The sequence below is a fragment of the Meles meles genome, chromosome 19 (assembly GCF_922984935.1).
Source record: "Meles meles chromosome 19, mMelMel3.1 paternal haplotype, whole genome shotgun sequence".
NCBI lineage: Eukaryota > Metazoa > Chordata > Mammalia > Carnivora > Mustelidae > Meles > Meles meles.
In genome coordinates, this window is record NC_060084.1 from 18547444 (window position 1) to 18827511 (window position 280068).

Here is a 280068-nt window from a genome sequence, read left to right on the forward strand (position 1 = left end):
CCTGGCACAGCAGAGTTCCAGGTTTTGGGAGTAGCAAATTGATGGTGGTGTTCCCAGCAGATGTGGGCAACAGAGCCAGAGGTTCAGAGTCTTGGGTCTGGGGTCTCTGGAAGGATCTGGAGGCTATAGTCCTTCCTCCAGGCCAGAAGAGTTGTTCCTTAGTCAAGAGACATAAATCAGCCATAGGAGCCTCCATCAGCTTTTTATGAATTTTTCTGCCACTGCTGCTAATTTCCTGAAAGTCTTTTCTTCCACCTCCAGGCTCCCCCTCGAAAGGGTTCTTGCTCCTTAGCAGTAGGTCCATAATGAAGTGACTCCTTGGGGAGGTCCCTGGCATGTTTTTCCACCAGCACTTGTGGTCGAAAGCTGGGAATGGATGAGTCCTGGGCCACAGCTGGAGGGGACTGGGGCTGGAGTACGGTCCTCCTGCGATTGTTCCCAGATGTACGGATGAGGAGAACCGGGCCCAGAGAGGCAAGTGGCTTGCCTGAGGACACACATAGAAGAATAGGCAAAGACAGGAATATTCCGTTCCAAAATTCATCCAAAAAGAGGTATGTTGAACTCTGCACTGTGACACCATCTGATCTTGAGTTCTTTCAGGCTTCAAGTGAGTCTTTCTTCTCTTCCCATTTCTCCCACAGACCAATGGGCCCAAACCCATCTCCTTGTGGCCATGGAGTTATCAATGTGATTTTAGAGAGTAAGTAGTAGGAGGCTAGAGTGAGGCTATAGTCCTGTCCTGATCAGCTTTCCATGGAGGAGGTGGGGAGAGAAGAGGTTTCCCCAGCAACAGTGGGCCCTGCTTATGTACCCAGTATGGACAGCACATACCCTTGGGGTTTTCATGGATCTGGTGGGTAGGGGCTGAGGTCTCCCAGGCCCTGGGGGTGGGGGGAAGCTGGCCCCAGGCTGGGCTGGGTGGGAGACCTCTCAGCCAGAGTGCCCTAGGAGCCCTCCAATGAATAGGGGAGAGGGAGTCGTCAGACCTGACCCCTGCTTTTGTCTAAAACTCCTTAGAACAACAGGACATCTAGGAGTCTCTCCCAACTTCTACCTCCCCTTCCCTCATCTGTCACCTAGTCCTGGGCAACTGTTTTACCAACTTGCTTGCTGTCTCCCACGAAGGACTCCTTGTTTGGTTCTGCATTGCCCTCCCTATGCCACTGCATCCAGCACTGGTCAGGAGCCTCAGCACCTTTAGCCCAGCCCCCTGTGGCACTGATGGCGGAAACAGAAGAATTGTGAACCTTCCTCCTGAACCTTCCCTGCCGCATCTTCTCTTCTAGAAACTTCAGCCTCATCTAGCATGTCTTGGGCATAAGCTTACTTTTTTCCTCACTGCAGGACCCCAGCGTGGCCAGCTTGGGCTGGAAAGGGCTCAGTTGGGGAAGACGAAGCCTTGAAGTGGTGGCACCTGACTGTACTGCTCCTCTTCCAGGCCGTCTTTCCTTCACCTGATGCCTCCCTGGACCTCAGAGCTTCTATAAACTTGGGATCCCGGCCAGGCCCTTGGAGCACCTCCCCTGGCAGCCTGTGGGCTCTTGGAAGGCAGGATTGATCCCTTTTGGGTCTTCTAGAGCCCACAGGTGGCCAGTCACGGCACGGGACCCAGGATCTTTCATCACCGATGAAAGATGATGAATGCCTGTGGCCCTGTGCTGCCCACTCAAATTCCTGCCCACCTCCCGGCCGCGGGGACACGTGCCAGCATGGGACCTGCTCTGCGCGCAGGCAGCCCTAGCGGGGCCTTGGAAAGCCCGAAGACAGGAGAACCACGAGATCGCAAGGGGCTTGGGCAGAACTCACCCGTTCCACGGCTGCCAGAGACCGGGGGCCGCTCCGCTCCTCCGCGCCGCCTGCCGCCCGCCCGCTGGCCTGGAGACTGCTGGCTGGCGCCTGGGCTAGGGCCGTCACAGGCGCAGGAGCCCTTCGGGGGAGGGAGACCCCCCTCCGCTGCCGTCCCAGACGCCCGACCCCGTCCTCACGCCGCCACCGCGGCGAGTTCCAGCTCCTGGCGTCCTCGCGTCCCGGGCTCTGGCCCGGAGCCAGGCGACTGGATCTATCACTGCCGCTAGCGGGAGGCGACGGCGGGTCCCACGGGGCTCCCAGGCCGCCGGCGCTGTCTGCCGGGCGGGGAGAGCGGCGGCGGCCGCGGCGCTGCGGGGGCTGCGGTCAGCGGGGGCTGCGGTCAGCGGGGGCACCGCGGATCCGCCGCGTCTCCCGCACTAATTGGCCCTCCGTCCGCCCCTTTGCGGGTAATTGCTGCTTGGCCGGGTGGAGGTGGCAGGCGGGGTGTCGGAGAGGAGGAAGGGGCGCCTCATCCGGAGCCGGGCGTGAGGCTCAGCCCGAGCGGGGCGGGCGGGAGCCGCGTGTGCGCGCTGTTCCGACGCGGGGTTTGCGCCGCTGTGCCTTCGTCCTCGAGGTCGCCCTGACACGCCGCGGTAAACCCGGGGAAAAGCCACCCAACTGTCCTGGGGCCTTCACCAAGATCTGTGCACCGTTCCCTGCGGGATGGGGCCTGGCAGAGACTTTAGGGACAACTCTGGGTGGCCGTCGGAGACTCGGGTGCAGCCGGGAAGCCGAGGTGGACACAGGCCGGGAGGCAGCCTTCCCTGCCTCCCTCATCCAGTGGTGCCACCCCAGGAGGAGCAGACAAGAAGAGGGGTGGCTTCCTGAGAGGACAGGGTGGGTGTGGGGCAGGGACTCCGGGAGGCAGGGGGCCAGCTCACCATCCTGGCTGCCCACGGGAATTCCTCCAGGCTCCAAATCTGAGAGAAGGTCCTAGGGTATCCCTGGGAGTCCTTTATGAGCCTGGCATCAGCTGCAGCCTGTCTGAGCCCAGACTGAACCCTAGTTCCTCCTCAGCGGCACACCCTCCGATTTGGGAGATAATAGCCTCTGAGCAAGTGGCTCTCTGGAGCACCTTTCTTCCCCAGACATGCAAGAGAGCCCAAGGAGGGAACCGAGGGACCCTCAGGAGCAGGCCTGGATTAACCTGCAGTCAGACCTTTGGACCTCCAGGTCAGGGTATCCTGTAGGCACTGAAGTGAATCAAGCTCAGCTAGTCCCTGCTGAGTTGTGCACAGGACCACCTTCCAGGGGGCTGAGCTCCTAGCTCTCACTCAGGGTCCCAATGAATGGCTGTTTGGTTGACTGTCCCCTGGTTAGAGGTGGGCGGGGATGTTCTGCTGCCTATGTGTCCCCTGAGAGTAGGGCTGCCACACCTCCTCTGGGGGCCATCCTCCCTCAGGGATTGCTCCAGGTCTGGATGGAAGCGGCAGGGTGGGTCAGACAGGCCTGTATCAAATTCCCACTCGGCCACTACTAGGTCATGACCTTGAGCGAGGCCTTTTATGTCTTGTGTCTCAGTTTCCTTATCTGTAAAATAGGGGTAATAAAATGTCACCCTTGTAAAATAGGGGTAATAAAATCTGTGACAGAGTTGTTGTGAAGATAAATATTTGCTTGAAAGGGGTGTTGTCTCCCTCTTCCAACCGTTCCTTTGCTTTGCTGGGCATGGAAGATTGGGGGCCCCTGCCCCCCACCACTCTCTGCAGCTTCTAGTTGTCTCAGGAACTCCAGAAGCCCTAGGAATAGAGACTAAGCAACACTGTAGTTTGGGGCATAAAACCTGTGGGACACTACATTGCGGCATTTTTCATAGCAGCATTACTCACAAGGGCCAAAACGTGGAGACAAAGCAAAGGTCCATTAACAGATAAATGGATAGACAAAATATGGTATGTACATAGCATGGAATATTATTCAGTCTTAAAAAGGTATGAAATTCTGATGCACACTACCACTTGGATGCATTCTGAAGACAGTTTGCTCAGCACAATAAGCCAGACACAAAAGGACCGATATTGTATGATTCGGCTTCTATGAGGTACCTGGATAGTCACATTCACAGGATAGAAAGTAAAATAGTGGGTACCAAGGTTTGGGAATGAGAGGAAATAGGGAGTCAGTGTTTAATAGATGTAGGGTTTCAGTTTGGGATGATGAAAAAATTCTGGAGCTGGATGGTGGCAGTGGTTACATAACGACATGAATGTACTTAATACCGTCGAACTGGGCATTTAAATATGACTAAAAGGGCAAATTTTATGTTATATATATTTTACCACCAAAAATCAACAAAAAACTAAACTAAACCAATAAAACTTGTGGTACAGGTTGGGGTATGCCCAGATCCAATTGTAGGAGAGGCCAGAGTAAGGAGTCTGGATGCAGCACAAAAATCTAAACCCACGGGCAAGTGAGCATGGAGTATGGATGTCCTTGAGGGCAAGAGCAGAGAGCCTGATGCGAGACTTGATTCCAGGACCCTGGGATCATGACCTGAGCTTGAAAGCAGAGGCTTAACCCACTAAGCCACCCAGGTGCCCCAAGTCAACAGGTTTTTATTGAGGACCAATCCTGTGTCCAGGGTTTTTGGGGGGGGGGGGCTTTGGAGGGGAGGAGAGTAGGGGAGGGAGAGAAGATCCTAAGCTGTCAAAACTTCACTCCACGTAATAAGAAAGCTGCCCAAGGCCTCAGACTGATGTGATATGAACAGGCACAAGGCTGAGCAGGAAGAATGATAAATGACAAGCTGGGTTCAATGCTAGGGGCAGTGGCAGTCTGGGTGGCTTTCCCAAAAGAAGTGGCTTCAGGTCGACCTCGAAGGGTGGGGAGAATTTGGAGAAGGGAGAGTAGGGTTTGCCCTGAGGCTGGGTAGCGGGGCACAGCATAGCAGTAAAAGGATCTGGCCCAACCTGATGGCATCAGTGAGACCTGGGGCATCATGGGATGTCAGACTGAATAGGAGAGTGCAGGGCCCCAAACAACAGGTTAAGGCTCTAGCTCTGGCCTGGAGGTAGGAGGGAGCCTCTGTAGGGCTTACGTTGGGGAAGGAAGGTTGCTTGTTTCAGATGAGTCCATGGCCAGTCTCCCCAAGCCTTGGGTGGTGGGACAATCCCTCAGACTCCCTCCCTGCAAAACCACCCTCAGAAATGCCTCTGTTGGGGCGCCTGGGTGGCTCAGTGAGTTAAAGCCTCTGCCTTTGGCTCAGGTCATGATCCCAGGGTCCTGGGATCGAGCCCCCCCCCCCCCCGCCCCATCGGGCTCTCTGCTCCGCAGGGAGCCTGCTTCCTCCTCTCTCTCTGCCTGCCTCTCTGCCTGCTTGTGATTTCTGTCTGTCAAATCAATAAAAAAAAAAAAAAAAAGAAATGCCTCTGTTTCTCAGGTCTGCAATGCTGGTGCAGTCTCACTTGTCTTCACCATGCCTCCTTCTCTTACCCTTCCCTGATTCACCTTCCCTTTGGAAGTTGGGGTCCAGGAAGTCTTTACAGAGATGATATTTAGACCTTTAAGGAAAAAAAAAAGTATGTGGTGGTAAAGGGCTTCCAGGCAGAGGGAACAGTATGTGCAAAGGGTTGGAGGTACGAAAGACCAGGTCTTTTGGAGGAAGCACAATTGTAAGGTTACAGAGAAACATGGGGGTGTGTGAAGGGGATGGATGTGGAGAGATGTCATAGTAAAGATTTTGAAGATTTTCATGCCAAGAAGCTAATGGATTGGGACTTTAGTCTGGGGGCAGAGGGAAGCCATAAGAAGTTTTAAGCAGGTGAGTGACTTGGTCTGATGGTATTTCAGAAAGATCCCTTGAGTGTCATGGAGACATGGATAGGAAGGAGAGAGAATGTGGAGATAGTCACAAGACTAGCCAAAGCTCAGCCCACATGTCACCTCTGCCAGGAAGCTGCTTCTGCCCATCCAGGCTTAGTCAGACACCTCCTCTGTGCTCTCAAAGCACCTTCTGCTCCCCCCAGTACAGCAACTTACTGTTTTTGTTATAACATTAACAAGCAGCTGGAAGATGTGTGTCATGTCTGCAAGATTCTTGAACTCCAGCTCCCGGTATAGGGCTGGGCAAAACCCAGAGCATTATGAATACATGAGCGAATGAAGAGTATGGTCATACGACAGAGAAAAACACATTCTAGGGACATTTAAGACCTGGTGACTGGGGAAGAAGGGGCGGTCTGCTTGGGTTGATCATGCATTTCCTTTGGGACACACAGGGGCAAATACCTGAGCAGCTGGTCAGTGGGTCCAGCACTGAGCAGGAGGACTGCCCAGACATGTCAGGGGACCAGACTCAAACTGTATGGGCAAACTTGGCCCAGTATTTCATCATTTGGCGACTCAGCACTTTGTCCTCATCTGTGGAATGTCTGGGGGCCAGAAAAGGATGTGACATTTGGAAGAGAATGAGGGATGCTAACATCCCACCCTGCTCCTTCCACTATTGCTTCCATACCAAAAGGCTTTCATTTCGGGGAACATTCTAGATTAGGAACTACCTTACGGTCGGTCAATGGAGAGGTGGTGTCCCTCACCCCACACTATCCACCCAGTCCTAGCGGCCTTTCCTATCAGCTCTGCCCACCCATCTACCCAGCTGCCCCATCCTGCCCATCTGGCCTCCTGCATCCCTCTGCAGCGACCTTCCACATTCCATTCTTCCTGCCTCTGTTTCATCTCGTCATCTCCTCTGGGATAATCAGGGTCCGGAGCCCCCACAGTCTGGTTGCTCAGGCGATCCTGCCTGGTTCTGCCTGGCCCCACCTCGCCTCGCCTCGCCGCGTCCCTGAGACACCCGGTCTTGGGACCATACCTCTTTCCCTAGAGTTAGGTCCCTCTCCATTGGAGCATCCTGTGAAGTTAGGCGCCGCCCCAGCACGCACCCTTCTCAGCCACGCCCCCACAGCCCCCTCCCCTATCCTTCCATCCGGCCCGCACCTCCTCCTCTCTGAGCCCGAGTTCGGAGGAGGCCGGGTCCCTGGTTCCTCGGGCTGGTCCCTGGCCCCGCCTACCTCAGGAAGCCCAGGAGGTCGAGCCTCGGCTGCAGCAGCAGCAGCACCACCACCACCACTTTCTCGAGGGCGCCCTGTTCAGAGGCACCGTATGCGGAAGCGGAGCCCACGAGGAAGGCGCCTCCTAGGCACTGGACCATCACCTGGGCACCGGGTCATCACCTGGGCACCGGACCATCACCTGGGCGGGGAGAGCCGAGGCCTGAGAGGGGCGGCACGCCTGGAGATGAACACTCGCCGGCAGCAGAGCGTTCCCCGCGCGCGTGCACCTGCGCGTCCACGTTCAGGTACAGACCGTCCTCCCGGAGGCTCAGCCACGTGTACTGTTTGCGAGCGGACACCGAATGAGTTTGGGCCCGATGGGATGGCCATAGAGGGGAGAATGATTGCAAATCCAGGTTCCGCAGTTGAGGGAACAGAGCCAAACGCAAAATTTAGGCTGTGTGTGTGTGTGTGTGTGTGTGTGTGTGTGTGTGCGTTTCTGCGTATCTGCCTGTGTTCGAGTGGCTTTCACTAGCGTTACGGTTTCGGGGGTGGGAGGCGGTTTGGCCTCCCCAAGATCTACCCTCTGCCTGGAGCCTACCCCCATGAGTCTGTGTGGGGAGAGGCTCCCTGGTCCTATTGGAGACCCTGTTGGTGTTGTCAGGCCAGAAACCTGGGTACCCTGAGCACCTCCCTGTCTTTCATGTCCCCTTCCTCCCCTCAGTCTCTGCTCTGCCTCCCAAACAGCTCTTAAATAGCCCTCTTCCTCTCTTCCAGAGCTGGTGCCCTGCAAAGGCCATTACCACCTCTGGCCAGGACACTGCCCCAGCCTCTTTACATCCTTTCCAACTCATCCTCCACACACGATTGAGAGAAAACAGAAACCTGACCATTTCCCTCTCCTCCTTAAACCCTTCCTGGGCCCCGCTGTGCTCAGGGTAAGGTCCAGATTCACCTGCACTGCCCCAGACCCTCTCCCTCTAGTCCTCTTCTGGCCACCCTTTTCTCCAGATACACACAGACCCTTGCCTCCCACCTCTAAGCGCCTTTGCTTCTGTCCCCTCTGCCAAGTGTTTTTTCCTCTGCCTAGCAAAATCCTATTCATGCTTAAGGCTCCGCTCAAGTGGTGCCCCTCTGCTGGACACTTCCCCTCTGTGCTTCCCCAAAGCTCTGTCCACGTTGACTATAGTACTGGGTTGGAGTTGTTTCATTTGGTTGTTTTTCTCCCCAAGCAACTATGCACTTCGCAGGGGCAGGGATGGCACCCATGTGGATATTTGTGGAGCTTGGCTCTTGGGCCACCTCACCTTTCTCTCTGCTAGGCCAGCCTGAGAGTGGCTGTTCTCGGTAGTTGGGGCTGGGCCCATCTGACTGGCTATAAGAGACCCTGTCTGCTTATTCTGCTCCATTCTCTGCTGGTTTCCTTGTTGTTCTGGCCCCAAACTAGTCATTATCCAAACTAGTTACTGGTCTTTTTCTCTTCTTAACTACTACCCTGTAGTCTGTTCTAAGCCATCCACAAATTCTTATACCTGACACTCTGTGTTTCAAACAGCTATTGTCTGACAGCTCATGCCAGTGTTCCAACAACTGACACCCGAACTTTGGTGTAATGGATACTCCAAACTCTAAACCCCTGATCCTTAGGGCCCTAGTAAAGGCTCTCCCATGTTCTGTCACTTGATCCATGGGATTCCCAGAGTGTTCAGAATGTCTGGGCTTCTCTCAGTGGTGGACATTGTTCTAATGACTAACACCCCAGCATTCTAGTAACAGCCATTCGTGTTCTTTCTTTCTTTTTTTTTTTTTTTTAAAGATTTTATTTATTTATTTGACAGAGAGAGATCACAAGCAGACAGAGAGGCAGGCAGAGAGAGAGAGAGGGAAGCAGGCTCGCCGCCGAGCAGAGAGCCCGATGCGGGACTCGATCCCAGGACCCTGAGATCATGACCTGAGATGAAGGCAGCGGCTTAACCCACTGAGCCACCCCAGGTTCCCCCAGCCATTTGTGTTCTAACAGTGGATGCCCCGTTCTCAACAATTAGACACCCAGGGTGGTGGTTGTCTTTTTTTAACATTCCTTTTTTTAAAAGATTTTTTATTAATTTATTTGTCAGAGAGAGAGAGAGAGAGATTACAAGTAGGCAGAGAGGGAGGGGGAAGCAGGCTCCCTGCTGAGCAGAGAGCCTGATGCGGGCCTTGATCCCAGGACCCTGAGATCACAACCTGAGCCAAAGGCAGAGGCCCAAACCACTGAGCCACCCAGGCTCCCTTTTCTTTTTCTTTCTTTTTTTTTTTTTGAGATTTATTTATTAGAGAGAGAGAGCATGCACATGAGCAGGGGAAAGGGCAGAGGGAGAGAGAGAGAATCTCAAGGCAGACTCCACACTGAGTACAGAGCCCTTGGAGGCTCTGAGATCATGACTTGACCTGAAACCAAAACCAAGAGTTGGTCACTCAACTGACTAAGCCACCCCCCCCCCCCCCCCCGCTACCTTTCTTCTAGAGAGAGTGAGAGAGGGAGCACCTGTGCATATGTGGGATGGGGGAGGGGCAGAGGTAGCCAGAGAGAGAAAATGTCAAACACACCCAGCACAGAGTTCAGCATGGAGTGTAGTGCAGGGCTTGATCTCACAACCCCGAGATCTTGACCTGAGCGGAAATGGGCTCCGGTTGTTGTAGTTTTTTCATATCCACTGACATTCAGGTTCTTACAATAGATGTTTTTCTAAACCCAGTGCTTTATCTAACTGATTGTTAATGATTGCCATGAAAAGATCTGGATGGTGGGTTACTCAGTAATCTGAGTAAATAATAAATACATTTTGTTCTGGGTAAATTTCCAAGCCAGGGCTTCAAGGGGCAGCCATTCTCTATCTCAACATGCTCATGTGACTCAGGGTTTGGGCCTTGCCAGAGGTTGCATTAAGATTCTGGAACATTAGGGGCGCCTGGGTGGCTCAGTGGGTTAAAGCCTTTCGCTCAGGTCATAATCCCAGGGTCCTGGGATCGAGCCCCGCATCGGGCTCTCTGCTTGGAAGGGAGCCTGCTTCCTCCTCTCTCTCTCTCTCTGCCTGCCTCTCTCCCTACTTGTGATCTCTATCTGTCAAATAAATAAATAAAATCTTAAAAAAAAAAAAAGATTCTGGAACATTAAAACTGAACCTGAGCCTGTGAACTCCCCGTCTTGGAGGTCCTCCCGCAGCGAAGGGCTGGATGTGCCATGTGGGCTTGTCCTTGGGCTAAAGCCCCAAGTGAGAGGGAAGAGTACAGGGTTCACTGAGTAGTATGTGTGTGAGAGAGAGAGAGAAAGAGAAATATATGTGCTGCCGAAGCGAGCACGAGAGAAAGAGAAATAGAGAGAGAGAAAAAAAAGAAAACAAGAAAACGGAAAGAAAGCAAGAACAAATGAATTGCTTGTCAGGAACTCAGCACCCCAGAAGGTCCTGGGGGCAGATCTGTGAGCACCTCCTCCTCACCTGGAGCTCTCCCATAAGAGAGACAAGAACAAAATTATCAGTGCCTTAAACACCATCTAGGCCAATTACTTCATTATACAGGTTTGGAAACTGAGGCCCAGGACAGGCCCCTGGTCTGCTTATGGCCGCAGAGTGTACTCTTTTTGGTGAGTTGTTCAAACCCTGACTCAGAGGCATACCTAGGTCCACCAACCTCCTTAAGGTTTGCCCACCTCCCAGGCAGTAGTCCTTCGGCTCTTACACAGGGGCATCGGTGGTGGCATTTCTGATTTCTTGCCAGGATTCTGGGGGCCCTGGGGCAGCAAACCTGCAGGCACCCACAGGCGCTCTGGAGAAGGTGACTTCTAAGAAGACACTGACGGGTGTCTTCCCATGTGCATCTGTTTTCCTTGGAGGGTCCCATATTTGGTAATCACTTCATGGTTACCTTGGTGTGCAGGGTACCTAGGAAGAGAGGAGAAGGGTCACTCTGGTCCATGAAAAAACACTGGCCCATCTCCCATGGCCCAGCTGCAGCTTAAAGCTTTTCACAATTGTATATTTGTACCTTTTCTGTGTTTCTTTTTTTTTTTTTAAAGATTTTATTTATTTATTTGTCAGAGAGAGAGATCACAAGTAGGCAGAGAGGCAAGCAGAGGCAGAGGGAGAAGCAGGCTCCCTGCCGAGCAAGGAGCCCGATATGGAACTCGATCCCAGGACGCTGGGATCATGACCTGAGCTGAAGGCAGCCGCTTAACCAACTGAGCCACCCAGGCGTCCCTTTTCTGTGTTTCTCTCAGTATTTCTCTCTCTTATTATTTGATTTATGATTTCAACACTATGTTGGTAGATGCATAAAGGTCCATATCTATTATAGAAATTATTTTTGTCGGGGCGCCTGGGTGGCTCGGTGGGTTAAAGCCTCTGCCTTCGGCTCGGGTCGTGGTCCCAGGGTCCTGGGATCAAGCCCTGCGTCGGGCTCTCTGCTCCACGGGGGGCCTGCTTCCTCCTCTCTCTCTCTGCCTACTTGTGATCTCTGTCTGTCAAATAAATAAATAAATAAAATCTTTTAAAAAAGTTATTTTTGTCATTCAACATATCATTTAATGTCAATAACATTGTATCATTTTGATTCTGCTTACCTGATATTGATATTACCATACCGCTTTCTTATTGCTAACATAACATACTTCTGGGAAGAAATCACACACAAATAGGCATTCTTGTTTGTATATCTATTCGCATTAATACTCATATGTACATACAAATCTATTTATGGGCAGGTACATACGAGCTCAGTTCATTTACAATGAGACATGTGGAAATACAAGAGCTCTATGCATATGCATATATCCATATGCATGTAAGAACAGTTATATAAAGGTTCCAGTGTATCTGTTTGTAGCATACATTCACATATTACACACAGGCACATGGACATGGATGGACACGCTACAAGTAGATCTACATCTTAGCCAGCTCTTGGAATAAATATGAACTAGACCAAGTTGAATTGGCAAGTTTAAACTCTGCCAATGAGCACTTTCTGGGCTCTCATCCTACCCCCCCATTTTGTTGCCACACGTCACTTAGGCCTCGAATCTGTTGCCCTTTCCTGAAGCACCCCTGTCCTTTCTTCCTCTCCTTTATCAAGACTGAATTGTTCTGTGCTCTGATTCCCTGGGGCTCACTCTGCAAATGACAGAAAGCAAATATGATCCAAGTATTACTGAACTTGGCTGTGTATCAGAATCATGTGGGGAAATCATGTTAAAACCCAGGTTCCTGGGGCGCCTGGGTGGCTCAGTGGATTAAAGCCTCTGCCTTCAGCTCAGGTCATGATCCCAGGGTCCTGGGATTAAGCCCCATATTGGGCTCTTTGCTCCGCAGGGAGCCTTCATCGTCCTCTCTCTCTGCCTGTCTCTCTGCCTAGTTGTGATTTCTCTCTGTCAAATAAATAAAATATTAAAAAAAAAAAACAACCCAGGTTACTGGGGCACCTGGGTGGCTCAGATGTTAAGCGTTTGCCTTCAGCTCAGATCCTGATCCCAGGGTCCTGGGATTGAGCCCCACATCAGGCTCCCTGCTTGGCAGGAAGCCTGCTTTTCCTGCTCCCGCTCCCCCTGCTTGTGTTCCCTCCCTTGCTCTGTCTCTTTCTGTCAAATAAATAAATAAAATCTTAAAAAAGAAAAAACAAACCACCCAGGTTCCTAGGACCACTCTCTGAGTGAAAATCTCAGGATTGCTCGAGGAAAGTAGATTTACAAACACCTAGCTTCAGTAATAGCTTTTGGAGTTGGTAAGATAGAGCGCACCCTCGTCCCTCCAGCTGCAGCTGGCCAAAAGTACTTCTCTGTGCCCATCTCCAGGTCTCCGCAGGGCGGGCAGAAGCAATATCTGGACACAACGGTGTGGTTTAACTGTGAGCCTGCAGGCACATAGGCAGGTCAGTGGGGGCAAAGGGCCATCTCAAACCTCCCATGTGGTTTTCTCCCAGCCTTTTCATGTGGTCCTGCCATGTGAGCTTCTCATTGGCCCTGGGGAGAGCTGGGGGAAGTCTAAGGGTCCAGAGTGGGGCAATGACCAGCCTGAGGTCTCATAAGACTGAAAAAGGAGGCGGAGGTCATCCACGTAATCTGGATTTGCCCCAAAGCTTGGGTCTGCTCACGATTAACTACCCAACAACCATGAGTTTCTGATGCTTTGCACTGTGCCAAACACTTTACATGGACTATCTCACCTCATCCTCCTAAAATATGTAGAGGGATGGGGCACCTGGGTGGCTCAGTGGGTTAAAGCCTCTGCCTTCAGCTCAGGTCCTGATCCTGGGGTCCTGGGATCCAGTCCCGCATCGGGCTCTCTGCTCAGCGGGGAGCCTGCTTCCTCTTCTTTCTCTGCCTGCCTCTCTGCCTACTTGTGACCTCTGTCTGTGAAATAAATAAATAAAATCTTAAAAAAAAAAAAAAAAAAGAAGGCAGATAAGACTGTGTGTCTACCTGCCAGGCGCGGGGGTCTGTCACATACACACTACTCCACTCAGCTGTGCAGCAACTTGGCCAGTTCTTTTCTCTTTTTAAAATATTTAATTAGGGGCGCCTGGGTGGCTCAGTGGGTTAAAACCTCTGTCTTTGGCTGGGGTCATGATCCCAGCGTCCTGGGATCGAGCCCCACGTTGGGCTCTCTGCTCAGCAGGGAGCCTGCTTCCTCCTCTCTCTCTGCCTGCCTCTCTGCCTACTTGTGATCTCTGTCTGTCAAATGAATAAATAAAATCTTTTTAAAAAATAAAATAAAATATTTAATTTATTTATTTGAGAGAGAGAGCACAAGTGGGGTGGGAGGGGGAGGGAGAGAAGGAGACGGAGAAGCTGACTTCCTGTTCAGCATGGTCAAACTGGACCCTTGATTCCCAGCCTGGGTTTGCTCGCCTCCAGGCACCCCCTGGGGAGTCTTCCTTCCTCGCACCTCTGTGTCCTTCAGTCAGCAAGTCTATCTGTCTGCTCTAAATCTAGAGCCAGCCAGTGCCTTTCCACCTAGCTGGAAGCCTACACTGGTCCCCTCCCTCTTCTCCCTATGCCCACTTTCACCACCACCCCCAACCAGTTCCCATCACCTTCTGCTTAAAGCCTTTCCAAGGTCCTTCACTCCCCTCAAGCACACACCCTCACTGCAGCCCACAAGGCCCCTCAGAGACTGGCCTTTGCTGACCTCTCCAGCCTTTAGAACTGTTTCCTTAGTACATTTCAGCCTCCAGGCCTTTGTGCCTGCTGTTCCCTCTGCCAGGAACACCCTTTCCCGCTGCTGTCCATCCCTCGAGGCCATGCTGCTGCCTGCACCCTGGAGAAATCTCTGCTTGTCCTCCGGGTCTCGGCTTAGATGTCCTTCTTCCTTCCCAGGTCCCCCAAATCAGGGCTGGCCTATGCCTCGTTCCTGCTACAGTCCTCTGGGTCCCCAGTGGCACGTGGTGACTGGGGCTTGTTTATTTGTCAGGCTCTCTACTGGCTTGTGGGGACAAACTTCCCAGGGGGAGAGAAGGGGATGGGAACGGGAGGCCTTTGATGCCAGGTGAAGAACTTGGACTTGTCCTAAGGGTGGCAAGGAACCACAGGAGGCTTTTGAGCAGGGGAGTGGCATGACTCAGGGCCCATCTGGCTTTGTGTCTTTCCTTCCTGCCCGAAATGGACTTCTCTGAACAGCATTGGTCCCAACTGCAAGTGCTTTTCATGTAACTGTCAGCAGACAGGAACTTTTTTTTTTTTTTTTAAAGATTTTATTTATTCACTTGACAGAGAGAGAGATCACAAGCAGGCAGAGAGGCAGGCAGAGAGAGAGGAGGAAGCAGGCTCCCCGCGGAGCAGAGAGCCCGATGCGGGGCTCGATCCCAGGACCCCGAGATCATGTCCTGAGCCGAAGGCAGCGGCTTAATCCACTGAGCCACCCAGGCGCCCCAGGAACTTTTTTTTTCTTATTTATTTATTTGACAGACAGAGATCACAAGTAGGCAGAGAGGCAGGCAGAGAGAGAGAGTAGGAGAAGCCAGGTTCTCAGCTCTCTCCCAGCAGAGAGCCCGACTTGGGGCTCTATTCCAGGACTCTGAGATCATGACCTGAGCTGAAGGCAGAGGCCTAACCCAGTGAGCCATCCAGGCACCCCAAGCAGTCAGGAATTTTGACTGAGGAAGTGTATATGTAGGCTTGGACCTGCAGGATGAGCTAGTGGAGACAGGGAAAGTTTTTGTGCTTTGTATTAAAATCCAGATGTTTCAAGGGAATGGGGCATTGGTCCTCAAAAAAAGAAATGTTTGTCCCCACTCGAAAACCTCTGGTTCCCTTTTACCTGTTATAGCCTGAGTGAGTAGGTCTTTTCTTTTCGCTGTGACAACAGCCTGACCGATGCACTAGTCCAGGCACCCTCCCCCAACCTGTTCTCCTGTGTCCTTGTAGGTACTGTGGGGACTGTGCTGAGCTCCCCGAGAAGTTGGTCTCCCCCATCTGGGAGGGGAGGGAGGAGCCCAGCCAAGGGTCGAAGTGTTAGGGCTGGGAAACTCACATCTCATATCCTAAGAGTCAGGCTCTGGCCTAGCTGGATCCTGTTTTATCTTGTGCAGGAGACAGGTATGCACAGCACAGTGAAAGTGACTTTCCTCAACCTGAGTCAGGCTTTGGGGGTGATTGCTGCTTGCAGGGGGCGGGGGTAAGATCTGTTCTAGACTGGATCCCCTGAGGTCTCAGGACTCCCCTATACCCCAGGACTGCCTTGTCCATCCACCCTCCTGTCCAAGGAGGACATCTGTGCAGGACTGAGCATAGCTTTTTTTTTTTTTTTTTTTTTAAAGATTTTATTTATTTATTTGACACAGAGAGAGAGATCATGAGTAGGCAGAGAGGCAGGCAGAGAGAGAGGGGGAAGCAGGCTCCCGCTGAGCAGGGAGCACAATGAGGGGCTCGATCCCAGGACCCTGAGATCATGACCTGAGCCGAAGGCAGAGCCTTAACCGACGGAGCCACCCAGGTGCCCCTGAGCATAGCTTCGGTGGCTGAAGAGCCTGGTTTCATGTCCAGCAGCCGCCATTCCCATATTCTCTTTTACTCGTTCATCAAACATCCCTGACTCCAGGTCCTGCCCGACCCTTGTGTGGGAGCCACAGAGCAGGGTCAGGCTGACTGCCACCCTCAGAGAGGTGAAAGAGACACAGACAGTGCTAGTCTGGGTGGGCTATACTGTGATGGACATAGACTTGGGCCCAGAGAAGGCAGGGAAGGCTTCTTCGAGGAGGGGGAATCCCCGGCTTGAAGACTAAGCTGCGACTGACCATGAAGTAAGGGGGAAAGTCACTTCAGGAAGACGGAGGAGTTTGTACAAAGGCCCTTGCAGAAGGCAGCAGGTGACATTTCAACAGAGAACAATGCCCCGTGGAGGGGCTGATTCTTCCAGGGACATGTCTGAACATCAGCTTGCTTTAAGTTAAAGTTTCTTAGCAGAGGGAAGAAGAAGCTGCTTTGCTGGGACTGGGCCACCCCTCAGAGCTCCCCCTGGGCCTTTCTGCTCTTCTGTGTCTGCTGCCACTGCTGGATCTTGGCAGGAAGCGTCTCCGTCCAGAAATGCACTCGGGCTTCTTTCAGCTTGCGGCCAACTCGTGGTGTCAGGCTGATTGCCAGGTATTGCCCCAGCTGGTTGTAGGAGGGCCAGAGAGGCAGCCCCTCACCATTGGGGTCCCTGGGAGGGAGGAATGAGTGAAGGCTAAGGCCTCCCGCACTATCCACTGGGGGAAGATTCGAGTCATCTAGGCCCAGAGTCAGGTGTGCCTGCCCATCACTCACCCTGTCCTGGCAAACTGAGTCCACTGAGCCATCATGGTGAGGCTCAGCTGCTTCTCCTCCTCTGTAGCTTCTGGAAAGGCTATGGGAGGAACAGACCTGGATCAGGCTCAGGTGGGTCCTGGAAAGAACCCAAGGGTCCCCAGTGCGGACTGGAGACATGTGTGCCTACAAGCCCCAGCCTAGCCCGTTGGAGCCTGTAGCCCAAGGATCGCCTGTCTCTGTGTCCTCACCCAGCAGGGAGCTCTCATCCATGAGGAAAGGACCCCCGAACATGAAGGCTATCTCAGCCCCATGGTCAGCCCTCACCCACTCCGGCTTGATCTTCGCGAAACAACTGGGTCGATGCTGGAACTCATAGAAAAAGATGGGGACTCCGGAACCTGTGGAGAGAGGGCTGCCTCAAGGTTCGGTACCCTCAGCCGGATGGCGTCCTGCCTTTGGCAGGCCCGGCTCGTAGTAACACCAATCCAGTAATGGTTCTGATGGTGACAACTTCACTGTCAGCAAGCACGTGCTGAGTACTTGCTGGTTGTCGCTCACCACGCCGCGCGCTTTCTGTGTCATCATTCATTTCACCCTCCTGGCAATAGACAAATTAGATGGTTACTGTCGCCGTTTTACAGATGAGGAAGCTAAGGCACAGACCGGCCAGGCATCTTGCTCAAGGTCACGAAGATAGGAGCTTGGAGCTGTTCTAGTGCTGTGTCAGGGACTAGCCACCAGGCTTGGAGGAAGCAAGGCTTCTCTCCCAGGAGAAGTGCTGAATGTGGGAAGAAATCACTCATGAGTCAGGTGAATCCCTGAGCGTTGGTGATGAGCCCTGCTGGGTGACCTTTGACGAGTCACTGAACCTCTCTGAGCCTTGGTTTACTCGCCTGCAGGGTGACCTGCCAGAGTCATGTCTGTGTCCTGGAGAGGAAGTGGGGTATGGGGGCAGCAGCAGGGTGTGGGCCATGTAGCCTGTGATACCCCAGCTCCTGGGCCAAAACGGGAAGGGTGGGGCAGGTGAACAGGGATAGGCTCACCTTGGAGGCTTCTAGAGAAATTCAGGATAGGTAAGATGATGATCATGTCAGCCAGAAACTCCTGGAAAGCATTGCGTTTGGCTTCTCTGTCGGAAATGTTGCCTAGGTATTCATCTATGACGCTGGGCATCACCTCAGGGGGCACATCCTGGGACAGAAGTCCAGGCTCAGGCTTGCTCTGGTCCCCCGGCCCCAGCAGACCCTCCCAAGAAGCCCCAAACCCTCCAGCATGGCCTCTTTCATATCCCAGGACTCATGTGCTTGGTGCCCCTGCCTCCCTTGGGGGTTCCAGATAGTGTCTGGGCAGGATCAGGTCAGATCTGGAGCCAAAGTGCCAGCTTGGCTGTGTGATCTCCAATAGGTTGAAAGTCGGTTCCTGTCTGGCAGAGCTGCCTGGCAGCTCATGTGAAGTTCCTGGCTAAGGGTTCTGGTGTTCAGGGACTGCCCGGTTGAACTTAACCAGGAAGTTAGTGAAAGAGCAAATCATGGGGGCTCCCCCAGAGCTCCAGAGAACAGGGATGAGGTGGTATGAATGGGGAGGACTCTGAGGGTTCCGAAGAAGGGAGGGAAATATGCATAGATTGAGCACCTTCTGAATACTAGCTTCCTGGTAGACTTTTCAAATACGGCATCCAGTTTCCTTAGGTGAGAAGTTTATCCTTGTTTACAGATGAAGAAATGGGCTCAAAGGCTAACTGCAGATAAGTAGCCAGGGTTGTGACTGGACTTCAGGTCCAAGTGGCTCCACATCTGACAGGATGGTCTTAACAGCGGAAGCTCTGGGATCAGACAGAGCTGGCAGAAGCTCTGCCTCTGCCCTTTACTTATTGTGAGACCTGGAGCCTCAGTTTCCTCATCTGCAAAGGGGGAATAGTGAAAACTTCTATTTCACAGGGTTATAATGAGGATTGAAGGAGATGAATGCGTGTCCTAGGGCGCAGCACAGGACAGTCTCCGGCACACAGTATGGGCTCATTAGGGGGTGGTCTATGAAGACAATGATGATGATCATCTTTCTTTGAGAAACACATTGACTCATGTCCAAGGGGATTTCTAGGTGGAACTAAAATTCAGCAGCTGAACCAAGGGGTTTGGCAGTGTGAGGGTAGCTGTGGGGGATGGAGGGAAGGAGGAAGAGGAGGGTGACCTATTATTCTGGATAGGATACCACTGGACTACCTCTTTCTCCCTTTTGACTCACCAAATCGGCCAAGTAGGGTCTCACTAGGGCCAATACTTCTTCTTTGCTCAACTGTTCCATCTTATCCAGGAAACCCCATGCCTGTGGGGACATCAAGGTCCTCTCATCACAGTCTTATCACCACCCACCCCCCACTCGCAACCAGGAGCAGACAGGTGTTCACGGCCCTGCGAACAGAGCCAAGTGTGACCAGGTGTCGTACGAGGGCCCACAGGGGAAGTTAAAATGCTGTTTTTAAAGTGCAATGTTGGGGGCGCCTGGGTGGCTCAGTGGGTTAAAGCCTCTGCCTTCGGCTCAGGTCATGATCCCAGGGTCCTGGGATCGAGCCCCACATCGGGCTCTCTGCTCAGCAGGAAGCCTGCTTCCTCCCTCTCTCTCTGCCTGCCTCTCTGCCTGCTTGTGATCTCTGTCTGTCAAATAAATAAATAAAAATAAAATATTAAAGAGCAATGTTGTCTTTATATGTTACAGTTTTAAGGGCATAGTCTCTGGGTTCAAATCCCAGCTCTGCTACTTTCTAGGTGCATGACCTAGGCCTATTACTTAAACTCTCTGTCTCAGTTTCTTAATCTGTGAAAAAGAAATGACAATAACCAACTTCATAGGATTATGAAAACCGAGGTTGCAAATATAAGGACCTGAATTACAGTAAACACTATGGAAACATTAGTTATTGAAGTTAGTTTCATGGCTACAAGGCTGTTTGCTAATCTTTGTGGAAATAGGAACAGAAAACCCACAGATGAGTAAACACAATGACTGTATACCCAAAAGGGGATATTAATTGCACTAAAAAGTAAAGGACTAAACTAAAGGCCACAGTAGCTAAAGGTGCAAATACCTTAAAAATGATGGTCTACAAGAACAACAGACAAATCAGTTGTGTTTCCACATACCAGCAATGAACAATCTGAAGATGATGTGTAGAAAACTATTTCATTTACGATAGCATCAAAAATAAAATAGTTGGAAATCCACTTCATTAATAAAGTGCAAGACTTGTACGTTAAAAACTCAAAAATATAATTGAGGAGAATTAAAGAGGACCTATGTAAATGGGAAGACAGCCTATGTTCACGGGTTGGAAGACATCATCTTGTTACGATGGCAATTCTTCCTAAATTTAACTATAGATTCAGCGTGATCCCTATCAAAATCTCAGCCACTTTTGGGGGGGGGGCAGAAATTGACAAGCTGGTCAGAATTCATATGGAAATGCAAGCAACCCAGAATAACCAGAACAATTGTTAGGGGTTTATTTGTGTCTCCACAAAGAGATATGTGCAATCGTAACCCCCAGTATTGCAGAATGTAACCTTATTTAGAGATGGGGACGTTAGAGAGGTAGTCAAGTTAAGATGATTACAAAGGTAATCGTTAGGCTGGGTCCTAGTCCAATATGACTAGTGTCCTCGTAAAAAGGGGCAATTCGGACACAGAGACGGATGGTACAAAGGGAGGACTATGTGAAGACAGAGGGAGAATGCCATCCATAAGCCAAGAGCTGTGGATGCCTGAAGCTACCAGAAACTAGTGAAGAGGCATGGATTCTCTTACAGTACTCTGGAGGAACCAATCCTGCTAACGCCTTGATTTCAGACTTCTAGCCTCTCAAATTGTGAGACAATTAATTTCTGTTCTCTAAGTGCCGCCCCCCCCCCGCCCCACACTGTAGTCCTTTGTTGTAACTCTAGCAAAGTAATGCAGCCATCTGAACAAGAAGAAGAAAATTGGAGGGCTCACACTTCCCCATTTCAAAACTTAGTACAAAACTGTAGTAATCAGGATAGTGCCGTATTGGCATAAGGATAGACATATAAATTAATGAAATAGAACTGAGAGTCCAGAAGTAAGCCTTTACATTTACGGTCAATGATTTTCCGTAAGGGCACCAAGACATTTCAATAAGGAAAGAAAAGTTTTTTTAAACAAATGATTCAGGAACAGTTGGATAACTACATGCAAAAGAATCCCTACCTTAAACCATATACAGAATTAACTTTAGATGAATCACAGACCTAAATATAAGAGCTAAGACTATAAAATTCTTTGAGAAAAACATAGAGGTAAATCTCGATGACTTTGGATTAAGCAATCACTTCTTAGATATTACTCCAAAAGCACAGGCACAAAAGAAAATAAATCAGATGTAATCGAAATGAAAGTTTTTTGTGTTGTAAATGATACCATAACAAAGTGAAAAGACAACCCATGGAATGGAAAAAAAAGGACTTGCAAATCACATATCTGATAAGGGACTTGTATCTAGAATACATGAAAAACTCTTTGGTTCAACAATAAAAAGGCCATGCAATTTTAAAACCGGCAAAAGATTTTAAAAGACATTTCTTCAAAGAAGATATAAAAATGGCCAATAAGCACATAAAAAGACGCTCAACATCCTAAGTAATCAGGGAAATGCAAATCAAAACCACAATGAGATACCACTTCACACCCACTAGGATGACTATAATGAGAGCTAACGAGTATTGAAATGGGAAATGGAGCAGCCACTTTGGAAAACAGACAGGTCCTCAAAGAATTGAACAGAGTTCCTGTAGGACCCAGCAATTCCCCTCCTAGGTAAATAACCAAGAGAAATTAAAACATAAACATGTACATGAATGTTCAGGGTAGCATTACCCATAATAGCCAAAAGGGTGGAAACCACCCAAATGCCTATGAACTGATGAATGGCTAAACAAATCGTACTATATCCATACTAGGCACTGATCAGTCGTAAAAAAGTAGGACGTGCTGATACATGCTACGACATGGAAGAACTTGGAAACATCCTATGAGATGAAAGAGGTCAGACCAAAAAACCCATATTGTAGATTGTATATTGTAGAATTCTATTTATTTGAAATGTCTAGGGGATGCCTGGCTGGCTCAGTTGGTGGAGCACTTGACTCTTGATGTCAGGTCTGTGAGTCTGAGCCCCACTTCGGGTGTAGACATTGCTGGGAATGTCTAGAATAGGCAAATCCACAGATTTGACAGAAAGTGCATTAGTGGTTGCCAGGGGCTGGGGGAGGTGGGATGGGAAGTGACAGCCAACAGGTAAGGGCTGCATTTTAGGGTGATGTAAAGGTTCTGGAATAAGATAGTGGTGATGGTGGCACAATTTTGTGGATATACGAAAGCCCACTGAATGATATACTTTTTAAAAGGGTACGTTTTATGGTATGGAAATTACATCTCAATAAAGTTGGTATTTTAAAAATTACAGTCTGCAAATGCTGGTAAAGTTGCAACAAAACCTGGGAACTCAAGTTGCCGGCCGTGCCATTGAAACTGGCGTAGCAACTTCGCCAAGTGCTATGCCAGTGGTAATGCCTAAGAGATGGAGAGGGCTCCATAAGGGGTCTGGACTACTTTCCACGGCTAAAGCTTCCACCATGGACATCCAGTAAATGTCTAGTCGGCTGAGAAATATACAGTTGCCCATAGGGATAACAAGGAGAGTAAAGAGAATGCCTGCACCGTGAGAAGGTGAGCAGTACCCTGAGCCACCCAATTCCTGAGAAGCATCTGTGGCCACAAAGTCCCAGGCACAGGGTTCTGTACCAGGGAGGCTTGCCTGGGGCCTTGGGAGCCAGCCAGCTTGGCTCTTTCTCACCATTCAATTCATGGCTCTAAGTTGATGATGTGGGGCCAAGGCTGCCTGCCAGGGTCCAGGGCACTGCTTCCCCCAAACACTCTTCTGCCATTACACACACACACACACACACACACTGCACACACATACCTGGCCTAGATACTTCTATAAGTTTTGTCCTTGAGTGTCAAGATTGTATGAGCCTGTTATCCAGCAAATACCCTCATGTCTTTCTTGGAGAGGAATTCCAAAGGAAGAAATCAAAGGACAAGAGCTACAGATGTGCAGATGTTCACTGCCTTATTCACTTCGGTCATAAAAACTACAAAGTGCCCAAATGTGGAAATTAAGGAATATTACGATGAGACCCCCCCCCCTTTGTAAGTTTTGCAGGCATTAAAGTCCATCACCGTAAAGATGGGTAGAAGAAAGAGAATGATAGGAAAGAAGCTCAGAAGGAAAGCATCATCTTAACACTTTGTGTGGGGAGTTCTGTGCACCTGGAAGGGACGGTAAGGCACTTGGGCCATGATGTCCCCCACTGGTTTATTGTTGTCTGGAACCTGAAAGTCTCAGGTAATTAGCCTCCCAGGTACAGAGACATACTAACCAGTCTCATAGAGCTTGATGTATAAACCAGACACCAAGGCAAGAATATGCTGCGAATCAGTGTTGCCCAGAAGGCTACTTTGTGCAAGAGCCTGGTCCCCAAGCATTTGCTTTTGGAAAATTAATCTGGGTAACCTCAAGCAAGTCCCATAAACCTCCCTGAACTTTACTTTCTCACCTATCAAATGGGAGTGTCAGCTCACAGGCTGCCGTGATGGTGTTGGGGCGGCAGAGGACTGACTGGGGCGGGGCCTTCAAAGCACAAGAGCCAGATGATACTCACCCTGGGGATGAGCCAGGCAAACTCATGATTGTTGAACCCTATGAGGAAGGGCACAGAGTGGAAGTGTCTTTCCCTCAAGAGTTCCATGGGGCTCTTGGGAAAGAAGGTTCCATCAACGGTGTAGAAAGCTGTCATGTTCTGCAGGAGAAAGCAAGGCACAGGTCTTCCCAATCAGGCCCATGCCCTAAAAAGATGGCATCTGGGGCTCAACCGGCTGCATGTCTGGGTGGCTGAGCCTTAGAGGAGATAGAGATCACCAGGGTTGGAGGACCAGGAGGAATAGGGAGCCCAAGCAAAGGATGCTTCCAAGCAGACCTCTTTCCTAGAAGAGGTGGCCCTCCATTCATGCGCCCAGGCCTGGCTGGGCCCTCCACCCCTTTCCCTCAGGGGAGGCTGCCCTGAGCCTCACCCCAGACTGCTGACAGTTTCTCGGCTCCCACAAGAGCAGGACGGACCCCTCTGTCCCATTCCTGCCACCGCCCCCTGAGAGGTAGGCATACCGTCTTTATGTTAAGGATCTGCTCTTTGTTTGGCCTCTGCCGAAGACACTGCAACATCTCAGCCGAGGAGGCGGAGCGGCAGCCCAGGAAGTCTGCGAAGCCCTTGGGGACAGACAAGAGCCTTGCCTCTCCCTCCCCCATCAACCCCCACCTTCCAGCCCTCTGCCTCTTGTACACACAGGGTGTATCGGTAGGAAAGATGGGCAGTGATGTCAGAGATGGGGCCTTGGGACTGGCCAGAGACCTGCCACTAACCCGAGGAACCCAAGGCTTCCTTGCCCACCACCTTGGGTTGTCCCCAGGCACCCTATGTGTCTCCCACTGCATCATACTGTCATTATTTGTGTGGGTAGTGGAGTCCCCTTACCCCTCTGAGAACAATATCATTATCTAGTTAACTCTATTCCCAGAGCCAGTGGGCTCAGTCAAGCTGTGCAGAGTGAACAAGGAAATGAGACAGGGTTCAGAGAGAAGGGATTCCAGCAGGGCTAGTGTAACAGGGAGGGGACAACAGGGGTGCCGGGCTGGGGGGGTATCAGCAGGAAGGGAGGCACTGGTGATTTTCTGAGCCTCCATGGACATTGTGCTTCTTTCATCCCAGTGGGGCCCTCTCCGCCAACAGAGGTAGGGAGCTCCCTACCAATGACACCCTCTGGGACTTCAGGGCAAGCACAGGGCAGGCTGGGGCTGGCCCATGTTGGGTGAGAGAGAATGAAAGAAATGCAGACCTGAGCCAGGACACTTGGGTTAGAATCCAGTAACTTCGGGGTGGTGATGACTCCACTTTGTGCGATGGCTCTGTGGAACAGTCCTGCAGCCAGCGGGGACAGGACCTGGGTGCCGTGTGGAGGACAGGGGGCTGTCAGGGGTGGGCAGAGACCCTGGGAGGTCTGGGGCCACGGGAGATATGGCTGCTAGACTCCTGTGGAGACTCACCAGGGCAGAGACGATGCAGGAGCCAGCAGAGGTGCCTGAGATGGTGACAGAGTTGGGGTCACCTCCAAAAGGGGAGATGTTCCCCTGCACCCACTGCAGAGCAGCCACGACATCTAGGAAGCCCCAGTTGCCAGGCGCATGCTCGTCCCCAGTGCTAGGGAGCCGGGGGTGGGGTGGGGTGGGGGGCAGTCATTAGCGTAGGCTGGCTGGCTTGTCCTCAACCTTTAACCAACTCCCAGGATGGCAGACCTTCCCCTTTCCCCAAGTCTGGCCTGGCGAGGAGGCAGGCTTAGGAGCCCCCTGCCCCGCCTGTAGTGTGGATGTGCCCAGCTGGGGACTGCCAGAGCTCAGTGCTCCTTGTCCCCAACCCTTGCTGGGATGCTGTCGCCAGGCCAGGAGTCAACACTTCTGTCCAAAGGACCAAGTTCTCTGTATAACTCTGGGCATGGGGGAGGGGCCCTTGGTCTCCAGCCACCCCGCTTGCATGAGAAATCTGCATTCAAGCTCTGCACCCCTATCCCAGTTCTCCAACGGGTCTCCCAACTGGCCTCGGCCCACTGCCAGCAAGGCCCTCCCCCAGGCTGGCCACCTCACCTGAGGAAGCCAAGGTAGCCCAGACGGTACTGGACAGTGACCACTACCACATCCCCGTAGGCAGCTAGGGCTGACCCGTCTTGGGAGGTGGCAGTGCCGGTCACCAGAGAGCCACCATGGAACCACACCATGACCTGGAGAGAGGCCATGGGGCAGTGACCCCCAGCTCCTGGGACACCAGCTGCCCTCCCATCAACCCACGGTGTTCTTGGGACCTCTGTGACAGTATGGGAACAGGGCTGGGGAGAGGACAGGCCAGGCGGAGCTGCAGGTGTAGACAGGGCCCTCGGGATTGCACACCGGCCGTCCGGCCCCTGCAGTGGCCTCAGCTGGGCTGTAGATGTTGAGGATGAGGCAGTCCTCTGAAACAGGGAAGAGCTGGTGCTTTCCATTCAAACCAAATCTGTTATTTTCCGCTCTCTCCAGATTCTGCAGGCACCTGAAGCCATGGATGAGCCCGAGGGCCAGAGGGTCAGCCCACCAGCCCCGACATCTAGACCCCTGCCGCCCACCAGCTCGTCCACCTGCAAGGGGCTACTCACATGGCAGGGGCAGTGTTGGCGTCCCGCACACCCTGCCAGGGCTGTGCGGGGCGTGGGGCTGAGAACCGGCCTTGCCCCAGCGGTGCCTGGGCGAACGGGATGCCCAGGAAGACATTCACCAGGCGGTCTGTGCCCTTCACGGCCACCTGCCGGCCTCGCACGCGGCCCAGGGTGGTGTCCACTTCAGGCTGTGTGACCTTAGGCCCTGCGGGCAGGACAGAGGGCCAGCGAATGAGTTTGCAGCCTCCACAGGTTGATGGTGGGAGGGAGGCGAATGGACTCACTAAACATCGGTTCTTGGAGTACCTGCTCTGTGAGCTGTGTTCGGAGCACTCAGCACCCAGCGCAGTGACTAGCCTTCCCAGCAAGCCTGGGGGATGGGCCTTAGGATGACTCCCCACTTTCTCCTCCCCCCTCATAGGTCTGCCAGTCTCCTCTAGGCCAACCAATCCCCGGAGGGCGAACTAGGCTCTCCTGGGACCCACAGACCTGCCATGGGGCTTTGGGCCATTGAGCTAGCCGTTCACCCTCGGATTTCTCATCTGCTAAATTAAGTGTAATAACCACATCATTTTGTTTTCTTTATTTTGATGCCCTGCAGACTCTGGAGGGACTACGCACGTTCCAGGGCTGGCCAGTTCTTAGAGCTAATAAACAATCCCCGGAAAGGTGTCTTTCAGATGCAAACCAACCAATCCGGAGCCTGAGCCCCCAGCCACCTCCTCTGGGCTTCTCAGATTTCCCACCAATAACCCCTTCCCTAATCACACCGGGGGCCAGATACCAGATAAGGAAGGACAGCCCATGCCCCAGAGCCTACCGAGAATATTTGAATTAGCCTCTCCAGAAGCTGCTTAGCCACCTGGCCGTTTCCTTCTGCGAAAAATAAAGGCTCTTGCCCACGTTTTCCCTTCCCCTCTTCTGCCTCTTTTTTTTTTTAAATAAAGATTTTAATTCATTTTTTTGAAAGACAGAGATCACAAGTAGACAGAAAGGCAGGCAGAGAAAAAGGAAGGGAAGCACGCTACCTGCTGAGCAGAGAGCCAGATGCGGGGCTCAATCCCAGGACCCTGGGATTATGACCTGAGCCGAAGGTAGAGGCTTTAACCCACTGAGCCACTCAGGCTCCCCGCTCTTCTGCCTCTTGACTGACCCGGTGCTTCCCTGCATGCTGCTTGTTTCTAGAGCTGTGAGGAAATCTTTCCTGACCCTCACTCCTATGGCTGTGTCTTGCTGATTAATCAAATCCTGGGTGCCCTGAAAACATAAGGACGAACAGGTCCTTTGGAGGCTTGCTCTGGAGAGCACACACGACTGCAAGGGCAGTGGCTCTGCCCAGAGATGATGCACACCACCCCAGCCATTTCTCAGAACTGAGGGCTTCTTCCCCGAGCAGGCTGCCCACCCCTCCCTGTCCCTACCTCCCTTTTGTCCCCTCCACCCAAGTCCTCCCAGCAACCCCGAAGCCCCCACCTGGGTAGGCTCTGCCTGCATATCTTACCAGTGGCTGTGACAGGGAACACGAGGAGCAGCCAGGCCACCCAGGGTAGGACCCTGGACCCACTTTGTACCACTGTCCCCATGCTCCTCACAACTAACTGGGATCAGAAGTGGTGGAAGGTATGGTAAAGCCCTATCTTTGGCACAACCAATCTCTGAAGGGTTATGTTATAAAAAACCTCAGTGGACCTCCCCATCTGGCTGGTGACCAGCTCTAGGACCCAGTACCTCTACCCAAGTTGGGGAGGGAGGGTTCAGAGATCCACTGCAGGGGCATGGATGACGTGATATTTCCCCGGGGGGGGGGGTGCGCGGTGGGGGGGGGTGGCTGGCGGGCGGGCATGGGGGAAGGGAAAGAGCCTGAACTTTGGAGCTCCGAAGCCCTGGGCTCAAATTCCAGCTCTCCTGACTCAGTGAACTCCACCAGGTCCTGTGTGCTCACTGCAAGAGACACACAGCACCCATCCAAGGGAATGGTGGCCAGGAACTGTGCTGCAGTTCCAAGGGAGCCCATGGCTTGGGGCAGGGGCTGGTGTCCAGTCCTACTAGTCAAGGGGGTGCCTGAGCCTCCTGATGTTGGATACAGGGAATTGAAGGTGATATTATTTGTTTTCTTTTGTTTTGTTTTAAATTGAGGTTAAATTTATATAACATACAATTAACCATTTTAAAGTATATAATTCAGTGGCACTTAGTGTATTTGCAATTTTGTGCAAATACCACATCTCTCTAGTTACAAAACTCTTTCATTACTTCTGCAAAATATCCCATACCTGTTCAATAATCACTCCCATTGCTACACGCTCCCCCATCTCCTGATAACCTGATAACCATTCATCTGCTTGCTGCTTCCCTGGATTTCCCTGTCCAGGATCTAGCCCATAATAACCATGCAATAGGTGACCCTTTGTGTCCAGGTTCCTTCACTTAGCGTAATGTTTCCGAGGCTCATTCATATTATGGCACATATTAGTACTTCGGTCCATTTTATGGCTGAATAATAATATTTCACTCTATGGCTCTATCACAATTTGTTTTTCCGTTCATTCAATGATGGGCATTTGGGTGGTTTGTACCTTTTGACTATTCTGAGTAATGCTGCCGCAGACACTGGTATACCAGTTTTTCTGAGTTCCTGGGTTTTCATTTCTCTTGGCTGTATACACTTAGGAATGGCATTGTCATCCCCTGGTAATTCTGTGTTTAATGTCTCAAAGGACTGGCAAGCTCTCTTCCATTGTGGCTGGCTGATACTCTTGTAAAGCCTCAGTGCCTTGGGCCTAGGTGGCCCTGCCATGGGGCTCCAGGTCCAAGGATGCCCTGGGTGTATTTGGGGTGTGATTTTCTCCTGTCAGCCCCCCCTCTCTTGAGGCTCCTCAAGTAACAGGGAAGAAGCCGGGCACTGCCCTCAAGGGGCCCCCGGACTCCTGGCAGGAGGTGTAGGACCTATTTTATATTTCTATTTTAGCCAGAGGCTTCCACCGAGGTTAAACAATAACTTTGTTGTTTAACCCTTAAACTGTCCCTGCTCCTCTTCCCCCAGGGGACTTAAAAACAAGTCCTGGAAACCAGCTCCAGGTGTGGAGGCCACAAAAAACAAGGCTGTACCCACCTGAGTCTAGCCCTGACATAAGTACAGCCATCTTGGCAAAGCAAAAGCTGGCACCTTGCACTGTAAGAGTGGGTTAGCATAAGAATGGCCATCCTGAAGGCCAGGAAGCCATTTTACTGAGCATCCCTAACAGGCCGATACTGGGTACGTGACTTGAGATAAGAGAAACTAGCTAAAACCTGGGAAAACAACTTAATCATATACCACCAGGGCGGTTAGGTGGTGGCTCCACAGGGACCAGATGTTAATAAAAAACAAATAGTTAACTTGCAGAGATCACAAACCTGCAAGACAGGAGTCTCCCTCGGTTTACAAATGTCCTAGTGATTTACAACAAAGAAGCCATCTTCTCAATAGCCCAATTTCCAGAGACAAATAGCTCAGTTCCTTGAGGCCTAAGGTCACCCTCCCCACCATAAAACTGAAGGAGACTGAGGCAGAGGGAAAGGTAAATAAAGTTAAATTTCTTCTAAACCTAAATCTCACTTAACCACCAGGGTGATGCCGGGGTGGCAAAAAGTTAAACAAAGTTAAACTGTCAAAGTGAGGCACAAGATATGTATGTAGCTATGAAAAAGTGCCTTGAAAATGCTATGTAAACCATTGGCTTTGAGTGCTCGGGGTCCTTGTTGAAACCCACTGCGCCGGGCAGATACTTGGACCCCAGCTAGCTGGAAATAAACCTCGCTGTGTGACTTACATTATCGAGAGTGTTCTCTGTCTCATTGAGGGGTGGTCCACTCCGTACCCTAACAGAGGCTCTGAGGTCTGCAGAGAGAATGGAAAAAGAGGAGCTGGAAGCTTCTTATTCACAACTCAAATCCTCCTCCGAATCCCGGGATGACGTAGTTGAAGGGCCAGACCTCCTGTGTTCAAATCCGGGCCCCGCCGAGCGCTGGCTGTGCCACGTTGTACCCAGAGCCCTGGGTCTGGTTTTGCCGTCTGTGAAACAGTGACGATCCTAGGAAGCACCTCACAGGGTCTGAGATTACATGTGTGAAAACACAAGACACAGAACCAGAGTCCCTGGAAGCCTGTTCTTGCCACAGGCTGGGCAGTCTGTCGGGGCGGGGTGGGGGGTGTCTGTCTCTCTGGGACAGCCTCTAGCCCACGTAAAGGCAGGACTCACCTCTGGGCCTTAGTGTCAGGAGCATGGCTGGCTGGGAGTCGGCCTGGTGTGGGGGATGTGTGGGAGTGTGAGGCTCTGGCAAATATTTACTGATTCAAACAGAAGTGCTGACTCAGTGAGGAGCTGGGTGAGGGTCATGCCTAGACAACATGGCAGATTCTCTCCTGGGGTTCCAGCTGGCACTCAGAGCTGGAGAGGCCCAGGGTCAAACTTCCCTCTGTGAAAAATAACCAGTGCACCTCCCTGGACTGTCTTAGGCAGCCTCTCAGGTGGGGCCCATTCCTCTCCCTGCACCTTCATCCATTGGTACATGCAGCAGAGCAGGAGCAAGGAGGGGAGAGAGACAGAGACAGGGACAGAGACAGAGAAAGACACTGAAACAGGGAACAAGCACAGCAAGATACCACTACACACCCGCTACAATTAATCAACGGCGGAAGACGGGTAAGACCGAGCATGGACAAGGCTAGGGAGCAATTAAAATCCCCATAGATGGCTGGTGGGGCATAAACATGTCACTTTGGAAGACAGCTTGGCATTTTCTTTAAAAGTTAAACATGCGGGGGTGGGGGGCGCCTGGATGGCTCAGTGGGTTAAAGCCACTGCCTTCGGCTCAGGTCATGATCTCAGGGTCCTGGGATTGAGCCCCACATCGGGCTCTCTGCTCAGCAGGGAGCCTGCTTCCTCCTCTCTCTCTGCCTGCCTCTCTGCCTACTTGTGATCTCTCTCTCTGTCAAATAAATAAAATCTTAAAAAAAAAAAAAAGTTAAACATGAGGGGCTCCTGGGTGGCTCAGTGGGTTAAAGCCTCTGTCTTCCACTCAGATCATGATCTCAGGGTCCTGGGATGGAGCCCTGCATCTGCATGGGTGCTCTGCTCAGCGGGGAGCCTGCCTCCCTCTCACTCTCTGCCTGCCTCTCTGCCACCTTGTGGTCTCTGTCAAATAAATAAATAAAATCTTAAAAAAAAAAAAAAAAAGTTAAACACGCACTTGCCCTATAACCCAGCAATTCCACTCAGCTATTTTCCCCAAAGAAATGAAAACATTGGGCACCCGGTGGTTCAGTCACTAAAGTGTCTGCCTTCAGCTCAGGTCATGATCCCAGGGTCCTGTGATCCAGCCCCACATTGGCTCCTTGCTCAGCAGGGAGTCTGCTTCTCCTTCTCCCTCTGCCCCTTCTCACCCGCTTTTGTGCTCTCTCCCTCTCAAACAAATTAAATAAAATCTTAGAAAAAAAAAAAAAAAGAAAACATGTCCACACAAAGACCTGTCTGAAAATGTTCACAGCAACTTTAATAAAAATAGCCAAAAAATAGAAATCACTTAAACATCCATTTAATTGGTGGATAGAAAAAATGTAGCACGGCACATATGGAATACTACTTTGCAATAAAAAGGAAATCACTGGTTGAATCTCAGAAACATTATGTTAAGTGACAGAAACCGGTAATAAATGATTCCACTTCTATGACATTCTAGAGAAGGCAAACTATTGCAATAGAAAGTAATTTGGTGGCTATGTTGGACCAGGGTCAGGGCAGTGACTGACTGCAAAAGGGCACGAAGAAACTCTTTGGAGCAACAGAAACATTCTAAAACTTGAGGGATGCCTGGGAGACTCAGTTGGCTGAGTATCTGCCTTTAACTCAGATCATGATCCCAGGGTGCTGGGATCGAGTCCTGCGTAAGGCTCCTTTCTCAGCGGGGAGCCTGCTTCTCCCTCTGCCTGCTTTGCCAGCCACTCCCCCTGCTTGTGCTCTTTCTGAAAAATAAAAAAAATGTTAAAAAAAAGAAATATTCTAAAACTTGATGTGATGGTGGTTGTATGTCTCCTATATGCAGCCAGCTTTGTGAAACCATACACCTAAAGTGGGCGAATTTAATTATATGTAAATTATTCCACAATAAAACTGTTTAAAAAATAAGACTCAGAAACGAATACTGGGAACCCACTTTTGGAAAGTGTATCGTGCATCTGCAGGACTGAAAAACATACAGAGGCGTGCGCTCAGTAAATGCTTCCAGGAGGCAGGAGCTGCGTTATGCACCAGTGGCCGCTAACAGGAAAGCCCCGCCCCTCTCCCTAGTTTTAAGTTTATCCTTGTCTGCCATCTCCACCCTTCAGGGCCAGTCTTCCGGAGTCTCTATGGTTGGGCTCACAGGCAGTGGAGGGAAAGAAGGGGACTTTCCTCCTGGAAAATCTAGTGCCTGGAGAGGGCAAGTTGGTCAGAGGCAGGGGCTTAGCAGGACTCCTTGGTCTATGAGAAGAAGGATATAGCCTCTGAGAGACAGAGTAAAAGTGCTTTGGTGGAACAAAGAGGCAGAGTGAACATAATCAGTATCTTTGTGAGCTGAGATCAAATGCTGCAGAAGAGAGGGTTTCCTTCGTGGGGAGGGTGCACAAGGTGAGGGAAGGAAAAGTTTAGGGAAAGCAATGGGGTAAGCAGGAAAACTAATCATGTGGATGCCCATGGGGAGTTGGGGGAAGCTCAGCAAGGTGGGGGGCATGGCTGACAAGGAGAATTCCAAAAGGCAAGAGGAGAGACCTCCTTGGATGGAGAGACCTTTGGAAACAAAAGAGTCCCTTCTTCTGGACTTTCTGGTCTCCCAATCCCACTTCCAGGAACCATCTCACAGATATGATCATGATCTCAATGGATGTGCTATAATTATGTAAGGTTTGTGCTGCCTCCCCCCGCACCCCTTCCCCAACCCTGTGGTAGGCTGAGGGACCCACCTGAATCTCCTGGCCCCCAAACAGCTCATCCAGCCTCCAGGGGCCCATGGACAAGCTCAGTCTTCTTACAAAAATGGAGTCAGTCACCTCTGGGACACAGATAAGTGACTGGTTGGGAGTTGAAATGTCGGTGGTAGATGATATTTACTCCAAGGGACAATGGGTGGGGATGGGGACTTTGTCCTCAGTACTTGGTGGCCTCAGTCGCCAAGATCTTGGAACTCCTAGGTTCCTGGAATCCAGACTTTCTACTGGCTCCTTACAGATATGACAGCCCGTGGAGCTCACTGAGAGCCAGATGTGGGTAACATTTCCCAAAGCACCCTCCTTCAAAGGGAGAGGAGAGGGAGGGTAGGTGTGGGTTAGAGGGGAGGAAAAGGGGATGGGACCTGAGGCTCAGCGCGGGGTGAATTTCCATTGAGGTTTGCTCGTCCACAGCTTCATGTGGGGGATTCACTGAGTGTGTCTGAACAAGAGGACCTATGGGGGGCTTGGTAACTAACATGATGCACTAGGTTCTTTTTTTTTTTTTAAAGATTTTATTTATTCATTTGACAGACAGAGATCACAACTAGGCAGAGAGGCAGGCAGAGAGAGAGGAAGGGAAGCAGGCTCCCTGCTGAGCAGAGAGCCCGATGCAGGACTTGATCCCAGGATCCTGGGATCATGACCTGAGCTGAAGGCAGATGCTTAACAACTAAGCCACCCAGGCACCCCAATGCACTAGGTTCTTAATAAATGTTTGCTGGCTGGCTGGCTGGCTGGCTGGTCGGCAGAACAAATGAATGACTGTATGAAGGAAGGAAAATCTCCTCAGTGGGCATGCGTGGGTATATCCGGCAGACCCCCACCTGCACTCAAGCCCCTCCTCCCCGGCCCTTCACCCCCAGACACAGGGAGTTACAACTCTGTGTGCTTCTCCTCCGCCTCCATCAGCTCCTGTATCTTCTGGGGTAGGGTCTTCGTCCAGAACTGAAGTCTGTGGGCCTTCAGGGCCCGGCCCACCGCAGGCTGTGTGCTCAGCTGCAGGAACTGCTCTTCCTGGTCCAACATGGGCCAGTGGGGCAGACCCTCGCCATTAGGGTTCCTGTAGACATGCCCTCCCGGCAGGGCAGGAGGTAGTCACTCGGAGCCCCGCTGAGCCCAGACCTGGCACCCCAACTGGGGTCAGGTAAGGCATCCAACAGGCCAGGTGGGGTTGGGGAATGACAGGGGAATGTTTCTAAATCTAGGAAAGAAATTACCTCCCACTAGAGTATCACCAGGGGCCAGGGTGACCTGGACTGTTTTTTTGCTTCCCGTCAGAGAGGGTCTGTGGGTAACATGGCACTGTCCCCCTCTTCCAGGTCACCTGGAGATGGACGGAGCGTCCAGCACCCACAAAGCCCCAGATCTATGTGAGATCTGGAACTGGGGAAGGAGCCACCTTGCAATTAAGGATACATGTATGCTAATGAGATCACAACAGAAAAGGGGGGTCCCCAAATGGGTTCAAGACCCACCCCCCGAAGCTGAGGTGGGGTGTGACATCTTACCCGTTTCGAGCAAAGTTGGCCCAGTACTTCATCATCCTCCTGCTCAACAGCTTTTCTTCCTCTGTGACTTCAACTACAGAAAGCAAGAGGACAAGGGTCCGGGTGGGGGCCAACCCCCGTCCAGCACACGGCTCAGCCCCCACCACACTCACCAGCCCACATGCAGCTTTTCCTTGGGTCCTCTTCTGCCCTCCCCGGCCTGGCTCTCGGCCCACTCCCCCCACAGCCCTGGGGTGCCAGGCCCTCTCCTCATCCCAACTAGGCCCATTCCTGACCAAAAAGGGTGCCTTCTTCCTTCTGACACCAGGAAGTCACTTAAGAAACAAATATGCCTCCAAAATACCCTCCTCTGCACCCCTGCCAGCATCCACGGCTGGGGTGGGGAGGGGGGGAGGGGACCAAGTTCCAGCTCAGCCTCTCTAGCTGTAAGATCTTGGGCACCTGATTCCACCCTCTCTCTGAGCCTCGGTTTGCTCATCTGTACAGTGAGGACAATCACCCTCATGCAGGGACCCAGCAAGGTCCCATCCCACGTTCTGGGAACAAGGAGTCTCTTAGGGACCACCCCCCCCCCCAGAACACTCACTGTGGCCTTTCCAAGACATGGTTCCGAAGACAAAAAGTAACTCATCACCGTGGTCTGCCTTTACATGGGGCGGCCTGATGTCCTTGAGGAAGCTGGGCCGATGCTGGAACTCGTAGAAGTAGACCGGGGCGTGTGAGCCTAGAGGGTGGAGAGCACAGGCTGTGACATGGTGGTCCCTTACCTGGGGCTCTCCTGCATCACCCATGACAAGATAGCTAGGTCCAAAGCTGGTCGAAATCTGAACAGTGGGGTGAGGGAGCCCCTGACTGGAGCAAGAGCAGTGGAAAGGACAAGGGTTCAAATCATGACCTTGGAACTTCCTAGCTATGTGGTTTTGGGCAAGTCACTGAGGGTCCTCATTGTAAAGTGGGGGAAATGCCCATCTCTTAGACTAGCTTCGAGGATTTACTGAGATGAGGGACATTAAGTGCCTGGCACCTAGGGACCTAATACAAAGGCATGGGTTGGGACCTGGACACCAACAGACCTCACATGGGACCCACAGAGCTGCCCCCTCACTGCTGTGGCCTTAGGTATAGATGTACTCACGCTGAAAATTGGCTACTTGGAGTGCAGGGATCACGAAGATGGAATCCCCCATCATCTCATGGAACTGAGCTCGGAGGGTCTGGGGGTCCCCACTGTTCCCCATGTATTCCTCCATCAACAGGTCAACAGACTCAAGAGGCAACTTCTAGCTCAGGTGGATCAGAAATAGGCAGGTCAGGCAGCGGGCAGCAGCAGGGAGGCTGCAGGGTCAGGTTTGGGAAGACGGATCCTGGGATGGTACAGGGAATGGGAGGAAGAGGCCGAGCTCTGGGGTGACCCCAGGATTTGCTCATGGGGGACAATGCATGGACAAGCTATCTTGGGGATGGGTTTTCCCTTGCTTCTGGACAGGAGAGGAGTCCCGTCCACTTGGGTAGGACCCCAGAAGCCTCACCAACATTGTCGACATTTGCTGCAGAATGGCCTTCACCGTCTCTCTGTCCATTTCCTTCCAGGTATCAGAGCTGTTCATGGCCTGGGTAGTGGGGGAATCTCCAGTTGAGAGTAGGATGGGCCTACAGCTATGATGCCCCGAGCCCTGCCAGAACCCCTTCTCCCGCCCTGTGCCCTCCGGCACCTGGGAGCTTGGGGCTGGGCCTCACCGAGGGGATGATCCAGCCATACTCATCGTTGTTGACACCAATGATGCTGGGGACAGGTTGAAAGTCAGCGGAGGCCAGCAGCTCCTGGGGGTGCCTGGGCAGGAAGGTCCCATCCACTACACCAGGGATGATGATGGGCTGAGAGGGCCCACAAAGTGAGGTCCCAGACATTTTCTAATGGGCTCTGAGTCCCATTCACCCCCTCCTAGCTCATCCAGGATGCTCACACCCCCTCCCCCAAGAGATCCTGCCATTGGCTTTGCACGGCCTGGCCTCAACTTCCCACCCAGGTCTGTGAGGACATCAAGCTGTGGAGATGGAGTAACTTGCCCAGAGAATGTAAAGGACCTGCTCCCCACCCCCACCAGTCCCCTTCTGCCACACGCACGTCCATTCGGCCCAACCTGGTGGATGGCCAGAATCTCCTCTTCAGTTTTGCCCCGCAGACAGTCCACCAGGGCTTCTGAGTCAACCTGGCCACAGGCAGACAGGTTGGCCACCATCTGTAAAGAGACCAGGCAGGGGCTGCCTCATCCTTCCAGACAGCAGAGAGGGATTTGCCCGGGGTCGCAGCTGGGGGGCAGGTGCACCCCAAATCTCACAAGGTATTAGGTGTGGATTCAGAGGTCTCAGCCAGAGGGGCTGCCCAGACAGTCCTGCCCACGAAGGGGTCCCTCGTCATCCTCATTTAGCAGAGTGAGGGAGGCTGAGAGGTCTGAGATGAGGCAGTGGTCTGGTTTCCCACAGCTGGGGGCACTCACCGCGGACATCCCTTCAGCTGACTTGGCAATGAGGCTGGGCAACAGGGCCACACCGCTCTCCATGATAGCACGATGGAAGAGTCCTTGGGACAAGGGGGACACAACATGGGAGGACACACTTGTGCCACCCGCGGACTCGCCGAAAATGGTGACACGGCCAGGGTCTCCTCCAAAAGAGGCAATGTTTTGCTGGACCCAGCGTAGCGCAGCCACCTGATCCAGGTAACCCCAGTTGCCGGGGGCATGCTTGTCTCCAGTGCTGAGAGGTGGCAAGAACAGGGGTCACGGGGCGGTCCTGGCTTCTCTCCACCAGCGCTGCCCTGCCCAGCCCCAGTCTCACCTGAAGAAGCCCAGCATACCCAGGCGGTACTGGATAGTGACCACCACCACGTCCTCAAAGGCCGCCAGCACCGAGCCGTCATACATGGAAGCCATGCCCATCACAAGCCCGCCACCATGGATCCACACCAATACCTGGGGAAATCGAGGCACAGACACCATGTGGATCCCACCCTGCCCAGACCCCAATGAGGCTGCTAGCCCGATTCTCCACCACTTTGGCTCTAAGTGCCGAGCCGCATAAACAGAACTCGGGCAGGATAGGGTGACCTTCTTCATGATCTAGACTGAAAGGGACCTAATTTCTATCAGGAAAACTAGATCTCCCATACTTTGGGTCCCACCCTATGTACCGAAGTCTGGCTCTATTTCTCCTGGAACTCTCTGAGCTGGAAAGAAAGGGGCATCTTCCTGATCATCCCACAGGTACATCACTGAAGTTTCTCCATTCTCATTGCTTCCACAGATCCAGCCCCTGAGTGGGTCTCCTGGGCAGTTGGTTGGGTGATTCTTGGGTCCATCCAGCTTCTGACCTCTGGGAGCAGCCAGGGTTCTATGACCCCAGGCCTAAGGGTCAGCAACACTCTTAGACCCTATGGTGAGGGGCTTCTCAACAGGGTCACACTGCAGGGGGGTCCGGGCTGATGCTGTCCCTTCTCATCTTTTTGCAGAAGCAACATGCTCTCACCCCCCAGGTGGCAGGGGCCTGGCACTCACCGGCAGACTGGAGCCTTCATGGGTGTGGGCAGGCGTATAGATGTTAAGGTACAAGCAGTCTTCCGACACAGAGGTAAAGGGCAAGCTCAAGTTCATCAGCTTCAGAACCGTCGTGTTCAAGACTGTGATGTTCTGCAGACACCTAGTGGGGCCATGCCATGGTCAAAACCAGATCCTGGGCCCAGATTTGCTCCCCACTGCCCTCAGTCCTACAGGGGATGGAGCCCAGTCTTCCAGGGAGGCCTCAAGGGCATGAAGGCCTTGGATACCAATCCCCCTGAGGCTGGGAAATCTCGACTCTTGGGGGTCTCTGCGAGAGCCACGGGCTGCACGTGTTAACATTCACCACTGTATTCCTGTACCTGGACCAGTACGGAACCAGGGAGTAGCCCACATCTGTGTGCTGCCTGAACGAATGGAGATTAATTCCTCATAAGAAGGGCAATGGGGGTGGGGGGCACCTGGGTGGCTCAGTGGGTTAAGCCTCTGCTTTTGGCTCAGGTCATGATCTCAGGGTCCTGGGATCAAGTCCCATATCAGGCTCTCTGCTCAGCAGGGAGCCTGCTTCCCCACACGCCCCGCCCCCCCCCACCTCTCTGCCTACTTGTGATCTCTGTCAAATAAATAAATAAAATCTTTAAAAACAAAAAGAAGAAGGGCAATGGGACAGCCTTCATCTCAAGCCAGGCTCTCAGGGAACCGTATCTCTTCTACTGTTTCCAGTTGCAAGAACACACATGTGCCCTTTGGCCCGGGGCAGCTGGCCCAGGCCCTGGCCCAGTAACTGTACACTGTGGGGGTCGTCCACCCCTCAGGGATCACAGCATATGCTGCTGGAGTCAAGGGCTCCTACAGGGTTCATGGAGCCAACCCAAGCCTCCGCTGGTGGCAGAGAATGCCTGACATGACTAGAAGTGAGGTAGGTGTGTATTTCTGCTTTAAGTGCCAAGGCCAGAGTCTGGGCAAGTTACTTTACCCTTCCAAGCATCTGCATGCTCATGGGAAAAATGCATGTGGGGAGCCACCAAACTCAGAGGGGAGACTGGCCGTGGGGGTTTAGATGAAATGATAACTGCAGCCTGGCCCCGGGTTTGGGGTACCCTCCACCCCAGGGACTGGAGTTCCGTGGACTCCCCACTTACATGGCTGGGTGGGAGGTCCCATCCTTTACACCACTCCAAGGTTCAGGAGGCTCAGGGGGTGCAAATCGCAGGGGTCCTAGAGGCGGCTTGGCAAAGGGAATTCCCAGGAAGGTGTAGACCCCCACATCAGTGTTTTTCACGTGGACGAGGCTCCCTCGCACCTGCCCTGTGTGTGTGGTCCGGATGGGGCTGGCAGAATCCTGGCCTGTGAGCATAGAAACAGACACCAGGGTTGAGTCTATCCATCAGCAGCCTTCCCAGGCTACTGATGTTGCCTGCCGCTTCCTGTCCTCAACTCAAGGGACTCTGATCTACAAACACTTGCTTTACAAATTTCCTGCCTTTAACCCTGTGTGTGCACTGTCCCCCCCCAACTCCCGCCCACTCCCCCCACTCTCTTCCCTGGGTCTGGTCCCAGCCTTTCCCATCACATTCAGTGAGGCTTCTGGGGACCTGGCACCACGGTTTAGCCCCGGGAGCTTCAAACAAATGGGTCACATAAGCTTGAAGGGGTGGGAGTATCCTTTCTGTCAACTGTGTAGGTCACATGAGGCAGTAGAACTGTGGGAACTGGACACTCAAGGCTCCTGTCCTTAGGGTTCTCATGCTCTAGGTGGCAAGAAATGACATAAAGGGAGCATCTTTCAGGGGTGCCTGGGTGGCTCAGTGGGTTAAAGCCTCTGCCTTCGGCTCAGATCATGATCCCATAGTCCTGGGATCGAGCCCCACACCGGGCTCTCTTTCAGCGGGGAGCCTGCTTCCTCCTCTCTCTCTCTGCCGTCTCCCTGCCTACTTGTGATCTCTGTCAAATAAATAAATAAAATCTTAAAAAAATAAAGAGAGAGCATCTTTCAAACCAAGAGTGATGATATGGTGAGGAGAACTACAAAAGCGAGGCACCACTGTAACTAGAAGGTAAGAAGCACCCCCTGCCTTACTAGGGGAATCAGGGAGGGAGGAAGGGACTGAAAGTTGCCTGACACAAGGAGCCCTGGCGATATTCTTAACACACAAAGAATTTCTACAAAAGATGAAGAAATGTGCCAGCTATACATACTGGGTTAAAGAATATGAAATAATGAGGGACAGAGTCAGGAATACTAATAAATGGCTCATACGCTAAGGAAGAAAAGTTCGCCTCATTCATGCTAAGGGAAACATTTGCTGAAATCTGACTGTGACGTCAAACAACTTACTTTGCCACAAAAAGCAAGACAAGCAGACAATGTATGTTTTCTGATGGAAGTCCATAGCCCTACACAAAGTAGTCTTGCCCCAAAACATAACAAAGCAGAACCTGAAACCAAAATCCGATCAAGCCTGTAGAATACAAATAAATGAGTACAAGTTTACAGGAATGCCAGGGGCAGAGAAATAGTTAAAAGACGCCATATGGACGTAATAAGCAAAGCCCAAACTCTGGGATCCTCTCCAGAACTGAACTGGTTTCTTCCACGGAAAAACAAAATTACAAGGAAAATAGATTCAAAGAGATTCACATAAGAGATTCTGATAACAACATACGTTGGTAAGGACATAGAAAAACTGGAACCCTCACATCTCGCTAGTGAGAAGGTGAAGTGCTGCAGGTGTTCTGGAAAGCAATCTGGCAGTTTTTCAAAAAGTTAAACATAGAGATACCAGATGAGCCAGCAATTCTACTTCTAGGTATAAACCCCGTGAGAACTGAAAACATACAACCACACAAAACCTTGTATGTGAATGCTCATAGCAGGATTATCTATAATTTACAATCCAAACACCCATCAAATGATACATGGAGCAATAAAATGTATTGCCTCTGGGGGCACCTGGGTGACTCAGTGGGTTAAAGCCTCTGCCTTCGGCTCAGGTCATGATCCCAGGGTCCTGGGATCGAGCCCCACATCGGGCTCTCTGCTCAGCAGGGAGCCTGCTTTCTCCTCTCTCTCTGCCTGCCCCTCTGCCTACTTGTGATCTCTTTCTGTCAAATAAATAAATAAAATCTTTTAAAAAAATATCCTTTAAAAAAAATGTATTGCCTCTGTACAGTGGAATATCATCCAGCGATACAGAGAAAAAAGTACTGAACATGTCGACATGGGTGAACCTTAAAAAGCTTATGTGTTGGGGCGCCTGGTGGCTCAGAGGGTTAAAGCCTCTGCCTTCGGCTCAGGTCATGATCCCAGGGTCCTGGGATCGAGCCCCACATCGGGCTCTCTGCTAAGTGGGGAGCCTGCTTCCTCCTCTCTCTCTGCCTGCCTCTCTGCCTACTTGTGATCTCTGTCTGTCACAAGACAGACATTTTTTTATGTCACAAGACATTTATTTATTTATTTATTTATTTTTAATTTATTATATAAATTATAAATAAATATATAAATAAATTATAATTAATTTATAGATTATTAATTATTATTTATTTATAAATATTTATTTATTATTTATTTATAATTTATTTATTATATATTTTATATATTATTTATTATATATATTATTATTTATATATTATTTATTAAATTTATTTATTTATTATTTATTTATAATAAATAAATAAAATCTTTAAAAAAAAAGCTTATGTGTTATACTGTTCTACCAGACTGGAAACCCTTTGGTGCTGTGTGGCTGCGGGCAGCCTCAACCCTCTCCATCCCTCGGGGTACAGGGAGGTGAGCAGCAGGCTCCCAGTTCCTCTGGTGTCCTCCACTGGCTCCTGCCTGCCTGAAGCTTTCCTTCTGCAGGTTTAGGTCCTGCTTCTGCAGCATTTGGCCAATCTGAGCCTGGTTCCATAATAAAAAGTAAAAAACCAAACCAGACAAACAAACAAATAAAAAAACCCAGCTTCAGGGATCTATACTACCCACAGACCAGAGAAAACAGAAGATGAGGGACCTTGAAGGTAGATCCAGAAACTGAGTCCTGAAAGGAAGGAGGAGCTCTCAGGATGGGCAGTCACACCTCCCTGCCTTTCCTCATGCAGTTCCCTTCACCCTGAACAAAGGTCGTTCCCATTTCTACATCTGTGGAAATCCTGATGGCACACCTCCTCACGGAAGCTCTCGCGGGTTCCCCAATCACAGCTTATTGCTCCTGCTCTTCAGCCCTGAACACCCTTATCAGGCCAGTGACCATGAGGATGGCAAATGCAGTGACTCCAGATTTGAGGAAAGGGTTTGGGTATTGTGGAGGAGCTGCAGAAGCCTCACAGCCCCTTCTGAGGCAGCCCAAGCCCCCCCACCCCCGGCAGAGGGGAAGTGGCCATGCCAGTGCCCGCCTGTCACTGGGTTTTGCCTGTTCAGTCCCACTCTCCTGCCTGACCCACCTTTCCCTTCCCAGCTCGCCTGCCCATTCCCTGCTCAGATCACCTATTGGGTCAACACTGATGCACACGGATGCACATCAGGCCATGCCTGATGCCATAGCGGGTGGATATGGTCAGAGTCAGCAGCCACTCACAGGTTCCACAGAGGGCAACCGAACAATATCTTTCCAAGTCAAAGGCCCACCCCTCTCCCCAGTAACATCTGTCTACATACAGTTCCTTGCCAGGTGGGATATCTGTCCATGTAACTCACTGTGGCCACTGGCTTCCAATGCCTGAAGGTTGTTATGGCAAAGGACACAAACTGATGTCCCTGATCAGAGGCCAGTTACATCAAGGATCCTTCCTCCTTGAAGAGAAACCCTTGCATGAAACAGTACAAAGAAGCTCTAGTACATACAGCTGTGGGAAAGTTGCCCCCTGTGTCAGGAAGTGGAAAAGTTGTGTGCCAGAAAGGGAGGGAGTTTGTGATCATTTAGGTGAAAACCAAGGATGTGTGCACACACTCATTCTTGAGGAAACTCTTGAGTGGTGTGTAGAAGGCCCTGGGGATCCTAATGGTCCCTGTGAAGGAGCCAGGATAGGATGGGACAGGAGAGGGTCAGACATATCACCTGTGCCCTCTAAAGCCTTGTCCATTTTTCCTTTTTGAATGTGGGTCCAATCTGAAATATTAAACATTTTTCAAAGGGAAGTATCAGCAAGGCCTAGCAAATTGTCCTGCTGGAGGGTCTTGGTGATCTCTAAGAGCCTGGTGAGTGGCTACTAAGGGCCAGGGCTCCTGGGGGTGGGCCATGCAGAATGGATTAATGCGGATGTCTCCCAAGCAAATTGGCCTGGGAAGGGGAAGGACAGTTGGGGCTCATGGTTGGGCCATTTGGGGTGAGAGGATCACACTGGCAAGAGGGTACACAGTTGCTGTGGAGGCCTCAGGCATGGTGCCGGGAAAAGCCTAAGCTACTGGTGACAGCCAGGGGGAGCCAGGAAGTTGACACAAGTGCCGTCACCTTTGCTCTGAAGGCCAAAGAGTGCCCTCACCCCAGATGGGTGCATGGGGTGAACAGAAGGATATGACGGTCCTTCCTACAGATGGGCTGTAGGATGCAAGGGTAGGGGCTTATGCAGCCTGATTCCCAAGAGCCAGTAATCTTGACTGGGGCCCCTATGGAAGAGCACTCAGTGAGTGCCAGGACATCCCTCTAGCCAAGGGCACAACACTCAGTGCCAAACCGGAGCAGGAAGATACTTATTGTTACTTTTCACAGGCAGCGCTAGCTCTACCACAAACGCTAAGGAGGAAATGCTCTGAATTACGACTCCCACTTCCACCTACCAAGCCAGGCTGTGCTCAGAGTTCCTGGCCTCCCTTGCCCTTCCGTACTACGTGACCTATGTGACCTCGGTCAGCCACCATTCTCTCTGCACCTCAGGGGGCCCACCCAGGGCTTTCAAAGCATTGGGTCAGGTGCAAGTTTCCCCACACTATAGTTCTCCACCCTCACCCACCTCCCTGGGGTCTTCCCTCCTGCAGCTTCACGTCCTGCCTCTGCAGAATCTGGCAAAATCACCCCCAGTCCTTGCCGCCCCGTGAAAGAGCCTCACCCTGGCCCAGGACGAGGAAAAGCAGGAGCCCACAGACCACAGCATTCAGCCGCAGGCAAAGTCGGTCCACCAGCATGGTCTACACGGAGCAGCACACCGCTGTTCTTCACCCAAAGACTGCCCAGGGGCCCTTCCTGCCGACGTTCAGGGAGTGTCCTGACTAGGTCTAAGTTTAGGCTCAGCTGGGAGTAGGCGGGGCAAGCTGGGAATGTAAAAGGGGTTGAGACTGAACAGGCAAAGGGGGTTGAGACTGAACAGGCAAAAACTAGTGCCTCTGGGCACAAAAACCAAGCCTCTGGGGCTTCCTCAGAAGGGGCTGGAGGCTTCTGCAGCCCCTCCACAATCCCCATAACCCTCTCCTCAAATCTGGAGTCATTGGGTTCGCTGTCCTCATGGTCACTGGACTGATAAGGGTGTTCAGGGCTGAAGAGCAGGAGCAATAAGCTGTGATTGGGGAACCCGCGAGAGCTTCCGTGAGGAGGTGTCCAATCAGGATTCCCACAGATGTAGAAATGGGAATGATCTTCGTTCAGGGTGAAGGGAACTGCGTGAGGAAGGCAAGGAGGTGTGACTGCCCATCCTGAGAGCTCCTCCTTGCTTTCAGGACTCAAGTTTCTGGGCCCACCTTCAAGGTCCCTCATGCCTTATTTTCCCTGATCTGCGGGTCTCCGTGGGCCTTCTCCCTCCTCAGCCACAGCCTGCCAATGCACCCATGACTGTGACAACAGCAACCCAATCCTATGGCTTTCCCTCTCCCCATCTTCCGCGAAGATCGAGCTCAAACTCATTTACTGACAAATAGATTGACAACGTTTAAAGAGTGCTTGCGGGTCCGTGTGCTAGGGACTCCGCAGGGCACTCTGGGGAACGGGCGATGCAGGAACGTCACCTAGAGGCTCCGAAACGCAGTAAACGGTACCAGGACAGAGGACACTTTGCCCGCGGCGACCCGCCCAGTCTGAGGGCCGACTTCCTGGAGGAAGTGGTGCCCGAAGGTACGCCTGGCCGGTCTTTACTGTCCCCGAAAGCCAGCCGTGACCTCCGCCGTCCAGCACCTACGCGCTCGAACGCCCCGTACCTTTCGAGTGGCTTCTCTGTGTATTCGTCGGGGAGGTCTGCACTTTCCCTGATTAACATACAAAGGGCGCCGAGGCCACCTCTCGCGCGTAAACCCCAGGCTGAGGGTGGGCGGGGCAGCATGTCCCTCTAGAGACCCCGTCCCCACGCCACGCCCCCTGCCCGTTCCCCGGAAGTGCTCCTGCCGGAGCGGAAATGCACGCCTACGGCGGCCGGCAGCGGTTTCGCGATGGTGGGCGGCGGTGGGGTTGGGGGTGGCCTCCTGGAAAACGCTAACCCGCTCATCTACGAGCGCTCTGGGGAGCGACCGGTGACCGCGGGCGAGGAGGACGAGCAGGTTCCAGACAGCATCGACGCGCGCGAGATCTTCGATATCCGCCGCTGCCGCGCGGGGGCGGGTTCGCTGGGGCCTGGGAGGGGGCTGAAGTGATGATGTCCGGTAGTTAGTGGAGCTGTATCAGGGCTGGGCATTCCCCGCTGAGGGTTCGGAGTGGGCCAACGCACACAGTCCCTTTTCCTTCACTTGCCACATCTGATTCGTTCCATCAATGACCCGGAGCATCCACTGACCCTGGAAGAATTGAACGTAGTGGAGCAAGTCCGGGTTCAGGTGAGTCACCGCCTGCGTCCGAGGGGGCAGGTGGTTCGGAAGAGTCAGAAAAGTTTATCTGCATCAGGAGCTTACTGACTCGTCAGGATATCTTCGGAAGTTGGGGGGGGGGGTTGCTGTGCCCATTTTAGAGATACGGAAACAGGCCTATAGAGGCTAGACGATTAGCCTGAAGCAGAATACTAAGGCGAAGGAGAAGGCAGTCCTTTTGAGATCTCATTCTTCCAACCAGGTGAGCGACCCCGAGAGTACGGTGGCTGTGGCCTTCACACCCACCATTCCACACTGCAGCATGGCCACTCTTATCGGCCTGTCCATCAAAGTCAAGCTTCTTCGATCCCTTCCCCAGCGTTTCAAGGTAAATTGGAACTGATCCCAGGGGTAGGGCAGGGGTGAGCTTGTGCTACTGAAGAAGCTGTGGAGATCGTGAACACGGACATCAGAGTGAGGCCTGCAAGGATCCCAACTAACAATGGTGAAACTGGGAGGAGCCTTTCCAGTTGAATGGGACAACAAGGATAAAGGCCTGAGGTGGAAAGTGCAGAAAAGTAGTGTGGCAGGAAGGGGAGCGGAAGCTGTAGCTAGATTTGGAGCAGGGATAGGGCACAGGTAGGCCTCTAAGTCAACAGGAGCAGCCAGTTCTTTGGGTCGAGATGGAGTGGCTTTGGGTGGGTTTGGGGCATAATGGAAGGTCCAGAGTCCACAGTCACCATTAGGAGGTAGGATCAGTGGAAGGTGGTGAGTGGGGGGAAGGGTCAAGGGGGTAGACAGGTGATAAATGCTCAGGCCCCACCTGTCTCCCTCCCAGATGGATGTGCACATTACACCAGGAACTCATGCCTCGGAGCATGCAGGTAAATGTGGGCTGATGCTAAGGCATTGGCCCTGAGGCTTCCCCCTTGCCTTGGTGGTTTGTAGGGCAAGATGGAAGGAGGGGTCCTGGGTGGGTGACTCCTTGGGGGGGGGGGGGGGCGGCAGCTTAGAGTGAAGCTGGCTTAAGTCTCCTGTGCTTACCATGTTTCTCCATTCCTGCTCTCTACCTCTCCTAAGGACACAGCACCAGGGTGTGTCAGACTTGATAGTACAGGAGGTAGCAGACACGAGCAGCCAGGTGGGAGGGATCCTAATAGGGTGGGGGTAGGTGTTGGCTCAGGTGGTTTGGGTGTCTTGGTCAAGGCTTGGGGTCACGGGAAGGAGGTGACAGGAGGTTGGTGCAAGTGTGTATGTATATATGCAAAGGTTAGAAGTGGGGTTGGCTGGCAGGGTGGCCAGAGCCTGGCTTTGATCCTCCTTCCCCATTTCTTCTTTTTTTTCCATCCAGTGAACAAGCAGCTTGCAGATAAGGAACGGGTAGCAGCTGCTCTAGAGAATACCCACCTGCTGGAGGTTGTGAACCAGTGCCTGTCAGCCCGCTCCTGAGCCTGCCTTTTTGCCCCCAGTCACACCCAGGGCTCATGGCCTTGTTTTTTTGAATCACTGACAACGAGTCATTAAACTAGCATTTTACATTTTGTAATAAACCCTTAATTTATATTCATTTCCAGTGTGTCTCAGAATCTTTCATCTTGGGTCATTCCAGGTTTGAGAAGAGATGGTGATCATGAGTGCAGGTTCCTCTACAGGCTGGGTGGATGAGATGCAGTGCATTTAAAAAATTTCTTCCAATTGAAAAGTTGCAAGTATACAAGAATTTTGAAAGACTAGTGTAGTGATCACACCTGTATACCCATCATCTATATTTAATAGTTGTTAATATGTTACATCACTGGTCTCATACTATAAATGTATTTGAGAGTAAACTGCAGATAAATGACCCTTCACTTCTAAGTACTTCAACCCGGTCTCCTAAGAGGAAGCCTCTATAACCATAGTACTGTTATCTGGCCAAAAAATGAAAAATTCTGGGGCGCTTGGGTGGCTCAGTGGGTTAAAAAGCCTCTGCCTTTGGCTCAGGTCATGATCTCGGGGTCCTGGGATCAAGCCCCGCATCGGCCTCTCTTCTTAGCAGGGAGCCTGCTTCCCCTTCTCTCTCTGCCTGCCTCTCTGCCTATTTGTGATCTCTCTCTGTGTGTCAAATAAATAAAATCTTAAAAAAAAAAAAAGAAAAATTCCCTAACACTAATATCCAGTTGTTTATGAATTTCCCCAAAATGTCATTCATAGTTGGTAATTTTTTTTTTTTAATCAGGCTTTGGGGCACCTGAGTGGCTTAGTTGGTTAAGCGTGTCTGACTCTTAATCTCAGCTCAGGTCTGGATCTCAGGGTCATAAGCTTGAGCCCCGCATTGGGCTCCATACTCAGTGTGGAGCCTATTTTTTTTTTTAAATCACGCTCCAGTGAAACTTTATGTGCATTGGTATCTCTCTTTAGCCTCTTCTAAAACTGTCTCCCCACTCCAACTGGAAGTTGATTGAGTTCAGGTTTGAGTTTATTAACTCAAGAATTTTCTGTGTATCCTTTAGCATCCACCAGTAGCTGTGTGATGCCCGCTTGTCTCACTGTTGGTGATGCTCAGTCTGGTCCCCTGGTCAGGGCAGTAACAGCTAATTTCTCTATTGAAAGGACACTGAAGCACCCGCTCCACCAGCATCCCCAGAGATGTGTGTCACTTCAGGTGCTGGGGTCTGGGCCCTCTGCCTCCCCCAACCCTGTGCTCAAAGCACAATCTGTCACCAGCATGGTCCATGGGACTTGGATCTAGGATCAGCCAGTTAGGAACTATAATGGCATGATTCCCTGCCTCAGTTTCTTTCTCTGAGGATACAAAGGATATTTAGAAGCCTTGCCTTGGCCACTTCATCCCTGTGAAGGCTCCAGTGTAATTGTGGGCAGAGACTTCCAGAGGCTCTTTGCAGATCTCTTGAGGGTCTGCTGACAGCATTGAGCCTGTCTTGAGAGTGGGCACTAGCTGAGAGCTTTGCATATACTACCTAGTCGGTCAGTCCTGCACCCAGCCCTGTGTGGCCATTTCTACCCTTTATTATCCCTATTTCACAGATGAGGAAACAAGCTTCTGAAATAATTCACTTCCCAAGACCTCCAGTTGGGGTAAAGAGGAACACGTAAGCAGTTTGGCTCATACTCCTCAGCTGGCAGGGGGCGCTGTTGCCTGTATGGAAGGGCCTACGCTCCCACCCTCCCCCCACAGCTGCCAACCCCCAATTCCAGGAAGGAGGGGCTTTGCCACCTAGTGACCAAGATCTGGCTGCCCACGCCTAGATGAAATCATCAGTCCATACTCCCTAGTTTCTTCATGTGTAATGTGGGCATAGTTCTGACAATCACCAGGGATGGCTCTGTGGAGATTTAAAATGGATCTGCGCCCATTTCATGTGATCTGCCAGACACTGTACCCCCTTTCTGTAGATGAAGAACCCATGCTCCAGAAAGGCAAGGTGACCAACCAGGGCCCCTTGGGCCCAGGGAACATTCCCAACCACCTATATCCAGCTGTGGGCTTCACCATGTGTGTACCTCTGCACTGCTTACCCCTTCTGTCTAAGGTGTCTGCTGGGGGTGGGAGGTCATGGGGGACGTAGGTGTCACTGAGTGATTCAGCTGGCCCTCCTGGCAGCCAGGCCATGGTGGGCAAGGGATATCAAGCTGTTCACGTCACAGCTGGCATATCAGATAGTCCCCTTGTCAGTCTTGACTCATCTGTGCGTGGCCCCTGGCTGCCTGCAAGGACACCATCTGTGAATCTTGGGCTAGGGCCCAGGGAACTTTCTGGAACTCCAGCTGTTGTATATGGGTATGAGATGGGGTGAGCTTTGAGGTCTCTGAAGCCCTCTGTCAGGTGTGTCTGGCTCTGCTATTTCTGGCCCGTGGCTTCTCAGGCTTTGGTTACCATGTCTACAAAATGGGAACAACAAATCATAGCTGGAGAGATTGGCCCAGGGATTAGATGACATGTATGAACATGCCTAGCTATGTCCATTTGTGCTTATTATCATGCTCACAGCACAGGGGCCTGACACAGTAGGTACTAAGTACAGGTCAGTGAGATGAATGAATGAATGAATGAATGAATGGAGCCTTATTTATTTATTTATATTTTTATTTTTTACTTTTTTTGTTAAGTAGCCTCCATGTCCAGTGTGGAGTTCAAACTCACGACTCAAGAGTCACATGCTTTACTGACTGAGGCAGCCAGGTACCCCTGAATGAAATGAGTTTTAGAACAAAGGAACTTGGGCGAAGAAGCTGTGTGAGGAGGGCTGGGGATACTGAAATCCAGCCAAGTTCCCTTTGCAAATTTTTGCTACTAGAGGGAGGGGGAAAGGTGTGGGATCCCACAGAGGGAAGATGGGTATGGAGGGGCGGGGAAAGGTATCTGCATTGCCCCTCTCCTAGGCAGACCACTGTTTTGGAGAGAATGGAACAGAAGCAAGAAAGAAGCAGGAGGAGGGGGACACAGATTCATGCAACCTGTCCCATCCAAACAAGGATGGTAAAAGTGTTCGTGTTGAGATACGACTATATGCCAAGCATTTTACCTCTGCATTTCGTATTGTTATTTACATCTTACAACAACCCCCATACATATGTTATCTCTGTTCTACACAGGAGGAAGCTGAGGCTCACCCAAGATAAATGGACAGAAACAGCTAGTAAGTGGTAGAGCTGGGATTTGAAGGCTGGGCTGTCCTAGGTGTGTTACTAGGACAGATTCAGTTGCTCCAGGACAGCCAAGCTCAGCCCACAGAGCTGGGAGGACCAGGAGGTGGGAATGGGGATGTCTCAGGGTCATGTTCTGGTCTTGGTTCCTGGGGCCCCTGGCCATACCTAGGCTTGTGGTGTGTCTGGCCTGTTGGGGAATGCCTGGGGCCTGACTGGCCCAGTGTGGATGCAGTTCCCTTGGCAATGAAGAAACACTGCTGAAGTCAAGGGTTCAGGTTACTGGAGGGGAAATCCAGCCCTAATTCCTTGCACGGCTCCCTACTGGGAAGTATCAGAGCTATGCCACATACGTACCTTCTGCTGGACACTTGGGGGTTATTTTCAGGGGTAGGAGGGGTCAAAAACGGCCCAGGCCAGGGTTCCTGATGGGAAGTGGTGTGCTGGCTTTTGAGGCTTGTGTCCTGGCAGGAGGCTCCACCCTCCAAGATGAGATTCTTGCCACTGGATCTCATCCAGGAAGCTAGGGCCAGTAGGGGGTTGCCTAGGCCCCTAAGAACACAGGACCGTGGGAGGGACACAAGTGGCCAGGCCACCCCTCAGTCTAGCCCCTGCCTACTTTGAGGATCTCAAGACCAGAGAGTCCTGTGTGAACCGCCTCCTACTTACCTAGCCAGGCCCTCTTCATCTCTAGGCCCTCTCAGATGTTGCCAAGGAAACTGATAGAGCCGCCAGAGAACCCCACCCAGGTCTCCATAGCAACCTACCACAACCCACCAGGCTCTCCATCAGTGATGTCACCTGAGCCTGAATGGGCAACCCCACCCCCGCCACACTCATCGCAATTAAACGTCAGAGTCTGATAACAGATCCCTGTCACAAAGCACCTCATAGCCTCCCTCGTCCCCCATTCTCACACACCCAGACATGAGTCAGGGAGGGAACAGGTCATTTTATAGCTGGGCACCCTGACACAGGGAGAGGAGGCAAGACCCAGAAGCCTGGAGGCAGAGACAGGTCTAGAAACCAAGCTCCGTCATTAAATCTCCTCCCCTCTATGCCCTGGCACCCACCCTAGTTCTAAGGAGTAGGTGAGCTCTGGGCAATGGGAACTCCACATGGTGGCTCATCCCACCCACCAGCTCCAGCCCTGCCCCAGCTGCACTCTACATCTATGCTCCTAGATGGGAGTCTGAACTTCCAGGCCCTGCATATGCCCTGAACTACAGGCCCATCTGGGGCCAGAGGGAAGGAAACAGACGTTGAAGACTTACAGCAGCTGGATCCGGCCCTGGTCCAGTCCCACCCCTAATCACTCCTACTGCCATCTGACACCTGTCTGCCAGGATTTCCCCAACTTTGGGCAACCTCCAGCCCAGGAGCAGAACGACCAGGAGCAGAAAGGCCAGGAAGGGCCAGGACCAGGTATTTTTAGCAGAGTTGCTGGCAGCTGTCTGGAGGGTGCTGGGAGGTGAGGTGGTGCTGAGTTCATCGTTTCCCTTCTCTGAACCTCTATTCCCTCCCCCCAAATCAAGCATGCATCTCTACCTGCAATACGCTGCCAGAGCACCTCCCTTCCTTCACCCCCCACCCCAGAGTTCTCCACGGGCTCCCAGAGGCTCACATGGTGACTCTAACCCTCACCCTGAAGGGCAGGCTCATCAGGTAGAACCTTCAACTCCCCAGGGCAGGGAGGGGAGTAGGCAGGACTTGACGCCAAGACTTGAAGCTCAGATTTAGGACCCTTCAGTTCTAGCTCATATAGGGGCCCCTTCGGGAGTGGGTGTCCTGAACAGAGAAGGGTGAAGTCTGTCCAGCCTGTATTGGTCAGCTTATTTGGGCTGCAGGCCAGGGCTGGGGGAGAGCAAAGGAAGAATTCACTGTTAAAGGGCCAGAACCAATTCTTTCCCAGAGGGGAGCTGGCACAGTTGGCTTGTCCCGCTTTCCCCCTTGACCCAGCCATGTTGATACCCCCGACTCCAAGCCCCTCCCACATACCACTCAACCTAGTCCCCCTCCTGATTCCTCCTTCCCAGCCTTCCACCGCAGACACGCGCTCTGACCCGGCTTTGTCTGTCCAGTCGATTGGGGCGGGGTCTCGGTGGGTGCAAGGTCCTAGGAGGGGGGCGGGGGATTCCCCCGAGGGGGAGGAGGACCGACACGTCAGCCCCCGCAGTAGCCGGGACGTGGGTGAGCGCGGGGGTGGGGGCGGGGGCGGGCAGACACTTAAATAGGCAGCTCTGGAGCGGGGACCCAGAGCGGACCGAGGAGGCGGCGGCTGCGGCAGCGTCGGGTGTCCGAGCCAGGGTCTGCGAGGGGACTGTGTCGGGGCCTGGAACCTACCTCTCTTGACCGTGTCCGTGTGCGGTTGGGTGAGTGTCCTGGGGGAGCGGGGTGCAGGTGGTCGCACCGTCCGGGGTATGGATGGACGAGTCGGGAGGGTGGCAGGACCTCCACGGCCGGGAGGGGACCGCTGTGTCCTCGACGCAGGTCCTCGGCCCGAGCGTGGAGCCTGAGCCCGGCGTCAGGCAGGCGCGCCCGGGGTCCAGCCTCCCATACCGACGGTCCAGCCTCCCATACCGTCTGTCCCACGGCTGACCCTGCCGTCCCCACTCCCGTTCCTTAGACGGCGTCGGGCGCCATGACTCTGAATGGTGGCGGCAGCGGAGCCGGCGGGAGCCGCGGCGGGGGCCGGGAGCGCGAGCGCCGTCGAGGCAGCACACCCTGGTGCCCGGCGCCCCCGCTGCACCGTCGAAGCATGCCGGTGGACGAGCGCGACCTGCAGGCGGCGCTGGCTCCGAGCGCTCTGGCATCGGCCGCGGCGGGGACCGGGGCCCAGGGTGCGACGCTCGACTGGCCCGAGGGTTCCTCCGAGTCGCTCAGCTCAGGGGGCAGCGACTCAGACGAGAGCGTTTACAAGGTGCTGCTGCTGGGGGCGCCTGGCGTGGGCAAGAGCGCTCTGGCGCGCATCTTCGGTGGTGTAGAGGATGGGCCTGAAGCAGAGGCCGCAGGTGAGGGGCTGGGACTATTTAAGGGAGGGGAGATGCCAGGGGAGGACTGAGGGCACGGGGCTGGGGACCTGAATTAAAAGCAGCGCATACCATGGCACTTTCAGAGTCATGCCTCTACCTACCCATTTCACAGATGAGGAAACTAAGGGAGAAGGGACCTCCAGCCCTTGGTAGGGGAAGAAATGCCCAGAGTAGCAGTCCCAGGCTGTACCTGATAGGTACAGGGGATGGGGATAGGACATCCCTCCTCGCTAGGGGTGGCAGGAACACAGCCAGAGGGAGTTTCTAGGATAAGAGCCCTAGGTGACCAAGGCTCCCAAAGAATGTGACAGTCACTATTCTAACTTAGGCTACCATGGTCAGAGCTACCCTGGGGCCCATGCAACAGGAGGGCAGGGAACACAGGAGGGGCAACCCAGGACATTGCCAGCTTGGGGAAGAGTTGTCTAGGTGAGGTCAGGCACACCATGTCCTCTACATCCTGCTTCTCAGCCCTGTTATCTCTTTGTTGCATAGCGACCATCAGTGGAGGGAAAGGTTGGGGGGGGGGGAGGGAGCCCTGTATGGTGCAGTTGGAGGGTGTGGCCAAAATAGGAAACCTGGCACGTGGTGTGGGAGGGTGGTTTTTGGCAACCAGCAGGTAACCTGACTGCTAGTCTCCTGCCTAGGGCACACATATGATCGGTCCATCATGGTGGATGGAGAAGAGGCATCACTCATGGTCTATGACATTTGGGAGCAGGTAGGCTGCAGGCTGAAACCCAGGCCTGGGTGGGAGGGCTGACTTGGGGTTAGGGGCCTGCTTAGAGGGACAGCCTTGTAGCCTGGGCATGAGACCAATTGGTAAATACGCATGTGTATGTGTTCCCTAGGATAGCAGCCGCTGGCTACCTGGTCACTGCATGGCTATGGGGGATGCATACGTCATCGTGTACTCAGTGACAGATAAGGGAAGCTTCGAGAAAGCCTCAGAGCTGCGGGTCCAGCTGCGGCGGGCACGGCAGATGGATGACGTGCCCATTATCCTAGTGGGCAACAAGAGCGACCTGGTGCGCTCTCGAGAGGTCTCCTTGGATGGTGAGCAGGGAGTGGGTCGGAAAGGGAGGGACATCCTGGCTGGCCTGTGGTCCATTAAGTCTTGGCTCAGCTCAAGTCCCTGGGGATCATAAGTGGCTAAAAATGTTCAGGAAGAAAACTCGAGGGGGAGAGGGGGAAAGCTGCTCCCTCCCATAGGACTCCCAGAGGGCTGAGAGGCCTGGGGGAAGGACCAGATGCACTGGGGGTGGGGGGAGGAAGTTGCAGGGCACTGAGCTGGGCCACCTCAGGGCCCTCCTCTCCTGTATCCTTTGGCCCTGGCCTGACAGATGAGGAGTGAGGAGAGTGGGAGAGAGCCCAGGGAACTGGGCTAGGAGGTCAGAGCATGGATTCAGGGCTGGGGCTGGTCTCGGCATGGTCTTCACACTGGGGAGGATCTGCCCCTCTTGGGCTCAGTATTCTCCTCTGTGACCCCCAGAACTGAGTCCCTCAGAGGAATCTAGCAGTGACTTGGTGACATCCTCCTCCCAATTTCACTGGTTACTCATCATAATATAACATCAAACCGTGAAATATTAAGGTGCTCATCAAAGCTCTCCTTGTCTTGTGTTGACTGCTATGGCATTTCCATTTGAATATCAGGCTTCAAATTATTTTCATAAATGAGTTTCCTCTTGTGAGCCTTTGTGAGCTCCTTAAAGGTGGACACATTCTGCCAGTAGGGTGACCCAGCAATGCCTTGGATCCTCTGTAGGGGAGCTGGGGTCTGAGTTTCTGGGGACCACCAGGGCTCCATCTCTGACCCCTGGATTCCTGAGTGGTAGCTGCTATGGAGTGGCTAGAGTTTAACCAGCACATCCCTGTCCCCACCAGAGGGCCGGGCCTGTGCCGTGGTCTTCGACTGCAAGTTTATTGAGACATCAGCGGCGCTGCACCACAACGTCCAGGCCTTGTTCGAGGGTGTCGTGCGCCAGATACGCCTGCGCAGGGACAGCAAAGAGGCCAATGCACGTCGACAAGCAGGTACCCGGCGGCGAGAGAGTCTTGGCAAGAAGGCAAAGCGTTTCTTGGGCCGCATCGTAGCACGCAACAGCCGCAAGATGGCCTTTCGTGCCAAGTCCAAGTCCTGCCATGATCTCTCGGTGCTCTAGACTCCACAGACCCATACCGCGTTGTGCGTACAAGTGGACAGATTGGTGGGCTGGCCCACCCAACTGCCCTAGGTGCCTCAGGGCTGGCTCAGACTCTGGGCATACTCCACCTCATGGTTATGGACAGACAGACAGATGGTGCTGCCCAGGCAGCTCCCGCGGGCCACCAAGGGCTGGGCCCACAGTGATACGTGTACAGGCCAGTGTGTATGTGTCCCAAGCAGCAGCCTGAGCCCAGCCCATGGGGCAGGCCTGTGTGTGGGGATGGGACTCCAGCTTTCTCCACACTTGGGGTGTGCATGCTCTGAAGAGAGGCTGTTCAGTGCAGTGTTTATTTGTTTACATGCAAATTTTTGTAATAAAGACTATTTCCTGATAGATCAGGGCTGCTGACTCTGTGTTTCCTCCCAAAGGGGACTGTAAGAGTAGGGGGCGGGTTCCTGGGGTTGAGGGACAGGGCCTTGCTGCCCTACCCTAGCGTGTGGCCTTGACTCTCCTAATATTTGGGCTCCGATCTAGCCAGATGGACCAAAGGGGCAGGTGTGACTTGTGACCTGACGGGAGATCCAAGCAGCAGGAAGAGTCAAAAGCCCCTCCCAGCCTGCTATCCAGATTTTTCTCTTGCCCTGGGGCCTGGCATTGCCTAGCTAATTAAGGGTTCAGTCACCGCACTATATATAAGGAAAACTTAGGCTGTCTGAGGGACCATGCCCTGCCCCAGTCTCAAGGCCAAACAAAAACCCTGGGTCTGACTTCTGGGCTGGTGTCCGCATTTTGCCTCCTCCCGAGGGGCTGGAAATTTGCTGAGGTAGGGTAGCTGTGGAAGACTTCTGAGACTCCCCAGCTGGGAATGGAAGAGGTGAGTGGCTGGGGCTGGGCTACTGAGCAAGGTCGTCACTGTTCTCTCCTCTGGGAGGGGCCGGGAGAGAGCATCCCATGCTCAGTGTTGGGTAATGTAGTCTTGGCGGAGCCCCTCTCCGGAGCCCTCCTAGAATGAGAGGCCTTGCATTTGTGTGGGAATGTGTGTATGTTCGCTGATAGCTGGAGGTGTGCCTGTCTCCCTGCCACCCACACCCACCACAGGTGACTGCTGGGTCTTTCCCCATGTTGTTTCGGGAGGGAATATCTCCATTTAGCAATGGCACATGGGAAACTGAAGCGATTGCCTGCGGGCACACAGGTGGAAGTGGCTGAGTAGGGACTGGTATATGTGTCTGCTGGTCTCCAGAACCGAAGGCAGCCTGTGGTGAGGCATGGGACAGTTTCTGAGAAGGTTCTGGGCAAGGGTCCATACATTTCCTTCATTGGTTCAACATATTTACTCCGCAGACCCCTAGGAGCTCTTGCAACCTGGTTAGAACACTGATGGCAGTTGTTCAATGGCAGAAGGTGTCAAAGCCACTTCTCAAGGTGCAGGACCTCTCTTGACTCACCCACACCCCCTCCAGGGCAATGTTAACTGCTCCAAGCTGCTGCGGCTCTCCATTCCCAGCCTGCAACATACTTAGAGGCATGTGGAAGGCATGGTTTTCTCAGAGCAGGTGAATGTCCTGAGGCCTGAAGAAGAATCCAGGCCTTCTCGGCCCTGCTATTTATTGGCTGTGTGACCCTGGGCAAACCACTCAGCATCTCTGTGCCCTAGGGTGTGACATAGGGACAGTGCCCCTTCAGAATGGAGGTGGGGGGAATAATGAAGGCATATGCTTAGAGCAGTACCAGGTGCATAGTAGGAGCTCAACCCATATGAGACCCCTTCAACAACCCCACAGTGCCCTGCTCCAGGCTGAGGTGCCTGGGGTGCCTGAGTGGCCCTGAAGCAGGTGCGCTGGGCTTGTGGCAGACAAGGCTGGAGGCAGCTGAGGGGTCCCCGCCCATCCTCCAGATATGAGGTGGGAAGGACTCAGGGAAGACCATGGGAAACTCCAATGACAAGGATGGACTGACAACGGGATCCCTGACCCTTCCACACACACCCCTCCCCTTGTCGGACTCCCAGGCCCCAGAAGCTTCTACTGGCTCCACTTGACTGCCCTTGTGGGGGAGGGGGCCTCTGGCAAGCCCTGCGATTCTCTCAAGGTCACCTGAGCTGGCTCAATCTGCTCTTCCTTCTCAGAGGCACGAGACAGGCTGTTGTCCCTGCCTCTCTGTGTCAGCAGCCGGTGCCAGCCCTCAGGGAGCCTCAGGAGATCTCACAGGCTGCTGTGCCTTCCACCCACTGGTCGCACTGGTGGGTGGTCCAGAGCCCCAAATACCCAGTTCAGCCCATGCTCATTTATCCTTTATGTGGAACCTCCAGCTTCTTGTTTATGATCCAGTTAGAAGCTGGCAAGGCCAAGGGAGGGCAAGGTCATTACCAGGTTCCTGAGACCTGCCCTGGAGGGGTTCCAGTCTGATGAAAGAGATAGACAATGACAATCTGGTGTCCTTTCTGCTTTGATGGCGGTAGCACAAGGCATGGAGTAGAGGGTATTCCCAAAAAAAGAATCCTGAACCAGCCTGGGAGCCCAGGGAAGGTGTCTTGGAGAAAGGAACATTTGAGCTGAGTACCGAAGCCTGAGTAGGTGCTCACTAGACAGATGAAGGGAGGGAAGGGCATTCCAGACAAAAGGAACAGAGTGGGCCAAGGTAGAGCTGCATATGCTGATCCACAGGGGAGAAGTGCCATTGAGTCTGGAACCACAGAAAAAGAAGTAATGTCCAAGCCCAGAGAGCCAAGAAGTTCCCACTGGGCTGTATAGGAACAGGAGCAGTGCCAGGCCAGTGATCTCCCCACCTCCTGGGGCTGGCAGTCACGGATGCTGAGCAGCCCCCAGCTTTCCAAAGTCAATGAGTAACTTGGGGGGCTGGGCAGGGCCAGGCCTGCTGCCCTGGGCCCAGTGGTGTTTTCCATTCCTGAGCAAGCATGGCTGGACCGCCTACCTGCTCAAGTGTCCGCCCTGCCCTACCCCACCCATCCCGGCCTGGCCAGCACTCCCTGGAGAAAGAACCCTCTCACCTGGCAGCTGGACCAAGAGAGCCCGCCTTAGGCACCGGAGGGTGCCCTGGAGTGGAGGGGTGAGCAGGGCTGAGGCTGGGGTCGGTGGTAGGTGAAGGAATAACAATGTCCTATTCAGCCTTCGTTCAGGGGAAGGATTGCCAGGAATGGCTGGAGTCGTTGTCCATTGCTCTGCAGGCCCCGCTCCATGCTGTGTGCTGGCAAACACGAAGATGAGGGCAGGACTCCCTCCCTGAGCGGACTCCGTGTCTGAAGGATGGCAGTGGGTGGGAAAACAGGGCGCAAGACCCTGAACTGTGGGTCCTCTGTTCCAGGAGGAATTGTCCTGTGGTAAAGTCCTGTGTGACCTTGGTCAGATCTTGCCCTTCCAGCTTCGCCTCCAGCATGAGGTGGCTGCACGAAGTGACCCTCAGCGTCGTCAGGGTCTTTCCAGCTTCAGACTTTTGTGATATTTGGGGCAGCTGGGCAGTTACCACTTTGGGATCTCTGTACAGAGTCAGGAAGGAGCCAAAAGTGTGGAGATGAAACTCCAATGGAGATTCTTGGGGGGCAAGAACCAAGAGACAGGATGGTTGGGCCTGGGGGCCTGGGTGGGCCTGCTTGAGGAGCTGGATGGCCCTCAACCCTGCAGGTGATGGGGACCCGTGGACTCCTCTAAGGGGAGGAAGAGGAGGCTAGTCTGTCTTGAGGTCCCTCTGGCTATTGGTATGGAATGGGCTGAGATAGGGGACAAGGATGACAGTGGGTAGGGGGCAATGTCCAAGTGGGTGGGATGGGGAGGGGCAGCTCTGAGAGTATAGAAGGACAGGGGCAGGAGGAGGCCTGGATGCCTTTCCCGTAGTGACAGGTAGCAGGAGGTCCAGCTTCTGGAGAAGGCTGGAAGAAGGAACAGTTGCACCCTGTGGGGCCTGTGGAAGCCATGGCTTGGGCTGAGTGGGAGTGAAGGGAGGGACACTCTCTAGGAGGAGAGTATTAGGAGGGAATCCTTGCCCACCGATCCTGGTTGCATCCTTACTGCCCTGTCCCTCAGGCCCATCCTGACCATGGTCCCTGCCTGGCTGTTGCCGCTTTGCCTCTCCATAACCCAGGTGAGCTGGGTCCCACTCGTCTCCTTCAGACCCCGGCCTTGGGAGTTGGCACCCTTCTCTCCCATTCCGCCTGGACCAGTTGCACGGACCATGGAAGGGACTAGTTGTGGGAGGGTGTGCAGAGCTGGCTATAGACCTTGTTGTGGGATCAGGAGTTCAAAGGCCAGAAGGTGGTTGGGCTAAGGTATGGCCAGGCCCCTAGAAGGGGCAGAAATTCCACTTCCTTGTCGGGCACCCACAATAGAAGGTAAAGCCTGGAGACAAGGAGAGAACCCTCCCCCAGGTTTTCCCCGAGGACCGGTATGCAGAACTGAATGTGGAAGTCCCTGAAAACTATGGCGGAAATTTCCCTTTGTACCTGATCAAGGTGAGCCTAAGAACTGGGTGGGCTGCCCTCCCCGCAGGTCACGCTTCCCCTGCCTCCAGCATTTCTCTCTCCTTCTTGCTCTGCCTTTCTTTCAATCCTGGTTCCCAAACAAAATGTGATATAGTGTGAGAGACTAACAAAATTTCGATTCCAGTAGAAAGTAGAGTTTTAATAAACTATTGGTGGTGGGGTTTCAAGCTTTAGAAAGGAGGGTGGGGAGTCCTGGGGCACATCAAGTGCAGGAGAAAGGGCTCTGGCTTTGAGTGTTGGTCCTGTGACTTACTGGCTGTGTGACTTCAGGCAAGTGCTAGCCCTCTCTGAGCCTCAGTTTTCCCACATATAAAATAGGGCCATTGGGTGGAGGGGCATCCCCCAGGCCTGGTTCCCACTGCCTTTACCTCTGCTCTCCTCCATAGCTGCCACTGCCCCCTGAGGAAACAGAGGGCAAGATTGTGCTGTCAGGGACCCCAGGCATGGTAGCTGAGGGCCTCTTTGCTGTGGATCCAGAGTCTGGCTTCTTGCTGGTGACCAGGGCCCTGGACCGAGAGGAACAGTCGGAGTACCGGCTGCAGGTATGACCGGGCCAGTGTCGGGGAGAACGGTGTAGGCGGGCCGGGGTGCTGACGAACCTTCCCTTCCAGGTCACCCTGGAGACTGAGGATGGACATGTCTTCTGGGGCCCACAGCCTGTGCTTGTGGATGTGAAGGATGAGAATGACCAGGTGCCCCACTTCTCTCAGTTCGTCTACAAATTTCAGCTGAGCCTGGGCACCAAGCCTGGTGAGTGCCCAGGGCCACCAGCGAACCAGAGGTGGGCCCTGAGGAGAGAACAGAGAGTAAAGAGATGACCGGCCATCGGCATAAGGACAGGGCAGCTAGGGGCCAAGCTGCCCCCTCCCATTTCTGCCCCATCCTGCTCCACACCCCACTGAGAGTCCTCCAGTCCCATCCACTCTTGGCCTCAGTTTGCTCCCCTGCAGAGTGGGCTGAAAATCTGTGGCTCACCTCCAGCTTCCTGACACAAATGATAGATATGGAAAGAAGCACCAGGGAGAGATGGGGGAGGCAGGAGAAACTCTCCTCACCCCCCTGCACCCCTTACGGCTTGCCCTCTCCACACACACCAGGCATCCCCTTCCTCTTCCTTGAGGCTTTGGACGAGGATGAGCCAGGCACAGCCAACTCAGATCTCCGATTCTACATCCTGAACCAGGCCCCAGGCCAGCCTTCCCCGCACATGTTCCAGCTGGAGCCTCGGCTGGGGGCTCTGGCCCTCAGCCCTGAAGGTGAGCCTGAGCTGGGTGTGATGGAGGGGAGAGGGTCAGGGAAAGCTGAGGAAGGTGGCATGTGAGCTGCCATGGTAGTGGGGGTCGGAGCTGGAGAGAGGAAGAAGAAAGAGCGTTCTAGGTGGAGAGTGGCAAGGCAAAATGTTTGAACCATGCATGGAGAGAAAAAAATAGTGTGAACGAAGTAGCCTCAGCCCTACGCTCTGGACCCCCAAGCCTAAGGGGCAAGGATAGGAGAGACCTGGGGGGTTGTAGCCTAGGATGTTGCCGGGAGAACTGTGGACTGATTATAAGGGAGTTCAGGCCAGAGACACAGGCTGGGGATGGAAAGAAAAAACCATAAACCCACCCAGCCAGTCCCCCATTCACCCACCTGCCACCCAAACACATACATCGCCCATTTGCTCAAACAGCTATCCAAATGAACGCATCCACACACCCAGCTCCCCATCCATTTACCTAGCCAGCCATCTACTCATCCAGCCGGTCATCTATGCATCTCCCCATCCCGCCATGGACCCTCACCCTCCTCCTAGTCATCCAGTCCATCAGCCATTCACTGTGTGCCTAGATATGGAAATGACTTTGCAAACTTCCAAGCCCTGCTTGGGTGCTCAGTCCGGTGCTCAAAGTCCCTCTTGCCCTTGGGCCCAGAGGGCACCTGAACACCTGCCATATGCTTGGCTTTGTGTTTGTTACTCACTGAGAAGGAAGCCCTGGTCTTCTGCTCAGCTGGCCACTCTGCCCCTTCTAGGAAGCACCAGCCTAAGCCAGGCTGCGGAAGGGCCCTACCAACTGTTGGTACAGGTCAAGGACATGGGTGACCAGGCTTCGGGCCACCAGGCCACTGCCACCGTAGATGTCTTCATAGTAGAGAACACCTGGGTGCCCCTAGATCCTGTCCACGTGCCAGAGAATCTCAAAGTTCCATACCCACACCCCATAGCCCAGGTGAGTGTGGCTTCCAGGGGCTGAAGTCGCCCCATGGCTGGTACAGCTGGGCCCGAGTCTCAAGATTTGGGGGGGTGGGTCTGAGGCCCAGCTTGACCCCTGTTCCTCCCCTACCTATATTCCTCCCTCTACTGTCCCCATTGGTTCCCATCATGGAGTTGGGTCTCCAGGGCCCTGGGACCAGGGCCACAGCCCCTCACCCATTATCCTCTAGCCAGTGTGGCTCTGGGCCCTGACCTGACCTTGCCCCAGGCTTCCTTAGGGAGAATAGCTGCCACCTCCCTGCTGCCATGGGGATTGTCACCCAGGCTTGGAATGTCTCAGACTTCCTCGAGGAATGCCCTGGGGTCAGGCCTGGCCTAGGAGGGCAGAGAATAATACAGCCTGGTCCTTAAGGCACTTTGGGCGGGGACCAGGGTTGGACTAGGGCCACCAGGGACTTGCTACAAGTGTCGCAAACAAGAGGACCCTACCTGGGCTCCAGGGAGGAGAGCAACTCGCGTGAGGTCCCCCAGCAGCAGGGCCCCAAGCTCCCCACCCAGGAAGAGCTGTGGCATAAGAGCTGACAGCCCCTGTCCCTCATCCCGGGGTGCCCTCCTTCCGTGTCCCCCTGCCAGGTACACTGGAATGGGGGAGGTGTACACTATCACCTGGAGAGCCAGCCCCCTGGCCCCTTTGATGTGGATACAGAAGGGAAAGTCTACGTGACCGAGGAGCTGGACCGAGAAGCCCAGGCTGAGGTGAGGTGAGGGGGAAGCCAGGAAGGCAGGCTGAGGGGTGCCCGGTCACTGTCTGGTTGGCCTCTGGGGGTGTCACATCCCCCACAGGCACTGAGGCAGTGAAAGGGCACCCAGAAAGCTGGAGTTGGCCATCAGAAGGGAACGCAGACCCCGGCTGGGCTGGAACTGCCCTTGGACTTCACCTGAAGCCCCCCACTGCCTATTTTAGTACCTGCTCCAGGTGCGGGCTCAGAACACCCACCGTGAGGACTACACAGAACCTCTGGGGCTGCACGTGGTGGTGATGGATGTCAATGACAATGCACCTGTCTGCTCTCCACGGGACTCCCCAGTCAGCATTCCTGAGCTCAGCCCCCCAGGTGAGCTATATGCCTTGGCAGGGAATGGGGAGGGTTGAGTCCTTGGGAGCTGTCCCATTCTGCTCTTCTCTGGGATGGGGCCAGCCTCGGGCCCTTCCATCCATGCCCCTACCTTCCCACGAGCTCAGGTTCAGTCCAGCACTACACTACAGAGGAGTGGGTGGAATGGGGCTTCCAGATTGGGCTGTGGTCCCACCTAGGTGGGTGCTGTCTTCACAGGCACCAAGGTGACTAGGCTGTTGGCAGAGGACATGGATGCCCCCGGTTCCCCCAATTCCCACATTGTGTATCAGCTGCTGAACCCTGAGCCTGAGGAGGGAGCAGACGGAAGATCCTTTGAGCTGGACTTCACCTCAGGCAGTGTGACTCTGGGGGATGCCCCCCTCCGTGCTGGCCAGAACATCCTGCTTCGGGTGAAGGCCGTTGACCGAGGTGGAGCTGAGGGTGGTAAGTGCCTGATGGTGACCCAGGCTCCCTCCCTCTCTGTTCCTTTCCTGGTCTCTCCAACATGCCCTCTCCTGCCTCAGGCCTCAGCAGCACGTGTGAGGTCGCTGTCATAATCACAGATATCAATGACCATGCCCCCGAGTTCACTGTTTCCCAGGTAAGCAGGAACAGGGGAGGAGACCTTGGGAAGGCACCGATGAGGGGCTCACGGCCCCTCTGCATCTCTCCAGATTGAGCCTGTGAGCCTTCCTGAGGACGCAGAGCCAGGGACTCTAGTGGCCACACTCATGGCCACTGATGCTGACCTTGAGCCTGCCTTCCGCCTCATGGACTTTGCCATTGAGGCAGGGGATATGGAGGGGACCTTCGGCCTAGAATGGGAGCCAGACTCCAGTCATGTCCAACTCCGACTCCTCAAGGTAAGGGGCTGGGGCCGGGGAAGGGACACACGTGGGTATACCCACGTGAATGCACAAGTGTGCCCTGGCCCAAACAGTGACCTGGACTCCATTGGTTCTAGAACCTCAGCTATGAGGCAGCTTCCAGTCACAGGTTGGTGGTAGTGGTCCGGAGTGTGGCAGAATTGGTGGGGCCAGGCCCAGGCCCTGGAGCCACAGCCACAGTGACTGTGCTGGTAGAAAAGCCGGTGCCGCTCCCCAGGCTGGACCAGAGCTACGAGGCCAGTGTCCCAGTCAGCACCCCAGCTGGCTCCCTCCTGCTGACCATCCAACCCTCAGAACCTGTAAGCAGTCCCCTCAGGTGAGCCAGAAGCCCACCCCCTAGCTGGGCCGGACCTCCCCTGCTCCCCAGGGATGACCCCCAGGGCCTCAGAGGGTACCCACATTACCTATGGCCTGGAATGTTCCTCTAACCAATGCTAATGGTGAGGTTGAGTCCTGAGGGTGGGTCAGAGCTGGAAGAATTGGGTGGGGCATGGAACGGAGAGTAAGACTCCACGCAAGCTCAGAGGCTGCCTCCCGCACTGTCCTGGATGCCAACCACCCCATCCCTCACCCAGACTGCAGCGCAGACAAGGTCTGTTCCCCGGCCCCATCCTGTCCCTTTAGGGGGTGACCTGAGACTAGTGGAGTTGCAGTAGTCTCTGATAGTTCCCCTCCCCGACCCCCCACAGTATCCAAGATTCAAGCCCTGTCCCTCCACAAGTCCCTAAAGCTGGGGAGAGAAACTGGGCACCCTGGGCGCTTCTGCCACCCCCGAGTCACAGAGAGGATGTGGAACTTGAACAGGTCACATGGCCCTAGGGGGTGTCTCTGAGTAAAACCCCATATATGGTTCCAGTGCCTCCCTGCCCCCCACCCCCGTCTTCTCTGGGCCTCAGGTTCTCCCTGCTCAATGACTCAGAGGGCTGGCTCTGCATCAAGGAGGTCTCTGGGGAGGTGCGCACAGCCCGGCCCCTGCAGGGCGCCCAGCCTGGGGACATGTACACTGTGCTCGTGGAGGCCCAATACGAAGGTATGGCTGGGCATTCGTGGGGCCTCTGCGAGGGACAGTAAGCCTTGGGGAGATAGAGAGATGGACAGGGCTGAACTTCCTTCCTAGCGTCCTTCCCGGCATCCACTCTGCCCCAGGCAGGAAAGAGGAATGAGGGCCGGGGCCAACGTCGGTCTCTGAGATGCCTGGTATCCACATCCCCTCTCAGATCATGCTCCTCACTGGACACTTACAATCCTCCAAGCCTGCCCCTCGGCCCTGGAGGGCCTCTCCGGTGTTGGCTTCAGATGTAGGCTAGGAGCAGAGGCTGTGGGGCCAGGCAGGTGGAAGGCGTGCCGGGGGGCCGTGTCGCTGCAGGCCAGGACGTAAGCCACTGAAGCCAGGTATGGAGGACTCTGGATGCCACACTGACTGGATGAAAGCTGGCCCTGGCATGGGTATATCAGGGAGGCAGCTCTGCTCTGGGCTGGACTGTCCCGTGGTGCATGATAGACCCAGCAGAGCGAGTGCCCCTATGGTCAGGGCATCTCCACGTTGTTGGGCCCTGACACCGGTGGCTGGGGTGGTGCGGGGGGTGGTGAGGGCAAGCGGGGCATCCAGGAAGGCACAGAAAGGCCTGGCAGCCACTTGGATAGCGAAGGGGACAAGGTGCACGGTGAGGAAGAGACAGGAGCGAGGATGAGGCGGGGGGGGGGGGGGTGGCGGGTTGGGGTGGAGGGGCTGTAGAGCTGGTGGGGCCTAGATGCTGTGAGATCTCCGGGCCTGGGGCTAGCTCGCACGGCCTCCTCTGCAGACCAGCCGACACTGAGCACCTCTGCAACCCTTGTGATCCACTTCCTGAAGGCCCCTTCCGCCTGGGCCCCAACCCTGAACCCTGTTCCCACCCGCCACCTCTGCACGCCTCGCCAGGACCATGGTGTGGTTATCAGTGGACCCAGAGAGGACCCTGACCCGGCTGGTGGGCACGGTCCCTACAGCTTTGCCCTTGGCTCCAACCCTACGGTGCAGCGGGACTGGAACCTCCGGGCTCTCAACGGTGTGTGGTGGGGAAAGGCAGGAGACCGTGGCCAAGGCGGGAGGCGGTGGGGGAGTGGCTCGGAGATGAGATGGCCCTGCGCTGTGGTGGCGGGGCTGGGCCTCGGGCCTGCCCAGACTAGGGACTGGGGTCACTGCTTGCGGTCCCACAGGTTCCCATGCCTACCTCACCCTGGCCCTGCACTGGGTGGAGCCACGTGAGCACGCAGTGCCGGTGGTTGTCAGCCACAACGCTGGGACCTGGCAGCTCCTGGTCCGAGGTAAGGTCGGGGCACTGTGTGCCTGCAGTTCCTGAGGAGACCATTGGGGTGCAGGGGGAGGGGCTGGGTACAGCGCACAGAGGCACAGCATGCAGAGGAGTAGGCGCCCACCCCCACACATAAATACACACGTGTGCCCCAAATTGTCTATCAGCTGGCTGCGCAGGAGCCTCTGAGCAGCTGGAGCTCCAGTCCCCAGCGCCCTTACCTTCCCCCGTCCCCTGTCCCCCAGTGATTGTGTGTCGCTGCAACGTGGAGGGGCAGTGCATGCGCAAGGTGGGCCGCATGAAGGGCATGCCCTCGAAGCTGTCAGCAGTGGGCATCCTCGTGGGCACCTTGATGGCGATAGGTAATGGGTGCTGGGCTTGCTAGCGGGGGAGGATGGTGGACGCTCGGAGTTATAGCCTCCGGGTACACAGTGCCCTGTCCCGTGGGGCTCCCCAAGGCTGGAGAAGGAACCCCACAGCTCTCCTAGTCATCTGTTCCTGCTTCGTGCTATCCTACTCACCATCATCATCATTGATGACAGCATTTGCTCTTCTGTGATTATACGTTGACTGTGTAATATAGGATTATCAGAGTCAGTCTTCACAACCCTGTGAGATAGACTGTGGCATCTCTCCATTTTCCAGATGAGGTCCCTGAAGTTCAGAGAGGTCAAGTGACTCATCTGAGGTCACACAGCCAGAACGTGGCAGAGCCCAGGTCTTCCTAGCCTAATCCTTTTAGTCCAAGCCTCCCTCTTTATCCCCTTGATTTCTCTGGCCCTCTGGATTTCCCTTGGCTGTTTTTTTTTTGTTGTTGGTGGTGGTGATGGTTCTAGCACAATGCTTCCTGAGTCTATGGGAACAGCTCAGTGGCTCCCAGATGACTTCCACCAAACTGTTCCCCAGAGAAGGGGGAGGAGGCTGGGGTGTTCTGGATAGCCACAGTCCAAGCATTCAGGCTTCTTCTGGGCCCAGGACCCCAGTCATACGCACCCAGCATTGCAGATGCTGCTTAGGAAACCTTAGTACCTTATTAAACCAATAGCAACAGCAGGGTGGTGGACAAGTCCCAAGGCTCCTCCTGAGAGCTGATGCATCCTTCTTGGGCCCCTCAGGCATCTTCCTCATCCTCATCTTCACTCATTTGACCTTGGCGAGGAAGAAGGATCTAGATCAGCCAGTGGACAGCGTGCCCCTGAAGGCGGCTGTTTGAATGGTCCAGGCAGCCCCAGCTGGGAGCTTGGCCTCTGCTTCCATCTGGGTCCCCTGGGAGAGGGCCCAGCACTGTGGATCACTGGGGCTAGGACAGAGTTGGAGCCCCTTCCCCTGCCCGGGGTGGAGCCAACATCACCAGACAAGTCTGTAGAGCCTGAATACTGGCTATGGGCTGCCCATGGGAATGCTCCATATGGGGCCATGTTTGTCCACCAATAAAGCCTCAGAGAGCAGGCAGGGGCTGTGCCTGCTTCTCAGAGTCATGTGCATGTGTGCATTACTCATGTCAACCTTCATTCCTTTTGCATCTCCTACTGCACAGAGGGTCTACGGGCTTGAGAGACAAGCCTGGGTTCCCTTTAAGGAGGGATATGGGGGCATCACTTTGCTTCTTGGTGAGAACGTGAAGTTGGAGCAATGGTGGGTCATTTTTCCGGGCATTTGGAGACCATGGCTGCAGATCCTGGATGGGTCGAGTTGAGGAGGGTGTCCTTGAGAGTGCATTCTGTGTTTTCTGGGACACAGAAAACTGTTTGCTAGGGGAGGGCTCCTGTGCTTATGTGTGAGCACACTGCTGTATTTGCTTGGGTCACCTGCATGTGGGTGGGCAGAGGTCCCATAATTTTAAGAAGGATCTGCATGGGAATCATGAGGGTATAATTGGACTGAAACAGGAGAGGTGAGGTTGGAATGGGTCCCTCTGCCCCAGCACAGGCTCCAGGGCACCTCTGGATTTCATATACATGATGGTGAGTATATGGGGGCAGGGTCTGCAGAAAGTCAGAGAAGGGGGAATCACTCAGACGGACAGGAAACCCCATGGCTCACCCTGGAGCTGTTCCTGCCCCTGCCCCCAGTGAACCCTTTCCCCTGACCCAAGATTAAACCATGACCCTGGTGCTCTGCTGAGCCCTGACCACACCTCTGGGCGGAGCTCCAATCCCTGACCCTTGACTGACCGTAGACACGCTGATCCTCCATGCACCCATCCCAACGGTCTCTGGGGAGCCAGGGTGGGACTCGCTGTCCCAGGCACCCTGAGCTGATGATGGTAAAGCATGGGGAAGGGAGAAAAACAACCTCTGTGGGGCCCAGGCCCTATTTTTAGGAGATAATCTCTCTGCTCCTGGCAGATTCTGTGGAATGGGGGCCAAGCCCAACCAAGAGAGATGGGGTGGGCATCCTGGTTGGCCTGAGAGTCTGAGAGACTCACAGAGGATCCCCAGCCCAGGAATGAACTCTGAGGCCAGTCTCCACCATCCTGGGCCCAGTGTGCACGTGCACGTGTGTGCGCACGCATGCACACACACACACACACACACACACACACACACACACACCCCAACTGGAGGTTCTGCTAACTACTGCAGTTCAAGCAGAGCTTCCTGCCCCTCTCCCAGGATCCTCTATTCCGCCTGCATCCACTTAGAAATCTCCAGGGTGCAAAGCATCTCATCTAATCTTCCCACCAACCTGTGAGGGCAGGATTATTGTCCCCATTTGCCCCTGGAGTTTCTTGAAAGTCAGAGAGGTGAAGGGCTGCCGCTGAGAGTCTTAGAAGCGGAGTGCAGGACGGGACTGTCCGGCGGAGGTTAAAATTACTTCTCCTCAAATGTCCACAGCCTTCAGCAGGCCTCTGCTCCCACGAGATCCCTGAGAAGGGGCTTAGAGATCATCAGGCCAGCCTCTTCTTGTCAAAATGGGAAAGTGAATCATGAAGAGGTGAAGGGACCTTCCCAAGTCCAGCCAACAGCACCTGAACTGGGACCCTGGCGTCACCCCACTCTGGGTCTTTATTCTGGATGGATGGACAGGTAGTTAGGTGGATGAGTGGGTGAGTGGATGAGTGGGCGGGCAGGTTGGTGGATTGTAGGTGGGTGGATGGGTGGATAGATGGGTGGGTTGGTAAAGAGGTTGGGGGGGGGTTACCAACAAAGGAAGGAGTGGATGATGACAGGGCAAATTAAAGCACCTGCCCCAGCTTGAGGCCTTTTTTGCTTTGGCTTCCAGGTCCCAGGCCACCCTCTGACTATGTCAGTTCTGGTGCTGACCAGAAGGTCCATAATCCCCAGGGACACAGGCCCACTTTCCCTGAGAGTCTGTGGACAGAAGCCTCTCCATGATCTGCAGCCCATTCTGTAGAGGAAAGTGAGGATCAGAGAGGGGTCAGGCCTCCTCCTATGTCCCAGAGGGTCAGAAGCACAGGGCCAGTACTGGTCTGTGGACTTGGCCGTGGGTCAGTGAGTGCTGGTAGAGATTACCCTCGGGAGGCGGGCCTCATTCTGCAGGCAGGGCCTAGCTGCTAAGCCAAGGTGAGGAATAACTGAGAGCTCAGTGTGGATAGAGGAACATGAGGTCCATGCCCTGCCTCATCTTTGCTGTGTGTTCCCAGACGAGTCACTTCACCTCTCTGAGCTTTGGTTTACTTGTTAATAAAACGGGACTCACAAAAGTGGAGTTGTTGAGAAGACTACATGAGATGATCCCCACTAAACTGTTTGGCACAGCACTGGGCCCACAGCAAGAGCTGAGTGCACGTGACTTTCCTTGGTGCACAGACTGTGGGGGCCCGTACGGCAGCCTGCAGCCCCTTACTCCCACATTCCTCAGGGGCCCCATGAGGTCCAGGCTTTTGGGAAGGATTTTGAAGGGGAAACCCAACTCTAGCCCTCACATGGCCCTGCTGGTGACCCTAGGCAAGACACCCCCTCCAGGCTTGGCTCCTTGCCAGGTCTAAAGTTCTTTCTGTGGAGACGTTGAGGGGTCTCATGGGGTTCAGACTTGTTCGGAGCTTCAGGGAGTCGTAGGGTCTGCCCCAGTGGGGAGCTCTTGCTCCCCCTCTCCCAGGCCCCTTTCAGAGGCACAGGAACAGATCAAAGGGATCCAGCACTGAGGAGAGGATTGGGAGGCGGGCTTGGAAAGAATGTAAACATGAGGATATTTTTAAACTTTTTCCAGCCCCAGAGATTAAGGCTCTTGAAGGGAGAGGCCCAGAAGTCAGTCTGGCCCTCACTCACAGAGAAACAGTCTGGGGATCTCAGAGACTCTGATCCCACCCACACCTACCTGTATCCACCCCAGGACCCTAGCTTGGGCCTCAGGGCAGTTCCTCCTCTGATCACACCTCCAGAGGTCCCGCTGCTATGGGATAGCGTGTTTCTAATGAGGGGACCTAAGAGATATGGGAGGATCCAAAGGATTTCAAGGTTTATGGGGGCCTACCTGGCAGGGCTAGTGTTGAGAGACTGAGCTTTCCTAAGTCCCCTTGGTGGCCCTGTCACTCCACCAGGTACACACACATGCATGCGTGTGTGTGTGTGTGTGTGAATGTTTGTGGGTGTGTAAGTTCATAGTAAAGTCTGATCTGCATGGTGTCACAGTGTGGGAGTGTGCCGGAACTCACCCCAGCCACTCCCTTCCTCCCCTTCCCCGGCCCCTCTCCTCAAGACTGCTTGGATCAGTGGGGGTTGGACAGGGGTGAGTCTGGCAGGAGGTAGGCTCCAGGGGAAGATGAAGAGGGCAAGGGGGCTGGGAGCAGAGGGCTGAAGAGGCTGGGGGAGGGGCCTGGGCCAGGTCTGAGCCACGCAGTGAGTCAGGCTGTGGGAGCTGCAGGGGCCGCTGACGTGGTGGTGGGGGCGGGAGGGGGCTGCTTTCTTCCCCGCCACCCCCCAGGTATCACAGTGACTCAGGAACTTGGACACCAAGCTCCCTACGTCTCCTCACTCTGGTGTCACGGTGACGCTCCCCCTGGATTCTATGACAACAGCTTCTTTCCTCTGAGTGATGCTGCCACACTCGCACACTCGTGCGACACAGTGGCGCACACCCACAGGAGTGTCATAGGGAGACTTGCAGAGTGGACTCAGACACAACATGCCCCCCTAACTTGTAATCACGTCCTAGGGACTCTCACAGCCTTACCCCGTCCAAATCCCCGCTGATCGGGAAGTCAGAGGGTCAGGGTTCATGGGGGTATTTGACAGCCAGGCCAGGCTGTTGTTACCAGGACAACGAAGGGCTCTAGCCCCAGGAGAGGCCTTGCTGGATGTTCGCCAGTCTCCAGGGGGCCGTTGGGCCACCTTGTCCTGCTTCTGGACCCATAGAGGGACGAGTGTGCAGCTCCAGGTCACACGGTTCCTCAGCAGAGGGTGACAAGCTGCCTTCCACAGCCCATCCACTGAGGCAGCAGTGGCCAAGGCCTGGCCCTGTCTCCTAAGATGCTGTGGGACTTTGGGCCCAGGGCAGTGAGGGGAGCTGGATGGGGCTAGAACTGCTGCCTCCGGCAGCCTGGTGCTTGCCTGAAGATGTCGCTGTGTTGTCCCTGTGTGCCTGCCCAGTCGCAGGGGTTGTTGCTATTCTTACCTACTTAGTGGTGGCCACAGGGTCAGAGATAGTAGCTAGGTGGGAGGGAGTCATGAGCACCAGCCCCTTATCTGACACATTCTCTGGAAACTTGGCCGGGGCTGCCAGCTTTGGGGGCCTGGGTAGGGGGACAGTGAGATGGTCACATGGACATGGTTGGGGGATGGGCTCACTTGGGACAAGGTCTGCCACAGCTGCCTCTTGCCTGCACAGCCAGGCAAGGTCCCATCAGAAGTGGGACTTCCAGGGGGACTTCTTCCCATGTGGTCATCAAGACCTGCAGGTTGTCCTCAGCTTCCTACCCAATCCCAACAATAAGACACAAGCCTGGAGTTTCTCATGCCCCAGAAGACAATGTGTTGGGTTCCCTGGTGGGTTCGTAGGCTGGGGCTTCCTCTAGGAGAAGAGCACTGTACCATGAGCTGCAGAAGCCCAGGTCAGCCACAGTCCTGCCCATGTCTCGGCTGTGTGACTTTGTGCAAGTTGCTTCCCTTCTCTGAGATTCAGTTTCTTCATCCCTTTCCTAGGCTGTTGTAAGAACAAAGTCCAGTAAGGAATTCGGCCTGAGGGCTGCAGATGTGTGTGTGTATGTGTGTGTGTGTATGCCCGTGTGCACGCACATATGCTCTGGTGGGCAGCCAGGATGGGGAGAGGGAGCACACAGGTCCCCCACCCTGGAGACTCCCGCCTCATGGATTTTCCACTGGCACGTCGGCACCCTCTCCCCCAAAATAGGCCCTAAGAGCCGTGTGCGACAGAGCCCAGACTGAAGGGACTTTTTTTAGCTGCCCTTTGATTGTCAACTCTCAAACGGCCACTATTTCAAGCCCCAGCGCCTACAGGAGTAGGGCCAAGTGGGGGCTGTGGTCAGCTTGGTGGGCCTGGCTGGCTCCTGGAAGGCAGCCTCTGGCGGCCAGCCCCGCCCTCTGACACCCAGCACTGCTTGTGGGGGGGAGCATGGCATCCCCTGTGTATTGGGCTGAGGGCTTGTCCATCCACCTCGGGGGAAGCTGCAGATCTGGCAAAATCCAACCTCATTTATTGAGCTCAGCCTGCAGGCTGCTGGCTAGGGCTGTGGAGAGAAGAGCACATTGCGGGGATTAACTGAGATAGTACGAGCAAAGTCCTTACTTAGTGCAGGGGCTGGCACGTCAGGGGCCCTCAGAAAATGGGAAGAGCTACTATTTTTTATGTTGTCATTACAGCAGTGGTCATTCTTGTTTTTGTTGTTACAGTAACATTTTTTTTAAAGATTTATTATTTATTTGACAGACCGAGATCACAAGTAGGCAGAGAGGCAGGCAGAGAGAGAGAGGGGGGAAAGGAAGCAGGCTCCCTGTGGAGCAGAGAGCCCGATGCGGGGCTCAATCCCAGGACCCTGGGATCATGACCTGAGCCGAAGGCAGAGGCTTTAACCCACTGAGCCACCCGGGTGCCCCTACAGTAATATTTTTTAAATCAGGTTTCCTTCCAGTCTCTTTATTTAAAATTGATTTATGTTGCTGAGTTTGGGCAATAATATTCATCCAGGAACACAACTGGTTTCCGTAGAAAGGAGCCCCTCCTTTGGGGCTCCTTGGTTGTGGTGTCCCTCTCTGTATTCTGGACCCCTGAGATTGTACCTGACATTACAGAATGTCTTTGATATGCCCACAGCTTCTGTCATCTCAAATGCCATCAACCCCTGTCCCCATAGGGTTTCAGGGTCTCAGATACCGAAGGTCAAGTTCTACGTGCTGGATCCCCAGACAGCTCCGGATTCTAGAACCCTCCGGTTAAAACCCAAGGAAAAGGGCTTTTTTCCACAGTTAGACATGAGGAAGAATTTTCCACCTGTTTAGATGTGGAAGATTTGGCAATGAGTCATGAGGAGAAATGAAGATCCTCTTGGCCTCCTGGTCATAGTGTGTGTGTGTGTGTGCAGGGGGTGTGGACTGCCAAGAAGAGGGGGAAGAGGAGATGCGGTAGAAAGCCAGATTCTGGGAAGTGGCTGGGAAGGGAGAAGAAGGGAGAGTGTCTAAGCCAGGCTTCCCACTTCCCTTCTGGGGTCATTTCCCAACAGGGCAGCAAGGTCAGCTAGGGCTGGGGGTCACCTGTTCCACCCTCGCCCCAAGTGGTTACTGCACAAGGTGAGACTTCCTTGTTACCCGAAGAACAGAAATAGATCCCAGGTGATGGCCAGTGATCCATGCCCAGAACTACCGGGTTATTCTGAGAATGGCAGGCAGGGAGCCAGGCCAGGCTTGCTCAGATGGAACCGAGCTGGAAGTGGCATCCTTGGCCTGCGGGCTCACCCTGCCCTTTCAGGAATCCTGAATGGTGTGTGGAGACTGGAGCCATATGCAGGCCAACCCTCGAGAAGTGGGCTTCAAATCCTGACTCGGCCATGGGATCTTGGACAAGTCGCTTGGCATCTCCAAGCATCAGCTATCTTAATGCTATCTTAAATGATAGGGACCTCGATCCCTGAAGCTGACAGTTGGTGCTCAATTGATGTGTGAATCTCCATTTCGGCTGTCCGAGAGTGCAAGCCCAGGGGTCTAGAGAAGGCAAGGGCCTTGTCTGTATAGCCCACCTGCCACTTACCTCTTACCCACCAGTCTGAAGGAGTCAGAGTCAGGCACAAAAGCACGTTTCTGGAAGAGCTTGTGGGGATTTTCCAAGAAAAACTCCATCCAACTGGAGAATTCCATTCCTAGCCCTGCTGCCCAGGGCTTGGGCTAAGGAGGGGATGCTCTGGCTCATTCTGGTTCTGTCCAGCTCCTGCTCCTTGCCTGCAAAGCCCAGGTCAGGGTGCCTCAAACCATAAGCTTTTGCTGTTTGCTGTGGGTGAGGGTCCCGAGGCCCCAAGGTCCCACTCGAGGCCCTGGCACAGGACGGTGCTGGGCTCACAGCTGGTCCTCTTCTGACCCCTCATCCCTTCCAGGGCTCCTCCCCTTCCTTCATCCAACATGTCTGAGCATTTTCCCTGGAGCCAGCCCCTGCCTTCAGGGTCAGCCCCAATGGAAATGGATAAGCCAGCGTGGTGGACACTGACTGGGGGAGAGATGGCATTTGACCCAGCTCAGGGGGCGGGAGTCGACAAAGGCAGCCAGGGTAGGAAAGGATAACCAGGGTGGGACAACTGCATGGCAAAATCTCAGAGGACTGGGGCATGCCGTGACATACTGTGACATTTCCATGAGGCTGGCGCACAGCTTTGAGGGTGACTGATGGGCACCATGGTCAAGGGTGGGAAGTGAACTGAACTCAGTTATTTGCTGAGCTGGAACTGGAACCCGGTTGCTTTCCCAGCCCAGGTCTCTTCCTTCACAGCTACTCCCACCAGGGTTTTTCCCTGGGTTTGGCCAGGAATGGGGGTGGGGTGGGGGTGGGGTCTTCTCCGTGGGGAGAGTCAGGCTGGCAAATAGGAATCTCAAGACAAAACAAGGTGTTACAGCTGGGCCCAAGAGGACCTGGCTCAGCTTGCCACAAGGTGGACACCCTCGCCACCCTCTGGGATATTCCTGCACCCACGAAATGCCCACAAAGGTCCCCGGTGGTGCTAGAACACTCAGCTCTCTGCGAGCAAAGCTTTTGTAGGATCCCAGCAGGGCCCTGGGCACCACTAGGCCCACTCCATCATTTTTTTAAAAAGATTTTATTTATTTATTTGACAGAGATCACAAGTAGGCAGAGAGGGGGGAGGAAGCAGGCTCCCTGCTGAGCAGAGAACCTGATGTAGGGCTCGATCCCAGGACCCTGGGATCATGACCCGAGCCAAAAGCAGAGGCTTTAACCCACTGAGCCACCCAGGCGTCCCACATTCTATCATTTTTACCTTAACTTCAGCCTAGCACCTGTCCCCTATCCAGCTTCAACCACCATCTCCACCCCTGGGGAGGGGATCATGGCTCCCCTCTACCCTGCAGCCTGGCGCCAAGGTTTATGAGCCAGTGCAGAAGCCTCTGAGAGCCATACGGGTGGAAAAAGTTACCCGGTTCTAAATCAGCCAGCCTCTGGGTGATCTCATCCCCTTCCCAATATAGTCACAGTCCCCTCCTCCACTGCCAGCCCCTGGCCTGTGGGCTAAGTCACGAGGGAGCTGGTGGAGGGGCGTGTGTGAGGGCTGGGGGGTTGGGGAAAGATTTCAGCTTGAGGTCACACTGTACATTCTGTTTCATAATGTGATTTCCCACCCTACCCCCCACTTACAGTATCTCCATGTAGCAATTTCCCGTCTAATAATAAAGGTCTTCCACCATCACTTTTTTCACTGTCACTTTAAAGTCCACCCGACTTTGCACCAGAATCTCTTTGTCCAGTACGTTGAGCAAGGCCATGTCAGTGGTGTCCACTTTCTCTTTCTTACTGACACCAGGGCCATGGCCATATTTGTCCAACCCCCCTTCTGCGGCTGCCTGGTCCTGTCTCCCTCTCCCTCTCTCTCTGTTTCTCTCCCTGATACATTCTGACAGGTGCTGGGCAGGACAGCAGGCTTCACTGTGTGGCAGAATAGTTCTGGGCTCTCCCCCAAGCCAGAGGTGCCAAGCCCAGAGCAGGGAGGGGGATTGGAGACCAGTCCAGGGTGCCGAGGTCAGGAAAGCCAGGGAGGCTCTGATCTGCGGGTCCCTCACACCTGATTGAGGCAAGCAACCCCCTCCCCCAGTTTCCACCTGCTCTTGCCCTCCCAACCCCACAGGCCAGGCCGACTAGGAACACAAGTAAAGACCCTACACAGAGCGTCCTGTCTTGCACCCACACAGCCCCACCCTAGGAAGAGACAGAGGCCCAGCTTCAGGTTGGGACCCCTGACAGTCCATCTAATTCACATATTTATTTATTTATTTATTTGACAGAGAGAGAGAGAGATCACAAATAGGCAGAGAGGCAGGCAGAGAGAGAGGGAGAAACAGGCTCCCCACTGAACAGAGAGCCCAATGTGGGGCTCGATCCCAGGACCCTGACATCATGACCTGAGCCGAAGGCAGAGGCTTAAACCACTGAGCCACCCAGGCGCCCCCATCTAATTCACATCTTGCCAAATGTTCCTCTAGCTTCTGCTGGAATGCTTCCACAGAAAGCTCACTCCTCCCTGCCAGACTTTAACTTAAGGGAGCAGAGAGGGCATGTTGGTATTTTTTTTTTTAATCAGATGAATGGATATTCAACAGAATCATGTGAATCATGAGAATGCTTAGGCAATCACATGAAAGAGAAGAGGAAGTTTTTTTTTTTTCAAAGATTTTATTTATTTATTTGACACAAAGAGAGAGATCACAAGTAGGCAGAGAGGCAGGCAGAGAGAGTGAGAGGGAAGCAGGCTCCCTGCCGAGCAGAGAGCCCGACGTGGGACTCGATCCCAGGACCCTGAGATCATGACCTGAGCCGAAGGCAGCGGCTTAAACCACTGAGCCACCCAGGTGCCCCAGTGAAGAGGAAGTTTTGAAGCCAGATACCAGGGTTCAAAACTCAGCTCCACATTACTAGTTTTGTGATCTTGAGCCCATCGGTTCACTTTTCCAGGCTCAGTTTCACCATCTGTAGAATGGGTTCATGATACTTGCTTCATATAATCGTGAGATTTTCTATGAAGGATTGGTTCACGTGCTTATGCAGGCTGAGAAGTTCCATGCTTTGCTCTCTGCAAGCTGGAGGCCAAGAAAGGCAGCAGTGTAGTTCCAGTACAAAGCCTAAGGCCTAAGAACCACGGGAGCCAATGGTCTAAGTTACAGTCAGAGTCCACAGGCCTGAGAACTAGGAGCACCAGATGTCCCAGAGCACAGGTGAATGTCCCAGCTCAACAGACAGCACATTTTTCTCTTTCTTCCCTTGGCCTCTTTTTTCTATTCCAGCCCTGGGCTGATGCCCACCCACTTCTTTACTCAGTCTACTGTTTCAAATGCTAATCTCTTCTGGAAACATCCTCACAGACATACCCAGAAATAATATTTACCAGCTTTCTGGGCACCCCTTAGCCCAGTCAGGTTAACACATAAAATTAACCATCACAGCCATCTCTCAGATTGACCAGTTATCCAGACTTCGCCACACACGGATATCAATCGCCAATGTCACAGTGCTAAGTTCAGCCCAGATTCAAGAGGAGGAGAATTAGACCCCACAGCCTGATGGGATGGGTAGCAAAGAATCTGTGCTCATCCTTAAAATCGCAACAAGGAGCAAAAGGAGGGACGGTCCAGCCTCCCTCCCAGGGGTGACCAGGGGGCACCCTGACTCTTGGAAGAGGTGACCTCAGCTTGTGGAAGAAAGGCCTTTTTCTCTCTCTTCACTTCTTTCTTCCTGTGTGACCCCTGGGGAGGAGTGGAGGAAGTTGGGGAGGAGGACTCTGAGGTTTCTCCCAAGGGTGAGGGTGAGCCTGGAAGGTTTGGAGCTGATGAGTGATACATAATATTTGAGTCTGACCACGGTCACTCTGGCTGCTGTGTGCTGGCTGGAGCTGACAGGAGGGGGCAGCTGTTGTTGTTTGGGGATGGGCATGGGGCCGGGGGTGGGTAAAGTTGGTTTGAACCACTCTTGGGGCTGGGACAGGGGATGGGGCAGTGGACTCCCGAGCTGGGCAGCTGGCTGTGGGGCCCAGCTTCAGGGAGCAGGAAGAGGAGATGGGAAGGGTTAAGAGGTGTGGGGCAGTCCACAGAGGGGAGCACCCACACTGGGGGAGACTGGAAAAGGTGGCAACTGATCCCCCACCACCTACAGCCCACCACCTGGCTCTGGCTGTCTTGGAACTTCAGCAGCCCGGTCCCCACAAAGCAGGGTTAAGTGATCACAGGACAGTGTCCTTCTCCTACCCCACACTCACTCCAGCCCCAGGGAAGTCCAGGGTCTGGTGAGGCTCCCTGAAGAGTGTCCCAGGCTGCAGTCCCAGGGACCCCCTGCTCTGGCAGGACCGTGCCTCAGGGTCTCTTCTCAGGCATGCTGTCCTCCCACTCCCTCCAGCTGTGGCTGGCACCAACATGGCCAGATGGTGACATCTAGAGGTAGACTCCTGTCTCACATTGCTTCTGGGCAGAATCCCCCAGCAAAGGGCCTGGACAGGCAGTGCCAGGCGCGAGCGCTCCCCATTGGTGTTCCTGTCATGTCCTCCTCTGGATTGAGTGACCAACCACCAGGCAGAGCTCAGAAAAGAGCTGGCTCCTCCATCCCTCCGTGCCAAAGTCCAGTTTGGAGTCAGCAAAGCCGCTGGAGCCACAAGTGAACCCAGGGATACTCTCCCTTCCCACAAGCCAAGGACCTGTGAGCTCCATGATATTCCCCATCCACTACCCACCACGCCACATTATTTCAGAGGAAGGGCCATCCCGGCAGCTCAGGCCGCCTTCTCACAGAGCCAGCCCCCACCATCCAGGCCCACCCTGTGTCCTGAGTCCCACATGAGAATTTCTTGCCTCTCCTTAGCGATGCTTTGAAAATCACTTGTGCATTTTCGTCTATCCACACCCACCGGTTTTCTCCTCACCCTCTTTCCTCACACCTTTTCACACCACAGCTCATGGTTTTGCTACTACTTCTCTGACCTCTCATTGGCTGATTCCTCTTCATCTGCCTCCCTGCCCCCACCCCCACCCCCACCCCCGCCGCCAATCATCCATCCCTCTGTCAATCTCCCCATCCTTCCTTATTCATTCTACAATCAGCAGGACAGGGGGCCGGGCCTGATACTACAGCAGTGGAGTGGAGAGGAGAAAAACAAGAACCAATGCCCCAAAGCACCTAGTTTCAGCGCTGCAGGGGAAGTGAAGGGGAGGGGAGGGGTCTGAGGTGCTGCCCCCACCGCACCTCCAAGGCGACAAGGAGAAAGCCACGCCCACCGCACCTCCAAGCAGACAAGGAGAAAGCCACGCCCACAGTCCCTTTTGCGCTCCTTGCCTGGCCGCGCTCGCTTTCCTTTCCCAGGAGACCACCCGAAGGCGTTCCCCCTTGCCCACGCAGCCACATTTGGCTACCTCCCCCCTCAGCCCTCACTGCACTCTCATCTCTACTTCCATAAAGACCCCAGAGTCTGTCCTCACACCCACTGGACCAGACCCACCCCTGTGCTTCACTCCTCTTGCTCCTTTCCCTGCCCTGTCTGGCCCATCCTCATGGCCATTGTGCCCAGGGTCACGCCTCTCAGCCCCCCACTGGGGGGGCCATCCCCGGAGCCTTGGACCCAGGGCATGAGATGTGTGCAGGGTGGACCAGACAGAGCAGCATTTGGTGGCAGACGTTCTTTCTGTTCATCCGCTGTAGGGAGGACAAGGTTGGGCCAGTGAGGTCTTTCCAGAATCCTGGAAAGGCAGGAAGAGTGAAGACGTGGGACAGAGCAGGTTTTGGAAAGTCCCTCCACAGACCACTTTTCCAGATGTGAGGGAAAGGAATGTGTCTTGGTTTACTTACTTCTGCCTTGCTCCTTGCAGCTAGCAGTTTCCCATACAGGACAGATAATAAGGTCAAGGGCTTGTGGAACAAAGACACTCTGACCCATAGAAGTCTGGTAAGGACTCACCCGTTCCAGAGGGAGCTGCTTGGAGCACTGGCCACCCAGGATTCAGAGGGCCACGAGCCCGGGAACAACTATAGGGGATTTAACAGCATCAAGTGAAATAAAAACAAAAACTCTAGATATGAAGGAAACGACATGAATTTATTTCTTCCCCTTGGAAGGAGTCCAAAGAGCTCAATCTTTAAAATTTAATTCTCCGTTTCCCTTGTATTTTTATCGTGTTCCAAAATGACGGAATATTGGAACACATGTGTTAAGTATATCTAGCTTCTTTTCAGCACCACCTACTTCTCCATCCCATCCCCACCCACCCTGGGCTGAAACTGTGCAATGAAAGAGTTTTCATGCATTATGTTCCCTTTTTGAAGGGGCCATTATTGGGACAAGTGGATGGACTGCGGATTTGGTTCAAATCCCAGCCCTACCACAGTGTCAGGGGCAAGTTTTTCAGTTTTGTGATATTAAAGAGGAAAATAGCTCCTCCTCTTATCTTCATCAGACCTCAGACATTCCCTTTTCCACATTTCCTCCAGCAAACCTGCTCCTTTTCAAGCCCAGGTGAACCACCCTAGCCCACACTGAAGTGTTAATGACTTAATAGTCGGATTGCTTTCAAGAAGCACCCTGGGTGGGGGGGGGGGGTGGGGAGCAGTCCTTTGGAGCTTTCTTTCTTCAGGGGCTGGAAGACAGAGCTCCAGGAGTGCGGATGGGAAGGAGGGGACTCAACACTGGAGGTAATTGCCTGGAAATTTTCCCTAACGCTGGCTCTGCATTGAACACAAGCTGGTTTTATGAACTCAGTTAAATAATATGAAACCCCAGCAGGACTTGGCACTGAGTGTGTGGAGACCCTTACAACACAAGCCTTCACTTCCTTTTCCTTCATTTCAGGTCCCTGCACACAGGGTTAACACCAAATGAGGACTTCCTGTGTGGTCAGTGGCCATCAAAAATTTGCAGAGAAAACTTCTTTTGGGGCGTGGGGGAGGGGGGGCCTTGAACAGACTAAAATCTTCCCTGGCCGGATAAGGGTGGTGACTCAAAGACTGGTCTAATCCGGTACCCTAAGGACCGAAGGAAATTACTATTCAGACCAAAAGACACCAAATTTCATTTAGTCTCTTTTATTGACAAGTTTCATTTAAATATCTCTAACAGTTAGAAAATCAATGTCCAATAAGAACATTGCTATACATCTTAAAATACAAATGTCAGTAAATATGAAAGAACAGGGTTAATCATTTTTCTGAGTGAATGCTTGATAAGAATTATTTTCCAGGAAGCACGTTACACAGCAGGTGACCCAGGTATAAGGGACAGAGGCTCAGCCAGCTCGGGAGATGATGGCACAGCAGCCCACATTCCCGCTCAGTGATACGCTAGGCAGTCCGCACAATGACCCAGCACCAGCCCCCTCTCAAATTTCAGAGTCCTCCAGCAATAGCCTATGTTGTCTCAGAAAGGCCAGTAACACCGGAAGTTGGTTCGGGGAGACAGCTATGCTGGGGCTTAACCAGCAGGCTCTCCTTGGAGCATTCAGGGAAAGAGCTGAGAGAGCCTGAGAGAGTTCACTGTGGGAAAAGGCAGACAACAAATCAGCCTTTTTTCCACTTCAATATACCGACTAGAAAGCGGGCAATATATCAGGCAGAGAGAGAACACTTCCCTCCTGCCTTTCAGGAGGCCCACAGGCAGCCTTCTCTTCTCAAATCCTTTGTGTTTTCACCTGTCCAGGCTCAGGTCTAGTCTTAAGTCCCAAATCCATAGCACGTGCCAGTCCTGCCCACTGACCTGCCCCAACTATCATAGTACATAATCACATCTCCTTCCCTGCAACCCTCTGGAGAGGGAGCCTTCCTCTGGGACAGCACCACGAAGTCAGCAGCTGCAGAGCAAGGCAGTCAGCAGAGCAGAGGTAGGAGGATTAGGTGGAATTCACAGAAGAACGTTTGAGAGGTATAATCAGAAAGGCTAAGTGCTCTCAATTAACCTGCCCAGAGGCTAAGCCCCGGAGGGTATTTTATTAATGCAGGGAAGGCCAGGAATTAAGGCTTAGACAGAAGTTACCTCCTAGTATGGTTCAAGGTTCAAGGGGTGAGACACAGCAGAAGGGCTCGCCAGCTGCACTAGTGAAATCAGCTGGGGCAGAGGCCTCACCCACCCTCACTCCTCTTGGCTGAAAACCAAGATGAGCCATTCCAAGCATGCTTACAGCAGGCCTGTTTGCAACTCTGAGGACTTGGTTTTAGGCCGAACTAAAACCCAATGAGGGTGTAGCATCACATAATGTTTTCACAAGTAGAGTCACACAAGAAAGTTAGGATGTTGCATAGAAAAGTATTCTAGAATATGCTTTGTAAACCTAGGTCTTAGTCATTTAAAAATAAAAACTAAACAAAACCTCCCTTCATAGTCTAGCTGTCCACGACTGTGAACTGAGGAACACTGCCAAGTGTGCTGATTTTGCGGCAGAACCTCAGAAAATCCTAAAGTTCTTCACATTCTCAGAACGATGATTAAACTTACCCTCGGAAGACTCAGGCTGACAGTTTAACAACAGTGTCTTTATAAAAGGGCTTTGGCTATGGGCCCAAACCCATATGCTCTCCATGCTCTGCCCTCTCTACATAGAAAAGGTGACCAAAACACACGGGGACATGAAATCACTGCTACTGTTTTTAAACCAAGGCTGGTTTTTTTTTGCTCACATCAGTCTATTTTTAAGTAAGCTACATCTGCCTGCCTTTTTAACAGTAAGGTCTGAAGAGCCAGCTTAAGGATAAATGAAAAATGTCTTAGCAAAGCATTTAAGTTAACCTTGGCCAGACGGGAGCCTCTCAACCCCCCCTGTAATAGGCATCTATTGAGTCTGAGTTAAAATACACCACCGTGACAGTGATGTCATCCCTGTACATCCTCGCCAAGTCCTCTGGCAACGTCAGCATCGCTGAAAGCCGCTCAGGCTCCATCTCCCCATACTCATTGGTCCCTATGGCGTGTCTGATCAGACGTGTGGCCGCGTTTTGGTCGGCTGCGTGGAGCCCCTGGGCTTTCCTCTGCAGCAGCAGGCTCTGCATGAGTCCCAGGTTGGCAGGTCTCTGGGCCAGGTCTGGCTTGTGCCGACCCGCTTCGGCCAGGTGCTCCACCACCAGCCTCACCACTTCCTCGTTGCCCAGCACGTCCCACAGACCATCCGAGGCCAGCACGAGGAACTTATCCTGGGGTCTCAGCCGGTGGTAGGTGACCTCAGGCTTGGCAGTCAGGTAGGGGGGAGTATAGTAGTGTGGGGGGGTGAACTGGTAAATATTGAGGGCCTCGGTATCAAAGCCCCTCTCCAGGACACTGTGCTGCAGCTCTTTACTCCACTTCAGCTGGACATCCCCAAAGGCCCTGCAGGGCATGAGGACGCCCAGCAGCCTGTGGTCCACGATGACCGTCCTGTCCTCTGATTCAGGGTGCTCCCTCTTCAGCCGCGACAGCTCGGCCGGGTTCCAGGCATTATGGTCGCAGGTGAGGGGTAGACAAGACCACATGCCATTGTCCTCCTGGACCCCAAGGATGGCCCGACAGTCACCAGCGTTTGCCACATGCAAGTGAACTCCATCCACGTGGGCCATGCAAGCTGTTGCCCCAGAGAAGGCGACCTGGAGTGAAAGGTTCCTTGTCATCTCATCTTCCAGGGGGGCCTGGACTTCCAGCGAGATGTCAGAATCCAGTCTCTGGAAGGAATGTGTTAATGCTTCCTTAATGTTGAGTCCCATTTCCATGTGCAGGTCAAGCAGCTCCTGCCAGTAGACACGGAGGTGATCGAGGTGCACGGACGTGACATCCTTGTAGATACTGTCCCCTGGGCGCTTGAGCCAATGCAGGATGGGCAGCAGGGGCTTCATGCTTTCCACAGCTCCCTCCATCCGCTCCAGGGTCTGCTGGGACATCAGTGACACGGCCACATAGTAGAAGAGCCTCTCACTCACTGCTTGAGCACACGCATGGCCACCGTGTCCATCAAAGATGCCAAACATCAGACCATTGGTCTGCAGGCAGGTAGCGATACCTCGACGGTCTTCCACCGGGGAATTGGCAGCCAGCTGGTTGCTCTCAAACCGTAACACCGAATTTGGGACTCCACTGACAAGGTCAAGAATCTTGTGGGCTGACTCGCCGGCTCGCAGCACTTCATTTACCTGCTGAGGGCTGAGCTGCAACTGAAAGTCATCTTCCTCTGTTGATGTGTGTCTGGAGGCTTTCTGCAGAGCGAAGCCACTGCACGGGACACTGCTTTTTCTGGTGCCTGGTAGGTGGGAAAAGAGTCTCCATCTTGCTTCATTTCCATTTGAGGCCCACCTTGAATATAAACGTTTGCCCCCCTGTAACGTGGCAATGCCGCTCCTTGCAGAATTTTTTAAGATCCAGAATGGCAAAGTACTTGGCATTATGAAACTATACCAGCAAATGTGTTCCTTCAGCAAAAGGGGCTTTCTTTAGACCTGAAAATTAAAGAGTTGAAGAAAGCTCAAATTCAATTTCTTAAAACCAATGACTTCTGAAAACATTTGCTACCATCCTGAACAAACACAGTTTAAGATAAACTTCAAAAGAGTTGACTAAGTTCAAAATACTTGAGTAAGTTGCCCTACCTCCCATTACAACACATAAGTAACATTCCAGAAAGTGGAGAAAACAGGGTTTTTATATGCTCTCCACTCTTAGAGAGCCACTGAAGGCTTCCCCACAGGGCTCACTCATTCCTCACAACTGACGCAGGGGCTCCTTCTTTTTCTTTTCCTTCCTGAATCCTTTCCCTTGCCAGAGCCCAGGATCTAGCTCCCATGTTCACTTTCCCCAGCAGATTGTAAGTGTTTATTTAAATTTCTGCTTTTCCACTGTTCTATAAGCTCCATGAAATTAGGAACTCAGGCTCCCTTACTCACCAGTGGCTTTCCAGGGCCCAGCCTTACACAAGGTACACAACGGGCCCTCAACTACTGGTCGACATGGCATTGCCAAAGGCCCAAGAGCACACCAGGTATGACACGAGCTCTCTAACATCAGACACACTGCTTCACTTGACTGAGCTCCAGCTGTCTGACAGTGGGATGAGAACACTAGCCTCATGAGGTTTTTTTGAGGATTTAATGAAATATGACTCTTCTGCTCCAAAAGGTAGTTATTACTTTTATCATTAGGTGACTCCTCTGGTCCTTCTGTATACATTTTTATATAGTTGAAACCACAACTTACACTGTGGTTTTCTTTTTAACAGTATTTTATTCACAATGCCACATTTCATGCATGTGCAATACCCCATTTTGGCAAAAAACAATCGCAATTTACTTAACTGTTCTCCACTATTGTAGATTTAGAGGTCTTTTCCACTGGCTAACATTTATGGAACACCAAACTGCACTGTGTTGCACACCAACCTTTCCCCTACTTAGGTTTTAACCTACTTACTTCCCAGAGGCCGGAATCAGTAGGTCAAAGGGTGTAGACTCATATTGCCAACTGATTTCCAAAAGATTCACATGCCTCCCCAAGGACACGAAAGGAACGTCTCCTAGCAGCTTCTGCAGACTCTGATGGCATTTTTTCTTAGACCAAAAAAAAAACCACGAAGAAACAAACAAACCAAAAAAACCCTGCTCTATTTTGTTTTCTCAGATGACCTAGGAGGAGCGTTTCCCACGTGTTTTCGGATTTTGTTCAGAAGACCAGCCCCCTACAAGTTTGTTTGTTGAGGCGCTGGGAGCTTACAGAACTGAGGATCGTCCTCCTCCCCTCGGCCCACCCCGCTGAACTTGGGGCCGGGGCGGTAGGTCAAGGAGTAGAGAGGGCTCCTGGCAACTCCCACCCCTCCAGGGCCCTCCAGAGAAACCAGGCAACGCTTTCCAGCCCAAGAAGGTCCGCCGCAGCCGGGATCCAAACAATTTCGCGCCCCTCAAAAAACCAAACAGGTCCCAAGTTCAAGTCTCTGACCCACAGCCTCATAAGAAGAGTTCGGGCTCCGGAGTCCACCAAGCCCGATCTCCCTCAAGCCCGCACCGGCCACGTCCCTGAGCCCCAGCTTCAGCCTGCGAAACAGGCAAATTCAGTCGAGGCGCCTAGCTCACACGGGTGCTCCAAGGGCTAAAGCAGCTCGTGCGGTTCCCGGGTCCGAAGCCAAGGGCCCTTGGCAAATCCGCGAGCCCACGTGGCGCGTGCGCGAGGTGGGGTGACCGTCGCTGCGGGTCCGCCCCCTCACCTCATCTCACCTCGTCTCTCCAACTCATCACCTGCTCGGATCTCACGGGCCGGGGTGAGCCAGGCGCAGGCGACACCCCAGTGGGGTTGGAGGAGGAGTCCGCATTCCACGATCTCCCCCCTTCCTTACCTCGGACCTTCGCTCTCCTCTCACCAGCTTGCGCCACCGCCGCCGGGTCCGTCCCGTCAGTTCCGCGCCTGCGCACAGTGCCGCGGCTGCCACTCCTCCAGCCTCACCTCCTTGAAGCGGCCCCTTGTGCAGATCTAGATGGAGAAGGAAGGATCCTCTCGCAGGCTCTTATTGGTTCACCTGCGGAGGCGGGCTCTTGACGGACAGAGAAATTGTCCAATAGACGAGGAGTACAAGGGGGCGGGCAGGGCGGGCGGGACCAAATCCGGTTCCTCCCCACCCATCCCCACCAGTCTCCTGGGCTCTGAATGGTGAGTGGGCTGAGCGCCCGGCTGGAACCCCACCACTTTACCTCCCACACTCTGCACACCCCAAACCGAGAAGCCTCTTCATTTCCTTACTCTTGTTAATAATACCTCTCGGCTTCCTCTCCATCGCTTTGCCGACCGGTCCACACCCCTCTCCCAGGCGCCATAGCCTTATATTCAACCATTTGTACACCTCCTTCTGGAGGCGGTAGGTACGCCTTTCTGCCAAGCAAGCCTGCGCTTGCTCTCCTGCCCTAACCTACAGTAATGGGCCCACTGTCTTCCCAGATAGCCTAAACCAGAAGCCTGGGAGTCTTTTTTTGTTTTAAAGATTTATTTATTTTTATTAGAGAGAGAGAGAGAGGTAGCGGGAGAGGGGAGGAAGAGAATCCTAAACAGACTACCGCTGAACGCGGAAACCTAACTGGGACTGGATCTCAGGACCCGGAGAGCATGATCTGAGCCCAAACCCAGACTCCGAGGCTTAACTGACTGAACCACCTGGGTGCCCCTGGAAGTCTGGGAGTCTTTACTCTCCCTCTTTCCACCCCCTCTCCTGTCAGTTATCTAATCCTGTTCGCTTTATCTCCCAAGTATCTCTCCAATCCCGGCATTTGTCTCCAGCGACTTCAGGGCCCTATTCCAATCCTTTCATCTGGCTTCCTGCCTTCCACTTCCAGTTTAGCTGCTCTTCCTCCATAGAATAGGCAGTGACCCTTCTAAAACTTAAATTCCTGCTCTACAGTCTTCATTGGTTCCCTAGGGACCATTGGGCCTTCAAAAGACAATTACATTGGTCTGGTCACTGACAGTACCCGAAATGGTTAGCGGTTGGTAGGTCGAGAAAGGCTGAGAACCAAGATACCAGATAATCCCTCAGTCCCTCGCCTTATGGGATTCCGGTTATCCCATTTGCTTACTAATGGCTTTACTCAAACTTTTCTTCTAACTGTCGTAAAGCAAGGGCAGTCCTTTCCTGGAGGCAGAGAAAACTAGGAGATGACCAGAAATGCCATTAGAGAGCCCTGAGAATGTGGTCTTGGGGAAGGAAAACATGCGGCTTACCTGGAGAGCCTGGCCAGCCCACCTGGACCCAAGGACGTGCGTGCCATCAGACTGCTCCTGTCAGACTTACTTCTGGTATGACATACTGCCACTCACCCTTGGCCCTTTCCGGAAGTTTTACCTGTAAGTCAGAATTTGCGTTATCTCTCTTCCTGGGTATTGAGAAGGTTGTTTCAGACTGAAACTAAAAATAGCTCTAAGGCATTCTAAAGAAATGATGCAATTTTATTTTTATTTTTCATATAGATAATTCATGTAGGGTGATAAAGGGTGACACAGCTTAATTACTCCATCTGTAGGTGTTCGTGGGTGCCTGAGGTGACTGCTGGAGACACAGAGCTGGCTGCCCCCACCACACTTTCCTAAGAAAAATTACAGCACTCTGTTAACTCTGAAACCACAGAGTTTTTCTAAGTTACCACACACAACAACAATTCCAAAATAAAAATACACCCTGATAATTTTGTGTGCACTGGAACTTTCCTTTAAGGGTTATAGCTAGTAGCTCAGTCACTGACATAGGACGCTCAGCCCAAGAACTCCAGCCAGTCTCCTAATGGTTCTTTGTTTCAAGGCCTTATAAGAAGACAAATGAAGGAAAAGGACTTACTCTCCTTGAGAAGGGAAAAGCAGCAGATCAGCTATCATTTTCTGAGGAAATGTAAAAATACTTGGCCTCAGTCCAAACCGAGCAAATGAATTAAAATGAGATACTGGTTTTTGTCAATCAGCCTGACAAACATTAAAACATGATGAGTGCTTTATACTGGTGAGTAGGCATTGCCATCTAGGCAGCTGGAAGTGTAAATTGAGGCTACCCAATGGACAGATCTTTGATCCACTTACTCTCCTCCTTTTAATTATCTTAAAGAGATAGTCAAAGGTAGGGGTGCCTCGGTGGCTCAGTCCGTTAAGCATCTGACTCTTGGTTTCTGCTCAGGTCGTGATCAGAGTAGTGAGATCCAGTCCCACCTTGGTCTCCACACTCAGTGCTCAGTGTGGAGTGGACTTGAGATTCTTTCCCTTTCCTCCCTCCACCTCCCCCTCTACTCTTCCCCACATTTGCTTGTGTGCTCTCTATCAAATAAGTAAATAAAATCTTAAAAAAAAAAAGACAGTCAAAAGTAAACAATATGAATTTTCTTTTCTTTATTTTTTTTTAAAGATTTTATTTATTTATTTGACAGACAGAGATCACAAGCAGGCAGAGAGGCAGGCAGAGAGAGAGGAGGAAGCAGGCTCCCTGCCAAGCAGAGAGCCCGATGTGGGGCTCGATCCCAGGACTCTGGGATCATGACCAGAGCTGAAGGCAGAGGCTTTAACCCACTGAGCCACCCAAGCGCCCCCAATATGAATTTTCTACAGTAAACATACATATATATCACTCCATCTGGCCTATCTTGTATAATCAGGGGAAGAAAGGAGGAGGAGGGGGAGGAGAAGAAGGAGCAGTAGCAGCAGCAGCAAAACTGTATTTTAAAAAACGGCCTGACCTGGGTAGGGAGTTAGATATCTTGGATGATTTCGGCGAAATTCCCTGTGTTGCTAGCTCCACGGATAAGAGTTTCTATGGAATGTTAGGAAAGCTGGATCTGAGGATGATGTGTCGGGGAACTGAAATGGTACAGCCATCCCCCCCCCCCCCCGCCAAATGCCAAAACTATAACTCTAGGACTGATAATCTGGGAGAATCTGTAAAAATCTCAGGTATCTTTCTTCTTTGCCAGCGAGTAGATGCGCTTATCTGTGGAGAGGTTCTGAGGCATCATCGCTCCTCAACACATCTCAATAAACCCAGAAAAGCCTTCCCACTGATCTGAGCACATCTGTGCTCTCAGACAACTGTATTCCAGACTGGTGCCATCCCAAATCAAGTAACTCAGCTTCACCACATTTGCCCAAGCAGGTGGCTTTTCCTGGTGCCATTTTCTCCCAGACTGATCACACACATGGACACGTGTGTGCGTGTGCATACACACACACACACACACACACAGAGACCCCACAGGGCCCTCTATCCTTCAGAGGGAATGGTTAACAATCCATATAGAGTAGCAAACTCAAGGACATATTTAGCAAGTCTTGGGGACGCTAGTGACAAAGGCTTGGGAATTTTTAAAAAATACGAGTCTTGTTTCAGCCCCCTCCTCAAACTTGCTCTGAAGCAACAGACCTCACCAGGTTATCAGGAATCCTCAAAGTGGTTGTGTTAAGCTCCTCAGTAGTAGAGCCAAAGCCAAAGATTGGCCTTCCCTGGAGGCAGACGGGCAGACCCCTTAGGGGAAAACTCATTCGGTATTTCTGTCTCTTGAAGGCTTTTCCAAACACAGATCAATCTCTTTTACCTGCTTGGTGGATCAGCTGCACCCAAGGCTGTGATGACCTAGGTCAGAGGTCATCTCCTGCAACCCCAAAATAATCAGTCCCTTGGCCACCACCATCCTACAGCCATCTTGACTCAGACTTAGTCACTGGCAGGCTCAGAATTTTCCATCATCCTGGAGTCCTACGCCTGAGGCCCAGCTCTTGCTCCTATTTGCTGTGTGGTCTTGGGCAGGTCACTTCTTCTGTCTGAGCCTCTGTAGAACTACTTGCTTGGAAGGGGAAGTTTTGTGGGCCTGGTAGTTGGCACTGGCACTTCAAGTTGCCAGTGACTCATATCTTTTCTTGAAAGTAAGCTTGGAGTGGAGCAGAAGAACCGCTCTTGGGGTTTGGTATGGGTAAGAGGAAGCAAGAGGGAGTTGGAAGACAGCCCTGGAGCTCCTCCACGCTCTCGTGCCTTCTCTTGTAGCTGCAGGATGTGGAGTAGGCTCCATCAGCAAGCAATGGCCCTGCAGCGTGGCCTATGCTACCCTGTGAAATTCTCTAAGAAACTAAGGGTGCCCAGCAGGTGCTCTGTGCTGCTCCTGTGGGGCTCCCACCCCAAGGCCCTGGAATACCCCTTTCAGACCCAGGGGCAATTCCTTGAGGGACACAGTGACTTAGGCTCAGGGGTGAGGGGGTGCCATGTCACCTGGGCAGGGGCCCCCACGATATCTAACAAGACATTGAGCATGGGGTTGGAAAGGCCAGGAAAGAGCCATTAGCTAGGACAGAAGAGAACCTCAGATGAAAAGCCAGATTACAACTGGGTGTGTGTGTGCTAATAACAGTTATTTATTTATGCATTTTTTTCCTCCTCCTCTTCTTCGCTTTGTGCCTGCATCTTGGCGTGCAGAGAAAAGTTGAACAGCAGGGCCCGCACCCAGCTGTTTACAATGCTTATCTCATGAAACTTTCACATTCTTTCCTTTTCCATTTGTTTCTTTATACACTTTTTCTTTTCTGACATGCATCATGTTATTTAATAATCAGTAAAATCCCCAATAATGTCTGTCCTACACCCTTACATGTAGGAGTGGGAGAGGAGAAGGCACAGTGGGCTGCCTTGGGACAATGGAGGCAGCTGGAGAGAGGGCCGGGGACCCCAAGGCTGTTTTATATAGGGAAATCAGGGAAGGCTCCTCTGATAAGATAGGCTTTGGAGAGAGATCTGAAGGAAGTAAGAGAGTGAGCCTGTCCAATCTGGGAGAGAGCATTCCATGAAGAAAAAACAGCAAGGACAAAGGTCTTGGACTTGAATTTTATGGCTGGGCCTGCCTTCCCCATCTTTAACCCTTGCACCAGGGCTGGAAAGAACAGGAGAAAGCATCTCACTTTCTAAAAGTGTGCTTCGTGGAGCAGCATTCCCAGAAAAAGCTCTGAGAGATAAAGAGTCCCATCTGTACTACCCACCCCTGGAACAGATTCACAATGACAACGACTTAGTCAAGGCACTGAGAAATCATGCAGTAAAAGGAATTCATCCAACTTTCTTGCAGCAATTCTAAATATTTCACCATGATCCTCCTTTTTGCTATAAATCTAGTCACATCTGGCATAACCCATGTACTTTATGAAATGCTCAGATAGCCGTTCTTTGAAGAGCAAAATGAAGTCCAGAGACCTGAATTGACTTACCCAGGTTCCCAGGGGTCCCACTTTTATGCTTGTAGCTAAGAAGGCTCCAAGCCCTGCTCTCTGGACTCACAGTCCAGAGGCTTCTAGAAGCCTTTTATCCATGTTTAATAGCCTAAGGGGCCTGTTTGAGCTTCTCCGAAGCCAGAGGAAGAGTTCTGCTGAGGGAAAGACAGTTACTCTCTCCCCATTCTGTTATTTTATTTAGTCAATCTTATTATTATTATTATTTTTAAGTAAGCTCTAGGCCTAATGTGGCACTTGAACTCACAACCCCAAGATCAAGAGTCACATGCTGTACTGACTGAGCCAGCAAGGCCCCCCTTATTTAGGCATCTTTAGGTAAAGACTAATTTAAATTGGGCCTTCATCTCCATGGGTGCTAACGACGTATGTGTCTTTTCTGAGCCTGGCCTCTTAGTGCCTTGCAAACACACTCGTGGAAAACCAAATACTTTAATCGGCCAATAGCAACAATCTAAACTTCCACTTCAACACCCTACTTCTTGTAGAAGGCTAAGAACCCACGGGCTGGGTAGTTTTTCTTCCCTGCCTAGGGACAGGGTGGCACTGTGACCTCAGGGCTCATTTATTAAGTTTTTAGGCATTTTTATACCTGCTTTTCCAAAAGACAAGAGCCTCTTATAGCACCGCATGTAATGTGGTGGTTTGAGAGGCTGGGCTATGGGTCAGGCAGACATAAGAACCCCAGCACTGCCGTCAGTTGGATGCATGACTTGAGCAAGGGACATCAGTCAAATTTAGAGTCTCTGCATCACCATCTGCTCAACGGGGGCAGTCATTCCCATGTTTGTTGCAGGGTCATATCCCTCCTCCTAGCTGTATAGTGACTGTGGAATGGGGGCAAAAAGGAGTATGTGGGGGTGTTGAAGCAGAGCTGTCCTCCTTTCCTTGGCTCTGGAGCTATTTCTGTCTGAAGAACTAGGACCCATCACTGTAATCAGGGCACCCCCATCCCCAGGCTATGCTGGAGACTGGGTCAAATTTAATTCAGCTTTTTTTTCCACACTTAACTTCAGTTTCATGTAACTATCTCCAGGGCAAAACCCCTGCTGTTCCCCTGCCTGGCATGCCCTCCTCAATCCTCCATACTTTTAGTGAACAGTGGGGCTTTTGCCTCAGGCCTCCATATGCCCTTTTCCCAATAGCCCAGTGGTGCTCGGTGGCACTGAGCAGTTTCCTGCTCCACCCAGGACGGGAGTCCCTGGACAGCAGAGGAAGCAAGAGCTTAGGGTGCTCAGCAAAGCAGGAGCACAAACAGCAGCAAAAATATTTTAAATATTTTAACAAGAGTTACTCCCCGCCTCGCTCCCAAGGTTCTTTCCTAGCATAGCTAGCTAAGTAGCTAGGCTGGGCCCCTGCTGGTGGATATTGACAAGGACAGACTAGTCAATCCAGACCCAGCTACAGCCTCACATGTGGCCACAAGGGGGCGTAAACATACTGCGGGAAGCACCTGAGCTTCTCTCACTTCCCAGAGCTGGGGGGGGGGGGGGGGAGTGTGTGTGTGTCTACATGCATACACATCCCTCCACAACACTGTCATCAGTGGGGAGGCTGACTAATGCCTTTCTTTCTTTCTTTTTTTTTAAAGATTTTATTTATTTATTTATTTATTTATTTATCAGGGAGAGAGAGAGCACAAGAAGGCAGAGTGGCAGGCAGAGGCAGAGAGAGAGAGAAGCAGGCTCCCTGCTGAGCAAGGAACCTGATGCAGGACTTGATCCCAGGACCCTGGGATCATGACCTGAGCAGAAGGCTGTGGCTTAACCGACTGAGCCACCCAGGCATCCCCTGACCAATGCCTTTCAAGGGGCCTAGAGAGTGGTGCACAGTCTTGGCTCGGAGGTAGGCCAGTCCTGGCCCCAGCTTCAACCATGTGACCTAGAGCAAGTATCTTCACCAATCTGATCCTCAGTGTCTCATCCACAAAATGGAAATAAGAATGGTACCCACTTCAAAAGGTCTTGGGTCAATTCATGAAATGAGTTAATTAAATGAGTCCATTCATTAAAAAGAAGTTAATTCGTAGATTGTGTTCACTGGTGGGTCACCCCATAGGCACATGGAGCCTGTCTCAGAGGAGATCCAAAGGAAGGTGCCTTAAAAGAATTTGTTAGTTAGTATTTTATTGAAATAAGTGTGAGGAGAGAAATCAGAATTATGTTTACCTTCTTTATAGTTACCTACTACTTTGGTAACATCTTGCACTGGTTTTGTACTTAAAACCAATGCGAGGGCCCCGTAATCCTTTCAGTGTGTGGCTTAGGTGCAGTCCTTGAGGGGCCCAGAGTAGTTGATAACCAGGAAAGTGTAGGTCCGGTGGCATCTTCTGAGGGAAGAGCTGGGTGAGAGGCAGCAAAGTTCACATGGGGTCTGCAACCCTCCATCCTTAGAAAGCAACCTATTCTCTCTGGAGCTGACTTTGGAGAGACCCCACCTAGAACCCTCCCCATTAGTGCTCTCACCTGGGCCCCCACTTTCTTCAGGCCATGCCCAACCTTCTACCCTCTCACCTACTCATGTGCCTCTCCCTGTGGTCCTTTGACCTCCAGATGGCCTCCTCTTTTGTGTCCTCAACTCGTGGGACCACCTTGGAGACCATTTAGGGCATCTCAGGGGCACCTATCACATGGTTGGGGAGACTCCTGGCATTCGGGGTTGTCAGTGGTGCTAGAAATCCCACAAGGCAGTTTGACACAACAAAGAATTGTCCAAGTCCTGCCCTACCTTTGAATGTCTCACCTGGATGTTCAGGCAGGTGAAGAATTGGTTTATCTTCTTTGGAGCCTACAGCCTTGTTCCTTTTTTTCAGTTGAAGTGTACTTGATAAACAATGTTACAGTGGTTTCAAGTGTACAGCACAGTGAACAAATCCATACATTATGTTATGCTCACCACAAGTGTGGGACCATCTATCATCATATTACACTATGACAATATCATTGACCATATTCCCTGTCCTCTATGTTTTATCCCCATGATTTATTCACTCCATACAACCTGGTTCCATTTTATTTAGGAACACAGAGTAATGCTTTCACAGTTTTAATATAAAACAAGATATTGTACTTTGTGTTGTTTGGAATTTTACCAATTATGTCTAATTTGTGGGTTGTTCTGCTCATAATCTTGTGAGACAAAATTTCATCCCCTATGAGTTAAAATATGATGACTTATAAAACATTGTACAGTGGATAAACATGCCTTTCAAATTCAGTGAGTAGATGGAATCTTTTCATGTCTGTTCTGAAAAGTACAGTTGTTCACTATCTAGGAAAATCACACCATGATGGCAAAATACTCATGTCCCTCTCCCTGCCATGTTGTGAGGCCTCTGTATATGGGTATGAACCTTAAAAGATCTCATCACATCCTTGTGAGCTAGCATTTACATTCCTGATACATGTATTATTCTTTTTTAAAAAATATTTTATTTATTTATTTGACAGAGATCGCAAGTAAGCAGAGGGAAAGGGGGAAGCAGGCTCTCTGCTGAGCAGGGAGCCTGATGTGGGGCTTGATCCCAGGACCCTGGGATCACAACCCGAGCTGAAGGTAGAGGCTTAACCCACTGAGCCACAGGAGCCCCCTACACATATTATTCTATTGAAAAGTATGTTATTTGTATATATAAACATGTAATATAAGGGGCTGCACTTTATATTACAACTAAGGCATTTAAGTGATTTTTTAAAAAATCAAGTGTGTAGGGGCACCTGGGTGGCTCAGTGGGTTAAAGTCTCTGCCTTTGGCTCAGGTTATGATTCCAGGTCCTGGGATTGAGCCCTGCATCGGGCTCTCTGTTCAGCAGGGAGCCTGCTTCCCTTCCTCTCTCTCTGCCTGCCTCACTGCCTACTTGTGATCTCTGTCAAATAAATAAATAAAATCTTTTTAAAAAATTAAAAAAATTAAAGATCAGCTGTGCAGATAAATTGTATTTTCTTTGATTTCCATTGAAGCTTCATCATGGGAGGTATTGCTTTTATATTATAAAAAGTAGGCTCTGAAAAAAAAAGTCGGCTCCGAGAATCTCACAAACATAATATGAGCCAAAAAGTCAGAAGCTAGGAAGGTTTCTGAAATGAATGATTTCATTTGAAGTTCAAAACCAGACAAATGTAATTTATGCTCTTAGAAGTCAAGATGGTGATTAGTTTTGGGAGGAAGGAACTAGATGAAGACATGGGGGTTTGGGGAATGCTGGAAACATACCTTTGCTGCTCTGGATGCTAGTTCCATCGGTGTGTTCAGTCTCTGAAAAGTGGATAACTGGAGTCTCCTTGAGGACACATCTGACAAACCCAACTGAGGGACTTTCTACTGCTAACTGGCCTGTCCTCTCTGACTGTTTCAGTGTCATGAAAGGCAAAGACAGATGGAGGAACTGTCCAGAGAAAAGGACACTAAGGGGACTGGACAACTGAATGGAGTACATGATCTGGGAGTTTTTGTCATTGCTGTTACAAAAGACATCATTGGGACAATTAGCAAATTATGAATAAGGTACGTTGATGCGGTCATAGTAACATAACAATGTTAATTTCCTGCTTTTGATTCTCATACTGTGATTACATAATGGAATGCCCTCATTTTTAGGAAATGCACTGGGAAAATTCATATATACGGAGAGAGAGAGGGATAGAGAGAAAGCAAATGCCATAAAATGGGGGGTCTGGTGACCAGTCTACAGTATATTCAGTGTATTATTTTTTTTAAACTTTTCTAAAGTCTGAAATTATGCTAAACTGAAAAGGTTTTGGGGTAAGGGATTCTGGGTCTGCTAGCAGAGCCCTAAACATCAGCCATCCCTATCTCTCTGTTCCTGTGGCTGCAACCGCAGTTTTCCTGGGTGTCAGTGTGGATAATCCCAAGCCTGACATTTCCTGACATTCCAAGTCTTACGGGCCACAGGCACTGAGGATCCATCTCCCGGGGTCTCAGCTTACAGTAAAGGCTCAGGAAAGTTGGCTGAGATTGGTCAAGCTTTTGCCTGCTGCCAGACACCTGACTTTCTTTCCTCACTGTCCTCACTGTGACATCTAACCTCAGGGGGCACTGAGATCGAAGCAGGCGCCCCCAAGACTGTAGAGCTGGCTGTTGCTGCCCTGATCTGAGCCCGTGGAGTTGCTGGAGCCACCACTGGCACCAGCTAAAGTAGCCCGGTTGACGTAGGGCTCCCCTACCCCCAACCTGGGGTCATAGGGTCCACGTGAGCAGCTCTGCACCTAGTAGACCCAAGCTGTAACAAGAGGGAAGAGCTTCCCCTCCCGGTCCCCTCTGCTGCCCCCAGAAACCACAGGCTTCTAGATTTAGTACTGGGGCCAGGGCTTCAAAGGCTTGGCTGCCCCCACAATATCTTTTCAGCTCACCTGCCTCTGCCTGAAATTAAACCATTAGAGCTCTGCTCTCCTAGGAGAGAAATCATTTCCAGGCACTGACTTCTGAAGTACAGATGCCGTTGTTGTATGGGGCATAGTTCATGGACTTCGATATGTGAGACACAGGGAATGTCTTTATTTCTTGTAAACCATTTCAGATAAGCTCTGAGCCCACATTAGCTGGGCTGGCTGGAAAATCAACCAAGGTAATCCCATTACACTGATGTGCATAGGTCTGGGGGGCTTGGGAGACTCTTCCAGTTCATCTGTCCTTGCTGGTTTGGGCCCAGCACCTTGGCCACTTGTAGTTTGGGGGCACAGGGGGTGACCCACATTCTGAGATCCAGAGCTGTCATCTGGCCCCCAACTCAGCCACAGTTTGCCTCTACTTTCTCTCCTCCCTCAAGTCCTACCTTAGACCCCTCAGCCCTCCTGCTGACACATTGTACAGATGTGGAACCGAGATGCAGAGAAGAAGTCACAGGGCAGACTGAAAGGGAGGTGATAAAATCATTCCCCCAGAAGGTGGTACTGCTTCCCAGGGCACCTGCATTTCATCAGGGACCAGTCAACTGAGCACTGAAGCTCCAGTGGCAAGACTCCGGGCTCCATGACAGGCAAGCCCACGCTTATTCTGTGTACGGGTCTTCCTGCCGTGGAAGGTTCTCCTGAGGAGTGAGGAGCACTGGACCAGGAGTCATAAATCCCAGCTCTCCCCCCAGCTCACTTCGACAGACTCTGTTCCCTCTTTGGGCCTCAGTTGTTCTGTCTGTATAGAGGGGTCAGAATAGGAAGTTCTATGGTGTGGATCCTCTGGGAGTCTCTGAGCAGCTTACTGATTCTTACTATGGCTTCCTCGGGCTGAAAAAGTTTTACCCTCCAAACTCTACTCTTTTTTTTTTTTTTTTTTTTGGTAAGATTTTTTGTTTATTCATTTGACAGAGATCACAGTAGGCAGAGAGAGGCAGGCAGAGAGAGCAGAAGAAGCAGACTCCCTGCTGTGCTGAGCAGAGAGCCCAATGTGGGGCTCGATCCCAGGACCCTGAGATCATGACCTGAGCCGAAGACAGAGGCTTTAACCCACTGAGCCACCCAGGCGCCCTCAAACTCTACCCTTGAACATGCAGGTACAGTAGCAGCAGCAGCAAGGACCCGCTTCCCAGTTCCCTGGGGAGGCCTGGGAAGTGGGAGAGACAGGATGGTGTGCCCTCTGGAGCCACCATGCCCAGAGCAACCAAGGACTTGCTGCTCACAGCAGGAGCTGAGAGAGGGGGAGGAGGAGGAGGAAGAGCTCCTTCCTGAAAACCTGAGGGACCTCTGGGAGCCCAGATGACCCTCTAGCCCTGTGTTCCTCTACCTTTCCCACAATGCCTGTCCCAAGAGAGCCACTCAGGGGGACCGAAGAGCCACTTGCTCACCCTCCCAAGCCTCTGAAGACAAAAATATTTGAATTGCAGCTGAAGGGATTTAGATTAGACTCAGAGACTGCCAAGCCAAGAACCGCCAGGGCCCAGGTGTGAGTCCATTCCGCCAGGCTGAGGAGGGGCAGCGGGAGAGCCTGATGAATTGTACCTGCCAGAATTTGCACTTAAGCCTGTGTTGGAAGGTGGAGTCAGGCCAAATGATGCCGAGTGCTTTCTGAGCCTCAGAGAGAATCCTCTTCCTCTAATCTGGGGGGCCCCCAGCTCTTGCTTCAGACCTCCAGCAGCTCTTCACACCACCTGGATGTACAAGGTCAACTTCTCCCTGGCCTCCAGAGCCCAGGGAGCCCTGTGGCCCCAGCCACACATCCCCTCTTTGTTGATGCATGCTGGGTCATAGCCAGGCCTTCCTCTCGGTCCAGTAAATGTTCACTGCTGCTGAGTCTTCTGTGTCCCTGCTGGGATGCCAACTACTTTGGCTTTGGACCCCTCTTCTAGGAAGCCCTCTCAGACTAATCAAGTCTCCTCAACCAAGCCAGTACCCTTCTCGGGGACACGACCACCTTCCCCCACTCTTGATGGTCTCTTGCGGTCAGTTCCCTTGCTGAGGGTCTTGGCTTTTCTCCTGGAGGAACAGCAAAGGTCCTGCAGAATGACCTGGGGCAGGGCCAGCCAGGTTGGAGGTCTCCTGGAGGTGGCAGGCCCCGACAGAGGGAGCCAGTTTGGCATCAAATGTTCTGAAACTGCCCTTGTGGAGGACAAAGGCTTGGAGCAGATCTGGCTCATTCCTGCCACCACCTTGCCTGGCTACCGGCCCAGCTGGAGGGCCCATTTGGACACCTTGCTAGCAGACGGCCCTGCAAAGGGAAACATCCGTTTTGGGCTGTGCTATCCAATGTGGTAGCCGCTGACCACATGTGCTCTTAGGCACTTGAAACGTAGCTACTCGGAATCAAGCTATGCTGTAAGTGTAAAGTGCCCTCTGGATTTCAGAAACTGAGCACAAAATCCAATGTGAAATATCTCGTTATTTTTTTCACATGGATGACATGTTGAAATGGTAATCACTTTGGACATAATTAAGTTAAATAAAATATATTATTCAAATTAAATATACTTACTTCTTTTTTACTATTTATTTATTAATATTTCCTCGCTTTTTAAAGTTTATTTATTTACTTAAATCTCTACACCCAATATGGGGCTTGAACTTACAACCCCAAGATCAAGAATCCTATGCTCTACTGACTGAGCCAGCTGGGGCACCCCCCTTTCTTTACCTTTGAAAGTAGAGCTGCTAGGAAACTTGAAATTACATATGTAACTCACATTATATCATTTCTGTTTTACAGAGGGGAACACAAGTTTCCGAGGACTTGAGTGACATGTGGCACAATGCCCAGGTATGAAGGTGCCCATGCATCTGCCCAAGTTTGTGAGCAGAAAAGGCTTCAAAAGGGATGTATGCCCCAGGCCCTGCCTCTGGCTGCAGGACAAATACCAGAACCTTCCAGGCTCCAGAATCACATTCCCCACTCCCCTCAGAATTATGACCAACCAGCAGTTTAGTCTTCCTTCAAAGGTAAGCTCAGAGTTGATGTTGTGACCCACGGACATGGGGCACTCCTAAGCTGTCCTGGCTGTGCAGATGTTGTCATGTGACCCCCATCCTCAGGCCAGCCTCAGCTGCAGCAAAAGCCTCTGTCCTGCTGCAGGACCTCTCAGCTTGGACATGAGTAGGGCGCCGTCCCAGACATGAACTATGACAGCGGTGCTGTCAGCATACCTTGCAACCATCACCTCAGACCCATTTTTTTTTTTTAAGATTTTATTTATTTATTTGACAGAGATTACAAGTAGACAGAGAGGCAGGCAGAGAGATAGAGGAAGGGAAGCAGGCTCTCTGCTGAGCAGAGAGCCCGATGTGGGGCTCGATCCCAGGACTCTGGGATCATGACCCGAGCCAAAGGCAGAGGCTTTAACCCACTGAGCCACCCAGGCGCCCCCTCAGACCCATTTCTGTCTGTATCCCCAACCTTTGCTCAGGCCACAGGCCACTTTCCTTGTAAACAAGCACTTTGGCAGATGGGTGTCCCTGGCTAGCCCTGTGGGGACCCCGCAGGCCTCAGGTTGGGAGCAGGTCCCCTGTAGACAGAACCCCAGGGGGTCAGGTCTTTACAGCCGCCCTATCTCCTGAGGCCCAGAGAAGAGCTGCTCTGAGACCCAGGGCCTGGATCCTCCAGGTTTGGAGGGAAGACAGTGCCCTTAGACTGCAGATTCAGCAAGCTGTGGCCACTGGCCTGATCCCACCAACCCCGATTTTTTCGAGGGCCACCCTGGCTGGCAGGGAGGGCTCTCTGGGGTCTTGGGAGCAGGCAGAGCCGATCTCATCTTCAGTGCGCCACATGTGCCCTGCGCCAGCTCCGGGAGGCAGTCTTGCCCTGGCTAAGGATTGAGGTCCTGGGTCCCTTGAGGCTGAGGTTTGCTGTAGGCATTTGGGATCCTGCTGGGGCATCCCATTTGGAGGTAAAAGGGTCAGATCTTGGGCTGCGATTATAAAGAGGCCACTTTCAATTTTTAAATAGTTTTATATTAAAAAAATGTTAAGGGGAAGGATTTAATGGGTGAGGATTCTTGGCTGCCTTGGGATAATTACTCTTAAACCAGCTCCCATTTCTCAAGTCCTCTGTGGTGCCAAGCCTGTTGTGCCACCATCCCTGGGAGGGGCTGGCCAAGGTCCCTGGCATGGCCAGCAGCATTGGCTTGTTGTTCCAACTCCATATGGCCACCACCATGCCCAGCACTCCCTCCCTTGGGCCCAGTTGCTGTGGCATAGAGCTGGAGAGTTACAGGACAGATCCAGGTTCAAATCCCACTCTGCTGCTTGCCTACTTACCTTTCCTCAGCCTCATCCTCCTCATCTGTAAAATGGGGGTGAAGACAGTTCTTGGATCCTCAGGAGAGAGTCAGGCACCTACCTGCCCAGGGCCCTTGGCCTGCCTTCCGAGGCAGCTTTCCTAACAGTACTTCTCTGCTGCTGCCTGTGTTCAAGCTAAGCAAACGCCGTCCTCAGACGGTCTCCCGCAGTACAGAGGAAGAGAATGGCCCTTATATCAGGCCAGGGGTGCCTGGCCTCCCATCGAGGGGCCCTGTCCCTTCTGTCCCCCAGCCTCAGCCCCACTCTGGAGACAGGTTCGTCCTGAGCATGGGAGTGAGAGGGCCCACCAGAACAAGCCTTTCCCTTCCCCACACCCCTGGCTCGAAGCTAAACATCTCAGACCCAACTCCTCCCTTTTCTTGTGGCTTCACCCAAAGTTCAGAAGTACCCCATAATGCAGGAGTGCCCTTCTGGTAATAGTGACAGTGACAGGAGCCATAGTGGAGTGAGCAGACAGATGAGCCAGCAGTCCCTCCCATCGCTGCAGCTCAGCCTCCCTCCCATGGGCGTTCAGACAGGTCCCCACCCAGCTCTATAAAGGCCTTGACCCAGTGCCCCCTCCGCAGTGTATCTCTCTGCTTCACAGTTGCTGTCCCGATTGTCATCTCCCCTCAGTCCTCAACCCCCTGCCCATCTGTCTGGGTTACAAACACCTCCCAGACACATCATCTGGCATTACAGCTGGGGTTTCCTTAGGGAGCCCTCCAGATTTGGGCTGGACTAGGGCAAGGCAAGGAGGCACTTAGGGTGCAAACTTAAGGAGGTGCTCACTTGCAGACTCCTATAAATGCAGGGCCGGGCCCAAGGGTGCTTGCCTCATCCTGGCCCCAGCCCTGCTCAGACTCCTCAGCAGCCCCCAGTGGGTCCTTTTCCCCTGGTGTTTTGGACCGTATTCTGTGGCTTTTCTCCCACCTCTCAGCGGCTCCTGCTCAGGGTTCCCTCTTGTCCCTCCTCCGGTCATCCTGGGCCCCCTTTTTTGTGTGTACCCCTCCGCGGCAGCCTCTAGACCTCACTATCACCTTGAATTAAGATATGCCAAAGCAGCCCAACCCTCTACCTATCTCCTGGCTAAGACCCCAACATTCCACTAATTCCTAGCACTCTCCTCCAGGGCCCTGGGAATGCTGCGTCCACCTTGGTCAGCTCAGCTCCTGCCCAGGCTCCCCAGTCCAGGTGGAGGCCCTACTCTTGGGTCCCCTTTCCTTCCCTGGTAGCCAAACCCTGTCCTTGGGCTCCACCTCCTAAACTTCTCTCATCTAGCCCCCTGCTCCTCACCTCTACCATCCTGTCCCCTTTTTCCTGGCCACTGGCCACCACCTCCTCCCTGCTGCCACTCCTGCGTGCTCATTCACATTCCCCAGGGATCCTCCTCAGTTCTACATCTGGCTCTGCCCTGCCTCTACCCCAGACTCTTTGTGACTCCCCATTAGCCTCAGGAGAGTCCCAGCCTCTCCCCCAGGGCCCCAACACCCCTGGTCCTTTTCAGCTCCACACTCTGGGCTCTCTCTCACCTTTAGGCTTGCACACCTGCTTCCCCTTGGCTTCAAACTTGCCGGTCTTTTCTCTCTGCTTTGGAATACTGAGTGGAGTTTAATTTAGATGAGGTAGGCCTTCTCCCTCTTCTCTGCTTCCATGGCCCCCGCCCTGCCCTCTATATAACCCTCACCACTCAGTACCCATGTCCTTCCCCACATACTCCTCTTGACTTACCACCATCATTTCCCCCAATGGCTGGAACAGTCTTTGATACAGTCCAGACACTCAGTGGGTATTTGTGGCATGAATAGATGAGTTTATTAATAATTGCATGGATGGATTGTCATGTAGGTGGCTTTGGTGGCCGGGTAGGGATGAGGGAAGATACTACAGAAGCTGTAGCCAGTGTCTGCCCGTGGCAGCAGGTGGCTGGAGGGAAAAGGCCATGTCATCTCCAGCAGGCTGGGTGCTGATTTTAATGGCCCGGCAGTGAGGTGCGTGCATGGCGGAGGCCTGCAGAAGAGGTAACGCCGAGAGGGCAGCCCTGCCCACCTCTAATTATTGCTTGAGTCTTTCTGGCAATGCCAGCTGCCTGCCCCAGAGAGCTCGGTCTTGTCCATCACAGTGTGAGCTCGGGGTGGGGCTGCTGCCACTGCCAGTGGGGAAGACGGGAGAGATTCCCAGGGGCCTTTGGGTCTTGGAGAGCAGAGGCAGCCTCAGGCTTGGACCATGCTCAGCTCCTGTCCTTCCTGTCCCCAGCTGAAGGGTGTCCCCTGACTTGAGGGTCCCATCAAGAATCCTCCAGGGTGGCCAAGGAGCAAGCCAGTTGAAGTGGGGGGGTCCAACAGCATCCCCCCCGGGCAGGGAGCCTCAGATGGTTTGGTGTCTGCTGACGTGGAAGCCCTTGGGAAAATGGTGCTCTAGTGACCGCCTGGGCAGGCGGGCAGCTCAGGCCTGGAAAGAGGCCTTGACCACACGGCCCTTCAGTGGCTGTGGCGGCCGGAAGTTGTTCACCATGTGGATCCTCTCATCGTCCTCTGAGGTGAAAAGCAGGCTCCGGAACTTCTCCATCTTGAGAAGACGGAAGAGATACTCAGGGCAGAATGGGGGTGGTGTGGTCTTCTCTGATCCCAGACATATCATCTGGCCAATCAGCTCCACCTCTCCCTCCTCTTGCTCAGAGGTCTTGTCCCCACTCCTCCCCACTCGTTCTTTCTTTGGGATCCTGCCCTCTGAACCTGGACCCTGCTCCACCTAGCTCCAGTTCCAATTCTCTCTAAGACTTATCAACAACTGCAGGATTCAGATTCTAACACAGTAGGTAGGGGTGGTCCTAGGATGCAGGGAACTCGCCTCTCAGCCTGTGTTGAGGTCCTACTGACTAACAATCAAGTGAACTCCCAAAGTATCTAAATGTGAAAACAAAAACAAAAACAAACAAACAAACAAAAAGAAAGTAAGAAAGAAAAAGGAGGTTGGGGGTTGGGTAGCACCTGGCTGACTCATCCAGAAAGCAACCAAATCTTGATCTCAGGTCATGAGTTCAAACCCCAAGTTGGGCATTGAGCATACTTTTTTTTTTTTTTTTTTTTTTTTTAAAGAATCTAAATGTCTATTAGTAAAAGGTGGGAGCCTTGATGGTGGAACCATAAGCTCGCACTCCCTGGGATGGGCCCCGAATGCCATATCCTCCCATCTCACCTGGTTCTCTGGGAAAACTCACCTGCCTCTCAGAGATGCTGATAGGTTCCCGCAGCACGATCCAGGTGACACTCTCACTGAGTGGGGGGGTCGTCAGGGAGCCCGGGTAGGTCCAGTAGTGCCGGCTGGCAGGCAGGAGGCACTTGGGGTTGAAGCAGCTGAACTGGGCCTTCGTTCCCTGGGGCAGGGCAGGAATCAGCATAGACCTGCCACTCGGACCAGACCAGCATCCTCCCCACTCTTTCCTGTCGGTGGGATTTAGGCTTCTCCTTGGCCCAATGATGCAAATGTGGGCCTAGGCCTGTGATACCAGAGGCCATCTCCCTGCCTGGCCCGGGCCCTGTCCACCTGTTGGCCGGTATGTAAAAGCTGTGGTTCCTTAAGCTCGCTAGTCTCCGTGTTCTGTCTCTGCTTTGTCCTTCAACTGCCCTTAGCTGCCTGTAGGATAGCCTTTGGCCAATCCTACACCCAACTGGGTGGTATGCTGGGCACTCCATGAGGCCACTGACTCTGGTGAAGAGGAGTCATTCGCAGGGCCCTGCAGCTGCTAACCTGTAACCTTCAGCTCAGCGGGGGTTTGCTGTCAGATTGGAGCAGTGGATGGGCCCACTCTCTGCTCCAGCCTCTTCCTCCCTCCCGCCAGGCTCCAGGGTCAGGGCTACGGACCCCCTGGCTCACCTTAAACCGAACCATGTAGAGTGCATCTGTCAGCCGGTTCATGCTGGGGTGCTCGTTCCCTGTCTGCGAGGGAAAGGGTAGTGTGAGCCCAGCACCCACCACATTTGGAATGAGGCCCAGTGCCAGGCTTCCCATGCCCCTCTTGTCCCCAGTAACCACCCCTTACCTCCAAGAAGACACCGACCACAGCCAGGCCATCAGGTGCTGAGGCTGCCTCCCCAAAGGTGCTGTATTTCTTGGCGTTCCAGTGAACAAGGTGTAGCTGCGGGGGCAAGGCCAGTGCTTAGTGCCTCCGATGGGCCCTGGGAGCTCAGAGCCAGGCTTCCCTCACTCCCACCGGACTCCTGGCCCCTCTGCAAGTGGGGTAAGGCTGTTAAACCTCCCAGGCCTCTGGGAGGACCCAGAAGAGCTCCCAGTGGAGCCCCCAGTGGTCACAGATAGCATCCACACTGCTCTGGGCCCCACCTTTTCCTGAGCCCCCAGTGACCCAAAGAGGAATCTGGCTGGGGCCCTGCCCTTAGTGAACTGTGAAATAGATAATGGCCCTCTGTGTGACACATCTTGGAGGAGGCAGTGCTTGCCCCTGGGTCCAACGAATGAGTAGGGGGTTATCAGATAGAACCCTCAGGAAATGTACCCCAGGTAGAGAGAATAGCATAGGCAAAAGCTTGGTGGTTTGAAGGAGCTGGGTGTGGACAGGACATTCATCACATGCCGGTCAATATGGGGAGAGGTCAGGAAAAGATGAGGCCAGGCAAATCCACTACGTTCGGGGCCTTAAATGCCAGGCTCAGTCCTTAAAGGTTGTTAGCAAGCATGTGGTGGGACTGGACTTTTCTTCAGAAAACTTCTTCTGGACCCACAGAGCAGGCTATCGGTGGGCAGAGTTCAGGTGCAAGACCCCGTGCCGGGGGCCGGTGGAAGGTGTCTCTCCGAAAACCCCTGGGTGCTCCTCCTCACCCTCTCCAGAGCCCTACAGCAGGCACCCATCAGGTCCCTGACTCTCCTGTCCTTCCCCAAACAGTAAAGGGATTCAGGTAGAGGGCCCTTACCTCGCTGGGGAATGACTTGCCATCTACCGTGTGTTCTGAGCCCACACTGTGCTTCTTGCCCCAGTGGAAATGGAACTGCTTGAGCCGATATGGCCCATCCAAGGGCCCCCCAGTCACCACTGCAGGAAGAAATGGCGTGTGTAGTCATTGATGTGAGAGATCCCACGTGGCCCAGCAGGTGGTGGTGCCAGGACCAGGCCAGTGTCCAGGACACGGAGGAAGTTTTCATTTGGAAAATTCGTTGGGCTAACTATGCTTGGGGCCATACTCACCTAGTCCCCTAGGCCCTTAGCAGGGCCATGGTGGTTGCCTGAAGGTGGCAAAGATAGTGATAGAATACACCAGTCCACTTGGCCATCCTCCCCATTCCCTCCCACTTCTGTATGGAAGCTGGGCCCTTGTCTCCCAGGTCCCCATTACCACTAATAAGAAGATCTCATGTCGGGATCCCTGACCAAGGGCTAGATTGGAAGGATTCTTTTGTTCAGTCCTTCTGGAAGCCTTATAGAAGTCATGAGGGACAGAACCTGTTGTTATCTCTATCTTACAATGGAGAAAAATGAGGCACAGAAAGGGCCAGGCATTTGGCCCAGGTCACACAGCAAGGCACTGAGTTAAGATATAAGCCTTTATCTCCTTCATAAGTTGGGAGCCCAAGCCCCTACTTGCCAGATCACACTGTCTCCCTAGAACCTTGAGCCTTCTCAGGACCTGGTATTGTCCAGAGTGCAGCTCCTAAGGGTCCACACTCTGGGGACCAGGCCCAGGCCATCTCCCATGGCCTCTTGGGAGGTCCCTACTTGTGCTGGTTGGTGACTTTCTCACCCTGATACCTGGTGAGCTGGGGCCATACACAAGGCCTCCTGGGACTGCTTGAATTTCCAGGTGAAAGGGATCTGGCCGTAGAGGGAGTCCTGGGATCAGGTGACGGCCCTCAGCTCAGAGTTCTACCCTAAGGCCCCTCTAGGATGGGTGACCAGGGCAGGGCCTTGCCCCTTTGTGAGGCCTGTGAGGAGGAGGATGACGGAACAGTCCAAAGGCCTGCCCTTGTTACCTGGCCTTATCTGAGAAGCAGGGTCTGTCCATAGCATTGCTGGAGGGTTGACAAAGAGAGCCTGGGAGGGTGGCCATGGCAGGCGCCCGATCAAGCTGTCCCATCCTGGAGAGGCAGGAGCGGTAGGGCCTGCAGGCTGAGCTCCCTGATAGGAGCTATGAGGGCCCACACCTCCGAGCATGCCCCACCTGGGATGCTACAGTGTGGTCAGGGAGTAAACTCCCCACCTAAGCCCTTGAGCTTAGCACCTCTAGCCCTCTCCCAATGTCCTGACTCACTCACTGTGCCCTCACCATGTACTCTGCATTCTGCTGCCATCAACCCCCACAGTGTCCTTGAGAGGAACATATTTTTACCCCTGTCGGACAGATGTATGGTTGAGGCTCGGAAAAGCAGATGTCCTGCCCAAAGTCACACAGTCGGTGAGTGGCAGAACCCCAGCAGTCTCACTCCCAAAGCCCACTCTCTTTCCGCTGACTCCTTGCTCCTTTGAGCCTGGGTATCCTAGTAGGAGAGGGAGCCAGGCTTTAAGCCACTGAATCACTGATCCAGAGGCGTGCCTCCTTGTACTCCCTCCCCGCCTCCCAACAACAGCCTTCACTAAGCTATTGAGGTCTGAATTGAACCCTCAGTGCCCTTTGAAGGCCGTTAAAAGGTACAGTCCTATGAAAACTGCTCCTTTAAAAACTGTCACTTAGGGGCGCCTGGGTGGCTCAGTGGGTTAAAGCCTCTGCCTTCAGCTCAGGTCATGATCCCAGGGTCCTGGGATCAAGCCCCGCATCGGGCTCTCTGCTTAGTGGGGAGCCTGCTTCCTCCTCCTCTCTCTCTCTCTCTGCCTGCCTCTCTGCCTACTTGTGATCTCTGTCTGTCAAATGGATAAATAAAATCTTAAAAAAAAAAAAAACAACAACTGTCATTTAGGGTCATCAAGAGCCCCATGTCCTTCCCCCAAGCTCTGGGTGAGAGGCTTTATTAAAAACTCAGTACCAGGAAGTGTTGTCTCTCTTCTGAGGGTCTGCTGGATTTCTTCCCTTCTGCAACAAGTACAATAACTGGTCCTCTTTCCCTCTTTTCCTAGCCTACCAGGGAACTCAGTGCTAAGCAACTAAGATCACTCTTCTTTGGCTTCCCTCCTCTTCTCTGCTTTTTGATTTTCTGCTTGAAACGTAAGTTCCCTTGTGTGCTTTCATTGTGTGTGGGGGGAAAGATGGATAGGGGCAGAATACCAATTACTTCCTTACGCAAGAAACTCTAGCAGCTTCCCTCCTTGATTCATTCCACCCCTCATAGGCCTGTTCATAAGGATAAAATCTCTTCACTGAGGAGCATTTCTGAGGCTTCTGCCTAGGAATTTATTATGAAAGAACCTGAACTCTCAACCCAGGATAAACAGATGTCATAAGTTCTGTGGGCCTCTCTCTGGCCCAAGCTGATTGGAATCTTGAGGTTGTGGGTGGACTGGAGACAAGACCTTTGGAGTTGGACCAGGCTGATTTCGGCATGCCCCTGCTCATTGAGTCTCTGCTTGCCCATCTTAGAGGTGGGTTCTTGAGAGGAATAAAAGAGCCGCCTAAGACCTTAGCAAGGGACCTGGCACACAGAACACTCCAGCTCCCTTCTCTCTCTGGGCTTGGCCAGATCACACAGGGAGGAGGGTTTGGCCTTGGGCCGCACAGCAGGTCAGTGAGAGGGCCTGGACTGAAAACAAACCTAGCCTAAAGCTGTAAATGGAAGAGAAGGAAGGGAATTCGCATTTCTGGAGCATCTGCTATATGCCAGCTCTACAAACATCACTTCCGTTTTTCATTTTTCCTCTCTATGACCCAGACAGAAAAAGAGGGTCTTACTGCTCCCGTTGTATGCATAAGGAGATGGAGGCTCAGCCCAAGGCTTCACAGCTGGTGAGAGAGGGAGCCTCCTTTCCCCACCACAGCATCCTGCCCTTCCTGAGCCTGCCCCATGCAGGGTGGGGACCCCTGTGGGAGGGGGGCCACCCTCTGGCAAGGGCCACTTACCAGTTCGGTCATCGCTGTCATTGAAGTCCACCTGGACAGAGTGGCCATTGTTGGAGATGCTGAGGGATATGCAGGCCTCATAGGAAAGCTCCAGTGGTTTCAGGCTGGGCGAGTACACAGCCTGGCTGGACACAATATTGATTGGTGACTGGCGGTCTCCCTGGGCAATGGGATACAGCTTGTGCCACTGTGAGGGGCCTGCAGGTGGGGAGAGGGCAAGGGCTCGGGCTGGCTTGGATCTCTGGGTTTGCAGGTGGAGGATGCCTGTCGGGGACAGTCTCCCCATACCCCTTCAGATATCAGCCCCTGCTTTGGAGCTCCAGTCCCAGCTCTGCCATTTCCCTCTCTGCCTCCATTTCCTTTCTGCAAAATGGCCTCACTAAAACTCTGCCCCCAGAGGTGAGAGGAGGCCCAGAGAGGTAATTCATGCAAGGGAGCACAAGATAGCCACAAGCCCGGGGGGTGCAGCTCTGGGCAGCGACTTCTCCCCAACTCCCAATACATGCTCCCAGAGGGCCCCAGACCTCTGAAGTCCCTGACCTGGTCCTCCCAGGTATCTGGCCTCTTCCCACACCTTGAGCATGTTCGTGTTGGTGTTTGTGATAATAGTAACAAGAGCTAAAGTCAACCTAGCTTTGGCTCTGTGACATGTGCTTGCCCCTCACAACCACATTGTGAAGCAGAGACCAGCATGATCCCCATTTCATAGGTGAAAGAAACGAAGGCCATTCATGCACACATGCATGTGCACGTGTACACACACACACACAAACTTGGGTACAGGTATAAACATACAGCTTGTGCATGGGCAGTCCCAGTTGCCCACCCCTCACGTGTGCCTATAGATCTATAGAGATTTTCACGTGTGCACACATATGTGCACAGTGACCTGGGTTCGTCAGGCCTAGAGTGGCTGGACCCAGCAACACACATGTGTACATACACACCCACAGTCCTGCCAACTACACCTGACACACACATATGCACCATCACACACAAACACCCCTGTTGCAAACCCAGGTCTGCAATAAAAGACTACAGCAAAACACACACTCGTGCAAGCATGTACACACACACACACCTGCGTGCACACCCACGAGCGCCCACCACCTGCCTCCCAGAGGCTCCATCTGCAGCCGAGAGGCTCGGCATCTCCCTGGGGAACATCCTGAGATGCAACCTATTTTTAGAGCTATTGCCGGCTGGTGCTTCTCCCCGTTTTTGGCTTCTTAAGTTTTCCTCAGAAAACAGCAGCAGGTGCCGACAGAGCTGTGTCCCCAATGGATGACTCAGAATCGTGGCCCAGACCCACTGGGTTATTTTTGAAGTCCTGCGAGCATGCCGCATGCCCGCACCTCTTTCCTCTGTCCTTCCCTCCCTCGTTGCCCCTAGACTGAATAACCCAGGTCCGGCTGGGTGAGGGGCACTGGCCTGAGCGGGCAGGCCCGTGGGGCAGGCCATATAGGATTCTGTATGCTCAGAGCTGGTAGGCAGGACTAACAGTCAAGGGACTTCAGTTCTGGAGGAAGCACCCAGAAGCTAGTTCGGAGCCGGTGCTGGAGGGAAGATGATCCTCTATGGGTTCGGTCAACCTGCCCCTTCTCCGGCTCTCTCTCCAACTCTGCTGGTCTCTGTTGCTTTTTAGTGACTGTCTCTAGTTTTTTTCACGCCCGGATCTGGGGATCTCTCCTCCAGAGTATGCTCTGTGTCCCTGTGTTCCAGAGGGAGCCAGACACATCACAGCACCTCCCTAGCTCCCTCTGGCCCACTGTCACTTCCTAACCCAGAGATTAGCCCAGGACCCCCATCCTCCCTCAAAGAGTAACTCCCGGAATAGGGGAGATGAGGAGTGTTCTCTCACCAGCACTTCCCTGTCTCCCCACACATCCACCTGCCCTGCCTGGGGTTTCCTTCTGGCAGCGTGGATCTTGGGTCTTCATTGTTCACCTGACGGAAAGGGGGGAGCGCTTACCCCACACCCCCACCCCAGCTTGGTAAAAAATAGCTCAAAAGGTAACTGACCTGCCCCAGACCCACATTCAAGCCATCCGGCTCTTACCCCTGCCTCCTTCTCCCTTCCTCTGCATCCTAAGGAAACTGAGGCGGGATCTGGGAGCTATTCACCCAGACAGGAGGCTGATGTGGGCCACGCACTCCCACGCTTCACACCAGGACGTGCTGAGACACCCTCCTCGATGTAGACACCCAGACACGCGCGTGCACCCCCAGTTCCCCCTTCCCTCACATACCTGCCGACGCGAAAGCTCGGACACTTCCTCGGGGAAACTCTCCCGGGGACACCGCGCCCTTGTCCAGCAGAGCCCGACTCCCGGGAGGTCCCCGCACACACGCCATGCGCGCTCCCCGCATAGACACCCGCGCACAGCGCTCGGCTCCGACCGCCCCCCACTGCCCAGGGCCACCATCGCCCCCTGTGCCTGCCGCAGGTGAGTGAGTGTTGGGGCCCAGGTCCGGACGAGCAGGCAGTCGGGCTGCGCGGAGGAGGCGGCAAGACTCACGCTCACCCGCGGGGTGGCTCGCTGGCGGCGGGGCCGGCGGGGTCGCAGCGCGGACTTTGGGCCGGGAGCAGGGGAGCCAGGGCTCGCGCCAGGCAGGTGGCCTGGGTTCTGGGGGCTGGACCAGAGGGGTGTCCCGGTCCGGTCCAGAGGGTGGAGGCTTGCGGATCCGGGAAATCCGACTGGGCTTGAGGGTCGGGGGTTAGATCCAGAGGGTCGGGGCTGGCGAGGTCTATACCTACCGTCGTTCTGGCCGTAGCCCCAGCCGTGGTGGCCGGTCATGCCGCTGCTCTCCCCGCAGCCGTGCACCTGCCTGCTCGGCTCAGTTCCGCTGGCTCCGGCTGCGGCTCCGGCCCCGCTCGCTACCTCCGAGCTGCCTCTTAAAGCTGCGGCGCGCGGGAGGAGCAGTTCCCGGGGGACCCGCCCCCCAACCCCCGGCAAGGCTAAAGAGGCCGGCGGTGCCCCGCCCCCGCCCACCCGCAGACCAGTTGAACCCCAGAGTTGAGTCCAGGTGGAGAGTCAAGGGACCTAAAGATCTCTCCCTACTCCCCACCTCCCCTCCCCCACCCTGGCTGGACGACTCTCCCCCTTTATTCACGTGCACAGGCTCCACTGTACTGTGCCGGGAACCGCCCTGGTTTCTCCACATCCCATCCCATCCCATGAGCCGCAAATTCCTTTACCCATTACCGGGGAACCTGGACTCTGGGTCCTGAGTCCTCCCGGATTGGAGAGTCCCCTGGAAACTGCAAAGTGCATTGACCATCCAGTGTCCAGAACTGGAGCTAGACACTATATGGCAGGTGCTGGACCAAGTTTTGGGTCCTTTGGGTCATCTAACTCTCTTAGCTACCCTAGACATCGTGTGGTACTTCCAAGAGCCCACTTTCACAGAGACAGGGCTAAAGCCTTGAGAGGTACATGATCTGTGCAGTGTGCAAAGGATTCACGCCCAGATGGTCTCACTCTAGACATTGTGCTCTTTACCACTTCTCTTTGGTGCTGGGGGCAGGGGTCCTGTGGTTATGGGGGTCTAGGAGAGGGGACAGGACTGGCAATCCAAACCTCTGGCCCCAAAGGGGGAATAGGGAGGAAGTAGCATCCAGTGGGCATTGAGGACAGGTGGTCAAGAGCCAAGAACCAAGTCTGAGACCCTGCCTCCCACCCTCTTCTTCTCTCCATTGCTTCCTCCTTCCCTGCAGGACTATCTGCCCATCCCTCCCCAGCTTGCTGTTTGTCCTTCCTCTCCTTTTCTCTTCATGACCTTCGGCACACCTGCTGGGAACTCAGGCCCTCCACCCTGTACTCAACCTCCCTGCCTGCCTTGGCCCAACATTTTCCCACCAATAAGTCTTGGTCCTTGCTGTGCCCTCCTTGCCCGTGAGTCCTCTGTCTTCCACCCACTGGCTTCAGGCCACCCAATCTGATTCATGTTAAGATGTGGCCTTGTGCCAAGGATAGGCCTCATCTCTGACTAGGCCTCAGCAGGCAGTTTTGGGAAGACAAATAGGTGGGTTGATGGAAGGACAGACAAAACATCCCACTCAGGGATCTGTACCTGACAGGAGGTAGAGGACCATTTGACCTTGACCAGAGGAGACTTTTTCAGGCCCTGCTCTTCACTGACCTTGTGAAGGAATCTGCCGTCTTGTCTGCCTGACTCCCCTACATCTCTGTGGTTATCTCAGTTTCCCTCTTCTCAGCCCCAAACCTCAGTTCCACAAGTTAGAGTTGCGGAGAATGATTGACAACTCGTTGGCTGGGTCAAGGTCAGTCAGTGACTTCGTAGCCCTGCCTAGATCTCTTCTCTGACCCAGGAGCTGGAAGGTGTCCTTACTAGAAATATGGCTGGTAGGTAGGGGCAGGAGACTCCTGATAGAGATTCGGGACTATGGGGCCCCCCGAATCAGCATGTTACAGAGAATGCAACAGTTGTCAAGGCCCCAGGTCTAAGCCAGAACTCTCATCCTCAGACCAAGAAGACAAAAGCTTGCTCAGTCGTATACGAGGCAGCCACCCTTCTCCTGGGGGGAGTTGCAACACTCTCAGGTCTGGGGAGGGGGCCCAAATATATCTACTTCACAGAGTTACTTCTTCCTTCAGAGTGACCCAGGCCTCATCCGTATTTATTTGTAGTATTAATTAAAAAGTTGGAATTATGCATATAATTTTGCAACCAGTTTCTTCTGCACAGCAACCCTAGATGGGTTTTTGCCCCTTTTTTTCAAATGAGCAAAGTAAGCCTTCAGGAAATTGAGTTAGGGAACATAGCAAGTGACAGAGCAAAGATAAAAGTCCAGTGCTGCCCAGTCCCTCATTCAACATGTCTAAAAGCATAGAGAGGGGGAGGAAGTGGATTTTAAATTTGATTGTCAATTGCATATATGCAAGACTTTCCCTGGAAGAACTTAAGCTTGGGAGAGTGTTTGCCTCCTGGAAGGAGACTGGGAGACAGGAAGGGTGGGGGAAGGTGCGGAATGGGGGTGGGAGGGACACCATTGCTTATTCCTTTGTACCTTCCAGAAGAAACTATTACCTCTTTAACAACCAAATGCAAGTTTATCTAATTCTTTGCTTCCTGCACTCTGTCTTCAGCAATTTTCTCCGGGTTCTGGAGTGCTGGGCAGGTGAGAGGAGCCAGGGCGCTCTGCTCAGTTTTGCCCATTTCAGATAAAGCCCACGTTACCCCAGCAGCCCATTCATGTCAATCTGGGAAAGCTGATAACCCCATTCAGGTGCCTCCTGTCTCAGTTATGTGCTGTCTTTAAAAATGAATTGGTTTCACTGCCCAGAAGTTTACTCTTTGGTCTCACTGACATTAGTGGCTCCTAGATTTCACTGTTTATAAGGGAGGGAGAGCAGGGAGAGGGTGTGGGTGGTATGAAGGCCATGATGAATGGTTGGGGGAGGAGGGCAGGAGCAGCTTAAACAGCCATAACTCATTCAAGTGACCTTGACCAGATCTCACTTCCTCTCTCAAAGGTACAATGTCTTTGCTCTACAAGGTGATGAAGGGATTGTCCCTGCCCGGCCTACCTCATGGGGATCCTGTGAGTATTGGTTGAGACAACAGATGTCCAGTGCTCTTCCAACAAGTAGAGTCCTATGTACTGTATATGACTTTGTTGCTGTATGTTATGCACAGGGCCTACAGGCCAGGCCAGAAGCCTTGTGGCCTGGAGACTCTAAATGCAAAATTATAGCTTTTCTTTTCTTTCTTTCTTTCTTCTTTTTTTTTTTTTTTTTTTGGTAGTCCTTTGGTTTTATTTTCTGGGATTAAAAAAAAAGTAAAGCATAAATGTTTTTACATGGTCTTCTTGAAGATACCCTTTAAAATAACTTATCAAATGGCTTTATTCATGTCTCTTGATTATCAGTATTCATCAATATTACTGTCAACCTTGATTAACTGGTTAAAATTTCAGAGCAGAATAAAGAACTTTCATGAACATATCCTCCAAATCCCTGAGAATCACAATCATCACAGATACAAATCTATATTTTAAGGTTTTATTTCTTTGACAGAGAGATAGAGAACACAAGTAGGCAGAGAGCAGGCAGAGGGAGAAGGAGAAGCAGGTTCTCTGCTGAGCAGGGAGCCCAATACGGGGCTCAATCCCAGGACCCTGGGATCATGACCTGGGCTGAAGGCAGATGCTTAACCGACTGAGCTACCTAGGTGCCCCATCACAGATACATTTTATCCCTTCCTCACAAATCTCTGGAAAGTATCCGAGTTCATTCATTGTTAACAAGGCAAGGAGCATTGTCATAGAGGGTTAATCCATGTAAATTGGCTTCCACTTGTAAAGAAAGTTTCTGAAAATCACAATGTAAGTCAGGAAAAAACCACAGAAGGAGAAAGACATAGACCATTCTGCTGCAGTGGTGATCACGTGAAGCACGTAACCTCTGTCCTCAGGGTTCCAATGGAGTTTCTGTACAATATCTGTGCCAAAATTCCCACTGGACAGAAGTGATAAACAAGTCAGCATGCTAAATGCATTTCCTCCACACCAGATAACCACCAGTCGTCTGACCCAGAAGACTGTTTGCCACGAATTTTGAGCTGCGTTTGGTAGGAAAGGCTGGTCTGAACGAACATGTGTAAGGAGCCAGTACCAAAGGTGAGCACAGCTCCACATACATGTACAAGAATAAGGCTGTTGTCTGGAAGTTTGCCACAACAGAAAGTCCAAAGCAGCTCAGTAAGCCAAGTACAAGACCAGCCTTGATTAATTTGATGATATGACTCTCTTCAGGATTCAGGGCATGAACTTGCTTGTAACGAACATAAATGGTTGCAATGCACAAAACTGCGGCAGTATTTAACATTGCCCCAAACAAGCATTTTTCTGGAGCTACTGAGCCAGTGTCACTGATACAAGGCAGAGCAAGCTCAGCATGGTGAAGTGTTATGGCGGTAATGTATGAAAATATGAAAGTGGTAGCTGTCCAAATTACTGGGGCAGAAGGGAAGAAACTGAGACCTTGTTGAAACCACCACATCTCAAATAGGTCTTTATTGCTTATTTGCTTGGTTTTATCTTCCTCACTAAACCTGAGCTTCTGACAAGAGCAGGAACCAACCGTTTGTTCACCATCATATTTCCAGCTCCTATTTTATAAGCTCATAAGGTACTGGTCTTCAAATCTGCACAAACCTGCGCCTTTCTAAATCCTGAAATCTTCTCTGCTTTCTTTGAAGATCCATGAATCGGAACTGCAGTCACAATTCTTAAATTTCACAAATATTTGAAAGCCACTGGTAGTAAGATTAATTCCTTATACTGTCTCCTCTAAGTGGTGACTGCTTGCTTGGAGGACCCTGCCAGGGTTGGCCGCCACATCCAAAGCCAGCTGGTGGGACTGAGACAGGGCCAGCTTTTTGTATTTAAAAAAAAAAAAAAAATTTCCGGGGTGCTTGGGGATCACCTCAGAATAAAATAAATAAATGAATAAGATAAAATCTTTTTTTTTAAAGATTCTATTTATTTATTTGACAGACATCACAAGTAGGCAGAGAGGCAGGCAGAGAGAGGGGAAGGAAAGCAGGCTTCCTGCTGAGCAGAGAGCTGGATTTGGGGCTTAATCACAGAACCCTGGGATCATGACCTGAGCCAAAGGCAGAGGCTTTAACCCACTGAGCCACCCAGGTGCCTCATAAATAAAATCTTAAAACAAAAACAAAAACAAAAAAAACATTTCCATTCCAAGTATGTAGGTATGTGTGTGCAAACAGTGGGCTGGGATGAGCCCTGACATGGCCTCCAGCATACCTGGCTGTGGGACCTGGGGCGAGTTACTTCACCTCTCTGAACCTGTCTTCTCATCTATAAAATGGGAACAGAGAGTCTAGAAGGCTAATAGGAGGGTCAGGTAACATGATGTCTTTGAGACTCCTGGTGTGAAGGATGTACTCCCCAGACTGTAGAACATCTATTCTTTCCCCCTTTTCCTTAACTTGTTGGGCACATTTAGGACCCCAAATATTCCTTTTGCAATTACAATAGTGACACCTATTCATTGTAGAAAACTTGGAAGAATCAGAAAAACACAGAGAAGAAAATTAAAGCCACTGGCCATATGATTACCCAAGAGCCAAAAGTGTTAACATTTTAGTGGCCATCTGCCAGGCTTTTTAGATATGTATTAGTATTACTGAAAAAAACAATCAGAGTCACACGTATAGCTTTGTGACGGGTTTTTTCACCCAATGCCCTATGGTAAGCATTTCCCTGCTCAGTCAGCCTTGGAGAATTTGACACTTAATAATTGCATAGTGCTCTAATGTATAGATGATAACCGGTTTTCACTATTGTAAATAGCACTACAGTGAACATTCTTATTTATACATCTATGCGGGTATGTCTGATGATTTCCTTGGGACAAACTGCTGAATGCCAAATCCGATGATACACATATTGCCAGTAAGGCATTTGAAAATGAGCAAGTATGGTGGAAGTAGTTTCCAAAATTTATTCTTTCATTCAATACACGTTTATTGAAGCCTTACTAGTACCACATTCTGAGCCTGGCATGTGTGATAAAACTGTGAACATTACAGAGCCACACCTGCCTCAGGGGAGGGGTGAGCGAGAAAGACAAGAAATTGGTCAAAGAGCATCAGAATGAGAAGGGCAAAGATAGGCAAGGACAAGAAGGGAGAGATAGTGGTGGAGCCCAGGGAGGTTGTCCTGGGTGTGACTCATTCTTTTTTTTTTTTTTTTTCCCCCAAGACTTTACCTATTTGACAGACAGAGATCACAAGTAGGCAGAGAGGCAGGCACCCTGCTGAGCAGAGAGCCCCATGCGGGGCTCAATCCCAGGACCCTGGGATCATGACCTGAGCCGAAGGCAGAGGCTTTAACCCACTGAGCCACCCAGGCGCCCCGGTGTGACTCATTCTTTATGGCTGATTTCCCACATATTGCATGCTCTTTCAGGTCAGAGCTAGCCCCAAACTGCCAGGCAGCCCAAGGATTTAGTCTGCCCCAGCCAAGACCAACCAGGATGGGTAAAATAATAGATCTGACTGGGGTCTGGCCAGATCTGCTGGGGTATTTATTTCTAATCCTTGTACCACTGTTTAATAGCTGTGAGGCTTTGGAATTGTACTCACCTCTCCAAGCCTCAGCTCTCTTGTCTATGAAGTGGGATGAGCAACGTATTTATTGCACTGGTGAGCCCAAAATGAGATGGTGCATGGCAAGGCTGGAAGGTAGTAAGTGCTCAGTAAGTGGGGGTCCTACTGTGATTGTGGGACTCATTTTTCCCACTTGTGTTGTTCTGTGGGGGGCTAGGCTAGGTCAGTGGGTGTTTTTGATTGTTTTCAGATTTTTTTTTTTTATTGGACAGAGAGAGAGTACTTGCTGGCTGCATGCACAAGCAGGGGGGATGGCAGAGGGAGAGGGGGAAAAGAGAGGGAGAAGCAGAAGCATGCTCTCTGCTGATCAGGGACCTCAATGCGTGGCTCAATCTCAGGACCCCAGGATCATGACCTGAGCCAAAGGCAGATGCTTAACTGACTGAGCCACCCAGGAGCCCCTAGGTCAGTGGTTATTAAACTTGAGTGTACATCAGAATCATCTGGAGGTAAGCCCTGACCCAATGTCACTGGGTGTCTTTATTGGTGACCCAATGTCTTTATGAGGAGAGATCCAGACAGAGACATGAGGAAAGTACCAGATGCCAATGGAAGGAGAGACTGAAGTGTGGGGAGCTGTAAGCTAAGCATTGCCAGCCAAACGCCAGGAACTAGAAAGGCCAAGAAGGATTCTTCCCTTCAGGCTGCAGAAGGAACAAACATACTGCCCACACTTTGATTCAGACTTTGAGCTTTACTGCGAGACAATACATTTCTGTAAAGTTTTTATTTTTTATATAAGAATTTTTTTTCCTCACAGATTTTATTTTTAAGTAATCTCTGCACCCAACATGGGGCTCAAACTCACAACCCTGAGACCAAGAGTCACATGCTGTACCAACTGAGCCAGCCAGATGCCCCTATGAATCTACAGTTTTAAGCCACCCAGTTTGTGGTACTTTGTTATAACACCTCTAGGAAACTAATGCTGCGTGGTATCTTTTTACAGACACCACCAACACAAACCCTTGTCAAATTCATACAATTCTGCATGGGCATTATGACTTCCCCCACCAAATTTGGGGATGTTTCCTTTCATGCAGTCCATGACAGCGCAGAGCATGAGAAGCTAAGCTGTGGACTCTCACCTGTTGTCTTTTGACCTTCTCACATTCCCTGGGTGTATTTTATTATCCCTTATATTTCACCTGTCCAACTGGAGAAGGAAACGTGACAGCATAAGCACATGACATGCTGGGAGAACCTCATACCTTTGTTTCCCATCAGTTGTATTCTATGGGGATTGGGTAGGGACCAGGGAAGTCATAAGAGCGTATGCCCCACCCTGATCCTGGGGACATCACCCAGGAGAATCGTATCCATCACTTTACCGCATCATTACCATCAAACTGTCCCTCCTCCCATTCCCATCCCAGGGTTCATTGGGACAGGGATCTGTGCTCCTTTTCATCATATTTCAGGCAATTATTAACCCAAAGGTGCCTTTAGGGTCTGGGAGATAGAAGGGAAAGAACCCTCAACTCCCTTCCTGCTGCTCTTCTGACTTCTAGTCTCCTCTCCCCCTTTCTCTTGGGGAGAAATCTCTTCCTTGGCACCCATCCCCACAAGGCAGCCATCTTCTCCTTGAAAAGTGGCTCTTTACAGAAAATAGAGCGCTTTACATTCTTTCTTGCTTTTATATTAAAGGGCCTCACAACCTCGCCCCTGCTGTCTCTCAAGCCACCCCTGCCCATGTCTTACCGTTCACCTGACACCCCACCACATCAAACTTCCTTTAGAGCCTCCATTCTACCCTGCCTTCTCTGCCTCCCAGGAATGACACCTGCTGTTCTTTCTGGTTAAGACATGCTTCCTTGCCCACACGATGTGAAGCATTCCTGGAGAGGGAAGAGGGGGAGTGGGTAGAGTTCCTCTGCGCACCTCTCAGGACCCCAGCTTAAGGGTTAGGGTTAGGGTTAGGGTTAGGGCCACATTGTAATTACTTACTGTCCCTCTCCCTTCTGGAGGCTATGAACTTCTCAAGAACAGGGCCGCGGACTTATTTGTCTTTGTATCTGCAGCTGGGAGCAGCTAACTTTGTGGTTTGAAACAAGACCTTGCGTGGGCTTGCTGCACAAGAGGATGGAAGAAATGAGTGAACAATAATGACCATAATAATGAAAGTTATTATCCACACAGGATTTTTTGTGAACCTGGCTCTGTGTGTATTCAAAACCTCATTTAAGGCTAACAGAAGCCGGTGATGGAGACCCATTCATCCCCACTGCACAGATGAACAAACAGAGGATTTAAGAGGTAAAGAGCAGATTTCATAAATAGTAAGTGGTTAAAAACCAATCTGCCCGATGCCAGAGCCCGAGTGCCCCACGATTACCGCACGTAAAGTCACGGACTGGCCGACTAGCAGGTACGCAGCCCGAGGGAAAGACCCGCCTCAGTCCGGGTTCCGGCTGTGGGCTGTGGTCGTGTACTCGCGGGCGGCCTGGGGACGCGTGCGCAGTGAGGTGGTTGCGCCCCCTGCGGGCGGCGCGCGGGAGGCCGAGACGGCGAAGGGTACGCTCAGTGCGCCTGCGTGCTGGTGGAGGTGGTGGCGGTACGCGGCCGGGGCTCGGCTGTTCGCGCTGCGGGTGCGGCCATGGCGCAACCGGGGAAGCTGCTCAAGGAGCAGAAGTACGACCGGCAGCTGAGGTGAGCCGGGGCTCACCGAGTCGGGCGGGCCGGCCGGTGGGCTCCTCTACCTCCCGGCCGGGCCTAAGCGAGCGGGTGGCGCGGTCGGGCCTCTTCCAGGCCTCCCGCCGGGCCGGGCCGGGTAATCTTGGGCTTGGGGAGCCGGCTCTCGGGGCTCCCCGGCCTGGGGCCCTGGGGTGTCCCTTGAGGGTTGGAACTCCCCTTCTCCGAGGGGTACTCCCACCCGCCACGCGGTGTGCAGTTCGAGGTTCGCGGTCCCAGCGTCGGCCGGGTCACCGGGGCGGCAGCCGGCTCCGCCTCGCTGTGCGCTCACTCCTCATTTAGCAGAATCCGGGGATCGGGTGTACCCCATCCCGGCCGGCCAGGGCAGCGCCGAATGTTAGGGATTGTCCTGAGCCAGCGCTGTCCAATAGGAATATAATGCCAGTCTTGAGTGTGACCCGCATATGCAATTACACATTCTCTAGTAGCCACCTTAAAAAGAAAAAAGAAACAGGTGAAGTTAATTTTAATACAGTTTCTTTAACCCAGTATATCCAAAATATTACCATTTTAACACTTAATATAAAAATCAAAAAAAGAAAATTATTAGGGATTTTTAAAATCTCTTTTTTTCATACCGTCTTCTAAATCTCGCATTTTACACACTTGTAGGCATGTCCCAGTTCCCACTAGCGGACCTCATTTTGGAACTCAGTAGCCAAATGTGGTTGATGGCTACCTTAGTGGACACTGCAGGTCTAAGCCATCAGATAGGTCCTTGACTAATTCTTCTCCCTTGCGATTTCTCCTTACACTCCCCATTCCTTATTTATTGAGCATCTACTATGTGTGAAGGCAGTGGAAGTAACACAAATGCTTGGCCCCATCCTTTTTCGAGCCCCGCCCCCCAAGCTGGGAGAAATTACAGTATGTCTCTGTATGTCCCCCGGAACTCCCATATACACCTACAGCTTAGTTCTGTGTTAGGGGCTTTAGGCACTTAATTTTGAGAGCAGTATTGAAGGCAGACATTCTCTTGGCTTTTGGAGTTTCTTGGAGAAGCTTGGATAACTTGTCCAGAGTGTCCCATGTCTTTGAGCCAGGATGTAAACATAGGCCCTTGTGGCTCTTTCAGAGCCTGTTCTCAGTCACATCACTCTCCTCCCAAGCTTCTGGGAAAGGAAGCAAGGTGACAGAGCCCTTGTAACCAGCTTGTGTTCTTTTGTAAATTCTTAGCATTGCTTGTGTTTTGAATTCAGATATAACTATACAAGACAGAGCTGAGAAGATATTTTAGCTTACTTAGTAACTGTGACAAGAGAATTTTTGCTGTCTCATCCAGTTAAGGACCAAATTTTACTTTTCATGGTGAGAATTGGTTATCGGTTTTGGAGTGTCATAGGGAGGCAGCTAGAAGCAAAGTGGTACAGCGAGGCAGCAGTCAGCTAGGCCGTGCTCTCCAGAGTTAAGCCAGCAAGGGAGCAATGAGGATTGATTTCTTGTCTGGCCTCTTTCTTGAAACATGTAAGCTAGACATGCACCAGTACTCTCTCTAGGCTCAATATCTGAGTACCCAAGCATCCATCAACCAAATTTGTCAGTGTCTTCTGTGTGCCCTACTTTCATAGAAAAAAACAGATGTTTCCCATCTGTTTGGTTCTTCTAGGCTATTCCTCCATTCACTGACAGCTGTTCACTGATCACTTACTCTGGACAAGGCAGTGTGCCAGGCATTTGGGGCTCCAGTGGCACACGTAGGGAGTTATGTGGGCCCTCATGGAGTTTAGAGTGGAATGGAAAGATGGATGTTCCTCAAATAAAAAACCAAATGAAATAAGAAAACCAAATGTTGTGAAATGCTCTGGAGGACATACTGGCTAAACAATAATAGGGCATCTGTTTTAGATTAGGTGACAGGGAAAGCACAGTAAAGCCTGTCAGTCCTCCAGACTGTGGCATTTTTCTGGTGATTTTCATACTTACCATACTGACAAGGAAGGATAATAGGCTTTCTGGGTGAAGGTAACCAGGCTGGGCCAGATGCCATGATACATGTGTGATCATGCCCCTTGCCCTGTTAATGATATGCCAGTGTGAATATATATAACATATATTGCTAATTTTTATTATATCTTTGTGTTTGGTAATGTATACGTTTATTAATCATGATATTAAAATAACATTGGGTGTTGTGTTTTATTTTATTTTTTATTTTTTTAGGATTTTATTTATTTATTTGACAGAGATCACAAGTAAGCAGAGAGGCAGGCAGAGAGAGAGGGGGAAGCAGGCTCCCCGCTGAGCAGAGAGCCTGATGTGGGAGCTCGATCCCAGGACCCTGAGATTATGACCTGAGCCGAAGGCAGAGGTTTAACCCACTAAGCCACCCAGGTGCCCCAGGTGTTATATTTTAAAGCACTCCTGTAGAAGTCACTGTGAGGCTTTTCAGATGACTGTAATTCGGTTTTCTTGGTAAAGCTTTCTCACTCTTGGAGATGTCACAGTGATAAATTCGGCGTCAAGATCTTAAATATACTGGCTCTATGTAATTTAAGGAGAAATGAAATAGAGGAATAGGTTTTAAGTCTAATGCAGTTATTTAATGCTAGTGTATCTAATATATCTGTTCTGTAAGTTATCATTGAAATATGTCCATGAAAAGAGTAATGGACAAGGAGCTGGAAGACCCAAGGTTTTAGTACTGATTTTGCCCCCTTCTAATCATGCAAGGCATCACTGTGAGTCTTAGGTTACTCAGCTGTATAATCCCCATAACACCTGCTGCTCTTCCTGTTTCACATGTTTACTATGGTTATCACATCAACCATTCTGTCCAAGAATACTTTGAAGGTCTAAGATCACCGTCCAAATAAGAAAGTTGCATTTGTGTGGAAGTTTTAGAAATGTTGAATTTGTGACTTCTTTTGTAGGTTGTGGGGTGATCATGGGCAAGAGGCTTTAGAATCTGCACATGTTTGCCTAATAAATGCAACAGCCACAGGAACTGAAATTCTTAAAAACTTGGTACTACCAGGTAATGTAGTTTTGTGGTAGTCAATTTACTCTATACGGTTTTGAACTAAAAATTATGTGTTCTTGACAGACTCTGTTTTGTCTTCTAGGTATTGGTTCATTTACAGTTATTGATGGAAATCAGGTCAGCGGAGAAGATGCTGGAAATAAGTATGTTCTATTCTTTTCAAACATGTGTGTTAGGAAGGGCAGTACACTGCCACAGGAGACTCAGGCCTAAATCCCAACTTCACTTCCTCAGTGAAGGTGACTTGACTCTCAGGTAGATAATCCCTGTGTTTAGGATTATGGTGAAGATGAAGTAAGTCAATATAGGTAAAGTGCTAGCATAGTGTCCAGCAGATAGACCGTTAATAAAAGGTACCTGCCGTTACTGTCTTCATTGTTGTTATTAGTGCAAAGGAGTAGTCCTTATTCCTTGATTTGTGAAATCTAGATAATTCCTAAGTCCTTGTTGATCCCTAGGGGTTAGGATATAATTTGAAAATATTGAGTTACTGAAAAAAAATTGTATTTTTGGATTATAAGAATAAAAAAATTACCTTTTATTTGTGTTTCTTCTGAGCTTAGTCCACATATATCTCTCTGTATACTCCACTGTCTCTAAAAATGCTGTTTTAAAGATGGTCTGCATATTATTTTTTAAAGATGATCATAATATAGACTTCCAAAGCATTGCCAGATTTGGATTTCAGGCTCTTTTCGGGACTTGGAGGCTGGAATCTCTCTTATTTGTTAGTATATGACAACAATGAGTATATACAAGAAAAGTCAGAATTAGTTCATATTGAGCTCTGATATCTTTTCTTTGGGTGGTAGTGTTTCTACAACAGCACCCTTTTATTGGTATCTTTAAAGAAAAAGTCCTGTTATCTTTGCTTACTTGGTTGGTTAGGGGTGTGTGATGAGAATAAAGTTTCTTTTTCTTATGGAGCCACTGATTTTGTGCTACAAAATGGTACCCAGTCTGAGATCTGGGCCTTGAGACATGACAAGGGTATGTGTGGGAAGAAACCTGAATAAGTCTGTTTTAGTTAACCTGCAAAAGCAAGCGGTTCAATATAGCACTTCCCGAGTATGTTCTGTGTCAAACTGGCTCTGGGGAATGTTAATAGCTGCTAAATGGGCAAATGGGTTCCATGGTCAAATGAGTTTGGGAAATGGGCCACATGAAGTTAAACATTTCTCTAATATAAGACCTTAATATCATGTGTTATAGTTATTATTAATTTCCAAGAGGGAAATAAAGCATGTGGTGTTTCCCAAACTTTGTAAAGCCAGGGAACTTTTATTCTCTCAGAGCGTCTTATAAAATTTATACTCTGTGGCATACACTTTGGGAACATTGGTTTATTAGCCTGGTCTTTGATTACAAGTTTCATCCTGTTATCTTCCTCCAGGAAGGCTGTTAAAATCTAGAATCAAAATATAGTTAGTGTTCTGTTATGAGTGAAATATACTTGGTGTTACAAATAACCTTCCCTTTATAGTCAAAGAAGCCCTTAATTTTTAAAATTCTGTTCCAGTTTTTTCCTTCAAAGAAGCAGCATCGGCAAGGTAAACCATCAATTTCTTATAGAATATAGTTGTGTTTGAGCATCTAATCATGCCACTATGTTTTGATTGCTTGAAAAGTTTTGACTTTGAAAGAGCTTATTATTTCTCTGAGAAAAAAGTTAATTTAGCTTTTTTTTATCTTGCAAATCTTTATATGCTGAATAGTTTAAGAACTTAAAAATACTGTGTTTTTATGCTATATCCTGTATTAAAGCTACACCTTGAGATTAATATAATGTGTAAATGTTTAGAGGATGGAATATTCTGGTTTACAAGATTTCTAAGACTTAAGAGCATATCTTTTATTTTTGTACGTTCCGTATTAATCTTCTTACGAAGTCATGTTAGTCAACTTAATACAATGTTCTGAACAGAAATGATTATTTCTTTGACCTCTCTTATATAGGATTATAAATGTGGGAGGTTGTAGTGAGTCTAAACTTGGTCCAGAATATCTCTACCTGCTACCCAAGGTTGTCTGGTCATTTGGGTACTCAGGAATGTTGGGTACAAATAATACAGTCATTTAAGTAATGTTTAAAATAATATTGTGGTTGAGCCTTAGTTTAAATACTATGAAGAGCAGAATTGTCATATCTATGTATGAAATTTGGGTAATTTTATGTTTGCTTGATCTGTAAGTTGAGGGGTTACATTTTAACCAGATTTTTTTCTAATTCAAGTCAAATGCTTTTTTTTTTTTTTCCTAAAGAACCGAGCTCAAGCTGCCATGGAATTCTTACAAGAATTAAATAACGATGTCTCTGGGAGTTTTGTGGAAGAGGTATATGTCCAAACGCCTATGAAGTCTGACTAGATGGAGGAGGGACAGAGGTGTAGTCGCTTTATAGGATTATTGGATATAAATACAAATCAGGGTTTTAAAAAATTTTTCCTTGTTTTCCCACAGAATAGTTATAAAGTCAGTTTAAAGATGTTTGGTCTTTGTTTTGAGGGCAATAGAACATATGTATACGCATTATTATTTTTCTTTTTTTAAAGATTTTATTTATTTATTTGACAGTGGTCACAAGTAGGCAGAGAGGCAGTCAGAGAGAGAAGGGGAAGCAGGCTCCCCGCTGAGTAGAGAGCCCTGATCCCAGGACCTGAGATTGTGACCTAAGCCGAAGGCAGAGGCTTTAACCCACTAAGCCATCCAGGCACTCCTACACATTATTATTTCTGTGTGGAAATGTAATTTTTTTAAAAGGTTTTATTTATTTGACAGATCACAAGTAGGCAGAGAGGCAGGCAGAGAGAGAGGAGGAAGCAGGCTTCCTGCCGAGCAGAGAGCCCGATGCGGACTCAATCCCAGGACCGTGAGATCATGAAACCCACTGAGCCACCCAAGTGCCCCAGAAATGTAATTTTTTAATAATTTAAAGCCCTAAGAATTTAGAATTTTGAGTTTATTTATTTTAATAGTCTCTATACCCAGCATGGGGCTCAATCTCATGACCCAGAGATCAAGAGTCTCCTGTTACACTGACTAAGCCAGCGAGGCACCCCAGTATTTAGAATTTTGAATCTTTGTATCTTTATGTTCAGTTGAGAGTTGAATTACTTTAACATTGGAGTCTAACATGTTGCCTCATTTGTTCTAAAATAGCTTAACTGTTTCTGCCATGTTTAATATATTGTAAAATTTTTTAATTTTTTTCCTGTGTCCTATTTAGAGTCCAGAAAACCTTCTAGACAATGATCCTTCATTTTTCTGTAGGTTTACCATTGTGGTTGCAACTCAGCTTCCTGAAAGGTAAATTTTTATGTTAATTCATTTTTATTTTGGTCTCCTACTAGATTTGCATAGTTTTGTTTTCTCTGCAAAGACTAGTTCTTAAAATTCTTTATTTAAAAATTTTAAAAAATTTATTAATTATACAGTGTGCTGGGGGGTGTAGATAAGGGTTTTATAAATACTTTCCTCTTTGTTAAAGAAGTATCTTTTTTTTTTTTTAAATTTTATATATTTTATTTATTTGACAGAGAGAAATCACAACTAGGCAGAGAGGCAGGCAGAGAGAGAGGAGGAAGCAGGCTCCCTGCGGAGCAGAGAGCCCAGTGTGGGGCTCGATCCCAGGACTCTGGGATCATGACCCGAGCCGAGGGCAGAGGCTTTAACCCACTGAGCCACCCAGGCGCCCCAAAGAAGTGTCTTTCAATAATCTCCCTAATACAAAAGAGAAGACTTTCTTGTCCCTGTAGTCCAAAAGATAAACTTTCTGTGAGACTGCAGCCTTGTGGAATTGCTTGTTTTTCAGTGTATCCATGACTTGCTTGTGTAAATGTAACAGATATATATTTGCATTTATTACTTAGTAAGAAAGTTGCTTTATTTTAGGGTATTTTCCTATTTGGCCTGTATCCATTTGCTTATGTTTTTATTTATTGTGCTTTCCTTTACAGAACATTACTACGTTTAGCAGATGCCCTCTGGAATTCACAAATACCTCTTTTGATCTGTAGGACTTATGGACTAGTTGGTTATATGAGGATCATTATAAAAGAACATCCAGGTAAGTCTGTTGCACATATGGGGCTTGTCATTGGTTGCTTTAGCTACAGTTTTAGAAACCTGACATTTGAGAAAGTCAATTTTATTTTTTATTTTTATTTTTTTTTAATTTATTTATTCAATAGAGAGAGACAAGACAGAGAGAGAGCAAAGCAGGGGGAGCAGCAGAGGGAGAGGGAGAAGCAGGCTCTCTGCTTCTGCAGTGTGGGGCTTGGTCCTAGGACCCTGGGATCATGACCTGAGCCAAAGGCAGACACTTAACTGACTGAGCCACAAGCCCCATAGGAAGTCAGTTTTAAATTACAGAGTGGGGGGGGCGCCTGGGTGGCTCAGTGGGTTAAAGCCTCTGCCTTCGGCTCAGGTCATGATCCCAGGGTCCTGGGATCGAGCCCCACATCAGGCTCTCTGCTCAGCAGGGAGCCGCTTTCCTCTCTCCCTCTCTCTCTGCCTACTTGTGATGTCTCTCTCTCTGTCAAATAAATAAATAGAATCTTTAAAAAATAAATAAATAAATAAATTACAGAGTGGGGTGCCTGGGTGGCCCAAGATGGTTAAGTGTCTGCCTTCAGCTCAGGTCCTGATCCCAGGATTCTGGGATCGAGCCCCGCATCAGGCTCTCTGCTCAGCAGAGAGCCTGCTTCTCCCTCTCCCTCTGCTGCTCCCCCTGCTTGTGCTCCCTCTGTTAAATAAATAAATAAAATCTTTAAAAAAATTGCAAAATAAATTTTTTTTAAAGATTTATTTATTTATTTGACAGACAGAGATCACAAGTAGACAGAGAGAGAAAGAGGAGGAAGCAGGCTCCCCGCAATAGTAGAGAGTCTGATGTGGGGCTCGATCCCAGGACGCTGAGCCGAAGGTAGAGGCTTTAACCCACTGAGCCACCCAGGTGCCCCTGCAAAATAAATTTTAACAGTACATCCTGGTTACAGGTTCAGAATCAATAGTCATTAATCTAATATTTCCTTTACTTAGCATTATAGAAGGATACAGAGCAGGAGATACAACAGGTACAGCTTCTTTATGTTATTAGAAGGCCCACCAGCAAAGCAGTCCATACCTTTTTTTGCCCCCTAACCCACATAGGGCGTGTAGAGCTGCTACAGGTGAGAGTCAAGGTATGTGGGTCACAGTGACACATAGACGTCATACCACCTTTCTCTCCCAGTCTTTCATTACATTCTCATAGAGGCATTAGGTACAGTTCAGGTACAGTTCTACACAATAAACAAGGCATTTACCTGACTACTCCTCCAAGTAAACAGTGTTATAGGAGACTGGAGTCATATATAGGCAGGCTTGCATTAGCTCAAGGATGATGTTAGACCTTTACTTACAAATTTTTTAAAAAAGATTTTATTTATTTACTTTTTAAAGATTTTATTTATTTATTTGACAGAGAGATAGGCAGAGAGGTAGGCAGAGAGAGAGGGGGAAGCAGGCTCCCCGCTGAGCAGAGAGCCTGATGCGGGGCTCAATCCCAGGATCCCGAGATCATGACCTGAGTTGAGGCAGAGGTTTTACCCACTGAGCCACCCAGATGCCCCATTATTTATTTATTTGAGAGAGAGAGAGCACGAGCAGGAGGGCCAGAGAGGGGAGAGTGGGAGAGAGAATCTCAAGCAGATTCAGCCCTGAGCGGGAGCCTGACTAGAGGCTCAATCTCATGACCCGGAGATCATGACCAGAGCCAAAACCAAGAACCAGACGCTTAACTTGCTGTGCCACCCAGGCATGCCTCTACTTACAAATTTTTAATCTTAAATCATCATCCAGTTTTCATTCAGTATTCCTGCATGGCTCTGAGCCAGGTACTCTGCTAGTGTAGTGATAGCCCTTGGTGTTGGTAGTGTCACTGGGGAGTAGTATCTGCTTAGGCAGTTGGGGGTGGCTTGTGGGGATAAAGTCTTGGCAGGTGCTAGTAGGCCTTTTAAGGCTTATAAGTGAGAGAGTGACAGGGTGAAAATTTTATTTCAAATGTGTACCCTGAAGTGGGGTAGAGAATGAATGGATTTGAAGGGGCAAAGATTGGAGGAAAGGGTTGTTGTTAGGAAATTTCCAGTGGTGTAGCTAGGTGAGAGAGACAGAGACCAAGCCCCTGACCTAAGGCTGATGTTACAAGGATAGGGAAGAGGGGGTAAAAAATAATGAGGGTTAATGTTGCTGGCTGTGTGCTTGGTTTAATGTAGATTATTTCATATAATCTTTACAAAATCCTTATAATGTAGGTACTATTATATCTCCTTTTTGCAGATCAGGATGCTGAGGCACAGAGAGATTATTTGCCTAAAGTCACACAGCTCGCAAGTGACAAAACTTGGCCTAGTTCTAAACAGTCACTGAAATTACATATTCCTGTTCTTCCCCCATATGGAGAACTGTGATATTAGGACATGTGGAATGACTGATGTTGGGCCAAAGAAGAAAGAAATCAAGGATGGGGCATCCAGCTGGCTCAGTCAGAAGAGCATGCAGTTCTTGATCTTGAGGTTCTAAGTTTGAGCCTCACTTTGGGTGCAGAGATTACTTAAAAATAAAATCTTAAAAAAAAAGAAAGAAGGCTAGGACAACCATCAGGTTCCTAGGGAAGAGGTCTAGTTAAATGGTGATGATGTCTACTGAAGACCACAGGAGGGGAAACGTAGTGTTGTTGTTAAGTATTATCTGAACACATATTTTATCAATTTTGATCTTTTAAAATTATAATAGCAAGAAAATTCAACTCTAAAGGAATTTTGAGTTTATTCTTATTAAAACTATAGTCCACTTATGATTTGTGCATTTGGAAAAATGTGAATGTATATGTATATATAAATTTATCTCAACAGAAAAGGGGTGCCTGGAGGGCTCAGTTGGTAGAGCATGTGACGCTTGATCTTGGGGTTGCGAGTTTGAGCCCCACATAGAGTGTGAAGCTTACTTATAAAAATTAAAAAATTAAAATCAGGGGCGCCTGGGTGGCTCAGTGGGTTAATAAAGCCTCTGCCTTCGGCTCAGGTCATGATCTCAGGGTCCTGGGATCGAGTCCCACATCGGGCTCTCTGCTCAGCAGGGAGCCTGCTTCCTCCTCTCTCTCTGCCTGCCTCTCTGCCTACTTGTGATCTCTGTCAAATAAATAAAATCTTAAAAAAATAAATAAGTAAATAAATAATTAAAATCAGTTCCTTGGGTTAAAAAAAAAAGGGAGCAGAAAAAAACCTGTAAGCCCTATGCCCATTTAGAAATTATAGATTTCTGGGGCATCTGGGTGGCTAAGTGGGTTGGGCTTCTGCCTTCAGCTCAGGTCATAGTCTCGGGGTCCTGGGATCGAGTCCTGCATTGGGCTCTCTGCTCAGTGGGGAGCCTGCTTCTCCCCCCCCGCCCCCGCCTGCCTCTCTGCCTACTTGTGATCTCACTCTGTCAAATAAATAAATAAAATCTTTAAAAAAAAAGAAATTACAGATTTTTTTCATGATCTGTGATTTTAATTTTTAAAAAACGTTTTATTTATTTATTTGAGAGAGAGAGTGAAAGTGAGAGAGATCACAGAGGGAAAAGGAGAAGCAGACTCACCACTGAGCAGAGAGCCTGATGTAGGACTTGATCCCAGCACCCTGGAATCATGACTTGAGCTGAAGGCAGATGCCTAACTGACTAAGCCACCCAGGCACCCCTGTGATTTTGTTTTTAATTATCTTAAGCCTTATCACATAATTTACAAACTTGTGCTGACAATCTGTCTCCTCAATTTTAACCTTTCTGATGAGTTGGCAAAAGTACCATTACCAATCATACATATATGGTAATTCCACAGTTCTGTCTTTGTTTTTTGGTGTGTTTTTTTTTAAGATATATTTATTTATTTAACAGACAGAGATTACAAGTAGGCAGAGAGACAGGCAGAGAAGGAGAGGGGAAGCAGGTTCCCTGCTGAGCAGAGATCCCGATGCGGGGCTTGATCCCAGGACCCTGAGATCATGACCTGAGCCGAAGGCAGAGGCTTAACCCACTGAGCCACCCAGGAACCCCCACAATTGTGTCTTTGAATAGCTGTTTAGAAGACAATCCTGAATTATAACTTAGTCTGACTTAGTAAAGAATCCACAAGCCAAGTCTGCTGCTATACCTTGTCACACTGAATTTTAAAAGCACCTGACATTACAGAGCATCTATAAAATGTGAGAAGTGTTAAATATTCTTTATTTAATATTACACGTAAACACACAAATATTTTTCATTAAGTAAAAGGCAACATTTTAGATGCAGGGAATTTTATTTATTTATTTTTTAAGATTTTATTTATTTATTTGACACAGAGAGAGAGAGCACAAGTAGGCAGAATGGCAGGCAGAGGGAGAGGAAGAAGCAGGCTCTCCACTGAGTAGGGAGCCTGATGTGGGCCTCGATCCCAGGACCCTGTGATCATGACCCAAGCCGAAGGCAGCCGCTTAACCAACTGAGCCACCCAGGCACCTGATGCAGGAATTTTAATTAAATTGGCTTAGTTAAGACCAGAAAGATAAAGTGGACACTCAGTTTTTCTTTAGCCTTGCCTTTAGCAGGCTAAGGAACACAACTTGAAACACAGCTGAGTCTTGTTTTTCTGAGACAGTGAAGAGATTTCCTCAGTATTTAAATATATTAATATAACCAGTTATATAAATCTAAATTAAAAAAATCTCCTATAAGTTTAGAGATAGCATTTACCATCTCTCTGAAAAGCTGAACATTACTAATCAATTCCTATCATATTTTTAGAAGGGGAAAATAGTGACAGCACTTGCTGAACCAGAATTACTATCAAAGTTCAAAAAGCTGATCATATTCATTTCTTATTTAAATCAGAACTGTTCAAAAGAAATACTCTGTCAGCCATTCATGATCTGAATTCTGGTGTATGAGATCAATTTAAATATGGTACACATAAAAAAAAGTCTTGAGACAATTTTGTTTTGTAATAAATGAGCATAGCCAACTATTTCTCCTTAGTAATTTTTTGAGATAAGCTATCAAGTCTGCCCTTCCTCCTGTCTTGATGTCACGGAGATCATTTTAGTTCCATGGATGTACTTCCTGGGATTCTCCAAATACTCCTTCAGTGTCTCCTCTCCTCAGGCGATTCCTTTGTTCTTATTGGAATCTGTGTAAGAAAATCCAGGGGCCTGACCTGTCTTTCAACCAAATAAACCATGGAGATTTGGCCCAATGTTGTGCTTGCCTCCCTTTTCCACAGTATGGCACTGGGCACTCTTCCGAACAAAAATCATCTTGCCCCTCTCAACATCACCCAATTTTAAATCACTCTTTTGTCACACACAAAATGAAGCTGCTTGCTTGCAAGCCGGATATCCCACTCTTTTAAAAATTATAGATTTCTTGGGGTGCCTGGGTGGCTCAGCTGGTTGGGTCTCTGCCTTCGGCTCGGGTCGTGATCTCAGGGTCCTCGGATCGAGCCCCGTGTAGGGCTCTCTGCTCGGCAGCGAGCCTGCTTCTCCCTCTCTCTTTGCCTGCCTCTCTGCCTACTTGTGCTCTGTCTCTCTGTCAAGTAAATAAATAAAATCTTTAAAAAAAAAATTATAGATTTCTTAAGCCCCTATAATGTGTATATTCTAGAAGTATCACTAAAGAAGTCTTTTTTGGGGGATTATTTGTTTCACAGTAATAGAATCTCATCCAGATAATGCATTAGAGGATCTACGACTGGATAAGCCATTTCCTGAACTGAGAGAACATTTTCAGTCTTATGATTTGGATCATATGGAAAAAAAGGTATGTATGACCTTCCATTTACAGATAGATTAAAAGACTTTTTTTTAACCTCAGGTTTTTGAATTACACCACAATGAGAAAAACTATAAATATCCATATTCTTGTCATCCAGATTACATAGTAACAACATTGTACTTAATTTGTCTGAAGTAAATTTGTTTTCCAGCAAAATTTGAAAAGTTCTTTTATTTATTTATTTTTAAGGATTTTATTTATTTATTTGACAGAGAGAGATCACAAGTAGGCAGAGAGGCAGGCAGAGAGAGAGGGAGAGGGAAGCAGGCTCCCTGCTGAGCTAAGAGCCCAGTGCAGGACTCAATCCCAGGAGCCTGAGATCACGACCCAAGCCGAAGGCAGTGGCTTAACCCACTGAGCCACCCAGGCGCCCCTGAAAAGTTCTTTTATTGAAGAGAAGTTCGTTAACTGAACATATCAGTGAAATCAACACCCAGGCCAGCAAATTGGACATAAACATATCCCAGCAGCCCTCTTCATGACCCCTTTGTAAACAATTAGATATACTTCTTAAAATAGTGTGAATTGGGGTTGGGTGTTTATTGAAATTAATTCCTCTTGAAAGTTATTTTTAGTGTTTGAGGAGTTACCAGGCAACTCCATATTTCATTATAGAAATAATGATATTTATAATAGATTATGTAACTTAAGGAGTATGTGTTTTTTTCCTACCCATGTTTTTATTAAAATACAGGTTTTTGACCAGAAGACAGTTTTCTCAGTCTAGGATTGATATCTGAAATCAAGAGATTTGTGCTTTCTTTTTGGGTGGCAGTCTCTGAGACTCTTTTCTTGATGGTAAAATAGGGACAGTTATAGTACCAACCTGCCACATTAGGATTAAATTGGATATTACTTCTAGAAAAAGTTTATAAAACAATTTTCATTAACTCAGTTCATTTCTCTCCATTCACTATACTACATATACTGGGAGATGATCATAATTACTATTGCATTTGTTAAAAATGAGATGATATGATGAAGAATAAAGGTAAACTAATTAATGTTAGCTAATACTGACATTTTCTTTGATTTTTCTTTTGTTTTTAGGACCATAGCCATACTCCATGGATTGTGATCGTAGCTAAATATTTAGCACAGTGGTATAGTGAAGTACGCCCTTTTTTAAAAAACAAATTCCATGTGTGACTATACTTTCAGTTTAAAGGATTTCATTGGAGGAAAGTGGGAGATTAATTCTTTTCTTTATGTGGTTACAGGGGAGGTGGGTGCTTTTCTGTTTAAATCTGGCATTTCCTCTTTTGAGACCGATATTTTTATTACAAAATGAAATACCAATAAATGTCATTCTGAAACTGGCCATGGGGAATGAGTGTAGAGAAATGGCCCAGTTTTGTCAACCTCTGATTTCACTGAGGTATTTGCTGATGAAATCTCAGCATGGAGGGGAGAATGGGGGAATCTTTGGACTCTCGATTTCCATCTTTCAATTTTTTTATGACTAGAATTTAAAAATTTCTAACCAATTTAGACAAATGGACGAATACCTAAAACGTATAAAGAGAAAGAAGACTTCAGAGATTTGATTAGACAAGGTAATATGATGTGATATAATTGAATGTTGTATAAAGTTTGAAAAGCAAATTGCTTGAAGCTGTTTATTGGATTTCTGTCAGGAGCTTTATCAGACGATGCCATCATGAGCTTGTATTTTATTTTTTCTCAGGGGAGGTTTAGGAGCCACTCATCATACAGTTTTGTTTTTTTTTTTTAAGTCTAATGATAGTTTCCTTGTCAGTAAATGAGGAACTGGGGGCTGCTCATACCTACCTACCTCATGGGTTGTTGTGAAGATTCATTCATACCATAAAATGTAAAGTACATTTAATAGTCTGATATAGAGTAAGAGCTCAAAAAGATAGCTACTAATATATTAATAAAAAATGACTAATGATATACCTGTTTCTTCCTAAGTTTCAGTATCTAGTCCTCCTTTAAGATCTGATGAAGTTATTTCCATAATGTTAGGAAGAGCATAGGGTGAGAAGGAAAGGGCTATTTTTTGCTAACCAGTTTCTGTTTTACTAGGAATTCTGAAGAATGAAAACGGGGCTCCAGAAGATGAAGAGAATTTTGAAGAAGCTATTAAAAATGTGAACACAGCACTAAATACAACTCAGGTATTAAAGTGTGTCTGAGGAATTCATACAAGAAAGGTGTTTTTTGAAGTCCTCATGTGAAATAGTTGATTTTAGATTTTTTCTTTTTTTTTAAAAGATGTATTTATTTACTTTAGAGAAGGGGCGCCAGAGAACATATGTGCATGTGTGCGTGATTTGGCGGGGCAGAGAGAGAGGGAGAGAATCCCATGCAGACTCCCAGCTAAGTGCAGAGCCTGCTGCCAGGCTTCATCCCATGACCCTGAGGTTATGACCTAAGCTGAAATCACAAGTCAGGTGCTTAATTGACTGAGCTACCAGGTACCCTGACTTTAGATTTAAGTTAATATTTCCTAAATTGTAAAGTTGTTAGAAATTAGTGTCTACAATATGGATTGAATCGTGCTTTAGTAAGACTGTATTGTCCTTGTTAAAATGGATATCAGTGCTTCAGGATATAATAGTGATACAATGATTTATGTACATTATTTGAAGTACATGATTTGTGAATAGTAACAGTTTGGGTGTAGGAAATATATAATGAGGTTGATATTTTGCTGGTCCAAAATAGTGTTGCCTAAAAGTTAAATCTTACTCTGCATTTGCTTTTGACAATAGTTACTTGGATATAATGGAAGACATTCTTAATGACATTGTAAGACATTATTTGGAGGATAACTCCATTTAGATGGCCTTTGTTTTGTTGTTAAGGTCTTGCCAGTGAGGTTTTTGGGAAATTTGGAATAACACAACTGGTAAGTTAAGAATTTTCTTAAAATTTCAATATGGCAAAAAAGTGCTGTTTTTCACATTAGGAAAGCACTTAAGCTGTCATTACAAGATTTTTGGAGACAATGAGGTAGTATTGCTGAGTAATTAAAAGTGTGTGCTTTAGGGGCGCCTGGGTGGCTCAGTCAGTTAAGCGGCTTCCTTTGGCTCAGGTCATGATCACATGGTCCTGGGATCAAGCCCCGCATCGGGCTCCCTGCTTAGCGGAGAGCCTGCTTCTTCCTCTCCCTCTGCCTGCCATTCTGCCTACTTGTGCTCTCTCTCTCTCTGTCAAATAAATAAAATCTTAAAAAATAAATAAGTGTGTGCTTTATCAGTTTTCTGGGATGATGATAATTTTCTATGTCTTTTTTTTTTAATTTTTTTTTTTTTTTTATTTTGACAGAGAGAGAGGTCACAAGTAGGCAGAGAGGCAGGCGGAGAGAGAGGGAGAAACAGGCTCCCCACTGAGCAGAGAGCCCGACGTGGGGCTCGATCCCATGACCCTGAGACCATGACCTGAGCCGAAGGCAGAGGCTTAAACCACTGAGCCACCCAGGCGCCCTGATAATTTTCTATGTCTTAATTGAGGTGATGATTAAAAGGACATGCATCGAACTGTACATTTAAGATTCATTTCACTAAATGTAAAATTTACCCCAATTAAAAAAAAAAAAACCCAAGGTTCTCATAGTTAGGTTCTGTATAGTGAACTAAGCAGACAAATGCACTAGGTGTTATGAACAAAATTCGAGCAGAGCAGAGGGGTAGAGCATGATGAGGGTGAGGAGTCCTAGGATCAGAAGGGGTCCATAGAAGCGTTTTGAGCAGGGAGTGGAGTGACCTGATTTATGTTTCTAAAAAATCATTCTGGTTCTTGTGAGGAAAATAAACTGCAGGGGGCTGGGAACAGAAACAGAGAAACCAGTTAAGAGGTTACTGGTAAGAAATTTTTTTTGCACAAAGCTGTAGAATCAAAGCCTACAATTTCAATAGTTGTTAGTAATGTATGATGATTTTGCCAGCATTAAAAGTACTTAGTTTAACTATGTAGTTTTTTTTTTAAGATTTTATTTATGTATTCGACAGATAGAGATCACAAGTAGGCAGAGAGGCAGAGAGAGAGAGAGAGAGGAGGAAGCAGGCTCCCTGCCAAGCAGAGAGCCCGATGCGGGGCTCGATCCCAGGACCCTGGGATCATGACCTGAGCGAAAGGCAGAGGCCTTAACCCACTGAGCCACCCAGGCGCCCCAACTATGTAGTTTTTACCAGAGTTGTTGTCTCTTCCAGTAGTTACTGATTCAGGGTATAAGGGTTTCAAGTTTTTGACAAGCTGGAAACACATGAAGGACTACAGATCTGAATGTCTGACTCAGACGTTCTGAATTACAAATATCTGAAATCTTTGTTATGTCTTTAGATGTAACTATCAAAGATTTACTTTGGCTCCTTTTGTAATCCATGTGTGATGGAAGAGAACAGGTCAGTCTTTAGTGCTGACACCAGCAGGCAGGAGGGGACTTCCTTCCCTTCCCTACTGTTTCCTCATCAGTTCTCTGTCTGGTACTGATTCTCAGTTAAAGTCTAAGCACAGGGCAGCTGGGTGGGTCAGTCAATTAAGCATCTACTTTCAGCTCAGGTCATGATCCCAGAGTCCCAGGAGTGAGCTCCAAGTGGGGGCTCCCTGCTCAACAGGGAGTCTGCTTTTCCCTCTCCTCCTGCCTCTCCCCACCACTTGTGTGCGTGCATTCTCTCTCTCTTTCTCTCTCAAATAAATAAAATCCTTACAAAATTGTCTAAGCCCATCAGAAGTTTGTATTTGATTACAATGTAGGAATTCAGAGAACTTGTTTGGGAAACAGTGGAAATACAGATGGCCACATTCTTAGTACAAGTAAATCTTTTGTGTTCCTTTGTTAGATCCCAAGCAGTATTGAAGATATATTTAATGATGATCACTGCATAAATATCACCAAACAGGTAACAACCAAAAGTAAATAGTGCCATCTTAATCTTTGGGTCAATTTCAGATGCCATTTAATACTAATTTTTTTTCCTCATTCTTTTAGACTCCATCATTTTGGATTTTAGCTCGTGCCTTAAAGGAATTTGTGGCCAAAGAGGGTCAGGGAAATTTACCTGTTCGAGGCACAATTCCTGATATGATTGCAGATTCAAGCAAATATATAAAGCTGCAAAATGTGTAAGTCACTGTTTTCAAACTATGTTCAAACACTGTTTGAAACTATGTTCCTGAAAAATTAACCTGTGTATAGTACAGATGCACATATTTTACCACTCTATCAGAAATCAAATGCAGCGGGCGCCTGGGTAGTTCAGTCATTAAGCGTCTGCCTTCAGCTCAGGTCATGATCCCAGGGTTCTGGGATCGAGCCCCACATAGGACTCCCTGCTCAGCGGGGAGCCTGTTTCTCCCTCTCCTGCTCCCCCTGCTTGTGTTTCCTCTCTTGCTGTATCTCTGTCATATAAATAAAATCTCTAAAAAAACAAACAAACAAAAAAAAACCCAAGTCTGTAATAGTTTCTTTAAAAATAAGCTACAAAATAGTTTTAGGTATTTTACAGCAAAATTAAGCAGAAAGTACAGAGAGTGCCCATCTACTATGTAGGGGGCAGATTTTTTTCTTTCATATTTCATGATAAAAACCTGATATTTGAGGTGCCTTGGTGGCTCAGTGGGTTAAGCCTCTGCCTTCAGCTCAGTCATGATCTCAGGGTCCTGGGATCGAGCCCCGCATCCGGCTCTCTGCTCAGCAGGGAGCCGCCTTCTCCCTCTCTCTCTGCCTGCCTCTCTGCCTACTTGTGATCTCTCTCTCTCTCTCTCTGTCAAATAAATAAATCTTTAAAAAAAAAAAAACTTGATATTTGAGCATTTAACTCTGTGCTGTGAACTGCTCTGTATATTAACTAATTTAATGCTTACAACAGCCCCAGACAGAGATACTATTATTGTCCCAGTTTTATAGATGAGGAAACTGAAACATAGAAAATGTAACTTATTCAGTGTCAGATTGCTGGGAAATGGCAGAACCAAGATTTGAATCCATGAAACCTAGCTCTCTATTTTTTTTTTTAAGATTATTAGTTTGAGGGGCGCCTGGGTGGCTCAGTGGGTTAAAGCCTCTGCCTTCAGCTCAGGTCATGACCCCAGCGTTCTAGGATCGAGCCCCAAGTTGGGCTCTCTGCTCGGCAGGGAGCCTGCTTCCCTTCCTCTCTCTGCCTACTTGTGATCTCTGTCTGTCAAATAAATAAATAAAATCTTAAAAAAAAAAAAAGATTTTTATTTTTAGGGAGAGAGAGTGAATGAGGTGGGTAGGGGCAGGGGTGAGGGAGAGAGAGAACCTGGAACACTCCCCACTGAGTGCAAAGGCCGAGGTAGGGCTCAACACAGGGCTCAATCCCATGACCCTGAGATCATGACCTGAGCTGAAACCAAGAGTCAGATGCCGCCCAGCTCTATACTCTTAACTGTGGCCCTATAGGAACTTTATCTGTAACTTAAAACTTGAAGTCTTAGTTTGATGAATTTTTTATCGTAATGTTTCATAATTTAAAGAGTTTGTTACTCTTTATACCAGCTCTCTAGGTGTCACTAGTTTGAACCCAGATAGACTGTCCTAAGTATAGGTCTCAGTGGATATTACCCTTATGTAGTTTAGGCATGTTGCTGATGAATTCAGGGCTGCTGGCTTGAGTTCCCCAAGGACCAAATGATGTCACACAGAAGATCTCTGTTCTCTAGATATTGCACTTTTCACCTCAGCCACTATCTAACACATCTTTGTTCTCCTAGCCTAAAATTTCAACTATTTAAAACTTGGCGAAAGTCAGTTGAGGATAGACGGAAGTGTGACCTCACATTGGAGGTAGTCAGCTTAACACAGATCATCTTTAGAAAATGAAAGTATAAATAGACTTAAAGATTTTACATGAACTTGTAAGTAGTTTTTTCCTTTTTAAAGATTTTATTTATTTATTTGACAGAGCACAATCAGGGAGAGCAGTAGGCAAAGAGAGAGGGAGAAGCAGATTCCCCATTGAGCAGGGAGCCCAGCGTGGGGCTTGATCCCAGGACCATGGGATCATGACCTGAGCCGCAGGCAGAGGCTTAACTGACTGAGCCATCCAGGCGCCCCTGTAGATAGACAGTTTTGAAGTTTTTAACTTTCCTTGGATTTAACTTCAAGGAGATGTATCATGTTCTTCAGTAACAGTAGTTACAGACCAGTAGTCAGGTCCTCCCAGAAGCATGGATCGTGGATCCTTCTAGGAGGGTAGTTTTTAAGCTGCTGTTACTATAGAGGGAGCTCAGGCATTAGTAGATTCCAGAAGTCCATCACTAACAGCTGCTGCTGGTAGCATTTCCATGGCATTTTCACATTTTGTATCTTACCAAACCAGTATTTTTTCATGAAAAGGAAAGAAATTTGCTTCATGGTGATATTTAAATTTTGCTAACTTTAAGAATTATTAAAACAGCTGTGGTGTTTTGTTTTGTTTTGTTTTGTTTTCCCAGTTATCGTGAAAAAGCAAAGAAAGATGCTACTGCTGTGGGTAATCATGTTGCCAAACTGTTGCAGTCTATCGGCCAGGTAAGCTGCAGAGCTGAGCGCATTGTGCCTTTTGTGGACAGTACAGCTCCATTTGGCCTGATTGCATAACTCTGGGAGCCAAAAAGGTTTAGACGTAGAGGGTGTGGCACTGGTTCTAGGCCTCTTTAGAGGGATCTCTCCCTTAACCTGCCTAACGAGAAAGGCCTTCTCTAAGGAAACAAGATGTTTTTACAGAGCTCTTGCAGCGCTTGGGGAAAGCCTTTCCTTCTCCCAGTGATTGGCTTTGTGCTGTGGTCTGTGTTCATCTTCTTTTTTATACTGGAGCAAAACCTGCATTTCTCTCTTTACAGGCACCAGAGTCCATTTCAGAGAAAGAATTAAAATTACTCTGTAAGTCCCCTTGAATTAATTTCCTTATTTTGCTTGATCAGAATGTTTTCAGGAATTTTAAATGGCTGAAAGTAAAGATTTTCCATGGTCTCAGTGGTATAGATAAGAATTACTAAGAGTCAGTGTTTTTTTGCCTCATAGCATAATAAAAGGAGAGGGTGTTTTAAGAGTGGGTCACAGCACATCTGTCTATGGCAGTGCTAAAAAGACATGAAGGTCAATTGAAAATTGTCATTAATATGGAATTATTTTCAGCTTATTACTTTTAAAAAATTGGGAAAGTTTTATCTGAAGACTTTGGACGTGAAGTCTTAAGTCACATGTGCATTGATAAGTATTGTTTCAAATACTTTGATTTGGGTTGCCTGGGTGGCTCAGTGGGTTGAGCCTCTGCCTTTGGCTCAGGTTGTGATCTCAGGGTCCTGGCATCGAGCCCTGCATCGGGCTCTCTGCTCGGCAGGGAGCCTGCTTCCTCCTCTCTCTCTGCCTGCCTCTCTGCCTACTTGTGATCTCTGTCAAAAAAATAATCTTAAAAAAAATACTTTGGTTTGTGTTAAGTGACTGATGGAATTACGAATTTTGCCATCCAGTTTCAGAGTGGGTCGGCTCCTAGGATCTTGATAACTCCTCAGGAGGCCCAAAGCATTTTCTTTTACTTAAGAATTAGTTTAAAAAAAAATAATAGTAATAATTAAAAAAAAAAAAAAAGAATTAGTTTAAGAGGGATGCCTGAGTGGCTCAGTTGGTTAAGAATCTGCCTTTGGCCCACGTCATGATCCCAGGGTCCTGGGGTCCTGGGATCAGGCCCTGAGTCTGTTTGGCTCCCTGCTCAGTGGGGAGTCTGTTTCTCCCTCTCCCTCTGTGCTCTCTTCCTCTCTGTCTGTGCTCTCTCAGATAAATAAATAAAATCTCAAAAAAAAAAAAAAGGAAAAGAAAAAACTAAGAGTTAGTTTAAGAATAATAAAATTTGTTTTATGTGCTGAGAATTTTTCCCGTAGCTATTGCTCTTAGCTTCTGCAAAAGTCTTTATTTTGTATGTTCCCCAGCCTTAAAATATATTTATCCATGTTTTCCCTTTAATGACTCTTCCATAGTGCTTGTTGAGGCTTAGTTTTAATGTTTTGTTTCACTACCAATCTTGCACTTCGTTTCTGCATTTGTGTTTGCTCTACTAGCTTATATGATACCAAATTAGAAGCTGGATGTTCAGTATTTGACAGTTAATTCTGTTCTCTCTACTTTCGGGTATGTTTGAAAATTTCCATAAGACAAAGGTTTTTTTAAAGGAAGTTTTACATATTTAAGTGCACAATATATATAATGCCCTCCATTAGGACTACTATCCTTCATAATGATAAAAACAACTATTCACTGAGTCTTATCAGGCTTTGTGCTAGGTGTGCACTTGCTGCACTTGCACATTTGATCCACAGAACAGCTTTCAAAGGTCATATCCCCATTTTACAAATGAAAGCAAGCTCAGAGAGTTGCCGTCACCTACTTGCTCAGTGCTGAGCTGGTTGCACTGCCAGGGATATGAATTTCAGTTTGATTTGTGCTCTAGTGCCTTCTCTGTTAACCATTCAAGCCAAAGAGGTATTTCTTTGGATTTCCATGTCTGTAAAAAGTGTACACAGCATTCCCTGTTCTTAGAGTGACTTGTGATTTGGAATATTCACATGTCTTAACTGTTACTTCCCTAATGTCTTTCTTGTTTTCAGGCACCAATTCTGCATTTCTTCGAGTGGTGAGATGTCGATCCTTAGCTGAAGAATATGGCTTGGATACAATTAACAAAGAGGAAATAAGTAAGTGTAATAACCTTTTGATGCTAGGTTATTAATTTTAATTAAATTTAGAGATATAAATAAGTATTTTATATTTAATAGTAGTGAGTATATGATAATTGACAGGATAATGTAAATATTGTACTGTAAATTTTATTCTATAAACCAAGAAGTAGTCATACTTCCAAATAGTCATAACTGCAAAATAAAAACTTAGTATATATGTGAAATCTTATTTATTTATTTTAAAGATTTCATTTATTACTTATTTGACAGACAGAGATCACAAGTAGGCAGAGAGGCAGGCAGAGAGAGAGGAAGGGAAGCAGGCTCCCTGCTGAGCAGAGAGCCCAATGTGGGGCTCGATCCCAGGACCCTGGGATCATGACCTGAGCCGAAGGCAGAGGCTTTAACCCACTGAGCCACCCAGGCGCTCCTATATGAAATCATATTTAGACTACTGAGTAAGTTGTGTGATATGAAGAAGAGCCAAAGTCAGAACATTACTACATTAATAGGGATTATGTGAGTAGCTAATAGTCCTTAAGAACATAGAGTTTCATCTTAAAATATCTCCCTCTCCCTTTATTTTACTATTATTTATCATTTTCTATTTTATTGTCACAAAATACTTAAATTTTGTGATAGAATTGCTTTGTATACTGAAACTTGAGTATATAGTAAATTCAGTTCTACATTGTTTTTATGTAGTGAATTACCCAAGTTATATGAATTGTTTTTGCCTTTCAGTTTCTAGCATGGAAAATCCAGATAATGAGATAGTATTATATTTAATGTTACGGGCCGTTGATAGATTTCATAAACAACATGGTCGATATCCAGGTAAGAATAGCAGTCTCATTATCATATACAATAAAGTCTTGAATAAATAATTAAATTGAATTAAATCTTAAAGTTTCTTGGGTGTTCTTGGGTTGTTTATAATAGTAGTGCTTGAATTTTACATTGTAAACAGTTTACACCTACTTCAGGTCAGTGAGAAAATACCGCCTGTTTTTTAAGTGTAAGTATTTGCAAATAATTTTTTTTTTAAGATTTTTAAAATTTATTTGACAGACATAGCAAGAGAGGGAACACAAACAGGGGGAGTGGAAGAGGGAGAGGCAGGCTTTCCACCAAGCAGGGAGCCCAATGTGGGGCTCAGTCCCAGGACGCTGGGATCATGACCCGAGCCGAAGGCAGATGCCTAATGACTGAGCCACCCAGGCACCCTGTGAATAATGTTTGATTCTTAACTATTACAGGGAAATGTTGGTTGAATGCATATAGAATAAAACTTTTTCTTTTTTTGGTAGAGTTGGTGGGAAGGAGCAGAGGGGAGGGGAGAGAGAGAATCTTAAGCAGGCTCCATGCCCATCACAGAGCCCTACTTGGGGCTCTATCTCACAACCCTGAGCTGAAATCAAGAGTCAGACACTTAACCGACTGAGCTACCCAGGTGCCCCTAGAATAAAACTTGTTTTTCTGTCAGTTTCCATAGTTTACTTGTAAGACTCAGTCTGAGTTTAATTTTGTGGAATGGGAAAGCTATAAGAAGTATGCCAGTGACTTGAATTCAGAACTCTGAAGATGTAGGGATTTCTTTGCTCAGAATATGTATTTTTTGGTCTGTAAATGTAGTTAATTGGAGAATTGGTATAATCTCAAAGATCTTCAGTTGCCTGGAATATTTTTATTAAGATGATAATTTTAGTTATGCCATATTATTACATAGCAGCACATTCTAGGAATATGATAAAACCTGCTGCCCCAACTGATGTAGTATGCCCACTGAGTTACAGTCTTAATGAGCAAGTGTACCAGAAGAAAAAGCAAAGGAATAAACACCAAATATGTATTACTTTATGTGTATTGTTTGATAGCTTGTATTTTTGATTTACTGTATAACAAACCACCCCAAAACTTAGTAGTTTAAAACAATAAATTATTATCTTGTAATTTGTGGATTGGCTGGGCTCAGGCAGTTCTTGCTGGGGAGTGGGGGCACTCTTGTTGTTGTGTGACACCTGAGGCTGGGATCATTCTGAAGGTTTGACTGAGCTAGACATCCAAGAAGACATTTTCACTGTGACTAGCATGTTAGTTTGAACAGCTGGAACTGGTTGGCGGTTGGTCAGACATCTCTCTCCGTGGCTAACTGGGGCTTCCTTTTAGTGTTGTATTCCTAGGGCAGACTTCTTACATGATGGCTGGCTTTCCCAAAGTTAATATTCCAAAAGACCTAGGTGGAACATACAAAGCTTTTTATGAGTTAGCCTTAGACGTCATACAGCATCACTTACGTCATGTTCTATTGGCTTCGCAGGGCCAGTTTAGATTAAGACTGGGAGGGAACTATGTGAGGCCACAAAGGAATGTTCATTGGGGACCCATCTTCGGAGACTAGCTACCACATAGAGCACAGGCTTTGGCGTTGAACCTAGGTTCAGATCTAAGTTCTGTCACTTACTATCTCTTGATCATGGGTGAGTCACTATTTCCAAGTCTGTTTTCTCTTTTATGGAATGGCAATAATAGTGTCTACTTACTCTTGGATTTAAGGATTACGCAGGTGATGTATGAAAATCACTTAGCACACTACATGGCACCTTGTAAGTATTCAATAAAGGCTTGGTATTACTATTATTAGGAAGAGTAGTGATGGTTTTTAAACCAGAAGGGCTAAAAAATATGATTTGTTTTAGTAACTTTTGAATATTATAGCAATTGTGTTCCTCCTTCCAGTAGTAATAATAGCTTGCCTTTAGAGACATACTATAATCATAAGCATAAGGACTGCCCAGGCCCATATCCTGGTTTTGCTACTTAGGAGCTAAGTAACCCAGCCAAATAACTTCATCTGTCTGTGCCTCAGTTTTCTCATCTATAAATGGATATAATAATAGTACCTACTTCATAGAGTTGTTATGAGGATTAACTCAATTTGTATGGTACTTAGAACACTGTCCAGCATTTACTAATGCTCAATAATTGTTACCTATTATAGCTTTATGTCTTCTGTGTCATTTAATCTTCTGGAAATGAGTAATAAACACCATAATTTTTATAAGCACCATAATTTTTTAGTAGGGCGTGAGGGGCAGAGGGATAGGGAAAGAGAATCTTAAGCAGGCGCCATGCCCATTGCAGAGCCTGATGTGGAGCTTGATCTCAAGATCCTGAGATGATGACCTGAGCCAAAATCAAGAGTTGGATGCTTAATGACTGAGCTACCAAGGCATCCCAAGCACCATAATTTTTATACAGAATATAAATGGGACATCACTTTCTTATTCATTCAATTCTCTGTCAAATAATTATTGAGCACCAAGGATGTGTCAGATAGTTTTCTAGATATTGGGTATAGAACAGTAAACAAAGCAGACTTATCAAACTTGAATCTTTAATAGGTTTCAGATGGTTTCTTTGTTACAGCTTTGTGATAGCTGTAAATATCATACCTTACTATTTTGATTAGGACACCTAAAACTGGATTTAGAAAAGCAGATGTCATTGGTTTTTAAAATTTATTAATAAAAATTAATTCATATATTTATTTTTAGGGGTATCTAACTACCAAGTGGAAGAAGATATAGGAAAGCTGAAGTCTTGTCTCACTGGCTTCCTTCAGGAATATGGATTATCTGTAATGGTGAAAGATGACTATGTCCATGAATTGTGAGTATTTTTTAGGGCATAGGAGAAATAATACCTGTCTTCTAAGGCTAATCTAAGTTCATGTCTCCATCTTTTCTGTAGTTGCCGATATGGAGCTGCTGAGCCACACACCATTGCTGCATTCTTAGGGGGTGAGTTCCATAGAGGCCATAGATGAGAAGACTGGCATCTCTGGTGACACAGTACAGTTAGGAAGTTTTGTTTTCTGAGCAGTTTTAACTAGGGAAGTCACTGACGCAGGATGCCGTGTTGTTTAGATTATTTTACTTGTCTCTCTGCTTTCCATCTCCCACTGCTGTCCATCTTAAAGTGAAGAGTCATTGTTCTTTCTAAAGCACAGCTCTGATCATGTCTCTTACTTAACTGACCCTATGCGTTGGTAATATACACAAGCATACTACAGTAATCTTCAGAAAACAAGTGCAGAGTCCTTGATTTGACATTAAAAACACACCAAGTTCTGGTTCCATTCAGCCTTTCTGGCCTTGGTTTTTGTTTTTGTTTTTTTTTGTTTTTTTTTTTGAGTTATTTCCCTTTCCCGGAGACATGCCCTTTTATTTCCTGCTCCTTCAGTCCTTAACCCTCAGGGTCCATTTGCCTTAAATCTCCCTATTTCTTGAATGTCTAAAATCTACCTGTTCTTCAAGGTCATATGAAAATTAGCATCTCTTTCATAAAAATGCCCTGGAGGCCTGAACTCCAAGGTAAAGGCCAGGGCACCTGGTTTCTGGTGAGGCCTGTCTGTGGCTTGTAGGTGACTACTCTCTTGCTGTGTGCCATTATATAACGTTGTCTTTGTTCAGGGAGGGGAGGACAGATGGGACACTTATCTGGGCACTAAACCCATCATGAGGGTCCTATCCCATGATTCTGTTTACCTCCCAAAGATTCCCATACCATCTTCATCTCCAAATACTATCACATTAGGTACTAAGGATTTAACATGAATTTTTAGGACATTCAGTTCAGTCCATAATGTGTTCTGTATTCTCTGGGACATTGTTATATTCCATTTCTTTCAGATCTTTATTTAAGTGTTAATCTTCCCTGTGTGAGGGTATTCTGACTCCCCAGTTTAAAACTGAGTCACTCCTCTTGCACTCATATATATCCCCCTTTCTTGTTTTTTCTCCTTAGCATTTAGAGTCATTTGACTTACTATACATTTTACTTATCTGTAAATTACCTCTCCCTTATTACTAAAAAGAAAGATCCATGAAGTCAAGGATGTATATCTTTCATTCTTTATTCCTAGTGCCTAGAAGAGTATTTGGTACATAATATAATAATATAATATAATAGTCTCATATTTTATTGAATCAATGAATGTTTGTGAAAGATGAAGCTTCATATTATAATAGGTGAAGAATTTTTTTCTCTGTAGTTTTTTTGCTTTTTCTACTGTTTGCTTTGATTAGTTACTCAAAACTTGTTACTATATAAGACTGTTACTAAGTATAGCAGCCTGGTGGTGTTTAGTATAGGTTGTTTCCAAATTACAGGTGTATTTAGAACAAATATACCATTAGCTCCATCTTATTAAAGTAAAGTAGGCACAGGGTAAAATGTAAGGGTGGTCTTTGAGAATCTTTTCTGTCTATATGTATTTTTTAAAAAAGCACTACTATCGGGCGTCTGGGTGGCTCAGTGGATTAAACCGCTGCCTTCGGCTCAGGTCATGATCTCAGGGTCCTGGGATCGAGCCCCGCATCGGGCTCTCTGCTCCGCAGGGAGCCTGCTTCCTCCTCTCTCTCTGCCTGCCTCTCTGCCTGCCTCTCTGCCTACTTGTGATCTCTCTCTGTCAAATAAATTAAAAAAAAAAAAAAAAAAAAGCACTACTATCAACCATACTGCTCTTTTGACTTTACATAAAATATCATCAACCATTCAAAACCACCATAATACTTCCTTCTTTTAAATTGTGGCATAATATCCCAAAGCGTGAATGTATAGGACAACATTTTAAGTTCCTGTAATAATAGTTATAAAAAAATTGCAGTCCTTGATTTTGATGTGATTCAGTAAGCTATGCCTGTTTTGGCTTATTTTAAAACACTTTTGCCTTTGGAAGGGAAAGGTTTTCTTTACAGAATTGAATATTTTTTATATAACTTGAAATTTACCTTTTTCAAAGCTTTGCTTTTCTTTTTTCCTTGCAGGAGCTGCTGCTCAGGAGGTTATCAAAATAATCACTAAACAATTTGTAATTTTTAATAATACTTACATTTATAGTGGCATGTCACAGACGTCAGCAACTTTCCAGTTGTAGAATAAGCATCCGTATGTAGTGTTAATGATTTGAACTGTAATTGCCTTCAAGTTGTGCTCTAGTCTGTAAAATTCTGTTAAGGGAGGATTGTTAAATTGTTTCCTTAATAAACATTTTTCTCATTTGTAATAATGTAGTCTTTTCCTTTGTGGGTTAAGGGGAAAGGAAGCAGTTGTTTTCTCAGAGAATAAAAGCTATCCACTTTTAATTGAGTTCGTTATTTCTGGCTTGCTAATTCAAGTTTACTTATAAAAATCCCTAGCGGGGTGCCTGGCTGGCTCAGTCTGTAGAGCATCCAACTCTTGATCTCTGGATTATAGGTTCAAGCCCCACCTTGGATATAAAGATTACTTAAAAATAAAATCTTAAAAAAAAAAAAAAATCTCTTGGGGCACCTGGATGGCTCAGTGGCTTAAGCCTCTGCCTTCAGTTTGGGTTGTAATCTCGGGGTCCTGGGATTGAGCCCCCCATCAGGCTCTCTGCTTAGGGAGCCTGCTTCCCCCTCTCTCTGCCTGCCTCTATTCCTACTTGTGATCTCTGTCAAATAAATAAAATCTTTAAAAAAAAATCTCTTTTATGTTGCATTAGAAACAGCTTAAAATAGGCTTTTTTTTTTTTCTTACAGTCTTAAATAATGAATTTAAGCCATAGCATCTTAGGACCATCACTATTTGAAAAGACAAATATTTGAGTTTTTTAAAAAAAGGATTTTTATTTATTTATTTGACAGACACACGGTGAGAGAGGGACACAAACAGGGGGAATAGGAGAGGGAGAAGCAGGCTTCCCACTTCCCGCTGAGCAGAGCCCCAACGGGGGTGGGTGGTGGGAGGGGTAGTGCGGTTCAATCCCAGAACCCCGGGATCATGACCGGAGCTGAAGGCAGACAGACGCCCAACGACTGAGCCACCCAGGCGCCCCAAATGTTTCAGTTTTATTAGAAAACAAGGATAAGAAGCTTGGGAGAGAGGAATAAGGTCAGGCTTGGTGCTCCCTCTTAATCCATGCTGTGCCCTGCAGCCACGGTCCCCAAACCAGCCTCATCCACCCAGAGGCCGCTCTCCTGACTCCCCGTTGCCAATGTCCCTCTTTGCAAAGAAAGCCCTAAAAACTGCCGGGGCACCTGGGTGGCTCAGTGGGTTAAGCCTCTGCCTTCGGCTCAGGTCATGATCTCAGGGTCCTGGGATCGAGCCCCACATCTGGCTCTCCGCTCAGCAGGGAGCCTGCTTCCCCCTCTCTGCCTGCCTCTCTGCCTACTTGTGATCTCTCTCTGTCAAATAAATAAAATCTTAAAAAAAAAAAAAAAGCCCTAAAAACTGCGGGCAATGAGATCATAGGATTTCCCGTTTACACTGTGACTTTCCACCCCTAAAAGACACCTCATCCACCCTCTTCACACCTGGGACCGGCTTTGGAAACATTGCGGAGCGGCGGTCCGCAGAGGAACACCAGTTCCGGCGAGGTGGGGATGGCAGGAAGTCCCGCCCCACGGAAGTGGGCCCGTCCCGTTGGGCGGGAAACCGAGTTGAGCGTCTTCGTAGGCTGCGGGCGGGGGAGAAACGGCGGAAACACCGCGTGCTGCGACTTGAGGGTAAAGGTCACGGCCTCTGCTCCCTGAGCGTTCGGATCCTGCCCGGGTCTCGCCCCGGAGCCAGGCTGTGGCGTTCTGTGGAAGGTGGGCTGCCGCGGGTAGGCCCGGGTCTGCCCTCACAGCGGCTGGGATGCGGGACCCCCGGCTATTACCCTTCCCGCTGACTTGAGGGGGTGGATTGAGCTGGCGGGAATGGGTCTTCGTGAGGAGCATCAGACCCCGGCTGCAGTCCCCACAGCACCTGGTGGCAGAAAGAGAATTGTCACGTACTATGTAGTCCGGCGTGTGGAGCCCACAGGAGTTCCCAACCCTGATTGTACTTGAGAATCCCCGGGCCTCTCACCGCTTGATTCTGGTGTATGGGAGGGGTGGGGAGCCAGTGGTGGGCCGTTTATCAGACGGGGGGCCGGGCCGGGCCGCGTGTGCTGCAGCACTTGAGGGGCGCCCCCTCGCTGCTGGTGAATCGCCGGGACCGGCGGGACTCGCGCCTTTAACCAGCATGCGGTCCTTGGCAGGGGCTGGAGAGCCTGGTCTGAGAAGAGAGGGCCTGGGGAAGACTGCTGTTCTTCAAAAGGCGATCTCCCAGCTCTTTAGGTGAGCCGGGACTTGGTGCCCATGAGTGCAAACTGGGGAAATGGGGTGGAGGTCTCCTTTCTGCCTTGGAAAGATCAGGCGTCGCCCACCTGTGCGAACCCGGAAGCGGTGATGAGGGTTGAGGTGAAACAGCTGTTCCGGTCTGCTGAGTCTGGCAATGTACATGTAGTGTGAACTCACTCCTGGTACCCTCAGCTCGTTTTCTGCACCTGTTATTTCTCAATCTATTTAAACTATTGTAACAGCTAATTTATTTGCATTCTGGGCCTTTCTCCCAAGCTTCTCCTACTGCAAGGAAGTTTCCTACAGTGTATGAATCCAAGCTGGATCATCCTGATAGTGCCCTCTTAGGATTGTTCTAAAAACGAAAAAGATAGTATTTATAAGGTTTACAAAATGCAGCACTTGCCCATGATAGGACTTGAATGTTAGAATCTTTTTATTATTATAAAAATTGTAAAAATAGGGATGCCTGTGTGGCTCAGTGGGTTAAAGCCTCTGCCTTCGGCTCAGGTCATGATCTCAGGGTCCTGGGATCGAGCCCCGCATCGGGCTCTCTGCTCGGTGGGGAGCCTGTTTCTCCCTGCCTCTCTGCCTACTTGTGATCTCTCTCTCTGTCAAATAAATAAATAAAATATTTAAAAAAAAAAGAAATTGTAAAAATAGAAAAAAGTGGTATGAGACACCATAGAACTAGCAGCTAGAGACAGGTGTTAATATGTTATTTTCTATGTAGTTTTATTTTATGTTTGCCTCTACCTAGTGGGGATCATGCTATAGATAAAAGTTTAAGCCTTGTTCTTTTAGATTAATTGTAGCATAAGCATTTTGCCTTGTTATTAAACATTTCAAGTAAATATCAGTATTCTTGTAACAGTATTCTGCGAATGTACCATAATGTACCTAACCATTTTTTTTTTTTTAGGATTTTATTTATTTATTTGACAGAGATAGAGAGAGAGCACAAGCAGAAAGAGCAGGGAGAGGGAGAAGAAGGCTCTCTGTGAAACAGGGAGCCCGATGAAGGGCTCCATCCCAGGAACCTAGGATCATGACCTGAGCCAAAAGTTAAGCAGCTGCTTAACTTACTGAGCCCCCCAGATACTCCCCAACTATTCTTTTAATGGAATATCTAAGTTTTTTTTTTTAAAAAAGGGCAAAACAGTATATATTTGTATATTACCTCATAAAAGATTCTCACATTTATTATTTTTTTTGGTTAGGAATTTTATTTCCATTCTGGGAATGAGAAAAAAATAGAAAGGATATGTAGCTATCTCCCTTTAACCATATAGTGTTAGAGTAAGTAAGAATTCTAGAGTTCTTTGAGTCCTGATGACTCTAAGAAGTTAATCGGACTCTCATAGATTTTTTTTTCAGTTGAGCATATGAGATGCCATATCAGGGTTGCTGGTTATTTTAAAAATTCTTCTAACAAGTGATATATAAACAAAATTTTTAGCTTAACAGTAGAATGCTGTGTTGAAAAAAACGTAAGATTTTAGAAAAATAGACTCCCTGCTGAGCAGGGAGCCTGATGTGGGACTTGATCTCAGGACTCCAGGATCGTGACCTGAGCCGAAGGCAGTCACTTAACCAACAGAACCACGCAGGGATCCAAAAAATAAATTTTTAATATTAAACTTAGCTTGTGTAGAGAAGTGGAGTTCTGAAGTGTGTGTGTGTGTGTGTGTGTCTTTTAAATTTTTCTTTTTCTTTTTTTTTTTAAGATTTTTTATTTTATTTCTTTATTTGAGAGTGAGAGAGCATGAGAGGGGAGGTCACAGGGAGAAGCAGACTCTCCATGGAGCTGGGAGCCTGATGTGGGACTCGATCCCAGGACTCCGGGATCATGACCTGAGCTGAAGGCAGTTGCTTAACCAACTGAGCCACCCAGGCGCCCCTGTTTTAAATTTTTGATTCATGGAGGGGTGACTGGCCAGAAATGATGGGATGACAATTTAGAGGAAAGAAAATAAGGAAGGAGTACCAGAAGAGGATCAGTTAGATTCAGTTAACCAGCCATTTTTATGTTTATTTAATAAAATGTATCGAATGCCTGTAGTACTTAAGAATGCCACATGCTTTTATATATGTTTTCAAATTTAATTCTTGTAACAACTTTTTAAAGTTGGAATTTCCTATTTTGCAGATGAGGAAACTGAGCCTCTGAGTACTTAAGTACAACCTTTATTACATATATATATATTTTTTAAGATTTTATTTATTTATTTGACAGGTAGAGATCACAAGTAGGCAGAGAGGCAGGCAGAGAGAGAGGAGGAAGCAGGCTTCCTGCCGAGCAGAGAGCCCAATGTGGGGTTTGATCCCAGGACCCCGGGATCATGAACTGAGCCGAAGGCAGAGGCTTTAACCCACTGAGCCACCCCGGTGTCCCCGTTATCACATATTTAATAAGCTGTAGATTCAATGCCTGCTCTCTGGCTTCTAGAAAGCTATTTTTTCCCTACTCCTTTGCATTTATAATTCTGTAATTCTCAAACATTGATTTAAATTAAGAGAATGCCTTTGTCTTGTAGGTGAAATATAAGGAAAAAGAATACAGATGAGCATGGCAAGTGAGGACACAAAGAAGATACAAGGTGAGAAATTAATGGATTATTTATTTATTTATTTATTTACTTACTTACAGTCTGAGATTTAGAAAAGAGAGACTGTCTTTTTTCCAGTATCCATATCAGTCATCCAAAAGAACTGAGATTGGGGTTACTTTGGACATTTGGACAACTGCAAGACATATCAGTAATTTGATTTTTATGTATAGACTAGCTTTATTAAAATATAGCTAATATACCACACAATTCACCCATTTAAAGTATACAATTTAGTTTTTTTAAATATATTCACAGTGTTATACAACCATCATCACAATCAATTTTAGTTCATTTTTAACCCCCCTCAAAGAAACCCTGTGTGTACCCTTTAGCAGTCACACCCCCTCCCCAACTGTAGGCAATTGCTAGTCTCTTTTCTGTCTCTAGACTTGCCTATTCTGGATGTATAAATTGAATTATACAATATGGGCTTTTGTGGCTGGCTTCTTTCATGTAGCATAGTATTTTCAAGGATTTTCAAGTTTTATCAATATCTTCATTCCTTTTTATTACTGAATAATATTCCATTGAATGGCTATATCATATTTTGTTTATCTATTTGAGATATGATGGAAATTTCAGTTTCTGCTGTTGAGCAGTTATGAGTAATGTTGCTGTGAACATCCATGTGCATGTTTTTGTGTGACATGTTTTCATTTCTCTTGGGTATATATCTAGAAGTAGTATTGTTGAGTCTGTGGTAGATTCATGTTTAACCTTTTGAGTAACTACTATACTTTTCGCCAAAGTGACTGTACCATTTACATTCCTACGGTAATGTATAAGGGCTCCAGTTTCTTCAAATATGAACATGTGTTGTAATCTGTCTTTTTGATTACAGCCATCCAAATGAATGTGAAATGGTATTTTTTAACAAGATTTTATTTATTGGAGAGAGAGAGGGAGAGAAAGAATGAGAGGGGAAGAAGGGTCAGAGGGAGAAGCAGACTCCCTGCCGAGCAGGGAGCCTGATACGGGACTCAATCCTGGGTCTCTAGGATCATGACCTGTGCCCAAGGCAGTCCCTTTACCAACAGGTGCCCCTGTGAAATGGTATTTAATTGTGGTTTTGGTTTGCATTTCCCTAATGACTAATGATGTTGAGCATCTTTTCATATACTAATTGACCATTTGTGTATCTTTTTTGGAGAAATGTCTATTCTATGCTTTTTACTTAGATTATCTTTTTATTATTGAATTTTAAGAGTTCTTTGTATATTCTGAACACAAGCCCCTTATCTGATTTATAGATCTATTCTTCCCTTCTGTGAATTGTCTTTTCTTGATATCTTTTGAAGCTCAAAAAATTTTAATTTTTAGGTCAAATTTATCCAATTTTCTTTTATAACTTGTGCTTTTGTATTGTATATACTTGAGTTTTTGTTTTATTTTCTTCAGGAAGTATTAAAGGAACTAGGTTGCATAGGCTAGAGACGATAAAACTGAGTTGTAGACGTCGTTAGGTGCTTTGTCCGGGAAGGGAGGGATTCTAATAGAAAATATCAAAGTAGGAGAAGGGAGTACAGGAGAGAACAGAGGAATACATAAAGAAATTTGTTGTTTTCTGTAGCTGTGCCTGGAATTAAAAATCACTAGGCCCCATCAAAAATCCTCTTTGGCTTGCTAATGATGAGTGACGTATTGCTATCCATACAGTCAAACTACCCTTCTTACAGTTTCTGTTAATATAGAATATGATCAATAAATGTTTGCTGTTGCTTCAAGTTACTTTATTTTTTTATTTTTTGCTTCAAGTTAATTTAGTAATAACCTTTGTACTGTGGTTTTTCACTAAAAAGTTGAGTCATGAATAATTTTATTGAACCAAATTGTTCAATTTCTTTTAAGAGGAAGACTAAATATTGATTGACTATAGTCTTTTAGTATGCTCCTCTATATTTTTTTTTCCCAGAAGTTATTTTTTTTGCTCCTCTATATTTTTATATTCTCTCTTCATCTTGTATCTTTTAGAACTTTAAATGTTAATCCAAGCATTATGACAAAATCTGCATACAATTATATTTAAATCCTTCAAACCAAGAGAAGAAATTGTTTAAAGGTTATAGTGAAGAGTTTGTTTTTTTTTTTAATTTATTTATTTGACAGACAGAGATCACAGGCAGAGAGGCAACCAGAGAGAGAGGAAGGGAAGCAGGTTCCCTGCTGAGCAGAGAGCCGGACGCGGGGCTTGATCCCAGGACCCTGGGATCATGACCTGAGCGGAAGGCAGAGGCTTTAACCCGCTGAGCCACCCAGGCGTCCCTATAGTGAAGAGTTTTATAGGAAAATGATTGTCTTTCATTTTTAGTTGCAAATAAATATTTCAAGTTTATATTTTCATAGGTTTTGACATATATATATGTATATGTGTGTGTGTGTGTGTATATATAGATAGATAGATAATAAAGTAGCATAATCAGGATAGGAAATATATCCTCATGTACCATTATAATACCTCTTCTTGACCCTTCCTGGACCCCTTTCCCCCAAGCAACTACTGATCTGCCTTCTATTACTATAGAGAAGTTCACATTTTCCCCCAATATATGGAATAATACAGTATATATTTTTTGTGGTCTCTTTCAGTATAATTATCTTGAGATTTCTTCATGTGGTTGCATGTATCAATAGTTAACTCCTTTTTATTGCTATACTTACCAATAGCATACAGTCATACCACAATTTATTTATCCTTTCATCTGTTGATGGACATTTCAGTTGTTTTCAGTTTTTGGCTATTGCATATAATGCTGCTGTGAACGTTTGTGTGTAAGTGTTTGTATGGACACATACCTGCTCTTCTTTTGGATAAATTCTTAGGAGTGGAATGGCTGGAACAAATGGTAGGTGTGTGTTTAACAATTTTTGAAACTGCTGAGGGGTGCTTGGTTGGCTCAGTCAGTTAAGCGTCTGTCTTTGGCTTGGATCATGATCTCAGGGTTCTGGGATGAGCCCTGTGTCAGACTCCCTGCTCAGCTGGGAACCTGCTTCTCCTTCTCCCTCTGCTCCACCCCCTGCTTGAACTCTCTCTCTCTCTCAAATAAACAAATAAAATCTTCAAAAAAAAAGAAAAAAGAAAATGAAGTTTTAAATTTTGATGAAATACAGTTTATTCATTATTGTTCGACAGATTGTGGGCTATTTATGTTGTGTCTAAGAAGTTTTCACTTAAACCAAGGTGGAAAGATTTTTTCCTGTGTTATCTCTTAAAAGTTTTATTGTTGCAGATTTTACATTATGTCTGCAATCCCTTTTGAGTCAATTTTTGTATATGGTTTGATTTAAGTTTGGTTATGTTTTTGAATGTGGGTATCTTGTTGCTACAGTACCATTTGTTGGAAAGATCCTTTCTTCTCTTGCATTGCCTTTGTGCCTTTGTAAAAAATAAACCTGATCAAGTTTGGGGAAATTGAAATTTTAACAATATTTAGTCCTTCAACCCATGAAAAAAAATGTTTTATTCCCTTTATTTCAATCTTCTTTAATATGTCTCAGAAGTATTTTTTAGGTTTAGGTTTTAGTAGACATGTTGTTTACATCTTTTGTCGGATTTATCCCTAAGTATTTCATATTTTTGATACTCTTATAAGTAGCATTGTTGTTGTTGTTGTTGTTTTTTAAGTGGGCACCATGCCCAAACCAGAGCCAAGTGAAAGGCTCTAACTCATGACTGTCAGATCATGACCTGAGCCAAAATCAAGAGTTGGATGCTCAACTGACTGAGCCATCCAGACTCCCCATAAATGGCATTATTTTTCAATTTCAATTTTCAACTTATTGCTTGTATATATAGACATATAATTGATTTCTGTATGTTAAATCAATATACTGAAATCTTACTTTATTCAGCAGCTCTTTTATAGATTCCATCAGATTATCTATATAGAAGATCATGTTATACATGAAAACAGATAGTTTTAGTACTTCCTTCCTAATTTGAATGTCTTTTGTTTCTTTTTCTCACCTGATGGCACTGGCTACGTTCTCTAGTACAATTTTATTTTATTTTTTAAAAAATATTTTATTTATTTGACAGAGAGAAATCACAACTAGGCAGAGAGGCAGGCAGAGAGAGAGGAGGAAGCAGGCTCCCCGCGGAGCAGAGAGCCCTGTGCGGGCGATCCCAGGACTCTGGGATCATGACCTGAGCCGAAGGCAGAGGCTTTAACCCACTGAGCCACCCAGGCGCCAGTCTAGTACAATTTTAAATGGAATGTCAAATAGAATGACATGGCTAGACTCTCCTGTATAATGCTAAACATCTCTGTCTTATTCCTGATCTCAGGGATAAGAATTCAGTCTTTCTCTGTTAAGTATTATGTTTAATGTAGGGTCTTTCTTTCTTTCTTTCTTTCTTTTTCTGTTTTTGTAGATATACTTTTTTATGTTGAGAAGGTTTTCTTCTAGTCCAAGTTTGCTGCAGTTCTTTTTTATCATAAATGAATGTTGAATTTTATCAAATGCTTTATCTGCATCTATTGAGATGACTATATGGTTTTCCATGTTGGTTTGTTGTATTACGTCAGTTGATTTTTCATATCTTAAGCCAACCCTGAATTCTTAGGATAAACCCACTTGGTCATGGTGTATTATTATTTTAATATGTTTTTAGGTTCAGTTTGCTAAAATTGTTTGGATTTTTTACATGAATGTTCATGAGGGATATTGGTCTCTAGTTGTCTTTTTTTTTTCTAATTGCTTTGGTTTTGGTATTAAGGTAATGCTGGCCTCAGAATAAGTTGGGAAGTATTACTTCTCTCCAAATGTTTGGAAAAGTTTGTGTAGAATTGGTATTACTTCTTCCTTAAACATTTGGAAGTGTTTACAAATGAGACTATCTGAACCTGGAGTTTTCTTTATAAAATGTTTTTAAAGTATGATTTCAATTTCCTTCATAGATAAAGGACTATTTAGGTTATTGGTTTTCTTCTTGGGTGAGTTTCGATAATTTGCCTCTTTTTAATTTTTTTTAAAGGTTTTATTTATTTGAGAGAGAGCATGTGTGCGCCGTGAGCAGGTATGGGGGAGGAGCAGGGGCAGGAAGAGAAGCAAACTTCCTGCTGAGCAGGGAGACCTCACACAAGACACAGAACTCAGTCTCAGGACCCTGGGATCATGACCTGAGCAAAAGGCACAGGCTTATCAAAAGAAATGAAATCTTGCCATTTGCAATGACGTGGATGGAACTAGAGGGTATTATGCTGAGCGAAATAAGTCAGAGAAAGGCAATTGTATGATCTCCCTATATAAGGAATTTGAGATGCAGAGTGGGGGGTTTGGGAGGTAGGGAAGGAAATAATGAAACAAGATGGGATTGGGAGGGAGACAAACCATAAGAGACTGTTAATCTCACCAAACAAATTGAGGGTTGCTGGGGGGAGGGGGTGTGTGGAGAGGGTGGTTGGGTTATAGACATGGGGGAGGGTGTGTGATATGGTGAGTGCTGTGAAGTGTGTAAGCCTAATGATTCACAGACCTGTACCCCTGGGGCAAATAATACATTATATGTTTTTTTTTTTTGTTTGTTTGTTTGTTTTTTTAAAGATTTATTTATTGGACAGATAGAGATTACAAGTAGGCAGAGAGGCAGGCAGAGAGGCAGGCAGAGAGAGAGAAGGAAGCAGGCTCCCAGCTAAGCAGAGAGCCCGATGTGGGGCTCAATCGCAGGACCCTGGGATCATGACCCGAGCCGAAGCAGAGGCTTTAACCCACTGAGCCACCCAGGCGCCCCAATACATTATATGTTAATGAAAATAATTAATGATTTTTTAAAAAGGCAGAGGTTTAACCAACTGAGTCACCCAGGTGCCCAATTTGTGTCTTTCTTAATTATTTTATTTTTTAAAGTAATCTCTGCATCCAATGTGGGGCTTGAATTTACATTCCCAAGATCAAAAGTTGTGTGCTTCACTTACAGAGCCAGCCAGGTATCCCTAATTTGTGTTTTTCAAGCAATTTGTCCATATCACCTGTCATTGAATCTATGGATAAGAGGTTGCGCATAACTATTATTTATCTTTTGAATATAAATAGAATCTATGATGATGCCATCTCTCATTCTGGTATTGGTATTTTGTGTCTTTGCTCCTTTTTCCTCATCAGTTTGTCTAGAGATTTATCAGTTTTATTGATCTTCTCAAGGAACCGTTCTATTGTTTTTCTTTTAGGCTCATTGATTATTAGCTTTGATCTTTATTTCCTTCCTTCTACTTATTTTGGGTTTAATTTACTGTTTTTATAGTTTCTTTTTTTTTTTTAAATATTTTATTTATTTGACAGAGAGAAATCACAACTAGGCAGAGAGGGAGGCAGAGAGAGAGGAGGAAGCAGGCTCCCCGCAGAGCAGAGAGCCTGATGCGGGGCTCTATCCCAGGACCCTGGGACCACGACCTGAGCCGAAGGCAGAGGCTTTAACCCACTGAGCCACCCAGGCGCCCCTCTTTTTTTTTTTTTTTTTTTTTAAGATTTTATTTCTTTCTTTGAGAGAGAGAGACAGTGAGAGAGAGCATGAGAGGGGCGAAGGTCAGAGGGAGAAGCAGACTCCCCTCAGAGCTGGGAGCCCTATGTGTGACTTGATCCCAGGATCCCAGAATCATGACCTGAGCCGAAGGCAGTTGCTTAACCAACTGAGCCACCCAGGTGCCCTGTTTTTATAGTTTCTTTCTTTTTTTTTTTTTAAGATTTTATTTATCCATTTGACAGACCCAGATCACAGGTAGGCAGAGAGGCAGCCAGAGAGAGAGGAAGGGAAGCAGGCTCCCCGCTGAGCAGAGAGCCTGCTGATGCGGGGCTCGATCCCAAGACCCTGAGACCCTGAGACCACGACCTGAGCCGAAGGCAGAGGCTTTAACCCATTGAGCCACCCAGGCGCCCCATGTTTTTATAGTTTCTTAAGATGGAAGCTGAGGTCATTAATTTGAGAACTTTCTTCTTTTCTTTCTTTCTTTTTTTTTTTTCTTTTTTAAGATGTTATTTATTTATTTGACAGAGAGAACACAAGCGGGGGTGGGGTAGTGGAGCCGCAGAAGGAGAGGAAGAAGCAGGCTCCCCAATGAGCAGGGAGCCTGATGCCGGACTTGATCAGAGGACCTGGGATCATGATCTGATTGAAAGGCAGATACTTAACCAACTAAGCCACCAAGGCACCCCAAGACCTTTCTTTTTTTTAAAATATAAGCATTTAGTATTGTAAATTTCCTCCCAAATACTATTTTGGTAGCATCCCACAAGTTATAATGTGTTGTGTTTTCATTTTCATTCAGTTAATTTCTAAATGGCAGATGTTTAAACTAGTGTAGCTTTATTTAAAGAAAATAATATTTGAATTTTCTATTATGTTTCATGCAAGGGGAAATTATAATATATAATATATAATATATAATAATTATAAAAAGTTCATTTCAAATTCTTTTATTTAAGGAACATTTTTATATATCTTTATAGTTTGATAGACTGTAAAATGAATATATACTTATTTTAAAAGTGAACATTACAAAGATATATTTAGAAAGTGAAAATTAAATGGTTAGTTTTTGAAAGGAAACACTTGTTTTAAAAAAAATGAATTTTTTGTTCTTCAGAAATGAAGACTGACCTGAACTTATTATTGGAGTGCCTGAAGTATCAAATGGACAACCCTTTCTCACAAAAGGAAGCTTTGGTTACTATTTTTTCAATTTGTCAACAAAACAGTAAGACATGATAGTGAATTTTTATCTGTGATTCTAGTTCTTTAGTATTATGATAAATGAAATATGCATAGTTATTCCTTTTTAATTCAGTTACTCTACATGCTTTGTTACTATGTTTATGTAAATTATTTTCTCCTTAAGAGATTCATAATATCATTTATGTTTTGTTTTGTCTGCACACCCTATAGGTAATGCAAGTGTTTATTTTCGGGAAATTGGTGGTTTGATGTTTGTAAAAAATCTTGCAAAGTCAAGTAAACATAGCATGGTAAAAGAAGCAGCCTTATACACATTAGGAGCTGTTGCAGAACAAAATGGTAAAATATGAAAACTTTTTTTTCATTATCCTTCAAGCATTGTGCTATATTTTAACAAACCAATAAAAAGTGATTTTAGAATTAAGTTGCTTTTTTACATGTCTAGATAGTTTTATCCAAGTATTTTATTTTTTAAAATTCATGCATGCCAATTATTAACTAATGAAGGAACCAGTAAAATATGACAACTATTTCGAAGGCAATAACAAAAAAACAACATAGGCCTTTGGCAATGCTGAAATAGATTTATAAGTAGGCACATAACTGGTCAGTATCTGCAGGGCAACAATGATTTGCATTCTACTGGCCGAAATGTTTTATATTTCTATGGTCAAGAATAACCTGGGACACCTGGATAGTGCAGTTGGTTAAACGTCTGACTCTTGGTTTTGGCTTGGGTTGTGGTCTCAGGGTTGTGAGATTGAGCCCTGTGTGGGGCTCCCTGTGAGATTCTCTCTCTGTCTTCCTCTGCCCCTCCTGCTCATGCATGCCTGTGCATGCTCTCTCTCTCTCTCTCTCTCTCTCAAAATAAATAAATAAATAAATAAATTTTAAAGGGAGACTTCTATTACTATCAGTTTTCTACAATTCAATAGAGATGTAGAATAGCCCAACGACAGTGAAAGACATAGATATTCTAGAAGGGTTTGCTAGGTGGGACATTCAGTAATCATTTCAAAATCTTTCACAATTTTTCTTGTCATTAGTTGGAAACATTTTTTTTCACTTTGTCTTCTGCTGTGCATATCTTTTTTTTGTCATGCAGAATTTCTTTATTTTTACAAAAATAAAATTCATCATTCTTTCCCCTTTTTCCTTCTGGATTTTGAGTCACAGGAAAGTTTTCCATACTCTGAGATTCTAGAGGAAGCTACCCACATTGACTTTTGGTACTAGTATGGTTTTATTTTTTACTTTTATATTTTCCAGTTTCTTCTTCTTTATGTGGCAATTCAGCTATTCTAACACGTCTTATTAAAAAGGTCTTTTTCGGGGCGCCTGGGTGGCTCAGCGGGTTAAAGCCTCTGCCTTCGGCTCAGGTCATGATCCCAGGGTCCTGGGATTGAGCCCCGCATCGGGCTCTCTGCTTGGCTGGGAGCCTGCTTCCTCCTCTCTCTCTCTCTGCCTGCCTCTCTGCCTACTTGCCTACTTGTAATCTCTGTCAAATAAATAAATCTTTAAAAAACAAACAAACAAACAAAAAAGATCTTTTTCACATTGATTTGAGATGCTATTAGTGCTACATGAATTTGCATATGTGGTGGGTTTATCTCTGGTTTTTCTATTAAGTTCGTTCTCTATATATCTAGGTGCTTGAATCAAAAGACGAAGATAACCTAAAACATCTTGTATATGAATAAGTATACTCTGGGTATAGAAGTTCATGTTGGTAAAAACATTTTCCTGTAATATACCCAAAATGAAGTTGAATCTAAAGTATTGTTTTGTCAAACAACTTTCTATTTTTAAATTTTCATTCTTTTTTTTTTTAAATGTGGAGCTTGGACTCATGACCCTGAGATAAGGACCTTCACTGAGATCAAAGAGTCAAATGCTTAGCCTATTGAACCACTCAGATGCCCCTTAAATTATCATCCATACATATTTCTTCATCATCTGGTAGGAACCAAGTGGTATGCTAGTCATTGGGATAAATGAGACACTGTCCTTGCCTTTGAGAGAAAGTCTAATAACTATTCTAAATACTGGATAAAATACAAATTATATCTCTGTGTTCAAATTATTATTTTTTTAAAGGTTTTATTTATTTTTTAAGTCTTTTTTTTTTAGTAATCTCTACACCAATGCAGGGCTCAAACTCATCACCCCTAAGATCAAGAGTTGCATGCTCTTCCAATTGAGTGAGTCAGATTATTTTTTTAAAATTCTGTTTATTGTGTTAGTATCACACATGTACATACATGCACACACACAAAAAAACCTTAATGTTAGTTATCATTTTTGCTTTTCGGAAAGGTACTTTTATTTCTAGAAAGTTCTTTAAAAATTGCACAAGTATCATTTGCCTATCTTCTAAAGCAGGTTTCTGAATTAAAAAAAATTTTTTTTCTTGCCATGTCTTGTTACTTACTCATCCCCTTAAATTTTTTTTCATATTTTATTTTTTCATTTAGTTAGGTTTGGGTTTTGGGGGTTTTGTTTTTTGTTTTAAAGATTTTATTTATTTGTTTGCGAGAGAGAGATTGAGCAAGCACAAGCAGGGTGAGCGGCAGGCAGAGGGAGAAGCAGGCTCCCCACTGAGCAGGGACCCCAGTGTGGGACTTGATCCCAGGACCTCAGGACCATGACTTGAGCCAAAGGCAGATGCTTAACTGGCTAAGCCAGCCAGATGTCCCTAGTTAGGTTTTTTTAAGAAATTCTCAGAGATTGTGTACATGTTTTAGAGCCTCAGTCAAATACTTCTTATTAAGGCTTTTTTGGCCTGCTAATTGAGTAAGCATATACCAGTTTGTCAGAAATTTTATTGCATGACAAATAAATGTCAATGAAATGAGATCTTCTTGAGAACCATCTGTTTGGCAACTTTATATTTTGTTCAACATATTTTAAAACTTATGCTAATCCATAGGAATTGAAATTATATTTTTATTTTTCAGTTTACTGTCAACAGACTTTGTGCACTTCAGAATTGTTTGAAGACTTAACTTGGTTCTTATCTAATGATGATTCAAACACAAATTTGAAAAGAATGTCTGTCTATGTTATTTTGGTTCTAGTTTCAAATAATAGTAAGTACATTCTTTTATGGTGTAGAAACATTTTAAAAAATAATAAATTGAAATAGTCTTTGTCCCTTTTGTTCTATTCTTGATATCAGTGCCTTTTTTATTTTTAAGTAGGCTCTATGCCAAGTGTGGAGCCCAATGCAGAGCTTGAACTCACAACCCTGAGATCAAGAGTCGGACACTTAAATGACTGAGCCACCCAGGTGCCCTTATATGTGTCTTTTTAAAAATCTTACTAACTGGGGCGCCTGGGTGGCTCAGTGGGTTAAAGCCTCTGCCTTCGGCTCAGGTCATGATCCCAGTGTCCTGGGATCGAGCCCCGCATCGGGCTCTCTGCTCTGCTGAGAGCCTGCTTTCTCCTCTCTCTCTGCCTGCCTCTTTGCCTACCTGTGATCTCTGTCTGTCAAATAAATAAATAAAATCTTAAAAAAAAAAAAAACTTACTAACTTCTGAGAACCATTAGCTTTAAAAAAATAGAATCACATATATTTGTTTGATATTTATTAATTATAAGAAATAGTAAACTGACTTGTGTTATTTAAATAACATTGAAAAGGAGCAGCTTTAAAAGAAAAAGAGGCATTTGATGATTAGTTTGGTTGATTTTCCACTGAGTTAGCCATTTAGTTACAGTGTTTATTATATCAGCTAACAATGGTTGTGAATTTCATGTAGCTCTAAAATTTTGTTTCATTTTTGGAAGAAATTTGAATGCTGTTATTCTCTGAGCATAGGTAATGTATAACCCTGATTACAGATTTTTATCTATTCTAATTCTGTTATACTCTGTAATACCTTAAAGTGATTAAAAGTTATTTATTTAAAAACTACTTAAATGAAAAAAAAACAAAAAACAAACAAAAAACTACTTAAATGTTTTTCATTTTTGCAAACTTATTTATAAACAAAAGTCATATTTGTGTATTATATGTCTGTCTTTTTAAGGGACTGGACAAACACTTGTAAGAGAAACAGGTTGTATTACAGTTCTGACACAGTTGTTCAGGTAAGAAAAAATATTTTTTGTTATTCATTACTTAAGACTTTAACACATTTGTTTAATTTGCTTCTTCCTTTTTTTTTTTAAACCAAATAGGACAGTTCTTTCAAAATATGAGTTGAATTTGTTGGATGAAAATGCATTCCAGAGCTATCAGTTATGGTCTTCAGTTTGTAGTACTTTGTGTGTCTGTGTCAACAATCCTCAAAATGGTAATTATCTCAAATATTTAAATATAAAAGTAAAATAAAAACATATGAGATGATATGTTACAAATATATTAAATCATGATTGACTTTGTCTCCTTTCAGATGAAAATCAAATGCTTTGCTGTTCACTTTTTCCACATGCTAATGACTGGCTAATAAATTGCGTCAAACCTGAGATAATTCGCCCTGTTTGCTCATTTATTGGACTCACTCTTGCAAATAACAGTACGTATTCATTATTCTCTAGTTTTACTTGAAGATCCATAGTTCAAAGGATAACAAAAACCTATTGAGTTAATTATTGAATTAATTGAATCAATGGAATAATTTTATTACAGTAAGTTCGGTCATTTTAGTTGCATTTAGACTATTACAGATAGGAAAATCTTGAAAGTAGACATTGTTAGGAAGATAATGGGGAAGATGGAGGTAGCAGCATAGTCCCCCCAGATACCCTCACAAAACAGAGCAACTAGATAGCAAAACTAGCCAGCGTGTTCTCTGATCACATATAATTAAATTAGAAATAAATGAAAAGAAAATTTCTAGAAAAGTCCCAAATGTCTGAAAATTAAACAACGCAGTGCTAAAAAAAAAAAAGACTAAGGAAGAAAACCCTACAAACCCATGAATAAAAGAATAAGTCATGAAGAAATTAGAAATGTTTTTAACTGAATGATTATGAAAGCATAACATTAAAAACTGCATTCCTAAAAATAAATAAATGAATGAATAAGTGAACAATTAAAAGCTGGGTTGCTGCAAAAGTAGTGTTTGGAGGGAAATTTTTTTTTTTTTTAAGATTTTATTTATTTATTTGACAGAGAGAGATCACAAGTAGGTAGAGAGAGAGAGAGGAGGAAGCAGGCTCCCTGCCGAGCAGAGAGCCCGATGCGGGACTCGATTCCAGGACTCTGGGATCATGACCTGAGCCGAAGGCAGAGGCTTAAATCACTGAGCCACCCAGGCGCCCTGGAGGGAAATTTATAGCACTGTACTTTGTATAAGGAAAGAAGGCAGCTCTCAAATCAATTATATTAGTTTCCACTTAAGAAACTAGAAAATAAATAAACTTAAACTCAGAGTAAAGAAGGAAATAATAAAGAGAAGATCAGAAATCAACAAAATAGAAAAATAACAGAATAGGGAAAAATCAGTGAAAACAGAGCTAGTTCTTTAAAAAGATCAATGAAATGGATCCTTTAGCCACAATATGAAGAGAGAGGGCCCAAATTTCTAATATCAGGAATAAGAAGTGACATCTCTCTAGCTCTTAAAAGATATTAAAAGGATAATAAAGGAATAATCAAAACAACTTCATGCCACTAAATTTGACAACTTACATTAATTTGATAAATTCTTTGAAAGACAACAACCACCAAAGCTCACTCAGAAGAAACGGATAGCCTGAATGATGTTGTATGTATTAAAGAAATTGAATTTGTAGTTTAAAACCCTAGAACAGGAATTTCCAGGCCCTGATAGCCTCACTGGTGAACTATGCCAAACATTTAAGGAAAATAAATTCTACATAAATTGCCAGGAAATGGAAGTAGAAGAAACAAAAGACTTCCCAACAGATTTTGATATTTTTATTTTATTTTATTTTGTTCTTTTTTTAAAAAAAATTCTTTTATAGTAATCTCTAGCCCAATGTGGGGCTTGAACTCATGACTCAGGATCAAGAATTGCATGCTCTGTTGACTGAGTCATCAAGGCACCCCTTCCCCCACACATTTTAGGTCAGCATTATTCTCATACTGAAACTTGAAAAAGACCTTACAAGAATACTATAGGTCAATATCCTTTATGGATATAGATGCAAAAATCCTTAGCAAAACATTAACAGTTAGGAGTGCCTGGCTGATTCAGTCTATAGAGCATGTGGCTCTTGATCTTGGGGTCATGAGTTCAAGCCCCCATTGGGTGCAGAGCTTACTTAAATTTGAAAAAAAAAATTGTAATTAAAATTTTAAAATCCAGCAATATATAAAAAGAATAATATGTTATGACCAAGTGGCATTTATCCTAGGAAAGCAGGATTAGTTGAACATTGGAAAATTCACCATATTCACAGGCTATGACAGAAATAAATTATACAATAATCTATAAGGATGCAAAGAAATCTTTTCACATAGTTCAACATATATTTGTGACAAAAGCTTTTGGTAAACTAGGAATAGATAGAACTTCTTTTTTTTTTTTTTTTTAAAGATTTTATTTATCCACTTGACAGAGAGAGATCACAAGTAGGCAGAGAGGCAGGCAGAGAGAGAGAGAGGGAAGCAGGCTCCCCGCCGAGCAGAGAGCCCGATGCGGGACTCGATCCCAGGACCCCGAGATCATGACCTGAGCCGAAGGCAGCGGCTTAATCCACTGAGCCACCCAGGCGCCCCTAGATAGAACTTCTTAATGTGGTAGAGGGTCTCTACAAAACACAGCTAACATATTCAATGGTGAAAGACTTAATGTGCCCCCCCCCCAGCCCCAAGACTGGAAAAAAACAAGGATGGCCACTCCCACTACTTAAAAATTTTACTGGGTGTTTAAGCCGATGAAATAAGTCAAGAAAATAAAAGGCATAGAGATTGAAAAGGAAAAAGAATATACAGTATTATAAAATATATAGAGAACTCCTACAAATTGGTAGGACAAAAAACAATCTAATGATTAAAGAAATGAGCAAGATTTGGACAAATACTTCACCAAAGATGATGTGAATATTAAATTGTGAATAAGCAATGAAAAAATTTTTGAAAACATGCTCAGAATCGTTAGTCATGGGGCACCTGGGTGGCTCAGTGGGTTAAGCCCCTGCCTTCGGCTCAGGTCATGATCTCAGGGTCCTGGGATCGAGCCCCGCATCAGGCTCTCTGCTCAGTGGAGGGCCTGCTTCCCCTTCTCTCTCTGCCTGCCTCTCTGCCTACTTGTGATCTCTGTCAAATAAATAAATAAAATCTTTAAAAAAAAAATCGTTAGTCATCAGAGAAAACCAAACTAAAACCCCAAGAATACCACTACACACTCATGCCATGCCTAAAATCAGAAAGGCTGGTAATATTAAATGTTGATGAGGATGTGGAGCAACTAGAACTTTCTCACACATTGTTTGTGTGTACCTTTATTCACATATTTAAAGCAAATAGTCATGTTTCTCATGGAAAGGAACATATCTTTATAATTCCAAAAATTGGATTCTCTTTCCATGATGCTTTGACATTTCCTTTTTCTTTAAAAGTCAGCTTGAAATAGTAATAATTTTAGGACTTCATTACTCTTAGCAAACTGGTATGAAATATCAGTTAGATAAAATCTGCAATATTCAGTGTACAGTGTACACAGATGTTCTTATGCTTATAAGCCTGAATTTTTATTACATAGGCTATTATCAGAAACTGTGGTAACACAGTGCCATTTTTATCTAAGCATTTAAAGATACTTCTTTTTTCAGGAGTTTGGTTTTTTTTTTTTTAATGAAAATACTTCACAGAAAAGCAACCTGTTGTGGAGTCTCCATAATATTGAAAATGTTTGCTTATCCTTCAGTAACATTTCCTAACATTTCCTTTCCCAGGAGTAGAAAATTCTGAACTTGATGTTTTTTTAAAATACATATTTTTAAAATATTTATTTATTTAATTGAAAGAGAGAGTACAAGTAGGAAAGGCAGAGGGGAAAGAGAGAGAATCCTAAGCAGACTCTGCACTGAGCCTGGAGCCCGACACAGGGCTTGATCTCACAACCCTATCATTACCTGAGCTGAAATCAGTAGTCAGAGGCTTAACCTGCCACACCACCCAGGTGTCCCTGAACTTGATGGTTTATTTTAGATTAAGATCTTTATGTTTTATCAAACAGTGTAAAAAGTAATTTTTTCATCTAAATCATCTTGGCTCAGGGTGCCTGGGTGGCTAAGTTGGTTAAGTGTCTGCCTTTGGCTTAGGTCATGATCAAGTTCTGCATCAGGCTCCCTGCTCGGCAGAGAGCCTTCTTCTCCCTCTGTCCCTCATCCCACTTGTACTCTTTCTTTTGTGCTTTCTCAAATAAATAAATAAAATCTTTAAAAAAATAATCTTGGCTTAATTTGTGATACTAGGGTAGACTGGGAAGATTTGTGGCAGAATTATAATCACTAATCCATGTATTCATTTGTTATAAACCTACTGCTTGTATAGGGGCTATGAGGACTATTGAATGCACAGACCCATGCAATACTCTCCCATCAGAACCATTTTCAACAGCAAAACAAGACACTTCAAACTTCTTAAAAAATGTATTTTTCATTTTTCACTGAGACTTTGCTTGGAATAGTTGTTATGTCTCTCAATAATATGTTATAATTTTATATTCTAAGAAGTAAAAGAAATAGGCTTAAACAAGATGGAGAAAATATGTGTTCCTTTGGAATAATTACTTTGCCCTTTGTAGATTCAAGCAATCTAAGGAATGAGTTATGTTGGAATTCAGAAAATAGGCAGCTTGCTAATGCTATATCAAACTAAATGAATGAAGCTATTCTTCATAGCTCTATTGAAGGACTTTGAGTTTACTAATGTCATTCTTGCAAAATAGACTAGTTCTTGCTAAATGAAACAAAAAACATATCTAACACACAGGAAACACTGTACTGTATATGTACTTTTTCGGTATAAAAGTTTGTTTCTTACCGAAGTAAATGACCCATTTTATGATTATATGCAAAGGTAAAGATTGGATTTTTCATTCTTTAATTTGGGGATTTTTAGTATTTGAAAAAGTCATGTCAATGTCATATTTAGTGCAAATTAATTGAATGGAACCATACACTTGTTTGAGGTATTAATAGTTTTGCTGCTTTATTCCTTAAGCATATGTTCAGAAATACTTTATATCCGTGGGTGGACTGGATGTATTGTCTCAAGTTCTTGTGCAACTGGAATCAGATTCACACAAGACTCTTTCCAGTGCTAAGCTTGCAGTCGTGGTGACAAAGACAGTGGATGCGTGTATTGCTGATAATCGTGAGTGAACATGCTTAGTAATTTTTCTACAGTTGAGTTTTGTTTGAATTCAGCATGGTGAGTGTGGAAATGATAGGCTGAACACAAATGTAGGCTGGACTTCCTGTGTCTCACAGCAGGAGGGAACCTTAAAAATTATCTAGTCCAACTTCTTGTTTTCATGTGGAGATTATGACTTCCCTAAGGGTTCAAATTAAAGTCTTCTGACTTCAAGTCTAATGATAGAACAAGATAAGATTCTGTCATTTCTAAACTTTTGTTTCACTGAGAGAGCAGTATTAAATGAAAAGCTTTAAGTGAGAAATGAAGGGACATCTTGGAAACATAAGCAATGGAAAACCCAATTTAAAAACCCAATTTATAGATATTTAAAAATTGTATAAAGAATTAAGGTATACCTCTTTCTGATAAGTATGAGGTCTTAGTCACCCAGCCATAACTAGGTATTAAGAGGGCTATATGAGCCATTATCTTATTACAATACACTTATTTATATTTACACATAGATATGCATATAGATGAGATGGGAATATTAGATATTATATTGGCATGCTATTGTTCTCCCAGGATAAGATCTGACAAATAGCATATATATAGTTTTAAGTTTATACTTTTTTTCCCCCCTATTTTTTACTGATAGCTACTTTCGGAGTAATACTATCCAAGTATCAGATTGTTTCAAAACTTCTGACATTACTGCTTCATGAAAGTCTGGATTCAGGAGAAAAATTTAGCATCATACTTACTCTTGGTCATTGCACAGAGGATTGTGGTTAGTATTGAATTTATTTAGTGTGATTATTAAAACAGTGGAGTGGAAATCCACTTTTCCCCCCCTTATTTTCATATGGGAGGCTTGAAAATACTGCCTTTCTCTAAGTCACTCAGGCCCAAACCTGTCATTTTGCTCCTCATCCTTCTTCATCCATAACCTTCCTTATCCCTTTCTGTCTAGGTCCGGTTTAGGCCCTCAGCCCCTCAACATCTTTCACCAATGAAATTGGAATAGATTTTTCCTTGTGTTCCTCCTCTCCTTTCTCTCTCTTTTTTTAAGAGGGGGAGGATAGGGAGGAGGAGGAGAGAGAATCTTATGCAGGCTCCATGCCGAGCATGGAGCCCGATGTGGGTCTCTGTCTCAGAATCCTGAGATCATGACCTGAGCCCAAATCAAGAGTTAGATGCTTAACAAACTGAGTCACCCAGGTGCTCTGGATTTATTCTAAGTTTTAAATTTTTATTTATTTTTTATTGAGGCTTAATCTGAAAACTATATCTCTTTTTGTTTTCAACTATACCTTTTTTAAAACCAGGTGTGGGCTATTTTTTTACTCTCATTAAGTATTGCTACTCTGTGGCTATATTTCAAACATCATCACTTATGAAATAGGTATTTTTATGTCAGAAGATAATTTTCTAAATGGAAAATGCTTTTGAAATTATTTTTTTTACTCTCTTAAGATTTTAACTGTGATAATTATGTTCATAATTATCACAGAGAAGAATTATGACCTTATGCAGATAGTTCATGAAAAAATAACCATAACTATTTTTTACTTTGATTTTTGATGTTTTCCAGAGGAGAACCAGTATGATCTATTTAAAAACAATGGGCTTCCACTCATGATACAAGCCTTAACTGAATCGCAGAATGAGGAACTAAACAAAGCTGCCACTTTTGTGCTTCACAACTGTAAAAAAATTAGTAAGTTTATTGTTACTTAAAAAAAAATCCTGAAGTTTATGAAGGGAAATTTATATCTGCTTTGATGATCCCAACCCTTTAGGCTCCAAGGCTCTTCTTAATTTGAAAAGCGGAGTATATAATTTGGACATGACAACAAGAGTATTTCAGCCTTTAACCCTATCTGGAAGAGAGCAACAGTATAGATAATTCACTTATTTTATGCAATATGGACAATTCAGTTGTAGGAATTAAATTTGAGGCCTACAGGTGACTTAAGGTTAAATTATAATACAAAGTACATTTGTTTATTTACTTAAAAAAATGTTTGAGTGCCTATTATTTGCCAGGCACTGTGCTAGGTTTTAGGGATACAGTGATTAGAAACAACAGTCTGCACTCATAGATCTTCATTTAACTAGGTAAATAGTCCTTGAATAATCTCAAAAATGAATGAATTGTTCTATATTAACTGAAGGGTTAGGAGTGGATGGAGCATAGATCTTAGCATATAACAAAGGATTGTGACCTAGACTTGGAGCAGGAAAGGCTTCGGAGGAAATGATTGTTGAGCTGAGAACTGAATGTATAGTGTTAACTAGGTCAGCCATAAGCAACAGTGAGGCACAAAGACCCTATGATAGGAGGCAACATGCATTGAAGAAATGATGGCCATTGAATTGGTCTTTGTGAAAGAAAAATTGCTGCTGTGGTATATAAAAAGAAAACTTAAAAGATTAAAAGAAGGAGCTGCTTTATGAAAACTGTTAAAAAAAAACCCCAAACCTAAAACCAGTATCCACATACCTGGGGATGTTTATGTACCCGACATAACATATTTTCATGATGTTCTTTCTCTTATAGCTCTGATGAGTATAGTCTCATTTATGACTGGGGCTTGGACTTCTGCCATGCACTTGCTTTCTGTTTATTTTCAGTACCACCTAGAGAGTTAAGATAGTCTACATGGGCAAAATTTAGAGAGGTGGGTGTGGGGTATGAGGTAGTCCTTATTTAAAGTGTTAGAATTACATTTAAAGTGTCAAAAAAAAACCATTTCTAGTAATGAATAAATTCACTATTTTTTCCCATATTACAAAGCTGAGAAAATATCTCTAAGTCTAGGAGAATATTCTTTTGATGAAAATGAAGAACAATTAAAAGACATAAATATGGAAGAGAAGAATCTTGAAGAGTACTGGAAGAAAGCAAAGGAAATTCTACACAGAATAGAACAGCTTGAAAGAGAAAGAAATGAGGTTGGCTTTTTTGTTTCAAAGAATATAAAACTTTTTTCAAGTATTTTTCTATAGTAGAGGTTGGAGGGTAAAAAATTTTTCTTGCTAAATTATTTTTTATATTTTAATGTGTTTTTTAAAAAGATTTATTCTAGGGGCTTCTGGGTGGCTAAGTCGTTAAGTATCTGCCTTCAGCTCAGGTTATGATCCCAGGGTCCTGGGATCCAGCCCTGCATTGGGTTCTCTAATCAGCAGGAGGCCTCCTTCTCCCTCTCTCACTTCCCCTGCTTGTGTTCCCTCTCTCACTGTGTCTTTCCCTGTCAAATAAATAAAAGTCTTTTTTAAAAAAAAATGTTAAAAAAAGATTGGGGCACCTGGGTGGCTCAGTGGGTTAAGTCTCTGCCTTTGGCTCAAGTCATGATCTCAGGGTCCTGGGATCAAGCTCTGCATCGGACTCTCTGCTCAGCAGGGAGCCTGCTTTTCCCTCTCTCTCTGCCTGCCTCTCTGCCTGCTTGTGATCTCTCTCTCTCTGTGCCAAATAAATAAATAAAATCTTTAAAAAAAATTTTTATTTATTTGACACAGAGAGAGAGAGAGAGATCACAAGTAGGCAGAGAGGCAGGCAGAGAGAGAGGAGGAAGCAGGCTCCCCGCCGAGTGGAGAGCCTGATGCGGGGCTCGATCCCAGTACCCTGAGATCATGACCTGAGCCGAAGGCAGAGGCTTTAACCCACTGTGCCACCCAGGTGCCGCAAATAAATAAAATTTTTTTAAAAAATCTTAAAAAAAGATTTATTCTAGTAAAAGACAGAGTGAAGTTGTGAGTGGGGGGAAGGGCAGAAGGAGAGGGAGAAGCTCAAGCAGATTCCCTGCTGAGCATGGAGCCTGACACAGGGCTCAGTTCCACGACTCAGAGATCATGACCTGAGCCAAAATCAAGAGTATGATGCTTAACTGACTGCCACCAGATTTTAATGGTTTCAAATTTAAAATTCAGTTGATACTTGAGAAGCCATCTTTGAACAAGGGGGAAAAAACATTTTTAAAAGGTGGAAATGGGGGCATCTGGGTGGCTTAGTCAAGGAGCTGCCTTCCACTCAGGTCATGATCCCACGGTACTGGGATTGAGTCCCACATCAATCTCCTTGCTCACTGGAGAGCCCGCTTCTCCTCCCTCCGCCTACTGCTCTGCCTACTTGTGTACTCTCTCTCTGTCAAATAAGTAAATAAAATCTTTAAAAAAAAATAAAAAGTGGAAATGATGACTGAAAAATAAGAGACCTTGTAGATAGAGATCTAAGGTTTGTATAATAAGAGTTAGAGAAGGGAAGGAGAGGTATTAATTCCTCTCTTTACATATATGTATATGTACATGTATATGTATGTTTCAGTATTTTTTCTGTGTATATACACTTAGTGTCTCTGTATGTGCATGCATTTTTGTTTTTATTTTTTGAATATTTTAAAAAATTTATTTACTTGACAAAGAGATAGAGCACAAGTAGGCAGAGTGGTAGGCAGAAGGAGAAGGAGAAGCAGGCTCCCTGCTGAACACGGAGCCCGACGAGGGGCTCAATCCCAGGATCCTGGGATCATGACCCAAGCTGAAGGCAGATGCCTAACTGACTGAGCCACCCAGACACCCCTATTTTTATTTTTACTTATTTTATTTATTTCTTAAGTAGGCTCCATCCCCAGTGTGGAGCCCAACACAAGGCTTGAACCCATTACCCTGAGATCAAGACCTGAGCTGAGGTCAAGAGTTGGACGCTCAACTGACTGAGCTACCCAGGCGCCCCTGTGCATACATTTATAAAAATAAAAGTATAGTTCTCAGCTTAGTATGACAGTATAGTAATTTCATCCTTTTAAATGTCTAATATTCATTATTATAGATGATTATAATTTTATTTAACTAGTCTTTTGTTAAGGGACATTAAGATTATATTCAATCTGTGACCAGTGCAGACAACTCTAGAATAAACATCCTGCTACATATATATATGTAACAGCTTTACTGAGATGTAAATCACATTCAATTCCATTGACCTGTTTAAAGTATACATTTCATTGGTTTTTAGTATACTCATAGAATTGTGCAACCATTACCACAACGAATCTTAGAATATTTTTATCACCCCAAAAAGAAATCCCATGCCTTTTAGCAGTCAGTGTTTCTATTTCTTCCATCCATTCTCCGCACCTCCCCAGCCTAGGCAACCACCAAACTACTCTTAGTTGCCTATTCTGGACTTCTTATATAAATTGAATCATATAACATGTGGGCTTTTGTGACTGGTTTCCTTTCTCTAGCATAGTATTTGCAAGGTTTATACATGTTTATATCAGTATTTAATTCTTTTTTTAAAAAGCTTTATTGAGATACAGTTCACTTTGAATTTATAGTTCATTTTGCCCATTTAAAGTATGCAGTTCAGGGTGCCTGGGTGGCTCAGTGGGTTAAGCCTCTGCCTTCTGCTCAGGTCATAATCTCAGGGTCCTGGGATCGAGCCCCACATCAGTCTCTGCTCAGCGGGGATCCTGCTTCCTCCTCTCTCTCTCTCTCTGCCTGCTTGTGATCTCTGTCAAATAAGTAAATAAAATATTTAAAAAAATAAAGTATGCAGTTCAGTAGTGTTTAGTATATTTACAGTTATGCATAACTACAGTAATTTTTAGAATATTTTCATAAAATATTTCCTTGTGTCCTTTTGTAGACAGTCCTATTCCCTGTCTTCAGGGCCAGGCAGTCATTGATCAGTTCTCTTTTTCTATAATTTCACATGAATGGAATTATGAATTTTTTATTTTTTTAAAAGACTTTATTTATTTATTTGAGAGAGAGAGAGAGCATGAGAGGGGAGAAGCTCAGAGAGAGAAGCAGACTCCTCATAGAGCTAGGAGCCCAATGTGGGACTCGATCCCAGGACTCCAGGGTCATGACCTGAGCTGAAGGCAGTTGCTTAACCGAGTCACCCAGGCGCCCTTTTTAAAAAAGATCTTATTTATTTATTTGACAGAGAGATACACAGCTAGAGAGGGAACACAAGCAGGGGGAGAGAGAGAGGGAGAAGCAGGCCTCCAGCTGATCAGGGAACCCAGTGCAGGCTTGGATCCCAGGACCCTGGGATCATGACCTGAGCTGAAGGCAGATGCCTAACGACTGAGCCACCCAGGTGTCCCAGAATTATATGTTATATAATCTTTTGTGTTTGAATTCTTTTACTTAATGTGTAATGTATTTGAGATCCATCAATGTTGTTTTTTCAATATTTGCTCATTTGTATGGCAGATTGAATATTCCATAGTATGGATGTACTACAACTTTGATTCACCACTTGATGGTTATTTGGATTGCTTCTAGATCTTGGCCATTGTGAATAATGTTGCTCTGAACATTGGGTTGCATTTCTTTTTGTGAGATTTACATTTTCATTTCTCTTGGGTAAATACCTAGGAGTGGAATCACTGGACAATTATACCTTAAAATGATGGACCTCTCTCATAGTGCATCTACTTTTACTTACCACCACTCAAACAGAACACCAAAAGGAGAAAAAGTCTCTTCTTCCTCTGGCAGTCTTGTATTGTTCTTCCAGTACTTGCTATTAACAGAGATTAACATCAGTGCTAGCTGTAGAATAGCAGTCCATCGAGTCTAGTTTCAGTTTTGCAATGTAGGGCAAGGAAACTTGGGATGGATGTTGAGGAGCAATAACTAGTACATCCTGTAGGCCAAGTATACAACCATTACTGTTAGCCTGGGATACTCCTTTACCATCATCTCACAGATGCTCTTTTTATCCTTCCTACTTTGATTTCCTCTTTCTTGGAGTCCATGTCATCCTCTTTTTTCTACATTTAAGGAAGTGTTCTCATATTTACTTTTTAAACAAATATGTTTTTCACTTCTGCTATCATATTTGTAGTTACCAAAGCCTCTTTTTTCACTCCATTTAAATGATCTTACTCTTATTTCATGGACTTAAGACATCATTGGCATTCTTAAATATATCAATGATAATTTTCTTTTTTAAAAGTTTTTATTTATTGGGGGGCCTGGGTGGCTCAGTGGTTTGGGCCGCTGCCTTCGGCCCGGGTCGTGATCTCAGGGTCCTGGGATCGAGTCCCGCATCGGGCTCTCTGCTCAGCGGGGAGCCTGCTTCCCTCTCACTCTCTCTGCCTGCCTCTCTGCCTACTTGTGATCTCTCTCTGTCAAATAAATTTAAAAAAAAATTAAAAAAAAAAGTTTTTATTTATTTATTTGAAAGAGAGAGAGCATGAGCAGAGGAAGAGAGGGAGAGAGGTAGAGAAGCAGACTCCCCATTGAGCCCAGAGCCCGATGACACAGGGCTCAATCCCAAAATCCTGAGATGATGACCGGCATCAAAACTAAGGGTAGGCCACTTAACCAACTGAGCCACCCAGATGCCCCTCAGTGTTAATTTTCATTACTTTTTTTTTTTCTTCTAGGGCACCTGGGTGGCTCATTCACTTGAACATCCCACTTCTGATTTGGGCTCAGGTCATGATCATGGGGTCCTGGGATCAACCACCACATCAGGCTCCATGCTCCACAGCGAGACTGTCTCCCTCTCCCTCTGCCCCTCCCCCTGCTCATGTGAGCATTCTGTGTCTCACTCTCTCTCTCCCTCCCTCTCAAATAAATCTTTAAAAAAATTTTTTTTCTTCCTAACCCATCTTTTTCCTTAGAGCTCCCTTGCCTGTTTGCTTGCTTGCTTGCTTTCTGTCCCTCTTTTTCCCTCCTTTTCTTTCCGTCCCTCCCTCTCTTTCCCTCCCTCTCTTCCCTTCCTTCCTTCCTTCCTTGGTCTCTAGCTTTCTTCATATTTCTGGTGGTCTTTGGTTGCTACTCATATTTAAGAGTCAGATACTGAAAGTCTTTCTGAAAATTTGTCAATGATCGATATTCATAGGTTTAGTCAGGTCATTTTGAGGCAGAACCTCCAATGTCTAATCTCCTGCCTGGAGATTGTCAACCATTTTTCTGGAATCAAAATGGGAGAAGAGAGCTTGTGGGTCTTAGTATTCAGTGTGTGAATATTTGCTTAGATATGTTTCTTTAGTATTCTGCTTTCAGCTTTGTTTGGTGTCCTCCAGTGTAGAAACTCTGTTTTATCCCTTCCAGAAATTCAAACTTCCCCTTTCACCTGGGGAGGGAGGGGACCTTCTGGTGTCAGTCAATTGCTTGTTAAGTGTATATATATGGGGGGGGGGGGTCGAGATCTAATAAGGCAGCTACTTTTTTTTTTTAAGTAGACTCCACACCCAGCCTGGAGCCCAGTGCTGGGTCTGAACTAAAAATCCTGAGATCAAGACCTGAGCTGAGATCCAGAGTTGGACACTCAACCGACTGAGCTACCCAGGCATCCCTGTAATCCAACTGTTTCTTTTTTTTTTTAAGATTTTATTTATTTAAAAAAAAAAAGATTTTATTTATTTATTTGTCAGAGAGAGAGACAGAGAAAGATCACAAGTAGGCAAAGAGGTAGGCAGAAGCAGAGGGAGAAGCAGGCTCCCTGCCGAGCAAGGAGCCCGATATGGGACTCGATCCCAGGACGCTAGGATCATGACCTGAACCGAAGGCAGCTGCTTAACCAACTGAGCCACCCAGGCGTCCCAATCCAACTGTTTCTTAAACAGACTTTCATCTAGTCTTCCTATTTTTAGCCCCATCTTCATCCCATCTTCTAGAGGTTCGAACACCTCCAATTCCCAAGCCTTTTGAGAGTTTGGCAGCCCATCCTAGGTAGTTTCTTAGCTTTTCTGAGGGTCAGCTTTGATTTCAGCTTTATCAAGACTGCTAAGTAGGTTATCATTCACCTACCTGCTCTCCAATTTCCAAACTTACGTTGCCTTTATTTCTTCTTTCATTTCTCCTTGTCCTTGTGGGTTTATGCCTTTTTGAAAACTGTTCTTTAATTGGTTTTCTTGGAAGGACCAAAAATAAATAGTGTTGTTAAATTCATCATCTTTACCGGAAGCCCTCTTTATTTGTTGGTTTGCCTATTTACTTATCTCTCTTTATTTAAAAAAAATTTTTTTAATGGCACCTGGGTGGCTCAGTCCATTAAGCATCTGCCTTTGACTCAGGTCATGATTCCAGCGTCCTGGGATTGAGCTGCTTATTGATCTCCCTGCTCAGTGGAGAGCCTGATTTTCCCTCTCCTTCTGCTCCTCCACTCCTAGGTTATGTGTGTGCCTGTGCCTGTGCTCTCTCTCATTCTTGCTCTCTCTCAAATAAATAAAATCCCTTAAAAATTTTTTAAAGGGGTGCCTGGGTGGCTCAGTGGGTTAAGCTTCTGCCTTTGGCTTGGGTCGTGATCTCAGGGTCCTGGGATCGAGCCCTACATCAGGCTCTCTGCTTAGCAGGGAGCCTGCTTCTCTCTCCCCCTCTGCCTGCCTCTCTGCCTACTTGTGGTCTCTCTCTCTAATAAATAAAAATCTTAAAAAAACTTTTTTTTAAAGAATTACTCTTTTAGAGAAAGAGAAAGTTTCAGGGGTGGGGCAGAAGGAGAGGGAGAGAGAATTCCAAACAGATTCCTTGCTGAGTGTGGGGCCTACCCAGGGCTCAGTCTGAGAACCCGGAGATAACCAAGAGAGCTGAAATCCAGAGTCGGATGCCCAAATGACTGAGGCACACAGGCGCCCCTAACAAAAAAAAAGTTTTCTTTTTAAGTAGGCTCAATGCCCAATGTGGGTTTTGAACTCATGACCCTGAGATCAAGAGTGACATGTTCTACCAACTGAGCCTGCCAGGCACCTGCTTTATTCTTTATTTACAGTCACAGAATAGTTTTTTGGTGGATATGGTAGCTCTCTCTTATGAGCATTATTACCAACTTTTCCAAATTACAAACAGTGTTGCAGTTAATAACATTAACATTTTGCGTTCACCTGAGTACTTTCACATAAAAGTCAGGTGTGCTTACCGTTACAAGAGTATACCTATAGGATTTTTTGGGAAGATATGCACAGGTTTTACTATAAAAGATACTGTCAAATTATTTCTTCATAGAGGTTGTACAATTTATACTCCCACCCGTAAATGTATAAGACTGTTTCCCTGTGCCCTTTTGATCTTTGCCAGTGTCCTAAATGAATGCTGTCTCAGTGTGGTTTTATTTGTCTTAATCCAAATGGTATGGAGCATTTTTTCATATGTTTAAGAGCTATTTATATTTCCTTTCCTGTTAACTGTTCATCTCCTTTTCCTATTTTTCTACACTATCATTAATCTTTTTCATATTTCATTGTAGCAGCTTTTTATAAATGTTAATAGAAAAATCATACCCCAAGACATAACATATATATTCTTTGTATATGTGTTGAATATCATTTGGCTTCTGGCCCTTTTTTCTTCTGAGTTCCTCCCCCACCCACATTGTTCTTGGTCTGTAGCAGAATTTTGAAACAATATTTTCGTTTTTTCTTTTATGATTTTTTTTTATTCTTTGTGATATTTGGAAAAGTCTTCTTCCCCTTAATAGTGTTAAAATACTGTTTTCTTTTAAAACAATCATTGCATTTTTTATATAACAATATTTAGCTCATTTTGACTTTATTTTTGTGTAAATTCTGAGATAGGGATCCAATTTATTTTTTTCCCCAGATGACTACCCAGTTGTCTCCAGATCATTTATTAAATATATTCCCTTTTCTTCTAATGTAAATAGTTCCTTTTACTAGTATATTCTATTGGCAGTCATGAACTTTTCCTACATTATTTAAAGAGAGTGTAAATTGGATTATAAAGCAAATGGATTATTTTGAGATTCTTTACTTGTCATTTTTACATTATAGGAAAAACTACAAAGAGAAAAAGATAAGCATAACGTTTCATCTATGAACATAAATATTCAAAATACATTGAAACACCTCCATGCAGATAGTATTGGCAGAGGTCCTACAGCAGAAGATAAAGACAAAAGCCAGTCTAGAAAGCTTCAGAGTTACCAGTCCCATGGAGTTCTGTCTACAGCATGTACAAATGATCACCAAATGAAGACTCTGTTAAAGAGTACAAATCCAGTTACTGCTTGTTATAGGGAGAGCGGGCAAAATAAGACTTTATGTAAAGCCAGTTCAAACTATAATCAAAATCTACATGAAGGAACAACTTTTGAAAAAAGGAATTCTGTTTCTCGATCAAGGTATAGTTTAATAATTGTTTCTAACTTTTATGTATTTATTCAAGTATTTTTTTGTGCAGTACTATGTGCCACACTGTTAAACCCTTGGATACAGAAATGATAAAATATGGTCTTGGGAGGAGTCTGAATGGAAATGTTGAGAATGGAGTTTGGATGGGAAGGTATAGGCCAGTTCATCTAGGGCCTTGAATGTCACACTCAGGATTTTTGTTCTTCCCTCATAGGACACGGAAGCCACTGAGGATTTTAAATTGAGTAACGTCAGATTTGAATTTTAAAAAGGATATTCAGAAAACTTAACCTGAAACCTTATACCTGCATTAACAATGTGCACATTGGTAATCCATTAACAATGTAGCAAAAACCAGTTTCTAAATTTAATTTGATAAAAGGGAGTAGTATGTACTAAAAATCTGGTTTAGGCCTACCTTTTCACTTGTTCCTTGCACCTCACCTCTAGCTGATGTCCCTTCTCCCTCTGGTGGCTTATGGGTTCAGATCTGGGATTGTCGCATTTCTTAAAACCTTACTTGTGTTCTCTCCTCTAAAGGTTACTGTGCCAGGTAGGAAACTGAAGAGGGTGCTGCTATATTCTGGGAAGGTTGCAGGGTGAACAGGATATTAGGGAGATGGATTACATCATCACCACCCCTTTTTTTCCTTTGCAAAACTGTTCTTGATGTCAGTTTTAAATTGATTTCTCAGGAATGTGGAATTGGAAAGCATTGAGATATGTTCTTGGGCCAGCCTTATTGCTTTCTGATTCTGTTCTCTCCTCCTCCCCTCACTTCCTCATTCTTTCCTGTTTTCCTCTTTCCTTTTTTAAGTTTATGTATTTATTTCATTAATCTCTATACCCAACTCAGGGCTTGAACCCATGACCTTGAGATCAAGAGTCTCATGCTCTTCTGACAGAGCCAGCCAAGTGCCCCATGTTTTCCTCTTGCAAAACTTTTTTCCCATGTTTCTTCTGGCATCAGTGGTATTGCCCTTTGGTGTCTTGTGTTTTATTTATTTTTTTTTTAAGATTTTATTTATTTATTTGAGAGCAAGTGAGCACAAGCAGGGTGAAGGGCAGAGGGAGAAGCAGACTCCCCACCAAGCAGGGAGCTGTACATGATGCTTGATCCCGACATGGAGTTCGATCCCTGGACTCTGGGATCATGACCCGAGCCAAGGCAAATGCTCAACCAACTAAGCCACCAAGGTTCCCCAGAGTCTTATTTAATGCCATTTTTGGAAAGGAGGCTATAACCATTACAAACACTACTTTGGCAGAATTTGATAGACTTTGGTAGACCCTGGTTCCATCTCCTTCTGCCTGCCAAATACCCAGAATTGCACCACTGCCTACAGAAACATTTGTCCACACACCAAACAGTATGTTTACTTTTAAATATTTGGTGTCTATTTTCTTTTAGTGACCCTGTTTTTAAACATCCAGTTCCCATTGTCAAAAATAGAAAGCAGCAGTTATCAGTAACAGGTATGTTTAAAAATATTTCTTCTTTGAGTTTTTAAGAAAACATATTTAGGTGACTAATACAGATAAAAACATACATTGATATATTTACCCTCTAGCATATAAGCCACACCTTTGACTCTCTTTCTGGTGTAAGTGCCTCTGATAACAGGTACCTTTTTGTTTATCTACCAGGGTGACTGGATATGTAGTACTGTGCTAAAGTTTATGAGAATCTTGAGAATTAATATATTGTGTAAATATCAGGTCCTTTTCATTAATAAGAAGAATCTTACATGTTGCAGTTTTTTTTTCAGATCCATTTACATTATGTTCAGATATAATAAATAAAGAAGTCATCAGTTTTCTAGCAAGTGACAATCATTCCAAAATGTTAAAGTACAGATGCTCAGGTAAATATTCTTTAATTACAGTTATTTTGCAATTAAACTTTGTATGATATTAGTCAACTAGGATTTGTAGTAGTTCTGCCAGTGTGATTTAAACTTTATTTCCTTTGGAAAAATAACGATCTGGAACATCATAAAACATTCAGAGCAATACTTATCTGCATTTGCCTGTGCTTCCAGCATTTGTTTATATGAATCACCATAGCTAATACTATAATACTTTATTATTATTATATTTTTGTCAGAATAACATCTACAAGTTTAACTTTTCCGAGTTAGGTAAACGTTTTTTATATTCTCAGAGAGCCAATAGGTATGTATTCTGGATAATGCTCTAAACATAAGACATTAAGTCTTAAACAATATCTATTTTTATGTCTCTATTTAATGTATATATGTTCCTAGTGTTCCATGCTCCATTATTTTATTTTTTCTGCAAGGCCCCTGTAAATGTGCCACAATGCTTAACCCAGCCCCTCCTCCTCCATACCCTGATATTTCTTTTTTTGGTGTCACACTCTGTTCTATGGGCAAAATTGAGGCTAGTCTATATTAGGCTTGAAATAACACTGTTCTTTAGTCTTGGATATAGAGTTTGTCTCTATGACCCTAAAATTAGCTCTATCTAGCTATACTCGGAATCCCATCTCTTTTCCTCCCCACTGTAATACTTGTGAAATATTTCTTTTCATTACCTTTATATTAATTAACTCCTTTAGGCCCACCTTAAACTATGTTCATTTCTCTTCATCTAAAAAAGAAAAATCTAAGGGCACCTGGCTGGCTCATTTGGAGGAGCATGAGACTCTTAATCTCAGGGTTGTAGATTTGAGCCTCATGTTGTGTGTAGAGATTACTTAAGTAAATAAAAACTTTAAAAAGAGGAGGGGATAGGGCGCCTGGGTGGCTCAGTGGTTTAAGCTTCTGCCTTCGGCTCAGGTCATGATCTCAGGATCCTGGGATCGAGCCCCTTCATCGGCTCTGCTCAGCAGGGAGCCTGCTTCCCCCTCTCTGCCTGCTGCTCTGTCGACTTGTGATCTCTCTCTCTGTCAAATTAAAAAAAAATCTTTAAAAAAATTAAAAATTTTTAAAAAAGGAGGAGAGAATATTAAATACGTGATGTGACTTGCTGTCTCTTTGAGTATTCATCTATTCTTTCTTCCATCATTATCAGATACCTGCTCTTTCTTCTTTCTCTTTCATTATATTAATTCCCTTCTTAACTCCCTGCTCTTTGGCTTCTTTTAGTGCCATTCTACTAAACTTAAATGCTAAAGATTTCTGGAAGTCTCTTTTTTTGTGCCAAAACCAAAGACTTTTAAAAAAAAATTCTTATCCTGGGGTACCTGGGTGGCTCAGTGGGTTAGGCCTCTGCCTTCAGCTCGGGTCATGATCTCAGGGTCCTGGGATCGAGCCACCCATCGGGCTCCCTGCTCAGCGGGGAGCCTGCTTTCCCCCTCTCTCTGCCTGCCTCTCTGCCTACTTGTGATCTCTCTCTGTCAAATAAATTTAAAAAAAAAATTCTTATCCTTGGGGCACCTGGGTGGCTGAGTGGGTTAAAGCCTCTGCCTTCAGCCCAGGTCATGGTCTCAGGGTCCTGGGATTGACCCCCGCATTGGGCTCTCTGCTCAGCACGGAGCCTGCTTCCCCTCCTCTCTCTCTGCCTGCCCCCTCTGCCTACTTGTGATCTCTGTCAAATAAGTAAATAAAATCTTAAAAAATAAAAATAAAAAAATAAAATAAAAAATTCTTATCCTTTATGGTATTTCTGCACTGTTGACTGCCATTCCCTGAAGTCCTCTCCTCTCAGTAGTTTAAAGACACACTTCCCAGCACATCCACCTGTGCTCCCTGGAGGTATGCGGTGAACTCAAAAGGGCACTACACAATACTTTAAATTTTAAGTGAAACGCAAACTAGCTAACATCTTTTGGATAACCACAGGCACTACTAGCTCAAAGTCATTTACAGTTTCAGCATTAGATTGCACTACATTCCCCGTGATGATGTCTTTGTGGAGTTGGGCTTTCAATGGTTGTGATAAAAAGCAAGCACCACATGAAAATAACAGGGAACAGGAAATGAGGGTGGCAGGGTCAGATTCCAAGGTTTGAGAAGTTGTGCTGTACCTATTAGCTGCACATATCCCATTAGGAATAATTGTGGTTAATAAGAATGAAATCTAAATATTATTTTCTTTTCTTTAACTTAAAAAAAAAAAGATTTTATTTATTTGAGAGAGTGTGAGCAAGCATGATTGGGGTGGGGGAAGTCAGAGAAGAACAAGCAGACTCAGGGAGCCTGACATGGGCCTGGATCCCAGGACCCTGGGATCATGACCTGAGCAGAAGGTAGATGCTTAACCGACTGAGTCACCCAGGCACCCCTAATTTTACTTCCTTATTTATTTGAGAGAGGAAAGAGAGCACCTGCGAGAGGGGGAGGAGCAAAGGAGAGGGACAAGAACACTCTGCACTGTGTATGGAGCACAGCTCAGGGTTTGACCCCATGACCCTAAGATTCTGACCTGAGCCAAAATCAAGAGTCAGACACCCAGTGAACTTAACTGCCCAGGTGCCCCTATTATTTTCAATTTAGGTATATTATTTTTTCAAATGCCTACTAAGTTATTAGAACATAAATAATTATTAAATTGTTTTGGACTTAACAGGCAAATCAGTATTTCTTTTGACCCAGGGGTGCCGTAAAAAAATCACCAAGAACTTAAGGATGCCATGAACTGGGAAAGTTTAGGAACTTCTGATCTGATGTATGTCAGGGGGTAGAGTGGGTGCTCTATCACCATTAACTCCCTTTCATCCCTTACTTTGTTTGAGATGGTTTTCTCTTCTTTCTTCAATGATGATTCATTCATTTCATGGATACTTAGGGAGTGTTTCTTCCATGGCAGGCATGAGTATCAAAGATGAATAGATCTCAATCCTTACCTCAGAAAGTCTAAAAACCACTCCATTTTATCACCTTCATTATTTTATCTCTCTCTTTTTGCCAAATTTCTACCATTATTTCCCCCAAGACATACTCTGTAGCACTTTCTCAGCACCATTGCAACATTTACTTCTGTGGCATCAGCTATCATTTTACTGATTTTCAAATCTTTGTCTCTATACTTGGCTTCTACCTTGAACCAGTTATAGCTTCATTCCTCCATTTCCAGCTGTATCCAGGACATTATTCAGTATCTTATTTTTACTTTAAGCTTGATTTTTTAAATCTTTTTTTATAAGATTTTATTTATTTATTTGACAAACAGAGATCACAAGTAGGCAGAGAAACAGGCAGAGAGAGAGAGGAGGAAGCAGGCTCCCCGCAGAGCAGAGAACCTGATGTGGGGCTTGATCCCAGGACCCTGAGATCATGACCTGAGCTGAAGGCAGAGGCTTTAACCCACTGAGCCACCCAGGCACCTCTAAGAGGCACTTCCCTCTTAAATTGCCTTCCCTCCAGCCACTCCATTTCTTGTTGTTGCTATTCTTTTGACCTCCCAGATTTCAGTCATCTATAAACTTTTTTTTTTTTTTTTGTCTTTACATCTCCTATTTCTAGTCTGTCAGATTTGGTTCTTTCTTTCATTCCCACATGGGCCCTTTTTGCTTCATGCCTCAGTTACACCAACTTTCTAGCAGTCTTGCAGTTTCAAGTCTCACCAACCCCCAACTATAATGTGCATGTTGCTGTTAACTTCTCTAACACGTGCTTTTTATCAAGTCATCAAGCTAAAGAACCCTCAGTGCTTCTTTGTAACTCATGGACTCAAACTCTCTGCCTGGCTTTTAAATTTTTGTGGAATTTTGTTCTGCTTCCACTTGTTAAATTTTATTGCATATTTGTTCTCTTTAAGTCTGCCAGAAAATTGCCATGCTTATTCCAAACTTTGTCATTCAATCAACTGTCAAAGTACTTAAGAATTATCCTAAGTTTTTCCCTTACCCTAACAGCTCATCATTCACCAATTTTTACGTCAGAAATCTCTACATTCTCCCTGTAAATGTCCTTTTTCAGAATCCCCTCATTTATATTCTGGACTATTGAAGTAACCCCTTAACTGATCCTCTTATCTTCACCTAAGCTTTCTATGAGACAAATGAAAGTCATTTCCCTGCTTAATAAATATCCATTAGCTCCTCCCCACCGACTTGAAGATAGATATACTTGGTATGGCTTTCAAGACCATTCTTATATGGCCCCCTGCAACCTTCACTAGTTTCAACTGTCCTCCCACTTTTCTCTCCAGCCACACCAAAGTACGTATAATTATCTGAACATGCTATGCTTTTTCACTTTTTTGTGCTTTTGCACACGTTCATTGTATTTGTAATGTCCTCATCCTAGCCAGCTTTCTGCCTGACTAATTTCTAGCCCTTTAGGAGTGGGCCATTAGGTGACTGGCAGATGGGAAACTTTATAATGGATGGAAGTGGCTAACATCACCTGAACCTACTGGTAAATCTCAGCATTCAAAGAAGAGAGAGAGACTTTATGTACCTCTTAATATGATTAAGTAAGAAGTCCTCAAGACTGCCTATGAGGAGCTCTACTAAAAACAGTTGAATCTGAGTGCCTGGGTGGCTCAGTCGGTTGAGCATCTGACTCTTGGTTTCTGCTTGGGTCATGATCTCAAGATCATGGGATCAAGCTCTGTATCAGCCTCTGTGCTTGGCTGGAGTCTGCTTGGAGATTCTCTCCCCTGACCCCTCCCCCTGCTCCCTCCCTCTCTCTCTCTCTCTAAAATAAAAAACCACCTGGTTTAGTTAGTTTAACGTCTACCTTTGGCTCAGGTCATGATCTCAGAGTCTTGGGATTGAGCCCTGCATTGGGATCCTTGCTCAGCAGAGAGTCTGCTTGTCCCTCTCCCTCTATCCTGCCCCCCACTCGTATTCCTTCACTTATTGGCTCTCTCTCAGATAAATAAAATCTTTAAAAATAAAATCTTTTAAAAAGCCCAGTTGAATCTGAATATTAGCAGTCGTTCAGATCTAATTACTAGTTTATCAGACACCCAGGAACGTTTTAAAACATCTAACTAGGATAAAATCAATAAAACCTAGACTTTGAGTAGCTCCAAGTACAAATGACACTATATACAGTGTCTATATCAAGTAAATGATAAGGAGGAAGAGAGGAAAATTGATAGAGTTAAAGAAACTCAAGAGACATTTCAACTGAATGTAATGAAGGACCTTCTTTGGATCACAGTTTAAACAAACTGTAAAAAGAAAGTTTTAAGGGCGCCTGGGTTGCTCAGTCATTAAGTAGCTGTCTTAGGCTCAGGTCATGATCCCGGGGTCATGGGATCGAGGCCCTCAGCGGGGAGCCTGCTTCTCCCTCTCCCGCTCCCCCTGCTTATATTCCCTCTCTTTCTGTGTCTCTCTCTGTCAAATAAATACATAAAATCTTAAAAAAAAAAAAAGTTTTGAAATGATGGGGAAATTTGAACCCTGACTAGATACTAGATTATATTAGGCATAATTTTTTTAGGCTTGATAATGGTTTTGTGTATTTGGAAAAAGGAGCCCTTCTCTGTTAGGGACACATATGAAATATTTACAGATGAAATGATACTTAAATGCCAGTTCCAGGCTCCATAATCCAGTGTATACATAGAGGACAGAGCAGAGTAAGTGGGTTGAAGGCAAAATATGACTGATCGTGACTTAATAATTATTAAAGGTGAATGATGGAAATGTGGAAGTTCATTATACTTTCCCCCTTATTCTTTTTTTTCCCCTTATTCTTTTGTGTTTGAAATTTTCCATAATAAAACATTGGGGGGAAAAAGACAACTGGGGAAAAGGCTACTTCTTTTGGTTTTCTTTCCTAATAGTGACTCCTGCTCAGAACCTAACCAAGCTAGGTGGTCCTTTTATATATCACTCTAACTGTTCACACCTCTATTGTAACACTTACTTCACTGTATTATATCTGTTGTCTTTAATCTCTCCTGTGACTGAGCTTCTTTTTTTTTTTTTAAGATTTTATTTATTTGATATATATAGAGAGATCACAAGTAGATAGAGAGGCAAGTAGAGAGAGAGGGGGAAGCAGGCTCCCTGCTGAGCAGAGAGACCGATGTGGGGCTCGATCCTAGGACCCTGAGATCATGACCTGAGCCGAAGGCAGAGGCTTAACCCACTGAGCCACCCAGGCGCCCCTGTGACTGAGCTTCTTGACATATTTATAATTAAGTTCCTGATTTCACTTCAGTTACTATATAAAGATATTTGCTTTCACAGATTTTTGTTATTATTTATTTTGTAATCTCCATGTATCATTTTAATTTGTTTTCTTTTAGGTTGCATAGCAGTAGGAAAATCCCTGAATAGCCGAAATTTTAGCAAGCTCTTGCACTCTTGCCCATACCAATGTGATCGTCATAAAGCCATTGTGGAAGCTGAAGACAGATATAAAAGTGAACTAAGGAAATCACTTATCTGTAACAAAAGTAATTAATTCAGCAGCTTTGAAACCGTAATTATGACTATACCTTCTGAACTGTGATCTAGAACATTAACTATATTAAAAAGCTAGAGGGCAAAATAATGTTGAAAAGAAAATGTCTCTGAGAAACCAGTGTTTTAAGATATACCCAGGGAACAGATTTAGTCTCTGGTGGTTTAAAAATTCTTCCTAATCCATCTAAGGATTCCCATTAGAAGGGTAGGGGGAATACCATACTAATGGAATTGATGTGCCCTTACTCAGATTGATACTGTAAGTATCCTTAATGTCTTCTGTATTTTTCAGAAATTCTGCTGACCCCACGTAGAAGACGACAACTCAGTCATGAATCTACTGCCTCTGGAGAAATAAGTGAATATATTTAATTTTTAAATAAACCTAAATTGCATATAGTTCTGAGAAAAAGAGGACAGCTGAAGGATTGTTCTCATTCCCATCGTCAGTGGTTCTTAAATGATAACCCTTGGCTCTGGTGAGGGCCATAGTTGCTAAGAGGAGGCTTCTCACTTTCCTTCCTCATGTTGCTTTGTCACTCATTTCTTGCCAGCGGGGGAAGATGCAAGAGGAAACTAACATTTATTAAGCACTTACTGTATGTTATGTGTTTTATAGACATTTCCTTTAATTCTTGTAATATTGTAAGGTAGGTTTTATTTTATTCCCACTTTAAGGTACAAGAAATTGGCAAATGACAGAGCTTGCATTCAAATGCAAGCCTGTCTTTCTTTATAAGCTCCTAGTCTATCCTCTGGATCACATTTCTATTTTAAGAACAAAATTATTCTCCTATGAATAAATGCTTCAGAGAGATTTTGCAGAAGGTTTTGGTTCATAACTAAAGCACTTCACACCATCAGAACTGAAGAGACAAAAAGAGCCCTGCTTAAAAATCAAAATACTTCTTAAATGATGAGTTAATTCATGAGAATTTTTATATAACTACAGGTTAATGTTTCAGGTTTATCACCATTTCAAATTTATTATGGAGACTTAAAGAATGTTATCATTTTATTATCTTCATATGGAAGCAGAGTAAGAATAAGCAGTTGAATAACCTTACTTGTCAAAATAACCTGGAATTTAGTAATATCTATAGTGTTACTCTGTTATTTACTACAAAGATATTTAGACTTGATACATATGGGAACGTTTTACCATATACTTTTATTTACCATTTTCACTTCCAAAGCCTTAAAAGAAGTTTCAGATTTACTTTTTTAGATTTTTTTTTGTTGGTTGGGGGGCACCTGAGTGGCTCAGTCGGTAGAGTATCTGCCTTCACCTCAGGTCATAGTCTCAGGGCCCTGGGATCAAGCCCCACATCAGGCTCCCTGCTGGGACCCTGCTTCTCCCTCTGCCTGCTGCCCCTCACCCACCGCTTGTGCGTTCTCTCTCACTCCCTGACAAATAAATAAAATCTTTTAAAAAAAAAGATTTTTATTTTTTTAAGTTATCTCTACATCCAACATGGGGCTCCAACGCAAAACCCCAAAATCAAGAGTCACATGCTCTATCAGACTGAGCCAGCCAGGTGCCCCTCAAATTTACTTTTTATGTCTGGGTCTTTTTCTAAGTTTAAAGTTCTGCATGCAAATTAAAATTAGGTACAGTACTCCTGTAGGGCAGCCCACTTTTTGAAGAAATATTTCCTATAGGAACTGTTAGAAATGGTTGCTTTTCCATAGAAACATGTTGCACTTAGAAAAATTGGTTTTGACAAGGAGTTGGCATCAAATTAATAATGGATTTTTTTCAACAACATGACTTAAAAGCAAATATATCTCAACTAAAATTATATCCTATAATCATTTTACATAGTAAACTCATTTGTGGAGCCTCATGAAATGTACATAATTAGGGTTATACATTGATTTTACAGAGGGATCCTTACAGATGTTAAGTGATGTCTAGCTCATAAATAATTACATCTTTTTTGTAAGTTAAAATTCTTTAACTTAAAGCAAATAGTTAATAATTTGGCCTGCTTTTTTTAGAATTTAGAAAGGGATCTTGAGGACGTATGGTATAGATTGGTCTTATACCTCTTTCTCAAGCAGGCTAGGAATTTTGGATATGTTGCCATTTCCCACCCACTTGATTTCCCTTTCTTTTTGAGAGACATTTATGATCATTTGTTTGGTTGTAGATTACATCCAAATTTTAAACCATCCTTTTAAGAATAGACCATTGCAACATCTAAGCATTTTAAGAGCCTAGGCTCTCGTTCAGAATGGACTGGTACTTTTTTTTTTTTTTTAAGATTTTATTTATTTATTTGACAGACAGAGATCACAAGTAGGCAGAGAGGCAGGCAGAGAGAGAGGAGGAAGCAGGCTCCCCGCTGAGCAGAGAGCCTGATGCAATGCGGGGCTCAATCCCAGGACCCTGGGATCACGACCCGAGCTGAAGGCAGAGGCTTAACGCACTGAGCCACCCAGGCGCCCCCAGAATGGACTGGTATCTTGAGAGGGTTTGAAAAATAAGGGTCTCTAGAACTGAGCCTTCTTTCCTCCTTTCCCCTACTCTTCCTAGCACCTGATCAATATAAGAGGAACGCTAAAGAAGCCACAGAAGGGAGCCCTGTGGGGTAGAGCTGCTTCCTCCTTCTAGACTGCTGTATTCTGTATTCTGCTGCAGTAACCTTTGAGGAATTGGGCACATATGTAGGAGTCAGAGAGATGTCAGCTTGATTAGAAAAGTGGAAACTGACTGTGAACAACTTCCGGATGCTCATATCCTGAATGTTATAATGACCTGTCCAGTCCTGATTATGAGTTCAAATCATTTAGCAAGTGAAGTTGAAATCATGTATTTCTTAGAAAACAACAGTTTTTCAGTAGACCCAAAAGTAAGGAGTAACTTCATTGATAAGTTTTTTTGTTTGTTTGTTTTTTAAGATTTTATTTATTTATTTGAGAGAGAGAGAGAGAAAGAGAACACAAGCAGGGGGAATGGCAAAGGGAGAAGGAGATGTGGGGCTGGATCCCTGGGATCATGACCTGAGCCAAAGACAAGACGCTTAACCAACTGAGCCACCCAGGTGCCCCCATTGATAAGTTTTGAAGCACTTGTTTATCAATAAGTTCTTTCTTTCAACAAATATTTATTGATCCTCTTCTATGTGTCAGACACTGTTTTAGGCATTGGGATACAGTGGTGACCAAAACAGACAAAAATTCTTACCTGCATGGATCTTGCATTCTAAGTAATACCATTAAGTAATAACCAGACATTACCTTTATTGATTTCTCAGCCTTCTGTTGGTAAGATTTTAGTTTCTGTTTTAAAATATCTAAACTATGGCTCCTGTCCTAGGAGAGGTAGATAAATAGCTAACAGTCTTGACCTGCAAGGGCAAGATTTTCTAAGGTTGTCCCAACACAGCTGTTTCAAGTAGCAGCAACCTTAAGTGGAAATACAAAAAAAAGTCTACCTTATCAGCATCTATCTACAATGATAACATGAATTAGCAATGAATGAAAAAACTTCAAAGAAAACCATTTCCTGGTAATCATCACCAGAAGATATTTATAAACACCAACTGTTTATTCCTTTTTTTTGTAGAAAGTATCCCTAAAAGCCAGATAGTTGAAAACTTCCTTCCCCCTGAACCACCTATTTTTTGAGTTTATTTATTAAGGTTTTTTTTTTAAAAATATTTATTTATTTATTTGACAGACAGAGATCACAAGTAGGCAGAGAGGCAGGCAGAGAGAGAGGAGGAAGCAGGCTCCCCACTGAGCAGAGAGCCTGATGCAATGCGGGGCTCAATCCCAGGACCCTGGGATCATGACCTGAGCTGAAGGCAGAGGCCTTAACCAACTGAGCCACCCAGTAGCCCCTCTATTTCGAGTTTTCATCAAGCTGAGCACCCATATAGGTAGTGAATGTGCTTTTTTTTTTTTTTAAGATTTTATTTATTTATTTGACAGATAGAGATCACAAGTAGGCAGAGAGGCAGGCAGAGAGAGAGAGAGGAGGAAGCAGGCTCCCCGCCAAGCAGAGAGCCCGATGCGGGGCTCGATCCCAGGACCCTGGGATCATGACCTGAGCGAAAGGCAGAGGCTTTAACCCACTGAGCCACCCAGGCGCCCCGTGAATGTGCTTTTTAAAATGAATTTCGAAAGACCCTTATTTTGCTGCCTTCGGCTCAGGTCATGATCTCAGGGTCCTGGGATCGAGTCCCGCATCGGGCTCTCTGCTCGGTGGAGAGCCTGCTTCCCTTCCTCTCTCTCTGCCTGCCTCTCTTGTGATTTCTATCAAATAAATAAATAAAATCTTTAAAAAAAAAAAAAAATATTTATTAAGGCTGTTAATTAAAGTAACAAGTGTTGATATTCTTTTTTGTTCTTGAAGTAATGGAGCCCTTTGGGAAGACTGTATCTATAAGATAGGTAAGCTGTTTGTTAATTGTCCTCACAGGAACGTTGAGAGACTTAACAATCAAATGTTTATAAATTCTTGTGTTTCTTGATTGAAAGATGTTGCAAGTATTATTACAATAGGATTAAGTTACAGTTGTTGAAGAATTCAGAATGATAAGGCCTAGCTTCATAGTAGGCACTCAGTTTTTTAAATTGGCCAGCATTTCTCTGTGATGAGTAGTGCAGGCCTGAAGCTTTCTCACTATATAGTTCATATCCATACAATAAAGTTAAGCACTTATTTGGGTCTCAAGAAGATCCATTTTTTCAGCAAGTACTAATATATTCTACAATTCTTGTTAATTACAGAAAAAAGAAGAATTCGTAAAAACTTTACTGAAGAAGAAATAAATTACCTTTTCAATGGAGTTAAGAAAATGGGAAATCACTGGAATTTAATTTTGTGGTCTTTCCCCTTTCAGCAAGGACGGAAGGCTGTGGACCTTGCTCACAAATACCACAAGCTGACCAAACGTCCCAAGTGTGCAGCTCCTTGATTGGAATACTTACCAGTTTTTAGTTTCAACGCTTAAAATACAATGTCTTGGGGCTCCTGGGTGGCTCAGTGGGTTAAAGCCTCTGCCTTCAGCTCAGGTCATGATCCCAGGGTCCTGGGATCGAGCCCCGCATCGGGCTCTCTGCTCAGCAGGGGGCCTGCTTTCTCCTCTCTCTCTGCCTGCCTCTCTGCCTACTTGTGATCTCTGTCTGTCAAATAAATAAATAAAATCTTAAAAGAAATAAAATAAAATACAATGTCTTGAGGAAACACAATTTAAAATACTCTTCTAAACTCTCATGAAGCAGGAAATATGAAAACAGGAATACTGTTTTAATTACATACTTTTTGTGATGCTCTATCTCATCGAATTATTAAAGTAATTTATAAAACAATACATTTTTAATGTGTAGCTTAGACAAAATTCCTTTATGAGGTCAAACATTCATTTAGGAATATGCTTTTATTTTTCCTTAAGCTCAAGGAATACAGGTCAGAGAAATAAAATGATCAGCCTTTAAACATTATTTAACATTATATTGTGATGGATACCATGTGAGACATTTGGATTTATTATATTCTTACCCAGTGAAAGTTCTTTCACGGAACTTAGAATAGTTTCCCAAGCTGTTCAAGTGAAGTTCCCACACATTAAATCAATGTTTGACATTTTGTTAACTAAAATGTTACTCTTCCAAAGGCTGATTGTGCAGTTCCTTTGAATACTCTCAAATTCTATGGTCAGGTACACTTCTTTTTGGTGCATGTTTATTTATTTTTGCTTTTTAAAAGCTTAGAACATTTTTTTAAGTTAGTTTTCTTGTAGTGGGAAACCAAACTATTTGATCTCAATTTTCTATTTTTCTTATTCTTTTTATATTCCTATCATGATCCCCAAAGGATGCTGTTGCAGCCTGTATTATACTTAAAATGCTATGCTGTGGCCAAGTGATTAAGTATCAGGACCTGCAAGCTCATCTGTACTTATATACCCATTGGCTCACTGCTTCATGTCATTGTAGATTTCTTCAGTCCCTAAGTTCCTTTCCTATAAGTTTTTAGTCTTTGACCTTTTCACATCATGACTATTTCTACTTGGATAAACTCAGAATTTTTATTAAATTTTTAATTTTCTGATCTGTAGTGAAAGTTCCAGAGAGTCAATATGCACAAAATCTTCTATTTAAATCCAAAATTTCCTTTAAACGAAAGAATAATTTACAATTAGGAAAATTCTTAAAGCGTCCAAAGTGTGAATGAATCTAGCCCATTTATCTCCATTATCTATCAGTATTTCCTAAGTACTGTGGGGAATACTTAAATAGTCTGGTGGGTTGTTCCAATTTGTACTTCTCAAGATTTATGCAAGTTATTTTAGGTCAAAAGGGAAAACATTTTGTCTGTTGCTTCAGCCTTACCAGTTTAGATAATCAGAAGTTGTTTCTTACTAATGTTCCAGATATGACTTAAATGTATTTTTCCACTTCAAGTGGGTCTCAGATAATTGTTCCTTTATTGATTGGAAATTATGTATGTAATAGAAAAATCAAACACTGCTTCAGTGAAGCATCCCCAAGAATGACATACTAAGCTTAGACACCGATTTGTGTCAGTTATTGAAGCTATATATAAAATAACCAATATTGGGACACCTGAGTGGCTCAGTTGGTTGAGCGTCCAACACTTGGTTTCAGCTCAGGTCATGATCTCAGGGTTTGTGAGATCAAGCCCCACACTGGGCTCCTTGCTGGGCACGGAACCTGCTTAAGATTCTCTCTCCCTCTCTGCCCCTTTCCCCTCTAAAAAATAATAGTAATACAAAGAAAAGAAAAGAACCAATACTATATTACCTTCTTTTTTAAAAGTTTATTTATTTGTCAGAGAGAGAGAGAGAGAGTGCGAGCACAGGCAGACAGAGTGGCAGGCAGAGTCAGAGGGAGAAGCAGGCTCCCCACCGAGCAAGGAACCTGATGCGGGACTCGATCCCAGGACACTGGGATCATGACCTGAGCCGAAGGCAGCCACTTAACCAACTGAGCCACACAGGAGTCGCACTATATTGCCTTCTGAAACATCGAAATTTTGTCCTAACCCTTGACTCTTTTGGTTAACACGAGCTGCTTTTTTTCCCCTTCAAATGGAAATATTTGATAATAAAAGAAATAAAGACATATCAAAAGGAAAGCCAAAGAATGATGACACTTTAGAGAACCGTATGGCTTTAGGAATTCAGACTTAGCCAAATCAATGGGGAATAAAAAATGATTTTAATAATGATAGACCTTTGGAGTTAGAGGTGACCTCAGTTATAGTTAGCTGCCAGAGGCATGAACTGCTGTAGAGTTCATGTACAACAACCTGTCCATTGGTGGCTATCTTTGATTTTACATAAATTCTCAGAAACGGAATTTACTACTTAAGGTGATAATTGGTAGTCATTTCTTCCTTACATTAAAATGAAATGTGCCTTCCCCGAGCACCTTTTGTAGAACCACAAAAGTTGAATTTCTTTTCCAGATGCCAGTCCTTAAGAAAGGCAAAGATAGATCACTTTCCCCGTTTCCCTCTACATCCTTTATCCTTCATGCTAATAAGCCCCAGTTACTTCAGCAGAACAGTGTCATGTCTCCTATGAGCTTAGTCACTGACCACTTCTTTGCCTTTATAAACTGTATCCAGAAAGAAATGTGGCCTGACTGACAGAATAAGGGATCAACTTTGAGGGGCCCAATGAGGTTTTATGGACCTCACCTAAGATACTTCTTTGTACTCTACATGACCAATTCTCAGACTCTTAGTTAATATAGTTTAACATTTACAGATGATGGGCTGCTTGGGTGTCTCAGTCCTTAAGTGTCTGCCTTCGGCTCAGGTCATGATCCCAGGGATCGATCATGGGATTGAGCCCCACGTCAAGCTCCCTGCTCGGCAGCGAGCCTACTTCTTCCTCTCCCACTCTCTCTGCTTGTATTTCCTCTCTCGCTGTGTCTCACTCTGTCAAATGCATAAAAATCTTAAAAAAAAAATTAGATTGTAATTTTAATTAATTTCTATTTTGTTCTTACGCATTTATTTTTAACTGTACTACAGAACTTTAGTAGTCTTTAAATTTGATCTTGCTAGATTTAATCGTACCCAATTTGTCATCCAGTATATTGGGCATCCCTTCCTGCTTCAGGTCATCCACAGCTTGAGTGTGCTGCTGCATTCTCATCCAAGTCACCAATGGCAGCTTGAGTTGGCTGGGCCAGGATGAGAGGTTGGGCAGGCTCCTAGCAGCCTCTGGTTGTTCCTGCTCATCCACCTGCTCTGGGCCTGGTCTTTAACCTGCCTCAATGCTATCATTCAGCTTGCATTTTTCACTTTCTTTTCTGTGATGTGAATTGTCAGGTGCCCTGTTGAAAACTGCATTTGCTATGTCTGCAGCATCCTCCTGCCTGGTATTCCTGCAAAAAAGAAAAAAGACTTAATCTGGTCCTATCTTTTCCTTTTCCAACTGTCACGTTAGAGAATCTTACTTAGGGTTGATGAAGTTCACTGGCCTGTAGTTTTAAACTCCATCTTCTATCCTGTGAAAATTCAGACATTATGACTTACAACACTTTCAGACTTCCAAGGGTGTAACTTTATGGGTTTTCACTCTCATTGTCTTGTTTGAACCTTACATTCAGGTTGGCAGATGCTATGCCCATTTGTCGGATCCTGTAACTCTTGCTGCCAACATTTGGCAGAATGGGATCAGAATTCTACTCATTTGAAACTGATGTAGGTGGTTGCTTTTCTGCCATATCCCACTTCCTTGTGATATTTAGAAATGCCTTATAAAGTGAGCTGTTTGAGGACAGCAAAGAGCCCTCAGAGGAGGCCACTCCTAAAGTTAAGCTCTGTAGGTGAAATGTACTTGTTTTTTCCCATTACTTCTTGACCTTTATTCTTTCACATCTTTTTCGTTCCTCCTCCCCCGTCCCGAGAAAAGAAATTAAAGCCGCCTATTTCTGGTGTGAAATGCTAGCTCCCTGGAAATACAATTTAAAAAAAAAAAATCCGTTAGTAACTCAAGTGTAATGTTTACTGTGGAAAAGATCACTATCTCGCAGTTTTAATAGGGTCAAGGAAAGAGGAGTTGAAGGGGGGATATTTATGAGGAGTTGAGCGTCTAGTTTAAGGTCGATCTTTCAATGCGGGACTTGGTGAGAACTGGCAAAGTTCATGATATAATAGTTTAACCTCAGTGCGTAAGATTGAAGTATTGGGATGCTGTCTTTGGGCATTGCGGTCCTTGGGCAAGTTTCTTAAGTTTTCCAAGCTTCAGGTTCCTCGTCTGTGAAAGAGTTAGATACGATTCAGTGAGATAATGCGTGACTGTGGCACAGGTAAGCGCCAGATAAATGGCGCTGCCCCGCATTGGTCTCATTCCAAAGCCTGAACTTTTCGCGCCCGCCCACTTGGCTTCCTGACCCCAGACCGCACACCTCGAGAGCCCCGCTGGGCCAGACCACCAGGCTGGATGCTGCTGCGCCCCTTGGCCAGCAGAGGCCGCCCGCGCTCCCTCCGTCCGGGCGGCTCCCCTGCAGCCGCCGTCGCCTCTCTGCGCATGGCTGTCCCGGCGGCCGCCTGACCGCCGCCCACCTTCCCGCACCGCGGCGGTCTCACAGTCCTGTGGGAGCTTGCGGACATCGTGGGCCCGGCGGGGCGGGGCGCGGCGTGCGGCTTGGACCCTGCAGGGCGGGTGGCGTGAGGTGTGGCGCGGGGGGGCGGCGGGCGGCGGGCGGCCCGGCCAGGGTCCTCGCGGGTCCTCGGCGGGCCCGGGGGAGGGCCCTCTTTGTGGCTGCAGTTGGCAAGATGGCGCCGGTGGGGGTGGAGAAGAAGCTGCTGCTGGGCCCGAACGGGCCCGCGGTGGCGGCCGCCGGCGACCTAACCAGTGAGGAAGAAGAGGGCCAGAGCCTATGGTAAGACCGCGAGGCGGCCGAGCTGAGCCGGCTGGGCCGGGGAGGGCGCGGTCGGGCGGGGAACTGGCCGGACTGGGCTGGACCGTCGGACAGTCTGACGGGCCGTCGCGGGCAGAGTAGGTCCAGTCGGGTCCAGTCTAGTCCCGGGGCTGACCGCTCCGCTGTTGTCCCCACAGGTCCTCGATCCTGAGCGAGGTGTCCACCCGCGCTAGGTCCAAGCTGCCGTCCGGCAAGAACATCCTGGTCTTCGGTGAGCATCGGAGGCGGGGCGTTGCCCGGGGAGCTGGGGTGGGCGAGATGGGCGCCCCTCTCACAGGTCCCAGCCTCTCTTTCACCTCCCGTCTGTCCGCGCGGCTTGCCTCGCCCGGGAGGGCTGGAGATCCTGGCTGGACAGCCGGAACGTGGCCAAGTCCACCTGCTTGAGGTTGGGATATCTCTTTTGGAGAGTCAAGTGATGCTGGCATGGAGTTGTCGGCACAGTCCTTAGTCACTTGGCCGCAACATCAACCTTGCTTTAAATGCCTCTGATTTCCTGCCTTCATAGCCTCGAAGTTCACCAAATTGCTGGTGTAAGGATGGGGGAGAGAATATGAGAACATTAGGTGAAGGGGGTAGGGGAACGAGGTGACTTGGGGTCAGGGCTAGAGATGACACCGGGGTCACTCCTTCATATTCATGAGTAGTGGACAGTTGGGGAGACTCTGCAAATGACAGTAGGTCTTGGAGTCCTTACTAGGGACTTCGCTGCAGCCCTTACTACTGGGTTACCTGGGTCACGTCTGTTAGTGTATCTGGTCTTCGTTCCTTCTACAAGTGAGGGGGTTTGGTCAGGTTCATTCATCCAGAGAACCGATTGAGTGGTTCCTGTAGGCTGGGCACGGAGACAGCACAGACATCCTTCAGACTTTGCACGAGAACCTCAGGTTAATGAGAGACTAACGTGTTGGTAATTGTGCTACACCATATTGGCATGGCAAGATTATTGCAGGAGCATCACATAGTTTGATGTTTTGGGGTCAGGTGTTTTGAAGGATGTCAACATGCAGGGGCACAGAGGGTTAGTGTTTGCGGGAACACAGAGGTGACAGGAGGGTGTGGGGGGTTGAAAGCTGCCAGAAGCTCCTTGTGGAAGGTGATGGATGAAGTAAGTTGGGGGCAGATTTGGAAGACTGAAGAGTTGTTGCTTTTTACTGGAGGCCCCTGAATCTCAAGGGTCTTTTGTTTCCCCTCCATCCTCATCCTCCTGGCGATCACTGTTAGGGTGACTTTCTCAGTGTGTTTAAGAGAAGTTTATGGATTTTAGGTGATGGTCACTACAGAAGGTAATAGAGGACCTTCAGAGGTCTTCATTAAGTGGAGCGTCAAGGTCACCAGATATGTGCTTTAGAAAGGGAATTCTGGGAGCAGAGTTACTGGTGGCAAAAATGAGCAGGTATTGAAGTCAGGCTGTCAAGTGTTCACCATGGCCCAGATGGAATGTGGAGTATCTGAATGGGGTAGTGGCATGGGGAAAGGAGAGGAGGCCTTTGATCTATGGAATGCCTCTCCATTCTCATGTCCTGTAATTCCATATTATTAAATCCCAGGGGTGCTTAGTAATGTTTCTGGGTGGTGGTTTGTTTTAATGTTTAAGGTTTCTTTTTCGGGGGTGGGGTGGTTTTTAGTTGGTGGGAGGGGAATGAGGAGGTGCTTGATAATTACCGAGACTGTGCCTAAGAGTTCTGCTCAGGTCTGTAATTATTTTCATCAGTTTCCTAGCCTCCAGGATGGCATATGAAAGAGAGGTACTAAAATCAAAAGTGAATAATAGCTTCTATTCTTCATGATGGTGAGGCAGGGTCAGACTTTTTTTTCTAGGTCAAAGTTCCTGGGCTTTAAGGTTAATTATATATTTTGAAGATTTCTTGCTTTTCTTACAGTAAAAGTTTATTTTGTGAGAAACTGACTCCACCTTTACTTTCACTTCTCCAAATGCATGTCTTAAAAATTGTATATATGCTGCCGAAGTGAGCACTGCATGTCTTATAAATTGTAGATAGGGCCTGTGGCCCTGCCTTATTCCATGTGATAAAGGAATGACTGTGGAATAAGGATGACTGCAGTAATGTCATTTTAGATCTTAGAATTTGCCACCTTTATCACCATCCTCCTCAACCACTCTTAAAGCAAAGCCTGCTCTGTTATGATGAATGCAGGTGAGACCTCAGCAGCAGGCTTTGTGTGAAATTCTCAGTTGTCACTTGTGTAACAAGTGACTCCCCATCCTTGCCTAGAATAAATGGCACACTTTGCCTTCTTATGTATATCATTTGTAGGTGAAGATGGCTCTGGGAAAACAACCCTCATGACTAAACTTCAAGGAGCTGAGCATGGCAAAAAAGGAAGAGGCCTAGAGTATCTCTACCTCAGCGTCCATGATGAGGACCGAGATGGTAAGTGAAATGTTGATCTGTGTTAAGGGGCTTATGCATGTCTCAGATCCCATGGTTGTGGCTCCTGTGATGTGTCTAGGCATTCTCAGTTTTTTGTTTAGTTCTAAGAGAGTTAGTCACGGGGAACAGATGAAGCATATGTCTTTACAGGACTTTATCCACTTTTTTTTTTTTTTTTTTTTAAGTTTATTTCTTTAAGTAATCTCTGCCACCATCATGGGGCTCAAATTCATAGCCCCAAGATTAAGAGTCGCATGCTCTTCCAACTGAGATGACCAGGCTCCCCTACTCACTTTTCCTTTTTAGAGTATGTTAATAAAAATGAGGAATTGGGACCGTTAACTATTGCTCTGGGTAGCCCCCAATTAAAAGGAGATATTGAAGGTAAAGTTTCAAATGCACATAAAGGTAGTAAAAAAGATATTCTTAAAAGCTTTGGAAAAAATAAAAGCATAAATGCTTTGGACCTTTCTATGAGAGAAATGCTTGGCAGACTGATTTGGGCACACTGTTACTTTGCCACGTCCTACTGGAGAATCTGAAATTGGTATGATTCAGAGAATAACAGCTTAATAGATATTACAGTAGCATTTTTCTGAGTCTTTTTGTGGCAATGTAGAAATGCTAATTTCCTGTGTTTCTTTCAGCGGAGGAAATAAGAGGCTTGGAGATGATGTTCTCTCTTAATTCCTATCTCTAGATAAGGATAATGGATAGTAATAGTCTCTACCTACAGGGTAGTTGAGAATATTAAAAGTAAATGATAACCACTGTTATAAAGATTAGCTATTATTTAAAAATTCTTTCGTGGGGCAACTGAGTGGCTCAGTGGGTTAAGCCTCTGCCTTCGGCTTGGGTCATGATCCCAGGATCCTGGGATCGAGCCCTGTATCAGGCTCTCTGCTCAGCAGGAAGCCTGCTTCCCCCCCTCTCTCTGCCTGCTTCTCTGCCTACTTGTGATTTCTCTATCAAATAAATAAATAAAATTTTTAAAAAATTCTTTCTTAAAAGTATCATGATGAGTTGGATTGGATTAATTATTTTTGGCTACCACTACTCAGTAATGCCTCTTTTGTAAACTTTTAAGCTTTATGACTGGCTCTAAAACGAATAATCATTGGTACCTAGGTCTCTTCATTTGTAGAAGGTTATTTTACCTACAGGTGAAATACGTGTGTTAGATTACTTTTTTTTTTAAAGATTTTATTTTTTATTTGTCAGAGAGAGGGATCACAGGAAGACAGAGTGGCAAGCAGAGTCAGAGGGAGAAGCAATCTCCCCGCTGAGCAAGGAGCCCGATGTGGGACTTGATCCCAGGACGCTGGGATCATGACCTGAGCCGAAGGCAGCTGCTTAACCAATTGAGCCACCCAGGCGTCCCCGTGTGTTAGATTGCTTTATATTTGCCTTTACCCATTTAAATAGTAAGGATCACAGTATAAGGGTGATTATATAGGGGAGCAAATCCCACCACCTCTGGTTCCCCATTTCCTTATCGCTAAAATGAAGAAGATGGACCAGGATAATTCTTGATCTCCGAGAGTCATTTGATAGAAGTCATGGATAAGGCTCTTTTATTAAACCTTTGAGACATGCATTGTGTTAAAGTTAACTTAGCGGTCATTTTAGAACCCCAGAGACTTGGTTCCTGCTCCTCCTCTCCTAGCTTCCTTTGCCATGCTGAACGTTGCCTGAAAGTTGTGACAGAAAGGTAGGAGGTAGGCCTGGTGCGGAGGGCTCTTCTTGTGTAAGGATGACAGGCATTTGGGTGCCCAGCTGGGCCCACCAGCATCAATGTGAGTAAGTTTGGGACTGAGGGGCCACTGAGCCAAGCTTGGAGGGCTTCATATTGTCTGAGTCTTGCATCCTGTTTTTGTTGGGCAGCATGGTTATTATGGAAAGTGCTTGGGTTTTGGAGCCACCAGAACTGATTCAGAGTCCTGGTTCCATAATCACCAGTTGTGACTGACCTAAGCCCTCCACACCTCCTTTTCTTCGTTTGTAGAATTGGGTAATAGTACTGTTTTGTAGGTTGATGGAATGAGAGGTGGCATGTATTAGGTGTCGCCAACTACTTGAGACACAGTAGTAGCTCTTGTACCATTTTGAAAGTACAAAGCCTGGTGTAGATATTCTGTGAATCTGCTTGAATCAAGATGATGTAAATACATATCATCCCAAAGCATCATATTAACCAATATTCACTTGCCTTTGAGTTGAAGAACCCATTAACATTTATTTCAGATTCTTTAAGGTTGCCTTAAAAATTTACTGGTCTCTGGCATTTTTAGGCCACCTACTTGCAGGTCTTTTTTAGATTGGAGGAGTTGTCCTTATCAGTAGTTAGTTATACATCTTTCAGCAGTCTTTTTTAGTCTTTTTTATTGTTTGGTGTGAGTGGGTTATAAATAATACATTTTGCAGACAATCACACAGGTAGAGAAAATGGTCTCTGGCTTATCCCTGGTTTGTGGTGGGACATGATGTGTCAGAGGACCACTGCCTGCAGAGTTCTGGGCATCGGTTTAACATCACATGTGGTGTGTATGATCTCCATTTAAGTGAGTGATTATGTGTAGTGGGCAGTGGAAGAGAAGCTGAAGAAAGGAACCATGCCTGGTGAGGGGTAGACATTAAAATCAGTGGGCTTTAGGTACAGAGCAGTATCTTTGAAGACATCCACAGAACCCAAACCAAAACCACTGTCTAAAGTGTATTAGAATTTTAAAAGTTTAATTAGATGCAGATAGCTTATTATACTGTTGAAATGGTCATGAATATAACATTTTTAACAGCATTTGTTTTAATGAATCAGTTAACACAAAAAAGGATAGCTAACAGAACATGGGTTTTTAGAGTGTATTTTGGAGTTTGTTAGGAAAGAAATTCGTGAAACGATACTGGTTGTAGGAGTTCTCACTCAAGGTACTTTTCTGAAAAAATATTTCTCAAAAATGAAAACTAAAAACTTTTTAAAATAGGTTATCATTATGGAGACATCTTCTGTGGTTCGATCATCCAGGTATAATTTTGGAATCATGTGTTTCATTAAATGTCAGTTAATTGCACATTTGTATGTATGTATGTTCAACTTTTTATTATGGAAAAACCTTTAAAAATAGGTACAACGTAGACTTAGGATCATGAAACCCAGTGTATGTGTTATTTGCCTTGAACAGTTACCTCAAACAGTTCTGTGGCAATTTTATTTCAACTATACTCTAACTTGCTTCTCCTTTCACTCCACAGTGGATTATATTGAAGCAAATTTCAGACATTGTATCATTTCGTTTACAAATACTTCCATATGTTTGTTAAAAATAGGGACTTTTTTTTTTAAAGATTTTTTTATTCATTTGAGAGAGAGAGAGAATGTGAGGGCACAGGCAGGGACCCTGGGATCATGACCTGAGCCAAAGGCAGATACTTAACGGACTGAGCCACCCAGGTGCCCCTAAAAGATAACTATATTCTTATTATACCAAAAATAACTAATTCCTTAATATCACCAGCATCCAATAATTCATACCTCAATTTTTATATGTAATAATTTTATCTTAGCATTTAAACACAAAGATCCTGTCTCTTTGGCACCCTTTGTAGTATGTGAACTCCCTGTTTAGTGTGCATGACAAGAAGAGCTTGTTTAACCGCAGGCTGGTCGGCACAGCTTATAGCGCCATAGATTGCTGATAACTGAGAATGGATTACGTAGACTGTGGTGCAGTTGACCAGTGAACATTTTAGCTTTTATATGTATCTTTTGATTCTTATTGAGAGCTGAAATGCCCTTCACTCTTTATTCCTCAGACGTTGCTGGAATCTCTTTAGATGTGGATATAACATATTATTGTAGTTAAAAAATTTTTAAAGTGTAGATAGTTCACCAGGCCCCTTGACCAAGGGTTACTGCTCACTGAGCACTTGGGTTCTTTTCCAATTAGGATTTCTTTTTGGTTTTGCCTGGAATTCTGTGGCTGTCACCTTCAAGTTTTCTTTTTTTTTTTCTTTTTCAAGATTTTATTTATTTATTTGACAGCACACACAAGCAGCGAAGCAGGGGGAGGGTAGAGGGAGAGAAAAAAGCAGACCCCACTAAGCTGGGAGCGTGATGCACTGATACAGGGCTCAATCCCAGGACCCCAAGATCATGACCTCAGCCGGGGGCAGATGCTTAACTGACTGAGCCACCCAGGTGCTCCTCAAGTTCTTGATGTGGCTTTTTTTCAGCTGTGCTGATGGTTTTTGTCAGGTAGTAACCTAACTTTACTCCTTTTTTCAGATCACACACGCTGCAATGTGTGGATTCTGGATGGAGACTTATACCACAAAGGCTTGCTGAAGTTTGCAGTTTCTGCTGAATCCTTGCCGGAGACCTTGGTCATTTTTGTCGCAGACATGTCTAGGCCTTGGACCGTGATGGAATCTCTACAGAAATGGGCTAGTGTTTTACGTGAGCACATTGATAAAATGAAAATTCCACCAGAAGAAATGAGGGAACTAGAACGGAAGTGTAAGTACAATAGGATTTTCATAATTGGAAAATTCACTAGTGTCTATGGATGGTTCAAGCCACCTTCCTTTTCAGTCAAGAGGTTACAAAGCTTCCGTTACGGAGTATGTGGTTTTGTTTGTGCCATTTATTTCAGAATTGCTCTTGTAAATTCAGTAGTCAAAAAGTATTTAAAGCAGTCTTATTCTCAAGCATCACAGTTGAAGAAAGTAGAACAAATCCATATTCCTTGTTCTTCATTGGTTCTCTTTTTAAAAAAGGGTTCTTTCCTCGCCTCTCAAATTTGAGTCAGTTCTGTGGGTCTTTTCATTTCTCTGTTACTCTGGCTGCTGAGTTAGCATCAGTGGGTGTGGAGACTTAACGTGGGATCTGCAGCTTGAGTCCATTGCCCTGGGATTCCATTGAGGCCCCCTGGACTCTCTTATTGTCAGGCTTAAAGGAAGCCCTACAAAAGACAAATCTTTCAGCTTCTACCTTAGTTCATTTTGAGATTCAGCAAGTATGATTTTAGTTAGAAATAGGAAGGTCATTTTTTTGTCATTAAAATGAAAGGCTGTTTTGAGACTAAGACACCCAAGTCCTTTTGACAACAGGGAACTTTCAAATTAAATGAAGTTTGTTTTGTTTTTCCTTACTGTGATTCAGAAGCTTATTTTTCCTTTCCCTTGCTTCTGTGCACTTACATCAGCTTCTGTCCACTTGCCAGGGAAATGGGAGGGGCAGGGGCTGGGGCTGTGGCCGTGTGCAGCAGCAGCAGTCTTGGCCAGGGCAGGCTGGGCTCAGCCTGGCTCTTTGCCACAGGATGACATCATTCTCTTTAGTGAATTAATAAGGGCTTCTAGGGCATGGCACACAGGATCTTCACACTTACTGGCGGAAGGGTTCAGAAATTTTGATGTGCTTTCTAAATCAGCTCTCTGGCTATGTGTCTTCCTATCATAAATTCCTCTTGTTCTTGTCCCACATTAGCTAAAATGGGAGTTTAACATCTAAATCTTTGGTTTGCTGTGGGCATGTGTGTTTCCTAGGTCACCCGCATGTGTTCTACAGTGGTTGTTATGCAGCTCAGCTCATCTGTCTTCAACCAGTGACCTTTCTAGATAATGCCTCTTTTTCCCCTGGAATAGAGACCTTAAAGACAACTTCTTAGAATAGTTCTGAGGCTGAAGAGCTCTTTGTCTTTCACTGCCCATTTAGCGTCTTGCCCAGATTAATGGGTTAATACCCTGAAGATGTCAGTCTCTGAGTCTGTTTTCTTAGTGTTATAACCTTGTGAATACTTTTGAAACAAAAAAGTAAAATGAATGTGTTCTTTTCCAGATAGGAAAAGTGTCTGTCTTGTGCTGGGTCTGTTCTAGGCATCAGAGATGCACACAGCAGACAAGATGCTTGCTCCTGGGAGCTTGTAGTTCCATGAACTATTAAATTTATTTTGTGCTTAGTCATTGATGTCTGTCACTTAGGATTAGTTTCAGCTGCTTGTGACATAAAACCCAAAATAACAGGGGTTTAAACAAGACAAGTTGATTTCTCTGTCCTATAAATGAAATCCAGAGGTAAGCAGTTGAGGCCTGGAAAGCAGCTCTGGGAAGGCAGGTCAAAGATGCTGGCTCCTTCTGCTTATTGCTTTGTCATCTCTAGGGTGTGGTTCTCTTCCTTTGGACAACTAGAGCTGTAGCCTTCACATCTATGTTCCAGACAGCACATGGAGGAAGAGGAAAAAGGGGCTGAAGGGTGTGTGCCTATTGTCTTCCTAAGGAGGCTGGGAAATGTAGTTCTGAATGGCCACATGTTCTGTGTATCAAGGTTGGGTTTGGTTATAAGGAAGAAGGGAAGAGAGGACACAGGCTGGTAACTAGCAATTACTGGAACCACGTCCATGCCTCCTGACTCTGCTTATCCTTCTGAAGGCCTCTGTTGTTTTCACCGCCCTTCCTCTGAGATGTTTGGATGGTAGTCATGCCTTTGTGCTGCATGTTGAAGGAGTGCCTTTGTTAGTGCTGGCTTTAGGTTACGTTTTCATAAAGCAGTCAGCCATCTTCTTGCTCATCAGACTCCTGCTTTGCAGATCAGTTGGACTCTAGGTTTTGTATGGAATGAGTAAGGCTGTACCCAGCCTTGTTCCAATCCAACACCAGTCTCCAGTCTGCTGAGTTTGGAATGCTGCTCCATGGTGGGCCACTCTTTCAGGTTTGGTTCCGCAGCAGCCCTGAGTCTATGGCATCTGTTTGACTGGCGGTGATGGGGGAGGGTAGAGCAACCCCAGAGCTGCTAGAAGGTGGTGCTTGTGTAGATTAGTCTTTCCTGCTTTATGTCTGGGCTTCCCTTGTTTATCAAATAGAGAAAAAAGATTAGGTGCTCTCTGTGGGACATTTTCAGGATTGTGGAACCAGTGGGTGATCAGTGAGGTAGGAGGGAAAAGAGAGAGGGGCAGCAGCTAGGGTAGAGCACTCTGATCTCCTTCCCTTTCCCACTCCCATGAGATGCTAAAGGGGGACCCCCAGGTGGACTGTGAAATATTGGCCACCCACCATTGGAAGAGAAATTGCTAATACTGTGACATGTCTGCACCCTAAGGGCAATGCACATTTTATTACCTGAATTACATGGTCATTATGTTTTTATCCTCCTTTTTCACCAACCTCTATGTTATGGACACTTACTTTGCCTTCCAACTTACTTTCTAGAATGCTGAGTTATTAAAAACACGTGTGTCCTACAGTTGCTGGATAGCCATAATTAAGTCAGTCTAACCCCGGGCTTCCCAACTATTTTTACATCCTGGCATATGTAGAATACAGCAGTTCATGCAGGGCACTGGGTGACGGAGTTTCCTGGAGCTCACCATTGGAGCTGCCCTAGCCCTGCCTCACTTCCCATAGCCACTTAGCTGACCTGTAACTTGCTCTAGGCTCTGCCATGCTCACTCTCTTGGAATTCCTGGTTGAGTGCCTTATGTGATGTTGGGCCGTCATAGTTATTACCCAGACTTAAGGCATTTTATTTTCTATTGATTTGAAGATTTGTTAAAATGCAGGGGGGGCACCTGGATGGCTCAGTGGGTTAAAGCCTCTGCCTTCGGCTCAGCTTATGATCCCAGGGTCCTGGAATCAAGCCCCGCATGGGGCTCTCTGCTCAGCGGGGCACCTGCATCCCCCCTCCCCCGCCTGCTGTTCTGCCTGCTTGTGATCTCTGTCTGTCAAATAAATAAATACGATCTTTTTATTTATTTGTTTATTTATTTATTTTTAAGATTTTATTTATTTGACAGAGAGAGATCACAAGTAGGCAGAGAGGCAGGCAGAGAAAGAGAGAAAGAAGCAAGCTCCCTGCTGAGCAGAGAGCCCGATTTGGGACTCGATCCCAGGACCCTGAGATCATGACCTGGGCTAAGGCAGAGGCTTAACCCACTGAGCCACCCAGGTGCCCAAATTCAGTCTTTAAAAAAAAAAAAAAATGCTTTCAGGGAGAAAATTTGAGAACCTTTGATTTCTTCAAAATCCTTCAACAGCCATGCTAAGTTCATCAGAAAACCCTTCAGTGATCTTTTTTTTCAAAATACAGTAAAGATCTCTTGACTGTTTATATTGACAATGAAATTATATGAATGAGCTTAATGAAGAGAAATTGTGGGACACCTGAGTGATTCAGTTGGCTAAGCATTTGCCTTGGCTCAGGGAAGGGATGATCCCCGAGGTTCCTGGGTTTGAGTCCCACATCAGGCTCCTTGCTCAGCAGGGAGCCTGCTTCTCCCTTTGTCTGCACTGCTCCTTCTGCTTGTATGCATGTGTGCTCTCTCTCTCACAAATAAAATCTTAAAAGCTTCTTTCCCTCTCCATCTCCCTTTGCCTCTGCCTCCCTTAAAAAATGTTTGAAACGGGGCACCTGGGTGATTCAGTGGGTTAAAGCCTCTGCCTTCAGCTCAGGTCATGGTCCCAGGGTCCTGGGATCGAGCCCCACATCTCTGCTTGGCAGGGAGCCTGCTTCCCCCTCTCTCTCTGCCTGCCTCTCTGCCTACTTGTGATTTTTGTCTGTCAAATAAAATCTTTAAAAAATATATTTAAAAAAATGTTTGAAACCTGTTCTGTGGATGAAGAAGAGTAGTATGTGCACCTCTCTTTAGGTTCTCTTTAATCCGTTTATTTGCATTTTCTTAATGAGCATGTTGTGGATGAGACTAAAAGGCATTTTGGTCCTTTTGTCCCATTGGGTATAGAGGGTATACAGCTTCATGTTTGCTGCTCTAGCTCAAAGTAGCTTTAAGTATCATATCCTTGTTTTCTGGCCTGACATGTAAGCCTTGAAGTACCCATGAAAAGCTGTGGGTCTGTGAGCTTTGTGTTCACTTAGCTTCACCAGGGCCATGGACCATTCTCAGCCTGAAGGCGCTCCTGTGGGATTGCACTCTTGGCCTGAAGTAGTAACTGCCTGTGCCAAGAAGTCAACGTTATACTGCTGACTTCTTTGTGTGCTAGGCCGGAACAGGTTGTTCAGCATTGCACAGTGACTCAGGATCTTCGAAAGATGAGACTGAGTCCACAAGAGTGAGGGTGATGAAGAGATGTGGATGGGCTGGCCAAGCCCGGCCTCGCTCCTTAGTGCAGATATGTGTCAGCTGAGTGGAAACAGCATGCTCTTGTGGAATTCAGATGGTTTTACTAGTCTTACTTTTTAAAAATATTAGATATATAAGAAATGTGGCTTTTTTCATAATAGAAAGTATTAAAACCTTAGAAATTTTTAAAACCTGTTTAAGGGGCACCCGCCTGGTTCATTTGGTAGAGCATGCAACTCTTGATATCGTGACTGACTTTGAGCCCCACATTGGGTGTAGAGATTACTTAAAATCTTTTAAAAAAGAATAGGTAAATAAAAAAATTAAAACCTGTTTAAGAGTTGAATAATTTTAAAATTTTTATTATTTCAAGATGTCCAGGGGTATGTCTTTGCTGCTCTGAAGTTACAGACTGAATGTTTCAGAATTGGGATTTTGTATCACTACCTTCAAATCCCTAATATCACAGTAGAGTAGAGTTGGGAAGTTTGTCGTGACTTTATGTTTTGTGCTTATTACTGCCTTTTTTGGTTTTCTAAAACTGGTATGTGCGTTTTTTATTTGTGTGTGATTTTCTTTTCCATTTTTCACCTGTAGTTGTGAAAGATTTTCAAGACTATGTTGAGCCTGAAGAAGGTTGTCAAGGTTCCCCACAGAGAAGAGGACCTTTGACGTCAGGTCCTGATGAAGAAAATGTTGCCTTGCCTCTTGGTGACAATATGCTGACTCATAACCTGGGAATCCCAGTGTTGGTGGTATGCACAAAGGTATGTGCCAGGGAATTGTAAATCTGGCTGGGTTTGGCCAGTGTACAGTCACCATCTGAAAGAAACTAAGGAGCTTTACTTGCGTGTCTTCCTAAGGGAGAATTGTACTAATTCGGGATTCATTAAGGTACATTGAATAGGTCAGGCTAGAGAATATTGTCATGTAGTGTTGTTGCTGGAAACATGACATCACTCAATTTGTTCATAGTTTGAGTTAATCTCTCCATGAAGCACTGTCAGCTTTATTGAGTGATTCAAACTTAAAACTAAAAGCAGTTTTAAGGTTCTCTGAACCAGTTGGTCTAGCCCAAGTTGATGGTAAAAAATAATAATAAGAGCAGAATTCTTTAGGGTTTTGGTCTCATAAAATCTGTTGGATTTTAGATGATTTTCAGAAAGGAACATAACACTCAATAGTAAAAGAAGGAAGGGAATGCAAAGTTTCAATTTCTTTTACCCTATAGAATGATGACGTGGGAATGAAAAGTTCAGTCAGAGAGAAATAAAGTTGTTTTGGGTTTTTGGACACCTCACTTGCTTAGTCGGAAGACCCTGGGGCTCTTGATCTCAGGTCATGAGTTTGAGCCCTACATTGCATGTAGGGATTATTTAAATAAATAAATACACTTAAAACACACACAACATTTTGGGTTTCAAAAGTAATTTATTCTCAATCACAAAGTGTGCCATTTGCAGTATATTCTGTGAAACAGGAGTCCTATGGAGTGTGCAGTGCATAGCCATGTCCCATGGGCCTGCTTTCTGATGTGACTGTGTTTAATTCTTAGAACAACTGTGAGGTGATCAGACTGTTCGGTCCCCACTTTACAGCTCTGGAAAGTGTGGTCCAGGGTGAAGGAAAAATTCCCAGTTGTTTTTGACTCTTGTCTAGTTAATGCTTAGACCTTTGGCTATGGCTTTATTCTTTGGAACTATGAAACTTTAAAGATGATGCTATTCCCATCTCAGCAGGGAGAGAAGCAAAAGGATGACTCCTTTCTCTTTCTGCCATCCCTGCAGTGTGATGCGGTGAGTGTCCTGGAGAAGGAGCATGATTACAGGGACGAGCACTTTGACTTCATCCAGTCACATCTACGGAGGTTCTGCCTCCAGTGTATCCTTGGAACGCCGTGTCAGGGCATCAGAACACAAACTCCCCGCTCTGTGCCAAGCCAGGCTGTTGTCCAGACGGGGCATCTTCAGAAAGCTCAAGTACTTCCTGAATTCAGAACAGTCTTCTGCCATGGAGAAATTATGTACAACTTTTTACTAATTTTGTATTTTACTGTATTGGAATTTGGGACGTACTAATTTGTGTCTTTCATCACTTTTTTTTTTAAAATGCTCTACATTTAATAAGGCTTTCATAGTAAGAAGAAAGCTGATATGGGTAGTCTTAACTACCAAACTACTTTTGTCATATCTTGGAAGTCTTTTTAAACTTTGCTTTTTTGCAAAAAAAAAAGTAAATTACCCAATACAATATTGGTTTCGATGCCACACAGTTTTTCGTGTGCTGTCGTGTTTGTCGTGTGCTGTCCTTGAGAGAAATAGTGTGTCAGCAGTCTTTTGAGTCTTACTTCTGTAAAAATAGGATATTTTTACAGAAAAATAGAAACATAGCAGTTGGTGCTATGGACCTGTGCTCTGGAATATGGGGAAGAGGGATAGGTCCCTACAACTTCCTCCGGGCCTTTTGTTTTGTCCAGCTCTGAAGGGTGCTGCTACACGTTAGGTACCCATGTCTTTGATGTGCTTAATAATAAACTGGATCCCATGTGCACATCTGTCTAGGAATGAATCTGTGTACCTTGGATATGCTGAGGGTGTTTTTCTGCGCTAACCTCAGAGCCATTAACTTGACTGCTTAGGAATCAGCCTGATGGATCAAAAAGTAGCAGTCTGTGTGTTAAATGAAGTGCATGGTCTGCCAGCATTGACATGCTCTCTGCAGTTGACATGTTCATCTGTTATGATTACTGTTTTAGTTTTAAAAGTTTTAATGCTTTCTAGTGATCATGTATTGATCAAAAGCTGGTCACCTGTGAGTAGTACTTTGAGGATTATGCTTGCATGTGTTTGCTTTTATCTTTTTGCAATGAATTTGTTTTCCTTAAGCAGATTGATTAGATGGAGCAGCCTTGATTTATACGTCAGTGAAGGAGGAGAAAAATCTCGACTTATTGTATAAGTACATTGTTCATAAAACATATGGCTTCCACTTTATCACACCTGCCTTAGTTGTGGAAAAGGATGCAGTTTTTATGTGAGTTCCATATAGGTTATTTCAAATCCTTTTTTGTTTTAAATGCTTCTTTTTATAGTACATTTACCCTTCGCATTTTATCACTTGGCCCTTCACATTTTATCCTTCCAAGTGAGGTTCCTTCTGTCTCTGTTGTACATAGCCAGCTTTCTGCTGCCTTGGGGTGAAGTGCTTGGGCTGGACCTCACAGGGGATAGATATACCCAGCTCCTCTCCAGATGACTTGCCGTTCTGCCTCTACGGGAAGTAGGTGAAGTGAGGCCAAGGGTGCTGCCTTTCTTCATTGAGAGCAAGGTGCCAAAACTTAAGCTAGCCTTTTTTGCCAGTTGTCAGCTCTGATAGAATAATGGCTGGAGGAGGGAGTTGAACTGTAGGGAACTGGACTTTGGGGAGCCTGATCTCTTATATTGAAGTATTTGATTTCTCTGCCCATTGGTCGGGAAGATTGCAAGCACCTTCACTGGTGGACCTAGTCGGCATGGACTTCAGCTATACTGAATACTTACTGGGTTTTCGGCATTTCATATTTTAGGAGCTACTGGGGCTGATGGTCTTGGGCAGAGATTTGGATACCTGTTTGCTCCAGTTTGTGTCTCTCTGTCCTTGGAGAATGATGAGCGTTTTGGATGCATGAGTGTGCTTCCAATGGATGCATGCTGTGTGGCCTCCGAGAGGACTTGTGCTAGTAGATTGGTGTTTTAAGCTTAAATATTCTCTTGACTTGGAAATTACAGTTCTTCAGGAACTACTGAGCACTTCCTAGATGCCCAGGTTCTATGCTAAGGATGCTGAAACGAACAAGATGTGGTCCCTACACACAGGACTAGAGGGCAGGGGTGGGGCAGTAATGGGGTAGTGGAGGCAATGTGGCAGGGAGAACAGAGGGGGTGATGGTGGAAGGCTGAGTGTGTGTGCCAAGCAGGCCAGAAGGAGTGGAGGGGCAGGAGGGACAGTTTCTGAGAAGGCTGAAGATGTGAAAGCCAAGAGCTGTGGGGACTGAATAGGGTTGCTTCCTGGACATTCGGGGAGAGCCTGATCGGGCTGCTTACGGATGGCAAAGCTAGAGCCCAAGATGGATTTTAGAGAATTGTTGTCCAGAGCAATCAGGCAGGCAAAAAAGACACAAGCTTGGTGAGTGGTATGTGAGTGCCCAAATCACTTGGAATCCTGAGGAACAGGAAGCCCAGGAAGATGGATTGGGGACTGGGGCTGTTGTGGAGAGGAGAAGCATCTCATAGCTTCCGAAGGCCCCCTTGGGTCCTGGTGGCATCTTGATCACACCTTGTCCCTTTGTGTCTTTGATCCTGTTGGTAGTTTAGCTGTTTGGAAGCTCCTGAAGTCAGGGTGGAGTACCCTGGTTGAGAATGCGGTTTGGTCACAGAGCTGTGAAGCAGGGGTTATGTGGGGAAAGGAAGTCCTGCGAGAACAATCAGGTGCCATTTTGTACAGCTTGTAGAGTTCAAAAGTATGTTGTGTAGGGCTTTTTGCAGTTGCTCTTTCAGGAGAGCCTGGTGGAAGTCAGCTGTGCTCACCACTATTCCACCAACGCTGCACCAGGAGAGCTTGGTGGGAATGTAGGCTACTGCAGCATAACTTAATGGAACCTGGGTGCCATCCTGCTTAGCGAAATCAGTCAGGGCAGCACCCATGTAGGAGCCTCAAGGACTGCTTGCGTCCCTTTGCTTTGGGGCCCAGGTGAGTGTAGGTGCCCTAGTGCCCTCCTTTGCTCTGTATCTTCCCACATCAGTAACATTAATGAAGCAGTCCATAAGAAAACTTCAGAAGAGTTCTCAGAGAGAGGTCCTCTGCACTGAAGCCCAAGACAAACAGTCTCATCCTGAGCTCTGTCCTCTATGCTGTTCTCTACATCTCTGTTGTCAGAGTAAGGCCCCATTGTGTCCTTGCTCTTCTGGGTGGAGCCGTGTGAAAGCTCTGAGCACTTCCTGTGGGTCAGCATGGGTAGTCCATAGGCTCTCATTTTGGCTCCTTGGATATTGGGCCCCATGAGCTCAGTCTGGAGTAGGACCTGCGATGTCAAGCTGATGGGTTGTGCTGGCACTAAACGTTGACTTGTCTGCCACAAGCTACAGGCCAGCCCCAGCAGCTACAGACCAGATCTTGTGGGAAAGGCTCTCATCTGAGAGCCCTCTCTAACCTGGAATGTGTTCTAAAGTCTTAAGTGCTGTGAGACAATCCCAGGAGAAGCAAATCAATCCCCATTTCCTTGCTTTTAGACCTGCAGGTTGGGACAATGAAAAGAAAATAGCAATTTTACATGAAAATTTCACAACTGTGAAGCCAGAAGATGCATATGAAGATTTTATTGTGAAACCACCTGTGAGAAAGGTACCTGTGTCAGTCACTTCAAGTTGTAGGGTTTGTGTTTTGTTGGAGGTTTCTTTGTTTTGAGAGACAAGAAACTTATAAGGAAAATATGTTTTGCATATTGAACCACTTTCAGGGGAAGAAAAAAGTAATCCAAGGGCCTTTAAAAAAAAAAAAAAAGCCAGCTCAAGTCTGATTTTTTTGGTTTTTTTTGTTTTTTGTTTTTTTTTTTTTAAAGATTTTATTTATTTCTTTGACAGACAGAGATCACAAGTAGGCAGAAAAGCAGGCAGAGAGAGAGGAGGAAGCAGGCTCCCTGCCGAGCAGAGAGCCCAATGTGGGGCTCGATTCCAGGACCCTGAGATCATGACCTGAGCTAAAGGCAGAGGCTTAACCCACTGAGCCACCCAGGTGCCCCTCAAGTCTGGTGTTAAGTAAATGGCTCCAGGTGGTGGGGCGTGAATGATGGAGTGCCCACATGGAGTTGGGCTGAAGTTTCCCATTAAGTTCTGACAGTCCACCACTGCCTCTGGATAACTTTTAGGAGATCCTTGTGCTTCTCTGACCTGCTGGGTTAGGGTTAGGGTTAGGTCCTGATCTCGGATGTGTTTAGAACCTGCCAGACTTAAATATGACATACCAAGGCTGGTCTTGGAACAGAGTTGGTTCCAGACTAGGAAAAACATAATGGTGCAGTTGCAGCAGGGACTCTCCCCAGGATTGTCCCGTGTTGAGACCCGAGCCCAGGATTCTTCTTTCATTGAGAATTTTGATAGTAGTTTGGGTGTTCTTGCCTTGTAACCACAAATTAGTATGTCACTTCACTTCACAGCTGGTCCATGACAAAGAGTTGGCAGCAGAAGATGAGCAGGTGTTCCTAATGAAACAACAGGTAAGAAGAACCCGTGAGGCCAGAGCAGAGACCTTCTCATGCATGAAATGCCAGCCCCTGGGGTGAGGCTGAGGCCATCACAGAGAGCTTGCAGCATTAATGGGCTTGTAACCAGGTCTCCTTGTTCCCTCCCATTTCTAGCATTGGTACAGAGTAGGGGTTAGACTGTTTGCCTCAGGTGATCCCCTGCCTGCTTGCAGATTCTCAGCAGTGTGAGGTTTAGTACCATTTTAAGTGACTTTTCTCTCTGGAAACTAGGTTTCCTGGCATAATACCTCCTGTATTGACAGTTTACCAAGTGCCTTGACCTCACTTCCATTATTTTACATGGCTCCACACAGCCCTGTGCATAAGGCAGGAGAGCTGACATATCCATTTTTTAGGTGAGGAGAGTAACTTCCCCAAGCTGAAAGTTGGGAATGGAAACCCAGTCTCACCTTTCTGTTTTACTAGCAGTATTGTTAGACCTGTCTCTTAGCCCTGTCCCGGGTCTGCCTGATGGATGCAGGCAGCTCAGCGGGCTGGGGTGTTGATGGTTCTTTTGCCAACTGGTCCTGCCTTCTGTGCCCTCCTTGCTTCCTTAGCTCCAGAACTGGTTACTTGGATTATTTTTTTCAATATATACCAAATTGCTGAATTTAAACTTTCTGCATGCATAATATAAAATCTATGGCTTGGTTGTTGTTCATGGCGCCCCCTAGTGGAACACTGGGAAGTAAGTGTTTCTGCAGAGTGCGCTGGAAGTGTTTCTTCAGTGCATTCTGCAGGCCTTGGTTAATGGCCAATATGTCCCTCTCTTTGCAGTCACTTCTTGCCAAGCAGCCAGCCACGCCTACGAGAGCCTCTGTGAGTACCTTAAACCAAACAGGGTCAAGCCCCAGTGTTGTAGGTGTCTTCAAACTTCATGCCATTATTTCTAAGAGCCTATATTTGTGTGGGTTTTTGTATTTTCAAGGGAATTTGGTTTCTCTGAAGGCCCAGGGCCAGGAACATAATAAGGACTCAGGAAATGTCTGATGAAGGAATATAGCTCAGGGAAATAGAGTGAACAGGCTTTATTATCTTGATATCTCTTCTCTAAGGAGAAACTAAAGTCTAGAAAGAGACTGAACTGGAACAAACTCCCAGTCCTGCCACCTGTCTCCCTAGACTGAAAAATATCCTGTAGAGAATGTCTTCATTTTTGGAATATGTATTTCCTGTTATTTTTATGCCTCTGTGTAACTTGGGCTGGTTTTGGACTTAGGAATCCCCTGCAAGAGGACCCTCTGGCTCCCCAAGAACTCAGGGCCGGGGAGGGCCAGCCAGTGTGCCTAGCGCCTCCCCAGGCACATCAGTAAAGAAGCCGGACCCAAACATCAAAAGTATGTATCCTATCTCTGGAGAGTGCTTAGTCTTAGGCCTGAAGGGCCTGGGTGACTAGGTTTCAAAGGTGGAGACTCATGACAGCTGGGCTGTTAGCTTCTCCCAAGAAGGGGCTGCTTTCCCCTTTTTCTCGCTCAAAGGGAGGGGGCTCACAGTTGAGAGGGACCAAGGCCTGTCCCTTTGTTGGAATCAGTGACCTTTGCATCTAAGACCCCAGTTAGGCCATGTGGGTTCCTTCAGAGAGAAATACAACATAAGAAGTCATTTTTGGGGGCACCTGGGTGGCTCAGTGGGTTAAAGCCTCTGCTTTCAGCTCAGGTCATGATCCCAGGGTTCTGGGATCGAGCCCCACATCGGGCTCTCTGCTCAGCAGGGAGCCTGCTTCCTCTTCTCTCTCTCTGCCTGCCTCTCTGCCTGCTTGTGACCTCTGTCTGTCAAATAAATAAGCAAAATCTTAAAAAAAATTAAAAAAGTCATTTTTTGGGGCGCCTGGGTGGCTCAGTGGGTTAAGCCTCTGTCTTTGGTTTAGGTCATGATCTAAGGGTCCTGAGATGGAATCCTGCATTGGGACTCTGCTCAGCAGGGAGCCTGCTTCTCCCTCTCTCTCTCTGGCTGCCTCTCTGCCTACTTGTAACTTCTCTCTCTGTCAAATAAATAAATAAAATCTTAAAAAAAAAAAAAAGAGCTTATAAAACTTTGAAAAACACTGCTTCATAGACAGGGAGATGATGTGGAACATGAGTTATATTATGTCCCTAAACAGATAGAAAATGTAAACAGGTTTGCACTTAATTGATCATGCTAACATGTACTTAGTCTTGGCATTAGCCGTATATAAGGAATCATACTGAATGAAAGTGCTTAGTGTGTGGGGAAGATGATAGCCACAAATGGATAATTCCAAGCTGAAAACTAGTTTTGTGGTGGTGTTGAGTCGTCCAGTGGTGTGATGCTGGCTTTCTTAATGTTTCCATAGATAATGCCGCAAGTGAAGGTGTGTTGGCCAGCTTCTTCAACAGCCTGCTGAGTAAAAAGACAGGTTCTCCTGGCAGTCCTGGTGCTAGTGGTGTGCAGAGCACAGCCAAGAAGTCAGGTACCGAAGGGCCCTTGGAGACCTTTGATCCTTGTGGTTGACCAGCACTGGAGGTGGGGGTGGGGGGCGCGAGTGTACAGGAGCGTCTGCCTTCACCTGATGTGCAGATCCCCCATGTTCTGAGCAGCCAAGCAAGTAAGCTCCTCCCCACCTTATACCGTGCAGTACACTTTACAGTAGGATTACCTTATTAGCATGCAGGTTTTCTTGGCACATTGGCAATAAATTCTACATTTAAGGTAGAATTTATGTACATTGGGTTCTCAGGAACTGACTGCTGGGTGAATTGAGGTACATTCTAAACTGTACATGTGACTATGGTGTCAGAGCTATTCATGGGAGGTCATGGTCAAGAGTGTAACATTGATACTTTATTTATGATATTTAGTATTTTGTGATGCTTTATAAAGATTTTTGTTCACTGTGCCTAGTCTTGCCATGAGCTGGAGCCTATGACCCCTCCCTGTCTCACTGGAGGGTCGTCCTTCCTCCTCCATGAAGCTCCCCACTTGTCACACATACTCCTCTCTGTGGAAGCCCCCTTCCTGTCCTTCCTTGTGGGCAGTAGGGCAAGTCTGTGTCTTGGAGGCCTCTGAAACAGAAGAGCCAAGTTCCTTGGGAATTACCCATTTTGCCAGGAAGCTTGAAACCATAAGGATTTTTGCTTTTACTTTTCTGTTGACCATAAGAAATGTTAATACAGTATTTTCCCTAATTGGTGTTTTCAGATGAGAGGAGGTCGGCAGGAGATCACTCCATGCTTAGGTCAGCCAGACCTTCAGGGACTCCTCAGTTCTTAATCTCAGTTGGGTCTGGTAGCCCAGACTGCAGGCTCATATCCCCTGATAGGAGATAAGGGTCATTTCCAGGCCTCAGTTAGCATTTGATAACAAAAGAATATGAGGACTGACTTTGTGCAGTATTGAAATGTCTGGCCTTAGTCTTATATTCTTACTGAAACATGGTGTTTCCGGACTACCCATGTGAGTTAGAGTATTGTAGTTAAAAACAAAACCTAAACACCTGTTCTGAGGCACAGAAAGTAGTTTTTGGTATACCAGAAACTTACATACCGCCTCTAAGAAGGAGGTGATGACAGGGCATGGGGTTGGAGTTGGGTGTAAGAGTGTTTTCAGAAAGGCCCTTACATTTGGCACGAAGGCATCCCTAGTCGGGGGGCAGTTATGTATCCAAGGAACGCAGACCTGTGATGTTTGGAATTGAGAAGGGTTGAATTAGGGGATCTCCTTATAATCATCGCACTGAAAAAAGACTTGCTTTTATTCTTACTGAGGTTGGTATCGCCACAAATAATTACAGAAGTCTGTGTAATTTTAAATGTTCCTTTTAGGAAAATAATTTCCCCCGTCACTGCTGACTTTTTTTTTTTTCAAGGACAAAAGACTGTGTTGACAAATGTTCAGGAAGAACTGGATAGAATGACTCGAAAACCAGACTCCATGGTAACAAACTCAACAGAAAATGAAGCCTGATCCTCCTTAAAAAGTGCATATGTAAAATGACCAAATAACTATGTATATTGATCTGCTAAGACAAGGATGTTTCTGATATGGCACATGCTATCAGTTTTTTGGGGCAGGGGAGATGAACTTAAAAAATACTTCATTGACTCGTCCGAGTATGAAATGCACATTTAGGAAGGTTACATGTCAGACCCCTTTGTTAAGGATAACCCTTGGACTCTCAGGCATGCGGCTCTCCCGTGGGAAGCAAGTGTAGCTGGGCTTCTTGTGGAAGGGAAGGTAGATGAGAGGAAGAAGGCCTGCTTTCTTTCAGGGTGGAGCAAATGAGACCAGGAAATCATTGATCAGAGGGTGGTTAGTCTGACCAGTTGCGTGTTAGCAAATTCACTTGTTCTTGGGAAGCAGATTAAGGGGCAGCAAGTCCAGGAAAGAGAAAGACTGAAAGGAGGAATGAGAGAAGTGATGGTGGGGAAGCCGAATGTTGAAGGAGATGAGGAAGGCAGAGATGAGCAGTGTGAGTAAATACTGTGTGGTCAGTAGAAAGTCAAATAATCATTTTTAAGGCTTAAAATCAAAAAAACATTTCCAGACTAAACACTAAGAAAAATGGGAATTAGACTTGTTCTGAATGCATCTTTAACTTATGACAGATGTGTAGAGTGTGGGGATGCCTGAGTCAGGTGGAGTTGACACGGGGCGGGGGGGCGGGGGGGAAGATGGCGGCTGCCTCACAGTCATGTGTGTGGCCCAGGCTATGTCTCGTGGGACGTGCTAGGCTCCACGGGTTTGCATCAGGCAGACAGTCACTGTGGGGTATGTTTAAAGTCAGCAGTTACAAAATTAGTTTACTTTGAATTGTTTTCTAAATAGCTCCTGCTTTGTTTTTTAAATTAAAATAAATTTTTTTATACTACCACAGGCTGGTCTACTAATAGCGAATGGGTAACCAGCCTCTCATTTTACCATAATGCAATGTGCTACAGAAAGTTTGAGGGAGGTTTGTAATGTAATTGCACTCTGAATTGGCCTGCACCAATCCCTGCCTTACGGTCTGTGGAAACCTTCACGGAGTTCCATTGATGCAAAAGGGTCTTGTCCTAGCTCTCTGGTCTGATCAGTGCTATCAGATGGACAAATAAGTGTGAATGTTTTATATTGAAAATGGAAATGATACATTTCTCTTGTTTGTGTTTTTCATAAAGTGTAGCATTGTTTTTTGTTTTTTTTTTCTTATGGAAATAAGTGTTTTCAGTGTTTCCATTTAGGGCAAATTTCATACACATCGTCATGTCATACCACCATTCTGGAAATGATTTCTGTGGATTTGAAATGGCACTTTTAATTTTATATGTGACAGAACATTTGAATGCAAACACTACCATTAATGTATAAAACATTTGTTGTCAAACCAAGGGAAAAAAACCACAGTTCACTTATGTGGAGTTTACTTTTTTTTATATGAATGTTTGTTGTACTGTGTCTGAGCATAACTTCCCTAATGTCATTATTTTTACATACCACATTGACTGACCACTAACAGAGTACTGGGCATAACTTAATATCCTGTGTTATATAACAAGACAAGACTCTAAGACTGTCTTGAATTGCTTTTTTGTAAAGGTCTGAACACTGTTGAGGAGAAAGCTGAGTATTTAGTTGCCTTTCCGACAAACAGAAACATGTTCCTTGTGCCAGCTTTATTGTTAAAAATACACTTTTTCACCCCTTTTTAAATTCAGTTTTTGTTTTTAAATGTATTGTGGTTTCTGATTACTAGATTGTCCAGATAATGACAGTAAACTGACTGTATAAGGATAGCTGTGGTGTAGTGACCAATAGATGCTCAACAGCTGTGGCCACACTGATGGGGTCACTTAACCCCTCTCTCCACAGCAGCTGGGGTGGGGGTGGGGGCAAAATGAGTGACCTCAGAAACAAGAAAGAATTATTGGAAAGGCACATGCCTACAGGGGATACAGTGTGATTTCAAATTGTAATGCAAAGTTTTACTTTAAAAAAAATTTTTTTTGTCATTTAAACTGAAAAGCACTTTTGTGTCAATATAAAATGATGAAATGCTAAGACACCTGTCTTGTGAGGGAAGGTTTCTTGGAGATCACTTTTAGTTTCTCATGACAAGTGGATGCTCCTAGTAACAGAAGACACTGGTGCGTGTAATTTCATGTGCTCAGTGGTTGCCAAAGTCTACCAACTTTGGGGAGCTGCAGGGTTCTTTTGGGGGGGAGGTGGGGAGATATTTTTTGTTATTTGGGGGTTTTCAAGCAGTGGAACCAAAGGCCGAACAGTAAACAGCCTTTACTTTTTAAAGTAAAACTCATTTTATTTGCAGAATACACTTGTATGGTAGACTGTTAAAGACAATTTTATGACTATTTATATATGTTATAGTGGTTACATCTGCTGTTTGTCTTTAAAATGGAAAAATCAAAGAAATAAGCCCAACCTTGAAGATGTGGCCATAAGGGCCATGAATTGGTCTTTCCTAAAAATGCAACGGGTATGCTGCTAGAATTATTTAATTTTGTTTGCACTTTTTTTTTTTTTGGATTGGCATTTTCAAATCACTATTTAAACTGAAGACTTTGTTGTTTTTTATTAGTTTAACAAAGTTGAAAGTGACTGCTCTGTACATCATGACCTTAACAATGTTGATGCTGTAAGTGAAAGTTCACTGTCATCTCTATACTAAGTTTATTGGTGTTTTTAACTTAAAATTAGGACTGCAGATTATTCCCCCACCAGCCTTAGTCCAGGGGTGTGGCTCTAGCCGGATGCAGTTATGCAGTCATGCGGAACCTTGCTTTCTAGTGCTGGAAGAGAAGATGTCTCTAATTACTGGCTTCAATAAACACGAATCCAGACTGCTTACAGTTTTTGGTGGCTTTCTTTATGGTAAATCATCTCACTGGAGATAAAAGTTGAATTGTCTGCTAATCATATGGCCTGTCTACCATGTAGCAAAAAAGTATACCTCTTTCACTAAAACTTAACAAATTCTGTTAAAGAAGAAACATCTTGAAGCCATATTTTGAAGTATGTGCAGTTCTAAGCTGGGTACAGTACAGTGGGGTTTGTGAGTTATCCAACATATTTTCTTGCCTCTTAGATAAGTTTTTTATCGATTGAATTGGACTACTTTTACTTAACTAATTTAGAAGCTTCAAGCTTCATAGAGGAATTTCGAGTAACTATACTGTAATTTTTTTTTATAGATTTAAGTGGGGAACAGTAAAATACATTCAAGAAAATCACATTTGTTGTATTAGAGATACCTAGTTTCTGTTTATTACATTTAAGCATGTTAAATTTTTGCTCTTTAAAACTGATTTATAATACACATTTCCTCCTGATTTCTTATTTTGAAAAATTATAAACCTACAGAAAAGTTGAAAGTATATTGAATGCTTATGTTCTTTTTTTTTTTTTAACATAGATTCACCAGTTTTTAACATTTTGAAACATTTGGTTTTTCTTTCCACTTCTCTCTCTCTCACGTGCATACACAGATGCATGCACGCATACACTTTTCCCTCCCTAAGTCATTTAAAGTAAATTTTAAACAGGGCATTTTACCCATAAATATATTTGCTAAGTCCAGGTTAGTTGTCTTATAGAAAATCCCACATTATGGATTTGTCTTTTTGTTTCCTCATGATTCAATTCAGGTTAAATGTTTTTTGCAAGGATGCTACGTAAGTGGGGTTGTGTATGTTCTAGGGCATCACATCAGGTTGTCCTGTGTTCGTGATGTTGGGTTTGATTCTTTGGTTAAGGTGGTGTCTCCTAGATCTGTCCAGAAAACTGTGGGTGGTACCATTGAGTATCTTGGTCTTCAGCCACTTTTTTTTTTTTTTTTTTTTAAGATTTTATTTATTTGAGAGAGAGACGTGAGAGAGAGCATGAGAGGGGTTCAGAGGGAGCAGACTCCCCATGGAGCAGGGAGCCTGATGCGGGACTCGATCCCTGGACTCTGGGATCATGACCTGAGCTGAAGGCAGTCACTTAACCATCCAAGCCACCCAGGCACCCTTCAGCCACCTTTTACACATGCTACACATTGTAGCATCCACTGATGATCCTTGCCTAAATCGGTTCTCTCATTAGGAGTCTTAAATGGCTGTATTCTTATCCCATCATTCCTCCTGCATTTATTAGCTGGCATTCATATATAAAGAGTTTTCTGTCTTCCCTCCCCTTTTTTGGGTGGTGGTTTTTGCTGTGAATTTTTTTTTTTTTAAAGATTTATTTTTTTGACAGATAGAGATTACAAGTAGGCAGAGAGGCAGGCAGAGAGAGAGAGAGGAGGAAGCAGGCTCCCAGCCAAGCAGAGAGCCCGATGCGGGGCTCGATCCCAGGACCCTGGAATCATGACCTGAGCCGAATGCAGAGGCTTTAACCTGCTGAGCCACCCAGGCGCCCTTGCTGTGAGTTTTGTAATTCAGAGTGTTATAATCCAATAACTCATTCTTTCTGATGCTCAAATTGCCCCAGATTTGATGAGTGGAAACCCCCTTAGCCAACTGTGTCCTTTTTTCTTTTTATTGAGCTATAATCTGCAGCATAAAATTCACCACTTTAAAATGTTGAAGAGTTCTTAGTATACTCACTATATTGAGCCCCCACTACCACTATCAAATTCCAGAACATTTCCATCATCCTAAAAAGAAACCTCATACCTTTAGTTCAAATCTCCACACAAACCGCGCCCCCCCCCCAATTATTTAGCAGCATGTTTTCTAGGTTCATTGGTGTCATAGCATGTACCAGTACTTGATCTTGTGTGGCTAAATAATGCCCCATTGAATGGATAAAACTGCATTTCATTTGATCCCCTTATCAGTTGATATACATTTGGGTTTTTTCAGTTGTTATTATGAGTAATGCTGCTAGGAACATTCATAGGTAAGTTTGTGTGTAAACATGTTCTCTAGGCACATACCTACAAGTATGTGCTGGGTCATATGGCAATTCCCGTTTTAACTGAAAAACCACCAAATTATTTTCTACAGCAGTTGAACCATTTTACATTTCCACTTAAAATATATAAGGGTTCTCATTTCTTCACATCTTGGCTAACACTTGTTTTCTGGGAGTTTCTTGTTTGTTTTCATTTGTTTTAATTATAGCCACCCTAATGAGTGCAAAGTGGTATCTCAGTGACTAATGGTGTTGAACATATTTTCATATACTTATTGGCCATTTGTATATCTTCTCAGAATTGTTTTTCAAGTCGTTTGTCCATTTTTAAATTAAGGTATTTGTCTTATTGTTGCACTGTAAGAGTTCTTTATATATACTGGATACCAGAGTCAGATACAGCTGTGTCCTTTTGATATGCCCCCATTGGTCTTGGAGCATTTCCTTACTTGCTGGCACAGAAAGATGTTTCCGGCTCACCTTGCATTTTCCTTGCCTCTAACCTGGAATTAGCTACTTTTCCAAGGAGTTCTGGTTCTTTTTAGTGGGAATTGGTATTTAGAGCCAAGGTCTAGACTGTAGGCACAGTGAATGTTACTGGATGCTGTTGGATCTAGGCCTTTTCAGTGGACATACAATATATGCTTTTTTCACTTAATAGCACCTAAAAGTTGATTTATATGAGTTCGGTCTTCTGTCTTCAAGCCTTTATCCTTTTTTATGGCTGCGTAGTACTCAGTTATGCAGACATAACATAGCTTATTCAACCAAGCTCATAGGTGGACATTTAGGACATTTCTGGTCTTATTTGTACATAATGCTACAATTAGTAACTGTGCATCTGTTGTTTTTATCTTTGGGGATGTATCTTCAGGGTAAATTCCTAACAGCGGGACTGCTTAGTAAAAGGTAACTGTACATCTGTAGTTTTTGTTAGATGTTATCAGAATCCCGTCCATGAAGGTTACATCATTTTTTTTTAAAGGTTACATCATTTTGAACACCTATCAGTTGTAGAATTTATTAACTCATTGTTATATTTTGCCTTGAAATTGAGTTTAGGAAGTTTGGTGAATAAGGATGTACTTGGGGGATTATTTTATTTCATGATTAGCTGTCACATTGTAATAGCAAGTATATTAGAGATCATGTATACCAGTGACTTCTCTAGATGTTTTGTATAAATCGATTTAATCTTCATAACAACTCTGTGAGGCAAGTGCTGCCATCATCTCCATCTTAGTTTCCAGAAGAGGAAACAAAGGCACAGGCTGAACAGCTACTAGGGTCCGAGTGAGAATTTGAACCCAAGACGTCTTGCTTTGGAGTTTGAGCTCATTGTGGTGCTGTGCTGGTGTGTACTCTACTCCTGTACAGCAGATGAGGGAAATTTATCAACTGGAAGTTTTCATCTGTGGTACTAAGCACATGTATATTGCTCTTTAACCTTTTCCTATTTCTGTCCTGGATGAAGAAGTCATTCTTGTTAGGTGGGAAAACTGGCAGAGAATGCACCCAAAGAGAAAATACAGAATATACCTGTACAGAGGGCGAAGGGCCCGTAATCATAGTTTCTTTGCTGAGAAAGGTGGGTTGAGGGGCCTGCCACTCTCCTGTGTTGGAAGGACCTTTGCCTCTTCTGGCATGAAGAGTTTTGGGGGTCACCTGTGGTAAGAGCTCTTGTCAGGCCCTAACATACAGACCCTCGTGAGTGTAGGTATCCCTGAATGTGAGTGCAAGGCCAACCTGTTTGCCTGCCTGGTGGCCCTCACGCTGTGGGGGCCCACCAAATCTAGTCCACTCTAGATTTCCTCTGCCTGTCACCTTGGATTGGGAGCAGCACACAGAGGGAGGCAATTGGCACAATGGGGCAGGCAGGGGCTCTGCTGGGTACCAATCCTGGTGCTTGCTCTGACTTTACCGAAGTCTCACTACTTTTGAATCGGGCAAGTACAGCTTATACAGATAGGGGACGGATCAAGAAGCAAAATGAGAGGGGTGCCTGATGCCTCAGTTGGTTGAGTGTCTGACTGGGTTCTGGCTCAAGTCATGATCTCAAGGTTGTGAGATCAAGCCGCATGTTGGGCTCCACGCTCAGCAGGACCTGCTCTCCAAAATAAATGTTTAAAAAAAAAAAAAAAGGGGGGCAGGACAAGAAAGCAGCCCAAATTGGGAACTTCACCCTTTTAGGCCTCCTTCCTCTATAAAGGAAGGATAAAATTTCTTTCCAGTCATTGTGAACAGTAGAGGACGCATACCTGCACCTGGCATGTGGTTGGTCTTTAGTGTGATTGTTGGCCTTGAAGATGCCTCTTGGAAACTATAATTTAAACATTGTTCCAGCAACCCCATTTGTACCTGTGTAGAATCTACCCTTTCTATTTGTGGCATCTCACATGTTGTAGTTCAGTGTTTCATCTGTAAAGGAAATAGAGGTTGAAGGGATGGATTACCTGTAAGCACTTGCCTGGTGCAGTTCCCACGGGATGCCACACCTGAGCCTGGATTCTGGAGGCAGGGACAGTGTTTGCTGTTCAGTACCGTAGTTCTTCCCCTGCAAGGCCTGAAGATAGCCACAGGGATGCCGTGTCCTGTCCTGGTGCCCTGCCACTTGAGGTACAGGGGGTTTGTTCTGATGAGGAGACAGCAACAACAGGGCTATAGCCACGGGATTGAAAGCAGGAAGAAGCCAAAATGCCCACCGTGGAGGGACAGTGCACCCTGCTGGTACAAAGAGCCAGACTGTAGCTGAGCAGCAGCCCAGAAGTCTCCCTGGGCCCTGAGTCTTAGGGAATCTTGGAGCTTGAAGGGAAAGGAGAGGTTTGAGAGGGCAGCAGTGGGGGGGATGAGGGTGGGCATCAGATCAGCGGGAAGGGTTCTGTGTGGGAGGGTTGAGGTCATGAAGTCCCTTCTGCAACCTTGGGCAGCATTTTAGAAAGAAGTTGCCTAGCTTTCCTAGAATTTCCGATCCTGAGAAATTCCAACTTGTGGGGGTGTCTGGGTGCCTCAGTCAGTTAAGTGGCCAACTATTGATTTCAACTGTGGTCATGGTCTCAGGGTCATGAGATCGAGCCCCCTGTCCTGACCCTCCCCCTGCTCATGCACTCACTCTGTAAATAAGTAAGATCTTTAAAAAAGAAAAGAAATTCCAGTGTGGGTAAAGTTAAAAATTTTTCCAGTACTGTTAACACTTAACTTTGTTTTCCATCTTGTTTTCATCAACCAAGATGAATCACAAGACCGTTGAGATATCTTCGTATATGATGTTTTTCTTGAACATTTAACTGAACTGAAGTAACATTCGGAAATGATCATCAGGTTCCTCCATCTTCCTCACCCTACCTCCCCTCCAAAGCCACCTCACCCAATCAGCTTCTTTAAAGAACTATTTAAAGTTCTAGAAAAGGCAAGCAAGATGTGAACTTAAGGTTATAAGCATCTTAATTTTTATTTGGGGAAGAATTCAACTATTTAAACTCCTTTTTTAAGGCAGTGATTTATTTGAAAGAGTGGGGGTGCTTGGTACATCTGTCAGCAGTCTGTGGCACGTTACATCTGTCCTTGATATTTAAAATATTTGGCGCCATTTTACTGTGAATCCATTTTTGACCTACTCAGAATCGGCTAACAAATGCTAGCCTGGAATTAAACCCTGGAGTATTCAGGAAACTAAAGGCTGCGGTGGTTTAGACTTTGTATACAAATTGTGCATGTTGAGAAAGTATTTCAGAGGTTCCAATGAACGTTAGGTGGTTTGCACCCTGAGAACCCATCTTAGAGGACATGTTTCCTCTTACAGCAGCAGCATAGACATGTTCCGTCTTACAGCAGCTCATGTTCCCTCTTAGAGCAAAGATTTGCTTCCGGTTGTTGTAATTGCATGAGCATGCCCCTCGTTCTGCTGCAGACTCTGCCCCACATTGGGCAGCCTTACTCTTGACATTCTCCTTCCCACTTATAAAAGCCTAAGTCTAGGTTTCCCACGGGTGTGTTCTGGGCATATCATTATGGGTGGTTGAGTGGGATTGGAAGACTCAGGGTTAAACTGAACTAAATGGATCTTTGTTTCGATTTGTTTCATGGATGACTGGGTAGGTGTGGTGTGACTTTTCAGAAGGGCTCCAGTGTGGGCTTTTCCAGCTAGCTGTGACTATGGACATCCTCTAGGTTCCACAGAATGTTCTTTGAGAACATTCATATGAAGGGGTTACTAAGGCTGGGCCAAGATCTCTATTTTTATGACTGTTGGAATTTAGATTCTGGTGATATTTCTGTGTGGCCTCTTAGTTTCCTCCCTCCTGCCCCACCTACTCTTCCTTCTCACCTTCCCTGAACTGGGGGGAAATCAGCATTTGTAAATTGGTGGGTTTGCCATTATAGGGACACCCCTAGGAAGTTTTGCCCCTGGGAGTCAGTTTCTCCGACTCCCAGGGGTGGCATGGTGGCAGGCACAAAGGGCAATCCAGCAAACACCTCGCTTCTCCAGGTTCCCAAGCCCTCAAGGGAGGCATCACCAAACCCAGTTTCAAACCAGCCACTCTGCCAGATGGTTCTCGCCCACGCTTGGAACCACGAGTATTTCTGGCATTGAGCTGAACCAGAACTGCTCTGCATAAAAGGAAAAACATAGCCCACGGCCCAGCCCTGACACATGGGCTGTCAGGTAGGCTGGGGTTTTGAGTCCTGGCTCCAGAGTTGAAGAGTTGTGTAATTGTGGACAAGTGAGTCACATCCCCTCTCTGAGTCTTAGTAGCATCCTCATCTGGAAAGTGGTGAGGAGACTCCATCTCATGCCTCATGGGGAGGCTGGATGCGTTGAGGTGAGTGCCGGGCACAGTGCCCAGTGTGCAGATGGTCCTGAAACAGAACCAGCCCTGAACTATTTGTGTGAGGGAGTGCTTGAAATCACCACTTTGGAGATGGGGAAATAAGGCCCGGGAGGGAAGTTACACGAAAGGGAACCGGGAATCCAGGTGTCATTGCTGCTGCCCGGCTGCCTTCCTCTACCTAATGTGTACGCCTGCCCCCAGCCCCCAGGGGCAGTGCTACACATCAGGCCTGAAATACAAAGAAGCAAATTGCTAGTTGAGACAGTGAGCAAGAGAGCTATTTTAGGGCAGACAAGCTTTCGGCACACTATAAATTCCATCACCTGGGCAACTGCCTGGTTTCTTGGGCAAGGCAGCTCCCCGCCATCTGCACGCGTGGGCTTTCAAATACGTGCTTGAGGTATGTGGTCTCTCGGGGCCTCCCCCTGCCTCTCCTCGGCAACCATTGCCATCTTCCAAGGAACAGTGGGCACAAGTGGGTGACACTTGAGATACTGATGATAAGGAGGTAAACGAGAGGCTCTGCCCCTCCAGGACTGATAGTCTGGGAGCAACAGACGACACAAGCAATGTGTCTAACACCACAGTCAGCTTCTCTGCTCAAAATAAAACCTCAAATCTTTGATGCTTTCCTCTTCCCCACTGATATGGCCCTAAAGTTTTTAGATGGGCAGGGCACAGTAGGTGGCTGGGGCTGGGGTGAGAAGCTGTGGTGACCCAAAGCCAGTTTCTGGAAACGAAGCAGAGTGAAGAGATTGTCTCTATGGGGGGTGGAGGGGAATGGCCTGGCATTTAAAAACCTCCTCACTCTTCTCGGGGGCGTGAAGACAGCAGACCCGTGGGGGGCTGTCCTGACTCCAGGTTATCAGTCCAGAGTGGGGAAGAAGGGCATCCACATGGAGTGTCAGAAAGTGAGTCAGATGAAGAGAGTCTCCATGTGAGAGTTGGGGCCCAGTGTGGGGTCATGTGGTAGGAGAGCATCCGCAGGGACCGGGGTGATGGGCATTGGGAAGTGGTTACATACGGGGGCATTGATCATGTAAATTAACGTATGAAAGATGACAGCCAGGTTTCTCATCATCAGAGAAGGGAGTAACAAATAATGGAGAAAGAAAATGAGAGGGGTGCCCAGGTGGCTCAGTTGGTTAAGCATCTGACTTTGGCGCAGGTCATTATCTCAGGGTCCTGGGCTTGAGTCCCCTATTGAGCTCCCCGCTCAGTGGGGTGTCTGCTTCTCCCTCTCCCTCTGCCCCTCTCCCACTCCTATTTTCTCTCTCTCTAATAAGTAAAATCTTTAAAAAAGAGAAAACTAGAATATTGGAATTAGAGATATTAGTGTGAACTCATGGTATTAAGTAATAACAGATTTTCATATAAGCCTATAGATACAGATACATACTATACATGTGTGTATTTCCTAGCTCTTTGTACCACCAGGGACTAGGAGCAGCATCAGCCCAAGTGACCACAGCTCATGCCTAGATTTTCGTTCCCAAATACCATTCTCCAATAAACTACATTGGAGCTCCTTGGAGAAATGGCTGATTCTAGGGTTGGGGCAGGGAAAATATAAGTGAGCTTGGGAGATCTGTGCCAGAAAGTAAGAAAGGGCTAAAAGAATAGGGAGACATATCAAAATAAAACAAACAAACAAAAAAACACCAAAAAACAAAGGAAACCCCCCCCCCACAGGACCCCATAGTCAAATCAGACACAATATGAGGGAAAAAAACAGACTGAAAAGGATTATAACCCATTAAAAAATAAGAAATCACGAGTCTATAGCTGGTATAAATTGGAAGTTTAATCAGAAACAGCATTCCATGTCTCATTCCTCATCAGTATTTCAATGTATGATTTATTCAATGGGTTGTCCATTATAATCAATATTTATTTGTGTACTCAATGTGACTCAGGTTTGTTCATTACAAAGAGTAACTTACAGTGGATCAGGCTGGTAGACGAGCCTCATCTGACTGATCAAAGTGAACGTCATTAGTAATTGGACAAACAGCAATCTTGTGCCTCCCGATAGGCTGTACTGAGAAGAATACAACATTGCTTCTAGGATATTTCTGCCAAAAATGTATGATCTGAATCTAATCCTGAGGAAATGTTAGAGAAACGCAAATTGCAGGACATTCCTGCAAAGTTTTGGCTGTAATCTTCAAAACTGTGACCGTCATAAAAGTCAAGATGAGTCTGAAGAACTGTTCTAGTCAGAAGGAGACTAAAGAGATAGGATGGGTAAGGCGGTGCATGATTCTTAATGGGATAGCTTTGGCTGTGGACACATAGGGACATTTGACAGAATGTGAATGGGATCCAAGGATTACATGGTAGTAACATATCAGTAATAATTTCCTGCCTCTGATGGTTGTATTCTGGCAAAGGAGGACAATGTCCCTGTTTGTAGCACAGATGCACTGCTAAGGTATTTGGGTGTGATGGGATAGTAGGTTGGAAACTTACTTTGAAATAGTCAAGGGGGAAAAAGTTCTTTGTACTGTACTTACAGGCTTTTAGTTTTTTGGAGGTTTTTTTTTTTTTTGTAATTTTGAGATTGTTTCCAAGTATACACATTTTTTAAAAAAAGATTTATTTATTAGAGAGCACATGTGAGCCAGAGGAGGGGCAGAGGGAGAGACTTTCTAGTAGACTCCCTGCTGAGCATGGAGCCCAATGTGGGGCTTGATCCCATGACCCCAAGATCATGACCTGAGCCAAAATCAAGAGTCAGATGCCAAACCAACTGAGCCACCCAGGCAACCCCAAGTAAATACATTTAATTAAAACCAATTTTTGGGGGGCGCCTGGGTGGCTCAGTGGGTTAAAGCCTCTGCCTTCAGCTCGGGTCATGATCCCAGGGTCCTGGGATCGAGCCCCGCATCGGGCTCTCTGCTTAGCCAGGAGCCTGCTTCCCTTCCTGTCTCTCTGCCTGACTCTCTGCCTACTTGTTATCTCTCTGTCACACAAATAAATAAATAAAATCTTTAAAAAAAACAAAAAACCAACTTTCGGGTGCTTGGGTGGCTCAGTTGGTGAAGTGTTTGCCTTCAGCTCAGGTCATGATCATGGGGTCCTGGGATCAAGTCCCACATCAGTCTCCCTGCTCAGCTTGGAGTCTGCTTCTCCCTCTGGCTCTCCCCACTGCTTCTGTGCTTGCTCTCTCAAATAAATAAATAAAATCTTAAAAAACAACTTTCAAGTCTGCCCACGTATACAGGCTAAAGAGCAAAAACCACGTAGCATTTGTGCCTTTGACAGTAGTTCCTAAAACCACTCTACCCCCCATGACTTCTTTAATAAATACGTCCCTCAGCCACTACTTCATTCCCTCCCTCCCTCTAATCTTGCTTCCTGGACTCTGCCCTTGGCCTGTGGTACTATCATACTTTCCTGCTCACTCTGACCACTTGCCCAAGGCCTGTCCCTCCTTTAAGACTTAGCTCAGATGCCCACAGATGCAGGCAACTTCCAGTCCCCCCTTCAAGAATCAGGCTCCCTGAACTCTTTGCATGTTTCTGGCTGCACCAGGGTTTCCCCAAATGGGTCTGGGATCCCTAGGCATCCACAGATGTCCTCTTGGGGGCTCTGAGACCTTTTTTTCTTTTATAAGTCTCTATACATTAGTTAAGGCAACAGAGTCTGCTACCCATTTGATAGACAAGATGAGACTTTGAATTATTCACCTCTACTTTCTGTTTTCACCCCAATCTGATCTTGTCAGTCCCCTGCTTAAAGAGCCCAGTACAACTCTGATGGCTTTCCTGAGTGCAGGGACCTTCAGAATGTGTTCCCAACCTTCCCTGCCTGTCTGTCCCTGCCCCTGCTCTACTCAGACCTTTTAACCCTCTCTGTCTGAACACACACTCAGACTGCTCACCTCTTTCCAAACCCCTCAGGCCTTTCTGTCACAACATGACAACAATAATGAGTGAATATTTTCTGAGTGTCTACTTTGTCTCAGAATTCTAAACCCTTTTCAATTACCAATGAGGAAACTGAAGCCCACAGATGTTAACATCTCATCTGGAGTGACAAATACAGCGAATATGGTCCTTTGTTCCTCAGGTGGTTCCTTCCATGCTCACCACATGTCAGGCCCTGGGCCGGGCTCAGCGGACACAACAGAGATCATGATCTGGAAAGGGCTGCAGATGGGTTGGTAAATACTTCGATGCAAGGGGCTGGGGAAGCCAGGGCAGGAGCCCCTGACTTTGCCTGGGGACTCAGGAAGGCGTTCCTGAATGAGTTCACATCTAGCTTGAGCCCTATAGGAGACCTAGGAGTTAGCCCTCTTCATTGGTCTATTTTGAGGATTAAATGAGGTAATATATGAAAACTGGGTAGAGCAGTGTCTGGCCCATGGAATGTACTTTAAAAATGCCTCCTCCTCCTATTGGCCTCATAAAGGAATGGGCAGGGTTGCAGATTTGGGGTGCCAGCAGGTGGGATTATGAATTATGTTTCAGCCTCATGAAATTCAGGAACCCAAGGGTAACGTCTAGTAGGTAAGTGTATCTAAGTGGCTGAGCTTAGGCGAGTGGTGTGGAGTTAGGAAAGGTGATGAAGCTAGTACTCTGAGAAATACTGAACTCCAGGGACCAAACCTATAAGAAGACTGAAAAGAGCAGCCAGAGAGGTAGAAGAAAAATCAGGAGAACCTGGGGCCATACATTCCAGGCAAGGAGACTGTTTCAAGAAGGCAGAACTGTTGGCGGGATCACATGCTGCTGAGTGAATTCCTACCTGGCCTTCAAGACCAAGGTTAGCTCCTTGAAGCTTTCCCTGCCCTCTCCTACCCCAGGCAATTGTACTGGTCTGGTAGTCCTATAGACATTTGCATGAGCAGATTCCTGTCCCCACCTTAGGCCTAAGTATCAGACTCTTGGAGGAGGTCCTGAAAATCTACCCCTTCAATTATTCCCATGCATACCTAAATCTGTATAGCCCTCATTCTAGAGAGGAAAACCCCAGGATAGGATACTCGTTGGCTCAACTTATGCCCCAAGGCCACCCTAGCCAATCTAGGGGAGAAGAGGACTATGACTTCTCATTCTTGAGTCAGGGGCTGACCTTTCCTGAGTGGGCATCGCCTGGGAGGTAAGAAATGGAAATCAGAGTAGAAAGGAGCAGTGCAGAACGAGGCGGGGTGCTGTTGTTAGAAGCAGGGGGATGGATGCTAGGCAGACAAGCAAACATGCCCACTATGGCCTCACAGTGACCACCCCCATAGTTCTTCCATGAGAGCCTCGAGGCTGCAGCATGTGGCCCAACGGCTGGCACATGGAAGCGGGTCATTGGCAAAGGTTTGGTTTATATATGTCCCTGCCTGGCTACCACAGAGGCTCCCTGAGTTTCCCAGGCTAGTTTAGTCAGCATCCAGCCTGGCATGGCCATGGGGACAGGAGGTAAGTGAAGGCAGCACCCACATTTCCTTACAGTCACACTTTCCACCTTCCCCAGAAAACCATTCCCTCCCCTCTGCCACAAGAAGGGAAGGTGGAGGGCTGCCAGGGAGAAGCAAGGCAGCTGCTGAGCAGGCGAATCTGCCTGAATGCTCAAGTGCCCACAAGGTTTGGTGGCAGCAGGACCTTCAAACTGGCCTCCCAATGGAGGGTGAGCTTTCACCGGCATCTCTGGGAAGGGGCGCAGATGGATTGGCTTGAGTTGTCCTTGGACACAGGAACTGAAAGAATGTCAAACTGGAAAATCCCAGCAAGTACTATTTTTAGAGAAGACTTGGAGAGCATTTTTCTGGCTGAAGAGACACGTTTTTTCAGAAGCAGCAGTTAACTCCAATCCCCGAACTGCTCCCGCCTGGAATTCGCCCAGGCCCAGCCCCTCCCTCCAGGCGTGTGGGAACGTGGCTGGAGGGGTCCCGTCAGTCCTCCCATGGAGGACAAGGGGCATCTGCTTCTTTCAAACATAAAAACGGGTTGTTTACTTTTACGTCTTTGAGTCCAATCCTTCAGACATAAGGAATTTGTATGGGTACTTTTCCTTGAAAGGCCATTTACAAGTGAAATCGTTTCAAAGCAACTTGTTTGTCTTGTGATATTAATCATAAGATTTTCTTGGGCATTTGGTTCATTTTGACATTAACACTGATAATTATTAATGCTAAACCTAATTCATCTTCCCACTGTATACTTCATGCTTGAAATGTTCTCGTTCCTCACCATCGCCTGTATTTTTGTTTGAAGGAGAAGTCTCTAGGGATCCTGCTAATTACTGAGCTTATTAAAAGTAGATTAGATCTATTGCTTAATTGAAGTTACTGGAAAAGCTACCCGCACCTTCAGCACTACAGAGATGCATGAGGGAGAGGCCTCAGGAAGAAATGAAGTGAAATACGAGCTCCCTTTTGCCTCAGCAACACCAGGGACCACACCATTCAGGAAGATGTTTTGCTCCCAGTCCTTCAAGGAATTAGGGATCTAAAGTCCTTGGAGGACCAATGCTCTTGAGGTTAGAACTTTCCATGAGTCCATGGAATCATTGTGTTTTTGGAGTAGGGTGAGGAGGGCCCCTAGCCCTGGAGGTGGTTGTTCTTGGAGGGAACCAAGCTCAGGGCTAAATGAGAGGTGGAGAAACACCGGATCAGGCGAGCCAGGGTATCCTGGGATTAGCCCTTATCTAAGGATGCTTTGCTCCAAGAAACGCTTTCAGGAGGGGTTCAGGGAGTGAGATACGAAGTCGGCATTGTGATTGCCGGTAGAGTCTATGCACTGGCAGCAATTAATAAAGTAACATCTGGTTTATCCATCAGGCTTCTGAGTCTTGTTGCCTTGTCTCAGCCCTGGATATGTGGACTAGACCCTGAAACCAAGGAACGGCAGAAGGCTGCCCGCTTCTCTGTCATTATCATCCTCATTTTGATGTCAGCACTGACGACACTTGAAGGCACAGCTACAGCCACAGACTCATGATATATTACAATTTAAAACCGAGGAAGACACTGGAATACCAGGTTGTACCTACCATTACGATGTGGGATTCCTAACAACATCCTTTGGAAGGCTGTTTAACTTCTGCTAAAAACCAGAAGTAAAAATTTTGAGTCTGTCCCTAGAACTAAAAATAAACCTAGGCTGGTGTCCAGCAACAGGGAACAGTTAATACGTGCTGGAGGAGACTCTAATCTCACTTCCGTTCTATCCTTCTCCCTCAGTGAAGTCAGAGTTCTAACAGTCAGGCCTCCCCGGGCCACTGTCTAGTTTGAACACTGTTCTGTTCAGAGTCCACCCTGCCACACAGCCCACAAGGGTTTTGTAGGGACCTGAAGCTTCCAGCTTCAGGTCTTGTCTGCCATCCTCCTCCCCTTGAATTCTGTGTTTGAGCCTCTTCATGGTGCCTTGCTTTTGCTTGTCTCTGGGCCTTTGCACATCTCGTTCCCTCTGCCTGGAACACACTTCCTTCAACCCTTATCATCTCTTTGCTTCGCTAACTGCTCTTCACATTTCAAATCTCAGCCAAAATTCTGATCCCAAGACTCAATTAAATCCTTGCTGGAAATTCCCATAGCGCCATGAACACCACTCAGCACATGCTCTGTTAGACTTACCGGTTTCCGTGCTTGCTCTCCACGCCCGTGCTTGGGGTGGCGGGGGGACTGTGTTGGCCTTGCTCACCTTTTTAAAAAGGAACTTGCTCAAGTTCCTTTTTAAAAAATTCTATTTAACTTAGCTTTTCTTCTTAGATATTTAAAACATATTTAAATATTTTGTTTTTTAAAGTAATCTCTGCACCCAACATGGGGCTCGAACTCATGACCCTAGGATCAAGAGTCACACGCTCTGCTGACTAAAGCAGTCAGGACGCCCAGCTTAGCTTTTATTTTTGTTGTATGTGCACCAAGTTGAGAGTATCAGATAGTTCTACAAGGCCTGGAACCCTCATTGAATTTCTTTTTCCCCATAGGCAACACTTTGAAACTTTTAACTGATTGTTTTTGTACTTGTCTTTGTTTTTAGTTAGCATGCGTATACTGCTACCTCTTGATTTTTCAGTTTTAAGCATCTACTGATCTCTCATGATAGATGATGAGTATTTAGATCTCTCACATACCCTCCCCTTCTCCCTATCACACCTACATGCATCCTGTCCCTCTTTCCTTTCCTTTTGCTACAGTTACTTATTTCTGGTTAGATCAGCATTCATTGTTCAAATTATTATATTTATGCAAATATTATCGAGCCTTGAGATTTACCATACTTGTTTTCTATGCATTATTTTATTTCCCTTGCAGTTAATAAATATATATGAATATTTGCCTCGTTCTCTATGCATTTATCCATAACTTATCTCAGAATCTTCCCAAAACTATGTATCTCTCTTTCTGTACATTCAACACATTAATTTCATCTAGAAGAGGTCTCTTAGAGCCTCTGGCTGCTCCAGTCTGAGCTGGTTGATTCCCAGCCATATTGCACTGGAGTCTCTGCCCGCCTCTCCCTGAGCTCTTCACCACCTTTCTCTCTAGACAGCATCCACCGTTTCCTGCATTCCACGTCCTTTGTTTCCTTGTTTTGTTTTTTTTTTTTGAGATTTTATTTATTTATTTGACAGACAGAGATCACAAATAGGCAGAGAGATAGGCAGAGAGGAAGGGAAGCAGGCTCCCTGCTGAGCAGAGAGCCCAATGTGGGGCTTGATCCCAGGACCCTGGGATCACGACCCGAGCCGAAGGCAGAGGCTTTAACCCACTGAGCCACCCAGGTGCCCCTGTTTCCTTGGTTTAAATCCTTATTCTGGTGGTGTCCTCCAGCAGCCTCCTGCGAAAAGGACAAAGGGAGTCTTGCATGTCTGAAAGAGACATCAACTTTCATACCTGATTGATCCTCCAGACAGAACCAGATTTCAAGGTGGGGATCATTTTTCCTCAGGATGTGGAAGGGTTTGCTTCATTTCTTTGTAGCTCCCAAAGTTGCTGTAGAAAAGTCTGATGCCTTTCTGATTCCCAGTCCTTTATAGTGAAACCTGCTGTGTTCCTCTCTGTAACCTTGAGAATCTTCTCCTTGACAGTCCCATGGGCCTGGGTGCAAGTCCATGTTCATTCACTGTCCTGGGCAATGTCCAAAACTCACATGCTTTGGTTCTGGAAAATGTTATTGAATTATTATGGTTTCTTCCCTCCATTTCCTTGGTTTTAGCTTTTGCACGCCTTACTATGCTATTTCTCTTGGACTATTTCTCTAATTTTCTTTTCTCTCATTTCCCATTTCTTTGTCTTTCAGCTCTACTTCCCATATGATTTCCTTTTAATTCTTCCATTAAGGGGCGCCTGGGTGGCTCAGTGGGTTAAGCCTCTGCCTTCAGCTCGGGTCATGATCTCAGGGTCCTGGGATCAAGCCCCGTGTCAGGCTCTCTCCTCAGTGGAGAGCCTGCTTCCCCCCCTCCGCCTGCCTCTCTACCTACTTGTGATTTCTCTCTCTCTGTGTCAAATGAATAAAATCTTTGAAAAAAAATTTAATTCTTCCATTAAACTTTTTTTCTTTCATATTATTTAGCATCCAAGGTGATACCACATAGACACAAACAGATACATAGTTTTCAGTATGGTACTCCTGCCCTTCACTGTGCCTAGTGATCAACTCCTACATGGGCCTGGTGCTGCCTGTTCCGGAGCCCTCTGTCCTGTGATATAACCTAGGTTGTAATTCAGCTTTTCCCTGTGCCAGTTTAGGGTTTAGCTTTCTTAGATCTGCTAAGTCACTTATTACTTGCCCATTTGCTATTCTGTTTCCAACACTTTGTTGCCCTTGTCTCCCATTCATTGTCCCAGTGTTGTTTTGTTTTTTGTTTTAAGATTTTATTTATTTGGGGGTGCCTGGGTGGCTCAGTGGATTAAGCCGCTGCCTTCGGCTCGGATCATGATCTCAGGGTCCTGGGATCGAGCCCCGCGTCGGGCTCTCTGCTCCGCAGGGAGCCTGTTTCCTCCTCTCTCTCTGCCTACCTCTCTGCCTACTTGTGATCTCTCTCTCTGTCAAATAAATAAAAAATAAAATCTTTAAAAAAAAAGATTTTATTTATTTGACTGAGACACAGTGAGAGAGGGAACACAAGCAGGGGGATTGGAAGAGGGAGAAGCAGGCTTCCTGCAGAGCAGGGAGCATGATGTGGGCTTGATCCCAGGACGCTGGGATCATGACTTGAGCCCAAGGCAGACGCTTAAAGATCTAGCCACCCAGGCGCCCCATCCCAGCGGTTTCATGCTAATAAATAAATAAATAAACAAATCCCCCATCACTGTCATTTTACTGCGTTTTTGGGACACAACAGAGGCCAAAGCCTACATCCAACCCATCATCTTTATCTGACAGTCTATTTCCAGATCCTAGTATATTTCTTAGCATACAGTAAGTGCCCAATGCAGATTTCTCGGTTGAATAGAGTATTAGAGATATTGGCTTTCCCTTCTTTGTTAACCTAAAGGTGAAAGCCCTTTAAATGGAGATCTTTTTAGTTATGATGTTTACTGCATCTCAGCTTGGGGCTCACCAGCCTATCTACATTATATTTTAGGCAACGTTGGTGAAAAGTTGGTACTTGGGTTCCACTCACCATGGAATTGTGTCGCTGGAGACAAGCTACTACAACTCCTGAGCTTTAGTCTGCTCTTCTGAAAAATGGGAACAATAATACGTTCTTCAAGCATCTTGCTCAGTGCCTAGAGTGCCTAAGAGTTCAGTACCAAAGTGACAATTCTTAGAAAGTCAGTGTTTTACTTAAGCTTAAAATTAGCCTTCACACTTGAATTGCAAATTGGTCCTTAATTAATGCCCGTCAGAGCAAAAATCTGTGTTCAACCTGACTTGACGATTAGACAGAGATTGCAAAATCTTTTCAGCAGAGTGGCAACTAACGTTGCTTACGGAGGGTCTACAATGTGCTAGCGCCCCTCCACGGTTAGGCCGGTGGATCCAGAACTTATATCGGGAGTTACAAATATTTATCGTGTCTGTTCTGCAGACCTCGTGCTGAGCGACCCCTCATTCATTCTTTCACTCCCGCCGCACTCAGTCTGGCTTTAGTTCTGGTTTGGTGCAAGGCTCCCAGGAAGGGGATCCAGACCCTTAGCTTCCACTAGCCCGACCCACCCGGGACCAAGCACCGTTCGCAGCAGGGGGTCGCACAGCACGTCTTGGTCTTCACCGGGAAGTCTCCCAGCCTACCGCAGAGGACCCCACTTTCTCCAGAAGAGAAACTAAGGCAGCGCCCAGGGAAAGCAACTCTGTGTAGGCTAAGTCCACTCTGATGCTCCCTCAGCCCTCATTCCTCTCCGCCCTCACGACCCCTTCACTCGCACGCGGGGATGGCAGGACTTGGAGCGGGTCCCTGCGGCCCTAGCGCGCAGGCAGGTGAGGGCGGGGTCTGAGGAGACGGCGTCCCGCCCCGCCCTCCGGAGCCCCGCCCCCCGAGGCCCCCGAGGCGCGGGCCATCGCCCCCGTCTCGCCGCAGCCGCGGAGCGCCGCCGAGCGGCCGGCGGGTGGGCACTCGCTCCGCCTCCTCCCGGCCCGCTGCGCCGGCTCCCGCCTCCTTCCCTCTCCGCCAGCTCCCGCCTCCCTCCCTTTCCGCTGCCGAGGCGGCGGGAGCCGAGCCGGAGCGGACCGAACCGCGGCTGCAGCGGGCGGCGGGCGCAGAGGAGGCGGCGGCGGCGGGGCGGGCCGCGGGCGGTCAGGCAGGCGGCGGCGGCGATGCGGCGGCCCCGCTGAGCCCGCCAGCTCCGGGCGCCGGGGGCCGGCCGCGCGAGGCGGCCCGGGGCCGAGCGGCAGCATGCGGAGCGGCGAGGAGCTGGACGGCTTCGAGGGCGAGGCCTCGAGCACCTCCATGATCTCGGGCGCCAGCAGCCCGTACCAGCCCACCACGGAGCCGGTGAGCCAGCGCCGCGGGCTGGCCGGCCTGCGCTGCGACCCCGACTACCTGCGCGGCGCGCTCGGCTGCCTCAAGGTCGCCCAAGTGGTAGGTGCCGGGCGGGGCCCCAGGTGCGGGCGGGCGGCCTAGCCGGGCGCCTTCCCTCCCCGCTCCCGCTTCGGGGGCACAGGCCCCGGCCGGCCGCCGCCGCGTTCTAGAGTCTCGGCGCCAGACTCCAGCTCTTCGCGCCCCCTCTTCCTCTCGGGGTCCTGGGCCACCCTCCCACCTTCCCTGGGGACCGTGCCCTCTCCAGCCCCGCACCTTACCTGTGCGCCGCCTACCCGAACACCTGCCCCCCCGGCCTACCTGTTCACTCCCGCCTTCGCCGTCGCGAGCCTTTTTCATTTTTGGGCTTCGTGCTCAGCGAAGCCCAGCGCGGAGGTCATGCTGTCCCCTGAGTGACTACTGGTCACAGCAATTTGTGGCAGGCTTTCCGGGCCCGCACAACCTCTACCTCCCCTGAAGGCCCTTCTCTGTGTCTGCTTCCACCACTGGGGACTATGGCTTGATTTCCTGCGCCGCACCTAGCCCAGTGCGGGGCATAGGGCAGACACTCAACAGATGTGTTGAATGGAGGCGTGTAGCCTAGATACAGCGGGGGGCGCCCAGATCTGCCCCTCAGAGTCTCTAGTGTATAATGGGGAGGTTTGATTCCCCCTGATTAACCTAGAAGACCCAACCAGCATCCTTGAAGCCTCTGTCCCGGCTGGGTGGCTGGCATTGCCCAATTGGTACCCAGAGTTAAATCACTTGGGGAGGGCAGCCAGTGTTGGAGGCAGCAGCAACAGAACTTTCCGTCAGACTTGTCGCTCATTTCTCAGAGTTCTTATTTTCAGCTTCCAGGGTATTTAGGGCAGGGGCCTTCCAGCCCTGCCCCTCTTTTATGGTTTTCTAACAGGCCTCTCTGGGTAGTTGCTTAGCTCTCTTGTGGACAAGGCATGCTCCAGTTCAGGAAAAAAGTGTGTCCCCATCTTCCCTGTCACAGGTAGGCCTTCCTCTGAGGCCCCACAACAAAACTTTATAGCTTTCTCAGCTAGAGAAGCCATTTGCTTGGAGCTGCAATGTAGGTACATTTTGTTTCTTCCAAGCTCTGGGCTTATGCTTACTTGAGTGCATAGATAAACATCCCTTAGGAATAATACAAAGTGTGGACACCCTTCAAGTAAAGGTCTCAGTATTTGTAAATTGCAGAATCTGAGACTGTTTTCTCTCTCTCCTGCTTGTTCTGCTGATGGCCAGGGGATATTTTTGAAGGGCTCTAAAGAAAGACGAATGGAATAGGTTATCCCTCTCTAGAATTTTAAACTGACCTTATCCGGTAAGCTGGAATGTTCTCAGGGATACGTTGGTTCTGTAGTTAGGCACTGCTATTAGCAAGGAGAATGGAGGAGGTGGGGGAGGGAGGAGGGTGGTGCCTTTTAAAAGAGGCAGCTAGCCAATGTTTGAGTACAGCCCCGATGATCAGAAATGAGTAAAGAAAAGAGCAGGGCGTGAACTTGGACCCAGGTGGAAAATAGGACCTTCTTACGTACCTTCCTTTGTTTATTCCGTGGACTTTTGAAAGTAAAGAGAAATTGCCACTCAAAGGATCTATGTAAAAGAATGAAAATAAGTAATTTGTATAAAGCACTAATTGCCTTCTCAGCGCTGGAACTTTGTCACCGAAGGCCAGAAATGGAAACCGGTGGTGTTTGTCATTGCCTTTTGGTAAGGCGCTGTTTTGTTGTAGAAATTTGCTTTTCATCTGGAAAAACGTGGGGGCCCAGTCCCTAAAATCTCACGTAATTCTGCCATTTGTCTCATGTTTGAATTTAAACGCAAGAGGACATGTGGGTGAGTGAAAGAAAGGGACCTGCTGTGGCAGCTTGAAACAGTCTCCCTTGTATGTGGCTTCTTGGTCTTGATCTCAAGTCAGGGATTTTGTGGGGACGGGGACCCTCACAAAGCTCAGAGAAATTGGCCTCTAGGTTTAAGAAGTCCTTATGAAGATATTTTAAAGATGTTACAAAGTTCAGAATTCCATCAGGAAATATGGATAAGTTTTAATTCTTACATTAGAGCTTATATTATGGTTCATGTATTGTTTTGAGAAAAATCTCGCTTTTTCATTTTAGTTTTTCATGGACTTTTTTTCTTTTTTTTTTTGTGGTTTGTGGCCTTCTTGTAACCTGTAGCGATCCTTGCTACTCCCAAGTGTGGTCCACAGAACAGCCACGTTGCCAGCATCACAGAGCTTGTTGGAAATGCAGGATCAGAGAGCTTACCCGGGACCTTCTGAATCATAATCTGCAGTTTAACAGGATTCCCCCGGTGATTCACGTGCACTTTCAAGTTTCAGACTTTAAAAAAATTTTTTTTTAAGATTTTTAAAATTTATTTGGAAGAAAGTGGGAAGAGAGACAGAATGAGCAGGGGGAGAGGGAGAATTTGGGAAGAGAGACAGAATGAGCAGGGGGAGAGGGAGAAGCAGAAGCAGGCTCCCCGCTGAGCAGGAACCAGGTGTGGGCCTGAATCCCAGGACCCCAGGATCAAGACCTGGGCGAAGGCAGACACTTGACTGACTGAGCCACTCCCAGAACTTACCTTTCTATATCATTTAATCTTGTTTATTTATTTTTAAACAGATTTTATTTACTCATTTGAGAGAGAGAGAGTGAGCACAAGTAGAAGGAGCGGCAGGCAGAGGGAGAGGCAGGCTACCAGCCGAGCAAGGAGCCCCACACAGGGCTCAGTCCCAGGACCCCCAGATCATGACCTGAGCCAAAAGCAGAGGCTTAACCCACTGAGCCACCCAGGTGCCCCACAATCAGTTCTCTACCAGAACTATTAATACTCAACCTCAAGACTGAGGTTGAGTATTTTTGTTGTTGTTTTTTGTTTGTTTGTTTGTTTAAAAGATTTTATTTATTTGACACAAAGAGAGATCACAAGTAGGCAGAGAGACAGGCAAAGAGAGAGGGGAAAGCAGGCTCCCCGCTGAGCGGAGAGCCCAATTCGGGCTCTGATCCCAGGACCCTGAGATATGACCTGAGCCACCCAGGCACACCAGGGCTGAGGTTTTATTGTAAAATGACCCTAGGCCTCTCAAAAGTACTAAGAGAATGAGGTGATATAGAAATTAGCACCTAGCATTTTAGGTGCTTAGTTAGTGTGTAAGAAAAGATAGATACCCATTGTTGCTAATTAATATTTCCTGTCTTTAAAGAAACTTGGTGAAGTTGCCATCCCCAAATTACAATTCTATGTTTGAATTAAAGATAGTTTACTTCCTAGTGATTTCTTTCTTCTTCTTTTTTTTTTTTTAAGATTTATTTATTTATTTTAGAGAGAGACAGAGAGAGCTAATGGAGGGGAGGGTCAGGGGGGAGAGAGAGGCAGACTTCCCCAGTGAGCTTGGAGCCTGAAGCAATCTCAGGACCGTGAGATCCTGACCTGAGCCGAAATCAAGAGTCAGTTGCGTAACCAACTGAGTCACCCAGGTGCCCCAGCTTCCTAGTGATTTAAAAAGCTAAGTTGATGGGTTGCCTGGGTGGCTTAGTTAGTTAAGCATCTGCCTTTGGCTCAGGTCATGATCCCAGTGTCGTGGGATTGAGGCCTGCATTGGGCTCCCTGCTGGATGGGAAGTCTCCTTTCTCTGCCCCTCAACCTGCTCGGGTTCTCTCTCACTCACTCACTCTAAAATAAATAAAATCTTTTTTTTTTTTTCAAATAAATAAAATCTTTTTAAAAAAGTGAAATTGATATTTTAAATGGATTTTTTAAAAAGAGTTTATTTATTTATTTGACAGACAGAGATCACAAGTAGGCAGAGAGGCAGGCAGGGGTGGGGGAAGCAGGCTCCCTGCTGAGCAGAGAGCCAGATGCAGGGCTCAATCCCAGGACCCTGGGATCATGACCTGAGCTGAAGGCAGAGGCTTTAACCCACTGAGCCACCCAGGCGCCCCTAAAAAAAATATGGAACTCTTCACGAATTTGCATGTCATGCTTGCGCAGTGGCTATGCCAATCTTCTCTGTATCGTTCCAATTTTAGTATATGTGCTGCCGAAGCGAGCACTGGATGTTTTTGATAGTAAAACTAATCTGAAATATGAAAATTGATTGGTGTAGTTTTGTAGATGAACTCTTTTTAAAGGTTTTATTATTTCAGAGAGAGAACACGCAAGCATGAGTGGGGGAAGGGGTGGAGAGCGAAGCAGGCTCCCCACTGGGCTAGGAGCCCGGTGTGGGACTCCATCCCAGGACCCCAGAATCATGACCTGAGCTGAAGGCAGACACTTAACTGAGCCACCCAGTCACCCCTATTGATTAATTTTTTTTAAAAAGATCTTTATTCATTTATTTGACAGAGATCACAAGCAGGCAGAGAGGCAGGTAGAGAGGCAGGTAGAGAGAGAGGAGGAAGCAGGCTCCCCGCTGAGCAGAGATTCCCGATTCGATTCCGGGCTTTATCCCAGGACCCTGCGTACATGACCTGAGCCGAAGGCAGAGGCATAGCAGACTGAGCAACCAAGGTGCCCCTAGTTTTTCAGTTCCTTTTTTTTTTTTTTTAAGATTTTATTTATTTGACAGAGATCACAAGTAGGCAGGCAGAGAGAGAGGAGGCTCCCCGCTGAGCAGAGGGCCCGACGGGGGGGGGGGCTCGATCTTAGGACCCCGAGATCATGACCTGAGCCGAATGCAAAGGCTTAACCCGCCTTAACCCACTGAGCAGCCACCGAGACGCCCCTAGTATTTCAATTCTAAAAAGATTTCTGAGGAAGCTCTTTCGCCTCAGATCCTTTTCTTAAGCCTCTCGCATACCTGATGGACTTTCTGACATTGCATTGCCATTATTTCAGAACTTTTTATAAGCAGAGTTGGGTGATACGACGTGTTCTACTGATCTTGAAATCTCTTAACCCCATCTTTGGCTTGGCTTCCTCAGTAGTAGCATGTGGTCAGTAATGACGGAGCATTTTAGGAATTGTAAGAACTCAGAAGTCTGTGTCTGATAGGTGCTTTCTTAGGTAATTCAAAGGCAAATAATGAGTATTTACATTTCAGGGTGGAGTAATAACATATCTTTATTTGATGGAAACCTTGCCTGCTTTTTATCTCAAGCCAGTTGGGCACAGCCCCTTCTTCTCCCTGCTGGGGGGTGGCGTGGGGGGAGTGGCTATGTGACAGGGCCTTAGGGTGAATGAAGTAGTGAATTTTGCTGCATTGTATTCTCGGATCTACCTTAGTGGCTCATTGTAAAACAGTCTCACTTTCATTTAGGAACTGTTATCTTTGGAAGTGGTCTTCCCGGCCAGAGACTTAAAACCAAATTAATTCTACCAGAACAGCAAAGTTAAAACCACTCTTCCCTTTTATGGTGTTCAAAATAGTAAATTATCATCCCAGACCTCAGGAAAGTGTTAAGTACACATCCACTTTATAAAGCCAGACAAAGACAGTTCAAGAAAAGAGTACTACAAACCAGTCATTCTCATGAGCACAGACTCAGAAATCCTCCACAAAATACTAGGAAATCAGATCCAGGGGTAGTATATAAAAAGACTAGTATACCACCACCAATTGGGGCTTATCCCAGGAATAAAAGACTGGTTCAGTTTTCCAAAATCAATAGATGTAATCCACCGTATGAACAGTTTAAATAACAAAAAACATATGATTATGTCAATGGATGAAGAAAAAACATTTAACAGAATTCAACATTCATTCATTCCACATAAATGCAGCTAGCAAACTAGGAAGAGAAGGGAACTTCCTTAACCCAAAAATGGTCATCTACCAAAAAAAAACAGCTGACATGCTTAGTGGTGAAAATGAAAGCTTTCCCCCTGTGATGAAACCAGTGATCTCTACTCTCCCCATGGATACTCCGCATTGTACTGGTATTGCTAGTCAGTGCAGGAAAATAAATGGAAGGCATACAGACTGGAAAGAAAGAACACCTGTGGGACGCCTGGGTGGCTCAGTTGTTAAGCAACTGCCTTCGGCTCAGGTCATGATCCCAGGGTCCTGGGATTGAGCCCCGCATTGGGCTCCCTGCTCAGTGGAAAGTTTGTTTCTCCCTCTGCCACTCCCCCTGCTTGTGTTCCCTCTCTTGCTGTGTCTCTCTCCAAATAAGTAAATAAAATCTTTAAAAAAAAAAAAAAAAGGAAAGAACAACTGTTTCTGTTTGCAGATGTCTGTGTAGACAATCCCATGGGAATCTTTAGATAACGGTCACGGGGTCAGCTCACAAAAATCAGCATTTCTGTATCCTCACAATAAAAGCAGTACATTGTCAGAAACGGGGGAAAAAACAAACCAAAAAACCTGACAGTTAAACAGCTCTTAGGTATAAATCAGATGAAATGTGTACAGGATGCACACTGAAAATTCCAGAACACTGAAGAAAGAAATTAAAAGACAGCCTAAGTAAGTGGACAGATTTACTATGTTCATGGTTTAGAAGACTCATTATGGCTTTTTTGTTTTGTTTTGTTTTTGTTTTTTAAAGATTTTATTTACTTGACACAGAGAGAGTGAGCACAAGTAGGGGGAGCAGCAGGCAGAGGGAGAGGGAGAAGCAGGCTTCTGGCCGAGAGGGGATCCTGATACGGGACTCCATCCCAGGACCCTGGGATCATGACCTAAGCCGAAGGCAGCCGCTTGACCTCTAATGACCTAGCCACCCAGGTGCCCATAGAAGACTCAGTATAGGTTTAATACTCTACACAAAGTAATCTATAGGTTTAACACAATCCCAAAATTCCTGCAAGATTTTTTTAGGTGGAGACAAACTGATTCTAAAGATTTGTTTGTTTGTTTTAAGAATTTTATTTTTTTAAAGTTATCTCTGCACGCAGTGTGGGACTCAAACCCACAGCCTCAAGAATCAAGAGTAGCATACTCTACTGACTGAGCCAGCCAGGTGCCCCTGATACTAAAATTTAGATGGAAAGTCAAATTCGCCAGGCAAACAGATGGTGAAGATGGTGGGAGAGTGTTTAGGGGACAGGGAACAACATAACATCAAGTCACCTTTGGTTAGGGATGCACGTGTGTGTGCGCGCACGTGCACACGTGTTTGGGAATAGAAAGATGGGGACAGGTTCTGAGAGTATGAGATGTTTGGCTAGTTTCTTGTTCATTTCACGTAAGCAGGTCTCTTACAAATTGGGGTTGATGATAGTACTACCTGCGGTGATGAGCACAGCAGACAAAATCCTGAGCAGAGTGCCTCCAGTATAACTTGTTACACACCTGTTGGCACTGTAGAATATCTCTAAAATGATACGAGCTGGGAAACTGGTGGCTGAAGGCCAGAGTGGAAGGGAGACTGAGTTTTACTGTATGACTTTTTTATCCCTCCCCCTGCTCTTGTGCTCTTGCTCCCTCGTTCTTTCTCTCTCTCTCTCTCCCTCTCAAAAAAAGACATCTTTTTTTTTAAAGATTTTATTTATTTATTTGACAGACAGAGATCACAAGTATACTTGGAAGTATACTTGGAATTGGATGCCACATGCAATTATCTTCTATTCAAAAATGATTAAAATGTTAGCCGTTATTAGTTCTACATTAACATACATTAGCCTGAAAGCTGATGTACTGACCAAAACCTTTATTTACTTATTTTAAAGATTTTATTTATTTGACAGACAGAGATCACAAGTAGGCAGAGAGGCAGGCAGAGAGAGAGGAAACAGGCTCCCTGCTGAGCAGAGAGCCGGATGCGGGACTCCATCCCAGGACCCTGAGATCATGACTTGAACTGAAGGCAGAGGCTTAACCCACTGAGTCACCCAGGTGTCCCAAAACCTTTATTTTTATTTTTAAGGATTTGATTTATTGGGGCACCTGGGTGGCTCAGTGGGTTAAGGCCTCTGCCTTCAGCTCAGGTCATGATCCCGGGGTCCTGGGATTGAGCTCCGCATCAGGCTCTCTGCTTGGTGAGGGGCCTGCTTCCTCCTCTCTCCTCTCCCTCTGCCTGCCTCTCTGCCTACTTGTGATCTCTGTCTGTCAAATAAATAAATAAAATCTTTTAAAAAAAGATGTCTTGGGCGCCTGGGTGGCTCAGTGGGTTAAGCCGCTGCCTTCGGCTCAGGTCATGATCTCAGGGTCCTGTGATCGAGTCCCGCATCGGGCTCTCTGCTAAGCAGCGAGCCTGCTTCCCTCTCTCTCTCTCTGCCTGCCTCTCTGTCTACTTGTGATCTCTCTCTGTCAAATAAATAAGAATAAAATCTTAAAAAAAAAAATTAAAAAAAAAGATGTCTTTTTTTGAGAGGGAGAGAGAGAGAAAGAACAAGGGAGCAAGAGCACAAGAGCAGGGGGAGGGATAAGCAGACTCCCCACTGACCGTGGAGCCCTTTGCGGGACTTGATACCATGACTCAATCCCAGGACCCTGGCTGGGATCATGACCTGAGCTGAAGGCAGACGTGTAACTGACTGAGCCACCCAGGCATCCCCTGACCATAACCTTTAACTTACTTTTACCTACTTTGTAATTTGGAAGCCCTCGGGGAGAATGATCTAGATAATACAGAACTGTTAAAGAAACTAAAAGCTTGAACATTTTTTCAGTAGCTTTTCCTGTTTAAAAAAAAAAAAGAAGGAAGGATTCTGCATGATAGCAGGCACTTGATTTATTTAATTTATTTGCTAAAGGCAAAATTTCTTTATTTGAGAGGAATTTACCCTCATTCTGTTAGTTGAACTGTCATATGCATTTGTAACATGCTATAGCCTGGTGACTGTTGTTAATAATCCTGTATTCAAATATTACATATTTGAAAGTTGTAAGGGAGTCTATCTTAAAAGTTGTCATCACAAGAAAAAAACTTTATAGCTATGGATGACAACACATATTTACTAGTTACTGTGGTGATCATTTCCCAGTATAAACAAATCATTATGTTGTACACCTGAAACTGATAAATTGTTAAATGTCAGTTATATCACCATTTAAAAAAACTGTAACAGGGGAACCTGGGTGGCTCAGTGGGTTAAAGCCTCAGCCTTCGGCTCAGATTGTGATCTTAGGGTCCTGGGATTGAGCCCCGCATCGGGCTCTCTGCTCAGTGGGGAACCTGCATCCTCCTCTCTCTCTGCCTGCCTCTCTACCTACTTGTGATCTCTCTCTCTGTCAAATAAATAAATAAAATCTTAAAAAAAAAACTAACGGGTAGGAAATGAGGAAAAAAGAAATCTTAGTATGACAGAGCAAATGAAAAGATGTTTGGAGTTTTTCTCTCCCAGAGGCTTATTTAGTGGGATCATGATTTCCAATTTTTTGCTATTCAAGAAGAATGTTCAGTAAATGTCCTACACTCTTCCTTTGATTTGTTACTACTTTTTGTTACATTTTAAGGAATGCTTTTATTAGGTCAGAGGACACTGTCATTAAATTTCTGAGCATTAAAGAATTATGGAGATGGTCAGCATTTCTGTACAATATGCCTGAAGGTCCCAGTTTATTCCAGGTCTCCAGTGTGCCTAACCTCAAGTACTTACCAGTGGGGAACGGTGAGCTCAGTAAGACCTTCTGGCTCCTCCAGGGTCACAAGGCAAAATCCCTTCTTCCTTAACAGCCTTGGAGGAGGACCTTTTTTCCTAATTGGAAAGTGGGAAGAGCCTTTCCCAGGTCATGCATGGCCCTACAGAGGATGCTGAAAGGAGGTAGGCAGTGAGTGTATGCACACTGCCCAGTCCCTGATGCCTCTCCCTCCTGGTAAAACGGATGTCTGCTTGGGTGCTCAAGAGGTCTGCTTGGGTGCTCAAGAGAGGCATATTTCCAGCCTCGAGGGAGTTCTGAAGACACCTGAGCTGTAGCAAGTACAGGATCTGCCCCATAAAGGGCTGAGGTCTGTGTGGCAGCTGAGGCCGATGGTTTTGCATGGTGGACCGGCTAGCTCCACGAGCTCTTGGAATAACCCGGCAATGCCAGCCTTCGGGCCTAACCCCTGCAGCTGCTGTCAGTGCCTCTGTCTCCTCATTGCTCGAAGTAGCCTCAGATCCTTTTGTAGGATGATGTCCGACGTCTATGGACAGTCCAGTTGTTTGTTAGAGAATAGCGCTGTACTCCAAGGCCCGTGACCATGATCACAGATTCCGAATTTTCCCAGATGGTCCCAGTGTGCCGTGCTGTGTCATCAGATGATGCATAAGTACATCTGAAGTTAAAAAAAGAAATGATACTACTTTAAATTATGAAATATTCCAAGCATTGAAATTACAGTGATTCAGGGGCGCCTGGGTGGCTCAGTGGTTTAAGCTGCTGCCTTCAGCTCAGGTCATGATCTCAGGGTCCTGGGATCGAGTCCCGCATCGGGCTCTCTGCTTGGCAGGGAGCCTGCTTCCTCCTCTCTCTCTCTCTCTCTCTCTGCCTGCCTCTCTCCCTACTTGTGATCTCTATCTGTCAAATAAATAAAATCTTAAAAAAAAAAAAGAAATTACAGTGATTCATACAACAAGTACCCATGTACTCACAGTGTGGCCTGATATTGTTGTTTGGAAAATGAGATTATCCCCAGGGGATAGGCTGTGTGTGCGCGAGACGTAAAAAGCAGGGTGAGATGAGCTGGGGTTTGGATTCATTAGTAGCGAGGTGGGACTCCAGAGAGCCCAGGAGGAAGGAGGATAGACCGGGAGAGGTAGAGAATGAGAGAACAAGGCACCCCCGGATGAGGGGATGGCCTCAGCATCTTGTGTGGTGGCGGAAAGCCAATTTAAACTTTCAAAGGCCCCGTTCAAAGTGGTCCAGGACTGGGAGCAGGCCTGCAGCTGGCTGGGGAAGGGACAGATGAGTGGAAGGGGACGGAATTTAGAAAGCAACACCTCCTTTGGGAAATCTTGCTTTATTTTTAAGTAGTTTAACTTCTTGATGGGGAGGATTCTCACTCGAAGTGGGGTCCGATGTTCATGGTGGACTTGTCTCCAGATATTAAATGGTGGGGTCCATCCCTGGTTTTCAGAGTGGGGTCCCCTGGGAGCCCTAGAGTTTATTAATGTAGAAATAGGAGATTGAGGGACTGTGGTGCGAGGTGCATTATATTTCCAAAAGTCTAATGTCGCTACATTAACTAGTAATCAGGCCAGTTTCTTTTTTGGCTGGAATTTTACGGTACTGGTGATTTCATGTTGATCAGAAGCTTTGATTGACGTTTTGAGTATCATACTCCTGCCTCAAAGTCTTTGCATTTGAGATTTATTCTTGTGTCCTCCACTCCCTGCCCCCTTCCCAAAATGTCACTTGGCTCTGTTCTTCAGCACCGTTGTTCTTCTGTTCTGCTCCGAAGAGACCTTCCCTGACCCCCCTGTGTAAAGTAGGACACCGCCATCCCCACTTTTGATCCCCTCTTCCTGCTTCATTTTTCTTCATAGCTTTTACCACCAGACTAGAACCTCAGCTCAATGAGAGCAGACGTGTCGTGTGTTAAGTTTCCTGCTATGTCCCTGGGATCTAAAACGGTGCCTGGCCATAGGAAGGCCCTGGGCAGCCAGTTGACTATGCATCTCTGTTTAATAAAAGAGAGAAAAATAAGGGAAGATTACTTAAGGGAGCTTATAAGGTCAAACTGTTGGAAAACATAGGATCTAGGAGGGAAAAATAACCTATATTTGTGTACTTAGAAATAAGCTTCTGGACTCAGTTCTGAGTGGAAAATATTGGGGAGAAAAGTATGGAAACAAAATAGCACTGTAATTCTTTTTTTCTTTTTTTGAACTGTGAGTTTTAGAAGGGTATCTACTGCTACTAGGAAACAGAAGCTTTTGCTTAGAAGGCAGATTTTTGTAAAAGGAGGGGAAACCATAAGAGGCCTCGCCAAGCTTTTTGCTTGGGAAAGTGTAAGATGAAAACCAGGGATTCGGGGCGCCTGGGTGGCTCAGTGGGTTAAAGCCTCTGCCTTCGGCTCAGGTCATGATCTCAGGGTCCTGGGATCGAGCCCCACATCGGGTTCTCTGCTCCGCAGGGAGCCTGCTTCCTTTCCTCTCTCTCTGCCTGCCTCTCTGCCTAGTTGTGATTTTTCTCTGTCAAATAAATAAAATATTAAAAAAAAAAAGAAAAGAAAACCAGGGATTCTCCGATTATTGTCGAAGTTGTCTGCTTTCTGATTAACATGTTAAGAGAGAGGATTGCTCAGGATCTGCCAGGCCAGCATCTTTGAGAGCCCTCAGAGCAGACGCTTAACATGTATAAAGAAAAAGTGGTGACCAGGATTGAGGCTGAGGGTCCTAGTGGTTGTCTTTATAAAGACTTTTGGAACTAAAAGAAGAGCAGTTCATGGGGCCTGGGAAGGGAGGCCTCGATCTTCTGGAGGCTGGAGGGGGCTGGAAAGAAATACTGAAACCCAGAATTTTGTCTCTGAGCACTTCACATGATTGGCTAAATTTGGGAATTATATGGGTTAATAAACACTTAAAATGTTCAGAGTTCAATCAGATGTGGATGGTTTTGGATGGCTTCTTTCTTACCACTACAGTTTGATGCCTGGCGCAGTGGAAGCCTTCATTTTTGTGGTTTCCCATTTATCCCAGCTCAGCTATGAAAAACAGTTTAAGGCTAAAAGATTTTTGTGCCAATAAAAAAAACCAAAACAAAACAAGAACAACAAGAACAACAACAACAACCCAAGCCCCAGGAGCAAGGGCTGTCCCAGCGGTAGTTGCTGCTTTAGCTTGCATGCTTGGTCTGGTCCAAACCCGGTACGTGTGTGTCCTTTAAGAGTTGGCTGAATGACTTGAGAGTTAGATCAAGATCAGAAGCTAAATGGTAAAGGTTCTAACATATTCTTCCCTTTAAAAAAAAAAAATCTAGGGGCGCCTGGGTGGCTCAGTGGGTTAAAGCCTCTGCCTTCGGCTTAGGTCATGATCTCAGGGTCCTGGGATCGAGCTCCCGCATTGGGCTCTCTGCTCAGCAGGGAGCCTGCCTCCTCCTCTCTCTATCTGCCTGACTCTCTGCCTGCTTGTGATCTCTCTCTCTCTCTCTCTCTCTCTCTGTCAAATAAATAAATAAATAAATCTTAAAAAAAAAATCTATATGAGTTTGAAACCCTCAGCTGGGTCAGCTGCTATTAACATGAACAGGACAAGAATCCTTGCCTCCGATGGCTGCATGGTTGGCTTGGGAGTGAGCGTGTGGTGTGGGGTAGAAAAGCACACAAACCATTGTTACCACCAGAGCCAAGGGTGCTCTCTTAGGGACCGGGGACTGCTTGGCAAGGAAGCCCTTGTGCGAAAGGGGCTGTCACATGTCGAGTGGTGAACAGCCAGTGGCTGGCATAAGGTGTGGTGTGTCCTGTGGAGGAGAAATATACCAGGTGCTGGGAGTTGGGGGGCAGGTAAGGAAGAGGGGTAAACCCAGGCAGAGTTGTGGTAGAAGGGAGAAGGACCCAGGTTGAAAAGGGCCTGATATGTGAGGCCGGTGAATTTGGATTTTCTGGAAGACGTGGGGAGCAATTGGAGCTGAGGCTGCTTGGAATGTGGTTAGTACGAACTGAGATGAGCGTAAGTACTAAGTACACGCTAGATGATGAAGCTGTGACCGGGATAGAGAGAATGTAAAATATCTCAATTTTTTTATATTAATCACATGTCGAAATAATACTTTGGATATAATTGGGTAAATATACTCGGAAAATTCTGTTTCTTTTTACTTCTTAAAAGTCTGGCTACTAAAAAATAAAAAATCACTTACGTGGTTCTCGTGTTTCTCTTGGCTGTCGCTGGGTTAAAGGGGGTGAGGAGGGATGGTTTTGAGGTGGATGCAGTGAGAACAGCCCGCGTGACAGGAGACGTTGAGTAATTCAGGTGAGAGCTGGAGACCCAGCTGGTCTTCTGGCAGTGGTAGTGGAAAGGATGTGACAAATGCAATTTATAGGTGGCGGTTAGGTTTTATTATAGTCCTTGTTTTTGTTTTACATTATATTCAGTTTACTCTCAGTCAGAAAACTACTGAAGCTGACATTTATTGTGCCTTTACTATGTGCCAGACTGCGGAGTGTTACACACGTGTTCTCTCATGTAATGCCCGCAGCCGTCCTCTGAGGCAGATGCTTTCTAGAGGAGAAAACAGGCTCTTTGGTATCACTAACTCGCTCGTGGTCCCACCGCTACGAGGTGGGGAGCCCGGCAGCCAGCCTGCAGAGACCACGCCCGGGACCCCCTTACACGGGGGTTTCTACAACCAAGAGGCAGGTTTTGAGCCTTGCTCCAACGACCTGCGTCTTTCCCGTCCTACGGGGACTTAGTCCATTTCAATTTCCCCTGCTCCTGGTAGGTCTGCCAGCCTCAAGAGCCCTTCTGGCTCCCGAATGTTCCACAGTGAAAGGGTCACATCTGTCAGAGTCTGGAGAGGTGCTGGTTTCGTTATAAAGGGGGGGCTCTCAGTCCTTCTCTTCTGGCTCCTTGAATTGCCACTGAAATTTAAGAATTTCTAGATCAGAGCCAGGGAAAGTCTTGAGGAAGCTGGCGGCTGCTTCCTGGTGGAAGAGGGGTAGAGAGGCGAAAATTGAGGCTTTGATTGTCCTGTTCCCTTGAGCCAGCGCCTCAAAGTATGCAAGTTTGAACTAACTGTTGACCTCTGGAACCTGTTTTTCCCTTTGTAGAACAGCTACTGCACAATATTGGCATCCATTTGGACTTTAGCTTGTTTATGGGCCTTACAAGATAATTTTTAAAGGATAAAATCAGAACTCTAGTACAAATACAAAAAATTTTATTAATTAATGATGGGACTAGTAAGATTAAACCCATAAGATTACAATGTGTTGGAAGGAAAAGTCAAGACATTTGCACAGAAAGAGTATATGTGCATCCCACACACAGACACACATTCACCATGAAATGAATTTTGAATACATGCCCTTTGGCTTTAAGGAGGGTCACTTGTCTCTCCACCAGAAGATTAATTTGCCTGTCTACAGACAAGAATCATTTGCACTGCTTGTCAGTTTTGTACAACTTAACAGAGTTGCAAGATATCTCAAAGGTCATAAAAGGCACAAATCCCATAGAATCAGGTAACTTGGAAAGTTATATTCTAACAAGGCCCCTTGTATTAAAGATACTCAATAACCCTTTTTGGTCCATCTCAAAATCTTTGAGAGTTTATTCTGAGATGTGGACTCTCTGGAGAGGGGCCCTGTGGGCTGCGTTTTCATGCGTGTTAGGCCCTCCCAGTTTCATTTGTCCCTTTCATTTGTCCTCTGTTCCTCCCGCTGGGCTGTTGGGTGGCTTTCTGTATCCCAGTCTGGGTTTCTCTGTTGTTTTCTTGCTTCTCCCTGGTCACTTTCCTTCACAGAAAGAGATCTTGACCACCTACACTTAGGGCCTTGCCCTTTAGTCCTCAGCCTGGTCTTCAGGGGCCTGAGTCAGGCCAGAAGGGCAGGGAGGACAGGTAAGAGGACCACCAGCTGCCGCAGGGTTGGCGTGAGGTTGAACGGAAAGGGCCTCGCGTGGAACCTGGCTGCGGGAAGCGCCTGCTGAGTGCTTCTGTTACCCTTCTCGCCCATGGGTCCTGGATCCTCCGGCTGGGTCTGTTTCATTTCAGGGTCTGTTGACCTAGATCAGCCACCTCATCCTGGCTGGAAGCTCGGCTTTCTCCCGCAGTAACACACGGACCCTGCAAGGGCGCTGCAGCCCTTTGCCCAGCCAGGAGGTACCCAGGCAAGGAGTGAGGTGGGGTGAGGCAGGGTCATCCTCTTCCCTCTCTGCTCCCCCCCCCCCCGCCTTCTTCCTCTGGTCCTGCCAGGCCCGTCCCGGGTTTTCTTGGTTCCAGTTTGTGTCCTGGGTTGGAACACCAGCTTACACTCCATGTGGCTCTCTCTCTCTGGACTCCCTCCCTCCCTTTCTCTCTCTCTCTCTCTCTCTTTTTAAGGTTTTATTTATTTATTTGACAGACAAAGATCACAAGTGGGCAAAGAGGCAGGCGGGGGGGGGGGTGGGATGGGAAGCAGGCTCACCGCTGGGAGAGAGCCCGATGCGGGGCTCCATCCCAGGACCCTGGGATCATGACCTGAGCGGAAAGCAGAGGCTTTAACCCACTGAGCCACCCAGGCACCCCTCCTTTCTTTCTCTTTCCCTTCCTTCCTTCCCTCCTCCCTCCCTCTTCTCCCCTCCCCTACCTCCCTCTCTCTATTCCTTTCTTTCTTTCTTTCTCCTTCCTTCTCTCCCTCCCTCCCTTCCTTCCTCCCCTTTCTTTCTCTTTCCCTTCCTTCCTTCCCTCCTCCCTCCCTCTTCTCCCCTCCCCTCCCCTACCTCTCTCTCTCTATCCCTTTCTTTCTTTCTTTCTCCTTCCTTCTCTCCCTCCCTCCCTTCCTTCCTTCCTCCCCTTTCTTTCTCTTTCCCTTCCTTCCTTCCCTCCTTCCTCCCTTCCCCTCTCCTCCTCTCCCTCCATCTTTCTTTCTCTCTCTTTCCTTCCTTCCTCCCCTTTCTTTCTTTTTTCCTTCCTTCCTTTCTTTCTCTCTTCCCTCCCTCTCTTTCTTTCTTTTATTTTTTAAAAGATTTTATTTATTTATTTGACCGACAGAGATCACAAGTAGGCAGAGAGGCAGGCAGAGAGAGAGGAAGGGAAGCAGGCTCCCTCTGCTGAGCAGAGAGCCCTACACAGGACCCCCGGATCAAGACCTGAGCCAAAGACAGAGGCTTTAACCCACTGAGCCACCCAGGGCCCCTCTTTCTTTTAAAACAATGTACTTATTTGAGGAGAAGAGTGTGCATGAGCAGCAGGAGCAGAGGGAGAGGGAGAGTGAATTTCAAACAGACTGGTGAGCTCAGCGCAGAGCCCAAGGCGAGGCTTAATCTCATAACCCTGAAATCACAACCTGAACTGAAACCAACAGTTGGACACTTAACCAACCGTGCCACTGCCACCCAGGTGCCCCTCTGGCTTTTTAAAATTTTATTTAAAATTTATTTTTTCAAGTTTTATTTATTTAAGTAATCAGTATACTCAGGGAGAGGGGTTCGAACTCACAACCCAGAGATCAAGCTCTTCTGACTGAGCCAGCCAGGTGTCCCTGGATTTTTTGGCTTCCTGAACAGATTCGGGTATACTTCGAGTTAATTGTCCTAAGTCCGTAAACACCTGCAAGGCAGAGACCCAGTTTGCTCCTGTTCAGTTTTCACAGTAGGAAATACTTGACTGCTTGGTAAGCACTTCCCGTTCATCCAGGTTCAGTTTGATCTATTAGCGAGTCTAGAACCAGCCCCAAATCCAGGAAGAAGAGAAAAACAGCTAATTCACGTTGAGGATATGTCTTCACCTGCTGTACAAAATCCCATATATTGGGTGGCTTCAATAATAGTAGTTTTGTTGCTCACAGTTTTGGAGGCTAGGCCAAGGTCAGGTCCCTGCGAGGTAAGCGCCATTCTGAGGACACTTCTCTTGGCTTGTCGTTGACAGTCATCTTGCGGAGTGCTCACATGGCCTCTTCCTGCTTGGAAGGAGAAAGGCATTTCTCTCCCTCTTCTTTTCTTTTCTTTCTTTCTTTCTTTTTTTTTTTTTTTTCTATTTCTCTTCCTCTTCTTACAAGGGCACTAACCTCATCACGCCAGCTCTGTCCTTAGGACTTTATCCAACCCTAATTACCTCCCAAAGGCCCCATCTCCAGGTACCATCATTAGCATATGAATTGGGGGGGAATAGACTTAAATCTGTAGCCAGGTGAGAGCATGGTGTAAATCAATAGTGGAGGTCCAAGACGGCTCAAGAGATTCAGAAAATTCTTGAGATGCAGAAAAATCTCAGAATTTTGGGTGCCTGGGTAGCTCAATCGATAAGCATCTGCCTTCAGCTCATGTCATAATCCCAGGGTCCTGGGATCAAGCCATGCATCAGGTTGGTTCTCTGCTCAACAGGAACTCTACTTCTCCGTCTCCTACTCCCCTAGCTTGTGTTCCTCTCTCACTGTGTCTTTCTCTGTCAAATAAATAAAATCTTAAAAAAAAAAATCTCAGAATTTTATACTAGGAGGAAACTTGAAGCCATTCATGCATGCCCCTCTGTTTTATGGGTAATGAATCTGACCCCTAAAGAAGCTGTGGCTTGCCTGTGGCTACCCAGTTTGTTGATGGCCCTGGACCCTGAGATTCAGGCTGGAATTCTTGCCTTAGTTGCTTCTCTTCTGTGAAGACAGCTGTGGAACAGCTCTCTGAATTCAGATCATCTTTCTTACCCTTTAGTGACTATGGGGAGAGAGGATGAGTAGTAAATATCCTTAGGTGCTTTCTAGGGCGTTACTTTAGTAAAGACCATATAGGACAGATCAGGTCTTTGGCTGTGATGTCCCGCAGAAAGCGCGCGTGTCTGACCAGCCCAGGCAGGCGACCCAAGTGAGTGTCCTGGGGCAGCCAGTTGACTTGGGGGCCCTAAAGTTTGAATTATAACAAAACCCAAATGTTGGTAGAAATAAAGTTGCCTTTTTGTCCCTTCGTTTCTCTGCTAATAAATTGAGATCAGGATAATTTGCCAGCAGGTTGGTCTGTCTTCTTGTAGAGTATGGTTTTGGAGCTGAAACTGGGAACACAGACCCCATTTGTCCCAGGGGAGTAGATCCGGATGGCTCTCTGCATGGTCCTGACACAGCATGGTGACGGTGGAGGGGGGCTGAGGCCGTTACTGGGATGGCGGTCCCCAGGCTGGTGGCGGTGGGCTGGCTGGCGAGACACTACAGATGCCGCATCTGCACCGGATGCTTTGGGAAAGCTTCAGCTGTTGGGGTGTGATTTTGGGGGCCCTAGGGACTGCCACTCTGATTAGATGAGTGAGACCCACAAAGAGTGACCAGTTGCCAGATGGAGGGAAGCCTGCGGGTGTCCTCTATGGTCAGTGTTTTGTGCAGCCCCTCCTTTTTCTCTGGTTCCACAGAATTCTGTAGGAGCCCTGCAGTTCTTTTTTGTTTTTTGATGGACTGTAAAATCTACCATTGTGTCTCAGACCAGACCAGTATAAATGAAAACAAAGTTAAAATTTTTTTTTTAATTCTACCTGTTTGCAACAATAAACTTCTTTCTTTTCCTTTCTTCCTTCCTTTTTCCAATTTATTTATTTGAGACAGAGAGAGAGTCTGTCCCAAGCACACTCCGTGCTGAGCACAGAGCCAGACAAGGGGCTTGATCCCACAACCGTAAGATCACCCCCCGAGCAGACACCAAGAGTCGGTCCCCTCACCGACTGCAGTAGAAAACATCTTATTACTGAACACACAGATGATCAGGATCCGCCAGCTGCGAGGTTTAGCTGGAGTTGTTCGGCAGTATTAGTGTCCTCCTAGAGGGACACGGAAAGTCTTCATCGTCCTGCCGTGTCCAGAGCTACTTTGTACAGTTGGGTAGGTTGTGTGCTGCGTGGCAGGTCTGACTGGGAGGGTGAGGGGGTGCTGAGGTCCAGCCTGCACGCTGCTCTTGCCTTGGCACATGGCTGGCACTGGGCCTTGTCCACTGGGAGGAAGGGCTGCCTCCTCCACTTTGTCAGCCCGGGTATGTGTGTGCCATTTTTTTTTTTTTAGGTTATTTATTTATTGATTTATTTGACAGAGAGAGAGATCACAAGTAGGCAGAGAGAGAGGAGGAAGCAGGCGCCCTGCGGAGCAGAGAGCCTGATGCGGGGCTCGATCCCAGGACCCTGGGATTACGACCTGAGCCGAAGGCAGAGGCTTAACCCACTGAGTCACCCAGGTGCCCCCTGTGTGTGCCATTTTTAACTCACCGTCCTCTTGCCGAGACAGGCCCACCCGGACTGGGCTCCGTCTCTAACCGGCACAGAGGTACGGATGCGGCAGCTTTTGTCTTCAGTACTTAATTGGGAAACATACTGGCGACACCGCGTAGCTGCGATATTAAGCTAGATGGGAAAGTGTATTTTTAAATAAGACCAAATAAAGCAAACAAACGTAGACTTGGAATTTAATTTTCCAGATAGAGTATTTTAAGCAGATTTATTTTGAATTAACAAGTATGCGCGTGTGCCGGGCCTCCCAGCACCTTATGTGGGCCTCTATGGGGTGTGCGGATGACGATGTATTTAATACCACGCGACTGAATGAAGACAGGTACAGGAGTAGTTCACTGACTTACTTGGACAAGAGCTCCCATGTCGTTGAAATTAAGAGCTTTCAGTCCCGCTCAGAGCAGCTGTCAGACGCTTGATGGCGTGTGGTGGGTCATGGGTGTTGGTGCTGATAACCGGATAGGACTTCCCCTCTAGGGGATCCCGTCGGGGTGTGTGCACTGAGCCGTCTGTGTGACCAGCTGGGCGGGCTGCTCCCGAGGCTGAGCCCATCCCTGTGGTGTTGGTGAGCTCTCAGTTCTTTGGGGTTTGCTGGGGGACAGGTAAGCCAGGCCTTGGGGGGAGCCCTGGGAGGGCCAAGCTGTAGGGCCTCACAAATCTTGGGAGTTTAACTTAAGCGGAGTGTATGGGAATCAGCGTTTCTTTCTCACTGCCCAGTCAAGGGCCTCCCATGGCTCCTGGGCTACAGAGGGCCCATGTCCTCCCTTCGTAGACTGGACTGTGGACTAACCACGTCTGAAAGAGGACTGGGCTCTTCCCAGATTCATGTTGGTCCCATTCTAACCTGAGGCCGCCAAGTGCTTCATTCTCTGCTGCCGGGGTCTGCTTGGGGACAGATAATCTGTCCCTTGGACTTGTATCTGGCAGGAGCTTATGAGCGCGGACTAACTTGGCCTGAGAACTTAGGGGCAAAAACTTGGCGGGGGCCAGGGGCCATGACCCCCACTGTGGAGGGCGGCATCTGGCACTGTGTCTGTCTCACAGAGCCAACGACCCACGAGAATCCCGGGAGCAGGTCTGGTCCAGGACCTGAGAGGAAGTTGAACACCCCAGTGAAGGAAGGTACTTTTCCTAATAAAAGTGAATGCTCTGGTTGCTTCCAAGAAGAGAAAACTGGCTGAAGAAAATACTGTTTTAAAGTAAGGAGACTGCAAGGAAGAGTCTGTGAAAACCCTTGTTGCCTCGCTCGCTTGCAGAGGGAAACACCATCTTGGGCTGTAAGGAATGCCGGAGTGAGAGGCCCTATGGAACAAACGCATTTCACTGTTACATGGCAGCACATGAGTGCGGAACAACACTCAACTCTGCAGGGTGACACCTTGGTGTTTTCTGGAAATGATTGCATAACCCCAAGAATGACTCTTAAAGGTCAGAAGAAGCATGAAAGAGTGCTTAGGAAAGTGCAGTCGTGTTGTTTTCTGATAAAGCTATAGCTATACATATTAGAAGTATATTCTGAGAGGTTATTTATTTTATTGTATTTATTCTTTAAACTCTGTACCCACCATGGGGCTTGAACTCATGACCGTGAGATCAAGAGTCATATGCTTCAGTGACTGAGCCAGCCAGGCACCCCAAGTCTGATAGGCCATGAAATGTTCATCCCAGGTCTGTCTGCTCTCTTGGCCACAAGCTTGCTGACTGCATTTGAATTACAGGCAGCGTCTGATTGGGCTGATTCCCACTGACTTTATTTGGGTGGTGGTTTCCGAGCCAGGCCAGATTAGAAGTGCCTGGCCAGCCTGTGGACTGGCCGCCCTAGGGTCAGGCGTCCACCCCTCTCGTGCTTTCAGGGTCCTGAACGTGACACCCCTGTGTAAGGAGCAGCCTGGGGTCACTTCTCCTAGAGGAGGGGAGAGGGATGGATTAGTTAGCTCTCTGAGGTATCACTGAGCACCGACAGATCTTTTCCTGTGAGACTACTGTTACTCTCCATCACACGCCCTCCTTCAACTCTCTTCTCTTCATACCTCTTCCAGATTTCCTGGTCTCCCCCTGGGTCCGCTCCCCTGCCTTTGTCCCATGTCAGGATCCATTCTGCCTGCTCATGGGCCTCTCTCCATCTGAACACCATTATTATTGGCCTGATTTCTTCCCCCTTCTTTATTTAGAAGCACCAGAGAAGGCATGTCCCTTGAGAAGGCTTCTTCTTCCTTTTTTTTTTTTTTCTTAAATATTTTATTTATTTATATGACAAAGAAAGAGACAGCCAGAGAGAGAACACAAGCAAGGGGAGTGGAAACAGGAGAAGCAGGCTTTGCGCTGAGCAGAGAGCCTGATGTGGGGCTCGATCCCAGAACCCTGGGATCGTGACCTGAGCTGAAGGCAGATGCTTAACGACTGAGTCACCCAGGTGCCCCTTGAGAAGCCTTCTATATTTCTGTTCTTTATTCTCCAGCCACCCATCTGATAAAGTGTCTTTTGGAATCTGGTACTATGTGAGGCTCACAAAACTCCTTTATGTCAAGAAGCACACAGTGTTAAGTCATATGTAAATAGATCTGTAATATAAATACCACATTTTAAACTTGATTTCTGTTTTCCAAAGAGGAAAAAAATTATTTTCTGATTTTAAAGGTATTTTGTATTTGTTGTTTAAAAGAAAGATCAAGGGTGCCTGGGTGACTCAGTCCATTAAGAGTCTGCCTTTGGCTCAGGGTCCTGGGATGGAGCCCCATGTTGGGCTTCCTGCTCAGCAGGGAGTTTGCTTCTCCTTTGCCCTCTGCCCCCCTCCCCTTCTTGTGCTCTGTTTCTCAAATACATGCAATCTTTTAAAAATAAATAAAATTTAAGAAGATCAGATACAGAAAAATGAACAAAAGAAGTAAAAATCACCAGTACTCTTTCTCAGTCAGCTATAAAGAATTTCCATTAGCAGGTATATATTGTAGAAATGGGATACTGTACATGCAGTTCTGTAACTTGCTTTTGGATATATTTATAATTCCAAAACATACTCTGTTTGAATATTTAAACTATGAACATTGAACACTGAGCCCCGAAAGACAGCATCTGAGCGTATGCTTCCTTTTGCTTTTGACTGTCTCTGCTTGGACCTGTCCAGTAGACTCTGGCTTGCTTTTTGGTTGCCATTTTGGAAATTGATCTGTTTCATTCTTTTTTTAATGGATTTTTTAGAAAGGTGTTTTGTTTATTTATTTGCAGTCAGATGCTCTACCACTGAGCTATACCCCCTTGTTTATCTATTTGAATGGGGCTGCGGAGGGAGAGGGAGAAGCAGACTCCACACTGAGTAGGGAGCCTGATGCCCGGCTTGATCCCAGGACCCTAGGATTATGACCTGAGCTGAAGGCAGACACGTAACTGACTGAGCCACCCAGGAACCCTTAATTAAAAAAAAAAAAAAAAAAGATTTTATTTATTTATTTGAGAGAGATTGCGGCCAGGAGTGGAGGGCAGAGGAAGAGGGAGAAGCAGACCCCCTTGCTGAGGAGGGACCCCAACATGGGACTTGATCCCAGGACCCTGGGACCATGACCCCAGCCAAAGGCAGATGCTTAACCGACTGAGCCACCCAGACGGTCTAATCTGTTTCTTTTTTTTTTTTTTTTTAAAGATTTTATTTATTTGACAGAGAGAGAGATCACAAGTAGGCAGAGAGGCAGGCAGAGAGAGAGGAGGAAGCAGGCTCCCTGCGGAGCAGAGAGCCCGATGTGGGGCTCGATCCCAGGACCCTGAGATCATGACCTGAGCCGAAGGCAGCGGCTTAATCCACTGAGCCACCCAGGCACCCCTAATCTGTTTCTTTCTTAAAATTATTTTTGTTTCATTTAATGACTGAATGGCAAAATTGAAGGCTTTTACTCTGTGTTTGAATCTGGAAGAGCAGCATTTACAGGCTAATTTAGAATTTGTCCTATTATGGTTTTGAACTAAATCAGCAAGAAAATATTTAATTAGGGAGCACACACCATTTTCTTAGCGCATAAGAAAACTGACAGAGGTTGAGCTCTGGAGGTCTGGGAACGTGCCAAGGATTTTGGTGGTCTCCACGTGTTCTGTTTTTTCAATTAAAATACACTGAAATGGACTTTCTTGGTGTACAGTTCTATGATTTTTTAAAACAGATATATACATTGACGTAACCACTACTGTAATTAGGGCACAACGGTGTCACCAACCCACGAAAGTTTCATGCTCCTTGCAGTCACACCCAGCCCTCGACGACCATTCATCTGCTCCGCATCACTGTACTTTCGTCTTTTCCAAAATGCCATAGAAGTGGAATCACCAAGTATGCCACCTTTTGAAACTGTCACTCAGGGTAATACACTCGAGATGTGTTCATGTCATTTTTTTTTTTAAAAGAATTTGTTTATTTATTTATTTGAGAGAGAGAGAGAGAGAACACAAGCAGGGGAGCGGCAGGCAGAGGGAGAAGCAGGCTCCCCACTGAGCAAGGAGCCTGATCCAGGACTTGATCCCAGCACCCTGGGATCATGACCTGAGTCAAAAGCAGATGCTTAATGACTGAGCCACCCAGGCGCCCCTCATCTTGTGTTTGAATCATAGTTCATTCTGTGAGCAGTTTTCCATTGTAGGTATGTTACCTCAGTTTTCTTTATTCATTTATGTGTTGAAGGACATTTGAGTTGTCAGTTTTTAGTGATTATGAATGGAGCTGCTGTAAACATTCATAGATGGTTTTTGTGTGCACATAGATTTTTATTTCCCTGGGGTTGGTACCTGGGAGTGGAATTGCTGATCATATGTTAAGTGTGTGTTTAACTATATAAGAAACAACCATGGGGTTATCCCGAGTAACTGTAGCATTTTGCCTTCTCTGGGCGATGAGGAGTGTTCCAGTTGCTCTGTATCCTGGTCAGCACTTGGTATTACTCCCCCCCCCCCCCCTTTTTCTTTTAAGCCAGTGTGATAGGTGTGTTGTGACCTCTTATAGTGGTTTTAATTTACATTTCCCTAAGTGGCTAATGATGTCAAGCATCTTGTGTTTTTTTGTGGTCTGTATATTCTCTTCGGTGAAAAATCTGTTCGGGTCTTACGCCCATTTTTAACTGGACGACTTCTTTTCTTTCTTTCTCTCTTTCTTTCTTTTTTTTTTTTTTTTAAGATTTTATTCATTTATTTGACAGAGAGAGAGAGCACAAGCAGGGGGAGCAGCAGAGGGAGAGGGAGAAGCAGGCTTCTGCCAAGCAGGGAGCCCAATGCAGGGGTGCCATCCCGGGACGCTGGGATCATGACCTGAGCTGAAGGCAGACGCTTAACTCACCGATGCTTAACCACTGCCCAAGTGTTCCGACAATTATTTTCTGTTGGATTTTGAGAATTCTTTATATACTTTAGATAAAAGACCTTTGTCAGATACATGACTTGCAGTATTTTAACTCATTCTGTTTTCATTCTCTTAACATTGCCTTTTGCAGAACAAGTTCTTAGTTTTGATGAGACTTGGTTTGTCAGTTTTTTTTCTCATGGATTGTGCTTCAGGTGTCCTATCTAAGAATTAATCTTAGGTCATGAAGATTTTTTCCATTGTTTTCTTCTAAGAAATAGTTTCGTGTTTTACATTTAGATACATAATCCCTTTTGAGTTAGTTTATACACCAGATAAAAAATGTAGATTGATGTTCACTATGTGCCTGTTGGTATAAAGCTGTTCAAATACTGTCTGTTGAAAGGGCTGTTCTTTGTCCTTGAACTGCCTTCCCACCTTTGTCAAAAATCAGTTGGCTCTATTTGTGTGTGTCTGTTTCTGGGCTCTTGGCTCAGTTCCATTGATCTGTGTGTGCGTCCTTTCATCAATATTACGGTGTCTTGTTTACTGTAGCTTTGTAGTAATTTTTTTTTTTTTTAAGATTTTATTTATTTGAGAGCGAGAGAACGAGAGAGCAAGAGCACCAGAGTAAGCACAGGTTTGGGGGAGGGGCCGCGGGAGAGGGAGAAGCAGATTCCTCTCTGAGCAGGGAGCCTGATGTGATCCTGGGGCTCCATCCCAGGACCTCAGGATCGCCACCTGAGCTGAAGGCTGAAGGCAGACGTTTAAGTGACTGAGCCATGCAGGCATCCCTATACTAATTCATACATCAGGTAGTGTGGATCCTCTGCCTTAGTTCTTTTTCAAAATCATTCTCACTATTTTAGTTCTATATAAATTTTATAATCAACTTGTTTCTATCTATTAAAAAAATATTGCTGGGATTTGGGGATTGTGTTAAACGTACTGATGAATTTGTGGAGAATGGACCTTGTCACTGTTTTGAACCTTCCAGACCATGGATGCAGTCTGTCTGTCCACTTACTTAGGTCACCTTTGATTGCTTTCTTCGTTGTTTCATAGTTTTCAGTATGTGGATCCTGCATACGTTGTTAGATTCCTATGTAAGCGCCTCATTCTTTTCAGCTCTTGTAACTGATACAGATTTTTGTTGCTGTTGTTGTTTTAATTTTGGTTTCTGGTGATAAATTGCTAGGATACAGAAATATGATTGACTTTGTTTGTTGACCTTGGACCTTGCAACTGTGCTAGCTCACTCAGTTGTAGGAACGTCTTGAGAGATTCCCATGGGATGGTCTGCATAGACAGTCATGCCATCTGCACGTAGGGACAGTTGTTCTTTCTTTCCAGTCTGTATGCCTTCTATTTATTTTTCCTGCACTGGCTAGCAATACCCGTACAATGTTGAGTATCCGTGGTGAGAGTAGAGATTGTTACTTTGGTCCCCTTAGGGAGAAAGCATTCATTTTCACCACTAAGTATGTTAACTGTAGATTTTGAGTAGATGCTCTTTTTTGGGGTTGAGGAAGTTCCCTTCTCTTCCTGGCTTGCTGACAGCATTTCTCATGAATGAATGTTGAATTATGTGAAATGTTTTTTCTGCAGCCATTGACATAATCATGTGTTTTTTGTTATTTAAGCTGTTAATATGATGGATTACATCTGTTGATTTTTGAAAATTGAACCAGTCGTTTATTCTTGGATTAAGTCACAATTGGTTGTGATGTACTATTCTTTTTACAAATTGCTGGATTTGATTTCCTAGTATTTTGCTAAGGATTTTTGTGTCTGAGTTCAAGAGGAATAGAGGTCTAGTTGCTTTCCTTGAACTGTCTTTGATTGTTATCAAGGTAATGCTGGCCTTATAAAATGAGTTGGGAAGTATTCCTTCCTCTTCTATTTGCTGGGAGAGATTTTTGTAGAGTTCGCATTCTGTTTTTGATGTTTGGTAGAATTTGTCAGTGAAACCATTTGGGCCTGGAGTTTTATTTTTTAGAAGATTTTTAAACTACTAATCTGATTTATTTGATAGATATTAGACTATTTAAGTTCTCTTTTACTTCCTGGGTGAGGTTTGGTAGTTTGTGGCTTTCCTGAAATTGGTCCCTGTCACCATCAAACTTTGTGTATTGATTTGTTTGTAGTATTTCTGTATGATTCATTTAGTGTTTGTGAGGGTTCAGAGGTATATCTTCCTTTTCATTCGTGGTAGTTGGTAGATTTTTTTCCTCATTTTCCTCCCTGTATCTGTCTGGCTAATGAACTAAACCAGGTTTTTCATAGTGGTATTTCCCCATTTTTCATTTTATTGATTTTTAACTCTTTAGTATTTCCTTTCTCCTACTCGCCTTATGATTACTTTGCTCTGAGAAAGGTTTTTTTCTTTCTTCCCCCCCTTTTTTTTTTAAAGATCTTATTTATTTGACAGAGAGAGATCAGAAGTAGGCAGACAGCAGGCAGAGAGAGAGGGAGGGGGAAGCAGGCTCCCCGCTGAGCAGAGAGCCCGATGCGGGGCTCAATCCCAGGACCCTAAGATCATGACCTGAGCTGAAGGCAGAGGCTTAACCACTGAGCCACCCAGGTGCCCCTGAGAAAAGTTTCTTAAGGGGGGATTCTTTAGGTAGAAATTTAGATTGTTGATTTGAGAGTTCTGTTCTTTCTAAGATAAGCATCTCACAAGTTTTTGATGAGCTGTTGACACATCAGTTATTCAAGAAAATGTTGTTTAGGGACGTCTGGGTGGCTCAGTGGGTTAAGCCTCTGCCTTCGGCTCAGGTCATGATCTCAGGGTCCTGGGATCAAGTCTCACATTGGGCTCTCTGCTCAGCAGGGAGCCTGTTACCCCTCTCTCTCTGCCTGCTTGTGATCTCTCTCTCTCTGTCAAATAAATAAATAAAAATCTTAAAAAAAAAGAATATGTTGTTTAATTACCAAGTGTTTGGAGATTTTTCCAGTTTTTGTTGCATTATTAATTTCTAGTTTAGTTCTGTTATGGTCAGAGAACATACTTGATGCGACTTTGTTTTTTAAAGTTGAGTTATAGTTGACCTGCTTTATGCAGTTTGATGCTTTCAAATGCAGTAAGGTATGTTTTCTGCAGTCAAATGCTCTACCACTGAGCTATACCCCCTAGGGTATGTTTTCTGATCCAGGATACAGTTGGTGATGATGTTCTAAATGTACCTGTGAAGTTTGTCTGCTCTCTTCTTGACAGGTGACATATTCTGTAATTTGTTAGATTCAGATGGTTGGTGGTATTTTTCAGTACTTCTCCATATATTTTTAACATTGTGATAGAATAGACATACCATAAAAGTTACTGTTAAAACCATTTTTAAAAGTGCAGTCCAGTAGTGTTAAGTACATTCACATGATTGTACAAGCAATCGCCAACACTTATTTGTCTTGCAAAACTGAAACTCTACACCCAGTAAACATTTGCCCGTTTCCCTCTCCCTTAGGTTCTGGCAACCACCATTCTACTTTCTGTTGGAATCATATAATATTTATTTTTTTGTGGCTGGCTTATTTCACTTGGCATAATGCCCTCAGTGTTCATCCATATTGTAGCATATCTCAGAATTTCCTTCCTTTTTATGGCTGAATAATAATCCATTGGATTCATATACCACATTTTATTTATCCAGATAAATCCATGATTTATCTATCAGTGGACCTTTGGGTTGCTTCTATCTTTTGGGTATTGTGAATAGTGCTGCTAGGAACATGGGTATGCAGATAACTTTTTCAGACCCTGCTTTTAATTTTTTTGGATAGATACACAACATTGGAATTGCTGGGTCATGCGGTAATTCAATTTAAAAATTTCTGAGGAACCACCATACTTTTTTCCATAGTGGCTACGCTGTTTTTTGTTCTCCTCAACAGTGCTCGAGAGTTCCATTTCTCCACATCCTCACCTACACTCATCACTTTCTTCTTCTTCATTTTCTTCTTTTTTTTAAGATTTTTTTTTTTAAAGATTTTATTTAGTTATTTGACAGAGAGAGATCACAAGTAGACAGAGAAGCAGGCAGAGAGGGAAGCAGGCTCCCTGCTGAGCAGAGAGCCCGATGCGGGACTCGATCCCAGGATCCTGAGATCATGACCTGAGCCGGAGGCAGCGGCTTAACCCACTGAGCCACCCAGGCGCCCCAATTTTTTTTTTTTTTAATTTGAGAGAGAGAGAGAGAGAGTCCTCAAGCAGATCCCCTCTGCTGAGCACGGAGCCCAGCGTGGGACTCAGTCCTAGGACCCTGAGATAAACTGAGCTGAAATCAAGAGATGGCTGCTTAAGGGACTGAGCCCTCCAGGCATCCCAAGATTTGTTATTTTCTGTGTTTTGTTTTGTTGGATAGTAGTCATCCTGATGGGCAGGAGGTGATACCTCACTGTGGTTTTGATTTGTATTTCTTTAATGATTAGGGATGTTAAGTATCTTTTCATGTACTTGGTGGCCATTTGTATATCTTGGGAGAAATATGTCTATTTAAGTCCTTGGCCCATTTTTTAATCTGGTTGTTTGTTATTGTTGAGTTGTGGGGGTTCTTTATATATTCTGGATATTAACCCCGTATCAGAGACATAATTTGCAGATATTTTCTCCCATTTTCTAGGTTGTCTTTTTACTCTGTAAATTGTGTCCTCTGATGTACAGAAGTTTAAAATTTTGCTGTAGTTCAATTTATCTGTTTTTACTTTTGTTTCCTGTGCTTTTGTTGTTATATCCTAGAAATCATTGCTAAATCCAATGTCATAAAGCTTTTCCCCTGTGCTTTCTCCTAAGTGTTTTATTGTTTTAGGTCTTCTGTTTCACTCTTTGATCCATCTTTCTTCTGTATTCTTGCTGATTTTTTTGTCTGCTAGTTCGATCGGTTATGGAGTGAGGAATGCTGAAGTCTTCAACTGTATTTGTTATTTCTTCTCTCATTTGGATCAGTTTTTGCTTCATGTATTTTGAGGCTCGTTATTGTATACATATTTATGATTATTATACCTTTTTAGTGAATTGGAGTTTGCATTTTTTATATAATTTCCCTTTTTATCCCTGGTAATTTTCTATGCTCCGAGTGTCCTTTGATATTAATATATCATTCCAACTTCTCTTATTGGTGTTTGTATGGTGTATATTTTTCCATCACTTTCCTTCTAACCCACTTACATCATTATATTTGAAGTGAATTTCTTAAGGACGGCATGTAGTTGGATCCTTTTTTTTTTTTTGGACAGACAGATCACAAGTAGGCAGAGAGGCAGGCAGAGTCAGAGAGAGGGGAGAGCAGGCTCCCCGCTGAGCAGAGAGCCCGATGAGGGGCTGGATCCCAGGACCCTGGGATCATGACCTGAGCTGAAGGCAGAGGCTTTAACCCTGAGCCACCCAGGCGCCCCTGGATCCTATTTTTTAATCCATCTGACAGTGTCCATCTTTAATTGGTATGTGTTTAGACTATTTACATTTACTGTTATTAATATGTTTTGATTTAGGCCTACCATTTTTAAAATTTATTTTCTATATGTTCCCTTTGTGCTTGGTTCCTTGGTTTTCCTTTTCCTCTCTTCTTTTGGATTATTTGGATATTTGCTAGTGTCCCATTGTATTTGATCTGCTGGATTTTGACCGTGTATGTCTTTCAGTAGTTTTGTAAAGTGTTTGCCTTAAGAATTACTTTATAGCATTTCACAGTCTAATTATAATTACTCTTTTACTACTTTAGGTAAAGTACAGAAACCTTACCATCACATGGGTTCATTTGCCTCTTTACTCCCTTTTCTCATTTTAGTTGTCATTTACACTGAAATCCCATCAAACAGTGTTAGAAATTTTGCTCTCAAACATCATACATATTTTAAAGAACTTGAGAGGGAAAATTGTCCATTGTATTTACCCAGGTTTTTACCATTTCTGTTGCTCTGCTTTCATTCCTGACATTCCAGGTTTTCCTCTGGGATACATTCTGTCTACGATTTGAAATTTTAGCATTTCATTTAGAGCAGGTCTGCTGGCTGTGAATTCTCTTAATTCTTTTTCTAAGAATGTCTTTTTTTTAAAAAAGAGTTTATTTTTTATTTGACAGAGGGATAGCGAGAGAGGGAGCATAAGCAGGGGCGAATGGGAGAGGGAGAAGCAGATTCCCCACTGAACAGGGAGGCTGATGTGATGATGGGGCTCGATCCCAGGACCCTGGGCTCATGACCTTAGCTGAAGGCAGATGCTTAATGACTGAGTCACCCAGGCATCCCTAAGAACGTCTTTATTTCACCTTTAAACCTGAAGGATAGTTTTGCTGGATATAGAACCTCTCAGTACTTTAAAAATGCTATTCCTTTTCTTTCTGGCCCCCATGGTTTCTGATGATAAATTTGCATCATTCAAATCATTGTTTGACTCTGTAGAATGCATCTTTTTTCTCTGGCTGATTTTAGGACTTTTTTCCATAGATTTCAGTAGTTTGATTATGATGCATCCAGGCACAGACTTCTTTAATTTTTTGTTTAGGATTTGCTGAGCTTCTTGAATCTTTGAATTTATGTCTCTTGTCAAATATGGGGATTTGTCTGGCATTATTTCTCCAAACACTTGTTTCTTTTTCATGTATTTTTTTCTCCTCTCCTTTTGGGATGCCAGTGACAGAAATAAGTAGACCTTTTGGTATTATCCCATAGGTCCCTGAGGTTCTCTGCAATTTTTTTTTCTCTTTATTGTTCAGATTTGGTGATTTCTATTGATTTATCTTGAGGTTATTTTACTTGATTAGCTCCATTCTGCTTTTTAGCCCATCCATTGAGTTTTTTTAAATTTTGGATATTGTTTTATAAATTTGCACTTGCTGCTGCTGCTGCTGCTGCTTCTTCTTCTTCTTCTTCTTCTTCTTCTTCTTCTTCTTCTTCTTCTTCTTACTTTTTAAGATTTATTTATTTATTAGCCTGCACACATAAGCATGAGTGTGGGAAATGACAGAGGATCAAGAGAATCCTCAAGCAGACTCCTGGTTGAGCGTGGGGCCTGACACCAGGCTGGATATCGTGACCCATGAGATCACAACCTGAACTGAAGCCAAGAGTTGGATGCTTAAGTGACTGAGCCACCCCCGTGCCCTTGGTTCTTTATATCTCAGTTTCTTTGCTGAGACTTTCTTTCTCTTTGTTTCAGATGTACTCATCCATCCTTTTTCCTTGGATTATTTTTACTACAGCTGCTTTGTAACCTGATAATTCCAGCACTGTGTCATTTCAGCATTGGCATCTGTTGATTCCCTTTTTCCATGTGATTTGAGATTTTCCTGGTTCTTTGTATGCCAAGTAATTTTGGATTATATCATGGACATTTGATTATTATGTTTTGAGACTCTGGTCTTGTTTAAATCCTGTGAAGAATGTTGATCTTTGTTTTGTTTGCTTTAGAAGGCCATCAGCCTGCTTGGATTCAGATGGCAAGCCAGCCTTGGGGTTGAGGATTCCATGTCAGTTCTGTTTCTGAGCCTTCGTGGTACTATTTGGATTGTCCCTTGTGTGTGCTCTCCAGAGGTCAGTCTGAGACCTGTGTGGTGACCTGTCCCATGATTAAGTTCTGAAAGTCTTCACTGTGCTGCTTAAGGTCAGGTCTACACATGTCCAGTTTGGAGTGAGCTCCCAAGTTTATGAGCAACTGATGGATCACTTTCCCTTTCTGCTAGTTCCAGTTCCCCTTTTCACGCCCTTTGTTTAGACATGTGTCCAGAAGCTGGCATGTTAGTTGCTATTGTCTTCTTTTCGTGGCTGTGCCCATGCCCAGTGGCAAGCAGTAGGAGGACTGGGACAGGGAAAGGAAGTGGGACTCCCTCTTGGAATTTTGCTTCCTTGGATCATATGGGAAGAGTCCCCTTCGTCAGAATTTAGGGCTTCTATGGGCTTCTGCTGCTGCAGCTGCTTCTGCCGCTTCACGCTCGTCTGGAGTCTAGAATAGGAGAGTGAAGGAAAAAAAATTTTTTTTTAAGGAAAATTAAAAACAGGATTTCCCACCAATATTTATAGTCTTAAATAGAATGTCCTCGACCCCTTCTGTAGCCAGAACTGGAGGGATTGGCCTAGAGCTCTCTCTGTCCATACCTGGTTCCTTTTTCTGAGTTTAAGGTTGCCTTGAGTCCAAGTTGGGCAATACTGAGAGGAAAAATGGGAAACTGGCTGCTGGTTCAGTGAACTCTGAATTCTGGTCTGCTTCCCTCATCTGCCTACTACTGTTTAGTTTTCAGTGTCCTGAAGAAGCTGCTCTGTGCACTGTTTCCAGATTTTACAGCTGCATTCAGTGAGAGAGACGGAGTGCACTGTACTTAATCCATTAACCAGAACAGGAATTCCCAAATTGTGATATTTTGATATTTGGAAGCTTTTTAATTTGTTTTTCTTTCTTTCTTTTTTTAGGATTTACTTATTTATTTTAGAGGGGGAGAGAGCATGTGAGCAGGGATAAGGAGCAGAGGGAGAGAGTATCTCAAGCGACTCCACATGACTCAGTCTCATGACCTTGAGATTGTGACCTGAGCCAAAACCAGAAGTCAGACACTTAACCGGCTGAGCCACCCAGGTGCCTATATTTTCTATAGCAAATAGGCTATTGGCTTGCAGGCTGCAGGGACCTTAGCCTGCTGAGGCTAGAGAGAAATCTTAGTGCTGTGGTGCTTTTGTTTTTGTTTTTATTTTTGTTTTAGGGGCGCCTGAGTGGCTCAGTGGGTTAAGCCTCTGCCTTCGGCTCAGGTCATGATCCCAGGGTTCTGGGATCGAGCCCCAGTTTGGGCTCTGTGCTCAGCAGGGAGTCTGCTTCCCCCTCTCTCTCTGCCTGCCTCTCTGCCTACTTGTGATCTCTGTCTGTCAAATAAGTAAATAAAATCTTTAAAAAAATAAATTATTTTTGTTTTAGAAGTAAGGAAATACTTAAAATACTGCTCTGGATCTTTCTGGCATGTGCATGGAATCAACAGAAATACATTTTTTTTTTTTTTTTAAAGTAAGCTCCAGGGGCACCTAGTGGCTCAGTTAGTTAAGCATCTGCCTTTGGCTCAGGTCATGATCCCAGAAGTCCTGGGATCGAGTCCTACATCAGGCCACTTGCTCAGTGGGGAGTCAGCTTCTCCCTCTCCTTCTGCCCCTCCCCGACTCATGCTCTCTCTCTCTCTCTCTCAAATAAGTTAATAAAATCTTTTTTAAGAAAATAAAGTAAGCTCCACACCCAGCGCAGAGCCCAGTGTGGGACTGAGCTGAGATAAAGAATTGGACGCTTAACTGACTGAGCCACCCAGGCACCCCGCAAAAGTATACATTGAAATGAGTTGGCTCTTCATATGTTTTTTCGAACCGTACATGTGAAAATGCAATGTCCAAGATGAGAAAAGATTTGTGACCACTCAGTTCAACCCTGCTATCAAAATTTAAGTCTTCTACTTCATCCTTTACTGACTTTTAGCTTCAGTGTGACTGATGTCACCTAAAATCACCTAAATTCCGTTTTCATTTGACTGCGATTACCACATCTGGCCTCTTCCTTATTCCCGTAACTGAATCTTTGACCCTTGAGTGTGTGCCAGAAGGCACTAGCCTGGGCCTCTATCCTGTTGGGGTAATTTTAAAGCTTATTATCTTATGAATTGACAGTCCCGGGTCTCTGATCCATAGTTATGGCAAGTGATAAGCCAGCCTTGCATGTTTTCTGCCAAATAATTTCTAGAAACTTCCCTGGCCAGGGGTCATCCCAAAAGCCTTTAACCTGAGCCTGTGTTCTAGGCTGACCTGAAACATTAATTATCTCCCTTTGGATAGTGTCTGGTTACCCTGTGGGTATGGCTTAATGGTCATTTATTTGATGCTTGCTCATTGGTCGTTGGCGTTGGCCGGTCAGTCATTAACCAGCTGGTTGTTGAATGCCCCTTAAGGGGGGGACGGAGCAGGGAACCAGAGAAACATGATTCCTGAGACAGGCTGATCACGGGAGCAAGGTACATCGGAGGCATTTCCTCCTTGAGCTCAGTCAGCAGGAGAGCCTAAAGGGCCTCGGAGAAAATGAGACCAAGGGCAGCCTGCGTGGAAGACATCGAAGGGAAGCCTGGAGGGAGAAAGGCTACTTGTGGAGAGATCAGGAAAAGCTTCCCAGAGAAGCTGGTGTTTATCATTTTATCAATTTCAAGATTACTCTTCAAAGAAATCATAAAAGTACCACAAACTAATTTTTAGGGAAAAAAATCAGAAAATACCAGTACCTTAAAAGAAAGAAAGCAAATTTCCTGGAATCTTACTAATCAGAGACGAGCACTATTCACATTGTGCATAACACTTGTGTCTCTGTGCGT

The 280068-nt window shown here is 46.4% G+C and overlaps 12 protein-coding genes, 2 long non-coding RNA genes, 1 other non-coding gene and 2 pseudogenes across 31 annotated transcripts in view; 8 read left to right on the forward strand and 9 right to left on the reverse strand.

Moving 5' to 3' along the window:
- LOC123930503 (translation initiation factor IF-2-like) overlaps window positions 1-5877 on the reverse strand; it is a 7948-nt gene extending 2071 nt beyond the window's left edge. The window contains exons 1-3 of the mRNA XM_045986732.1: window positions 5833-5877; window positions 1810-2169; window positions 1-487 (exon numbers count right to left, since the gene is read on the reverse strand). The exon at window positions 1-487 is cut by the window's left edge and continues 2071 nt beyond it. Of these exons, the coding sequence (XP_045842688.1) occupies window positions 1-487; window positions 1810-2169; window positions 5833-5877 (892 nt within the window). The remainder of the gene's footprint in view (window positions 488-1809; window positions 2170-5832) is intronic.
- Window positions 5878-15710: 9833 nt separating this feature from the next.
- Window positions 15711-30765, reverse strand: CES3 (carboxylesterase 3). 4 transcript variants are annotated; one of them, XM_045988389.1, is made up of 14 exons: window positions 30156-30765; window positions 29727-29987; window positions 25915-26119; window positions 25673-25811; window positions 25373-25506; window positions 24779-24932; window positions 24571-24675; window positions 23843-23944; window positions 23343-23480; window positions 18850-18930; window positions 17649-17796; window positions 16854-17003; window positions 16624-16702; window positions 15711-16519 (listed from the first exon to the last, which is right to left on the reverse strand). In XM_045988389.1, coding segments are annotated over exons 3-14 (1428 nt in total). In that variant the 5' UTR covers window positions 25917-26119; window positions 29727-29987; window positions 30156-30765; the 3' UTR covers window positions 15711-16323. The 4 variants fall into 4 exon arrangements, with proteins under 4 accessions (XP_045844345.1, XP_045844346.1, XP_045844342.1 ...); XM_045988390.1 differs by lacking the exon at window positions 30156-30765 and having other exon boundaries at window positions 29727-29794; window positions 29890-30040; XM_045988386.1 differs by lacking the exon at window positions 30156-30765 and having other exon boundaries at window positions 29727-30049.
- A 2809-nt stretch (window positions 30766-33574) lies between these two features.
- On the reverse strand, window positions 33575-44184 carry CES2 (carboxylesterase 2). Its single transcript, XM_045988193.1, has 12 exons — window positions 44028-44184; window positions 39125-39329; window positions 37983-38124; window positions 37267-37400; window positions 36927-37185; window positions 36570-36668; window positions 36166-36303; window positions 35958-36038; window positions 35564-35708; window positions 35015-35152; window positions 34429-34501; window positions 33575-33980 (listed from the first exon to the last, which is right to left on the reverse strand). The coding sequence occupies exons 1-12, from the start codon at window positions 44101-44103 to the stop codon at window positions 33794-33796; spliced, it is 1677 nt and encodes a 558-aa protein (XP_045844149.1). The 5' UTR covers window positions 44104-44184; the 3' UTR covers window positions 33575-33793.
- A 1108-nt stretch (window positions 44185-45292) lies between these two features.
- CIAO2B (cytosolic iron-sulfur assembly component 2B) lies at window positions 45293-47251 on the forward strand. Its single transcript, XM_045988194.1, has 5 exons — window positions 45293-45475; window positions 45635-45714; window positions 45947-46072; window positions 46523-46568; window positions 47036-47251. Exons 1-5 carry the CDS (start codon window positions 45334-45336, stop codon window positions 47131-47133), a joined length of 492 nt encoding a protein of 163 aa, XP_045844150.1. The 5' UTR covers window positions 45293-45333; the 3' UTR covers window positions 47134-47251.
- Window positions 47252-52550: 5299 nt separating this feature from the next.
- RRAD (RRAD, Ras related glycolysis inhibitor and calcium channel regulator) lies at window positions 52551-55906 on the forward strand. Its single transcript, XM_045988185.1, has 5 exons — window positions 52551-52703; window positions 52958-53342; window positions 54011-54084; window positions 54215-54419; window positions 55251-55906. The coding sequence occupies exons 2-5, from the start codon at window positions 52973-52975 to the stop codon at window positions 55526-55528; spliced, it is 927 nt and encodes a 308-aa protein (XP_045844141.1). The 5' UTR covers window positions 52551-52703; window positions 52958-52972; the 3' UTR covers window positions 55529-55906.
- A 2545-nt stretch (window positions 55907-58451) lies between these two features.
- Window positions 58452-67969, forward strand: CDH16 (cadherin 16). 3 transcript variants are annotated; one of them, XM_045986714.1, is made up of 18 exons: window positions 58455-58582; window positions 59554-59611; window positions 59895-59978; window positions 60395-60550; window positions 60620-60758; window positions 61106-61264; window positions 62019-62215; window positions 62833-62955; window positions 63164-63314; window positions 63534-63761; window positions 63842-63918; window positions 63992-64180; window positions 64282-64520; window positions 65101-65234; window positions 66007-66249; window positions 66401-66508; window positions 66741-66857; window positions 67611-67969. In XM_045986714.1, exons 2-18 carry the CDS (start codon window positions 59567-59569, stop codon window positions 67706-67708), a joined length of 2487 nt encoding a protein of 828 aa, XP_045842670.1. In that variant the 5' UTR covers window positions 58455-58582; window positions 59554-59566; the 3' UTR covers window positions 67709-67969. The 3 variants fall into 3 exon arrangements, 2 of the variants coding, with proteins under 2 accessions (XP_045842671.1, XP_045842670.1); XM_045986715.1 differs by lacking the exon at window positions 66741-66857 and having other exon boundaries at window positions 58454-58582; XR_006816117.1 differs by lacking the exons at window positions 66401-66508; window positions 66741-66857; window positions 67611-67969 and adding an exon at window positions 65322-65596 and having other exon boundaries at window positions 58452-58582; window positions 66007-66086.
- A 9163-nt stretch (window positions 67970-77132) lies between these two features.
- Window positions 77133-88438, reverse strand: PDP2 (pyruvate dehyrogenase phosphatase catalytic subunit 2). Of its 5 annotated transcripts, none has more exons than XM_045989442.1 (6): window positions 88301-88438; window positions 86928-87061; window positions 86012-86148; window positions 82220-85044; window positions 78945-78947; window positions 77133-77146 (listed from the first exon to the last, which is right to left on the reverse strand). In XM_045989442.1, the coding sequence occupies exon 4, from the start codon at window positions 84988-84990 to the stop codon at window positions 83395-83397; it is 1596 nt and encodes a 531-aa protein (XP_045845398.1). In that variant the 5' UTR covers window positions 84991-85044; window positions 86012-86148; window positions 86928-87061; window positions 88301-88438; the 3' UTR covers window positions 77133-77146; window positions 78945-78947; window positions 82220-83394. The 5 variants fall into 5 exon arrangements, with proteins under 5 accessions (XP_045845398.1, XP_045845395.1, XP_045845396.1 ...); XM_045989439.1 differs by having other exon boundaries at window positions 86928-87107; window positions 88301-88376; XM_045989440.1 differs by lacking the exon at window positions 78945-78947 and adding an exon at window positions 79003-79005 and having other exon boundaries at window positions 86928-87107; window positions 88301-88376.
- On the forward strand, window positions 88285-98686 carry LOC123931838. Its single transcript, XR_006816310.1, has 3 exons — window positions 88285-88423; window positions 96675-96823; window positions 98641-98686. It is a non-coding gene; the product is annotated as an uncharacterized LOC123931838 (long non-coding RNA).
- A 5142-nt stretch (window positions 98687-103828) lies between these two features.
- Window positions 103829-112965, reverse strand: CA7 (carbonic anhydrase 7). Of its 3 annotated transcripts, XM_045989445.1 has the most exons (8): window positions 112792-112945; window positions 111895-111980; window positions 110034-110231; window positions 106965-107083; window positions 106079-106174; window positions 105913-105975; window positions 105257-105412; window positions 103829-104604 (listed from the first exon to the last, which is right to left on the reverse strand). In XM_045989445.1, exons 2-8 carry the CDS (start codon window positions 111971-111973, stop codon window positions 104482-104484), a joined length of 834 nt encoding a protein of 277 aa, XP_045845401.1. In that variant the 5' UTR covers window positions 111974-111980; window positions 112792-112945; the 3' UTR covers window positions 103829-104481. The 3 variants fall into 3 exon arrangements, with proteins under 3 accessions (XP_045845401.1, XP_045845402.1, XP_045845400.1); XM_045989446.1 differs by lacking the exon at window positions 111895-111980 and having other exon boundaries at window positions 112792-112965; XM_045989444.1 differs by lacking the exons at window positions 111895-111980; window positions 112792-112945 and adding an exon at window positions 112283-112785 and having other exon boundaries at window positions 110034-110154.
- A 3295-nt stretch (window positions 112966-116260) lies between these two features.
- On the reverse strand, window positions 116261-117264 carry LOC123931837 (annotated as a pseudogene).
- Window positions 117265-121627: 4363 nt separating this feature from the next.
- Window positions 121628-150409, forward strand: NAE1 (NEDD8 activating enzyme E1 subunit 1). The gene is made up of 20 exons (XM_045989438.1): window positions 121628-121844; window positions 124757-124860; window positions 124949-125009; window positions 126386-126416; window positions 127129-127200; window positions 128093-128172; window positions 128823-128932; window positions 134570-134679; window positions 135745-135807; window positions 136187-136250; window positions 136744-136835; window positions 139503-139562; window positions 139652-139785; window positions 142120-142195; window positions 142507-142546; window positions 144268-144354; window positions 145084-145176; window positions 147897-148011; window positions 148093-148142; window positions 150171-150409. Exons 1-20 carry the CDS (start codon window positions 121792-121794, stop codon window positions 150278-150280), a joined length of 1605 nt encoding a protein of 534 aa, XP_045845394.1. The 5' UTR covers window positions 121628-121791; the 3' UTR covers window positions 150281-150409.
- Window positions 130126-134198, reverse strand: LOC123931168 (annotated as a pseudogene).
- Window positions 150410-151618: 1209 nt separating the features above from the next.
- On the forward strand, window positions 151619-196548 carry TERB1 (telomere repeat binding bouquet formation protein 1). 6 transcript variants are annotated; one of them, XM_045986886.1, is made up of 20 exons: window positions 151619-151955; window positions 152387-152465; window positions 155006-155068; window positions 162661-162771; window positions 162960-163088; window positions 165707-165838; window positions 166782-166842; window positions 166933-167048; window positions 167148-167270; window positions 171893-172045; window positions 172686-172817; window positions 173622-173747; window positions 174828-174985; window positions 182785-183134; window positions 184556-184620; window positions 184914-185009; window positions 191320-191469; window positions 191772-191837; window positions 195843-195880; window positions 196333-196548. In XM_045986886.1, exons 3-19 carry the CDS (start codon window positions 155032-155034, stop codon window positions 195878-195880), a joined length of 2043 nt encoding a protein of 680 aa, XP_045842842.1. In that variant the 5' UTR covers window positions 151619-151955; window positions 152387-152465; window positions 155006-155031; the 3' UTR covers window positions 196333-196548. The 6 variants fall into 6 exon arrangements, with proteins under 6 accessions (XP_045842842.1, XP_045842841.1, XP_045842840.1 ...); XM_045986885.1 differs by having other exon boundaries at window positions 196220-196354; XM_045986884.1 differs by lacking the exon at window positions 195843-195880 and having other exon boundaries at window positions 151619-151969; window positions 196220-196548.
- Window positions 196549-201089: 4541 nt separating this feature from the next.
- On the forward strand, window positions 201090-225938 carry DYNC1LI2 (dynein cytoplasmic 1 light intermediate chain 2). Its single transcript, XM_045988371.1, has 13 exons — window positions 201090-201355; window positions 201532-201605; window positions 203671-203787; window positions 208070-208300; window positions 213453-213622; window positions 214643-214736; window positions 215753-215888; window positions 218123-218234; window positions 219046-219105; window positions 219910-219951; window positions 220352-220469; window positions 221447-221563; window positions 222959-225938. Exons 1-13 carry the CDS (start codon window positions 201249-201251, stop codon window positions 223054-223056), a joined length of 1476 nt encoding a protein of 491 aa, XP_045844327.1. The 5' UTR covers window positions 201090-201248; the 3' UTR covers window positions 223057-225938.
- A 15619-nt stretch (window positions 225939-241557) lies between these two features.
- Window positions 241558-245204, reverse strand: LOC123930740. The gene is made up of 3 exons (XR_006816135.1): window positions 245040-245204; window positions 243384-243498; window positions 241558-241917 (listed from the first exon to the last, which is right to left on the reverse strand). It is a non-coding gene; the product is annotated as an uncharacterized LOC123930740 (long non-coding RNA).
- The window catches only part of CMTM4 (CKLF like MARVEL transmembrane domain containing 4), a 66181-nt gene continuing 30265 nt past the window's right edge, over window positions 244153-280068 (forward strand). The window contains exon 1 of the mRNA XM_045986977.1: window positions 244153-244781. Within this exon, the coding sequence (XP_045842933.1) occupies window positions 244596-244781 (186 nt within the window). The 5' untranslated portion in view covers window positions 244153-244595. The remainder of the gene's footprint in view (window positions 244782-280068) is intronic.
- LOC123931916 lies at window positions 248682-248788 on the reverse strand. Its single transcript, XR_006816338.1, has one exon. It is a non-coding gene; the product is annotated as a U6 spliceosomal RNA (small nuclear RNA).

Excerpts from the sequence above, each read along its gene's own strand:
- RRAD (XM_045988185.1), top strand. The coding sequence starts at position 52,973 with ATGACTCTGAATGGTGGCGGCAGCGGAGCCGGCGGGAGCCGCGGCGGG. Across the intron at positions 54,085-54,214 it reads TCTATGACATTTGGGAGCAG|GATAGCAGCCGCTGGCTACC; the intron begins GTAGGCTGCAGG and ends TGTGTTCCCTAG. Across the intron at positions 54,420-55,250 it reads TCGAGAGGTCTCCTTGGATG|AGGGCCGGGCCTGTGCCGTG; the intron begins GTGAGCAGGGAG and ends TGTCCCCACCAG.
- TERB1 (XM_045986884.1), top strand. The coding sequence starts at position 155,032 with ATGAGCATGGCAAGTGAGGACACAAAGAAGATACAAG. Across the intron at positions 172,046-172,685 it reads TGCGTGTATTGCTGATAATC|CTACTTTCGGAGTAATACTA; the intron begins GTGAGTGAACAT and ends TTTTACTGATAG. Across the intron at positions 183,135-184,555 it reads AATTCTGTTTCTCGATCAAG|TGACCCTGTTTTTAAACATC; the intron begins GTATAGTTTAAT and ends ATTTTCTTTTAG.
- NAE1 (XM_045989438.1), top strand. The coding sequence starts at position 121,792 with ATGGCGCAACCGGGGAAGCTGCTCAAGGAGCAGAAGTACGACCGGCAG. Across the intron at positions 126,417-127,128 it reads AAAGAAGCAGCATCGGCAAG|AACCGAGCTCAAGCTGCCAT; the intron begins GTAAACCATCAA and ends TTTTTCCTAAAG. Across the intron at positions 145,177-147,896 it reads ACAACATGGTCGATATCCAG|GGGTATCTAACTACCAAGTG; the intron begins GTAAGAATAGCA and ends ATTTATTTTTAG.
- CDH16 (XM_045986714.1), top strand. The coding sequence starts at position 59,567 with ATGGTCCCTGCCTGGCTGTTGCCGCTTTGCCTCTCCATAACCCAG. Across the intron at positions 61,265-62,018 it reads TCTGGCCCTCAGCCCTGAAG|GAAGCACCAGCCTAAGCCAG; the intron begins GTGAGCCTGAGC and ends TGCCCCTTCTAG. Across the intron at positions 64,181-64,281 it reads TCCAACTCCGACTCCTCAAG|AACCTCAGCTATGAGGCAGC; the intron begins GTAAGGGGCTGG and ends CATTGGTTCTAG.
- DYNC1LI2 (XM_045988371.1), top strand. The coding sequence starts at position 201,249 with ATGGCGCCGGTGGGGGTGGAGAAGAAGCTGCTGCTGGGCCCGAACGGG. Across the intron at positions 215,889-218,122 it reads GAAAAGGATGCAGTTTTTAT|ACCTGCAGGTTGGGACAATG; the intron begins GTGAGTTCCATA and ends CCTTGCTTTTAG. Across the intron at positions 219,106-219,909 it reads TGTTCCTAATGAAACAACAG|TCACTTCTTGCCAAGCAGCC; the intron begins GTAAGAAGAACC and ends CTCTCTTTGCAG.
- CES3 (XM_045988385.1), bottom strand. The coding sequence starts at position 27,497 with ATGGGGACAGTGGTACAAAGTGGGTCCAGGGTCCTACCCTGGGTGGCC. Across the intron at positions 25,812-25,914 it reads GCCAACACTGCCCCTGCCAT|GTGCCTGCAGAATCTGGAGA; the intron begins GTGAGTAGCCCC and ends CCATGGCTTCAG. Across the intron at positions 16,703-16,853 it reads GGATGAGAGCTCCCTGCTGG|CCTTTCCAGAAGCTACAGAG; the intron begins GTGAGGACACAG and ends TTCCTCCCATAG.
- CES2 (XM_045988193.1), bottom strand. The coding sequence starts at position 44,103 with ATGCTGGTGGACCGACTTTGCCTGCGGCTGAATGCTGTGGTCTGTGGG. Across the intron at positions 36,669-36,926 it reads CAGCTGAAGGGATGTCCGCG|ATGGTGGCCAACCTGTCTGC; the intron begins GTGAGTGCCCCC and ends GTCTCTTTACAG. Across the intron at positions 36,304-36,569 it reads AGATTCTGGCCATCCACCAG|CCCATCATCATCCCTGGTGT; the intron begins GTTGGGCCGAAT and ends GGGCCCTCTCAG.
- PDP2 (XM_045989442.1), bottom strand. The coding sequence starts at position 84,990 with ATGCCAAGTACTTTGCCATTCTGGATCTTAAAAAATTCTGCAAGGAGC.
- CIAO2B (XM_045988194.1), top strand. The coding sequence starts at position 45,334 with ATGGTGGGCGGCGGTGGGGTTGGGGGTGGCCTCCTGGAAAACGCTAAC. Across the intron at positions 45,476-45,634 it reads CGACGCGCGCGAGATCTTCG|ATCTGATTCGTTCCATCAAT; the intron begins ATATCCGCCGCT and ends TTCACTTGCCAC. Across the intron at positions 46,073-46,522 it reads CCCTTCCCCAGCGTTTCAAG|ATGGATGTGCACATTACACC; the intron begins GTAAATTGGAAC and ends TCTCCCTCCCAG.
- CA7 (XM_045989444.1), bottom strand. The coding sequence starts at position 112,459 with ATGGTGGCCCTGGGCAGTGGGGGGCGGTCGGAGCCGAGCGCTGTGCGC. Across the intron at positions 107,084-110,033 it reads TGACAGCGATGACCGAACTG|TGGTGACTGGGGGGCCCTTG; the intron begins GTAAGTGGCCCT and ends TTCTTCCTGCAG. Across the intron at positions 106,175-106,964 it reads GCAAGTCATTCCCCAGCGAG|CTACACCTTGTTCACTGGAA; the intron begins GTAAGGGCCCTC and ends TTGCCCCCGCAG.